Raw genomic sequence first — 288,358 nt, 5'->3', positions numbered from 1 at the left:
CTGCTTACAGGTGTCGGCTGCTCTACAGGGATTTCAATGTATGGGCACTTGCCCAAGGCTCTCTCCCACCTTCAGTCACCATCACTGAATAACAGAGGGAAGAATGAGCTGTGGGAGTAGTGGTCTAAGTACTTTCTCTTTCTGGACCAAAGGAAACAGAAACACCTACCACAATAATAGGAGTGTGGAAGTGGAGACAAATGTGGTAGCACTTTAAGCAGAGGGGCAGAGACCCTCCACCTCGCCCCCCAGGAAGAAACTTTGAGTTCAAGAAAACACAGGTCTACCTGAGTGGTCAGAGCTCTTGGGACAGAAAGTGCAAATTCCAAAGCACATAGACCATCCCACTGCAATGAGTGAACCTCAGAAGAACCAGAACTGGAGTCATTTCACTGAGTTTGATCTGGGATACGTCCAGATCACTTTACACTGTACTGGATGTCCTAAGAAGGAAAATAAGGAGGATACCCTTGTTCTTAGCAGGGGCTCCTGTCTTCAGAGGTAAGACATCAGGATATTCCAAGCTAAGCTGGAACAGTGGTGCACAACTTTAATCCCAGTACTTGGGAGGCAGATCTCTGTGAGTTGAAGGCCAGCCTGGTCTACATAGTGAGTTCTAGGATAATCACAGCTACATCCTGAGACCCTATCTTGGAATAAAACAAAAAAAGATGGCCTAGCTAACCACTGGTTATAGAACTACGGATGTGGATAGTTAGTGCATATAACAAAATGGACCCCTGTACCATCCAGGCAGTAGCACTCAGGGACACATTATGGCTGTTTTCACTTGTCTTTCTTTGAAAGGCTCTCCGTGGCACCCACAGAGGAGAAGCATGCTTTGAGGAAGACAAAGGAGTCTCTGCTGCCCTTATCTGTGGAAGGAAGACAACAAACAGGACTTGTGTAGTTGATCTGAGGACTCTCGATGCCAGAGGAAAACAACCTTTCGACAGCAGGGTCCATTTCACAGTACCGACATCTCATCAAGCTAAGGAAATCTGCAACAGAAGCAAACTCTAACCTGTCCACACAGCTGAGGTAGCACAGGCCAGCTGCACCACTCTCACATGGGGTGGCCCCAACTACTACCATCCAACAGCTTCCTCATGCACATACCCTGGGGAGTGGCTGACGATGGGCACTCATTCCACTCCATCTCTTCTGCATACCTATTTCTCTACCCGTGAAACAGAGGTCATCCTGGCTGGACCCAACCACTCCCAACTTTCTGTGTTTGAGAAGGGTTTCACCATGTAGCCTTGGTCGGCCTGGAACTTGCTAGGTAGATCAGGCTGGCCGTAAACTCATAATGATCCACCTGCTCTGCCTCCTGAGAGCTGGAATTAAAGGTGTGAGCTACCATGCCTGGCTTCCAACTGCTTCAATCCTGAGTATATCCAAGTCTGACCACTCCAAGAAGTTTTGGTGCCAAGACCACAGCTTAACCTTGCTCCTACTCTTGACACCACAAAGGACAAAAGCTCCACTGTCAGGTACATGGAACGTAAGTAATCTAAGAACAGTATGAACAATGCCACAGCTGCCCCATGTCTCTGCTCTCAAGGTGCTACTACTCTGGTTATATAGATAGCACACAGAAGCCAAAAGAAAAGGACAATTTACATTCCCAGAGCCCAGTGACTGCAAAGATGAACACAAACACAACAAAGGACCTCTATTCTTTGAGGAGCATGCTTAATGACATTACTTCTGTCCATGGACTGGGCTAGAACACTCTCACACTTGAGATACAAGCAGGGTACTGTATATCCTCCAGAGGGAGAAGGTTGAAGTCCATGTCAGCTCAAAACATGTTCACTTGACCCAGAGGAAGAGTGTTCTTGTGGCAACACACCAAGTGCTCCAATCCCCACTGCCTAAACTCCTTCACACAATCCACTCCAGTGCCTTGGCCTTGCACAAGAACTCTTCCTCCAGATGGCCACAGAGCCCACTACCAAACTTGCTGTGAGTGATGCTGGGGGTAGGGAGATCACTCATTAGGACTTTTCCAACTCTCTCCATTAAAAGCAGACTCCCTTCCCTATCCCTCTTTGGTTTACTCTGCATTGTGCCTCTCATTACCTGACACGTCACAATCATACTGGTCCCCCCTCTTGAGCTAAACCCCACTAGATCAAGTCTTTCACTGGCCATATATTGTGCCTGGTTTGTTGCTACAGAAGGGGGAGGGGGGGTCTTGTCTAGGGAAAAAAAAGCATCTAGTCACAACTCTGCCCAAAGGGCTCCAGACTGTTGTGTGACCACGCACACTAGAAGAATATCACCTGAGGGATTTCTTAAATATGAGCTTCCCTCCAGACATCACCAACTAAAACAGCTGCAGAGGAGTGAATAAAACAAGCAGAGAAGAAGGAAGCAGGCTAAAGAAAAGCTAAAGGTAATGGGCCAGACCTGCCCTGGGAGCTGTGACTGCCCCAGGCAGACCCGAGGTGATGCCAACAGACTCTTGTCTTCTCCACCAGACACCAGGGGGCTACAGAAAACTTAAGCCTCATCCCAAGGACAAGATGTCTAGCTACATTTTAGGAGGATAAAAAAAAGAATTCCTTCAACCCACTTGAGACTGCTCTCACAATGGCAAGCACGTGGCCTGCTATGGCTGAGTGAAAAGGGATATGCACCAAGATAAGCTTCACAGCAACCATGAAGCAGCTATGGGAAGCATGGAGGGAGGGGCTATGGAAGTCTACTTGGCCTTCAAGGACTTAAATGTGTAGCTTATTATCCCACCTCCTCCCTCATGTCTCAGTCAAGGCTTATCACAGCTCTCAGCAATCACTCAATATCCTCAGTGGCACCATAGAGGCCTTCAAGCCGCACTCATGCTATGCTCTGGCAGGTCACAGAAAGCACCAAGGAAGCCTTAAGGTGGCACTAAGTCAGCCCTCACTGGCATTTAAAACATCACTGAGGTTCAGGCTAGGGATGCAGCTCAGTTGTTGAAGTGTTTGGCTACCTGCAAGGTCCTAGGGTTTATCCCTGGCATTCAGGACTGGGCGATGGAGGGTCTAGTCACCTTACTTCCTTTGCTGTTTCTTTGGACCCATTCTAAATCAGCAGAAATGGACACCTGGCTAAAACTCACATGATCAAAAGTATTCCCCCAACTTATGCCTCAGTCACTCACATCCTTCCTCTCAGTCACTCAGCCAAACAATCTGAGCCAGACATTCAGAAGGAAACAGAAAAACTAAGCATGGGCATGAAGACTTCTACCACCACAGCAAGAGAAAACCATACATGAGAAATATAGGCTTTCCTCCCTTTGAAGATCCTCTTCCTCTAATCTTAAAGGTAACCTCTTCTGATCACAGTTCCTTCAAGATACAGTCTATTCCCAGTGACTTAAAAGCCTTCATGCTACGGATGTGATCTCACAACACTTCTACCCCCTTCTCTCACGCCCCCACAGGTCTCAAACAGGTTCTTCCTGGGAGGCTGGTGGCAAAGACTCTCGGGAACAAAGCCACCCGCCCTCAGGAGAACAGCCTATTCTGTGAGCGTGAGGCACAGCTGGCTTCTCACTAAGGCGTCTTTGTGGAGCTTATCAAAATGAAATAAAAAAGAAAGCTTTTGTTCTAATTCGTGCCAGGGTCCTGCTGTTGTTCTGGGAACATGTGGGTGGGTGCCACCCTCATGGAGAACACAGGCTTGAAGAGGCATTAGGAGCCCCGATGGTGTTCTGAGTCCCACAGCCATCTGTTCTTTTAGGAAGAGGCTCCAGACACTCTATAGAGTCAGTTCACCAAGAGACACAGCAAATCATTTCTGCCTACATGCTGGTACCTGGTTTTCAGCAGCAGTAAAACATAGGCTGGGCAAGAATGAGGGGCAGTCTTGAACACAGACAGGTGGAGCCGGGCACTATAGTGTGGCTGCTGCAGGCCAAAGGTAAAGAAGACCGTGGGAATTCAGGGAACTGCCCACTCACCCACATCCCCAACCCCTTAAATCAGTGGTTCTCAACCGGTGGATCATGACCCCTTGGGGGGGGGCTGAACAATCCTTCACATGGGTTGCCTAAGACCCATCAGAAAACATACATATTCACATTACGATTCATATGAGTAGTTATGAAGTAGCAACAAAATAACTTTGTAGTTGGGGGTCACCACAACATGAGGAACTGTATTAAAGGGTCACTGCATTAGGAAGGTTGAGAACCACTGCCTTAAACACGCTTAAGAGAGAGAGAGAGAGAGACAGAGAGAGAGAGACAGAGAGAGAGAGCGCGAGAGAGCGCGAGAGCGCAACAGTATTCTTTTTCAACTTGCCATCAAAGACAACTAAACTGATGATTCTTCCTCTACTAGCCCTCCCAGACTAAGGCTGTGGTCGGACCACGCTATCACAACAGCTACTTGAATGTCCCAACCACCCTGCACTTTTGTTCATGACACAAAGATGGATTTCAATATTCCTTCCACTGGCAGCTTTTTAAGGTTCTGGTCCGTAACCCCTCCCATCTCCTGCCCACCTCTCCACTCGAGAAGTCACAGAAATAAGCAAGCCGAGAAAGGAGGATGCGAGCTGCTTTTCTCCTCTTCTCACTAAGTCATTTCCCTCAAGAGAGGGAGCCTCCCCTCATCAGGGAGACAAGGCAACTTGAGCCTGAACAGCTTGGCCAGATCAGCCAGAAAAAAAGGTGGGGGTGGTGACAGTGGAGGGGAGGAGGGAGAAGCAGAAGAAACAGAGGAAGGATGGGGAGGGGGACAAAGGAAAGGGTGGGAAAGGGAAGGAGCGGGAGGGAGGCCGATTCCTATCAGCTGTGGCTACACCACTCAGCCTGGCTATGAAGTCACAGCCAGCTACCCTCCCCCTCCCCAACCCAGAAGGACCTTGTAAGGGCATGGAGTAAAAGATGGTCCCAGGGCCAGCAATCCTCATGGTCTTGAAGCTTGAATTTTGGCTGAGTGTGCACGGCTTTAAAATTTCCTTTGATTTTAGTTACTGTGTACTGCACTCACGACCCCCCAGTTTCCTTTATCACTAAAAGGGGGGTGAGAAAAGTCTCCATTCCTAGAAAGGGGAGCCTGGGAATGACATGGTGCATCCTTTGGTCTGGTAATCATTGCTACCCAGGCTGAGATTTGCAAGTGGGTCAAAGAGAGAGAGAGAGAGATCTTGCATTATCTATTTCCTGAAGGGCACATGAAGCCACAAGAATGACTTGGCAAGTGGGTCGTTTCCCACCCGCCCCAGAAAGATGAATTCAAGGGTTCTCCCAGGAAAGGGGGGGCTAGGCAGGCCAGGAATCACCTCCCCTTCTTAACTACGAACCCTCCAAAGCACGGAGAAGGTATCCACCAGGACTCGGAAACGGTTCAAATCTCCCTGAAGGGTCCCTGGCCGGAAGCGCTTGACCTCCGGCAGGCTATGAGCTCGCCCTGCCTCAGTTTCCTCGTCTGGGCAGTAGGCACCCTGCAGCATCTGGGGGCCGCGCACCGCTCAGGGGCGATGAGGACTGCGTCTGCCGGATGCCCGGCTCGGCCCGGCGGGCCCAGCCTGTCCCTCGGGGCGCGGCCACCGCCCAGGCCTCGGCCGCCGTCCACGCGGCCGCCACGCCCCGACCTCCAGCCACCGCCTCCCCCCCCCCGACCCCAGCGCCCGGCCCCACCCGGCCCGCCCGACTCACCCGTGTAGTGCACCACGCAGGTCTGGCCGCGCTTCGGGAAGGTGCGCCCTGAGGAGAGACAGACGGCAGGTGAGCGGCTGCGCGTGGCGGCAGGGGAGCGGGCGGCGGGCGTCTACTCACCGTCTCCAGGAGAGATGGTCTCCACCTGCACTCCCATGGCGGCGGCGGCGGCAACGGCGGCGTTGGCGGAGGAGGAGGAGGAGAAGGACGCGGGCGGCGGCGCGGCGGGCGGCGTGGAGCCGGAGCGGACCTGGCGGCGGTTCAGCGGCTCGGCTTCGTCCCTCGGCGTGTCGCCTGCGCACGCGCACGGCGGGGCACGGCAAGCCCCGCCCTGCTTGCGCCGGGCGCTCACGTCTCGGAAGCCCCGGCTGCTGGGCGGAGGGACCGGAAGTCGGCGGGCCACAGACACCCCCCCCCCATCCTCCACCCCCCCTCCGGATGCAGCTGCGACGGAAGGCTAGTCGTGCTGGCTGCTCCCGGTCTTTCTTCACGTTTCTCCCCTGCTTCTGAGAATCGCAGTGATAACGGGGTCCACCCGTCACTTCGAGATGCTTCACACTTCTGCACAACTAATTGTCCTGTAAAGGCTTTGTGTATGTGGAACCAAGTTAACGTTCGAAAAGGGGACCTAGGTTCCTTCCGTGCTCCTCCTTGGAAAAGTCAGTGTTAACACTGCCCTGCATGAAAGCCCCCTTTTGTACGAATATATGGAGATATAGCCGGGCATGGTGGCACATGCCTTTAATCCCAGCACTCGGGAGGCAGAGGCAAGCAGATCTCTGAGTTCGAGGCCAGCCTGGTCTATAGAGTGAGTTCCAGGCTAGCCAAGGCTACACAGTGAAACTCTTATCTCGAAAAACAAACAAACAAAATCACATATATATGTGGAGATACATATTATATGTAACTCCACTCGAATGCTTGAATCCCCTCCTCACACAAGCTTCCAATGGGGCTCTGAGGATTTTGTTTGAATACTTTCATGAACAGATCATATACTACTTTCAAGAATTACAAACTTAAGGGGTTGGAGAGATGGCTCAGGGATTAAAAGCACTGGTTGCTCTTCCAGAGGACTTGGGTTCAATTCCCAGAACCCACATGGCAGCTCACAACTGTCTGTAACTCCAGTTCCAGGGAATCCTAAAATCAGTGTACAGGCACACATGTAAGCAGAACACCCATTCATATAAAAATAAAAAGGTTAAAAAATACAAGAAGAAGAAAAGAAGAATAGAGACTCGAACCTTTGGAGGGAGAGCTGTGTGAGTAAAAGAACCCCTGGGAATGGGAGAAAGAATTGGCTTGGCTGTTCCTGTGGCAGGTGCGTGAGTGCTGGAGGACAACCCTGAAGTTCATTTTGTGGCAAGAAGATGGAGGTGAGAGGCTCTACCGTGTAGAGGCATGGCTGAGACATGACTGAGGACAGTTTGTACAACACACAGAGAAAGGTTCAGCTAGAGGGAAATGATTCAAAGTCAGGCACACGTTTGTGGTGGACATTTAGGGTAGATGCCTTTTCTATCTTAACACCGAATGTTGAATTCCATAGTTAGGAAACACTCCTCTACTTTCCAGTTCATAATTTATAAATGTAGCCAATATCACTCAGTGCCAGAAAGGGAATATGACCCATTCTGGCCATCTGGAGCCCCACAGTCCCTAGAAACTGGTTGATGTAAGGATATATGTTCCCGTCTGTTCAGGCTACTGTCAACAAAGTACCATATACTGGGTAGTTTTAAACAACAAAACATTTATCAAGGGGGAGGTGACTGGCTGGAGAGAGTGCTGAGGGGTTAAGAGTCAGCACCCAGGTTAGATGACTCCAGCCCTAGGGGATCCAACATCCTCTTCTGGCGTCCAAGGGCAGTGGAACATACGTGGCATACACTCACACAAACAAACAACAACAAAACCCTAAGCTGTGTGAGGTGGCTCAGTAGGTAAAAGCACTTGCTGTGTAAGTCAGACAACCTGAGTTTGATCCCCAGAACCCGTGGTGAAAAGAGAACCATTTCCTAAAAGCTGTCATCTCACCTTTGTACACACACCATGGGACACACACAAACACATACACGCACGCGCGCGAATAGTAAGAAATCTTTTTTTTTTTTTTTTTTTATTCTCATGGTTCTGGAGCCCAGGAAGTCTAAGCTAAGACAGATTGTGTGTAGTGAGAGCCTGCTTGCTGACTCAGCGCTTTCTTGTGGGAGCGGTGAGTGGCCTCTCTCTGGTTTCTAACCCTCTCTACACCAGCTCTGCCCTCACCACTTACTGACCTTCCTAAGGACCCACCTCCAGTCAGTTTGGGGGATGGGACACAGTAAGCAGCTATGATGCAGAAAGGATGCTTTAGGCAGTTTGGGCTGCAATAACCAAATCCCAGAAATGGAGAGGTTTTGTTGTCCCTGTGTGTTGCTGGGGATTGAACTAAGGGCTTGTTTTCACCGAGCCACAATTCCCCCAAATTGGATGGTGTAGATAACAGAAATTGATTTCTATCACATTTTTGAAGACTGAAAGTCTAAGATCAGAATGCTTGCGTAGCTGGGTTCTGGCGAGGGCTTGTTCCCTGGTTATAGACTGCTGGCCATCTTCCTGCTGTTTCTTCACATTGGATAGGGAAGGGGAGAGAGAACTCTCTAGTACCTTTTAGGAGGACTAATCTCATCAGAAGGATCTGTTTTATTTAATTCTTAGTTGCTTCCCAAAGGCCCCATCTCCACATACCATCACATTTGGGGACAGGGTTCCAACATATGAATTTGAGAGATGTAGTTCAGTCCATAGCACAGAGTTAAGGAATTTTTAACTGTTGTTGTTATGGGTGCAGCTAATGATGAAAACAGCCCTGAGGAATGTGACTAGAGAATCTGTATTTCTAAAAAATTCCAAAGCAATACTCGTATTAGTTGTTTTTTTTTTTTTTTTTTTTTTTTTTTTCGAGACAGGGTTTCTCTGTGTAGCTTTGTGCCTTTCTGGAACTCACTTGGTAGCCCAGGCTGCCTTGAACTCACAGAGATCGGCCTGTCTCTGCCTCCCAAGTGCTGGGATTAAAGGCGTGCGCCGCCACCACCGCCCGTATTAGTTGTTTTTTGAGTCTCTGTAAATATTGTAGTCACAGAGGGAGGAAAGATTTGTCTGGGTTGTTGCAGTACAGGATTTCAGTCACCATGGCAGAAAAGTAGCATGTAGCAGAGACTGTTCACATAACAGTGGACCAGGAAGCAGGGAACCAAGCAGGAACCAGGGGCTGGATGTAATCTTTAAAGGCCCACTTCTAGTGACCTTCTATAAGCTATGGAACCTAAAGATTCCATAGCTTCCCACAGTATTATCACCAGCTGGCAAGTAGCATCTAAAATATGAACATATAAGGAACATTTTATACTCAAATTCTTCAAACCATGGCAATCTTGTTGGCCTGGAAACCACGTTTGGAAAAACCACTTGTATAATGGAATAGCTGACTCCTGAGATTGAAACAAAGAACCTAAGTGAAAAAGAACCATGCTAGTAAGTTCTATGAGTCCACAGGAAATGTAGTTCCCACTTTCAGCTCCCAAATGGAAGGCATCATGGTTCCATAACTACCGTTCTCAGATAACCTCTAAAAATGCCTGTCATATTTCCCCTTTCTGTTGTCCCCAGGCAGAACTCAGGGGTCTTACTAAGACCTGTGTCGTCTATTTGGAAAATCAGAAAAGACTTCACTCCCTTTCCTAGTTTGCTTGCAATGGTGTGAGAAACACCATGTGATCAAAAGCAACTTGGGGAGGAAAGAGTTTATTTCCTCTTACAGTTCACGATGAAGGAAACATCAGGGACTCAAGGCAATAACCTGGAAGCAGAGAGCATCGAGGAACACAGCTTACTGGCTTTCTTTCTCGCCATGGCTTGCTCAGCCTTGCTTTCTTACACAACCAGCACCACCTGGCTGGGGATGGCACTGCCTATATTGGGCTGATCTCTCCCACATCAGTGGTTAATTTCCGACAGGCCAATCTGATGGGAGCGTTTTCTCAACTGCAGTTTCTTTCTTCTTACAAGTAACTAGCTATGTCGAATTGACAAAAACCAACCATCACACTCCCTCATGCTCTTGATTCTGACATGCTGTCTCCACAGCTATGGAAGTCATGTGTGCTGGAATTTCCTGAACCATTTAGGGCAGAGAACAAGCCTTAATAACCATGAACTCAAAGGTTAGATTGGAAATTGTGATCACGGTGGCCATAAACAGGGACTTATGGCTCCAAGGGAGTCACAAAGCACTGTGACCAAAAAAAAAGATGAGAAACTCAGCTACCCTTCAAGGTCAGGAAGGTCTTCAAGCTCCAGCAAGAAGAGAGGCAGCTGAGTCAACAGCAAGAAGTACAGTGAGGCTGTGGGAAACTCTGAGTGGTAGAGTGCTTGGCTAAATGTGTGACCCCCCCCCCAAAAAAAATAAAGATAAATGCAGTGTTTGTGGCTTTAGATGTTTTGCATATGCAAATCCCTAAGCCAGAGCCCAAACTCCGAATCTATTGGGAAAGGAACCAATTCCAGAGGGAGCTGTTACTCTCATTTTGTTCTTTGGTGGAGAATCTTATAGCCTAGGCTACCCACTATGTAGCAAGAATGACCTTGAAATTATAATCCTCCTGCCTCCATCTCCCAAATGCTGGGATTATAGGCATGTCTGGTTTTATATGGTGCTGGTGATCGAATACAGAGCTGTTAGTAGGCAAGCAATCTACCAACAGCTCCATCCCCAACCAAAGGCCACGTTATTCTTGACAGTTTCTCAGAAGGTACCACAGTGGAGACACGTTTCGCTTCCTCACGATCCCAACAGAAGGCATTTGTCCTTTAGCCATTTTCTTAGTGAACTCGGGAGGGAGTCTGTGGTGTGTGACAGCCCAGAGAACCTCCATGGAAATGGGATGTTTTCTCCTCGAGTCCAGTGTCTGTGGAGGGCTTGGATCCTTGAAGGTTCTATGTGCACAGGTCACAGATCATCTCCATGTCCTGGAGACTTGGTACAGTAGACTCACTCTGGTGCCAGCCTTGTAGGTGGTAGGAACTTACTTGTGAGTTCCTGATCCCTAGCATCCAATGGTCATGGGGTGATGTCAGCATCTGATGGTTTCATTCTAAGTTCCCAAGCCCAGGGTAGCCTCTCTCCATTGTCATTGGAACCTCCAAAGGTCCAGGGTCATCTTCACTCCAGCTTCTTGGAGAATGAAGCCAAAAGCTCAGACTTCCATGGTTAGGGTTCCTTCTCTGTTTTCCAGGACTATTCCCTCCCAGTGGTTGAGAATTAAGGATTGTCACACCTAGAAAGTTTGGCAGGGAGGTGGAAGAAAGGACATCATCAACATTTTAAGACTCCATAACCAAATGGCTAGAATAATGGCTCACTGAGCTGAGCATACTTAGGAAGTACACCCATTGTGTGAATCCTTGGACACAACAGGTTTATTTCTGTCTTAGAACACTGGGGCCAATGCTCCTTCATGGCCGGTGGATGCTACACTCTGTGTGACTCTTCAGGGAGCCAGGCTGCTTCTGAGTTTGTAGTCTTTAGCAGGTGGTTGCCACAGACATTCTGTTGTGACTTGGGTTCAAGAACAGAAGGAAAGGTAACTTGGAAGTTTTCCTGGCCAGGCCTGGAACAGCATTAGCCACCCAGCCATACTTAACTGCAAGGAAAGTCAGGAGGTGTTCCCAGCAAGGGCAGGAGACCAGAACTGGGTGGTCACATAGTGGCCTCTGTTGTAGGTGTGTTTAAGAGCCTCCTCAACTAGACTTTTGTAGGGAACTTCAAAATTGTGCGAACAATCTTCATCTTTAAGCCTTGTTTCCTAAGTCAGAGGCAGTGACACACAGTGACAGTTGGCTACTAATGTTGACTGCTTGGTTCTTACTCAGTATTTACAAAGAAACTTCACAGTTGGCATTCCAATCCAGAGTCTTGTGGGAGAGAATTTGAGGCAGTGAGCAGGGCTGTTTGATTTGCTAATTAGGGCTTCTGAGACTCTGCCCTCTGCTCCAGAGGGTCCCACTTCTTCCTCACTTCAAAAGCAAACTTTCTTCAAAGATTAGGGGTTTTGTTTTGTTTTGTTTTTTGTTGTTTTGGTTTTGGTTTTGTTTTTTTTTTGAGACAGGATTTCTCTGTGTAGTTTTGGTGCCTGTCCTGGATCTCGCTCTGTAGACTAGGCTGGCCTGGAACTCACAGAGATCCACCTGCCTCTGCCTCCCGAGTGCTGGGATTAAAGGCAGGTGCCACCACTGCCTGGCCAAAGATTAGTTTTTAAACTGTGCATATGTGTATTTGTATGTGCAGGTGTGTGTGCAGGAGAGTGCAAGTGCCTCTGGCCTCCAGACACCCTGGAGCTGGAGTTACAGGCAGGTGTGAGCTACTCCATGTGCAGCTGGAAATCAAATGCTGCACTCACTCTTATCTGCTGAGCCCTATCTCCAGCCCCAAGAACCAGGCTTTCTTCAAAGCGCTGCAGGGCTTGCAAACCCCCCATCCACTCCTCCTCCTCCTGTGTGGGCTCCTTTGCTGCTAGAGGTTGCCATGTGAACAGCTCCAGCTAAGGAAGGCAGATGTTTTCTGACTAGAGCTCTGAAGAAGGCCATTGTATCCCTGCTTAAGAGAAAAGAGAAAGCCAGGTGCGGGGTCTCACACGTGTGCTCTCAGAACTTGGTAATCAGAGGCAGGAAGATTGCTTCAAATTCAAGGCCAGTATGGCTACAGAGTGAGGCCTTGTCTCAAGCGAGTTGGTGCAAGAGGGGAAGAAGGAAAGGGGGAAAAACGAGCAGGAAGGGAGAGTGGGGATTTGGTGTTCTGCTCAGCCTGTCTCACTGTTGCCTTTTTCCTACAGAGGACATAGTCCCTGTGGCGTGCAGCAGCCACCATGGATCCATGAAGACTAGTATTGCATGCCAGGGACTTGGAAGGAACTGTAGAAGAATTAGGTCCTTAATAGAGTAACACTATCACTGCCCTACACCTGCTTGGCCTCCTTCCAGACCTGTGTGAGAAAATAAATCCCTTATCTGGTTAGTCCAACATCCTTACTCAAACCTCAAGCAGTTGAATGGCCTTTTTCTTGTTTTTGTTTTAGATAGGGTTTCTCTCTGTGGCCCTGGCTGTCCTGAGACTTGCTCTGTAGTCCAGGCTGGCCTCAAACTCACAGAGATCTACCTGCCTCTGCCTCCTGAGTGCTAAGATTAAAGGTGTGTGCCACCACTACCACCTGTTTGCTAAATGGACTTCTAACAGGTACAGGTTCTCCCTGAAAATTAAGCATCACTGCCTGGCTTACATGTTAGTCTCTGCTAAATTCAATTTTGATGGGTCTGTCTCCACAGATGGTTCCTGTTCCTATTGAACAAATGGATTTTTTAAAAGTTTTATCTTCCCTGTCTATATCAAGATTTGAGGGCAGCCTGGGGTACTCGAGACCTTGTTTCAAAGTTAGTTAACATTTTAATTCATTCATTATAATTATACATGTGTATGAGGTTCAATCATAATTATACATATGTATAGGGTGCAGAGTGATGTTTCAATAGGTGGACACAATGTATACTGAAAGATCAAGGCAGTTGTTGGCATATCCTGCTCAAAGCTTTATCATTTCTTTCATTTTTATTTGTGTGGTGAACAAATCCCCTCTACCCATTTTGAAATGTACAATTAATTATTGCCAACTGTATTTACTGAGCTGTGAAACAGAACATTAGACGTTGTCCCTTCTGCCCAGTTGTTCCCCTGTGTCCACCACCTGTCTTCAGCTCACTTCCCCTCTCCCAGTCCTTCCTTTACTCTGGTAGTTCTTATACTTTCTGCCTCTTAGAATCAACGGTTTTGGTTCTCCTATAGACATGAAAATATATGATATTTGTACTTCTGTGCTTGGGTTATTTCACTTACCATAATGCCCTCCAAGCTTGTGTGTGCTGCCACAGATGACAAGATTTCGTTCTCTTCTATAGACGAAGAATATCCCCATACACACACACACACAACACACACACACACACACACACACACGTTTTCTCTAGTCATCTATCCATCCACCAGTGGACATTTAGGCGGACTCTATTCTGTTGTGATTAGTGTTGCATTACACCTGGGGCGCACACAGCTCTTTGACTTGTTGATTCCTTTGACTAAACGCCTGGTGGTGAGATTGCAGACTCACCTGGCGTTCTAGTCTTGATTTTCTTAAATGAACTCCACGCTCTTTCCCACAGTGGCTGTATTAATTTACCTTCCCTCCAACAGAACTTGAGAGTCCCTCTCTCTCTCTCAACTTCACCAATACTTTTTTCATCTTTTTTTTTTTTTTTGTAATAGCTGTGCTAATCAGCTTTCTATTGCTGCAACTCAAGATAATCAGTGTAAAAGGATGATAGATGTATTTTGGTTCATTATTTCAGAAGTTGCTTTGGACCTGTGACAGAGCAGGCATGGTGGGAGCTCATGAGGAAGGATCTGTGTACTTCAGGATGGCTAGCAAGCAAAGAAAGAAGAGGTTGGGGTCTAAATAGCTGTGGGAGCCCACAGAGGTCTCCTAGTGAGATCTGAGCTTGCTTTACCCAGCAGGGCTGCATTAAGGAATGACTTGACCACGCGCTTACCAGGTGGTTGGGATGGTCTGCACTTGGCTGTGCTGGAGGGAGGTCTTTTGCTTCGCCCCTTGGCATTCCTTTAAAAGTCCTCTAGTAGCGACAGAAGGGGCCAGTGGGTTTTGATCCAGGCCCTCCTGAGGCTATCCCATGTTTCTAACTGTGTCTCTCCTCTATATTTCTACCCACATATTTCTCACTTTTCCCTCCTCAAGAGTACCCTGGGGGAAGACGTGGGAGCTGGTCTCCCTCAAATACCCATTCCAGGACAGGTTTCCAATGGGTTTTTTTTTTCCCCTTCTAGGCCCACCTTCTAGTCCTCAGAAGCTCCCAGCAGGCTATAGCCTGGCACCAGACTTCTAGCACATTTGCCTTAGTAGGACTTAGATCTAAGCCAGAGCTATACCCATTTTAACTGGGGTGATCACTGTACTTTTAATGTGTTTCCCTCTTGAATGTTACATTGAGCAATTCTTCCATAAACTTGTTAGCCATTGTATATCTTCTTTGGAGAAATGTCTACTCAGATAATTTGCCATTTTTAAGTTGTATGATTTGTTTTTTATGCTTTTTCTGCTGGATTGTTTGAGTTCCTTACATATTCTGAATGTTAATCCCCTGGCAGAGGATTAATTTACAAATATTTTCCTTATTTTGTAGGCTATCCCTTAACTAAAATTCCATTTGTTGTGCAGAAGATACATATGGCCACAGCACAATTGGGCCCATTGCTTACATGCTAGCAAAATTTTCAAGCATCCTTAGGGACCAAGCAAAGTAATTATCGACCAGAGTCAGGAACATTTTAAAAACAGAATATGCTTCTCAGAGCCCTGGGTAGAAATGAGGACTCTGACATACTGGAAAGATTCCCAGTTCAAGGTCTTTCCAAAGTACACAAAACTGCACTTCCTGAAAGGCCAATAACGACGGGGGATTGTGACATATCTCATCTCTGTGTGTACGTAAGTCAGTGAGCTGGAGGCGCTCCTCAAAGCAACAATAAAAACAAGCTGCATAGGCCTCCTTGGCTGCTTAGAGGCTGCTGGAAGCCTAACTCATTGTTTGAAAAACTAGGAAATTAGGGGATAAGGGATAAAATTGTCCTGTGTTTAATATCTGATCAGCCAATCGCCTTATCAGATTACTCCAGGTCACCAAGGATGAAGAAATGATAGGATTAAAGCCACCATGCGGCATTGATTCAGAGCTCTTGTAACCAAGAAATATCTCTAATTCTACATGGCTGCCAGTGTCACAATGTGAAACAGAAACAGATACATTGTGACTGTCCACTGAAGTGCACAGTGGCCTTGCCAAAAAACAGACAAACCCCCACCCCAAACTTGAACATGCTCATTCTTCTTGGGAAACCCTGGAAAATCGGGCAGTCCTTTACAGTGCACTGCCTGTCCAGGCTCTTCCTGCCTCCTGAGTGATCTGAATCAATGCATCATGGCTTTAATCCTATCATTTCTTCATCCTTGGTGATCTGGAGTAATCTGATAGGAGGATTGGCCGATCAGAATTAAACATTATGAGCATTATAAGTTCACCACATGACATGTACCTGTGGTCCAGGTACTCAGGAACTTGCGGCAAGAGAATCACTTGAGTTCAGTAGTTCAAGACCAGCCTCAGCAACATAGCAAGAACCCCCTTCTAAAAAAATTGTTCAAAAAAACAAGAAAATGGGCAGTGTAAAATAAGCCCCCTCATATCTGTCCCTCAGCTATCCAGGTGTTCCCTCCCCAAACCACAATTACTTTAATGTGTCTTTTCAGAATGCCACTTGCATAGATAGAAGCAGATATAAGTTCATAAGCATTTTGTTTTGTATGAACAGTAGTGGCCACACACATTTTTTTCTGCCCCCCAACCCTGTTGTGGAATATTAATTTAAGATGTGTTCCATTTATTTATGCTGTGAAACATATCTTTTAATGATACAAAGATGTGTTGCATTCTTTTATGTTGCATTTGTTTAGCTCTGTGAAGCTGTTACTTTGCCTGTCTAAAGCACCTGATTGGTCTAATAAAGAGCTGAATGGACAATAGCGAGGCAGGCAGAGAGAAATAGGTGGGGCTGGCAGGCAGAGAGAATAAAAAGAAATCTAGGAGGAGGAAGATCAAGGAGCCAGAGAAGGAGGAGGACATCAGGGCCAGCCACCCAGCTACACAACCAGACATGGAGTAAGAAGAAAAGACATACAGAAATAGAGAAAGTCCAAAGCTCAGAGGCAAAAGATAGATGGAATAACTTAAGAAAAGCTGACTAGAAACAAGCCAAGCTAAGGCCAGGCATTTATAAGTAATACTAAGTCTCTGTGTGTATTTATTTGGGAGCTGGGTGGTGGGCCCCCAAAGAGCCAAAGAGTAAAAGAGTAAGAAAAACCAACCAACAACCCCCCCTCCAGCCACAAGAGGGAAGAATACCCAGCATTTGAGAACAGGTCCTAAACTTTACATCCACAGCCCATGTCCCATTTCTTTAGTGGATTTTTTTTTTTGGTTTTTCGAGACAGGGTTTCTCTGTGTAGCTTTGTGCTGTTCCTAGATCTCGCTCTGTAGACCAGGCTGGCCTCAAACTCACAAATATCCACCTGCTTCTGCCTCCCAAGTGCTGGGATTAAAGGCATGCACCACCACCGCCTGGCCTCTTTAGTGGGTTTTAGTGTGAAGGAAACCAAGGAAAATCTGAACAAACTCCAAGGCCCCCTCCCCCATTCATTCTTGGGAGGCAGGTGGGAGCTCAGGTCTCACATGTTCTCACACTTCATGAATAAACCTTTTCTTTGGTAAAACTTGTTTTGGCATACTGCACAGCAGGCAAAATAACCCTGCTTTTGTTTCATGAGAACTCTGAGTTACTATCCCTAAGGCTCTTGAATAGTCCCTGACAGAGGTCGGCTGGACTCCTAGAAGCTCCTCACTACTGTGGGACAGCCTCCATTTTCACATACCAAGCTCCTGTTCTTTATGAAAGACGGTGCTGTATTCCACTGCAGATATATGTCCTATGTCGAATAAGCATCTTGGATGATAGGTGTTTCAGTTTGGCTGGGATCTTCTATTACACACTGATGCAGGACTCTTCTCCATTCATGCCCCACTCAGCTCCCAGGTATCCAACTCTCTCCACCCTTTTGGTCTTCCCAGAACATTCTTCCTCTGGTCTCCAGCTACCCGGCTCTCCTCCCAGGTCTTGTGGCAGGGTCTTCTCCTTGGAGAGGTCATGCCTGCATGAGAATCTTTTGCTCTTCCCAATATTGTCTCCCTGCATATCATACAGAGGTAGCTCATTGTGCATTCTTGAGTCTGGTCACCAACCCTTGTTGATTGACTGATGGACACTCTAGAGTCCATTTCTCTCATTTGTTTTAGTATTCAAAGTCTTACAAGAGAACCTGATGCATGTATCTGTCTCTCTGTTTGTTTCTCTGTCTGTCTCTCTCTGTCTCTCTGTCTCTGTCTGTCTGTCTGTCTGTCTGTCTCTCTCTCTCTCTCTCTGTGTGTGTGTGTGTGTGTAGAGGCTCATTCATGTGAGTACAGGTGGAGGCCAAAAGTCAATCCCAGTGTCTTCCTCTATTCCCATTTTTTGTTTACTTATTTTATTTTGAGACAGGTTCTCTCACTAAACATGGAATTCAATGTTTTGGCTAGACTGGCAGGCCAGTGAGCCCCCAGGCTCGGCCTGTCTCTGCTCATCCCCAGCCCAGAGTACTGAGGTACAGATGCATGTACTGTGCCCACCTTTTCCGTGAGGGCTGGGGATCAATACTCAGGTCCACATGCAGCAAGCAGTTTGCCTAGTGAGCCCAGAAGAGAACTGCATTTTAAAAACGGTCTTCCTTTTGTGCTCCCCTCTCCAGCTGCCTTGGGCAAGCTCTTTGTCTGAGCATCAGAGTCCACCCACCTCCTGTTCCCTTGGGGAATGCTCCAGTACAAGCTTCTTTCTGTTTGGTTAAATTTTCACCGAAAAGCTCTGAGGTAGATGCAGTCCTTACCTTGCATTAGAAACAAGGGCATGAAGGTTCAGAGAGGAGAGCTTCTTGTCTAAGGACAGCAGCCAGCAAGCTGGGAGTGGCAGGGGGGGGCACTCAAATTCAGGTGCGGCTGAGAAGCATGGGCTGTGTGCTAGTCACTTGTACCTGTATTCTAGGGGTCCTGGGCCTTTGGTGAGATTGTTGTGATAATGCTCTTGGGACTTTTCCCAAACTCCACTTCTACATTCAGCCATCTGGTGGGGAAACTGAAGGTACCCACATGACCAGTGTCTTTTGGTCACTGGTGACTTGGAGATCTGTCAGCCTGCATTTATGTTTGGGGTCAAGAGTTTGCTGATCAACCAGCTTATAAGAGCCATGCCTGCCTCAGCTACACAGGTTATACCCTCAGGTTCCTGATCCAAAATCATCTGGTGGAGAATGAAGCCTGGCCCAGGGGGTACAGGGTGCTGCTGTGGGCTCCCTGAGCTGACTCACATGTTAGTACGTCCCTGAAGTCCCCTCCCCACCTGTGGACCACTCAAGGCCTCCCTGGAGCTGCAATGTAAGAGCCAAAGCTACCAGGCCTGGCGGACCTTGGCATAAGGAGCTGACAGATACGGAAAACTGTTATTGGTGTTAAGGTAGGGTGCTGGGGGTAAAGCGTGTTGGTTCCTTTAACTCCACTCAGAGCCCATTTTACAAATGGACAAACTTCAGAGCATAGAATGAAAGGAAGAGGAGGAGTTTGAGCCCAGGTCTCTGAGGTCCATTCACAGCTTTGCAGTTTTCTCTTCTCCCAAAAGCCAAGAAGGGACATGACCCTCCTGAGGGTGAGGTGCTATCCCTGAAACTGGCTGTCTCTCAGATTGGCCAGATGTTGGCTGGACAAGAGGCCACTCGCCAGGGAATCTATTGGCCACATATGTACATGGGTCATACAGCATCCCAGGCCTGGCTCAGAAAGAGATGGATGAAGGAAAAGGATCTAGCTGGAACGGAGAGGCCATGACAGGGTCAACAGGAGGCCTGTAGTCATAAGACAGAGCTATACCCTGGATCTGCCTGCCTAGGTTCTGGGGACAGTCACCATGGCCAGCACTTGGGTGGTGTGTGCCACTGGGAAACTCATTTCAGCTCTGGGCATCATTTCCTCAGTGTCAAAAGGAAGAATGACTCAGCTGTTTGCATCTTCTGTTCCTTCCGTCTAGAATGCCTCTGCTTCCCTCCCTGTCCCTCTCATCTCTCTCTCTCTCTCTCTCTCTCTCTCTCTCTCTCTCTCTCCTCCCTCTCTCTCTCTCTCTCACACACACACACACACACACACACACACACACACACACACACTCGCCTTTGTGGAAACCAGAGAGGTCAATCTTGAGTGTGATTCCTCAAGAGGCATATACCTTGTTTTTTGAGACGGGCTTTCTCACTAGGACTTGAGGATTGACAATTAGGCTAGACTTGCTGGCCACAAAAACCTGGAATCCACCTGTCTCTGCCTGCAGTTATGAGCCACTGGGCCATGCCTGGCTTGTTCTTAAAAACAGGGATGCTGGGGGGGGAAGCTAATCAGCACTCGGAGCGAGCAGGCGGTCTCTGAGTCGACCAGCTGGGCTACAGTGAGCTCCAGGAAACCAAAGCTACGCAGAAACTGTTGAAAAACAAAAAAAAAAAAAAAAAAAAAAAAAAAAAAAAAAAAAAAAAAAAAAAAAAAAAAAAAAAACAGGGATGCTGGGAACTGACTCAGGTCCCCGTGCACACTCCGCAGATACTTTACCAGCTGAGTTGTCTCCCTCCCCACAGGATGCTTTGCCCCCAGGAATCCCCATAGCTCATTTTCTTACAGTTCCCTGCCTTACAAAAATCCTCAGATCAGGGTCCACAGGTCCCCACATGTCCTCAGAACCTTGTCAGGGGAGGTATAAGGACATGTTACATTTCATAATAACATCAGGACATCATTTGTCTTGCTTCATTTTTTTTCATGAATACAGTGTTTTCTAGAAGCCTATGACCTATGATGTTACAGCCAGTTGAAACAGGCTTGAGGAAAGCCACCTGCTCTTTGTTGAGCTAGGCCACCCAGCACTATGTAGCAGCATTATTCTTTATGCTAATTTTGGGGAAATATAGCTATTTTTCATTAAAGATGTTATCGTGTGATTATTTTATTAATTTTCAGTTTTTGTTTTTTTTTTGGGGGGGTTACTGGGGATTGAACCCAGGGCTTTGTGCTATATATGTGTCAATAAGTAAAGCAATGTAAAAGTTGGGGCTGCTCAACCCCTCTCCCAGCCTGCCTCTATCCTCTTGGGACTCAGCCTCCTGGTGCAGTCCCAGGATTCTCCTAGTTTTTCCTCACCACTTCCCTCAGCCACTCCTTCTACTGATGACCTCTGTGAGTCTAGTAGACCTGTAGACCTGCTTTCTACCAGGGACCTCATGACCACCAGGCTGGGACCCAGATCACTGCATCACCAATCCTCATCAGAGAAGCTTCCTCTTGCAGTAGCTAGGGATTAACACAGAGACCCACACCTGGACAGTGTGTAGACAGAGACCTTGGAGCTCTCAGCAGCCCTAAATGGGATGTCTTTATTAAGCCCCTCCTCTCAAGGCTCAGGGATCTGTGTAAAACAGGAGGGCAAAGGTGTGTAAGAGCCAGAGGTGGTGGATGAGTCCAAAGAAAGGGTGGTAGATGACTCTAGACTCGAGTGGTACTCATATGAACTCACAGAGAGTGTGACGGGCAACATGAACAAGACCTGGGCAGGTTCAAACTGGACAAAATTCCAGCACTGAGAAGGGGAAGTGGACACAGAGGCCCCTAACCAGGAAGCTATAACTGACACCTGCCGGGAGAGGGAAACTCAGTTTTCCCCAGTGGAGTGTCAATAGGTATATCTAGCACACTTCAGGGAAGGCTCCGTGCTCAGGAGGAACTGACCAACATAAAACAGACTGAGGGGGTTTGTGCATTTGTTGTTGTTACGGTTTGGTGGGTTTTGTCTTCTTGGTTTCTGGCTTTTTTCTTTCTTTTTTTTGGGGGGGGGTGTTTCTTTGAATCTGGGGAGTACATGAAGCTGGGTATATAGGGGTGGGGAAGGATCCTGGAGGACTTGGGGGAGAAGAAAGAATACCAAAAACTATTGTATAGTCAGGCAGTGGCAGTGCACGCCTTTAATTCCAGCATTTGGGAGGCAGAGGCAGGCGGATCTTTGTGAGTTCAAGGCCAGCCTGGTCTACAGAGCTAATTCTAGATCAGCCAAGACTACACAAAGAAACTCTGTCTTGAAAAACCAAACAAACAAACAAAATACTATTGTATGAAAAAGTTAATTTTTTAAATGTAATAATGTGAAAGGATGGGCTGGGGAGAGCTCAGTGCATCGAGTTTGGTGTGCAAGCGTGAGTGCCTGACTTTGGATCCACATAAAGCCAGGTGCAGGGGCATGGGCTGTAACCTTAGCATGGGGACAGACACAGGAGGGTCCCAAGGACCTGCGGGCCAAGGGGTCCAGCCAAAATGATGAGCTCCAGGCTCAGTGAGAACAGTAGAGGATAACACCTAATGTTGATCTCTGGCTGACACACACCCACACATACGTGTGTGTGTGTGTGTGTGTGTGTGTGTGTGTGTGTGTGTGTGTACACCCACATACCACACACAAAAAATTTAGTAAGTTTTTAGTTTTAATGTTGGCTATGCTGACTACTGACATCTACTGCTAATGTAAAAACAAAGCCCTGTCTGGAAGGATGGCTTGGTGATTAAGAGCACTGGCTGCTCTTCCAGAAGACCTGGGTTTGGTTCCCAGTACCCACAAGGTGGTCAACAACCATCTGTAACTCTAGTTGTAGCAGGTCCAATGCCTTCTGGTCTCCATGGACATCAGGCGCGCACACGTGCACACACATGATACACTGATATACATGTGGGCAAAACGCTCATACACAAAATAATAAGATGAAAATAAAGAAAAGCCTTTCAGGTTCACAGTCTTTAAGAGCATGAGGAAAGCCAGGTGTGGTGGGAATCTAGAAGCTCAGCACTCAGGAGGCTCAAACGGGAAGACTTGGAGGCCAGCATGTCTGGGCTACATCATGAATACTAGACCAGCCAAGGCTACATATGAAGACTCTCTCAAAACAGTTTTTTAAACCAGTGTTAATGGTTCCTACTGCAAAACATCTAAGAACTGGTGGCAACAAAATATAGCTGATCCAGGCCCAGTGATTCCCTATTCCAGCATTCAGAAGAACATCCTAGGCTATATAGTGGAACACTGTCCAAACGGAGGGAGGGAGGAAGGGAAGCAATACTATATAGGTAGCCCAGCCCTCAATTCCTTCCCGTTCACCCTCTTCATGGCATTCAGTAAAAAACACTGTAACTTAAAGCAGTTACCACGCATCTTCTCTGGAATGGGTTGGTGCTGTTGGCCCTCAATACCAGGAACAATTACACACAGATGTTCAGTGAGCATTCAGGGATGAATATCCACTATGGGCTGGGAGAACAGCAGGTGATCTCAGTCACCCCAAGTCCTAGAGGATGGTGACAACGACCTCATGAGTCTAGTGGCTCAAGGCAAGAAGGGCTCTCAGAGTTGCCCATCTGGGCTGAAGTTGCTGCAACTGGTCTCTCTGCATTGGCTGAGGTGGGCCAGCAGGAAGGGACCCCTCAGCTTGGCTAGACCCAGCAGGGTTTGGGGTACCAGAGGGCATGTGTGTTGGGGAAGGTAACAATGACCTGAGGAACCATAAGAAGCAGTCCCAGGATTGCTATTAAGTAAAGGCAAAGAGCAGATGGGGTGTGAGGGCTGGGGCCAGAGAAAGGAAGGCGTCCCTTCGGAAGCCCCAGCCTTGGCCAGGGGTGAACGAGCCCTACATTCTCAGTGTTCAGGGTAGATACAGGGGTAAGAGAAAAATCCTGACTTGGCTGTGTCCCTGGCCTTGACTTTGGGACTGAGCTCAAGGCTAGGCCAGTTGCAGAGAGTTCTGAAAACTAACCCAGGGAAGGCGTGAGGGATTGATTACTCATTAAAATTCTTAATGCAGCACTGGTACGCCATACATAACAAATGTCAGTTGTTTTCTTATGACTTGTATTCATTTTTGAGAAAAGGTCTCACTAGAATTTGTGGTGCTATGTCGTGTACCCTAATGAAATTTGCCTGAAGATCAGAGACCAGGGACAAGCCACTAGATTAAACATACAGGCCAGGCAGTGGTGGCATACACCTTCAATACTAGCACTCGAGAGGCAGAGATCTGTCTGGATCTCTGTGAATTCAGAGCCACCCTGGATTACATGAGATTGATTCAGTCTAGGAGAGAAACAGAGCCAGGCAGTGGGTGCACACACCTTTAATCCCAGCACTAAGGCGTGGGGAGACAGGAACTAGAGGCTTTTCGGCAGAATCGTTCCTTTCAGCTAGAGGCTTTTTCGGCTGAGGAAACTTATTTGTCTAGAGGCCTATCAGCTGAGGCCTTTTCAGACTGAGGAGTCTTTTTTTTTTTTTTTAAGATTTATTTATTTATTATGTACACAGAAGAGGGCGCCAGATCTCATTACAGATGGTTGTGAGCCACCATGTAGGTGCTGGGAATTGAACTCAGGACCTCTGGAAGAACAGTCGGTGCTCTTAACCTTTGAGCCATCTCTCCAGCCCCAGACTGAGGAGTCTTAGAGCTAAGAGGTGGCTTGTTCCTTTGTCTCTCAGATCTTTCAGCATTTACACCAATATCTGGCTCTGGGCTCTTTATTAATAAGACCTTTTAAAATTCATGTTACAAGAATTCACTATTTAGACCAGGGATCTGCCTACCTATATCTTCTGAGTGCTGGGATTAGAGACATATGCCCCTATACCCAGCCCTTGATTTTGATTCTTATTATTGAAAGAACAATGGTCTGGGGGTCTGAAGGCCTGTTCCTCTGCCCCAGTCTCTAGGACTATGAGATAAGGCAGACAGATTGGGGGGGGGGGCTTTCACCTGCCTCACATCAGGGCCAGCATGTAGAGCAGAGACTTCCCGAGCAGTGCTCCCCCTGGGCCTCCTGCACCTGCCTTTCATCAGAAGCCCCAGGACTGCTGCAGCCTGCTGAGCTTCACCTGGGAGCACCCTGGCTGTGCTCCAGGAGGCTCCTCTGATGTCAGCTACGATAAAGGGTCTGGATGTAGTAACCAGTCCCCTCTTTATCTCTGATCAGCTGTGAGATGAGACCTCAGACCTTACTTCCTGTCTCTGAGCCCCAGTTCCCTACTCTGTACCCTGGGAATAAAGAGTAACCCTTTATTTCTAAGAGGCACATCGCCCTGTCTGCTGGAGGGGATTGTTCTATGAGCACTTTTAGTGGGATTCCCGGAGGAGCAGAGTAGTTGGCCCCAAGCAAGTCACACATGGACACAGGTAGTACTACAGCCTGTTGAAGGGCTGGCCCCACTCTCACTTTGCCTAAGCAAAGGCAGAGGAACCATCCTGAGCAGAGGGTGTGAGGAACTGAGGCCTAGGGCTGTCCAACTCCTTCCCTGAGAAGAGACTCTCCCAGCTTCCTATAAGTCATGCAAGAGCTCCAGGAATGCAGTTTTCATGAGTCGTCCCTCACCCATGCTGGGTGGGCTATTCAGCAATGCAGCTACCTGTAAGTCACCCAGGCTCTTGTAAGCCCAGCAAGCTCTTTAGTCCACTAAACTCCACTTGGGTGAAGCTGTTTCCTTGGTATGTTGTCTGTTCCTTATCTGGGGTTACTAGACATTTGTTCTTATCTCCCCGGGAAAAGCCACACAACAACTCTATTTGGCAGATGAGAAGCTGAGGTTTAGAGGGGGAAGGTCACTTACCCAAGGTCACACAGTGTGTTAGTGTTGAGTTTGGACCTGCTTTGTAATCCAGGAGCCTGTATTGAGTAACTGCAAGCAGGGGAGGGGGTACAAGGTCGACAGGGGCCTCGTTTGGAACCTGCTGACCCGGCTCTGCAGCCTGCCCACCCCTCCCCATAGCTTACCCATTCCCAACTGTCTAGAGTGTGTGTGTTCACAGCCAAGGACTCGGTGAGGGCCCGAATCCACAAGCCATAAGGACTCCATCAGCAATGCTCAATCTTGCCAGCCCAGCCTCAGCCTCAATCTCTCCCAGGGACTGTATTCTTGTCACCCTAAATGACATTCCTGGGTGCTCCAAGACTCCTAACCATATGGGAATTTGCCTAGTTGGAGGTTCAAGCAGTGGAGTTGGTGAATTTGTTGCTGGTTTTTGTTTGTTTGTTTGTTTGTTTTTTAAAGATTTATTTATTATGTACAGTGTTCTGTCTGCATGTATGCCTGCAGGCCAGAAGAGGGCACCAGATCTCATTACAGATGGTTGTGAGCCACCATGTGGTTGCTGGGAATTGAACTCAGGACCCCTGAAAGAGCAGCTGGCTGCCCTTAACCGCTGAGCCATCTCTCCAGCCCCTTGTTGCTGTTCTTAATTTAGGGCTATCATATCTGTGCAAACATTGAATCCCTCGATTTGGGGTCAGTTCAAAGCTTTGTGAGCAGTTGACTTCAGGTTCCCTGGGACCATAGACCGTACAGCCTCCTCTCCATTACCCAAGTAGGAATCATGAGGCTGGGGACACGGCTCTACACATCAGCCATCCTACCGGGCTGGGCACCACCACCCATGGATTAGGCTCCGACTTAACTTCTCCTTTTCCCACTCAGACCTAGTTCACTAATTCACCAACATGACCGACTGCCTAGCTATAAGTGAACACTTGTGGGTGCCACCCTTCACTCACCCACACACCTCAGCCATGCGCATCCTTGAACTCCACACCTCCTGGATCTTAGGTGCACTATGGTACCAGAGCAGTGCCTGGCTGCCAACCAACAGTGACACGTTGGATGAAAGGATGAGACTTGGTGAGGGTAGTGGATGAGGTCACTCTAGGAGGCAACTCATTGGGCCTGACCAGCCTAGGAGACCAGAGGGAAGAGAGTCTGGCCTTGGGGATTCTGGTCCTGACAGGGTTCATGGGAGGAAATGGAGGAGCAGAACTCTATTTGCTGAAGCCCTTGTGCCTGACCTGGTTCCCCACCACTGCCCTACTTCTTCCAGGGCTGGCCTCCAGCTCATGTTTCTGCCCTGTGGTGTTGGTTCCTCCACTGGGCTCTGTTCCCAGGTGTTCCTGACTTACGACCTAGATTGCGGTCTCTGAGCCACAGCTCGGGGCCAGGTGCTGTGCTCAGCACTTAAAATAACTCCTCGGGACTTCATGGAGTCTGGAATGTTGGCTGCTGGTGCCCCACCCCCATTCTGCTTTGAACCCAGGAAACAGACTAGTCTACTCAGAACTCACAAAGCAGTGGTGCTGGGCTGCAGGCTGGCTGACTCCAGTCTGTGTTAACTGCTACCCCATAAGTGCCTCTTCGGAAAGGGCAGATGTCACCAGGGAGGGAAGGGGTGGACTGGTGTGATTGTGTAAAAGGCCACAGAATCCTTTAGATCCAAATTCCATCTCTGCCACAATCTGGCTGTTTGGCCTTGGGTGTGACCTGCTTCTTCTGAAAGGTAGGATTCACTCTGGAGCCACTGTCAGGCTGGCATCACATCAGAGCCCGGCAGCTCGCCTGTACCTACTGATGGCAGCTGACAAGGCTATTCATCCATTTGTCTATTTGCACAGATAAATGAATGGCTAATAGTTTTTTTTAGTTGTGATAACTAATCATTGAGTATCTACCACCAGTCAGTACCATGCTGGGCCCTTGTGACCACTTGGAGAGTTGAGCATCTATCCATCAAAGTTCCCCTGGACTGCCCCTGGCCTTTCTTCCTACAGCTCCTTACTTACTTACCTCCTACTGGAGGAGCTCAGAGTTGCTCCCAGCAGAATGAGGGCCTTGTTCTGTGACGCTCTCCTTTGTGTCTCTATTACCAGGAGTGTCACCCCATACTGATGCCTCCATGAGGCTAATTTGTTTTCACAGCTTCAGCTAAAAGCTGAAATTTAGTGAGGATGTAGATATCTCAACTTAAATGGAGACCCAAATTGGCTCTCTTAATCGCTTAAATGCCTTCTCTAGTGTATGAGTCCAATCTGTTAAGGCTACTGTTTGGCCAAGCTGTGGCCAGGACACTCTGTCCCCAGGGTGAGGCTCTGGTGTACATGGAGCTCCACTATGTCTGCAGTCCTGTTAGAAAATAGAGAAGAAACAGGGTATCCTTATGCTTATATCCTACTGGCTAGAACTTTGTCATGTGGCTATCTCTAGCTACGAGGGAAGCTGGGAAGTAAAGTGTTTGCTTTATTATAAAACCTGGAGTTCCCATCATGGTGAGAAAGGAGAGGAATCTCAGAGCCTGAAACACAGCCCAGCTCTGTGACAGACAAAGGGGACCATTAGAAAGTCAGCACAGAGCTGGGTGGTGGCGCATGCCTTTAATCCCAGCACTCGGAAGGCAGAGGCAGGTGGATCTCTGTGAGTTCAAAGCCAGCCTGGGCTACCAAGTGAGTTCCAGGAAAGGTGCAAAGCTACAGAGAAACCCTGTCTTGAAAAATCAAAAAAAAAAAAAAAAAAAAAAAAAAGTCAGCACAGAATGCCTGAGCAGTGTGCAGAACTCACCTGAGCAGTGTGCTGTACTCTTATGTTTATGTCTGTGGGCATATCTGTGTGCTTGTCTGTGCTATGTGTGCGAATCTGTTCATGTCAGTTCATGTGCGTATCTATGTGTAACTTGTCTGTGCACATGTCTGTGTGCAGGACTAACCAACTCTCTTCCTCCTAGAAGGATCCTTCATGAGGGTGGGGACCTGGGCTTTCAGGGTTGATGCTGCAGTAGGCCCTCGGCAGGCACAGATAGGTTTCCCTACTGTTGCCTCTCCCCAGTTAGTATGTTCTCCCCAGGGAAGCTAAGCCAGCTTCTTCTCAGTTTGTTTTGCAGTGTCAGGGACTGAACCTAGGGCTTCATGAGTGTAAGGCAAGCACTCTTACCACTGAGCTATATCCCTCGGCCAACTTTTAAACCAAAAGATCATGACATGGCTATTCTTACCAGTCCGGTACCTGCCCCCACAGTGGAAGTGCCTCCAGGAGACCACTGCAAACATTCCCAAAGGGGTGAGGGGAGAGAGGCCAATTTAAGGTTCAGAAAAGACTTTGGGACAGGCAGACCTACAGTGACAGAATGATGGGCAGTGAGCTTCCCACCACCCAAGAAAGGTGAGAGGGTCAGAGGGGGCCGAAGAGGGTTGTGCCTGAGGGTCAGAAAACAGGCCGTGAAGCTAGAGCAAGAGCCACAGAGGAGGGGCATCACTGTGCACTTCAGTGCTTATGACCTTTGCTCTGAGTATGCAGGTCCCCGGGATCTGCAGCAGTTTTTGCTTTGCTTTGACCTATGGTGTCCATGCACCTCGAGGGCTGGGCAGTCTTTCCAAGTCTGGAGATAGGATCTGTGTCTGGCGCCAATGATTCCTGTCATTCAAAGTCATCTTGTCCCTTTATCCCTGCAAGCAGTCTCAGTTCATCCAGGCACAAAAATAAACTTCTGTAAGGATGAAGGAAAAACAAAAAAAACCAAAACAGAAGCGAGTCATCAGACAAAGGAAAAAGAATTAGAAAAACATTTGTGACTCCTGTCTTCATATTTCAACATGCATCTCTTTGGTTCTGAATTACTCTTTATCCATAGAAAAGCAAAAAAGGACAAGGAATGGAGGGTCACAGGAAAAACCCGCAATGGCTTCCAACTGTTTGCAAAGATGCCTAGTGTCTTTGGAATCGGGAGGTTAAGGTAAGTGACACAGGGGAGGGGTCCAGTCCTGGGAAAGATGATGCAGTCTTCCACCGAGCAGCTGTAAAAGCCAGGTGGGTCACTGGGTGGATACGTACGTGGCTGAACCGGGGACAAGATTAGAATAAAAAGGGCCATCATTACTTCCTTATCTGTCCTTCTGACATATTTAGGCACAACAAAATGCAGCAAACCTCTTCTCCCTGGGACGCAAAGTACCACAACATAGGTGAGTTCTCCGGCACCTGTGTTTGTTAGTTGTGGGAACCTAGGCAGAAATGCCAGAGAAACCTAGATCTGGCTCAGGAGCTGGAAGGGTAATTCTCCTCTCCCTCCACTTTTTGAGACAGACTCTTGCTATATGACTCAAGCTGGCCTTGGACTCTTCATCTTCTCACCTCTGCCTCCTGAGTAGAGACCATAGGTGTGGGAATGGCAACCAAATCCCACCTCCTTTCTTCTTGTTCTCTGTGACCAGCCCCCAGGCAGCCCTGGTGAAGAGTGTGGCAGCAGAGACCACTGCACACTGAGAGACCGCAGTCAGACCCTGAAGGAGGGGTGATTCCCAGTGAGTCGGCTGGGCTGTGAGCAATAAAGACAGCGGCCAAGTCCTCTGCTGCTCCACCTCTCCTCCTGCCTCTGCCTTGGACATGTGTGCTGAGGTGCGCACTGGGGTTCTTCTGCTGGCAGGCTGAGAGGAGAGCCTTAGGGAACTGGAAAGGGCCAGGGAGGTTAAGAACAGGAGGAGCTGGGGAAACAGCCTCCTGAGGGGTTTGTGAACACCTTGGCTCACTGCTGAGCTACCAGTGGTGCATGTGTGGGACAGATCCAAACGACACAGAAAAAGCTGCTAACCCAACTGCCAGTGGAATCACTGACCATCGAAGGGAGGGGCTTTTGGCCTAAGCTAGCCAGGTTTTGTCTTCCTGCCAGAAAAGAAGTACCACCCTTCTTCATGGAATCTAATCAAGACTAAAGTTCTGTAATATAATATTCAAATGTTCAGGACACAGTCCAAAGTCACTCAGTTTTTCATCACTGTGACATGTACCACAAACCTCTCAGGGGATCTCTCCCATCCCAGCCATTACATCCAGCACAGAAAGAGATAAGATATTCTCAATATACAGAAGTTTAAAAAAAGGTAGAGAGTGGGAGGAAAAGGGTCCTAAGAGCAGGCAGAGTCAGAGACACACCCCCCTCTACTACTCTACTGTTAGGTGTCCCACAAAAAACCCAATCTAAGCAACTACAACATACATGTAGAGGACCTAGCACAGATCCATGCAGGTTCTTGCCTTGTCCAGCCTTGATATGGAGGTTTGTGCCTGGTCTTATTGCCGTGTTTGGTTAATATCCCTGGGGAGCCTGCTCTTCTATGATGGGAAATGGAGGGGCAATTGGGTCTGGGGGAGAAGAGAGGCATGTGTGTGGGGTAACTGGGAGGAGCGGTGGCTCCAGTCAGGATGTAATGCATGAGAGAATGAATAAAAAGAAAAAATATACAGGTGCTCACCTCCAGGTGACATGAGGACATTGGGGCTCTACGACAAAATGTGTGCCAAGCAGTAAGGATACAAAAATTCACACAGCACAGAATGAGCCACGTTAAAGTAGCCTTTAGCGTATGTGCAGAGCTGTATAACCAGCCCTTCTATCTGGCCCCAGTAACCCTGGGGCACCACTTCCTGCTCCTCCCTTTCTCTACCCAGACCCTGGCAACATCGTTCAGCTTCTGTCTCTGTGGATTTACCTATTCTGGTTATTTTATATTGATAGAATCATAGACTGTGTATGACTTTTGTATCGGTCTCTTTCACAAAATGTTTTTGAGGTTACCTGGAGTTAGTAAGTAGCTTCAAAATCATATGAAGGGGGCTGGGAATAATCAGTCAAGTTCTTGCCACCCGGGCCTAAAGACCTGAGGTTGATCCCCCAGAAAGTATAAAGATGAAAATGTAAAAACTGCTCCTGTTCTTAAGTTGTGGATTTTATCATGCAAATGTGCTAGATTTTGTTGCATGTTTTGTGTCTTTTGAGATGCTCATACCGTTTCCCCTCTGTAATACTAACATTAGGTATGTTACACTGATGGGATTTCTTGTGTTCAACTATCCTTTCTGTAAGAAAGCTCACTTGGTCATGGTACTAATCTTTTTGATAAGCTATTGGATTTAGTTTTCAGATATTTTATGGAGGATTTTTGGAGTCCATGTTTATTAAGGATATTGGTCTGTTTCCGGTATCACAATATTAGTCTTATATAAAGTGCTAGGAATTTTTCGTTTTCCTTCAGTTTTGGGGAAGAATTTGGTAAAGACTATTATTCTTTTGTCTATTTGAGAATTATTTTGGTTGAGTTGTAAGAGTTCTTTACTTTTTTTGGCTACTGTGCTTTTGTAATTTGCCAGTGTTTTCTCCCACTCTGGAACCTCTTTTTTCTTAAGCTTTAAAGGTAGTTTATTATATGTATGGGTGATTTGCCTGCATGTATGTCTGTGCACCAGGTGTACACCTGGGGGTTGTGGAGGTCAAAAGAGGGCATCAGATTTGCTGGATCTAGAGTCACAGTTGTGAGCTGCCATGTGGGTGCTGGGAATTGAACCCAGGTGGTCTGGAAGAGCAGCCAGTGTTAACCACTGAGCCACCTCTCTAGCCTTCCATTTTCTTAATATCCTTCCCACAAATGTTTACAAATTTCATTGTTTGACTTGTGTAGTCCTTCTGTTGCTTATGCCTTGGGTGCCACAGCCAGTCTGTTTCCCACCTCCAAACCCAAGTTCTTCTTTTCTGTATTCTCCAACTTCTAAGTTTAATATAGTTTTGGGCCACATGGCTGTACATCTAATACCTCACTCCCCCGCCCCCACTGTTAACCTGTGAAGTTGGTTTGATTGATGTGTCTACAGATGAGAAGGAAGTCCATAGGGTCATGGTGACGTGCCTAGAGTCTTGCTGCTAAGGGGCGACACTGAGATTACCGGCAGTCCATCTGGAGTCCATCTCCTTAGCTTTGTAAAAGCTAACTCCAGCAGGGCACAGAACCCAGTGTTTCTCAGATGGGAATGGTGACTTTTTTCTTTCAATCTCTTACAGATTTTATAGATTATATTTTATATATGCTGTGATGGGAAAGTCTATTTTAATGTAGATTTGTAGCAGCTGGATTTCTTAAAACTACATGATGGCAGCCAGGCAGTGGTGGCGCATGCCTGTAATCCCAGCATTCGGGAGGCAGAGCCAGGCCTCTGTGAGTTCGAGGCCAGCCTGGGTTACCGAGTTAGCTCCAGGAAAAGGCGCAAAGCTACACAGGGAAACTCTGTCTCGAAAAACAAAAAAAAAAAAAAAAAAAAAAAAAAAAAACAAAAACTACATGATGGCTGATCATGAGTCTCTTTAAAGATAAACACATTTTAGAATCATAAGAAGTGGGCCAGTGAGATGGCTCAGTGGGTGAAGATGTCTGCCACCAAGCCTGGAACCACAGGATGGAAGGAAAACAGACTCTACAGATTGTCCTTTGACCTCCACATGCATGGCATGACATGTACACACACACACACACACACACACACACACACACACACACACACACAAAGTAATATAATTCCAACAGTAAAATGTGAAGTTACATTCCTATATGGCCCATTTGTAGGTCAAGACAGCTACACAAACAGGAAGACTGCAGTTTGGATCTTCAGCATCCATGTGTATGGTGGTGGGCATGGCAGCTTGGCTGTAATCCTAGCTCCCGGGAGGCAGATATGAGACTCCCAGAGGAAGCTTCCTACCTAAAGACTGGCCAAATCAGTGAGTAACTGCTCTACCCTACAGTATGGCTGACTTTGTAGTTGGTCCATAATGATATGAATAATGTAAGAGATCCTTTTGAAAAAAGGATACCACATGCTATAAAAGCTGCAACTTCTGGAGTTGGAATAGGAAAAAGAATAGGAAAAAGAACCTGGCAGAGAAATTTCTTGGGAGTAACATGACCATCAGTGCTTACCACTGCTCTGAGTCACTCCTGTTAATCACAGAATGTAGAAATGCAACATTTGTGTCTTAAGGATGGTCTTGGCACCAACCCCAATTGCTGGGATTGTGACTCAACCTATTGGGGAAATACACTTTTTCTCCCCACTTCCTGAGATTTACTAGCATAGAATCCAGGACATTTGAGGAACAAATGGACCATTTCCGTAGTGAATCAGCATGTTAACTTCAGCTGTTTTCCCCAACAGTATGAGTACATCCAGTTCCAGCAGCAGAGAGCTTGCCATGAATGTAACTCATGTAAGACACTAATGACAAGTGTTGTTATACAGTATAGCATCCTTCTGAAGCGGTTAACAGTGAACTGTTCCCCATTACATAGGGACAGGAACTGCTCGAATAAGATGCACTTGGTGCTATGATCCTACAGCCTTTTGGGGAAATAGCAGACAAGTCTCATTTTCCTGTATGTAGCATCTCTCTGGAGATTTGGAGTTGGTTACTGTATCATGAGGCTGAAACATCCTTACTTCATTTATTTGTATTTGTTCCAGAAATAGTTGGATTCTTAAAAAAAAAAAAAAAAGTTCTGTGTCACAGGATTGGTCTGAGGATGGAGTGAGATCATGTAGGGGGAGGAATGAGCTTATCATGAAATGCAGGAAAGAGTGCAGCAAATGGTTTATTTATTATATTTATCTGCACAACGAAAACTCCCGGAGTGCTCTTTCATGTACTGAACTGTCCCACACCACAGCACCCCCTGCTGGTACATCCATGGCAAACATTTCCACCTGCTGCCACTGGCCTTTTCTCTGCTTTTGTCTGCACTGGCCAACACAAGCTGCTCCACTGCAGCACTGTTTGCAACAGCAAAAACACCAGGGACACCAACAAGTCCTTTACAAGGAATGTTCTCCCGAGTCTAACATTCAATGGGAAAAGATGCAAATGGGTGGGTGGGCTGTCACTTGTGAACTAGAACCATTGCAGAATCACTGACCTACCACTCCAGGGATAACAAAGACCTCATCAACCTCATCTACAAAAGACAGACCACTGTTCATTAACTGGCACAAAGATTAGAGTTTTATACTTGACAGCTTGCTTATTCTGGCATGAATTTGTCTATCAATTTTGGGGATAGACAAAAAAGGAAAAATATGGGTAGGATAAGAAGGGTAAGGCTTTTGGTGACAGCATGACTTCCTGATTGCATAAAGCATTCTAATTTCATAGGTTTGTTAAGATGTGCAAAGTTTTGTATCTTAGGGTGGACAGTGGGTATTGGTTTGTATATAGGAAGTCTGGAGGGATAAATAAGAGCCTTGTGGCGAAGAGGGAAAGATTATCTCAAATAGGAGATCAAGTAGAAAGGATATATGTATGTGTGTGTGTGTGTGTGTGTGTGTGTGTGTGTGTGTGTGTATTAAGCTTTATGAATATATTACCTGATTTAAAAACAAAGCAAAACAGCTGGGCAGTGGTGGAACACACCTTTAATTCCAGCACTCTGGAGGCAGAGGCAGGCAGATCTCTGAGTTCAAGGCCAGCTTGGTCTACAGAGTTCTAGGACAGCCAGGGCTACACAAAGAAATTCTGTCTCAAAAAAAACCAAACCAACCAACCAAACAACAAAGAACAGGGTCTGAGAGATGGCTCAGTTAGGCTCTTCAGTCCCAGCAGCCGCATGGTGGCTTACAACTGTATGTAACTCCATTTCCAGAGGATTCAATACTCTTCTAGCCTCTGTGGGCACAGCACACATGTGGCACACAGACAAATAAAATAGGCAGAACACCTATGCTCAGTAAATAAAAATAAAATCTAAAAAACAGAATGAACACATCCATCAATGAAAAGAGGAAAAAAAAATCCAGATCATAGTCCAGAGAGTACTTCATTTAGAGGTACCGGGGTCCTGATACTAGTCACAGGAGAGGCTCCCAGAAGCAGGCCAGGTGCTCTGAACCCCTCTCCAGAGACACAGGGCTCTTTGGGTATTGGTCCAGTGCTGGGAACACATGCCTATTATCCCTGGAGAAGGCCAAATAAGTCCCTGGCTGGTCCACTGCTTCTCCTCATTCCTCATTCTAAGGTCAGTCTTCCACACAGGCCTCTCAGTCCCTACAGAGTCATCCCCTGGAGTCCAGTCAAGCTGTCTATGGGCCACCCCCTAGCCCTTGGGAGGCTCCATAGATGCCTGGGTCCAGACCTTTCTAGGCACCCAGCACTCTGCTTGCAGCCTCACTCATAACAGCTCTGTATGAGGCAGAGGCCTAGCAATGACATCACCTCCATGTTCTCCAGCTGTCTCATAGAGATCCTACTTCCCGATAAGGGGATGAAAGCTTGTTCCCCGTCCTTTGAAGACTTAATGCCTTTCAGCAACTTTGTTTAAAGAAAATTCTTCAACAACTTGACTTTTTGTGGCCTTGTTGTGAGATGGGAAACTATGAAACTCTTTTGATCTCTCTGCAAGCCCTGTGTGTGGACAGCATCTTACCTTGGGCTATAGGGAGGCTGGGCCCCCTATTGTCTCAGGGACACAGTTTCATCACAGTTTACCGTCACAGGGGGCATCACACTAAACACCTCCTGCAGTCTGCTCAGCTGGAACTTTCCTTGAGGCATGAAGGTCTGCTCAGGGCAGAGGGCACAAGGATGAATGTGTAGGATCCTTGGTTTGAGTCTTAGCTCTGTTATTACAGATGTGTCCTTGAAAAGCTTTTTCCTCTCTGATTCACGTGCCCAAGTGTTCAGTGCCCGGCTCTGCTAAGGGCCTAATAGATGGTAGCTGTACTCATCAGAAAGTTCTTCCTAGAGTCAAATGCTTCTTAGGTATTTTTGGCCCCCACAGTGTGGGATGAGGGGACTATGATTTCTCTAATAGATGAGAAACAAAGACTCAGAAGCTTAGGTGACTGCTCTTAGGTCACACCTAGCAGAAAATGGAACCTAAGCTCAAAGTCAGATCCACCTGTCCACACTATCTGTCTGCTAGATCTGGCCCTTGAGAAAAAGTCCCGCCCCATCCATCCGTCCATTCCCACCTCCTCCCCTTCTTTCTGTGTTTTTGTTTTTTTGAGACAGGGTCTCTTTACATAACCCTTGCTGTCCCGGAACTCATTATGTAGACCATACTGGCCTTGAATTTAGAAGAGATCCACCTGCCACTGCCTCAGAGTTCTAGGACTAAGGGCAAGCACCACACACCTGGTGGTTTCGCCTCTTCCAAAGAACCAGTCCCAGCTATCCTTTACCCCCCAACTCTGTTCTCTTCCACTGACTCCTCCACCGTACATATCCTTGTCATCCCTGCCACCTCTGTCCTTGGGCCTTTTTCACAGCAGAAGAGCCTTGAGGTCAAGGGTCATCATGGCTTTGCAGTCCAGCAGTGAGTGGTTCAAACTGTAGTGCTGCCATTATTTCCATTGGTATCATCGTCCATAAAAGGGTCACCATGGTTGGTACTGAGTGTTGACAAACTAAATGAGGTAAAGTACAAAGTTAGTGTAATGGCAGTAGCTGGCATTATTGGTGATAGCGAAGTCCTGGTGCTGGCATCAACCCCAGGTTCTCAGTGGGCAGTGACTGGCAGGCCAGGTGCTGGAGTGTTCTCTTCACAGCATGCCCTACCTCCTGAGTACATCCAGTGTTAGTCTGCATTTTTTACCATCTGCACAGGAAGAAGTAAAAGAGACCAATGTCCTGGCAAAAAAACGACCTTTCTGGCTGTGAGCCTACTGAGAAGAATGGGGTAGGAACTGTAGTTACCAAGAATTTGCTACTCAGGGCACTTTTATCCTTTAGATAGGAATCCCAACTCAACTTCAATTTCATCTGCCCTACAACTGCTGAACAGTCAAGGTGTGGGTGAGGGCCACCAAACACTGGACCCTTGTAGAGCTTAGGATCCAGTGAGGGCCAAAGTAAACACACACACAAATGGAGAGAATATGCTGTATCAGGCAGAAGTGAAAAACAAGGCAAGGGATGACAAAGGGCGGTGGGCAGGGGCTGATCTTGCAAGATCCCTTAGGAGTTTCCAAGCAGAATCAAAGGCACCCGAGGGCATTAGAAAGTGAGGCTGTAGCATACAGTTAAAGTGGTGAAAGGAGCCTCTGCTGGGTGTGACAGAACTGCTGACCTGACTGACGGGGCAGTCAGGGGAGCCGTGGAATTACCGCAGACTGCATGTGAGGTCTGATGGAAGCTGGTCAGGGAGCTGAAGGGTAGGGGTGGCAAGGAGCACCTATGAGGTACCAAAGGATAAAGTTGCAGAGACTGATCATACGCAGGAGCTGGCTCAGACTTGGAGCAGGTTAGATGCTTTAACCATGTGCTTTCTAACCTGCTTCTCAGGCTTGACCTGAGAGTGTTGCCTGAAGGAGATGGGAAGTCAGAGTCAAATCCTAAGACAGAGCCACATCCATTGTCAGAAAGGAAGACCTTTTATTTGGGCCTGAGAAGGGGTCTCAAGACAGCAGCTGTATTGAATCTGGTAGTTAGGACTGAGAGGGCAGCAGGGAGTCTGTAAGTCTGCACCAGCTGCTTCTTAAGAATTCCAAGTAACCGTGTAGGGTCAGGCAGGGGAAGGGCATCTCTGTGGTGCTGGTAGTAGGAAATAGCTAATGACACTCGGGAAGGAACTGTGGCAGTATCATCTAAAGCCAAGAATGTGCCCAGTCCCCGCCCACATGCTTCCTTCCTTCCACAATCATCTTCTAAGGAAGCCAAATGTATACAACCCCACCTGTGAGCTTTTTTGTGTAGTCAGTAAGACCAAATATGTTCCAGTGGACAAGCTTGAACTGCAGTTGTTAGAAAAGGCATCATGGAGCCAGGCATTGAGGTGCATACCTGTTATCAAGGGTAGCCTAGTTTCCACAGTAACTTCTAGACCAGCCAGAGATAATATTGGGACCCTGTCTCAAAAAAGAAAACAACAAAAGCAGGCATCATAATTAACTTACCTTTACTCTGGTATCCTTCCAACAGACCAAGACATATCCAGGCACTGTAATACTTGCTTTGCATGGCCCATTTAATTTCAAGTGATTCTCCTACTTTCCATGTAATGCTGGGGATGATCAAAAATGCTCCAGTGGAGGATAACCGCCCTGAGTTCAACAACCCAGGATCAGTAGTTGGAATATGCTATAAAAGCCCATTGGTGTGGACAGATATTTCCATCCGAGCCTCCAGAATAAAAGCCTGAAGCTAGAAACAGCATTCCTGGGCATGGAGCCCATTTTATGCAATCCCTCTGGCCTTGGGCCAGGCCCAGGACTGGGGCAAGTTCAAGCAGTTGCCACCCATACTCAGAAGTAGGGGAAAAACCCAGGACCCCTTGCAAACCACTCGAAGATCAGGCTGCAACCAGGTGCTAGAAGGGGACTGAATTACGCAGCAAAGCCTGGGCAATACAGCATGGTTTCTGGAACCTTGCCCATGGCATTCCACTAAGACCTGGGCCCCGTGAAGCACTGAACAGAGGTGCTATCGTCCTTCCAAGAAAGTCAATATAAAGGACAAACTCTATTGTACTCATTCTGGTTTTAAATGGCCAGTTTTGTTTTCCAGACCTTTGTTTCTGGTTACCTTCACATGCTGGAGACCATACCATGGTAGATGCTGCAGCCACAGCAGGGAATTGCTTGCCATGGCCCTCTCAGGATGTTTCTTAGTAGCTCCCAGTGTCAAGTTGGCTCCTGGCTCAGGGAAGGGTAGGGCAGGGCAGGAAACAGCATAGTATAGTCAGGGAGGCAGAAGAGTTCCAGCCAAGGTCCCTACTATCCTCCTTACACCTTCAAGGGTGGGGAGGTATTTGCCAGGCTGGGATATGGCTCAAGAGGCTGTTAAGTCAGAGGTCAGCAAGGCAGAGAACAAGTGTGAAACAGAACTTGTGACCCAAAGCGACATGCTGACATTAATTACATATGCCCAAAGAAAACTAGCTTCTCATAAGACTCTTGCAATTACCACCACAGTTAAAGGTGCTCCCAGACACGAGACACTTATCGCCATACCTGGATCTGCCATTAACATTAGTGACACTTTTTCTTTTAGACAAAGACATCCTAACTAAACTCAGTTTTGTGCATCCAGCTCTGGCCTCAGATGTTGACTCCTACTTAGTCTGACTGGGGCAAGTGATGTCCTTATGGAAGGGAGTGGCTGCAGCCTCTTCCTGCATGTCCCCCTCCTTCCTTCTCTGTGAAGCGGGAGTCCTCCACACAACCATCTGTGGCAGGAGGAACACACCAGGAGATGAGTATGTATGCCACAGTGACTTTATGCAGAGGATAAATGCACAGTCCCCTTACCATGCTTCAAGATAAGATTTTCTAACAATCAAATATAGTTCCAGTGGGAGAGTTTCTGTACAACAGGATTGGTGGTATTCCTTCAACTTTTTTGGTTGTTTTTATTTTTTTTTCTTTAAAGTCCATTGATCACCACAAAAACCCAGGAAATACAACTAAAGAGAAAACATATGTCCAACTGAAGTCTAAGAGCCCAGAGCTACACATGAGACGTGGCACTGGAAGGGCTGGGTGTATACAGGGGCAGGAAGGTGATCCCCATGGGCATGGCTGCAGTCATGGGAGACACATAGGAAGGTGAGGCAGCAGCTGGGCGGTTATGTTAACCGCTGCACGATGACAGCGTTGAGAAGGTTGGCTTCCTTCAGGGTCTGGTTCTCATCAGCCAGCTCTTTGTTAGGAAAGGTAGTCATAAGGACAAAGCTGGTGGCAGCCATGGCTGGCCGGGCATCCACGATGAAGAGCCGGATGTCGCTGATCCTGGAGGAGTAGGGTAAGAGTGAGGTGATGAGCAGGGTTCTCTGCTGCTGCCCCTAACCCTAGCCCTTGGGAAGAGGAACACATCTGGAAGCCCCTCTCACCATGCAGGCCTGCTTCCCTTCTCTACAGAGCAGACACAACTGTCAACCAGAAGCACACCAGCTCGTTCCTTCCCCTGCCTAAGCTCTCTCTTCCCGAAGTCCTCCGGCTTACTGGTAGTGACCAGCCCTACTCTGCTCTCCTCCCTTCCTCCCTCCTACAGTCCGCCTTCTTTCATTATCCTCTTCCACTTCAGGACTCTTTGCAAGAGTCCTTGAAAGGACCTTGAAGAGGCATTTCTCCACTGTATGCCAGCAACTCCTTAGTTCTAGGAATCCCTTCTCCAGGCACTGTCCTGCACCTGGGAGTCACAAGGATGGAGTCAGTGCAAACAGCATTTTCCCCTAGATACTATCAACAGAAGCTTCTTTCTGCCACTATGTAATGGTGACCCATGAGAGTACACCATACAAGATGTAGCCTAGACCTCTCACCCATACTCTGCACAGGCTGTCACCTGGGTGGGGTTAACCAGTGAGGTAAAACTAAAGCAGTAACTGGTTAAGATGGATCCCAACTCTCTCAGAGGGAAGCACCAATATTAAGGACATTTTGGAAGAATCTAGGAAGATCTTTGGACTTGCTTTACACCTTTATCCCACAAGTACATCTGGTCAGCACTCAAGAATTGCCAGACTACTCACTGATCCACACCTGGCTTAGCTGACCCACCATGGATGAAACTTAGAGGCCCTGTTTTAGAGAAAGGAGCCACCAAGTGCCTTCACTGGTAACAGCTCACTGGCACCTCTCCTGCTAGTCTCTTCATTCCATGGTGCCTGTTTCACTATCTTTAAAACCAGAGTTACTTCCTTTGAATAAAGAGCCTGGTGGCTTAATCCTGATGAGGAATGAGACCTACAGATGAGATGTGAACGGACAGATCCCGCTGCTGCCTGCTTCCCACAGGTCTATGCCGGACTCTAGGACATGCTGACAAAAGGTAGTCCAGACAGTGCAAAATACCTGTGGCTGTGGTTGAATTTCTGCACCAGCCTCCCACCATCTGCAAGGCGGATTTGGATGTTTGTAGTAGGTTCTGCCTCATTGATTAAGATGGAGGAGCTGGCTTTGGCTTCATTTTCTGCTTGCTGGGCTGGAGAACTGGTGTTCAATACCTGGGGGGCCGTGCTGAAGAGAACAGAACACATCAGGGCAGTGCAGAAACAAGGCCCTCCCAGACAGAAATCTCTGGGTTCTCACTGAGCAACGGTTACACACCTGAACTTGCTTCTAGTGCTATTGTCAGTGACTGAGAAAGGTAGAATCCTGTCACCTAATGTATTTACCTCAGAATCCAAGCAACAACCACTCAGGTCATGTGCTCACCCTGGGTGTCCTACAAGACAAAGGCTAGAAAGAGGACAGCCTGTGGTAGCAGAGATGAGATTGTCGAGAGGCTAACGAACCCACAGATCAGATGTCTCAACCTCAGTGAAGTGGTGCTTAGAGGACACAGTCCACATCTGTGACCAAGGCAGCCTTACACAGCCTGACAAGTGACTGGCTGTGCTACCTTCTTCAGGAAGTCATCTAGAATATCCACCTGTACCTGACTCAATCTCGGAGGATGAACTCCCATGTCACTTGGCTACATAGAACTTTTTACGCTCAGTCTTCGTATGCAAGCTAAAAGTGAAGATTTACTTACAGAGACTTGCATTGCAACGTTGTTCTTAGTGTTAGCAAATTTCCTAAATGTTCCAGCAAGCACTGTTACAGTACAGGAGAGCAAACTATGCAAGCAGTAGAAATGAAGGAGTAAAAATACAACCACACTCCACTGATTAGACCAGAAGTAGGGGAAAATATTATGTATGGACATTAGTTTAATGTCTAGCCCTACTCTGGCCTAACCAGTGAAGTACAGTTATCATTCTCTATCAGGAGATGCATTGATGTATTTTATTTCTAACACAGTTTTTCTGTCAGGAGTGAGGACATGAGAGGGGGTGAAGGTGTAGAGGAAGAGAAGGACACAAATGACAGGAAAATGGAAGGTGGCTATGGGTGAGTGAGTGGGAAGGGTACAAGGAGAGTCAGGAGAAGAGGAGAGAGAAGAAAAAGTAGGGATAAAAGAGCACATGTACCAGTCAGCCTCTCATCACTGTGACTAAGTACTGAGGTAATGAACTGACAAAGACTTCAGTCCGCTCAGTTCTGAGCATCTGTTTCCAAAGGTAGGAATACCAAATGGCAAGAGCAAAGCCTAGACAGCAGAATAAACTGCTGTACACCTCATGCTCAGGAAGTAAAAGACAGGAAATGGGAAGGGTCTTAGAATCCTCGTCTCAGTGAACTAAGGAGCACCCATGAGTGTGTGCAAACACACTATACAAGTAAGAGTAGGAAGGTGAACTGTCAGACACTAACTGAACCTTCCTGGATGTCAGCGTCAGGCAGCACTGGAAACAGTAGTCCTAAGAGTCGCCGAGCTGCCAGAACAGTGAGCAGCAGCCTTTCCAGGGCGACAGTGTCCCTGTGCTCCCGTGCATCCTGAGCAACACTCCTGGGAGGCAGTGTTGATAAGCAAGTGAGAAGTTAACCCCGGTATGCTTATTCTAGGCTTAGCATCCAGGAGATCCCAGCTTCCCCAACACTCCGATTCTGAGTCAAAGCAGCACTTATGTTACACTTACTGCTCATGCCAGGCAGTCTACATACATCGGCTCCTCTATTCCCCCCAACAATAGTTCTGTGGGGTAAGGACTCTTATCAATCCCAATTTACAGCTGAGGAAACCGAGGCAACCCAAGGGCCACACAACTATAAAGTAAAACAGAGAGAGACTTAACTCAGGTCTGTAGACTCCACAACCCACACTCTCCTTTCTCTTCCTCCCCTGAAATAAACTCAAGCACTCTGTAAGCTCTTCACAGTAAGCACATGGGATTGGCTGGTACGACTGACAGTCCAACCGCTTCTCACCTGCCCAGTTTCTGGCCCTCGCCAGTGAAGGCTTTGAAAGCTCCCTTGGGCTTCACGAAGTCCTCATCCCGATGGTCCTCCATATCCAAGTTCACCTGCCCGCCGTGAGCTAACCTCCGCAGCTCTGCAGGCACCTCCCTGAGGGAAAAGGCAATGTTGGCTTTCATTGTAAGCAGGATGGACACACTAGTCATGGTGTGTCCTGGTTAAGTTTTTATTATCAACTTGATACCACCTAGAGTCATCTGGGAAGAGGGAACCTTAAGTGAAGAACTGCTTTGTCCAGACGGGCCTGTGGCCATGTCTCTGAGAAATTTTCTTCAGACAAGTGATGTGGGAAGGCCCAGCCCACTGAGGACCACACCATCTCTCAGCAGGTGAATCTGGCTACATAAGAAAGCCAGTCGAGCAGGAGTCAGTGAGGAGCTTGTTACCTGAGGGTGTAAGCTGAAACAATCCCCTTCTCCCTTACGTTGCCTTTGGTTGTGTGTTTACCCACAGCAACAGAACGCAAACTGGGAACAGTGCACGAGGTGAGAACAACCTCTCAGTCCCTCTGCTGTCTCAAGCCCTTCTCGCTCCTTTTCGTCTCTCCAGCTCTGTCTCCCTTCTATATCCCTCAGGACTTTCATGAGGAAGAGAAGAACTGGGAAAAAGGTGGGGGGACCCTACCCCCACAGCTGGCACATCTCACACCTAACGGCCTGAGAGAGGGAGACTGGTCATGGTAGAATCACCAGGCTTTGTAAGTGGCTACCTGCCTGACTCTACCTTCCCCACCTGCTCAATCACAGCATGGCCTACTTAGCTTTGCCTCAGAGCAAAAGGCAAAAAATGGACAAAGTTTTTTAGAGTGACCTGTGAATCTTTATGTCAACTGTGCTAAATCTGCTTCAATAATTTTATTTTTTCAAATAAATACTGTTTCTTCCTCTCACCTGATATCTCATTCATTGAATGGAGACTAACGTGGGCTTTTCCGCTTACCCTCTACGGATAGACTCCAGAAACTGGGCATTGGATGGGTCTTGGTAGCTTCTGAGTTCACCATTGTCAAGGCTGAATCCAGTTTTCCAGAGCTTTAGCACTACATGGACCTGTGACAACAGGAGGGAACCAGTCAGCGACAATGACAGGAACTTAGAGAATGTACTAGGAACCTGCAAATGAGTGGGTTTTCACTATTTCACCACAGTACTATAAACCAGCAAGTCAGACAGATGTGCACACGAACAAAAAGGAGTAACTACCAAGTGTGTGAGCACCACCCTAACTAGGAACATGGTATGACACAGGCTGGAAGGAATAGGCATTGTTTTAAGGAGACTTTGCTAGCAAGGTGACTACAGTAGATGACGCAAATCACACCTGGGATCCTGAACTGTAGGGCTGCCGATGTGTTTCATGTATAGCTTGCACTACATGCAACTCCAGCGTCTAGTCCTGACCTACTTTTGCAGTTATTAAAATGATACCTAAGGTGGAGATGGCTCAGTGTTTGAGAGCATGCAGTGCCCAAGTTTGGTTCCCAGCCCATGTCAGATGGCTCACAACTGCTTATAACTCCAGCCTCTGAAGCTCAAACACCCTCTTCTGGCCTCTGTACTCAATGGACATATCCCCTACTCCCTCTACACAATTCACAAATAAAAATAAATCTCAGGAAAAAAAGAAATCTATAATTTGCCAATAACTCCCTATCACACTTACAGAAAAGGGTCTGGAAGGCTGACAGCCAATGCCTTGGTGACCACAGCTACAAGTCTATAAAGTTTTATTCTCTTAAACCTGCTTGACTTTATTTGGAATAAAACTTAAATTATTTAAATTAATAGAAATGAATGGACACAAAGCAACAAAGTAGTTTGTAGCATACTGTTAAAAAAATTTAAAAAGCCTCAAAATTATATAGTATCATTGTGTGTGTGTGTGTGTGTGTGTGTGTGTGTGTGTGTGTGTACATACGTGCAAAATAGAGAAAACGCAAGCAAAATGAAACAAAACAAAGCCCATCCATATTTCAGGCCTTCTTTGGTATTCTCTTCAATCTATGCCAATTCACCAGAGGAATCTCCACACACTGCCCCTTTGTCTGAGATCTGCAGAATGCTCAAAAACCTTCCTACGTCCATCCTTTTCCCTACCCTTTGCCCTGGCACTCTGCCCACCAAGTGAAAACTGTCTCATTCTTATGGTAAGTCCCCGTCCAGGCCACAGCAAGGACACTGTTTCTGTAAGCTCCTCTTTCAGAGGCTGCCTGTTCATACACACGTGACCAATCCCTTCTGAAAATGGGCACAATGAACAGCCCACAAGTAATCCCCAAGGAAGACAGACACTTACATCTTGGCCCGAATGTCGCCTCCTTTCTCCTGCCACATAGGCAGACTCTTCCTCTGGTGCTGCTCCAAGGCGGTAACCCCCTCCTGCAAACGGCTACAAAGGACACATTCATAAACACTTGGTGGCGGAGTTACTCAGGTACAAAGATACATTTGGGATGAGGCAGAAAGCATGTTAACTACTGGGTATCAAACTCACTGGTCACAGGGCCAGGTTAAGAGGTGAAAGCTGGAATGCCCAGCTAAAGGGAACAGCTACCACCAACCTCTCAGTAATAATGGCTATGCAGAAATTTGGGTTATAGGATAACACCAATGACTTTTTGATTTTCCCAAGGACAGAAATTTTTACATAAAAACTGGTAGTGAATTTAATTACAGTGAAATAAAGGAAAACACTAAGTTGGCCCAAGTGGATAGGTGTGTTTCTAAGAACTGATCCAGAACACAGGCCACACTAGTCTTCTACATAGGAGAATAAGTAGTGATGTGAGAAAAACAAAGAACCAGTCACTGCTGGAGGGAAGCAGGCCTCAATCACCACTGTGAAATTCAATTCCTTTGGGCACAACAACCCTTATGCTCACTCTCGGTTTACTGGTCTCTCCAGGGCTCTTGGTCACTCGCTCCACAGCTACAGCCCCATGCTCTTTGGCACCCTTAAAGAGATCATCCACCAGCTCGTTGGGACTTTTCTTCCGGGGAGGGCCAACAATCTGCTGTCCACTTCTCTCTGAGCCCCCAGCATAAAACCTGTGTAGAAAATGTCAAACATTCCAGAAGATGAACAGAAGATGCCCCAGGTTCTGGGTACACTGAAGCAAAGGGTACAATGTTTCTTGTTTTTAAGGAACTTATTGGCTAGCTAGGAACACATGTAAGGATGCAGGCAGGTATGATGCAATGGGAGCAGCCATGAAGTTGGTAAGGAGGGTCTCTGGCACAATGTGGAGGGGGGCAGGGATGGGACGGGATGGGACACACAACATGAAAGTTAAGTTAGGGCTGCCTAGGTATTTCCTGAGCCCTTTGAGGATGATGTTATCAGGTGGAGAGATGAGGGAAGAACATTCCAGGCATGCACAACAACACATCAGTGCAGGAGAGTTTCAGCAAGGATCATCCATCTGGAGGCCCCTGTCCAGAAGGCAGCAGCTATGGTCCAAGTCAGAAGCAGCTAACTCTAAGAGCTCTGGATTAATGGTAGTGGTGCAGTTAGTACAAGCAGCTAGGATCCAGTCCTAGCTTGACAACTCCGTGACCTAAGTAATAAGCCAGAGCACTGCTTGCACATTTTCTTGCTTTGGAATGAGAGAAGGACTACATGCCCTACCTACCTGCTCCTTAAGTCAAGGTCGTGAGGTTCAAATCAGCAGATGTATGCAAAAGAACAAGCAGAACAATGCACACATGTGAGGCAGACTGACACCACACCAACAACTCCCCAAGACTTGCCGCACCTGCCAATCTGACGACGTACACTGGGAGCCTCAGAAGACATACTAGAAGCCAGGGAGGCTCCAATCTCAAAAATAAGCTCCAAGATACCTACACCAGGTGTTCTAGTTGTTCAAGACCAGCTTGAGATTAAGTTAGTACTTTTTCACTAATCTGGACTTAAGAATGTGCTGTCATGTAGCTGCTTCCTCATCTTATTTTTGGTTTTTCAGAACAGGGTTTCTCCATGTAGCCCTAGCTGTCCTGGAACTCTCTCTGTAGATCAGGCTGGCCTCGAACTCATAGAGATCTGCCTGCCTCTGCCTCGCAAGTGCTGGGATTAAAGGCATGTGCTACCACCACCTCTCTTCATCATTCTTAAGCTAATTCTGCAATATGTCTCTAAAAGGGGCCAGTGGGAATTTGTAAAAATTAATCTTGTCTTCTAATTCCTCATAATTACTCTAGAATGGGAGAAACAGCTTAAGCTCTGTTTAATGTTTCACGTCTAACGTGTGTAGGAACCAGAGAAGCTATAGGAATGTGATTAATGGAAGGTCAAAATGGCAGACATGACCAAGCTGGAAAAGGTAGAGGTGGTATTGGGAAACTAGGCAGTCAGACAGGTGATAGTGCCTTCTACTTGAGGAGTATAAAACCTTGAAATGAACAACACCCCAGAGTCTCCAGTATATTTAAAGCAAACTTCTGAGGTAGTGTGAAACACTACAAGGCTGAAACAGAACACACGCGACTTCGACCTTCACGGTGAGGTCACTACATTTCCACAATGGTCATCTTCTACTCTCCGAGGAATGTTTGGCAGACCAAAGCAGACCCATGGAGAATAAACACCTGGGAAATGAGGCTACAGCCAGTTTATTCTTGTTCAATCCAGGTAAATACAGTTCTGCTAGGACTGAAAAGCCTTAGTTAAGGGATCTTTAAGTCTTGGCTTAAGAACTGGGAAGCTGTGATCAACAGCCTTAAAAGTATTTATGTTCCTGACCTGGTATTTTTGTTAGAGGAATTACTGCAAAAAATAAATAAATAAATAAATAAATAAATAAATAAATAAATAAATAAATTCAAAAGTGGTCAAAGATGACTATACAAAGATGCTCACAGCATTGTTATTTACAGTAGTGCAGACACACTCTAACCACTGGACATAGGGGCTAGCAAAGTTATGGAAAACACTGGAATTTCAATGTCAGCAGCGAAGTGTTTATAAGACCTTGAGTAATGCAACACAAGAAAACAAAATCATCTTCACCATGTAAAACACACAAGTCTATACTCAGAACAAGGACTGCATGGGAACATACCAAAATATTAATGATAATTATCAAATAAATGCTATAATCTTCATTCTATAAGTCTCATATTTTCCAAAATGAAACAATAATTCCATTACAACATTCTAAAAGTGAAAGCAATATGATTGTGTTGTGAGAATACATATTTATAACCCCATTTTCCTACTTATTGTGTGATTTATTTATGTGAATAGAAATATATCACAAGTAGCTACTTGGCTATTTCTACATTGTGTCTTATGGGTAACTTTTCCATTCTTAGAGCTTCTGTTTCCCTTCCCATAATATTCTTCAGCAAACATTTTAACAATTAGAAATAAATAAATAAATAAATAAATAAATAGATGAGCAAAGCCCAGAACATTTTTTTTTGGTGTGCAGGGGTGGGGGTTGGGAGGCCACACATACGCAGCAATGAGATAGAGATTCCTTCTAAACTATATGGAGCAGACTGTTCTTAGGCTATCATACCCCTACACACACAGCAGTGAGGGCTGGCAATAGTGAACATGTCTCTCACACAAAATCCTAGGTGATTTAGGCACCACTGTATACGCCCTATAAACTGTGCTCCCTTTCAAAGCCTTACCTCTGCCCCTCCTCTTCCTCCTCCTCCTCATCTTGGTCATGAATAAGGTCTCTGAAGGACGTCACCCTATTATCACTGGAGACAGAAAGGAGCAAAATTATTTCAGGAATAGTTCCAGAAAAGCAATGCCTATGGTCAGTTGGGGAGCTGGACACTAGGGAAGATGCTGTGGTGTGAAGACAACACAGATGGAAGATTGACCTAAGTTTAGATAACAAAGAATGTGGCCTTTGTCTGTTAAGGTCACACAGGACTGAGACTAACTTAGCAAGTACTACTGTGAGGTAAAGTGGAATCCAATTTAAGCTGTTCTGGGAATGAGGCATTTACTAATTTTAAAACTTACTATGTGGGTTAGAGATGGCTCAGTGGTTAAGAGCACTTGATGCTCTTGCAGGGGACCCAGGTTCAGTTCTCAGCACACAGACGGTGGCTCTCAGTTCTAGGGAATCCAACACTCTTCTGACCTTGGCAGGCACCAGGCATGCACATGGTGCACACACATACACATAATTTTTTTTCTTACTATTGAATAGTTTTATAATTTAATTTTTAACATGCTAGGCACCAACTAAGTGTTGGATTTATAGAGATAATTAGACATAGTTCTTATAGGCTAGTGGCACAGACAAGTCACGAAACTATCTACTATAATGCTGTACAACAGTGGCTGTGACCGTACATATGACCTTAGGAACACAAAGCCTCTTGTCTAGTGTGGGGGAGACAGAACACCAAGAAAGGCTTCCTAGAAAAAAGACACATTTGGACCATCACTAAGGACTGGAGGAGAAGCAACTGAGTGGAAAAAGGATGGTGGAGACAGTGGGAAGGGGACTAAAATAGCATTATGGAAACACACATGTAAACGCAGAAACAAGAGAGTAACATACTAGAGAAAGGTCAAGGAGTCGTGGAGAATGAATGTGCGGCTGGCAGGCAGCCCTGGAGAAGAGAAGCTCCCTGCCTGCTTCTACTGCAGGATAAGTCAAAAGGGTTCTGCTGTTTAGATCCTCATGCCTCCGTCTCCCAGGTGCTCAGATTATAGGCACGAGGCACCTCACCTGGCAAGAACAGTATTATTATTAATATTCAGGGGGAGAAAACAGAGTCCTGAAGGCTGCAGAGGGGAGGCTTGAGGGGTTAGCTCTGCTAACATTGTTTTCAATTGCTAATTTCTTCCTTGTTTGGACCTCAGTGAACAAAAGTTTAAGGACCGTGAGACATGCATTTCATTTATAAAGATGAAAAAAAATTCCATTATTCCTTGGGAAAAGTAGCTTTCCTAGGATGCAGAATGAGAAAGGGGAAATTCAGGTTCACAGGGCCAGACAGAGGAATAGCTGTCTACTAACAAGGAAGTTACAGCTATGTCTTAAGGATCTGTTTCCATGAAGCGATCAGAGGACAAGAGAAACTCAGAGGCTTCATCTGTTACAAACGAGAAGATAAAACCCACAGCAAACACAGTTGCTGCCTGAGTTAGTTGAGAGTAACCTCCTAGGTATTCTGTGAGGGGAGTATGGCAGTACAAAGGATCCCAGGGATAACACTAACTAGTACCTGGAGAGGCAACTTCCACTCACTTTCCCAGGTCTCTTTGAATGAATGACAGGCTAGGACAGAATCTATGGAAAAAACTGCTACTGCTTTGTTGTTAAACACATTCATATACACAAATACACCCGCTTGAGCAAATAACACACTCTCCAAATGGATTTTCCCTTTCTCCTAAACCTATATACCCAATTCCAGAAGCAACTGACATATTTTGGTGTTGGTACAGATGGCTTCCATCCTAATTCTGCCCCCTACTTACATTTAATTCTCTATTTAAATTCTCTAAGCCTTCACTTTCTCATATGTAAATGGACATGCCAGCACCAACCTCTTGGGCTTTCTGAGTATTGCTGGGGTGCTGATACATGTAGAGACCTCTGCATGCTATGGTGCACTTAGGGACTACTTTTCTGAAGCAATTCTAAGTGCAATACTTAGATCTGAAGTGCTAAGAGCTCCCAAAGTGAATCTGTGAATCCTCAACCCCACACTAAATCTCTGGGCTCAGAACTCTGCAAGTGGTGCCCTGCATGGTCCCTGCTGAGGATGGAAAGGGCCTCAAGTTTGAGAACAAGTACTCTGGGGTAAAGCTTTGGAGAATCACCGTATGGCACAAATGTGCCGGGGGCATTATCAACGTCAGAACCTTCTATTCAGTGATCTTCATTTGGAGGCATTAACTACCTACCCCCACCAGGGTCTCTGGTACCCTGAAGCAGCACAAAGTCCAAGTCCCTTAGTACATGCTCTGCTTTAAAGCTGGCCATCTTAGTTCTATGACAGCTCCTTTCTGTGACTATGGAAATGCTCTATCTACATGTTCAACCAGAAAGACAGGATATCATTTTGGCCATTCAGCATCTGAAGTGTGGTAAGGCCCAAGCATGGTGGTACACACCTATAATCTCGATACTTAGGAGGCTGAGGCAGGAGAACAGCAAACTACTTTATACGTAGCCAGCCCTCACTACATGTAAAGAGCCTGTCTGGAAAAATAAAATACAATGAGTGCAAATAAATAACTAAACATTTGCTTTACTTAACTTTAATTAATTTAAATAGCTACAAGATGCTAATGGTAGCCTATTGAACAATATAGTCTTAGGGAAGGGGATAATTCAGGTCCTGAAACTTGAACAAGCATAGGTTCTGTTAGATCAAAGAGGGATTAAAAAATAACTGACTGTTGAGTTTTGTTGGATTCAGTGATGGGGTGGGAAGTGCTGGGCAGGAAGGCAGCATGTGGCAGCTTTGGATTTAGATAAACGTGGGCCTGAGAACACCAGGGCAGCAGCTGTGACTCAGCTTTTCTAAGACTCTACATGTTGACCTGAGACTGGTGGACGAGAACACAGGTGAGGCTACCTGGCACCACTAGACAGATGGTGAGTGAAATACTCACTCTCTTCTAATTTTATTAGAAACATTTCAGTTAAATTTCAGATGAAATTTTTTGAAATTAAATTTTCAGATAAAAACTTCAGTGAAATTGTGAGAACAAGGGTTCCAGACGACATGGACATTGTGACTGAGTACATGGCTACGGCTAGAGCGAACAGACTAGAGTCGCAGGCGGAGTTCTGAGACCAGGGCTGTGGCGTGCTGCTCAGCAGAGGACACAACCGGAGGCAAACATGGGGACGGGAGGTGCACTGAGACTGACAGGCAGAGAGCAAGGGAGCCAGCACGCCTAGAGAAGAGACACCAACGAAGACAGAACCGTGCAGGTGACAGGCATGAGTCATCAAAGAACTCAGTTTGGTTGGAACAAAGGATTTAAGAAAGGAAAGGGGGTTAAGATGAGGAAGGCAGAGTCAGGGAAAACTTTGGAGGACTTCTGAGCGTCCATGAGAAGTAGCCTGCTGGGCTGAGAGCTGGGATTCAGGAAGTAGGACAGCTCTGACCTTTCATCTCTGTTTGACTGGCTTGTGTGATCTGGGGAAGAAGCCCAGCTCCCATGTGTCCTCATCTATACAAGGGGGACAGTACAGTCTCACCTCACAAGGTGGTTAACAACTAAAAAACCATGTACAAAGGCTTAACTCAGGGGCTGGCACTTACTAAGTGCTCAGTAATGACAGTGATTCACAGTGAACTTCCATTTCCTCCCAAAGTAACAGTTATTATGCAAAACACTTTATGCCTTGAAGAATCTAACAGACTCTCTTGCCAGAAGAGAGCTGTCAAAGTATAGTTAAACCTGTACCTACAGTCATTTCAATCTGAAGACATTCTTCGGCCCCTTTCTAGACCCCTCCTTCCTAGAGGCTCAGGGGCTCCACACTAAATGCTCCATTCTAGAGTCAAAGGAGGAGCATAGTGACTGAGTGTTCTTGCTTGGCATCAGATACAATATGAAAGGTAGATCACAGGTGAACAGGGATCAGTCAGCAGCAGGCTAAGTGTCCTGTAACAGCTAGGTCAAAGGTTGGAGAGCAGCTCTCCCCACCCCCACTCCACACCACATCAAATTCCTTTGAGGTGCTAGGACAGTTCAGTTTCTCCCAAACAAAGACAATGACATAACAAACCACGTCCCTTTCCTTCCTTTCCTTGCTTCACTGAAGCCCACTGAAGGTGAGGCCAATAGGCCCGAATGTGCGTCCAGTCTTACATTCTTTTCAAGCTTAATGCTAATGTTCAGCTGTAGCTCCTTGGTTGTTTTACTTTTAAAGCACGCACACGCACGCACGCACGCACATACACACTTTCCCACATGCATGTATCTGCCTATTAGGAATGAGGCAGGCTACACTGTCAGTACTAGCAGGCAACATATTATACTCTAAGTGCTACATAAAGTTGTTGGATTTGTTTTTGGTTTTGTTTTGGTTTTTTTTGGCTTTTGGGGACAGGGTTTCAGAGATCCACCTGTTTCTGCCTTGAGTGCTGGGATTAAGGAAGTATGCCACCATGTCTGGCTTTTTGCTGTTGTTTTTGAGTCAAGGTCTCTTTACATAGTTGTGGCGGTCCTGGAGCTCACTATGTAGGCCAGGCTGGTTTTGAACTCAGAGATCCACCTCCCAAATGCCAGGATTAAAGATGTGTGCCACAATGCCTGGCTTGCTATATAAGTAGTAATTCACTGACTCTGTCAAGTGGCAGACACCATTAGCATTTCCATTTGACAGTTTTAAAAACTGAGGGGCTGAGATAAACATCCAGTCTAAAGTCATAAGTCTCTGTGCTGGGGTTCTGAACCTGGCAATCAGCCTCCTTGGCCCTATTTTAATAAACCCTGCTGTGCTAAGACTTTTGGACTGCAGGGGAAGAGAAGGGAGCAAAAGACTGACCTATGAGGCTACATTTCAACTTCTCCTCCATGGTACTTTTGACACACCAATAACCCAACAGTGGGGTTGGATCAAAGAGCTGGATCCCAAGAAATTAGCCACCTTTGCCAGTAGCCCATACCTTTAAAATGTCTGTCCGTCCCCCGTCGCTCCCCTCCCCACAATAACATTATAATATTTTATCAATACCTCATAGCCTAGCACCTGCAAATAACCAGAAGATCACTTTCCTATAACCTCCCTTCTGTGGAAACCAAAGGCAGGGAAAGGTGTGAAGAACCAATGAGATCTGGTGTTATGTTTCTCAAAGGGAAGAAATATACTTTAAAGCTCCGAGGCCCTCCAAGGAGAATTCACCACTTCATGGCAGAGACAGTCTTTCTGCATTGTGGAGTTAAATTCAAGCCCAGCAAAGTTTTCTGGCTAAAACATACTCTAGAGCATTAGTACAATTAGACTAAAAGCATATGAGTTCTGGGAGCTCAGACACTTCTGTGGGAAGAATCCCTGACTGCAACTGAGAAGACTAATGTCCTCCTGCAGTGAGCCAAAGGTCTAAGAAAGGTGATGTACCATAACATGTTAAGTTTACTTTCCCTAGTCAACTTCAGGAAAGGTGGATCACATAGGGTTTTTTTCACAATCATCTTAATAGGGTGTTAGGCATTCCTAAAGTCATCTAAGCTCATTGATATCGCAGCACCCACAAAGGAATGAAAACTTCAGAGACGAGACAGTCATGAACACAAAGACCTTAAGCAGGAGCTAAAGACAAGGCCTAGTGGTTAGGAGCACTGAATGCTCTCCCAGATGACCCCCAGTTCAAGTTCCAGCATCCACATGGTGGCCCACAACCATCCATTAATTCCAGTTCCAGGGAACCCAATGCCTTCTGGCTTCCATAGTGCACAGGCATACATGTAGGCAGAACACCCACATACACTAAAAACAAAAAACAGGTAAACCCTTACACCTCCGTCCTCTTAAGTAGATCTTCAAACCTCTTCATACACCTAGGCCTGAACCCTCTGTTAAGTCAGAAACTCATGTAGTATCTGAAGTTGGTCCTTACCTGGGAGCTGTGCCTCTGGACACTGAACTTGGGGTTGCCTGTGAAATGGTCACAATGTCTTCATCCCCTCCATCCTCATAAAAGCTTGCTAGTGCAATCTGAAAGAGAGAGAGAGTACCCTCTAGTCTTTCACCTGACACATATCTGACAATGGAACAAAAACATGAAAACATAATTTACACTTTAAAAAGATGTCCTATACCTGGAACCAAAGAAAATTAGACAGAAAGGCAACAGATAACCTATATTGCCTGAAAAAAAAATCCACCCACTAAGGGGGAACAAAGATAAGTAAGATTAGTAAGGAAAACAAAAACAAAATCACCATCTATTTATTATTTATTTGTGTGTCAGTTTGTCTGTATATTATATATGTGTTAATTCATTTAATCCATTCAGGACTCCATTATTAGTATTATTATTATCATCTCATTTTAGAGCTGGTACAGAAGAACTGAGTAATGAAGACAATTTCTGAAGGTAAGAAGTGGGATCAAGTTCAACCCCGGGTAATATGCTCAGGCTCTCTCTCTTATGTTCTTAGAGCAGAAGTGATGCAGTATAGGGACAAGATGCTGTATTTCCTCTCTTTGTGAAGCCCAATTTCCTATTTTGTGGAATGGGGATACCATCCCACCAACCCTCTAACACCCAATGAGATAATCATTAAAATTAATGCACTGTCATTTTAGCTTTACACATACGGAAGTCCTTTACACATGAATCCTTTGGCCATTTGTGGCTGTCACTAACTCAGTGAGTAGGCATTTATTTATCACATATTCTCTACACAAAGAGACAGGACACTACAATGAGGTCGCACACAGATGAGGGAGGCAGATCTGGCCCACAAGGTGACAAACCAAATAGGAGGAAATGAGCTGTCATGGGACAATCAGTGTGAAGGTATCTTCATGTAATATAACCAGCCTGCTGGGAGGTAGTGTGCCATCTTACGACTCACACTGAACTGCCATTTGGAGAACACGCATTCAAATTCTGGCACTGGTAGCCAAGTTACCCACAGGTAAGAGCCTCAGTTCAGATGATCTACTGGGACAGAAGCTTTTCCATTTTGTGTTTCTGTTCAGCACAGAGGTTTCACAGTGCCTGTAAGAGCATGTAATCTCTTTATTTGTTTTATTTTTGAAACAGGGGCTTTCTATTTAGTCCTGGCTATTCTGAAACTCACTATGTAGACCAGGCTGGCCTTCAATTCAGAGATCTTCTGCCTCCGAAGGATTGCTCCACCACACCCATCAAAGAGAGGCTTTATCTCTAATGTTTGGGAAAACATTTATTTTTAAAAAATTTTCCCCCCCTGGAGCTGAGGACGGAACCCAGGTCCTTGTGCTTGCTAGGCAAGCGCTCTACCACTGATCTAAATCCCCAACCCCTGGGAAGACATTTAAATGCTGCAGTTAGCAGACACCGTTAGGTTACACAGCTCACACACTGAGCACATTCTTTGTCCCTTTGCAGGTCCAATTCCTCATCCATAAAATAGGGTTAGTCTTTACCTGTTTAATTAGTAGTTAGTGAGGTCTTCAACAAGTTACTTATCCTCCAAAGTCTCAGCTGCAAAATGTGAGACATGTAAATGAGACATTTTGTAATGCTGAACAGTGTCTGGCTTGTAGTAGGTATTCAAGAAATATTAGTCATCATCATCTACCTAAGACGTAGGCTGGCCAAGGACATTTATGCAATCAGTTCTTTCTAACATTAAATACTGAGTGTTTCTGAGCACTGAGAGATGGGTATTGCTCTAGGGATCAGAAGTGTACAACACTCCCTGCCTGGTGAATCTTATCTTCTAAATTAATCAAGTACTTAGTGACCATTTATCACATGCCAGTGAACAAGACGGAAACCCCAAGAGACCCCCATTTTACAGGTAAATTAACTAGGAAACGTGGAGAGGCCCCAACTTTGCGCCACAATCCCACAGGTAGTTTCTCGCAGCAATTAGGCGAGAGGGGGGCGTGGGCCGACTACCAGGCAAGGTTCCTCCCTCCAGCACCACACCGTTGCAGATGCGGCACTGGACGACCACCGCGTCCTAAGTGGGGCTCCATCTGGCAGCCGGTCTCTCGAACCCACCCGGCCACCCGCAGGCACTCCCCGCGGCAGCCACGCCCCCAGGCGACTCCTCCACGCGGACTGCCGCAGCGCCCAAAGTCTCGCCGACACTGCGAGCCCTCGGGGAGGCCGAGGCCTTGCAGAGCAGGCCGGGGCCCGCCCGCGTCCCCCAACTCCCAAGCCGAGCCGGCGACGCGTGGCAAGCGAGCCCAGAGACCATGAGGCCTGGACTAGGGCCCTGGCCCGCAGGGATGACTGTGCGCTTCGGACGCGTAGAGATCAGAGCGCGGACTTCGCGCTCCGCATTCCCCAGCCCGCCGGTTGCGGCCCGCCTCGCGGCGCTACCTGCAGGTCCCAGCCGGCTGACTCCAAGAAGAAACGGGCCCGGTCCTCCTCAGCGCCCGTCACCGCCACGAACTCTCTCAGCGCGTCCTGCCGCTCCGCCGCCATCTTCGCCCCGTGCACTTCCCAAACCGCTCCGGCCGACACTGCAACAGCCCCAACCCCACAGCTGCGTTCCGCCCTCCGTTCTACCCGGCCCAGCCGCTGGGCGCCTGCCCGTAGGCTCCGCCCCTCGCGGTGCCTCACGCAAAGCCCTCCGTGCGGGAAACCCAGCCGCTTCCCGCCCTCTGGTGGCTGCTATGCGAACCCCACCCTAGTGGCGAAAGCCGAAGGTTGATGGATGAGAGCAGGGAGGAGCTGGTTTTCCCAAAGGCCTGTGGGATGAAGGACTCCAGAAGAAGTCAGATCCCGCAATTACTCATGGTCTCATCCCTTTATTTCGTTAATTTATTTACTTGTTCAGTCATTTCCTTCTTGAAGCATTACCTGAGAGCTGTCTATGGCTTGATGTTCTTCCAAAGACTGGATATAACAGAGCAGAACAAAGTATGCTGTCTTCTTGTTGCTTTTGTTCTTTGAACCTAACAGTCCAGTGCTCACAACCTCTCCATGGTTTCCTATCTTACCTTAGGAAAAGTCTCATGGCTTGCCACTTGTGTATGAAATAGGACATAAGCCGGGCGGTGGTGGCACACACCTTTAATCCCAGCACTCGGGAGGCAGAGCCAGGTGGATATCTGTGAGTTCGAGGCCAGCCTGGTCTACAGAGTGAGATCCAGGACAGGTTCCAAAGCTACACAGAGAAACCCTGTCACAAAAAAACCAAAAAAAAAAAAAAAAAAAAAAAAAGAGAGAGAGAGAGAGAGAAAGAAAAAAGAAAAGAAATAGGCCAGCCCTTCCAACTTGTTTCTATAGCTTCCTCTGCTTCAGTCCCTTATCCTTGATGGTTCTGAAATGTATAGGTATGTATTGGTGCTTCCTCACTTCCTCCTGGCCTATGCTCCAAGGGTATTGTCTCAGACATAATTCTGTCTTTTAGGTCCTTGATTTCTATGCTCTACCCTGCCTAGGATGTTTTTCCTTTCCTCTTTACTTTGTAAACTCTTGCTCATTTTCAGGTTTTGCTTGCTAAGGGGGCTCGAGGAGCTCCTCAGCTCAAACCCTGCTCACTTTTGATACAGAGTCTTTCTTGCCAAATTTGTAGATCGGGCTGGCCTTGAATTTCTCATCTTCCTCCTGACCTTGTGTGTGTGTGTGTGTGTGTGTGTGTGTGTTGAGAGACAGGGTCTCTCTTTGTAGTCCTGGCTGTCCCTAGAATTCACTGTGTAGACCTGGCTGGCCTTGAACTGAGAGATCTGTCTGCCTCTGGCCTCCCAAGTGCTGAGATTAAAGGTGTACACCAAGCCAGGCAGTGGTGGCGCACTCTAATCTCAGTTACACGGGGAAACCCTGTCTCAGAGGACCAAAACACACAAACAAATAAAAGGTGTGCACCGCCACACTTAGTCTCTGAGCTCACATCCTGAATTCTAGAATTAAAAGTGTATGCCACCATGCCTGGCTTCCAAACCCTCTTACTAAAGTTGTTAACTAAACAAAGTCCAGTTTTCTATTAACACTGTAGATATTTTTCTTGGAAGTTGAGAGGTATGCCTCACCCCGCCACTAACACACCCCTACTTCATCCAATGTTTCTCCCCTATTCCCTGTCCATTCTACATTCCTTCCCTCTCCAGCTTCACCTCCAGCCTTTTCCCCACCCAGTCCCACCCAGCCTTCCTCTGGCACTCTCCCTGCTCTTTCTGGCCTGGTGGCTTCACTGTGGTGTAAACTGGAGTGTCCTGAAAAAGCCACATCTGTGTTGAGGTGTCTACGGACTGATGATAGAGTTGGAAGGTTGGAGATCAACAGCCAAAATCATCTTGGGCCATCTCTAGTGTCCCAAGTAGCCGCTCACCACCTACTTCTGTCGATGACCTAAGACCCTTGTTGATGGGTTTTTGTGGTGGTTTTGTTTTTGTTTGTTGGTTGGTTGGTTTTGGTTGGTTGGTTTGCTTTTTTGAGAGCCGTTGAGCCTTTCTTGGTTCTTGGCAGTATTGACTGGGGGAGGTAAGGTACTTGGTGAACAATGGTTACCAAAGCCACCCCATGCTTTTCAGTTCGTTGTCTCACACTCAAGACGAATAAGGAAACGCAGATAACTAGGAGAGAGAACTTCCAAGAAGGGGCGGGGCCCCAAGGGAGGAATACTGTAGGGCTGCCTGCCCAGTGATCTTTTGTGGATCTAATGATGGGAACTGGTTGGAGACTGAGGTCATCTTTATTGGGATTGGTCAGCTTTGGATGCCTCGCAGGGTGAGCTGATGCTGGATGACAGGTTTATGTGTGTTCCTTCAGCTCCACTGGAGAAATGACTGTGTTTTACTAGCTCATGACCCATTACAGTCTCTGGCCTCTGCAGAACTTCCCTGCTTTGCTGTAACCCACTGATATATTTGGTAAATGCATTTATTTATGACTTTCTTCTGTGCCGTGACCACAGAATTTCATGATTCCCTTCCATAGTGGAACATGTCATTTTGGACAATCTGAATCCTTGTTCCTGGGACATGGTCATTTATATTTAGCTCAGACTATATTATCTCCTGTACCATTTGGGAGTCTTTTTTTTTTTAATTTTTTTAATTTTTATTTTCCGGAGCTGAGTACTGAACCCAGGGCCATGTGCTTGCTAGGCAAGCGCTGTACCACTGAGCTAAATCCCCAACCCCTCCTGTACCATTTTGAACAAGAGCTGTGCTTTTAAATTAAAAAAAAAAATTGTTGTTACAGTATGTACATGATGGGTGTGCATGGGCTCATGTGTCACTATATTTGGGTGGAGATGTGTCTTTGGTCAGTGACTGGATATCATGTGAGAATTTTGAGTGCTTGTGAGAAAACTTCAAGAAAACAAGACAAGATTCTTGTGATCTCAGTTTCTGCAAAACACAGACTTGTTCTTGGAATGTGCTTTCATGCTCCTCCTAGGTGTAGCTGATAGGCGTGAGTTCACTTTAGATTATTCATTGCAGCTGGCTGTTATTTGTTTACATGCCTCTATGGGAAAACATGCTTTTCCCACATGTAGCTTGTCCTTGTGATTGTACCCTTTACTTGGGTGACTCTTCTTAACCCTCAGAGTATAAATTGTTTGATGCTCTGAGTAAAGTTGGCTATTACACAAGACATTAATTACTCCTCATTTATCAGCGCCATTCTCCCAGATCCCACCAATGCTAGGACAGTAAATGGTTGGGGGTCTACATTGGATGGATAGGCTTTTTTGTTGTTATTCATGGTTCCCCAGAAAAAAATCACTAAACACCCAAGCTGGTCTTGAACTCACTCAATCCTAGGCAAGCCTTAGATATTCCATCCTTCTCTGGCAGCAGGTACTGAAAGGCTTGTGCTACCAGAGCCAACTTAAAGGTGTGACAATCATTCTGCCTCCAAGTCCCAATCTCTGCTTGATTGAAACTGTTTATACATCGAAGTAAAGCTTTGTTCCAGGCTTAGTGCTTCTCGGTTCTCTCTGTTGTTTTGAGACTGAAGTGCATGTATGCGAATGAGTACTTCATAGAGACTGGCCAGATTCGCTGGGAACTGTCTCCAGTGTAAGCACAGCCCTAGCAACTCAAGAGCTACTAACATCAAGTCTTCCCAGGATGCAATTCTGCATTCTTTAAGGCAATGCTCCCTGGCCGGCAGATCTGCCGATAGTGGTGTGTGTGTGTGTGTGTGTGTGTGTGTGTGTGTGTGTGTGAGAGAGAGAGAGAGAGAGAGACAGAGACAGAGACAGAGACAGAGACAGAGAGGGGATGGGGGAGAGAGAAACAGAGACAGAGAGACAGACAGAGACAGAGAGTGACAGTGAGAATGTTTTCTCAGTTCTCTAATATACAGACACATAAAAGGCCAATAGTAAAAGCAAAAAATCCCCACACTTTAACAGTTAGACACTGACTACTTGGTACCTGACCCAGGGACCTGTGATGTCTTATACAAATGTTTAAAGCTAGCTTCCCGTGGTACCTTGCTTCAAATGTCCAGCTTCAGGAAACAACTAGTGTAAAATGTACTAGTTAACTAGATAATACAAATTCCCTCATCCCCTCTGATACAGACTCCCCCTGCAAATGTCCCACAAAATAAAACTAACCCACCCCTCATCTGTTATAAGACTTCCAGCCCCTCTCAGCATCACAATGCATTCCTTTCTCTGGGTGCTCACCAGCTGTGGCCTTACCAAGATGTATTTACTACACTTTTCTTCTGCTGGTTTTTTTTTTCTTCATTTTGGGGTAGTGGTGGTGTAAATTCACTTATAACACACTCATAACCAACCTGTCACTTTCCACAGCATCTAAAAAGTCACCTTGCATCTCCTCTGGCAGGCTGGACCTGGAAAAGGAGGCTCAGAGCAGAGGTAAGGTGGACATGTGTCCCTACAGAGCAAGCTCAGGGCTCTCTCTCCAACAGTGCTGGCCCAGCAAGCTAGATTGGAGACAAGTTAAGCTGGGGGTGGTGGCGCAGACCTTTAATCCCACACTGGGGAGGCCGAGGCAAGGGGGAAATCTCTGAATTCAAGATCAGTCTGGTCTACAGAGTGAGTTCCAGGATAGCCAGGGCTACACAGAAAAACCCTGTCTCAGAAAAAAATAAGTAAAGACAAGTTAAGCTGAGAGCCTCCAAAGTCCATTTATATATCCCTCATTTTCAAGGTTTAATTGTTATCATCCTAGACTCTGGTTAGTTGTTGACCAGAAATTCCTTCAGCTCAGAACTTAATGAATATTCACTGAGTCTCATATCAGCTGATTGCATGCTTTGTCTCTCTCTTCTTCCTATACCTGATTCAGAGCATTGCTGTGAGTGAAACCCTTATGAATGAATGAATGAATGAATGAATGAGTGAAGAATGAAATGACACACCGATCAGACAATGAGGATCTCACAGAGTGGTGTCTGTCTTAGGGTCCTCTTCAGCTTTTTTGTTCTACAGAGTCATGCTTTGAGAATGAAAAGCAGGAAGAAAGCTCTACCAAGGACGTCTCCAGCCTCCGAGCCAGCATCAGGGCATGGCTGCTCATCCTGACACCACCGGGCTGCTGGGGACACCATCCTTGAGTTGCTAAGGCTGTGCTTACACATCACAGGAAAGCAGGTGCCCTCTGCTGGGTGACAAAGAAGGAACAGGGTGAGACAGAGAAGCGGGAAGCTGAGTTTCTAGTCAGGAGGGGGAGGGAGACCCTGCTATCTCAAATGAGTAGGGAGTATGGGGACCCCCACCAGCTCTTGCTGCTGGGCCGGTTCTGAGTCGGTCTTTCTGCCCAGCCTGATCGCCATCAAGACTGTAGGAATAACTGTGAATGCAGTCCCTGGGGCTCCCTCAGCCTGCTGAAGGTACCATTACCATCACATTACCATCTGTTTCACCTTAAAATAACCTCTGCTAGACAGAGATTATTACTCTCATTTTATAGGTAAAGACAGAGACCAGAGACTCAGTAAGACCATGTCCAAGGGGAAACACAGCACTCTGGAGAGGCCCAGTAGCCTAGGCCTAGCACCCCAGCTGCTCAGGAAGCTGAGACAGGAGGCTCAGGCTGCAGAGCATGTTCAAGGTCAGTCTTGGCAACATAACTGTGAGAAAATGAAACTGTGCTAAAAGGTCGAGGATGAAGCACAATGGCAGAGTGCTTGATTGTCATGTGTGATGCTATAGGTTCAATTCTAGTAAAAAAAAAAAAAAAAATCCTAACTTGGCAGTTAGGGGAAAGACTGGACCAATCCAACCCTCTCTCCTTGCTCTCTTGGCTCACAGCTTAACCTGTGGTCAGGTTATGGTTTCAAATCAAATCTGACACTTTGCCACTCAGGTATGAGGTATAATATCCCAATACCTACAGCTTCCAGCCAGTCCATTCCACGTGTGTCCCAAATATCCAAGATGTTCCATACACCAGTACCCATGGATCCAGGCTAACACACACGCACACACACACACGCACACACACACCCTTATCCGTGGCTTCCAGGCTAACACACACGTATCACCATCATCATCACCATCACCCATGGCTTCGGGCCAGTCCACTCCTCAAACAGCACAACATGTCTGGGTTTCACGCAGTGCACATTCTGCTTCTCTGTCTTAAAGACACACGCTGTCTACATTTCATTGGTCTAATTCCAGGTCAGTCTGCACTTACTGTCTGTTTGCTACCCTGCTGGTGGGAGGCTCAGGAGTCACACAGGGACTGCTAGGGGTTTTTTGTTTTTGTTTTTGTTTTTCCAAACAAGATTCTGTATGCATCCCTTCTGGGAAAGGATGGGCAAGGCCGACATTCAGTCCCAGCTGTCAGCTGAGGGCAGGTGACTGCAGATGTTTCTACTGAAATAGTGTCAGGTCACCTGTTACGGATAGAAGAATGGGCAGCTCTGCAGCCACAGCATATTCTCTCTGTCTCTGTCTCCCTCTGTGTCTCTCTGTGTCTGTATCTGTGTTTCTCTCTCTTTCTCTCTCTCTCTCTCTCTCTCTCTCTCTCTCTCTCTCTCTCTCTCTCTCTCTCTCTCTCTCTCTCATAAACGACCTATTGATGGCAGGAAAACCCAACCCTTCATGCTAACCCGGAAGACACCATAACAAGCACTGATGTCACTGGAGTGCCACAGTCAGTGTCATTTCATGTAACCCCCTCATCTGCCTCAGGAAGTGGAAGGCACCAGCAGGGGGCGATGTGGCTTCCCAAATGGCAAGGAGCTCTGCATCAACAATGGGGTGGGAGGAGAGAAGGTGGAGGGGAGAAGGGGGGGGTGGAGGGAGGAGAGTGAGCTGTACTGTCAGTTGTGACAACTGCCTGGGAGAAACAATGTAAGGGAGGCAGGCTTGATTTTCTCAGTTTTGGGGTCCATTCTGGGGTGTTGTATTCAGTGGGGGTATGCCCACCCTGAATGCTGTATTCAGAGAGGTAAATGGTCACCAGGGTACACCTACCCATCCTAAGGTGTTGCCAGCTGTGGGGTACCCTCATCCTGAAGTGCTGCCTACAGTGGGGTATGCCTGTTCTAAGGTACCTTCCACAGGAGAGTATCCTGAGATGCTGTGGTTAGCAACATATCCTCTAGCTTCTTGTCACAGTGTGCCCCTGTGCCTGGCATAGAGAATGGGGGGGGGGGAGACTTTGCATTTGACGCAGGTCTCCTGGCCAGCAATGTCATCCTGGGGGGCTGCAGGAGGCCTGGGAACCTATAAATGAACAAGTCTATAGGTGAGGGCCATCAAATGGCCCTGGAGCCACATTTTGGAATGCATTTCAACAAATTCACTGGCTTTCACCTAGTTCTCAAACCTGAGCCCACCACCACCCCCCCGCAGCCAGGAGATTCACCTTTCTTTTAGCACTAAGGCTGATCAATCACCTGCACCTTCCATCTGGAAGCCTTGAGTGCAGAGCTCTAGACATGATGTCCAGAGACATTGGTGACCAGACTGGAGCTCAGTGGGGAGGAGGCAAGCAGTCAGACGCTACGGAGACCCAGCTTCTAAAAAGTCTGCACTTATCCTGGAATAAAAGAAGAGGAACAAATGAAAGCTAAAGGACTTGGGAGGGAGTGTGAGGGAGAGAGACTGACAGGGGATTGTGGTGCTCTGGGCTCTGGGAATGTTGCTGCGGCCTCCGACCTCAGCTGAGAGTCCAGCATAGGGAGCAGGGGCTACCTGACTTGCCCTGGGACCTGGAGCTGGCTCTCCTCTCTAACAGAGTGGCCAGGGCCTCCTAGTCTGTGAATCGTTGGATTTTAAGAGAGACTTAGCCTGCATTTGTGAACAGGAACTGTCAGAGCCTCTCCTCCTGCCAACCCCTGTGCTAGGAGCTCGGTTAGGGAGCAGACACTGGCGTGTAGGCCCAGCTCCTGGCAGGATGATTTTCAAGGATCCAGAGGTTTTACCCACAAGGGAGACACTTTGAAACACACTCACCACTGGGGACTCACCCAGCTTTACCCTGGTCCACCCTGGAAAAGTTCCCATCAGGGCCAAAGTTCCAACAAAAGTGTCCCCCGACTGTCCTACCCCTATATTTCTCCCATCAGTGAAGAGGCATCCTGGGAGGAAACTGATAGAAGAAACAAAACTAGCCAGAGAAAACAAGCAGAGAGGGTGTCCCTACCCCCAAAGAGAGGAGGGTCCTGGGAATAGACATGGCCTCCTGGGTACATTCATTCATGGTGGGGAATCCACACAAGTGCCTAATGAATGTGAATGAAAAATTCCAGGGCACAAACCTTGGCACTGCCCTCACAGGAGCAGCAAAGGACTCTTGGCCCTGGTCTGCATGTGAAGTGGGGTGAGGGTAGGAGGTACAGAGGGATATACACCATTTCCTTTCTCAGTGCCAACTACCAGAATCCCACTGGCCAGAGACTAAGTCACATGGCCACAGCCACATGCATGGACGGCTGTGAGAGTCTGTAGATGTTGGCTCCCTCTGGACAAAAGCTCGGTGACTTTCACTGTTAAAAGAGGGGGCATTAATAATGGGGACATGTGAGTGTCTCATTCTGACAGTGGTACTGGATAGCAAAGTGTCTGCTGTGGAGAGGGGTGAGTCAGGGTGTCTGACCATAGTTGATAGTTGTCATACATCAAAATGTAGAACTGTTTCTTGTGCTAACTTTACACAGCAATGCCTGTACCACCTGTGCACGGGGCAAATACAAACAAGGATGCTGCAGGTTAGTCCTCTGAGAAGGCCCCACTTCAGTGGGGGAACATCTTCTCTTAGGAGCTTTGCTAATATGAGCAAGTGCTTCCAGTTCTGATAACACCAAGGACCCTAAAGACTGTGGGACAACCGCTGAACCATGACAGAAAGAGGCCTTCTTGGGATCATAGTGGCCTGCCAACCTTTTAGTTCCTGTGCCCTTCTCTGCATCATGAATGACCGCCAAGGGGAGCTGAGGCACCATTCTTTTTGCTCTGCTAGGAAAAAGTGAATCCATACCGACAGACTCTCAGGTCCACAATCCTGTTTCCTGGAAACTGTCCTATGGAAAGTTGTCAACTTCAGGTTCCCTTTGAATGTCCTCAAGCCATGAGAGGAGACCACCCTGGCTTTGAATTTAAAGGGCAGCACAGGCTGTAGTTCCGGTTGTGGGAGGCCATGATCAGGATAGGCAGGATAGCAGCTCTGTGCAGGAGGAGGCTGCTGTAGCTGTCATACTGACTCTGTTGTACCTTTGCAACCAGTGGGCCACCAGCCACTTCCCGAGGATGAGCTTACCCCTGTGGTGGACTCTGGTGAAGCTGAACTCTAGCCACAGAGAGTGTTGCTCAACCCCGGGTTCTGTGTGGGACTCCAGCAGCATTGCAGACACCCCATGCTCCCCGCAGATCTGAGGCAAAGGCCTGTAAGCCCAACATGGGCAAGAAATCCAACTCTGAATGTGAGCCGGAGCTAAACAGCAGGAGCTCAGGCCTTTGCTACCACCACTCCCAGGAGCTACTCAGGAGAAAGCTTCCAGAAGTTAGAGTGGAAACAGCATGATTTGGGTATGATGCCGAGTCTCTGAACATTTTCTTTTTTTTTCATGCACTTGCGTGTTATTTATTGATTTATTTATCTGTCATTTATTCTTCTCTCAGACATTGCATCCCAAGTGCAGTTTCCCCTCCCTCCACTTCTCCCAGTCCCTCCTCCCACCTCCCCCTCTCCCAGATCAACTGCTCCTCTGTTCCCCTTTAAAAAGAGAGAGAAAAGCAGGCCTCCCAGGGATAGCCACCAAATATGCCCTAACAAGATACAATAAAACTAGGCATAAACACTCGTATCACATATCAGGACTGGACATAGCAACCCAGTAGGAGGAAAAGGGTCCCAAGCATAGGCAAAGGAGTCAGAGATATTCCCCCACTCCCATTGTTGAGAGTCCCACAAGAACACCAAGCCACACGACCATATGTACATGCAGAGGACCTAGCTCAGACCCATGCAGGGTCCTTGTTTCTTACTTTTGAACATTTTCTTAATTGTGTAAAATAAAAAGAGAAAAAAATTCCTTTTGTGAGAACCTGAATTTGGATGCATAACTGTGCTTTCCTTAGGGACCTTCCCTTGCTGCAGGCTAGGGCTCTACTCAGAGATAGTGTGGCAGGTATGTTAGTGAACAACTGTTTAAGGAGGAGCCTCGAGGGAGCTGGAGGCAGCTAACAGCTTAGAGACCCTCATTGTCAGGACAGCTAGGCCACCAAGGTGTCATTGTGGGTAGGAGAGCTGTGAGCAGAGGGACAGTAGCACCCAAGCTTTCTTGGTAGAGCAGATGGGTGGAATGTGCTAGAACAAGAGGATTGATGTTGGTGTGAGAAGATGCGTTAGATCTAAAACCATCGGGCTAACCCTACAGTTCAGCACCAGGGGGCACTGGCAGTGGCCCTCTGGTCCCAGCCTTCATGTGTGGAAGGCAGGTGCAGAGAATTGGGCCTGGGTTGTCTGCACTGGGTGCAGTGAGTCAGTGGGATCATCCAGGTGGGAAAGGGAGAGAGAGAAGAGACCAGGCAGGCTGGAACCCAGCCACTCTGCAGCTTGTCATCTTGCCCCTGGGTTGGCCGTGAGGAACCCTCTGTGTGTGCCATCTTGTGAACTTGGGGTTAGAAAGGCTTCACAGAGCTGCCCTAAGGTTGCTGTTTACAAAAGTCACCGGGTGGGAGTTGGGGAAGGGACAGCCTTGGCTGACTGGTAGAGATGAGGATTTCTCAGCTCTCCATCCCCTCCACCCCACAGGCCCTAACAAGAGCCCACTTGGGCACACACTGTATCAGCAGTGCTGTCTGTGCTCCGCACCTCTTTTATTCTGGAGTCCGGAACTTGGCAGGTGCCAGGCAGAGGTGCCCATGGAGCCCGTCCCCAACAAAACCCTCTACTCTGAGTCTGCCACATATTCCTGGTAGACAGCGTGTCACAGGAGCCCTCATAGCCCTCTGCCGAGGATCAGGTATATCCTCTGTGGCTGCATGGGATGAGAACTCTGGGAGCTTCTGTACTCCGATTACTAAAAGGGGGAGGGAGGGGGGTCTTGGTCACACAATTTGGTAAACATGGGCTTGAACTATGCTGAAAAGGGTCCTTTGAAGCTGGAGGTCTCAGTATCCTTAATTTGGGAGTCTTAGTTTACAAGGAGGAGGTTAAAGGGTATTCCCCAAATGTACTAAAACTATGGGATCCTTCTTTTGTGAACAGTGCTTGTCAGAACCTTGCTAAAGCACAGACATCTATAAATTGACCCATTTGTCAAATGATCAGAGAAGGCTTGCTCTGTACCATGATGCATGTGGCTGTTTGCTAAATAAGATTTCATTGCCAGATACATAGATTCCTTTCTTACTGCAAACATGTGGGAATCTGTTGGTTCTGTCTGGAGTGTCCTTCTTTTGAGGGCTTTCCACAGCATGCACACATCTTGACTCTTCTATCCTCAACACACCACGGGTGGGTACTTGGAGCCTAGACATCTGTGACCATGTCCCTGTGGAAGAGGATCACTTCTGAGCAGGGCCAGCTGGCCCCTTCTGTGTCAGGCACATGGGGCAGCTGAGGAAAGACAGGATTTGGTTTGCTGCCTGGAAAAACGTGGGAAGCAGAGAAAGTCACAAGGACATGAGAGGCAGTCACACAACACCTTTGTGTCACCAAATGTCACTGCCTTTAGATCTTGCTAATCAGTTGGCATATGTTGCAGCCCTTACATGACTGGGTGAACCCGTCTTCATCATGAAGTATAGTCCTTTTAAGTGCTGTTGAATTTTGTGTGAATTATTAAGTACTCTTACTAAGGACTGTTGCATCTGTGTTCACCAAGGACGTTGATTATACCTTTCTCTTGTTACTTACTGTATCCACCTGGTTTTCATACCTGAGTAATATAGACTCCTAGGATGAGTCTGGAAGCATCCTTCCCCTTTTCATTTCATGCATTCATCTGAGAAGCATTGATTGGTGTCCGTGCTGATATTTTGTGTGTGCTCTAACAAAGCTTGCCTGAAGATTAGCTGGTGTTGATACTGAGCATTTATATCAACAAAGATGAAGAGGTAGGAAGCGGCTAGAGGTACAACCCTACAATACAACCCCTATGATGAAGACCCTTTAATGGAGCATTACAAAATCCTAATGACCCTTCAGAGAAGTAAAATTGGCTAGCCATCTACTCACCCAGACAAGGGTAGCAGTAAAAGTTCTTCCAAAAAGCACAAAGAACATATTCATCAAATCAGAAATTGAAATAATGAAATCTCTAGACCATCCCAATATTATTAGACTTTTGCACATAATCGACACCACAAATAACACTTACATGATTATAGAACATGTCACAGGAGGAGAGCTAATGGTCTGGATTGTGGAGTTTGGCTACCTACAGGAAGAGGAGTCCCATAAGCTATTTAAACAGATGGTATGTGCCCTCCAGTATTGTCACAGGAAAGGGATTGCTCATAGGGATTTAAAGCCCAAAAATATTTTAGTGGAAGGCAAAGGAAATATAAAACTCAGTGATCTGGGGTTGGGCATCAAGCTTAACATGGGGCAGAAGCTAGCATATTTCTGTGGGACCCTTCCTTATTGAACCGCAGAACTCTTTGAAGGTAGAGGCTACAATGGCTGTGCAATCGACATCTGGAGCTTGGGGGTTGTACTCTACTTTATGTCCACAGGGTGCCTCCCTTTCCAGGGAAAAACCTTTGGAGTACTAAAGGAGAAGATCTTGGCAGGAATGTACTCTATTAAATTCAAGCTGTCGCCAGAGCTTTGGGACGTGATTGCTAAATTGTTAACTGTAAACCCTGGACAAAGATCAAGAATAGGTGATGGTTGTGGGTTTCAATGGCTAAAGCATGGCAATGAAGGTTCTCCCAATCCCTTTAGAGAGAACGATGAGGACAGCTACCCAGACCCCACTGTGATGGTCATCATGGGGGTCATGGGATATAAGCAACGACAGATCAAGGAAGCTTTACGGGAGAAGAAATTTGATCAGGTGATAGCCACCTACTTGACTCTTAGGCAGCAGTCACCCTGGGGGGACAACTTTATAAAAAATCTTCAGCCCAAGCAGTCGGCTCGAACTTTGAACCTTACAGGGTCCCACGATACCAAAAGTGACTATAAAGAGAGGATCTAGTGTCCCCACCCTTCCCACCTCCATTTTGCCCACTCTACCTGAGAACGACAAAAAGGGAGCACGTGGTACAGTGTGCCTCCCACCCTGACTGCCCTAACAAGAAAACAGCCCCCATTAACAGAATCTGCCATCAGCGTGCAGCGTGTACATGACACTCACTTCATAAACATCATCTGGGAGGATACAGAGAGCATTATTAACACCTCCAATGAAATATGTACCAGCCTGTCTTCAGCACCAGAAACTTATTCCAACCAGTTGTTCCTGAGTGTGTCCAAAGCCGGCCCTAGCAAATCAAAGAACAAGGCATCCTCACAGGATGTTTTATCTCATCACACCTCTGTGGAGGAAGTTCAGTGCAAAGACGTCAACATACCAGGTGAAAATATCAGCTCATCTCTCCCACAAACCTTGCCTCAGAAGGACCTCAGAGCACAGCCCCACAGTATGGCTACAGTTGGTCTGAGAGAGAAAGATATCAGCTCATCTCTCCCACAAACTGCACCTCAGGAGGACTTCAGGGGACAGCCTATAGTCTGGCTACAGCTGCTTCAAAGAACAACATGACCTCACAGGATAGATCACCTCCATTCTCCAGCAAGGAAGCCCAGAATGAGGGTCCCATTGTATAAGAAAAAGAGCTCAGCTCATCCTCTCCAGAAACACCTCAGGGACACCTCAGTGGCCGGTGCCAGACTGCACCCAGAGCCCCTTTTAGAAAGCAGGTTTGGAAAAGCCTACAGAGCAGGATTCTAAAAGGCCTGAGAAGTTTATGTTGCTGTCTACCAGCAGAAAAGAGGGAGCGCCTAGCCAGCAACAAAATCCTGGCTGTGAGCTTAAAGGGCCGGGGAGACAGTCAAGGTAACAGACAGGTAGGTGGAGAGGCTACAATGCAATTCTGTATCTAGGACTTTAAAAAAAAAATGATTGTTTCTTTAAAGAAAAAATATTTATTTACTATATGAGTGTGGAAGTTAACTTGCAGGAGTCAGTTGTGTCTTTATACTGTGTAGGTCCTAGGGAATGGAATAAGGTCCCAGGCTTGGGGTCAAGTGCCTTTACTCACTAAGCTGTCTCCTGGACTAAGTGATATGCTTTTAAATAGACAGATTATAAACATACCCATTTTAGGGGTAGGTGACAATATATTATCACACTAGAAAGCAAATCCCACAGTATCCTTCCTTGACCTAGATGTGGACAGACAGCAGAGGATAGTGGCCCGAGGCTGGGCAAGGATGAGGAGAAGGGTCGGTGAAGAGAGCAGTAGGGGGACACTCAGGAAGAATCAGATTGAGGGCCCAGCCCTGCACAGGGCCAGCACAGCCAAGCAGAAGGCCTGCATGTTCTCCTATGAGGCCCCTTTCCTGTGTCTGTTTGAAGTGCTGGTGGAGGCACTGTACCCCCCGGAAGATGAAACCAGAGAGTGGAGAACAGTGTGCTGAGGATGCAGACAGGCGCAGGAGAGAGCCAGGTAGGAAGAAGTTCAGATGGCTGTATGCCAGCGGGAAGCTGTGCCCATATCACAGGCTAAAACTAGGGGCAAAGTGTTCCTCTGTCTGTAGATGAAGACTGGGGAGGAGGGGGCATGCCACACCCTTCTCAGACCACCTGGACCCTGAGAAGGGATTCTGGGAGGCAGGTCTGACAGACTCATGATCCTCCTGACTCTCCCTTGTAGGTGGGTTCATGATGGCTGGTGATGCCACGATTATGCCGGTAAAGTGAAGTACTCTGTGGGACTCAGAAATCCTTTAAACAGGATCCACAGAGTGCTGTTATCATTAGGAAAACCGGCCTCAGAGGATCTTCCATGCACAGTGAGATCGTCAGTCCAGCTACCTGTCTCCAGGTATACCTGTGAGTCATTAGAAGAGACAGCGGCACTGGGCCAGAGGAGGACCCCAGAGGCCTGACCAGTTTGTATGTGGTCAAGGTGAATACTGCTGACCAGGTTGGAGCCAGAAACAGAGGGACAAGTTTGCAGGGAGTGTCCATCTTGTGCTCACTTGGGAAGGTAGAGTGTGTGGGAACAGGGGAGTCCATTAGTTATGGTGCGGCTCTCAGCACCATCCTGAACTCCTAGACAGCTTGCTTCCTGTCCCCTTTCCGTGCGTGGAAGATCCAGACACCTTCACAACTCACCCCAGCACCATTATTGGTAAACTGCTTGTTGCTTTGCAACCTGAGTCATATGGGTGCACTCTTCTGTACTCTGTACCTGGACAGACAGGGACACACACACACACACACACACACACACACACACACGCACGCACGCACGCACGCACGCACGCACGCACGCACGCACGCACGCACGCACACATACACACTTCTCTCAATGTACCTCGTGCACAGTTGACACTAGTGAAATTTGCTTGAACTGGAGAGGACTCCCATTCCAAGCAAGGTAATTTCATATTCCCTGTGATTTCCCTCCTGGAAATGCCTCACATTCCTCTAGCTCAGCTTGTTCCTGTCTCCACCCCCACTGCAAACACTCACCACCCTGCTCTACTGCTTCGCAGGAGCCATGTGAAGCCAGCACATGCCACGGTGTACACTTTGCCACAGGGCATCCGGTTGTGTGCAAGGTGAGGCCCACCAGCTGTGCTTTGAGTGGAAGCAAGGTGAAGTCTGGAGTGTCTGACAGCTGGATTCAGAGATGGAGCTGGTTCCAAGCACGAGCATGGATAAGAACCTGTTGATGGAAAGAACATGGCAATCCCCGGTCTGACAGTAAGGGCGTTCCTCTGGGTGGCTTATGGTCTCCTGCCATATTCCCACCTCCTAAGATAACTCAGAGACACTTAAAGGGATTTAAGGGGTCAGATTCACACCCCTCCTTAGGCCCACACCCTAGTACACCCCAAGACCACACTCTAGTACACCCCAAGATACAATTTTCAACAGTGTCTCATACAAAGATCCAGCTGTTTTCTTTCTGACACCCTGTAGGGACATTGCTGCGGTTAAGTTTTGTGTCCCCGGCAGCAGGCTGGGAAAGACTGGTACTCTGCTGCTGTGTGACACTATGCTGGGGCTACCTGAGAGACTCCTGGGACTACACCCAGCAAGGGACATTTTCAACTGGATGGTGCTTAGAGCAGGAGATGCCACCAAAGCCCTAACACACCAGATGGAAGAAGGACACACAGGTGATGCTTCCTCTGCTCAGGCCATGGGGAAGGTGTGATTGGCTACAGGGTGATGGGCAACTGAGCATTTAGTAATCTTACCAAAATGCCTTGTTTTCAGGTCTCGTTGATGGAAGAGTCCTCTTCTGATTGACAGAGAGGTTGAGCCAGAGACTTACAAACAAATGGACTAAGAGGAACAAGAGGAAATGTCTACTGATCCAGGTAGCACCCAGGCCCTTGTACTAACCCCAGTGTCTGAGGCAGCTCGGAGACTTACCTCACTGAGAGCAGTGCCTCTCTGTCCCGGCAGGAGCTGTGTGAAGATGAGATGCTGCTCAATCCCCTCCATCTACTGTATGGAGTCAGCTGTTATTACTGTTCCCTTGGTCACCTAGGCAGGGACACCACTTCTCCATCAGAAATACTGCCAGCTGCAAGGGACAGACCTAGAGAACACTGACAGTAATTTGAGGGCTTTTTATAGTGGGGCCCTTATTAGAGAGTGACATCAACCAATACCTAGAGAACTGAACCATGAAGACAGTCCCTAAGAAAAGGTCCTAGACAGTGAGAGCTGAGTGACTGATGACTTTATGCCTTGTGTATCCAGATGAAGATCAGCCATCAAGGATATGCTCAGAGAGCTGGGCATAGGATTGCTCTGCAGATCTGTTACCGAGAAAGACAGGCACTGAACAAAAAGATATATGGCACAAATATCTCTGAATAAAGAGACCGTTTTCTTGCTATAATAAATTCCTTTGTATATTTGAACCACATGCTGTGGTGTCCTGATTTATATCTATATAAACATTCTGGTAGTGGCATTGGTCAGCATGTCTGTCTTTTGAATGCACCATTTCTCCCTGTGGTGAGAGCAGCACTCATTCTCCATGATGTGCTTTGGTCTTCGTTCTGTGCATCAGATCTCTGCCCTCTTCCTCCTACATACTGCCTAGCCTACACCCTGGAAACATCTCTCCATCCTGCTATTATCACTAATGGAGAATTTTGTTTTTAGGCTCTACATACGCAGTATTTCTCTCTTTTAAGGGTAATTTTTCTTAGCATAATGTCCTTCAGATGGACTCAAGTTGACCACAAGTCTCAATATTCTTCTCCCCTTTCTTTTTCTGAGACAGGGTCTTGCTGTGTAGCCTAGGTTGACCTACAACTCCTGATACTCCTGCTCAGAATTCTGGGTACTGTGGTGACAGGTTTGCGCCCCTGAATTATGAGGCCTAATCACATTCTTCAACAGACTTGTGGATGTAGGGTAGACACGTTGTTAAAGGATTAGGTTTTGATTCATTTTGAAATACTCTCAACTTTCTCTGCAGTTGTCCTGTCTCAGCATCATCAAAATGATGCTCATAATTGGGTGTGGAAATGCTCACAAGGGCCCTGACTCCTAATCACAAGGCACTGCCTTTATATAGCCTGTAATCTGGTTCTTTCCTCAACTTGTATTTCTGCCCTGCCATTCATATCCTGTTGAGGGGGCAGAGCTTCCTTCAAAAGACGAGGGATGCTCTGTGCTGTCATGTGAACTAGAGACTGAGAGGCTCCAAAATGACAGGAGCCCTGGCCCCCTGCAACCAAATCACTGTCGGAAGAAACGCAACAAGCAGCTCACTTCTCTTTCTGTGGAGACACAGCCAGCATGGGCCATCTGGCAGGTCTGGTTTTGGTTTTGTGAGGGGTCCCATACTGTGCTGTATCTTAGCAAGCTGGTTGACTCCATAGCCTGGCTGTCATGAATAGTTCTTGGATACATGGGGCAGTTCAAAGATCAATTGGGAGATTTATTAAGGCAACTCCACGTAGTTAAAAGGGAGGTTTATTTTGGAGTAACTTACAAGTAAAGGGATAGGTTACAGGACCCAGGAGAGGTGAAATGCAGTCCAGCGGTGTTCTCTGAAGAACTCTGCTTGGTCTACCATCCAGCATCCAGGATCACCAGGAACCAAGAGAGCCAGCACATCCAGATCTCATGTCTTTTTTTTTTTTTTTTTTTAATTTATTTATTACATATATAGTGTTCTTCCTGTATGCCAGAAGAGGGCACCAGATCTCATTACAGACAGTTGTGAGGCACCATGTGGTTGCTGGGAATTGAACTCAGGACCTCTGAAAGAACAGCCAGTGCTCTTAACCTCTGAGCCATCTCTCCAGCCCCAGATCTCATGTCTTAAGGGCTCCTGTCTCGGGCAGGTCATAGGTCATAGGTCATAGGTGTGACAGTTACTGGAAGCCTTACTGGAGTTAGTACTTCCAGGTCAAACCTGGAACAGCTGCCCACTACAGAGGTCTCTTTAGCATCCTGACCTCCTTTCCTTTGTTATGTTCAGAATGTTGGGTTAGCTGGATCACAGGGCAGACATGGTTTCACACTTTTAGAAATCTCCACACTGTGTCTCATGATGGCTGTTATCAATGTTTGCTCTGCCAACAATGTGCAAAGGTCTTCAGTTCACACACGGGCAAATGTTGTTTTTTTTTTTTTTCCGTCTTTTGATAATATCCAGACTAGTTCATATGATGACATTTATGACAACTCATTTATCAATGGTTGGCTATATTACCTGGACAAATGGAGTTTAATTCACAAAGTTCTAACCTATGTCTCTACCTTGGTGAGTTTTCCCTACTTTTCCGATAGAAATTTCAGAGTATCATGTCTTACATCAAGGTAGTTGGTCCATTTGGAGTTGATTTTTATGCAGGCAGAGAGACAAAGATCTAGTTCACTCTTCCCCATTAAATGCCCAGGTTTTTCTAGCACCATTTGGGGTCTATATAGAAAGATGCAGGCTAATATGGGCTAAGTAGGGAGACTATAGCTATAGATAAATAAATAGATAGATGATAGATAGATAGATAGATAGATAGATAGATAGATAGATAGATAGATAGACAGACAGACGATAGAAAATGCACAATGTAGATATCGAAAATTTCCCAGGGGCCTTCCCTGAGAAAATCCCTCCCAGGGTCACGGGGAAGTCACTACATCTGGCGTGGGGTTATCGGAGGGAAAAGAATCTATGTACACCATGTTCTTTTGTCTGTTTACTTTATTTTTCTAAGACAAAATTCTATCTACACAGCTCCAGTTTCCTCCTGACACTCAGTTCCTCTCTGTCCCTTCTTTCTCTGTCCTCTCATAGTTTTAGTACGCTCCCATGCTTTCGATCTCATCTTCATCTTCAGTTTCTCCATCCATGCTCATTTCTTCTCTTCCTACTCTCGTGACCAACCCAATCCTTATTCTCTACAAAAGATCTGCCTTGTTCCTTTCTCTCCGGCCATGCGACTCTGCCCTACCATCCACAGAAACTCTGCCTTATTCTCTTCTCCTCTGGCCAGGAGACTCTCTGACCAGGAATTCTGCCTCCCCTTCACTAGCACCTGGATCTGCAAAAATCCTTTGTTCTGGAATGCCATTTGGCCAGTCTGGGGAAGGAAAGTCTGAGCTTCATTTGCACAAGAAACAAAGCTGTGCATCTACAGTCTGCCTGTCTCCTAGGCTCTGTAAGGGTGTTACCTAGTAAGGGGTGTTACCTAGAGATCAGCAGTAGGTCTGAGAAGCTTGACTGTTGCTGGAGGGCTTCTCTCCAGGTTCCCCAAGCCCCACCAGCCTTCTGCTTCCCAGAATTCTCCTCTCTCCTTGTCCCATCTACTTCCTGCCTGGCAACCTACTTCCTGCCTGGTCACTGGCCATCAGTGTTTTATTTATATAGAGCAATATCCACAGCACTTGACTGTTGGCCATATGGCCTTATAGTACACGAGCACACAAGAATTTTCATAGCAGAAGACAGATGATATATGTTAAAAGCTGAATAACTCCAAAATATTCCCTAATAAATGGCTTCTCTCTAGAAAAATTTCTTGATCTTTCTAGGTATAGCTTTATTATATACAGCTGAATCTCTATAATATATTCTTGTGGCTCGCAGTGGGTAGATACCTTGGATTCACTTCAAATTTGTCTGTTCTCTTCCCAATTATCTAATTGTTATCTACTGTTAACTAATCAACAGTAAAGGTTCATGAAGATGCTGAAACCAGAGACTGGTCAGTTTCTTGGTTCCTAAAATGTACAGTGGGTAGATATGAGCTCTGTTTAAGGAGTAATTAGTGCTTTGTATGGCATTTATCTACTAAAGACCTGGGGGAAATGCAAGAAAGTCTACACACAGAAATCGCTGTCTATCACCTTCTGACACCAGAAAACTTAAAAATGTCATTTAATTGATACTGTTGGATCTTTGTGTGCTTGTTAGAATTTGGTCTATCTTAGCCTCAGATTTAGGTGAAGGCTAAGAAGATTATAAGACAGAAATTAGCATCCTATCCCCAGTTATAAAAATTCAGAGAGTGTGGGGTTGGAAAGATTGGTTAAGAGTACTTCTTGCTGTTGCAGAGGATGGATGTTTGATTCCCAGCACCCACACAAGGTGACTCATAACTGGTGTCATTTCAGCTCCATGTATTCAACACATCTGGTCTCCACAGGTGCCTTCATTCACATGTACACACTGTTGGTTATTTAGCGGCGCTCTTACCCTGAGAGGAAATGTCACGAAACATGACAGAATCCACTAACAAGAGTTTTATTAAGATAAACATGGCATCGGCTTATAAAGGCAGATCACATGGTTGCACTTTATGCAACCACACAAAGCCATGGGGTCCTGGTCATGATGTTTTGACCCAGAAATGGCTAGGTGGAAGTGTCTAGGTCCACCGGGCATGTGCAACCATGCCCAACAATGGGGGCATATTGTGAACCTCTATCACACACCCACTCAGACACACATATAAGTGCAAGGGAGGGTGCAGTAAAACCCTGAACCAGGCCACTCCACAGGTGGAAAGAAGGTTTATTTGAGGGAGTTCAAAGCTGCCATGGTTACTCTTGGGGGCAAAGAGAAGCAAAACACATTTGGAGGAGTGCAAAGCTGCCATGACTACCCCCTGGAGGCAGAGAGGATAGCGGAATGGTGGGGAAAGTCTTGCCTCTTTTAAAGAAGCGGGGGAGGTGTGCAGGCCAGAAGAGCCTGGAAGTTAAAAGTAGAGGTGAGGAGGTTTGTGGGCCAGAAGAGACCAGGAGCCAGCATGGAGCTTTGACATGTTACCGGTATGTGCTAATAGGGACCTAGAGGCCTCATTTGCTGAGGTAGAGGGAGATAAGGGAGTGATAGCTCTTCCTAGCAGACAGAAGCCCATTTCACAGGTCTCTGGGGAGTGCTGAGTGTACACATCAGTGATCCTCTGTTGAACCTGTCAGGAGTCTAGGCTGAACTGAGCCCAGACGGTCATTTAGGACATTGTCAGTGGCACTGCAATTGAGGGGGTTTGGAACATAACATTCCAACCTTTTGCTGATGATAGGGGCTGATTGTAGTTATCATCTGACTTCTTCGAGCTGAATTGGGATGTCGTAGGGGTTCCAGGAAGGCTGGGAAGTAGTTCTGTCAAAGGTTGAGGGTGAGGAGGCAGGCAGGTGAGTGATAGTAGGAGACCCAGGGAAATTTTGTCACAAGTGTCCGGTTTACGGACCACTGTGTAATTTTGCCAGTTTTCTCCGGAAAGAACCTGCAGAGATAGAGGGCAGTCATGATTGTGTGGCACAAAGAGACCCCACCTGGGACCAGCTTCAAGTGTGGCCACACCGACACCTGGGCAGAGAACTGCCCACACCTCACCTGCTGCCAGGCCCTTCTCAAACTGTGAACAAACACCACTGGAGGGTCGACTCCCCGACTCTGCCTCGCCAAGGTAGGGCAGGTCCTAAGGCTTTAGTGGAATCTCTGAGTCCAAGGAAGACAGAGACTCAAGGAGACAGGCAAAGGGAGGGTAGGAGGAGCCAGGGGCCTAAGAGAGACCCAAAGGAGAGCGCTGCAAAGGAGTCGGCCCCTGGAGGACGTAGTTTGTGAGTCAGCTCATGGAAGTCTTTAATCCTGTCTTTCGCTTGGTCAGACTGGCTCACAAACATTCTTCATCAGCATGCTGATTGTTTACTGGTTTTGGCAAAGTTTGCTGGGTAGTTGATTCCTGGACACTGTCTGTCTTAAGGTTTCTATTGCTGTGATGAAACACCATGATCAAAAGCAAGGTGAGGAGGAAAGGGTTTATTTGGCTTACACTTCCACATTGTAGTCTATTACAGAAGGAAGTCAGGACAGGAACTCTAATAGGGCAGGAACTTGGAGGCAGGAGCTGATGCAGAGGCCATGGTTGGGTGCCGTTTACTGGCTTGCTGCTTATGGCTTGTTCAGTCTGCTTTCTTATAGAACCAGGACCACAGCCCAGGGATGACACCATCCACAATGGGCTGGGCCCTCCCCCATCAAGTACTAATTAAGAAATGCGTACAGCTCACTCTTATGGAGGCATTTTGTTAATGCCTCAGAGGTACCCTTCTCTGGAGATGACTTCAGCTTATGTCAAGTTGACATAGAACAATCCAGCACAGTGTCTGTCAGCTAAGTGGAAATCTGAGACGGATACAGACTAGGGAGAGAGGGGACAGAAGGTAAAGTCAGGGAGCTCAGGGGGATCTTTATCTTGGGTATACACTTGAACACCCAACAGGAGGGGCAAGAAAAGCCCATCCCCAGGGAGAGGGTGTAAGTGGGAGAGCTTAAGCGCTCACTGGAAGAAGTGGTAACTAAACAAGGGATCTGAAGTCCTTTTGACCTGTGTCAGATGGATTCAAGTCCTGGCTCCCTAAAGTTTACATGGATTTTTTTTTTTTAAAGTTGACAGAAAAGGTAAAAGTTTCAGATGTATCAGCAGGACCACTGTCTATAATCTGCCCTGGAATCTTTCCTGGAGAGAAGGTAGTCAAGTATCTGCAATCAGCTTGAGTAGACTCACGTTTGAGCCACAGCAAAAAATAAAGTCTGAAAAGTTATCAACATGATGGAGGCATGGACATTCATCTCTAATAAGACAAACTTTCTGGCAGAAAAGAGACCAAAGGGGAAGAAGACCAAGGACCTGAAAGACAGTTCTGGAGGAGAGAAGCACAGACACTCCTTCCTCTTGGACAGAGCTGTTTCTAGCACAAGAAGCACTTTGAAGTCGTTATTTAGAAAAGGAAATTAAATTGTTGGAGCTGGTAACTATGATAATTCTAACTATTTTTTAAAAAGCTTAAGTATCCAGTGCTTATAACTGTTACTGAGACTAGATTAATAACTTACCAGAATTCTGTTGGATGATATGTTAAACTTGGAACTTTTAATGTCCTCTGTGTTGTCTTTAAGTCTCATTTTTCACATTTCTTAAGTCACTTCCTCAGAACTTTACCACTTGCCTAAACCTTCTATTTCTTTTTATTCTGAAAACATCCAGTCATTTACTGTGAGACATAGGTGCTTGGTTATTGAGAGTTGTCGTTGAAAAAGGGCTCTTTCAGTAAGAAACAACAGCGTGGTAGTTTGGAGTTGCCTCTCCCTTGAAACCTGTTTTGTGAGTTTACGTATGTTTCTTTCTTTCTTTCTTTCTTTCTTTCTTTCTTTCTTTCTTTCTTTCTTTCTTTCTTTCTTTCTCTCTCTCTCTCTTTCCTTCCTTCCTTCCTTCCTTCTTCTTCCTTCCTTCCTTTCTTTCTTTCTTTCTTTCTTTCTTTCTTTCTTTCTTTCTTTCTTTCTTTCTTTTCTTAAAGCAGGAAGCCTGTTAGCTCTAGGAAAAGCAAGGCCTGATTTTACATTTAACACCAGCTTTTGGCTGGCAGGTTTTAGCCTCAGTTTCAAAACTTTTTTTTTTTAAAAGAGGCTCATGTAACTTAAACTTTCCTCAGAACTCTCAAGTTTATATCACCCACAAGCAACATGTCCATCTTTTGCACCCGAAGTCATTGTAAAGCCAGACTGGTTTTAAGGTGGAAGCACTTTCTGTCTCTGAATGGATCGACCAGGCTGCTGCAGCCTCTGGAGAGGAGCTGGCTGAGGTCTGTTTGCTGCTGTCAACAGATAGCATGACTGCTAGGTTGTCAGATGGGGCCTAGGACAGGCTGGGCCCTACATCCCATCACAGATCTGAGAAGGACACTTTACTGGACCGAGCCAGAAGGATAGACCAAACGGCCTCCATACCAATTAAAAATGGCAGAGACTTACCTGCTATCCAGACAGTCAGCCTAGGCTCCTCTGTAGTAATCTCAATGGTTTTGTTGGGGGCAGAGATCCCAGGGAAGCTACAAGGCCCAGAAGATCTGAGAAATTTTCCTGTGGAGGAGAAACGTGGAGGGGCGCGGGGACTTGACCTACCTTGCCAAGGCGGAGTGGGGTATTCGACCCTCAGGTGCTCCGTTTGTTCACAGTTTGACAAGGTCTTGCAGCAGGTGAAGTGTGGGGCAGTTCTCTGCCCAGGTGTCGGTGTTGCCACACTTGAAGCTGGTCCCAGGTGGAGTCTATTTGTGCCACATTGTCTTTGGAGGTGGCCTCAGAGCTGCTGCCAGAAGCTGGTATTTTTGTCTGTTGGAGAGCTCTTTCCTGCTCCTCCCCCATTAAACACCTTAAACACCATATTCAGCTGACCTCTCTGAGGGGTTTGAGGGCCATCATCTAGTCTCTGATTTTGAATCTTACTTTACATTAAACAAACTTTACTTGTTTTCAGTTACTTCCTTTAGGCTTAACTTTAACAACATATACAGAAGGTCAACGCTTATAAATGAATCACATTTGTGTTTATCATAACTACAAACATAATTCTGAGCACATTAAAATATATGATCATTTTAAGGTGACTGACCAGTAGCTTGCATGTCTTAATTATCTTCAATGGTTTACAAGTTGGTACCTTAAATAAGATTAGGATGTTTTCATTGAAGATCCTTGAGTATCAAAATGAACACTAAATCATTAATACAGTCCATGGAGAGACTGGAAACTTCATTTTCCTGATTCTTTTATAGTATAATTTTATAAATTATCACAGTTTTATATGACTCAGTTTATCCAAATAACTAAAGCTTAACACAATTAGCAAGACATAAGTGGTTAGACATGTATCTTTAAGTCAGCTTCTGCTAACTTAAGTGGATCTTAGGAATTTATCAAACATATGTTGTTCCTTATCCAAAATATCTTAGAGGCCTCTTGTCTCCTTAGTTCAGAAAGATCTATTTTTTTTTAAACAAGAGTTGTGTGCTGTAGAAAATTAAGATTACCTATACATTTATCAACCAACCCCCCTCCCCTTTTTGTTTTTTTGAGACAGGGTTTCTCTATGTAGCCTCGACTGATCTGTAACTCACTCTGTAGACCAGGCTGGCCTAAACTCACAGAGATCCACATGCCTCTGCCTCCTGGGTGCTGGTATTAAAGGCATGCGCCACCACTGTCCGATTGTACTATCAGTTCTTTTGTTACAGATTTTAAGCTAACTTTTGCTTAGGATCTCACAGAGTTTTTAAAAACCAAATGAACTTTAAAATACTGGGATAAAGTTTATTTTTCAGCAAAAGTGTCAAAGATAGTAAACAAAACCAAGAAAAAGAGGAGAGGCGTATTCAGAGAGCTAAACATCTGTGATTATACTGTGCCATTTGTAATCTCCATTGAAAAAAATCCGTTGTCATCTTAGCTGTCTTCAGCATGTAGTGTCTTTGTCCTTGGTTGTTCTGGTTTGCTCTTTTCTCTGTCACAGAGTCAGGTGACCAGTCTGACCTAGGGCAGAGGCTTTGGAGGAAACCTTTACACAAACACGCTTAAGTCTAGAGTGAGCAGGCCAAATTCCATCTTCAGAGTCAGATTTTCAGTAGAGTAGAACTGCATGTGTCAATATTCCACTGTTATCTGCACCCAAAGGATATTTGAATCTCTATAAAACTGAACTCGGGGATCAGAGGGAGGGACATGAGCAGAAAGAAGGCAAAGTTTGGAGATGAGGGAGGTTTGGGATCATTTGCTGGTGTGGTGGCAGAAGGTGGTACAATCTGGGAATCTGGAAATCAAGCATGCCATTTTCTGGCCGTTGACACCAATTATCTAGTTTGTACTGAGGCCAAGACATTTATAGCAAGACATCAAGGCTTTAATGGAATGTCTGAGTCCAAGGAGGAAAGAGACTTAAGAAGACAGGCAAAGGGAGTTGAAGAGTGGGTGGGAAGAGTTCCTGGTGAGTTCAAGCTAGAGAGAGAGAGAGAGAGAGAGAGAGAGAGAGAGAGAGAGAGAGAGAGAGAGAGAGAGATATGTACAGGAGCAGAGCAAGGAAGAGGTGGGAAAGATTTAGGAAAGGCTGTAAGAGTCCCGCCAGGAGGATTCCAATAGCATAGAAACAGAGACACAGGAAGAGAGAAGGATAAGCGTCATGGTGGATTTTTCTGTCCTGCCTGCCAGCTCCCAGATAACCACACAGAGACTTAATATTATTAATTATAAAACTTGGCCAATAGCTTAGGCTTGTTTTTAACTAGCTTTTATAACTTAAATTAACTCATTTCTATTAATTTACTCATTTTTATTTCTTCCTCATGACTATTACCTTTACTCTGATATGGCCCATATTGTTTTCCTGCTTTATCAATGTCAGGCTGGCAACTCCCCTTTCTTCTTCCCAGTGTTCTCTCTGCCCTGAAAATCCTGCCTAGCTATTGGCCATTTAGCTTTTTATTAAACCAATCACAGTGGCATATCTTCATACAGGGTAAAGGAATATTCTCACACACACACACACACACACACACACACACACACACACATTACTTCTTCCTTCCTTTCTTTTTTTTCTTTTTTCTTCCTTTGAGACATGGCCCATTATGTAGCTCTGGCTAGCCTGGAACTTAATATATAAACTAGGTTGGCTCTGAACTCACATAAGATCTACTTATTTCTGCCTCCCCAGTGATGGGGTTAAAGGCACTTGCTGCCATACCCTGATCAATTTTGCATTTTAAAACCCTGGTCTTTATTTATCCCAGCTAAATCAGCATTTAGTTATCATATATATAAGATAGGCTTCTATTCTACACAATCTTTTAGTAATGAATGGAACTCTTCTCGACATTTGTAAGAAGCCTAAATTTTAATATATCTTAGGTGGATAAAAATATATTTTAGATACTAAATCTTCTAATTTGTGCCCCAAAATCAAACTATGGAATTCCTTTCTTTGTGAAACATGTTGAATTGATTTAAGTGGAACTGGGGGCTGTGAACCTACATATGCTGATGGGGATTCCTGTTCATGGCTGGCTCCCTTGGGTGCACCAGACAGCAACAGTCACCTGCTGCTACAAAAGAGTGTTTTCCTCTATTAATCTCTAAGAGCTGCAGTGACTCTGGCTGGGAAGGCATATGAATTCTTTAACTCTCTTGTCTCAAATCAATACACTCTCTCTGATAACTCATCCTCTAAGCATCTTCTGCTGACCAGATCAGAGTAAGCAACATAAGACTGAGAAGCAGCAGTGAGGGTCCATCTGGAGTCCAGAAGTGAAGACAGAGTGGCAGGGACGGCTCAGTCCCACAGCTCTGGTGCAGGCTTTAACGGCCTGCTGCTGCACCTGGCTACTGCACAGCCATGCTGAGGGAGATCCTGAAGCCTTCACAAATCACCGCATCTCTAGTGTCTGATCGTGCATGTCGTTCTGAAATTTGAGTCATATGGTCTGCACTCTTTATAACTGGTCAGAAATTCTCTCTCTCTCTCTCTCTCTCTCTCTCTCTCTCTCTCTCTCTCTTTCACACACACATACACACACACACACACACACACACACACTCCTAATGTGCCTTGTGCATAGTTGATGCTAGTGAAGTTTATTTGAAATAAAGAGGGTAATTTCAAATTTCATGACTTGCCCCTTCAGGAAATGTCTTGTTGGCCTCCTAATCAGCTTGCGCTTGTCTCCACCCCCACGTGGAACATCAATCATCCTGCTCTACTGTTTCATAGGAGCCATGTGACATCGGTATGCGCCAATTTGCCCCAGGGCACCCAGCCACGTGCAAAGAGAAGTTGACCTACTGGCTGTCCTTTGAGAAGATCCAAGGTGAGGGCTGAAGTGTTTGCCGCTTGAGTCCAGAGAAGGAGCCGGGAACAAGTATTGCAGGGGCAGGGAAATGTTGATTGGAAAACCCATGAGCTCCCTTGATCTGACAGTGTGGGCTCTCCTCTGGGGGGCCCATAGTGACTTGCCACATTCCCACAAAGCAGAAAGACCCAGAGACCCTCCAATGTGGTTAGAGTGGAACTGCATTCCTCCACTCTGGACCTTACTTTCTCGTGCAAACTATTTGGTTATTCTCATCCGTTTCACCACAAAGGGGCACCTGGCACCCACAGGTCCTTGCCACCTCTGCCTCCACTGCTGCTGCCGCTGCTGCATTGTTATCTCCATTGCAGGCTGGGAAAGGCCAGGTGCTTCTGTCGACAATGTGTGAACATGCAAAGCCCCATGCTGTGGAAACTGCAGAGAAACATCAGGAACGCCACTCAACATGGAACCAGCCTCATCTGCAGGGACCCAGGAAAGGGCCTCCTTTCTGAGCGCGGACACCCTGAGTGGAAGAGAGGCACACAGGCGACGCTTCCTGGCTCAGGCCATCGGGAAAGGGGTGGTCAGTCACAGGTGATGCACAAATGGACTCTTGTGATTCTTACCAAACCCTCCTTACTCTGGTCTCCTTGATGGGAGAGGCTCCTGCTGATTGACAGAGAAGTAGGGCCAGGGTCAGAGACTCACAAGTGGATGGACTGAGGAGAACAAGAAAACTATGTTCTGATCCCAGGAGCACCCAGCACCTTACCCTGACCCCTTGTCCTGGGAGAACACTGTCTGAGGCAGCTTGGAGAACTTCCTCATGAGGGCAATTCCTCTCTGTCCTGACAGGAGCCAAGGGAGGGTAAGAGGCTTCCCAAGTCCCTCTGTCCACTACCTCTCCATGCATGGGGCATGGAGAGTCAGCTGGTCTAACTGTCCCCTTTGGTCACCTAGGCACAGACACCACTTCCCCAGTAGGGAGACTCAGAAAGACTGCCAGCTTCAAGGGACAGACATACAGAACTTACAATCATGTTGAGGGGCTCTCTATGTTTGCACCACCCACAGCAGTGACATCAACCAATGCCTGCAGAACTGAACCATGCATACATCCCTAAGAAAAACACCCAGCTAGTGAAAGCCAAGTGACTGCTGATTTTGTGCATTGTGTGTCTGGGTGAAGTTCAGCCAGGATGTGAACAGACATTGGGCACCACGCTGTGCCTGCAGAAGTGTTCCTAAGAGCGACACGTACAGGGACCTGGACAGAACACCTTACTGCAATACTAAGATTATTATTTTCTTTTCAAAATAAGTCTTGCTGTATATTTAAGCCACCAAGTGCCACCATTTCGTGATATGTCATCTCATCATACAATTTCCCCTGTTGACGAGAACCACTGTGATTCACAATAATCCACCACAGTCACTGTGTACAGTAGATCTCTGGCTTCTTTCCACTACAGACTGGCTCATTTCCATCCTTAGACCAACATCTCCCTGTCCTTTTAGCATCTCTCTTTAGGTCCCTCTAAGCAATATTTTCCCCCCTCTTGTGGCTTCCTTCGCTCAGCATTTTACCCTCCCATTTTACCCATGTTGACATTAATGGCAGGATCTTTTCCCCTTTCTTTCTCTGAAGCAGGTTGCTGTTGTGACGAGCAGGCTAGCCAGTAACTCACCATCCCTCTCAGGATCCTGGGTGCTATGGTGATAGGCTTTCTCCCCTTGCATTTTTTAGGCCTAATCCCATTCCTCTCCCTAGATATGCGGGTGTCTTGGGCAGGCACATCATGGATTCCAACCCATATCACACATGTGTTGACTCCTGGACAAACATTCACGGGGACTGGAATGTTTACATACCTGTTGCCTTCAATACCTTAAAGATTTGATGGCTTGAAGATGTTCATAAGAGCCCAGATTTTGATGCCAAGGCACTTTCTTCCAGTGTCTGGTTCACACCCTGTTTGGTGTCTCCCTCTGGAACAGGAGATGGGGCCCTGTCTTGCACTCCTCTAGAGTCATCTAAGCAAGGGACAGCAATTTTTTTTTAATTCAGGGGCCACTCTATGCCTTCTGGTGAAGTGGGTACAGTCTGGGGGTGATGAGATGGTATGCTCATTCCTGAGAGGACAGTTGTTATGGGGGTCTTGGATATTCATCTAGGTGTACTATGGAGTTCATTCCATGGGATTGACAAATAATTATACACCCTAAACATGAGGTCCAGGCAGAAAACCTGAAAGCGGCAGCCAGATAGAGATGAGCCACTGCTTTGGGGAAAATATGATACAATAACAATCTCAAACTTCATTTGAACAGAAAAGCACTCCCCATTGGAATCACGGGAAGGGCCCTGGACAGAAGTGGCCTCCACCCCATGTGTATTGGGCCCACACAGGAGGGTAGTATGTGAACTTGACCTGCCCTGAGATCCAATATGCGTTCAACCTTTAGGATACTAAGCAGCTGTGGGTGGGACATTTACTCAGCCTCTGAGTATTGGGTCTGCCTTGTGGTCTGCCTTTAGTGGTCTCCTAGATACTAGGCTTGTCCTAGTAGTAGTGTGAAGGAACTCTCCTGGGTACTGTGACTGCCCAAGGCCTGCATGTTGTTGTGGCTCTCAGATCTGGGCCTTACCAAAAGTCAGCATGTGATCAGTCCCTGGTCACTGGGCTTGCTCTTGGGCCTGTGTGCTGGAGACCTGATATGGAGGTGCACTATAAATCTCCACTTGATGTTTGGCGTAGGGTAAATTATCACTGGATCCATGGTTACTATTCATGAACTGGGTTGAAACATTTGTTCTATGCCTATTCTGAGGTCAACAATGGGTCAATCTCCTGGGCAGCAGTCCTGCCTTGTGAGCAGTGTTCAAGATGTCTTCCTGGGTACTGTCCCGACCTTGTGAAGCAGTGTGGGCATTCCTCTGGGTACTGAGTTTAAACTGGGTAGAAGCAAGAGAGTACCCCATGGGTATATGTCTGCCATCACAGAAACCTGTGGGCAATCCCCCTAGTACTAAACATGCCTCAGGGTCAATGCCCTGGGTCCAGCCTTCCAGGAGGTCAGCATCTAAGCAACCTTCTGAGGCTTGGTCATGCCCTGGTTGCACCAAAGTAGTGGCTGCCTGGGCTATGGGCCTGCTCAAAAGTCAGAGAGTGGTGGTCTCCTTAGTAACTGGGAGTGCACATTTGTTTTTGTCAACCTGACAAACTGGAGTTACCTAGTAATACAGAGGGAACATCTATTAAAGAATTGCCTTACTTATCCAGAGGCCTGATCCAGTTGGGGGCTCCTCAGTTATTGGTTTATAGTTCATGTGTTTCCATTAGTTTGGCTATTTGTCCCTGTGCTTTTTCCAGTCATGGTCTCAACAATTCTTACTCATACAATCCCTCCTCTTTCTCACCAATTGGACTCCCAGAGCTCCACCTGGGGCCTGGCTGTGGATCTTTGCATCTGCTTCCATCAGTCATTGGATGAGAGTTCTAGCAGGGAGGAGATGGGAATGGGGAGTGGGCTGGAGGGAGGGCGGGGTGGGGGAAGAGGGGGGAGGACAGAGGAATCTGTGGCTGATATGTAAAATTAAATTATAAAATAAAATAAAAGAATTGCCTCCTTCAGATTGTCCTGTGGGTACATCTGTGGGGCATATTCTCGATTAATGTTTGTGGTGGGAAGGATCAGCCTACTCTGGGCAGTTTATCTCCTGGGTAGATAGATGGTCTTGAGTTGTAAAACAAAATATCTGAAGGGTAGCTGGGACTACATAGTCAGACCATGTGTCAAAAATGAAGTAATTACTTTGGAATGACAAAAAGACCAACAAATTTCGGGCTACAAGGCATTTTCTAAATTAGTGATTGATGGGGGAGGGCCCAGGCCATTGTGGATGGTGCCTTCTCTGGGCTGGCAGTCCTAGGTTCTATAAGAAAGTAGGCTGGGCAAGCCATGGAGAGCAAGTCAGTAAACAGCTCCCTCCATGGTCTCTCCATCAGCTCTTGACTCCAGATTCTTGTCCTGGTTGAGTTTCTTTTCTGACTTCCTTTGATGATGAACAGTGATAGTGATATATACTTCACTTGCTTTTTGGTCATGGTGTTTCATCGTAGCAACAGAAACCATAACTAAAACACGGCCCCATTACCCATATCCATGGGAATATACTTTTGCTCTCTGTGCGATTCTGGACTCAGTTCTTTCCTTGTCATTTAAAATATGTTAACCCACTTGGGATCCTGGAGTTCTGGTGAGAAGTATAATGGGGAAAGCTAGAGAGGTAGCTCAGCAGTTAAGAGCACTTGTCTGCTCTTCCAGAGTTTGATTTCACAACACTTACGTTTAGTGGTCCCAATGGCTTGTACCTCTAGCTCCAAGGGATTCAGTGTTCTCATTTTTCCTTCATGGGTACATTCTCTCTCTCTCTCTCACACACACACACATTAAAAAAATAAAATTAATGTTACAGGGTTTTTTTATTTTGGGGAATATATGGTGAAATTTTCTCTCAGTCCCATTAATGTTAATAAAACATTCTGCTACCATCCTTTTTCTTTGCTATCAATCAATATTTAGAAAAAGTAACTGCATACTTCAGTGGTATGATAATTATAAAAGCCAAAAAGTTACTAGAGACAGTTTGAAAAGACCATTGCAGCATCATACATGTTCACTGCCCAACTAGTATATAAAACACAATGAAGTATAATCATTATCCTCATTATTATCATTATTATCTTAAGTGAAGGAGAAGGTCCTTGCTATGGGTTGGATGTGAAATGTCAAGGACAAGCTCATGCATTTGACTACTAGGTTCCTGACAGGAGTTGCTCTTTTCAGAAGTTATGGAACCCTCAAGAAGTGTGGCCCAGATAGATAAACAGGGTCAATGGTGTGTGTGTGTGTGGGATAAGTGGTGTTATGTGACTTTTCCTAGGGAAACACAAGCAAATATCTACTCACTTCAGATAGGGAACCAATGACAGACCAAAGTAACAATTCTACCAAAGTCCATCATTGTTGGGAGAAGTGCAGCCTAGTCTTGAATCAGCAAATGACTACCTGTCCAGTAGGTTTCCTTGGGGCAAGGCACCCATGAAAATGGACTCTCACGTGGAAAGAATCAGCAGTCCATGCATGGGACAGCACAGGAATTGGCAAACATGCAGCTTGCAGGCTCTTTTTTTTTTTCGCTATAGTGCTGATTCTTTAGGCGGTTTTTAGTTTTACTTTGTCAGTCACACATGCAACAGCTGTAATTTCCCCTGGAAATTCTGTTCTTTTTCGAATATTTTCCCCTAAGATTTAGTAGGGAGCTAATGCTTCTCAAATCTCTTATCTGGAATTACTAACTACAATTCCCAACCCTGGAAACTTTTCTGACTCTATAAGACAGTTAGGTAGGTATTTTTGAGAAAATAACACTTGGAACATTAACCAAATCTCACAGTTCTGGAAAGGAGAGTAAGGCTTGCACACACAGAATAGGAGAGAGCCTCAGGAATACACATAGTGCCAAGAGAGTATGTTCCCTGGACACCAAGCATATAGAATCAATGATGGGACCTAGTGTGAGCCAATGAAAAATGCAATGTAAACTATGGGATGGATAGATCCATCTTTACCATACACAGGGGCTTATATTGGTGAAGAAGTATGGTATAGTGGGAAGGGGAAAAAGTGTTTTGTCAAAGTCTGCCTTTTATAGAGAGATTGAGACATGGAACCCTCTTGTAGAAAAGGGAACTGTATAAATGCATATCTTACAGACATGAAAAAAATTGTGTAGGTTTGAATATTGCTGTCCTAAAGCATTTTACCCATGTCTATTACTTTTAACTTTGTAACCAACCACTTTTTAACTTTGTAACCTCAAGTAACCGCCAGTTGACATAAGTGCTACAAGAGCCGGATGTGTCTGGCTCGATATTTAGTTAAGCCTACAAAAATGCTGAACTCTCTATCTATAATTAGGTTATGTAGGAGGTGGCAAACTGTATTTGGGGAAGCATAAGAGGGAACAATGGGGGTTTTTATAATGATTATATTTCTTAAAATATGATGTATTTCTTAAGAGTCAAAAATAGGAGCTATAATAAAGCTGTTCGTGTAAGCCTGGTAGAAAAAAACTCTGTTAAAGTATAAATAAAGAGGCTCAAACTATTCGGGGTCACTTGAGTGCAATTCACCTGGTGGTCAGAATTCTTCCTTGCAATGACGCCTCTTCCCCATCTCAGGACCTGAACCTGAGCCAAGGCTGGACCCTGACACATCATGATAAACCAATGTGTTTATTAGATTTATTTACAAAAATATGGGGTTACTTGCAAGAGTATGAGTGACTCATAAGCAACTGCAGCACTGAAAATGACCATGCTTCATAGGTGATAACTCTCTACAGGGTTTGCAAACAGCAGACCTCCATATTTAGGAGAATCTCTCCCCCAGCAGTTGTTTCTTATATCTATAACCTTGGGGAGGGGGTCTTGTGAATCTTTTTAGCTTCAGGAACTTCCTCAGATTTGTGAGTTGTTTATTTCTTGAGTTGGGTGAGCCTCTCACCTCCCTTCTAGAGGGAACATTTCAATTCTGTCAAAAACAACAAACAAACAAACAAATGGTACACAATATTCCACCCCTTCCTCTGGCTCTTACAATCTTTCCGTCCCCTCTTCCGCAATGTTCCCTGAGCCTTGGAGAGGGTGATATTGATGTGTGCTTCTGATTAAGTATTCAGTCACTATGCCACAGTAATAGTCACTCATTCTCAGGATCTTCATCAGTGGTTGAGTCTCTGTCACACACCATCATTTCTGAAAAGGAAGTTTCCTTCCATGATCAATTGCAACTGACAGAAACAGTGATCTATGGGTGTAAGTAAGCACAAATGTTTAGAAGACAGACTGACAGACTTACCACATCCACTTAACAAAACAATAACAGTTGCTTCTTAACTTTCCAGCCACAGGTTTCTGCTCTGGTTTACAGTACCAGACATGAATTCCTTCTGGTGGAAGAGGTCTTAAATCCAATCAGAAAACTGTGGTTATATCCATAATAGTCATGCCAGGCAAATTCTGGGATTGTAGTATACAGGGTCCATAACTGAACAGAAATGTTGGGTGACACTTCTCCCCCAAGCACCTTTCAACACTATGAAGGCCAGCCAGTAAGGAGGGAACTTCCAGGTCAGTCCCAGCTTTGTTTCTCCATGTAACCTGTAACCAAAGCATATGGTGTCTTCAAGAACAGGGCCTTATCAATTAGTTCTGGCATGTAACCAATAACAGTGCCAGAATCCTTTATAATTTGTGTGCCACAGGAATCTCCCTGGTCAACACCTCATACAGAGGTAGCCTACCCCTAGCACTAGAATTCATTAAAATATTCTATGACATCTGGGAGTGCTATTTTTGACCCATGAAAGATACCGCCTATACTTAAACCATTTAGCTGCCGTTTTAATAACCCATTTTTTTCCTCCAGTTAACCCAACCCCAGTAGGATCATAAAACTGGTGGGGGTATCATTATACCTGGTTGTCTGAACCCCAGTTCCATACATCAGTTTTTAAGAAATGGCTATCTCTGTTACTGTCAGTTCTCTGTGGGTGTGCAAGCCTACCACTGAGTTGGCCGAAACACAATGGTGGCTTCACCTGCTGCTTGTTTGCATAAACAACTGTGGTGATATCCATACAGGTGAGGGTATACCTGTGTCCCTCGCTGGCAAGCACAGGCCCTATAGAGGCTATTTTTACCACTTACTTACCGAGCATGTGCCCCATTATAGCATACATGTGCTGAGCCCGCAACTGGGAACAGGATTCACATGACTGAATGGTGCACAGTATTATTATGATATTTTATAGAAATGCCAGTAGCTTTCACTATTTTTGATTCCATGTTGGCTCCCCTTTGTGTCTAGACTTTACACAAACCCAATGAGCAGCCTCCAGTGGCACCTGAGAGTAGATGGACTGTATTTTGGTAAAGACATCTGCCTCCTGATTTTTCAGGAGGTCTCAGTAGGCTGTGAGCTGATCCATGGAAAACTACCAGAAGTTCTGATTGCTCTTGAACTCTATTATATCTTCCTCCCACATCTGTTGTCCTCACTGTGGCCAAACCAGTGCTTGCCAGTTTTCATTTTCCTATTGGGCCACCCATAAAGTGAGGCCTCTAAATACAGCTCAACTGCCAGGACACAGACTGTCCCATGAGTTACTACTAAACATACTGTTCTTAACTAGACCCGTGGGCTACATTTTCCTTCTTTCTACAGCCATATGATGCTTATGCATTATGCATTTGTATGTTACTGCTACCTGCTCCTATTGGTGCTTCTACTCATACCATACACATACCAGGTATTCACAAGTATGGGTGATGCCTTTTCTAATGCGTTATCTGCCATAGCTGTTCATTCAGTTATTTGGAGATGGCTCAGTGGCTTGAACAGATACTGCTGCCAGGGCAACCTATAGTGGGTCAGGACTTCCAGACACCATACCACATTATTGTAAATATGCAAACTACCATTGTAGGGTTTGATTCTGTGCCACCATGGAAAAAGGCTTTGCCAAAAGTCCTTCACTACAATTCTTTTTTAAAAAAATATTATTTTATGTATATGAGTGACCTGTCTTCATGCACATCAGAAAGGGGAATCAGATCCCATTACAGATGATTGTGAGCCACTATTTGGTTGCTGGGAATTGAACTCAGGACCTCTGGAAGAGGAGCCAGTGCTCTTAATCACTGAGTGATTTCTCCAGCCCCCTTTACTACAAATCTTAATTGGATAAGCTTGTCCTTATGGTTGCTGAGATGGAGCCATTGATGGATTCCATCTGTTGTAATGCCTTATATGTTGCTAGAAACTACCATCTAGCACTAAACTGAGCTTCTTCTCCTCCCCATGTGTAGTAAGATAAGGCCTACAAGGTTGAGAGACTAGACAAGCTGGCTACGACCAGTTCAAACCAGTTGCTAAGGCATATTCATAATGTACTTCCTTATGAGCCAACCTGGAGTCTGCTTGAGGACCTAGCCACAGATGCTGCCAGAGCTCCTGATGGTGCCCAGCCAATGAGGGGCAACCACACAATGTCACCAGATTGGGACCCAGCCTGGGTGCTGGAAGGAGGGTATATAAGGCTCTCCCCATTGGTGAATAAACGAGTCTGCTGTTTGCCTTTTACCTGATTCCCAGTGTCTGTGCTGTTGAATTCGGACTTTCTCACCCCCTCCTCTGAGGGAGCCATCTGGACCCAGCAATACCCATGACTGAGAACAAAACCCCATTAGAGTCATTTTTTTCTGCTTAATTTTTCCATAGCCCCCAGTCATAGCCTCCTGAAGTTCTAGTGACTTCTATCAGGAAGAAATACTGTGGCAATAGTGTAGGGAAGAGGAGCTGACTAAAGAAATCCACCCTGACCCTGGAGCCCAGAACTAGGGAAAGATGGCTCAGATAAGGTCAGTGAAAGACACACAGTTTGGCTCAGTCAGACAGAGCCATCTCTGCCCCTGGCCAACTGACTCATGAAACCAACCAATCACAGAGCTGGACAGTAGAACCCAGGCCCCAAGTCAACCCCTGGTTGACTCCACCTCCAAGGCATCCGGTGTAAACAACCCTGCCTGGTCAGTTCAAGAGAGCTGTTCTCTCCACCCTGGTAGAGGCAGCTACTCTCTTGGACTCCTCCTTCCCAAATAAATCTTTTTTTCCCCAAGTTTTGGGTGAAGACCTTTATTCACTGTTGCACAGAAGAACCTTGGTGGGACGTCCATAGTGGATTGAAAGAGGGGAGCTAAACAGAAGAACCTTGCTAAGACATCCCATGGTGGACTGAGCAAGGGGGAGCTGAACAGAAGATCCTTGCTAAGACAGCCCATAGTGGACTGAGCAAGGGGGGATGCTGAAAAGTAACACTTTTCTAGTGGATTGAGCAAGGGGGAGCTGAACAGAAGAACCTTGCTAAGACATCCCATAGTGGATTGAGCAAGAGGGGAGCTGAATAGAAGAACCTTGCTGGGACATCCCATAGTGGATTGAGCAAGAGGAAGTTGGACAGAAGAACCTTGCTGGGACGTCCCATAGTGGATTGAGCAAGGGGGAGCTGAATAGAAGATCCTTGCTAAGACATCCCATAGTGTACTGAGCAAGGGGCGGGGCTGAAAAGTAACACTTTTCTAGTGGATTGAGCAAGGGGGAGCTGAACAGAAGAACCTTGCTGAGACATCCAGTAGTGGATTGAGCAAGGGGGAGCTGAACAGAAGATCTTTGCTGAGCCTTCCCTCAGTAGACAGAGCAAGAGAGAGCTGAAAAGTAACACTTTTCTCCTGAGCCAGAAGAGATTGCTACATTTTTGCAATTTCTTAGGCCGGAGAAGCAGAGCTCTGCTAGGAAGCCCCCTTAAGTGGGGCCTGAGCAAAGCTTAGCTGTAAGGGCTCTCCAGGAGAGGAGCAGGATTGCTATATCCTGCAAGGAAACCATCCCCCACCACACCAGGTATAGCCTGACTTTCCTGAACAGTCAGGATACCCTTCCCTGCTGAAGCAGTTCCAGGCCTAACTTTCCCAAGAAGTCAGAAAAACTTCCCTCCAGGGCTGAACTGTCTCCTTGCAGTTCCAGCCATCAGACCTGTGCTAAACAGCTCCAGGTGTCCAGGACACCTTCAGGGCAGAGCTGTTGTTCTGAGTAGCTCAAGGTGTCCAGGATACTTCACTTCCAGGGCTGAACTGTCTCCTTGCAGTTCAGCCATCAGAGCTGTCCTAAGCAGCTCAATGTGTTGTCTGATCCTAGGTAGTCAGGACACCTTTCCCAAAGTTGCAAAACTCATGTTTTAGTGCCAAAATCCAGGACCAAACCCAGAGTGGTTGCAATCAATTTACTTACAAATAGATCACATAGCTGGTTGGCCTATCTTACAAAGATCTTAGTCTGTTAAAAAGCCTTTTAAGTATCTTTATCCCAAACCCACATTGGTGCAGGATATTTGAGCACACAGTGAACCCTGAAATTGCATTATTTACTGGCAAACCTGTTTCTAGTTGTGGTGTGGCTCAGCCCTAGCACACACCTTTAATCCAAGAGCTTTCTGCTTATTGTAAACAGGATTAAATAAGGTTAACCATAGGTTAAGTGGCAAGTAAGCATCTGATTGACAGGAAAAACAGAGTAAGAGGAAGTCAGAAGGATGGATAGAGAGACTCACAGGAAATAGAAGGGAGGGACATTGAGTTTGAGGAGATTTGTTTGAGATGGCACAGGAGAAAAGCCTTTTCTCTGGGATGATGGCAGAGGAGGAGGGTCAGCCGGGTGCTTGCTCCACCTCTCTGAGCTAGCAGGCTTTCACCCCAGCATCTGGCTCTTGAGTCTTTATTGGTAAAAGTGAATTCTGAGATTTAGTTAAAAACACCACCACATGGCATCCTATTTATCAAATTATTCAGAGAATGGGCAACTTGGGTAAGGCAGCATGTGAAAATCCACCAGTATCCCTCCAGCTCTCTTGCATTTACAGGCACAGGCTTGCATTCAATGTTTCTAAATAACTTTGTCAGGTAATGTGTATACTAATGGAGCATAATGCTTCCAAGAATTTTATAGCTTTATCTAGCCCTGACATCTTGTGTGGACTGAGCTCTCTTTGTTGTTTATTTAGGCACACCTACAGCCTTTTAGGTGCTGTTTTAAACCTGTAACACATTCCCAGGTTGGACTTACACGGTCATCTGAGTGTGTGATGGGTATGAGGTGTGCATGTGTCATGTTGTGCATGTAAAAATCACGTTATGGACTGGTTCTCTCCTTCCACTTCTATGTGGATTCTGGGGATTGAACTAAAGACTGCCAGGTTTCAGGATCAATACTTTTGCCCACTCAGCCCAATCACAAGTCCCAGATAGCTAGCAGTCTTGTCCAGTATGTGGTACTTTCAGGAGCTACAACATTTGCTCTAAAACTTCAACTGTTCTCAGGCCATCTTTGTACTCATATAGTGTACTCTACTTATCAAGCAGGCATGCACTCCACACCACACAGCAGACTTCCATACTTTGATTCCCCTTAGGGGACAGTCCATCTTTGGGACACTCTCAGTCACATGTCTCACACCCCTTAACAAGGCTTATACAACTTCTGACAGAAAGGCACTATCACATACTACACGGAGAAAGGAAGTAATTCCAGAATTTCTTCTGAGGGTGCTCCATCCTCAGACTATTCAGCCTTAGCTTCATGCCTTACTAACCAGGACCATTAAATAACTTCTCTCAATTTCATCTATACTCTGTCAGGTCCCTGCTTGGGTGTCATGTATGTTGCATGAGTTTTCCTGGGAAGCCTGGTAAGGTATGAAGAAATGTCTACCCACCACAGACAAGGGACTGACAACAGATCAAACTAATGATTCTATCAAAATGGTGAATCAGTGAGATTATTGGGGTCTCCTGGAGCATGGGTGATAAGAACAGGAGACAAAAATTTTTCCTCAGGTACTGGTCTTACAGACACAAGCATCTCCACCTGGTTTTGAATACCGGGGATTTGAACTCAGGTCTTTGTGCTTGCTGAGTAGGCACCTCATTGACTGGGGCATCTCCCCAGCCCCAAAATAAACACTCTTATTAAGAATTTTCCCACATATGTTCATCAAGGAGACCAGCTTGGTTTTTTTGTTTTTGTTTTTGTTTTTGTTTTTTTTACCATTATTGTGTCTTTATTCAGTTTTACTATTGGGGCCATCCTGGCCTCACAAGATGAATCTGGAAGCCCCCTGCTCTTTTTATACTATGTATACTTTGACAGCCATTGGCGTTAACTCTTTAAAAAAAATTTATTTATTCATTATGTATACAGTGTTCTGTCTGCATGTATGTCTGCAGGCCAGAAGAAGGCACCAGATCTCATTACAGATGGTTGTGAGCCACCATGTGGTTGCTGGGAATTGAACTCAGGACCTCTGGAAGAGCAGTCGGTGCTCTTAACCACTGAGCCATCTCTCCAGCCTGGTGTTAACTCTTTCAAGCATAGATGAAGCCCATCAGTGACTCTGTCTGAGCTTGGGTTTTCCTTTTAGTGAGATTTTTAAAAAAATTATTATTTCAATCTTGTTTGCTGTCACTTATCTACTTATGTATTCCATATCTTTATATTTAATTTTAGTATGTCATATATGTCTAGAAAGTTATCCATCTCTTGAAAAGCTTCCAGATAGTGGAGTATAAATTTTCAAAACATTCCCTTCTGATCTGGGCTTCGGTGACACCTCGGTCCTATCACATTCTTCTCTAAGTTTATTAAACTTACGTCTTACCTTGCTTTTTATTTTTGCCACAAGTGTGCCAATATTTCCTATCCTTTAATTAACAAACTCCTTGTTCCACTGATCATTGTGCTCTTGTGGGTGTCAGTCTGATCCTTATTACTTCTATCTACTGTCTCTGGGTTTGATTTGTTTTTATATGAGCATCAAGTACATCATTATGCTGTTTATTTGAGGTATCTCTGATTTTAATGTAAGGCTTTATAGAAGTAAACTCTCCTAGATCTGAGTTAATTTTCTTTACCTGCCTTCTTTAGCTGGTGCTGCTACTAAATATTTCTCCAAGGGGAGGGGTGGCAGTAGAGGAGGACCTCACAGGTCAGCTGCTCTAACGAGCACACCCTGGATGACATCACTGTCATCACAACACTTGCTTGGCCAAAGTGCCTCGGGAGGGGTGAAATTGGCCTGGTCCCTCCTCACAGAGAGACAGGTGGCAGTGTGTTGGAACATGGCTGAAGGAACCCATGGTGAACAATGCCTTTGGGACTGTGAGAGAGACTGTAGGGAAAAAAGGCAGAGGGCCTTTTACCTCAGGTGCATTGTGTTCCCTGGATTGTTCTTGGGTGTGATTTTGCACCTCCTATGTTAAACGTTTACATCCAATTTATAAGACATGTTTATTCCTGTTTGATGTCAGAACAGAGCCATAGAACCCAGTCTGGTGAAAGGCTATGCTGAGTGCTGTCCTCAGTGGACCCTGAATCTGAGTATGGCCTTCTATCTTGCTTTTGTGCTTCCCCAGATATAATCTAGTATGTGCCGGGCATTGTATTTAAATTGGTCTGTCCTGAGGAAGACCTGGGATAGGGCTGCTCTATTAATATTTAATGTGTGGTTACTGGTGTTTATTTACATGTTTTTCTGAACTCAACCTTCCTTAGGTCATTGCTTTCTTTCTCACATTCATGTATAAAAGTACACTGGCTGGGCGTTGGTGACACATGCCTTTAGTCCCAGTGCTTGGGAGGCAGAGCAAGGGGGATCTCTGTGAGTTCAAGGCCAGCCTGGTCTACAGAGCGTGTTCCAGAACAGGCTCCAAAGCTACACAGACAGACCCTGTCTCAAAAAACCAAAAATAAATAAATAAATAGAATAAAGTACACTGAAACTGAAGTAAGATTGTCTACAGCATTAGACTGTAATCTGCCCCATTGTGTCAGGTCCTCAGACCCCAGGTTCAGCAGACAAGATCTGCACAGGTCAACAAAAGTTGACTAGCAATGAAAACCCTGAAATAGGAAAGAAGAAAACCTGCCTTACCATATCTGAGGTTGAGATAATGAAATCTTTGGATCACCCAAATAACGTCATACTCTGCCACACCACTGACCTCACACAACACCTATATCTTCATGGAACATGCCACGGTAGGTGAGCCATGTTACAGAGTGCCACAGCAAATGAACCATGTCACACAGTTTGGGTATCTGCAGAAGGACGAAGCCTATAGACTCATAAACTATCAAAGCAGGTAGTGTGGGCCCTCCATTACTGCTATGGTAAAGGAAATACACATAGATACATCAAACCAGAAAATATCTTAGTAGACATGAAAGGGGACATAAAATAAGTGATTTTTGCCTGGGTATCAAACTGACCCCTGGGGAAAAGTTGAAGGCCTTCTGTGGTACCATTGCATGTTGTACACCTGAGCTCTTTAGGTATGGTGTATGATGGACTTGATGTGGACATCTGGGGCCTGGTAATACTGCTGTATTTTATAGTTACTATGTCTTGTCTCCCTTCAAAAAAAGGAAAATGCATGTGTAAGTAGCAAATATATAAAAAATGTATCATTCCTTCTCAACTTTCTCTAGAACTTCATGACATGATCAACCAGTGGCTGGTCATTGACCCTGGACAGTGGTCCAAATAGGCCACATAATATGACACTTGTGTATGAACCATGGTGATCAATCTTCCCTAGGTTCTTCAACAAACAAATTCCCAACCAACTGGAACCCTACATAAATTTACAAATATGTCTGTGCTACAGCCTTCAAGAAACACAAGACTCTTCATGACAGAAAAACAGGAGGAGACAGTATTTAACTGTTCAGCAGTAGTCACCCTGGAGAGGACAAAATGACAAACATGTTAAGACTTGGAAGCAGGGTGGCACCATCACCTCTGCACATCCACCTTCCTTCTCAGCCTGGGGAGACCCCGTTTTCCTGCCCATCCCACTCTCACCTTGCCCACTGAAGGCACGTTTCCCTCATGACGAGAAGGGTGACACAATGCACAGCATATCTGCAACTCAGTGCTGCCAGAGAAGAGGCAGCCTGCGTCACACTCTAACAAACAGACCCTCGTGCAGTCAGAAGGCCTCACTGCGTGAGCAGCAGCTGGATGGAGATGGACGGCCCCGTCATGCCTAAGGATGTGTTATGGACCTGCCCATCTTTAGAGAGTTCATTATCAGAAACCTCTTCCATCAAACCACCCCAGAATGTGACCAGAGCTGGTGCTTACCACCCAAAGAGTAACACATACTCCGAGGGTACAACTCCTCTTCCTCCAGGAAGGAAGTTCAGGGTAAGAACGTGAGCACACAAGACACAGGCAGCAGTTCATCTCACAACCCCAGCAGACAGCACCCCAGGAACAACTCAACGGCCAGCCCCAAGGTGTGGCGGCCTCTCTAAAAAAGCAAAAGCTTAAAGAATCAAGTTGCAAATTGCTTGCACAGGTTATGCCGCTGCCTTCTGGCCCCAAAGAGGCAGTGTTGCTCAAGAACAGACCCTTGTCAGTGAATCAGGCAAACAGTGGAGACAGTGCTGGAAAGAGATAGGTAAGTGTGGCCGCATGCAGGTCTGCATTTTCTCTGGACACTTTTAATATCCTTTTCAAATATACATATTTCGGGGGTGGTGACTTAACATACCTATCACCTGAGAAGACAATCCCACAGCATCTTCTTTCTGAGGAATGTGACAGATAACAGAAAATGGAGACTGGAGGTGAAGCAAGGATGGTTGAGAAGGGCTGGTGAAAGAAAAGGTCACTCAGGGAAAGTCAGTTTAGGGAACCATCCTACAGCAGGGTGAAAATGAATTCCATGTATTTCAATGCCATCCAAAGTCCCTTTCCCATGTTTCTCTACTTTTAAGTGTTGATGGAGCGGCTGGGCTCCCTGGAAGCTGACATCTGATGTGGATGCAGACAGCCACAGCAGAGAGCCCAGCCTATGTCCAGGCAGCTGTGTGCATGAACTCTGGTCAAGAGGATTCTATCTAGCACAAAAGGTATACAAACTACCATATGCTTGTCCACATAGAATCCCACCCACAAAATTATTTGGCTCAGTGCTGGACTTCAAATGTGTCCTACAGAGAGCAGAGGTTGAGCTAAAAGGATGCTCACAGACATCTGGGGACTGAAAGCTCCTGTGAACCCCTGAACAGAGAATTAACACACCGGTGCTAAGACATGTCCACCTGATTGCTCCTCTGTCCATCTTCATGATTCTGGGTAAAGGGAGATGATCTTCTGCATGAATTATTCTTCCCAGTCAGAGTAGCCCACCAAAGACAAAAGAGGCTACAGATGGATGATGCAGGCTGGCTCAGGCCATGGAGCTTGTAGTTGTTGGTCCCAGAGTGAAAGACAATTGAACACATTTCATTTCTTTGTGCAAATCTCCATTTTCAGATTCCCATGATTTCTGAAGTATCACCTGACTAAAGGAGAAAGAGGATCAGAACTAGGGAGAGATAAGGTGGACAGACAGGGAGATGGAAGAAAAATGACCATCTATCCTGAGATCCCTGATCTCCTTGCATTGGACCTTTATGTACAGCAACAACTGTCTAAAGACTTGGTACCATCTTGGAATCACATATAGGAACCTGAAGAAAACATTACAAGCTATACATGCCTCTGAGATACAAAGATTATTTTCTTCTTTAATTTTCTTGTATATAGTTGACTACACACTCACCCTGACATGTGTGGTAAGATGCACGGTAAAATGTGTTGATGATGGAATATGCCCATCATCTCAATATACCATTTGCCCTAGGAGACAAAAGCATTGGTAACTCACTATAATTCACTAATCATCATTATGAATATTTGATCTCAGACTTCTTTCTTCTACCTGCTTATCTACATCTCCCCACTCTGTGTTCATTTTTACATATGTATCTAATATTAAGCAGGTTTGCAATATTTCTCTTATGTGCCTATTTTCCTTAGCAAAATGTATTCCAGGTTCACCCACTTTGTGATCAATGACAAAACCATCCCCTGGGTTTTCTAACACAGATTCTTGCAGTGTGGCCTAGAATGGATGATTCCTTCTGCCTCAGCTTCCAGCGTGCTGAGATTACAGGGGTATGTCCCTTCCATTTATGTTCCAATAATGACCCTCTTTGCTTGACATGTGGATGCTGTAGACAGGTGTTCTAAAGATTCAAATTCTTCTATTTTTCTAGCTTCAACTAATTTTATGGACTCACCACAAGAACCAGTGTACAACAGATGTAAGAGGAAGAACAAAAAAGTCATGGTAATGATGAAAAAATCACGACATAAGGTGATTATTAAGATTTAAAATTTTCTTAAAGATTGTTTTGATTGATAAATGATACCCATAGGTCACATGAAGTTTTCTTTTTTATCCCCCTTACAGAATCATTAGATCATGGTTTAGTATTTAGTTTTGGCCTCCTTTTACATAGCTGTGAAACCTATAATAGCCATACATATTTAAAAGACTGGTTAAATTTAATACTTATGAAAGCAATTGAAAGTATGACCAGAAGAGCAGTTTCTTTCCTGAGTTAGATTCCAGCTAAAGAGTCTTCATTCCTAATGGCACATGATTTATGTTTTCCTGTTATCTGTCAATATTACAAAGCCTCAAGTTTCAATTCTTAATTAGGCTCTCTACTTGTCTTCAGTATCTCTGTCATGGTAGAGAATAGGATGTATAAACAACCCCATCTCCTATAGAGAGAACAACATTCAGAATATGAAATTTGTTATCCAAAAATCAAATTCCTGACATGTTTTTATTTAAACAAATAAAATCAGCAAATATTATAAACATATAACTCCTGACTTTATTGGCATAAGACTATATCAGAACTATGCATAACATAGAATGTATATGTAAATGTACGTTCCTATATGAGCTTCTAATTTGTAGAAACCTTTTAAAGACCGAGGCTACTGGAATTGAAACTGAAATCTGAAGCCTGCCTGAAGACATTTTAATATTATTATATAATATTATTGGATATAATAATATTCATTATTAAGTAGATGCTGTTCTGGAAAACAATGAACATGGCAGATGAAGACATATACTAGAGTTTAAGAAAAAAACAAGTAACATGTTTCATAAGAAGAGAGTTTATATTTGTAGTGGAGTAGTAGACAGGTGGGAAATTTGTACTGAAATAAATTCTTGTGAATATGGACAAGAATGTGAACATGAAGCTGCCAACTAAAGGAGAGAGAGAGAGATACGCATGGAATTCTATCAGGATGACAAACAGGAAAAAATGTACAGTGATAACATGTTTCCCATTGGAGGCTTAGCAACATGGATTTGCAAGAAAGTTGGAAGAAACAGAGATGTCAATACAGTCATTGTTTCCCACTTCGTATGCAAAATAAAATCTGCAAGCAAAATTCTGTTGTAGTACACACATTTAATTAGAGATGTCTGCAAAATTCCATCCTTATTAATCCCTGCTATGGGTATTTAAAGTTCTCTCTGAATTGATAATAACCTGCCTGTCTGTGTTGTTTAATGTTAGAATATCTTTATTAAACATATCCCTAAAAAAATCCACAAAAATCTATCAGTTTGTGCTACCAGATTTCTTTAGAATTCATCTGATCTGTAGCAGCTGCTACAAAGTTTGCATTGAAAAATTGCATGTATCTTGAAACCTCTTTTCATTTTTCTACTTTGGACAATAAGTATATCTGTCATTGCATATTTTCTAAATAATTATTATTTTATAAATATTTTCTAAAATTAATATTTGTAAAAAAATCTGTTTTCTGTGAAATGAAAATAACATTTATGAATTTTGAAATCAGTTCTTCATTTAATATGTGCATGGGCTAGTCTTTCATCTACAAATATATCTCATCTGGACTTCACGATCTTATTTACACAGAGACTCAATGAGGATAAAAGTTAGATATTAATGATGAAAGATGTTTGATTTTTTTTCAAATCTCTTGGTTTTGATTTCATGGTTATTTTCTTTTTATTTATTTTTTATTTATTACATCCCAACTGCAATTTCCCCTCCCTCCACTTCTCCCAGTCCCTCCCCCACTACCTTCCCTCTCCCCTAGATCTTCTACTCCTCTGTTTCCTTTCAGAAAAGAGCCAGTATTCCAGGGATATCAACCTAACACAGCATAACAAGTTACAATAAGACTAGGCCCCTCCTCTCTTATCAAGGCAGGAAGAGGCAACCTAGTGGGAGGAAAAGGGTCCTAAAAGCAGGCAAGAGAGTCAGAGATACCCGACTCCCACTGCTAGGGGTCCCACAAGAACACCAACCTACACATTCATAACATATATGCAGAGAACCTACCTCAGACCCACACAGGCTCGGTGGATTGTCGATAGAACCAAACAAGACTGGCCAAAAAAAAAAAAAAAAAAAAAAAAAAAAAAAAAAAAAAAAAAAAAAAGAAGAAAGAAAGAAAGAAAAAAAAAAAAGCAGTCAATGAAATGATTCCTATTGGTGTTCTGCTACACTCATAGACTGGACCCTAGCCCAGTGGTCATCAGAGAGGGTTCATCCAACAACTATTGGGAGCAGATGTAGAAACCCACAGCCAAACATTGGGCAGAGCTTGGAGAATCCTGCAGAAGATGGGGAGGAAGGATTATAAGAGCCAGAAGGGTCAAGGACACCAAGAAAACATGGCCACAAGGCTCGTAGGGACCCACAGAGACTGATGTTTCTTTTATTTTCTATGTAATTAATATTAAAAAAGGATTGTGAGGTTTTCTGGGAAACTGATTAGAACATTTTTATCTAGCTAGTCTTTGGTACTATTCTTTTTTATTATTTTTATTTTATTTTATTTTACAATACTATTTAGTTCTACATAACAGCCACAGATTCCCTTGTTCTCCCCCTTCCTGCCCCCATCCCCTTTCCCCAGCCCACCTCCCATTCCCACCTCCTCCAGAGCAAGGCCTCCCCCGAGGACTGAGATCAACCTGATAGACTCAGTCTCCTCCCAGATTGTGCCAAGAGTCCCTGCATAAGTCCCAGGTTTCAAACAGCTAACTCATGCAATGAGCCCAGGACCTGGTACCACTGCCTCCCAAACAGATCAAGCCAATCAGCTGTCTCACCTATTCAGAGGGCCTGATCCAGTTGGGGGCCCCTCAGCCTTTGGTTCATAGTTCATGTGTTTCCATTCGTTTGGCTATTTGTCCCTGTGCTTTATCCAACCTTGGTTTCAACAATTCTCGCTCATATAAACCCTCCTCTTTCTCGCTAATTAGACTCCCGGCGCTCCACCCGGGGCCTAGCCTTGGATCTCTGCATCCAGATGCCTCAGTCCTTGGATGGGGTTTCTGGCACAACTATTAGGGTGCTTGGCCATCCCATCACCAAAGTAGGTCAGTCACGGCTGTCTCTCGGCCATTGCCAGCAGTCTTTTGTGGGGGTATCTTTGTGGATTTCTGTGGGCCTCTTTAGCACTTTGTTTCTTCCTTTTCTCATGTGGTCTTCATTTACCATGGTCTCCTATTCCTTGTTCTCCCTCTCTGTTCTTGATCCCTTTGGTACTATTCTTTTACAGCATATGTTTAAGCGGCCTCGGCCTAAGGGCTCTGCATGTGTTTACTTTGGTAAATATGGAACAGGAGAAAAGCACAGTACATATGGAGAAGAAAGGTAAGAGCATTGCATCATAAAATAAAAGCCTTGGCTGAGTGCTTCTCTGACAATGAAGGAACCAAGTGTCCCTCTACTCAAAAGAAAATCAGTTATGAAACATTTATGAATTTATAAGGCATTAAGTGACAGTTATTTGTATATCTCAAATCAAACCCAGGTTCAGTAGGTGGCAAGAAATAATAAAAATTCAAGCAGAAATGAATGAAATATAAACAAAGGAAGAGTGGGTATATCGAGGTTTTATTCATTTTATGAGTGCTAAGACATAAGGAAGAGTGGAGTCATGGAAATGATTCAGAAAGGTAGAGAGTATGGGAATTACATGAAGGAAAATGGGTAGGTGTATATTGGGGATATTTTAATACCAATTTATTAGAAAAAAGAAGTCTCAGAGTATTAAATATGTGGGGTAACTATAAATTGACCTGCTGATACAGCTATTTCTTTCAGAGGTACAACTAAATATCACTATGCTTTTGTGCTGATATGTTCCTCAATTCTTGGGAAGACATGAAGGATAGAAGAACTAGGTCATACAGAGCTACTTTTTACATTACTTGAACAGAATTATGTATGATCTTCTCTACATAGCCTTGATTCAGTGTCATACATTGTAACAACTTCTCAAAATATTATTACCCATGCAGAAGTTAACTGTCGGTGTACACATGGGTATGCAGGGATCGCTGAGCAGTTCATTCAACTTCTCTGAATAAGCTTAAACCGTTTTATAAAGAAGTGTGGGAAGAGGTCAGTGAAGAACTGGATAAGGGGAGCTTCTTTCCAACTGGAAACTGAAGGGTCCTGGGATATCAAATGACATCTGAGAGCCCATCCATCCATCCATCCAGTCTGTGGCTAAGCAAGCACTCAAAATGGCAAACTTTGAAACCAGAGAAGGTGGCTCAGGTGTGATCCAGCAAGGGAAGAGTAAAATCCATGCCTAAGAATCACACAGAAGCTGCTTCTCAAGAACCAGTGAGGCCCTCAAGCTATAGTCTAGAAACTTCATAGAAAGACCAGTGAAGCCGTCAAGAGGCAGTCTAGAAACTTCAAAGACTGCAGAAGCTGATGATGGAAAGAAAGGAGCTAGACACAGTCATCTGTGGTTAGAGACAGCATGAAGTATGGTGGTATTTTATTTGTACTAAAATGTGATTTTATTTGTATGTTAATAAATAAAGTTGCCTGGGGGTCAGAGCTATTAGCAAGCCATAGGAAAGCAGGGCGGTGGTGGTGTACGCTTATAAACCCAGCACTTGGTAGGCAGAGCTTAGTAAGTCTCTGTGTGTTCAGGGATACAGCCAGCATTGGAGACACACGCCTTTAATCTCAATACCATAGAAGACCTGGAGGTCTGTACATACAGGCAGTGACAAGGCAGTCATGTGTTTGGGTTTACAACCAATGAGAAGGCAGAACAGAAAGACTATATAAAGACAACCACACAGGAAGTAGGCCTCTTTCAGAGAGGTCTCTTGGCTGAAGAGGCTAGCTGAAGGGTAAGGCTCTTAGCTCTGATCTCTTGGCTTTCTTCTTTGCATTGGTTCTGTTTTTCTTATTTAATAAGACGGTTGGTTACATCGACACACTGCCCTCCCCATCCCCCTCCTCTGCTTGGGCTGAATCCCTTCTCTCCAGCAAGCCCCTTGTACTTCCATACCTTTGTGATTGGTCTTCCACATCCAGTGTTTGCATGGGGTCCAGCACTCATGCTGGAGGGTTTTTTTGTTTGTTTGTTGTTTGTTTTTTGTTTTTGACACTGGCCATTCTGCTTACAGGGGTGGATATGATGCATACAGCTACTAGCCCTGAAGGGAACTGCAGAACAGTCTTCTCTAAAACATTCATTTGTTCCACTTTGGAGTGAGCCTTCCAACTTGACCATGACCCACAGATCCAGGGCAACATGCTGGCACCTAGTGGCTCCACTGCCAGACCCAGCTATACAGAGTAGCCCTGGCACTCTAACAGGGGGCATCCTGACACCTGCACACCACACCTCTGCTTATATTGTTTTCTCTGCCTTTGCCCATCTCCTGGCAAATGCTTACCCCACAAACATATCCTCTCAGGTACCGCACCCCACTCACGGCCAGTGAATTCCAGGAGAGCAAAGATGACATTCTGAGAACAGGGACCTGAAGGAAAGGGGTTACAGAAACTCTGGGGCTGCCATGGGCCTCTATAGATGTTCTGCCATGAGCAAGTATTCAATGGCTCAAGCAAGCCTTTTATCTTGAGTCAGCTAGCTCTCTTAAGGCTAGAAGATTCCTTCAAACACCAAGCTTCTGGTAAAGAGCAGAATCAATGCCAGTGATGTCAAGTGCTAACCAATTAGCCCAGGCAAGAGCAGTTTCCCTGGCGACCTGATGAGTGTCACTACTGGTGGAGACTTGGGCATCCTGTCTGGGCTTTGGTTCCCACTCAGGGAAGGTACAGAGAGGCTTTCAATAGAGATCCTGCCTCCTTTTTCCACCTTTAGACTGGTGAGAGGCTGCTGTGTCCTTCCAAATCTCTCAAATAACAAGGTTGGAATGATACATCAGAAAGCCAAGATAGCTGGCCCTGGATGACTCCAGTAAGACAGAGCAGAACCTCCACGGCTACATGTCAAGCCCAGAATCATGTACTCAGGCAGGACAACATGACACCAGGGACCCTAAATGTGTTTGAGAGCCACAAATTGTAAAAGGTGAGATGAACCAGGAACTACCCTAGATAATAGGTATGGCACCTGTTCCGGTGACCAGGTCAGAGCAGCACTGGCCTGTGTGGTCAGGTTGATTTACCAAGGCTTTGATCAGGGAGTTCTTTGACGTAACTGCCCTACTTTCAGCTTCTCCAGACCACCCAAGGTCATCTGCCAGACTTAGAAGACAGCCATTTAGCTCTCCTGCTAAACACATTGCAGAGGGAGAGAGATTTCTAGTGTATCTGTGCAACAGTAAGGCCACACACTGGCAACCTTAAATAGCAAGGATTTTGGAAGCCCCATCATGCTTCAGATAACTCTGAGGAAGCCCCACAGTACTAAGGATAGGCGGACAGGTTCCATTCAGAAAACAATTCCACTGTGGTCTGAATGAAATAAACCATGTATGCGCCATTGTCATCAGCCTGCTTAGGTCCTGGCACCTGGAAAGCTTCCTTCTCTGGGAAGCCATGTCCAGCTTCTGTGTTTCCTAATTTTTTGGCTACTGCACAGGATAACAGAAAAGATGAGTTTGTTTTGGGTGGTTGAGTCTGGTTGCCTTGTGGTGTCATCAGACTCATGGTAAACTGGTACGGCTTGAAAATAGATATCTGATACCATGAGTTGAGTTGCTATGAAGATGATATGGGAGAGGAGAAGTCACACTAGTACTGAGCTGTGCTTTTCTTAGGAATCTGGATTCTTCAGAGAGGTGCTATTGGCCTGGCCTACCAGCACATAGAGGGAATCAGGTGATGAGTGTGACCAGAGACTCTGACCATGGGTTAGTCTCTGGGTCCACAGAACTTACCTGGCCTCTGGGCTACTTTGTGAGGAAGTCTCTTAGAGCTGCCTGGACAGCAGGCCTGGTGATGGACAGAACCCTTTGAGGCAGTATTCATCTGCATGGTAGTCCTCAGCCAGGTTCCAGACACTTGTCTCCTGATCAGTTTGGAAATTAGCAACCTAATCTGATAGACAGGCATTCCAGGACCTTCCTTCCCAAGACTCTTGACTTCCTTGGGATCTTGAGACTGCCTGCAGAATTTGGAAGTAGAGGAGGGGTTTTGACTTGAGAATGGATGAGCAAGTAACTGGAACATGGGGAACATCCATCTGAGAAGTCCTGGTACTACCAACCGCTCACCAGATACCCATCTCCCTTCCTGAACCTTCCTCATGGGAATCCAGGAAAATTGCTCAGGGTGCTTTGAAAATCTATGCGAATAATAACTCTGAAGTGAGGTCCTTCTTCCTGATAACAGGAAGGAGGAATTCCACATGCCCACTACCTGTAGCCTGGCTGGGTGGAGCTCATCCCTGGTAATGAGAAACAATGGTTTCATGGCCTCAGTGAATATCATTAAAGAAGTTTTCCTTGGCATAAAGGCATGTCTGACTGAAGAGCGTAGGAGTGGGAGATCATTCACATTTGTGCATATGTGAGAAAAGGAAATTGAAACTAGCAAGACGAAGAATTACAGAAGTAAATGGAAGAAGGGTTGCTACGCCACTGATGACTTTATTTGTACTTGAAGCAAGTTTCTGTTTTTTGAGGCCAAGGAGTAATTGGTAACCATGGACAAGTTAGGTGTGCCATACCTTCTGTACTTGGTTACATGTGTTAGCCATTCCTGTGGTCTCCAGTGAAAAAATAAGCACTTGTAGCCTCATGCGATCTGTGACAGAATGCTTTGCTTAGTCTCTTGGTCTAGACACACCTTTGGTGCATTTAAGGTTCCCAGTTGCAAGAAAGACACATATAGCTTGCTGTCCTAGTATAGGGGGTGAGTCTTATGGAAGTGGTATGTCATGTTACCACATTGACTAGCAATCAGTACATAGATAAAAGAATGAGTATGTTAATACCTATTAGAAGAAGAGTGTCCTATGATTAGGGTATCCACAATCAAATTGCAAATCACTCGCCAGTAATGGCAGGTGTGAGCACTTGACCTGTAAGACTAGCTGAGAAAGGGAAAATAGATTACAGTCCTCAGGCTAGAGCTATGGGTCAGCTTTTTGTGCCACTGTGGGTCTGGCTAGCTAGGGAAGGGGAAGTGTTATGGGGTAGCCAACTCCAGTAAGGCTCAATGTAACCAGTGTGGTCTAGGTTCCAGCCTCGGCCATAGGTGAAGCACAGGGCCTCAGGACCAGAGAGAGGAGTGGCCTGTAAGCTCTGGCCTGGCTTATATAGGTTCCAGATAAGGATTCCAGGCAGCAGTGTTGGGGTGAGGGGACATAGCTTGAGTCTGGTAGTAAGCTAGCGAGATTCTAACAAGGCCTAAGGTTGGATTCTAGGGATTCTAAAAGTCAGGTCTGGTTTTTGTGAATGTGGGTATGCAAAAACCATGGGGAACGCCTTGGACTTTAATGGCTTTAACACCCAGCAGGATATGAGGACAGAAATTCTTTGAGCTCCTACTACTTTGGAGGCTCCCTAGATTATAAAAGAAGCTGTGGCCAAGGAGACTCAGAGACATAAGAGCCACCACTGAGATACTGGCTCTGTTATTTATAATAGGTAAGCTACTGGGTAAGAGATCAATGCAAGAACTTGGGTGAAGACCCCAAAGCAACAAGTCCCCAAGGTATAACAACTCATATTCCTAGTGCAGACCCTTATAAAACTTCTGTCAGCTGGGTCCTTGTATGCAGAAAAGCAAAATAAAAGTTCAAAACCCAATCCTAATGACCTTAACAGGTAGCTGTCTGAAGTCTCAGGCACCTTGAGCTAAAAGATGGGAAGTACATCCCATTCCCTTAGGTTCTCACCCCCCATCCCCTACCTTCCATTGCCCCTCCCCTCACATCCCCAGTTTACTCATGGAGATCTCATCTATTTCTCCTTCCCAGGGCGATCCATGTGTCCCACTTTGGGTCATCCTTGTTAGCTAGCTTCTCTGAGTTGTGGGTTGTAGTCTGGTTATCCTTTGCTTTACATCTAGTATCCACTTATGAGTGAGTACATACCATGTTTGTCCTGAGTCTGGGTTACCTCACTCAGGATGATATTTTCTAGTTCCATCCATTTGCCTGCAAATTTCATGCTGTCATTGTTTTTCTCTGCTGAGAAGTACTCCACATTGTGTATATGTACCACATTTTCTTAATCCATTCTTCAGTTGATGGGCATCTAGAGTGTTTCCAGGTTCTGGCTATTACAAATAATGCTGCTATGAACATAGTTGAGCATGTGTCCTTGTGGTATGATTGATCATTCCTTGGGTATATGCCCAAGAGTGGTATAGCTGGGTCTTGAGGAAGATTGATTCTTAATTTTCTGAGAAACTGCCATACTGATTTCCAAATTGGTTGTACAAGTTTGCACTCCCATCAACAGTGGAGGAGTGTTCCCCTTGCTCCATATCCTCTCCAACATAAGCTGTCTTCAGTGTTTTTGATCTGAGCCATTCTGCTAGGTGTAAGATGGTACCTCAGAGTCATTTTGATTTGCATTTCCCCGATGACTAAGGATGTTGAGCAATTTCTTAAATGCCTTTCAGCCATTTAAGATTCTTCTGTTGAGAATTCTCTGTTTAGCTCTGTAGCCCATTTTTAAAACTGGGTTGTTCATTATTTTGATGTCTAGTTTCTTGAGTTCTTTATATATTTTGGAAATCAGCCCTCTGTGAGATGTGGGGTTGGTGAAGATATTTTCTCATTCTGTAGGCTGTCGTTTGCTTTATTTACTGTGTCCTTTGCCTTACAGAAGCTTCTCAGTTTCAGGAGGTCCCATTTATTAATTATTGCTCTCAGTGTCTGTGCTACTGGTGTTATATTTAGGAAGTACCAATGCATTCAAAATTACTTCCTACTTTCTCTTCTGTCAGGTTCAGTGTAACTGATTTTATATTGAGGTCTTTGATCAACTTGGAATTGAGTTTTGTGCATGGCAATAGATCTATTTGCAGTGTTCTACATGTTGACATCCAGTTATGCCAGCACCATTTGTTGAAGATGCTTTCTTTTTTTCCATGGTACAGTTTTGGCTTCTTTGTCAAAAATTAGGTGTTCATAGGTATGTGGGTTAATGCCAGGGTCTTCAATTCAATTCCACTGGTCCGCATGTCGGTTTTTATGCCAATACCAAGCTGTTTTTATTACTACAGCTCTATAGTAGAGCTTGAGGTCAGGGATGGTGATGCATCCAGAGGTGGCTTTATTGTACAGGATTGTTTTAGCTATCCTAGGTTTTTTGTTTTTCCAAATGAAGTTGAGTGTGGGATGGGATGGTTGAGCTGGAACAGGGATGGAGTGGGAAAGCAATGAAGGAGATACCATGATAGAGGGAGACATCATGGGGATAGAGAGAAACAGGGTGCTAGGGAAGTTCCCAGGAATCCCCAAGGAAGGCTACTAGAAATAGTGGAGAGGGTGCCTGAACTGAACTGGCTTACCCCAGTGATCATATTTGTGAATACCCTGTCATCACAGAGCTTTTCTCTAGAGACTGATGGAAGCAAATGCAGAGATCCACAGCAAACACCAGGCAGAGCTACAGGAGTCCAGTCAGAGAGAGAAGAGGGATTCTATGAGCAAGGGCATCAAGATCATGATGGGGAAACCTGAAGAGATGATCAGACTGAACTGGTGGGAACTCGTGAAGTTTGGATCAACAGCTATGGAGCGTGCATGGGACTGGGCTAGGCCCTTGAATAGCCAGATGGTTGTGTGGCTTGTTCTGCTTGGAGGGCCCCCTGGCAGTGGGATTGGAATCCATCCCTTGTGCATGAGCAGGCTTTTTGGAGCCCACTGCCTATGATGGGACACCTCACACAGCCTTGGAGCAGGGAGGGGGAGGCTTGAACTTGCCTGTAGTGGATATGCCTCCTCATGGGAGGCCTTGCCTTCTTGTGGGGAGGAATGGGGGGGGGGGGGGGGGGGGGGGGAGGGTGACTTGGTATGTAAAAAAAAAAAAAAAAAAAAAAAAAAAAAAAAAAGGGAGGTGGAGCTGAGTTGGGAGGGGGAGGCTGGAGAGGGGAGGAGGGTGATCTTTGATTGGTATGTAAAATGAATAAAAAAAGTTTCTTAATGAAAAAAAAAACTAAAAAAAAAAAAAAAAAAAAAAAAAAAAAAAAAAAAAAAAAAAAAAAAAAAAAAAAAAAAAAAAAACTAAAAAAAAAAAAATGGGAAGTACAGCTAGGCATAGTAATGTAGCCAGCTAGTTAAGAGGCTGTGGCAGAGGGATCACTGTTGTCCAGGAGTTTGAGCTAATTTGGGCAATAGGGTAAGACCCTGTCACAGAACAAAACAACATAGCAATACTAAACAACACTGGCAATTAGGGAAGAATTACATACACATGTCTGTGAGGTGTGAGACGCTGTAGTTGGAATCTCAAGTGAGGGTCCCATGACCCTCATCAGCCCCTCTATTAGGGAATTTCTAGAGTCCACAAGCCTGACATTGAAGATCTCTTGCAAGCAGTCACTACTGTTCTGATGATGGTGGTGACAGTAATGCTCAGAAGACAGCATTCTACAAACAGTGACCAGAAGTCTCTAAAACCCTTGAAGAGTGCCAATCCTTGTTGAGAGTCGGGCATCACCTCTCTCCCTGCCACCTGGTCACTATGCTCATGAACTCATTTGTGGAATGACAGGGTGGGTGGCAGGGAGAGAAAGTTGACTAGTCGCCACAAATCAAATCATTCTACGCACTCAATTATTAAATTCCTCTTCTCCCTACTAAAGCCACCTTTTGGAGACCATTCCTAGGGAACACAAGTACTTTTATATCACTTGCCTTTCAGAGAGGTCTATACAGCCTCTCTTCCTCAACGTTCCTTATCATGCTTACAGAAATCAAGCTGAAACTGACCTAAAAACTTCCTCACAGCAGACCAGTTTTCATGGTGTCAGAAGGTGCAGTGCAGGCCACTGAGGGAAGAAAAAAAAATCAATGGCATCCCTGCAAGGCGACAATCCCAATCTGCCAGGCAAGATGGGCCCACTGGTTCAATAGTGGCACAAAGTTTTACAGGTTAACCAGTGAGTTTTAGATTGGATTTCAGGTCTGCTCCACAGGAGGGAATTCAGGCTTGCTGTTGTAGCTTGGACAAAAGCCTTGTGGGTGTATAGGATAATGGCTGTTGTTCTACTACACAATATATTGTCAAACTGCTGTCTAAACGGTTATGCCTACACCCAAAAATTAGTGCTGCCCTGCCCTCCCTCAGCCAGAGAAACTCCTGTGCAGTGGTCAGCAGTTAGTACAGAAACTCATAACTGGTCAAAATGCTGAGAATTAGTGTCAGTGTTCAGCCCTAACTCTTCCCCCACCTGCAAAGCTTGGGGAATATCATAGAAGAAGAGAAGAAAGTTGTAAGAGCCATAGGATGGGCAATAGTGCTGTGAAATGCTGTCTATCTTTAGGGCACTCTACCATTCTACTGATGAACTCACTTACACAAGCCAAGTCAACAAGATCTGTCAACACACCAATAGGCAGCACTAATCAGACTCTCTGATTAGTTAAGCAAAAAAGGAGGGGACATGAAAAGGTGAAGGAGTAGGCTGGGAGTGCTGAGGGAGTAAGCGAATGTAGTTGAGGTTCATATGATGAAGATGCATGACATATATGTATTAATTTTTTGAAGAATAAAAAATATCTTATTAAAAATTTCCTTGTAATCTATATTATGTTCATGCATCTGAGTCTCTGAGCCTCCAGAGCTCATGAATTTGGTTATTTCTCCTTACAAGCCATTGCAAACCAGGTTGTATCTACTGTGAGGGAAGAATATCCCAGGAAGGAGATGTTCTAGAAAAAGAGAATTCCAGAAATTGGCTGTAAATCTGCAAGTGACTACTTTTGGTGGTGCCTGACTATTTGATCACACAGAACTATTTGTAGACAAGACACAGGACTCTCTTCCTCTGTGACATGAGGACATGAGACAGAAAGGAATGGCATTGTACGTGTCAGGTTAGCAAACTAAGTGGCTGCCTCCCTACTGTAAGGTCTGTCATACAGAGAGTAGTGACAGAACTCCCCACGGATGCTGTGACGTCTTTTAGAAGTCATTCCTACAACAGTGCTGAAATATATCTTTCAGACCATTTATGTGGGTGAGTCTTAATGACAGTCCCCCTCATACAACTCTCTCTCTGAGTCTTTGAACCCTTAAACCACAGCAGGGCAAGCATTTCCATCTCACTGACTAAGAACCATTCTTGTGGTCTATAGTTCAACCAACCTAACAAATTGTTAAAACATTTGCCTATTAAATGCCGGTCTCTGTCTAGTGAGCACATACCAGCAAATCATCCTGATCTATGTTCTTGCTGTCATCATCACCATTATCCCTACCCACACACATTCTCCAGCACTCTGTCTGTATCAATTAGAAATTTCAAGTGAAATTTTGGTATGAAGTACACATCACTTTAGTCACTTGGCATAACATCTCATATTCAGTGACCTGCTTAGACTTCTGTTATACACCTAGAAGCAAAGCAAGATAGCAAGGGTGCTTCTTGAGCACAGTCAGCACCTCCTTGCTTGGAGCTGCCTTAGAGAAGCCATGAAAGCTTCCCTGGGACAGATGGGAGATCCCCTCTGCCAATGCTAGGGAAAACACATCACACTAAGGGAGGAGGCTGCTTATGCCACTAAGGGAAAGAACAGCTCTCCCAATGAGAGGGAAGATACCTCTCTCACTGGCAAAGATTCATTAGAATTTGTCTCACTATCTGTGATGGCTATTCTTGATTATCAACTGGACTATATCTGAATTAACTAAAACCCAAGTGGCTGGATATACTTGTGAGTAATTTTTCCTAATTAAATCATTTAAAGTGGGAAGATCCACTTTTAATACTGATCTCATGAGATGAAAATATACACCTTTAAATCCACATCTTTTTAGGTGCCATACTTCTGGCAGCCTATATAAAAGACATGAAAGAAGGAAGTTTTTGCTCTTTGCCTGCTTGCTCTCACTCTCACTGGCAAGTCCATTTCTTCACTGGCATTAGAGCCTACTTATTTGGGATTCTGGGATAGACAGAAGACCCGGCCTCATGGACTGGACAACTACTGGATTCTTAGAATGTCCATTGGTAGACAGTCATTGTTGGACCACATTATCATGGACGCTTTATATCATGGACGCTCTCAATGCTTCACCACAACTTCCCAGGAGGTAACTGAGGGACATGAATTGTTCCTAAGGTCACCAGGTGTTAAGAAGCAAAGCCCAGTATTACTACCTTGCTGTGGGATATCATTCTGTATGGTGTGAATGTGTGTTGCTCTGATTAGTTGATAAATAGAATGCTGAAGTATCCTGCCTATACTTCCTGCCTTGGCCAGTAGCCAGGCAGGAAGTATAGGCAGGATAAGCAGACAAGAATAATTCTGGGAAGAGGAAGGCTGAGTCAGGAGTCACCAGTCAGACACAGAAGAAGCAAGATTACAAGGCAGAACTGAAAAAAGGTATCAAGCCACATGGCTAACATAAATAAGAATTATGGGTTAAATTAAGTGTAAGAGCTAGTCAGTAATAAGCCTGAGCTAATGGCCAAGCAGTTATAAATAATATAAAGCCTCTGTGTGATTATTTTATAAAAGGCTACGGTACTGTGGGTGAGAGACTTGTCCTGACCACAGGCTAGGCAAGACACAGAAAATCTTCCAAATACATTTGAAACACCAACGTGATGGCAGCCTTTCCATAAGGCCTAAAAGAGTTTAAAAAGGGCTAATAAACACACAAAAACAGAGCTAAAAATGGAGCTTCTTAGTTGTGTCTCAGGCAAGCTTTGAGTTACAGTATGGTAGGTTTGTGGCAAGGAGGTTTGAACTACAGCATGGTGGATTCCCACCACGGTACACAGAGGCTGTGCAATATGCTTTTTTTAAAAAAGGATTTAGCTTTTGCTAATACAGACAAAAAAAGAGGTCTCTGGGCTATATGCTGCTTTGATAAAGGCATAGACCCACTGCTTCCAAGAGCTGGTGGTGCTCATGGCTCCCAGAGCTGGTGGTAAATGTACCACCACCATATTAGGAAGATAAAGTGGGCAAAGTCAGCAGCCAAGGCTGTTGCTTCAGTACTAGCCACTGGAGTTTAAAAGCAATAGATTCACAATAAGGCAGATTCAGATGGAATGAGACTCTAAACTGTTTACAGTGTGTGTAAAAATGTATGTAGGCTTGGAAGAAAGAGGAAAATGAATATAGACAGTTATATAAAGAAATAGTTTTAAAAAATAAAGTCTTCCCAGCACTCAGGAAGCAGAGGCAGGTGGATCTCTGTGAGTTTGAGGCCCACCTTGGCTACAGAGTGAGTTCTAGGAAAGGCATAAAGCTACACAGAGAAATCCTGTCTTGAAAAAACAAAAAAATAAAAATAAAAAATAAGTAAAGTCTTTTAAAGAGATGGTAAAATAAAAAAAAACTACGTAAAGATGGAAATCAAACAGAGTCTGGATTATATTGTCTTTGGGATTTTTAACTGCAGAGAGACATGATTGTAAAGGCTAATCAATTAAACCATGTATATTTTAAAGGTATCTTGATTTCAAAATTTATATATAAGGATATGTTGCTTTGGAAAGGAGGCTCTGCTTGTTTCTATAGGAAGCAAGAGGCTATGGATTTGTCCCAGGCTAAGATGGATCAGATCTGATCAAACAAGATCTCCTGAACCTTAAGAGAGAGTACCTATCAACAAAGGTTATAGCCAGTCTTCCCAGGACTTGAGCATTATCTCGAATTTTCTCAGTATCCCCGTAAGATTGCTAGTGCCCCCATCAGGAGGAAGTAGCCTAGAAAACAATGCCCACACTCCCAAAAACTGGATTATGGATATTTATCTTTGTTTACAGATTGGTTACAAATTGTTATTGGTCATAGTCAATATCCTTCTAAAGAAAAAAGGAGGATAGGATATAGAAATGATAGGATGAAAGGGTAGACTATTGAATCTACTTTTAAAGAGCATCAACTGTGTAAAATGTTTTAAATTGCTATAGATTTTAGTTTATTACAAATTTAAAGTTAATTTTGTTATACTGTATGTATATTTCTATTCTTATTTAAGGTATTATGTTTGTATAGCTCATTTAAAATTGTAATGTATAATTAAGAAATACAGATTAATAATTAGTCTCCATGATAATCAAACTTAGAGTCATGTTAGTTAAGTTTTCTAGGTATAAATAGATATATTTCAATTAGGTAGGTAATCTTCAAACACTTCAAAGACCTACAGAATATGGCATTTAAAATGTTTTTAAAACTTAGACTTTTCTGGACAATAAGACACATCTGATCCTAGCAGCACCAATTACTTCAAGGAAAATGATAGGCATTGAATAAACTCAGAGTTTGCTTTCTTTGTGGCAAAAGTTAGCCACTGGGCAAAAAAGTGCCCTTGTGTGGACTGATTGACAATATGTTGTATAAACTGAACATGCAGGACCCATAGAAAGGTGACCACTGAACTTTGCAATGCGAGATAGTTCTTCAGGTTCCTGCTTCACAGAAGAAACTGCCAGACATTCTACAGGACACAGAGAGAAGCGGCTGAGAGACTCTGGGCCTATAAGCTGAAGATGGATGTCCCAACATTACAGAGGAACTTTGGGTGAAGGTCCAAGCATCCATCTGTCTCTATAATTCTAGATTTTTGGAAGTTGCTTACAATGCTCTTCCTGTTTACTTAGGTAATATTATATCCTTGTGAAGTTTTTGATGTAGTGGAAGATTAGATAGTTATAATTTTCCTTGGTTATGATAAAAGATAAATTAGATATGAAACTTTAGATTCACAAATATAGGATAGATAATTTTCTTTAATTTTGCCAAATACAAATAGACTAGATATTGTAACTGTAATTCTTGCTTGATAACTGTTTTGTTATATGTATTTTTACTATATTAAAGTTAAAACCTTCCTTTTTGATTAGAAAGAAAAGGGGAGGTGCTGTGGGATATCGTTCTGTATGCTGTGAATGTGTGTTGCTATGATTGGTTGATAAATAAAATGCTAATTGGTCAGTAGCCAGGCAGGAAGTATAGGCAAGATAAGCAGATAAGGAGAATTCTGGGAAGAGGAAGGCTGAGTCAGGAGTCGCCAGCCAGAGAGGAAGCAAGATGACAGGGCAGAACTGAGAAAAAGTATCAAGTCACATGGCTAAACACAAAAAGAATTATGGGTTAGCCGGACAGTGGTGACACACGCCTTTAATCCCAGCACTCGGGAGGCAGAGGCAGGCAGATCTCTGTGAGTTCAAGACCAGCCTGGACTACAGAGTGAGTTCCAGAAAAGGCGCAAAGCTACACAGAGAAACCCTGTCTTGAAAAAAAAAATTATGGGTTAAGTTAAGTGTAAAAGCTAGTCAGTAATAAGCCTGAGCTAATGGCCAAGCAGTTATAAATAATATTAAGCCTTGAACTGAAGTGTAACATTTAAGAGAAGCTGCTATCATTAATGACATATCCATTATTTTAAAAAATCATTTCACATGTATCTTATGAAAGTCCCTATTCTGGAAACTGCAGCTATACACATCTTTTTCCTGTTTGAATTGGTACTATGTTTAAGGAAGACAAATGATTCTCACTTTAGTGTGAGTATTCATGAATTTTAGTTGCCAGAGTTTGAGTAACATTGGTTTACTAACACAAGACTCAAATTTCCCTTCATGCAGCAGATGTAGTGTTGTAGACTTCTAGAACTCAGTAGTTCCCTAGACATTAGCACAACTGATGCCATGATGGAAGTACCATTCAGGCCTTGGAACCCAGCATGTAGGCAGCTCCACCTGCCAAAATGAGATCAAAGACCGAATCTATCAATGTCCACAGTTCTGGGAAAGTCCCTAAATGTACTAATTTTGCTTTTTGGCTTCTATAGTTTGGCTTCTGGCTAAATTTTTTGTTGACTGTGGTGTGTCAACCCAGGATGTGGTTCTCATACTTAAAGGCTCACCAAGAAAAAGGCTTAGGACTGCACTCAGATCCCAAACACCCAGTGTAGCTACCAGCTGGCTAATAAAGGATTCCTATTGGCTTGAACCATGCCTGAGTAGTCTTCTCCGGCAGATACCTCACAAATGTAGCGTAAGGAATTGCACAATGTTTAATCTTGAGTGTTGGCTCTTTACTTCACAGATCAACATACCAATTTAAAATGCTTATCACAGGCTGGGAAGATGGCTCAGGGGTTAAGAGCACTGGCTGTTCTTCCAGAGGTCCTGAGTTCAATTCCCAGTGACCAAATAGTGGCTCATAACCATCTATGGTGAGATCTGGTGCCCTCTTCTGGCTTGCAGACATACATGCAAGTAGGACACTGTATATATAAGAAATAAATAAATCTTTTAAAAAAAATTCTTATCACTATCAGTGACCAATAATATCATTTCCTTAGTGCTGCTGGTAATAAACTAGTCCGAGTAGGCATCTTTCTCAATATTTACATACCCAGGAAGCTGGTAATTGCCCCCCCACCCCGTTACTCAGTAATGAGCCCTCACAGTATTTACAAAAGTAAATAATTTGTAAAATGGTATTGGCAAAAAAGATGAAAGTTCAGAGAAGAAGCAGGAAGAGCTGCTACTGTGGTAAGATGCCATCTCGACCAGAGAGGAGTTAGGGGGGGTGAGCAGGTGGCAGTGGCGTGCTGGCACTGACCCCATTTCAGAGACTCCACTTGGGCAGCCAGAGAATTTCATGTGGAACGTGGTGGTCGCGAAAGAAGGAAGATGTTACCATTTAAAACTTCACGTTAAAGGGACTATTGGAGAGATATCCCAGCACCTAAAGTACACACAAGGGATTAAGGGTTGACTGCTAATCCAAAACATATAGAGGATGATGATTAATGAGAGAGAAAAGATGCCTGCCTTACAGAGAAATTACATAAGAAATTTAAGGTATTCTTCATATGCTTTTCTCAATATACAAAAGACAAAACTCACAATGTCTACGATTTCAAATTGCAGTGTACTAAGAATTTTTTTGTATTCCTCTTTATTTACTTACACATTTATTACTGACAGTGTGAAGGTTTTTAAGATTGATTTTATTTTTAAAAATTTTAATTATGTCTATATATGTGTAAATGTGTGTGTGTGCATGTGTGTGTGTGTGTGTGTGTGTGTGTGTGTGTGTGTGTATTGTATAGGTGCACAGGGAGTCCAGAAGAGGGAATAGATCCCTCTGGAAGTGGGTGCTGGGAACTGAACTCAGGTCCTTTGCAAGAACAGTACGCATTTTTAACTGCTGAGCCATGTCCCCGGGCTGGAAGGTTTTTAATGTTTGTAGAACGTCATAAGGTTCATAAGGGGCTGAGATGGCTCTGTGGGTAAAGAGCCTGATGGGTAAGTGTGAGGACCTGAGTTGGTGTCACCAGAACTCACAGGCCATGATAGTGTGAGTCTCTAAGACCAGTGCTCCTCCAGCAAAATTGGAGGCAGAGACCAGAGAATCCCTGGAAGACAGCAGGCCAGCTAGCCTACTATACATAGTCAGGAACAGGAAACCCTGTCTTGAGCAATGTCCAAGAAGAGGACCAACACCCAAAGTATCCTGCACACATGCACCATGGTATATGAACAACACATGCCTGAACTTACGCATGTAAACACACACATACAAACACATTTATTTTTTAAAAACTTACAAGACAATCACATTTGCTTCAAAGAATACACAGATGGATTCCACCAGTTTCAGTTTCTAACAACCCTGCTCTTCTATGCAGAGCCTCTATCTAGGGCAACACTGAAACTGGAGTGGGTAGAGGCTATACAATAGTCCACTGGGTGTGATATGGCTGAGCCCAGGGGAGACAAGCCAACCGTGGACACAATACAATGTTGTGTTGGAGCGGATTGCACTGAGAAATGACAAGATAGTATTCAAACTGTTAGTAGCCCCAAATTAACCACAGTGAGAGAATCTATATGAGAATAACATAAACATTACAAATAATTTTTCCCTCATTTTAGTCTCAGGTTCAAAACAGTTACCATTTCATCAATGGATATAAGTACTTTCAGAGTCTTGATTACAGTGGGGGAGAAAAGAGAGAAAGCAAGACTGACTCAGCATCTCTGAACTGTCCCAGTACCTTGGGCAGTAGGGATGAGAAGAATGCAGGTGACCGAAGAGATGACGTTCATTGCAGAGAGGGTAGGGCAGTGGAATGGGTCTGGGGAATGGACCCACTTGTACAAGGAAGAAGAATAACTTTCATTCCTAGGTTAGGTTGGGGTTTATTTGAGAACATCAACAAGGTTTAAGAGTTTTGTTAGATAGGAATCCAGAAAATATTGTAGCTGTGGAGAGCATGGACTAGTACATGTAGTGACAGCCAACCCCATGGTGAGGGCAGAGAGACACCCTGATGTGCTAAGATTGGGTTTATTCCTCACATTTTAGGGAAGGTCCAGATCAGGGCCCAGAGCCCATTCCCAGGGCACCTGCTCCATACCATGGACCTAAACCCAGCTCTGGGGCATCAAGGCCTATGCAAAGGAACAACCAGATATTATGGGATAGTCACTGTCCTTGAAGGGAAGGCATTAGGAGGTAGCAGAAATTAAGGGGCCAACATGACAAAGGAAATAGAGAGAAATGAGGAAATATGTCCCATTTAATCATTTTTCTATCATTTGTGAATTATCCCCAGAATTCTATGACATCCTTAGTGCTGCTCTACCTCTGTATGTCTCTTCTGTCTCCTTCCCAAGTCATGACCATCTTTCCTTGTCATTTCTTCTTGGTCACAAGCAATAGAAACATCCCTGAGAGCAGACCATCTGTAATTTCTAAAAATGTAGATTCCCCTTGGCCCACAGACCCTTAGCCATCTATTAATCTAGAGATGACCTCCAAGGAGACCATGACAGTCAGTGCTCCTTCAATCACCCCCAGTCCACTTCCTTCAGATCATCTAGGATGCTGTGAGTACTGTTGGCAAGTCCTTGACCTATCCCCTTCTGTATATCACACATACCTCCTGGGAGCTGGGAACTACTCAGGGTTTCATGAGACTCCTGACTATACAGAGCAATGTGTGATACCTCCTCCAGACTCCATAAATCTGATGCTGTGTGATGTTACCTGACCCTCCGGCTGGCCTGGACAATCCTTGGACCACCCTCCCGCAAACCTACAGTCAGATCTTCGGCTTCCTGTGGACATGGACAGCAGAGACAGCAACCATCTGCAGTACCATGGAGCTGAGGAGTAGAGCTATGAGAACTGTAGCAGTAGAGGATGCCTCCGGTTCTGGAAAAAAGGGGGTACAGAATGAGTCATTGGAGAAGCAACCTGGGGCCTATTTCAGAGATGAGGACATCTTCCTTGTAAGCATGGATGTGTTACAATCTATATGGGTTTGGTGTCAATGTTAGGATTGAAAGTAGGCAACCATGCAGTTCCTGCCTACAGTCTTCCCCTCTGCCATGCTGGGATATGCCACGGTCAACGCTCTGACCCAGCACCACAGAAGGGACACTATGGGCCTCTTTCTTTGCTGACTGTGGGCTTTTACCACTACCTGGTCTGTGGGCAGGGGCTTCAGGTACCTGTTGCTCTCAGGAATGCAAGTGATAAAGGCCCCCACAGCTGAGCTCAAATCTACAGTTATTAAGGAAATGTCATGACTAAATTGGTAGCACCAGGCCCTCAATTGTTAGTGTGTCCATACATGGGCATCCTGTCTCTTTTAAATAATGCAGCTTGTTAATAGAAACCAAACACTTGCCCAGTCTGTACACTGCATGTCAGTGAACTTCTATACAGAGAGAACTCTCTTTCATGGCCATTCTGAAGTAGTGGGACTGTTAACAAGAAGTTCACTCAGGACTCACACCAGTACCATCAGTTACATTTCTATACCAAAGTCATTGATCATTACAGACAGTTTCCCATTTCTCCAGTTTGAACTTCGGAATTAGATGAATCAATCCCTTTGCAGTCTGCACTGCCTCAACACCTCATCCAAACTCTCATAGAGCTTGACATCATTGTTCTGAGTGCATGCCAGAAACTGTGATCTCAAGAAAGCAAGACCTATCAGACTCCTGCTCCAGCAGCTGGGCTCCCGAGGCTCCTGGTAAGTGATGTCCAATTTTGTGGATTCAGCATTACCACCTCAACTGAACACTCCAGTGAGGGCATGATCCAGTGTGTGCCCACCACCTCACCACAGAGACCACAGCCACACTCACTGCAGTGGTTGCCATCTGAACCATCAGGGCTGGCTGTCATGGCACAGCATCAGGTGAGCCAACTACAGATGATGAAGCTGCTGCTGGAGGCCAAGTGGCTTTGGCTTCCAGAGGGCACCCTAAGTATATACTTAGCTTCTAGAGATGACAAACTGTGAATTTCTTAACATATAAATGATCATATTTGAGCCATGAATACCTTGAAACCCTAAACAGACCAATAAGGAGTGGCAAGATTGAAAAAGTACTGAACAGTTTAACAGAAAGAAAAAATATTTGTCTACTGTGGTGATATTTTATATTTAAGTACCCCAATAAAGCTTATCTGGAGATCAGAGGGAAAAGCCAGCCACTATCGTAAACATAGAAGTCAGGCAATGGTAGCATGTAGCTAGAGTTTTCCTGGTCCTGCCTGGCCCACTGTCAGGACAAATCTCTCTCACCCGCCAGTCCCGCAGCTGCTCAGACCCAACTAAGTAAACACACAGAGACTTATATTTCTTATAAACTGTATGGCCGTGGCAGGCTTCTTGTTATCTAGTTCTTCTATCTTAAATTAACCCATTTCTATTAGTCTAAGTTGCCACATAGCTCGTGACTTACCGGTACCTTACATCTCGCTTGTCATGGCGGCAGCTGGCAGTGTCTCTCTGCCTCAGCCTTCCACCTCCCAGCATTCTCCTTTCTACTTGTCCCGCCTATACTTCCTGCCTGGCTACTAGCCAATCAGTGTTTTAGTTATTAACCAATCAGAGCAACACATATTCACAGCATACAGAACATCCCACAGCAGTAGCACATACTTTTAATCCTAGCATTTGGGAGGCAGAGATCCATCTGGATCTCTGTGAGTTCAAGGCCACACTGGGAACAGAGCCAGGCATGGTGGCACATGCCTTTAATTCTAACACTAGTTAACCACAAAGGTCTGGAGGTCTGTACAGACAGACAGAAAGTGACAGAGCTGGGCAGAAAGAGGAAGTGAGATGACAGGGACAGAAAGGCATATAGGCATGGGTATACAGGAAGTAGATCTCTCTGGAGGCTGAGGAGTTGGTAAGGTGAGGTTGGCTGTAGCTTGTCCTATTCCTCTGATCTCTCAGTTTTAACCCCAATATCTGGCTCTGGGTTTTGTTTTTATTAATAAGACCATTTAGCCATTCGTCTTACAACTTCTCTCTTGCTGTGATAAAATACCATGCCCAAGAGTGGTGATTTGAATGAAAATAGATTCATAGTGAGAGGCATTATTGGAGGTGTGCCTTGTTGGAGTAAGTGTGTCACTGGGGGTGGGCTTTGAGATTTCAGAAGTTCAAGCCAGGCTCAGTGTCACTCTCTCTTCATGCTGCCTGCCAATCCAGATTAGAACTCTCAGTTAGCTCTCTAGCACCATGTCTGCCTGCATACTGCCATGCTTTCTGCCATGACAGTAAACTAAACCTCTGAACTGTAAGCCAGATCCAATTAAATGTTTTCCTTTATAAGGATTGCTATGGTTGTGGTGTCTCTTCACAGTAATAGAAACCCTAACTAAGACACCAAGGAAACTTATAGAAAAAAAAAGAGTTTGTTTGGGCTTACAAGGAGGGAGAGTTCATAACTGGAGGTAGGCGTAGCAGCTGGTGGAAGCTAAAAGATCGTATCTTCAACTGCAAGCAGGAAGGGGGAAATCAAAGCTGGAAGAGCGTAAAGCTATGAACTCTCAAAGCTCAGTGGCATACTTTCTCCAGCAAGGCTGCATATCCTAAACCTCCCCCAAAAGTACTAACAACTGAGAACCAAGTACTCAAATGTCCACGCTTCTGGGGGACATTTCTCATTTAAACCACAACATACAAGATTAAAATATTTGTTCTGTATTTGTTATATACAGGGATTGGTGGTCTATAAACCGGAGAATTTAAAAACCATTTGTTACAGAAAAACCACATTTGTGAGACTGCACAGGACATAGTGTTCACATAAAACAGTAACATGTCAGAATCTATGTTTTACCCATCAAAGTACTATATTATTTTAATTCCATGAATGAGATTGTAGTTTTCTCAGTTTGTTTAGGTTCTCTAAAATTTTGGAATTTGGCTAAAATTGTTCACATTATGAAAATTCCATCATTCTCCAGGTATGGCAGTGCATACCTTCAATCTCAGGTCTCAGGAAGCTAAGGCAGTGAACTTCAACCTAGAAAACATACAGCCAGGGATACACAGTGAGACAATGCATCAAAAAATTATATGAGTAAAAATACAGTGACAGGGTGACTTTGAACAATGCAAAATATTAAACAAATTAAAAAGAAATGATTATGTAATTCTTTTGGATGGCAAAATCTTTTGCCTTCTGTTCATTTCTCATTTGCATTTTCTAATTGTTCTGCTGTGGTTTCATTTTAAAGAAGGAACTAAAAAGGAAGAAAATAAAACTCATTAGGTTATCAACACTGAGTGATCATTCCTAACAATATTTCGGAAATTTTAAAGTGTTATAAACATGGCTGGAAAGATAGCTCAGAAGTTGAGCACTTGTAAAGGACCCAAATTCAGGTCTAGTACCCACATGCAAAACACCCATACACATTAAAGTATTTGTTTTTAAGTATAGCTTTCATGGTACCAGAAGGTGCCATGGGAGCTTTCAAAAGAGGAAAGCAACCTATTGTCCTAACCAGTTATGATGCCTCTGAACCACAACAATGAGCACGTCACCCTCGGGGTGCAGTAGGGTCATGCAGACCTCGATGGTAACCAACAGCTCTCTAATTGGATTTAAGGCCTGGTCAACAAGAGAGAGATCATGCCTGGTCCTGGAAATTACCAATTACCCAGGGCTAGTAAGGTCATAGATCCCAGAGGATACCCTAATACTGACATTTCTCTAAACCAGTATCATTACTAACTGCACTCTAAGTATCCTTATATCCACAGATAAATAAAGCCTTCACTTCTCATCAAAGAAACTTCTCTTTACAACAGACAGACGATTACAAAAAACCACAATGGGTCAAATGGAGAGAACAAGTAATCACGTGGTACCCAACTCCAACTGATATATCTTCAACCTTACTCCTACATGTTAAGGCCCAGAACATGAAGGGATGGGGGCCAGAGGATTTTAAGAGAGGGAGGAACAGGAAATCTGTTGTAGGATTGTGTTTCCTAGAAATGTCAGGAAAGCCACCCTATAAAGTCTCAACAGCATGGCGGCCTAGACAAGACCTGAATAAGGACAATAGTAATAGACATGCTAACATGGAGGAGGGAAACCTCACAGGGCCTCACCCATAGACAAAGAACTACAGGTAACAAGGAATGCTGGGTGCAGGAAAGATAGTCTTCCTTAGAAGAAGAGTCCCCCAATTGGTTATCTAATATCAAGTGGTCAGCCCTGAAAACATATACATACAAGTAACATCATACAAAAGGAGTAGGCTGTACTTATATATTTAGGAATAGATGTGTACAACAATTAAAGACAATTGGCCATGAATTTAAGAGAGAACAAGGTGGGTACATGAGAGGGATTGGAAGTAGGTAAAGGAAGGATGAAATGATGTAATTATATTTTAATTTCAAAAAGCAAAAAAAAAAATAAAGCAAATTGAGCAAGCCACAGGGAGCAAAGCTGTATCAGTGATCCTCCATGATTGCTGCATCAGTTCCTGCCTCCAGGTCCTGCTGTGAGTTCTGGCCTGACTTCCCTTCATGATGGGCTGTAAGCTGTAAACTGAAATAAACCCTTCCTGTCTGCCTTATCCCTTAAAAGTTTAGGTTCGGCTTTTGCCCTGGAACTAGGCAGCCACAGGGGTTAGCAGCAAGATTAAGGCTCTGGACCTTCAGGGCCAGGAGAACCAGCTGAAAGAGCTGGAGGATCTAATGGCAGAGCCCTAGCTGCTCACTGATAAAGTGACAGAGGCCCCTACAAATCTCTCCAAGATCCGAGATGTCAGCGAATCTGTCTCCCGTGTGAACCCAACTGTCTTAGTTAGGGTTTGCTGTGAAGAGACACCGTGACCACAGCAACCCTTGTGAAGGAAAATATTTGAGGTGGTGGCTTACAATTTAGAGGTTTAGTCCATTATCATCATGGACGGGAGCATGGCGGTGTGCAGGCTGGTGCTGGCTACATCTTGATCAGAAGGCAACAGGAAGTGGACTGAGTGGACTGGGCATGGCTTGGGTATATATGAGACCTCAAAGTCCACCCCCACAGTGACACACTTCCTCCAACAAGGACATAACTACTCCAATAAAGCCACACCTCCTAATAGTGCCACTCCCTATGAGCTTATGGGGGGTAATTACATTCAAACTACCACAGTGACCCAGAGGAAAAAACCACAGGAAGTCCTACAATAGCAAGAAGTGCAAGGCCAGAGGGGCGGGGCAGGAGCTGTAGCCCTGGAGGACAGGAGCCATGTGCTGTCCCCTCCCCTTCACCAACCACAGAGCTAAAGCAGCAGCAGCTGTGGCAGGAGCTCTGAGCCTGCTGCACAAGGACTCTCCAGGCCCAAGGTGATAAAACACAAAACTGGCTGGAAAACAGGGATAGGTTTGGATGCCTGTAAATGACTCAAAACTTCCCACTTCAGGGTCCTCTGGGAAGCAACTATTGATTGTGGGGCTCCTCTTAGCATGTGCCAAGCAAAGCAGAGTCTTCTTTACCATACACTTTCTGGCAGACTCTCCCTGTAAACCACCAAGGATCACTTTTATAACAGAAATTTACCACTGAGTTGTTTAATGTTTCATTGCACCATGACCTTTCACCCATTTCAAATGTGCGGCCGGGGGCTGGAGAGACGGCTCAGCAGCTGAGCACTGCGCACTCTTTCAGAGGACCGGCTGAGTTCAGTTCCCAGAATCTACATCCGCAGGCTCACAACTGCCTATTATGTTAACTCCAGCTCCAGGGGATCCTCGCCCTCTCCTGGCCTTCATGGGCAATTGCACATACCCACAAGTAAACACATACATACACATAATTAAAAATAAAACAAATCTTTAAAAAATAAATGTGCTGCTGAGGTAAGACAAAACAAAATACCCTTTAGACTGTGGTGAGAATGCTTATAATTTTGTATGCTTTGAAAAGACATTTTATTATGTTTCAGAGAAACTTGGACACAGGTTACTTCAGCTTACGAGATCTGCAACACAGCTGAAAACCAAACACATTTTTTACCTACTAAACCCAGATATTTTTACATGAGAAATACTACATATGGTGTGTAAGATATGATCACTTTTATAAACCTATATTTGGACTTAACTGCTCACTTTATAATGTGTACTTCTTTACTGTATAAACTAAATATATTTTCTTTATAGGTATGTCAACTCATTGTTTTTTTCCCCTGTAAACAGTATGGAAGCCCTCAACAGCTGATAACTGGGTCCCCTTGTCTTAGGATATTCTGTGTAGAATGTGTATTTTTTAAACCTGAGATGATCTTCCCACTGTAATTCTCAGCTTACTGATTATAATGGAGAAACACTTGTTTTGGTTTTGTTACGCTGGACTTAACCTCAACTGCAATGTGAATTAATTACCCTGCTAAGTAAGAAGGTGTGTACCTTTTATTTGTTGCTCTTCACATTTGAATTTTTCCTTAGAGACAATATTATATTGACACCTTCTACAGATCTTACTGCAGCTTTTTCCATCCATGTAAATAAAATTTTTTTCTACTATACACATGTACACTCTGATAGACATGCCTTAATTCAATGCTGAGATAAGGACTAGCAGAGGATGGACAAATGAGCAGGTTAGTTTCCTACGGGAATCATTTCCATGGTTAGAAGTCCATTCTGACTATATACACGGCTCAAAAAGGAAAGCATAAACCTCCCCACTTCCATTTCTTCTGCATTAGGCTTAAAATACTCACAGATGAAGAAACAAAGCTTCATGATTTGTCTCCATTTTCACTGCTAAATCTATAGTTTCTTCCACCATAGAAATCTATGAAAGAGTGCAAAGCAAATGAAATAAATTCAGTTTGAAAGTATATTTAACAAAATCTAAATGTAAATTGACCTGCCATGACTAATCTGCCATGAATCTGTTCATGGTGCAGTCAGACGTATTTCTGCCAGCACCATGAACAAACTTCCATCCCTTGCCTATCATTTATCAGAAGATGCCAACGACAATAGTCTTCACCCTATTTCCTAGCAGTGAAGGATACTCAGGACTCTATCAATCCTGTCCATTAATGCTCAAAGCACTAAGTATGCTTTCCCCCAAAGTCTGGCTGTTACAAAGTTGGCCTTAACCTGGCACCTGAGAAACTGGTTTTCATGAAGGTTCCAACCATTCACTCATAAGAATGGTGCACACCCTAAGCTGTGTGCACAATCAGTGTGGTTTATGTTAAATGCCTGCTTCTGTGTGAGTATGGATCATTGGTACATACTATGAACAGGACATCTATGAGACAGATTTCCAATAAACTCTGAGCACTGCATTTCCTTATAATGTTCTTCACAGGTTCACATATCACATAAGTTTTGAAAAATCACTGTCAGAGAAATTAAGCATGTTCTGTGAGACCTTGTAGGCTTGGCTCTCCTTTCCTCAAATAAACCACCTTCCATTCCTCTGTAATAAATCTTATCCAGGTCTAACTGTGAGCTGAATCCTGTATATCCTGCTGGACAATCACCAGACCTGGAACTCCCACAGCATGGGAACCATGTGGTGTCTCCCCATCTTCTGGAGCTGGTCATCTTCCAGGCATTTCACTTTTATTGTTTGTTCCGTTGTCTACCTAGAGATCATGGGCAAAGTGCATCATGCAGTGAGTTCTCCAGTGGGTCCAGATGTTAGGACAACTGCTCCAATCTTCTCCTCGAGTGATTTTGTTCAGTGTTTTCCTTTGGTTTAGATGACAGCCATGAATCATTTAGTCCTTTTTCATTAGGTATTTCTGTAACATCTTCTAGTTTATTGCTAGCGAGTGATACGTGTTTTACTGGCTTCATTTTGTGATGAGCTTTGCTTCTAAATTATAGATGAAGAGTTTAATCCTTCCCTGTAAATAAAACATTAAAGGGTTCAAAAGAAAACTCTATACCACTTAATTCATCCACAAAAATGATATTCTGATTAAATTTACATAGTGTAACTTCGTATTGTTTTGACAATTCAGCAATTTGTTCAGAGTACATCAAGTTATTTATGGAGGCTATGATTATGCTTTTGGTTATTTTGATTTGCATTTACTTAAAACAATGAAAATTATACCAGTTATTTAAATGTAAGAATGATAACCAGAATAGTGAAAGATCCATCTATTTTAATCTAAATATGTCCTTTTATACATTCACATCTTATGTGAGATTAAACCACACCTACAGAAGTCAGTCAGTCAGCTGGCAAGGGTTAAGGTTAAAGTTGAAATTTTATTTTATTTATTTATTTGTTATCTATCTATCTATCTATCTATCTATCTTTTTATTTATGGTTTTTCAAGACAGGGTTTCTCTGTGTAGTTTTGGTGCCTGTCCTGGATCTCACTCTGTAGACCAGGCTGGCCTCAAACTCACAGAGATCCGCCTGGCTCTGTCTCCCAAGTGCTGGGATTAACGGCATGTGCCACCCAGCTAAAGTTGGAATTTTAAAACACCTAAAAATCTTATTTTTTACTACATTGTTTGGCTTCCAAGTGTTGGTATATTTACTATAGGACATACAAATTTTGTATATGTAATAGGAGTAATAATGGAAAAGATCTCAGATTTAAATTACAGATTAATTATTGCTATGAAGATGGTGAATCCCAAAATTAACTCTGGAGGAATTTCAACATGAAGGAAACATTACTGTGACAGCTGAAAGCATTTTTAAGAGATAAACCAGAGGACCGAGTTGAGTGTTGTGCAAAACTGTCTTCCAGGCATAACATGACTGTGGCACTGTTAAACTGACAGCAACTGTAATGACATGCATATGGTTGAGCACATCAACATCCTACCATGGAGAGGAGACAATTCCACACTTCTTGCTGAAGATTCAGAGGCAATTAATAGTTGTTAAAGGGAAGGGCTCAGGAGGCCACAACAGGCCCTGAGGATCTATAGTTCTGGGAGACAGAAATACATTTTCTTCAGTGATATGACCACTGGTTAAAGTCCCCAAGTTATAACAGCCTCTTACTTATTTTCCTTTAAGAAACTCTAATGAAACTCATTTGAATACAGACACACACCCTCAAACATAGGCATGGGGGGCACATGAATCTCTACCCTGAGGAGCAATTTACAGTTGACAGCTGCTGGGAGAGGGAGAGTCAGTTTTCTTTAGTGTGGTCCGTGGTAGGGTGAGCATGCTCCAGGGGTTGGCCCCACACCCACGTGTATAAGAGCAGCACCAATTACACTCAATGATTATATAAAAAACATAGTAATAGGGGCTGGAGAAATGACTCAGCATCAATTAAGAGCACTTGCTGCTCTTGCAGAGGACGAGGGTTCAGTTCTCAGCACCCACACAGTGACTCACAACCATCTGTGAACTCCAGTTCCAGCAGATCTGACCTCTGTAGGCACTAGGCTCACTTGTGCACATATGTATGTACATGCAGGCAAAACACCCACACACAAAATAATTTTAAAAGAAAATCAGGTTAGGATGGGGATAGAGGGAGAGAGTTCTGAAAGTGACTACTGGAAAGAGGGGTCAGGTAAAAACCTGATGCAAGGGAATCTCCCAGGAATCTACAGAGATGACCCCAGCTAAGACTCATAGCAATAGTGGGTACGTAGCCTGAACTGGCCACCTCCTGTGACCAGGCAAGACTTCTAGTGGAAGGAGTGGGAAAACAGCCCAGCCACATAACCTTCAACCTGTCCTGCTTTGTGGGATGTGCTGGGGTAAAGATAACTATTGCTGTGGAATGTTCTGTATGCTGTGAATGTGTTGCTCTGATTGGTTGATAAATAAAATGCTGATTGACCAGTAGCCAGGCAGGAAGTATAAGTGGAATAAGCAGACAAGGAGAATTCTGGGAAGAGGAAGGCTGAGTTAGGAGACACCAGCCCACTGTCCAGGGACCAGCATGTAATGGCACACAAGTAAAGCCACAGAATACATGGTGACATATAGATGAACAGAAATGGGCTGAGTTTAAGTGTAAGAGCTAGTCAGTAGTTAGCCTGAGCTAATGGCCAAGTAGTTTTAATTAATATAAGCCTCTGTATGCTTATTTGGCTCTGAGTGGCTGCTGGCCAGCCAGGACACAGAAAAACCTTCAGCTACAGCCTAGAGATTGAGGGAGCGGCCAGCTAATGACTGGTCTAGCCTAAAACCCATGCCAGGGGAGAAAAAACACCCATGACACTGCCTGGAGCACCAGGACCCAGAGGTTGGATGGTCCAGAGACCTAGGAGAGAAATAAACATGACTGGAGGGAAAAAAAAAATGTCAATGTAATTATGCCTAAGGTTATTCTTCTATACACATAGATTGGTGCCTAGCCCAATTGTCTTCAGAGAGGCTTCATCCAGTAACTGATGGAAACAGATGCAACCACAGCCAAACGTTAGGAGGAGCTTGGGGAATCCTGCAGAAGAGGGGGAGAAAGGATTGTAGGAGCCAGAACCACAAGAAAACCCACAGAATCAACTAACCTGGGCACATAGGGGTTCACAGAGACTGAATCAGCAACCAGGGAGGTTGCATGGGACTGACCTAGGCACTATACATCTATGTTACAGTTGTGTAGCTTGGTCCTCTTGTGGGACACTCCTAACAGTGGGATCAGGGGCTGTCTCTGACTCTTTTACTGGCTTTTGGGACCTATTCATACTGGGTTGCCCTAACCAACCTTAAAACATGGAGAGGTGCTTAGTCGTATTGCAACTTGATATGCCATATTTTGTTGATACTCATAGGAGACTCTTGTATAATATTAGAGGAACCAGCCTCAATATTATACATCCCAGGGGCTCAGGAGAGAGAACTACAAACGGCAAGGACTATTTTCAGGAAATAGAATCTCAGCACACTGAGCTCTATTGTCCACTTGCTTTAATTCCTCTGGCATAACATCCTTTATACACAGCTTCAGTTCTGTTCTCATGTCTAGCTCCTTTCTTGCCTGATTTCTCTCTATATTTATCTACTGCTTCCTCTAAGTTCTATCTTAATTCTCTTGTCTTAACTCTGCCTCAACTAGGTCCTTTTCATCTTGTTCTTACCCAGCTAGTACTTCCCCATCTGACTCTTCCTCATCTTCCATCTCGTTCCTCTAGTACTTTCTTCTAGCCCCTCAATCTAGTTCTTCCCCATCTCAGTTTGTTCCTCTCAAGTTCTTACCCATCTAGTTCTTCCATTCTCTTTTCTCTTCTCTCTCTTTTGTGCCCTGGAAGTCCCGGTATATAAAGGGAGGGTCTGAGCTAAATTGTGTAAAGCTATTACTTAATGTCTACCTGACCTAGGTGGTGTCTCCTTGTGGAATTTACCACAAGTCAGGAGACTTGTATGTGGGCTGTTATCACTGTTAGTCCTCAGAAATTGGGCGACCACCTGGGTGGTGTCTCCTTTAGTCCTTGAAAGTGGCTAGGGGAGATATCTGATTCCAGAGAAAGCCTTTCCTGAGGCTGTTCTCCAAATGCCTGGAATGTGTATATCTCGAGAGTGATCAGTCCACACTGTTAGCCCTTCTTAGGGAAAAGTCAATTGGGAAAACTATGAAGGCACACATGATTTTCATTAACAGAAGACAGCTGATATATAACAAGCCAAGTAACACCAAAAACTCCTTGGGATTTGGCTTCCTCTGGAGGAATTCCCTGATCCCTCCAGGTAGTGACTTTGCCATAACCAGCTGAGTTCTTATGATATATTCCTGCGGCCCGAAGCAGATCTGCCCTTTCCTAAACAGAAACGAAGGAGGAGTAGATTGGGGAGGCGGGGGGGGGGGGGGCCCGCAGAACAGGTGGGAAGGGCTAGGAGGAGAGGAGGGAGGGGAAACTGAAGCCAGGATGTAAAATAAATTTATTTAATTAAAAAAAAGAAAGTAAATATATCATAAAATTTAAAGTCAGATGTGTGCTGAGCATAAAAGGAAGGTATTGGGAGGCAGGAAGTTTGCAGGCATGTGCTTGGGCAAACACCAAAGGTCAACCTTGGGCGTTGTTTTTCAGGAGCCATTAGCCTTGTTATTGTCCACCCTGTCTTCTGTGGCAGTCTCTCACTGGCACCTGGGAATCACCAACTCGGCTAGAATGGCTAGCTAGATAGCTCCAGGGAAAACTGTCTCCCTCTCTCCAGGGCCAGGATAACCAGCACAAACTACTACACCCAGTCTTTTACATAGGTGCTGGGGATCAGACTCAGGTCTTCACCCTCAAAAGCAAGGGCATCTTACAAACTTACTATGGTGATATTTTATTTGTACTGAAATGTGATTTTATTTGTATGTTAATAAATAAAGTTGCCTGGGGGTCAGAGCTAATAGTAAGCCATAGCGGAGCTGGGTGTTCGTGGTGCACGTCTTTAATCCTAGCACTTGGTAGGCAGAGCTAGGTAGATCTCTGTGTGTTCAAGGATACAGCCAGCATGGAGACACACGCCTTTAATCTCAATACCAACCATAGAAGACCTGGAGGTCTGTACAGACAGGCAGTGACAAGGCAGTCATGTGGTTGGGTTTACAACCAATGAGAAGGCAGAACAGAAAGTCTATATAAAGACAAACACAGGAAGTAGGTCTCTCTTGGCTGAAGAGGATCGCTGAAGCAGGAAGGGTAAGGCTCTTAGCTCTGACCTCTTGGGCTTTTATCTTTACATCGGCTCTATGTTTCTTATTTAATAAGATGGTTACTTCTACAACTTACACAGCTCCTCAGGTCCAAAGCACTTTTATAGGAAAAGCTATTACAATTGTATGGTCTTTGTGGGTTGAATTGCATGCTCCTAAAAATGTGTCAAGCCCTAACTAACTCCAGAACCTGCTAGTGCAACCTTATTTGGAATTAGGGTTGTATTAGTTATTTTGCACAGTTGGGATAAATTCCTGATAAAAGTAACATAGGAGATGACTTCATTATTTTGACTTCCTTCATCAGTGTTCACACTTACTTGGCCATGTGAGCTTGAGCACAAGGTCATGGTGGCTGCGGAGTGCAGTAGACAACAGCTGTTCACACACATTGCAGTGGTCCAAGAAGCAGAGGCAGCCTATAAGATACTTCCATGGGTCATGACCAATAAGAGCCACCCTCCCTTGTCCTGAACTTTCCAGAATCTCCCAAAATAGCAAGGCTGGAGAAAAGACCAAACAAGAATTCATGAGTCAGTGGGGACACTTCAGATTCAAACCATAATAAGGATCTCTGCAGATGTAATCAAGTTGAGTTCATGAGATAGAGTGGTCTTTAATCCAGGGACTTTCATATACAACGTAAAAAGCAGAGACACACAGGAGGATTCGATGGGAAGACAGGCAGATGTTGTAGTGGTGGTAAGTCTATGAACTGGGATTGCCAACATCAGAAGTTAAGAGGGAAGTACATACTAAGAGCTTCCAGAGTATCCAACTCTAAGAAAACCTTGATTTTCAACTCTTAAAACGCCAGTCGGTGAGACAATAAATGTGTTTTAGCCCACCAAGTATGTTACTGGAGTCCTAGGACTCTCACTGTCTCCCTTCCTCCACTCCCACTTCCACCCCACTCCCGCCATGGATATGACTCGTGGGAAAATTGCTGGGATAGTCTTTAGTAATAAAGATTTTTAAAAACATGAGGTGACCTGCTTCGGATAGGTACAAAAATATATAACAGGCAGGCGAAGCTGTTAGCTGTTTCACAAAGCAAGTAAGTAAAGGAGACAGAACTACACTGTCAATACCTGGTTTAAGAAACTAAGGAGTGCGGGGTGGCGACGCTTTATCGCACGGAAGAGCAGGGATCTCTGAGTTCACACTCTACAATAGAAAAGCGCAAAGCTACACAAAAACCGTCTCGAAAAAAAAAAAAAAAAAAAAAAAAAAAAAAAAAAAAAAAAAAGTGCATCCCGGAAGTTCACATTACAAAAAAAAAGCAAGGGTCCCCCTGAAGCGAATACTTGTATTAGGTAGAAAGCAATTAAAGATTTTAGACAGTTACTGAATTTAGCCCCTTTTCACCTGAAATAGCGTTCTAGAGCCCACAGTCCTCCACGCCCAAGCAGTAGCACCGCCCACCAACTGCGATTGTCAACTGCTCCACCCACAGACCGTTGCTGCCTTGTGCAATGCCCGCCCACTTCTTTACCCAGAAGCCTTTGGGCCCCAGGCAGCGCAGGGACAGAAGGCACACACTGCCCATTTCTCCGAGATGCCATCGCGGGAAAGAATAATGTTATCACTTCAGGCAGAAACACTCCAACTTGAGGTGGCAGCGAGCACACAGCGGAGCCTCAGTTTTCCCAGAGGAGGAAGTGGAATTGCCATATGGCTTCCTGAAAACCTTAAGTGACTTGGAATAAAGTTCATGCCCCCATCAAGAAGAGCTGTGTATTCCAAAGTTCTCCAGAATTCCAGATGTGTCCAGTGCTCAGCTATTTAGGCTCTAGGAAAGAGGGAGTTCGCTTGTGATAGAAAATGAAATATTGGCAATCTAGTACAGAAAACGAAGTCTAAAGTTCCTACGTTGTCTCTGGATACGCCGGGGCACAGATAAACAGCTGAACACAATGAATTAAGCCCAATCAGCATTTTCTTCAGACGAAAACTTAGTTTATTGAAAGTAGATTTCCCAAACTGTCCAGGTATAGTCTTTATTCTCAGAAAGGTTTGGAAGATCCAGACATTATTATTATCAATTATCATAAACACACTGGTTTGGAATCCTCTACTATTATTGACATACAAACACTTGGAGATAAAGACTGCTGTCACAGCATACTGTGGGGCCAGAATCCTGGGGTGACATTCTGGGTTGTCCACTGAGCAGCAATATGGACACAGAAAATGGAACTGGCCTGTATTGCCTGGCTCTTCTATATAACATCTAAATGTAACCTACCTCCAATGAGGTAGTTATAGTGCTTATAGAGTAATGCCTCACACCTGTATGGTAGGTCCTGGGAAAGCTAACTCATTTTTAAAAAATGAATTCCCCTCTTTAGTTAAAATATATATACACATAAACATATAAGTACAAGCTGCTGAGTCCATTTAGTGTTACTCATATGTACATGTTTTTAGGGCTGGTATTGGATAATCCATTAGAGGGTCATCCCTGGAGAACACTGATTTTCCCTCTCTGGCAGTCATTAACTGCCTCTAACTCTTCATCTAGAGACTTTGTGAGCGTACCCCCATCCATGCTGGCACATGGACTGACTAGGCAACCATATTGTTGAGAGTTCACGGGCAGAGATTCCTAGAAGATACACTCTTGCAGCATGTAGCAATAATAAAGAAAAAGAGTCCATGAATTCAAGAGGGGAGACACAAAAATATGGAAACTACATGAGTATGGTATACATTCATGAATTAAAAAAATAATAAAAGCGAAAGAGTTTCCCTCATATGAGGATTTAATGGAATGTTTTCCAAATGGATTTTAATGCCAATAAAATGAATTTTTATGGAAAAGGAAATAAAAAGACCTGCAGTTTTCATTTTATCAAATAGTGCACATAACATTGTTTCTCTTTTGTTCTGACAGAAAGTTTCATCTAAATTTATGTTATGATATTATTAGTAGTGTTATTCTCTGCCCCTTCATGTTACTCTTTCCATTCAGAATTGAATGCCCTTGTAGAGAAAACAGTTTTTAAATAGCCTATAAACTTTATTAGTAGTAGAACTAATGACAAATCCAGACTTTTTATATAAAAGACAATAGCTTAGATATTAATATTTTACACATTTAATGCTTGCCTAAAGGATTTTATGGGACATCTAATAAAAAATTGTTAAAAATACTACTTCATTATAAAATGTATGTTGGTGCTTTTAAGTGAAAAGGATCTTCTAGTATGTAGAAAGGGGAATAAGAAAGAAATGTCTGTGGTCAAAGTCCACACTCACACCCGGAAATACTATAATGAATTCTTTTACTTTGTATAATTAACGCTACACAAAACTCTGGCCCCAGCTCTTTCTAGATGTGTGCCTTCAAATATGTTGCTTCTCCTCTCCCAGCGTTGGGTCTTCTTGTCCATAAAATGAGGCCACAAGGATGGATTGGGCAATTTTACCTGCCTACTGAAGCACATAGATGCTTAGCAAACTCACATCTATTCCCATAGTTACCATCTCCTCCCTTTTGTGAAATCACAGCTGGACTAAAAATGGTTCTTCTTTGTTGCTGGAGGGCTTCTCTCCAGGTTCCCCAAGCCCCGCAGTCCCACAATCCACTTATAAAATAATCACTCAGACGCTTATATCACTTATAAACTGTATGGCCGTGGCAGGCTTCTTGCTAACTGTTCTTTTATCTTAAATTAACCCATTTTTATAAATCTATAGCTTGCCACGTGGCTGGTGGCTTACCGGCGTCTCTACATGCTCTTCTCCTGGCGGTGGCTGCAGTGTCTCCCCTCCTTCTTCCTGTTTCCCCAATTCTCCTCTCTCTTTGTCCCGCCTATACTTCCTGCCTGGTCACTGGCCATCAGTGTTTATTTATATAGAGTGATATCCACAGCACTTCCCCTTTCTTCTTTTTTTAAAAAGGAAGGTTTTAACTTTAACATGGTAAAATTACATATAACAAAACAATTACCGAGCAAGAATTATAGTTACAATATTAAAGAAGATGTCCTATCTATCTTATATTTGTGAGTTTAAGGTTTTATAGCTAACTTATCTTTTATCATAACTGAGGAAATTACGACTATCTAGTCTTCAACCACATCAAAGACCTGAGAAGGAACATAATGGTACCTGAGAAATGGTAGATGGATGCAAGCAACTTTCGGGAATCTTGCAAAAGTAGACCAAGACAGCTGGCAGCCTGGACAGTCACCTAATGTTTCTCAGCATTGTTGGTGCATTCAAATTGGCTACAGGCCTAGAGTATCTGACAGACCATTTTTAGAAGCAGGAATTTTAAGAGACCATCTTACCCTGTCTTGGCAGAGTACAGTGGTCGCTTTTCTTGTGTCCCGCTTGTCCAGAAAGGACAGCATTGCATTTGTACTGTCAGCCATCAAGGCAAGGGCAGTTCTTTGCCCAGTAGGCCATTTTGTGCCAAAAAGACAAACTTCCAAATGGAAATGTCTTAGAAGCCCAACATTCTCTCGGGATCAAATTGGTGCAGCCAGGAGCAATTGTGTCTCACGTCAACAGAATTCTAAGTTATTTAAATGCCATATTCTCCAGGTCTATGAAGTGTTTGAAGATTACCTATCTATCTGAAATATATCTATGTATACCTAGAAGACTTAACTAACATGGCTACAGATATGATTATCATAGATGACTAATTATTAATCTATTTTTTAATTATCCATTACAATTTTAAATGAGTTATATAAACACAACACCTCAAACAAGAATAGAAATATATACATATATAGAGAGAGTATAACAAAATTAACTTCAAGTTTGTATCAATGAACCAAAATTTATACCAATGTAAAACATTTTAAACAAGTTATTCTTTAAAAGTAGGTTCATTAATCTACCCTTTTATCTTATCATCTCCATATCCTCCTATATATCATATCCCCTTTTCTTTTTTAGAAAGAGATCACATTTATAATCAACCTGTTTTAAATAAAAATATTGGTTTTTCTCTGTCCCACACCAGAGGGCTCTTCTGATTTGGGACACAAGAATCCCTTAACCATTTTTTTTTTTAAAGCAATATGTCTGGGTTTAGAGGGGGAGTGAGCCAATTCCACCTCTAAAGCCAGCTTGGTATATTTGGGAATTTGGGCGTAGCATCTCTTACTACTTCCTGCTGGAGGGGGCGCTGTATCTTATGGGGACGCAAAGAAAATTTTAGACCTATGGGGTAGTCCGTGAGGCTGTATTGTGTGAACCAGTTGCCTTGAAACCGATCTGGATGTTGGATCATCTGGGCCATGGTGTCATCGGAGTCCTTTCAGGGGGTCTTGGCTGGTGAAACCTGATGTATCTTAATCTGGAACAAGTCCACAGCCTCTGGCTTTCTGTGGAAACAAAAGCAGAACCTCTTTTCCAAAGTAACATATCCTTATATCCAAATTTTGAAGTCAAGGTACCTTTAAAATATACATTTTGGCATAACTCAACAGCTTTTGTAATCAAATGTTTTTCTTTAGTTATGAATATCAAAGAGAACATAATCCAGATTCTCTGTGTGGTAGCCATCTTTATGTGGCTTATGTTTTATATTACCTTGAGCCTTGAGCCTATTGCTTTAAACTGTACCATTGTAAGCCTGAAAGGGCGCTGTGGCTGCTGGCTCCGCCCACTTCAGCTTCCCAACATGGCAGTGGTACGTTTTCTGCCAGCTCTGGGAGTCATCAAGTCTCAGAAATAGTGGGTCTAAGCTTTTATCAAAGCAGCGTGTAGCCCAGAAACCTCTTTTTTTTTTTTTTTTTTAAAATACTAGTAAAGACTAAATCTACCACACAGCTTAATTTGCCGCTGGCAGATGTCTCATTTCCGCCATACTGCCGGTCAAACGCACCCGCCAGGAACCCGCCAGTGTCCAAACTTGCGTTTTGCCGCATCTAGCTGCCCGTATGAGACAAGAAGCAGGAACCTGGTTTTGGCTCTGTTTAGAATTGGTTATTAAATATTCTCAGGTTTAAGGTGGAAACTCGAGCCGTTGGGCGCCATTTGTTGCTGGAGGGCTTCTCTCCAGGTTCCCCAAGCCCCGCAGTCCCACAATCCACTTATAAAATAATCACTCAGACGCTTATATCACTTATAAACTGTATGGCCGTGGCAGGCTTCTTGCTAACTGTTCTTTTATCTTAAATTAACCCATTTTTATAAATCTATAGCTTGCCACGTGGCTGGTGGCTTACCGGCGTCTCTACATGCTCTTCTCCTGGCGGTGGCTGCAGTGTCTTCCCTCCTTCTTCCTGTTTCCCCAATTCTCCTCTCTCTTTGTCCCGCCTATACTTCCTGCCTGGTCACTGGCCATCAGTGTTTATTTATATAGAGTGATATCCACAGCACTTCTTGGTTTCCTTTTTGCTTGTTTCTGGAGCTGAAGGAGAATTTTTGAAGCCCATGTGGTTCTTTGGAAATCCCTCTTCCAGCCAGCTTGCTCTGACTCCCTTTGTCTTTCTGTGCATTACTCATACATGGCTATAGTGTCTCTGTTCTGTCATAAAAGGAACAAGTTTTTCCATTTTATTTCCTTAGTGTGAGGCCTCCTGCAAAGATCACAGTCCGATTTCAACTTATGGTCCAATGTAAAGGCATAGGAAGCATCTCCTCCTGTCTGAAAATGGAAAACTGTAGTTGTCTCTCACTCTTTTGGCTCTTTGCTCTTTGCGGGGCCCATTACCCACTCCCAAATAAATACACACAGAGTCTTATTCCTACTTATAAATGCCCAGTCTTAGCTTGGCTTGTTTCTAGCCAGCCTTTCTTAAGTTAGCCTACCTTTTGCCTCTGGGCTTTTACTTTTTTCTATTTCTGTATATCTTTTCTTTACTCCTTGCTCCGTATCTGGCTATGTGGCTAGGTGGCTGGCCCCCAGTGTCCTCCTCCTCCTTCTCTTGTTCCTCTCTCTCCTATGTATTCTCTCTGAAATCTCCAGATTTCTTCTCCTCCTATGTATTCTCTCTGTCTGCCAGCCCCACTTATCCTTTCTCCTGCCTTGCTATTGGCCATTCAGCTCTTTATTAGACCAATCAGGTGTTTTAGACAGACAAAGCAACACAGCTTCACAGAGTTAAACAAATGCAACATAAAAGAATGCAACACATCTTTGCATCCTTATACAAATATTTCACAGCATGAACAAATGAAACACATCTTAAAATAATATTCCAAAATAGAAAACTATCAAATGATATAAAACCAATAATGATAAAAACCAATAAGAATCATGACCCAGGTGCCAGTTAGTGACATCTGTATGAAGTGCATAATTCTCAAAGCTACTGGTAAATCCAGGCTTCTGTCTTGTGTGTCAGATAAGGAAAGTGGATCAGAGTCCCTGGCCAGTGAGAATGGTAGCTGGAATTTTCTCTCATCTGCCTTGCTTCAGGTTGTATTCTTCACAGTCTGGGATTAAGTCACCTTTGGCAAAAATGTCACCATCATAAAATGATCCTGTGATCCCTAATGTCAAGATTCCCTATGTCCTGACTCACATCTCCTATGAGCACAAAGATCTCTTCTCCAACTCATCTGAGAGACAGACCTGTCCAAGATAGACAGGAGTCAGAGGTTCAAGGGCAGAGGGGCCAGCCTGGTCGAGGGGCCAGCCTGGTTGGGTAGCCCGAGTGCCACAGCAAAGCAAGGCCTACTCTCAGGATGAGGTGGGCCTCAGGAACAAGGCGATGCTCCCACCCTGGTCCCACATTCTCCTGCACTCACATGAACACATTCTGGCCTATTGTCAGGCCCCGATACTCCAGGACACACACATCATGTCCATATCTGCTGGGACTGTCTCTGTATGTGCCTTGGGAACATAGACACAGACTGGTGAGGAGCCTTAGAAGCCATGATCTTGCATCCAGGGATACAAACCTAGGTCCTCCTAGAACTACTCTTCACTCCCTGGAAGGGCCAATGCTATGGCCTCTGGTGGGATCCCAACCTCTAAGTTCTTCCATTTCCTCTCCCGCATGGGGTGGGGTGCAGGTACCATATGAGGCTTGCAGTGCTCATATTTGCAGGCCTGTCTTAGTTAGGGTTATTATCGTTGTGATGAAACACTATCACCAAAGCAACTTGGGGAGGAAAGGGTTAAGCTTATGCTTCTACATCCCCATTCATTGCCAAAGGAAGTCATGACAGGAATTCAAGTAGGGCAGGAATCTGAAGCTAGGAGCTGATACAGAGGCCATGAAGGAGTACTGCTTACTAGTCTGCTCCTCGTGGCTTGCTCAGCCTACTTTCTTATAGAACCTAGGACCACCAGCCTAGGGATGACACCACCCACAACGGGCTGGGCCCTCCCCCATCAACCACTAATTAAGAAAATGCCTACAGGCTTGCCTGCAGTTCAGTCTTATGGAGGCATTTTCTTAATTGAGGTTCCCTCCTACAGAGTGACTTTAGCTTGTGTCAAGTTGACATTAACCTATCCAGCATAAAGCCCCTAATGGTACTGGCTCAGCTGACCTTACATCAATGGGGATCACCTTGGGAAAGCCATCTGGGGCATCTTGTGTACTACTACTGAGATGCTGGTGTAGCTAGAGTTTTCCTGCCTTGCCCACAGTCAGGACAAATCTTTGTCACCTGCCAGTCCCACAGCTGCTCAGACCCAACCAAGTAAACACAGAGACTTATATTGCTTACAAACTGTATGGCCATGGCAGGCTTCTTGCTAACTGTTCTTATAGCTTAAATTAATCCATTTCCATAAATCTATACCTTGCCACGTGGCTGGTGGCTTACCAGCGTCTTCACATGCTGCTTGTCCTGGCAACAGCTGGCAGTGTCTCTCTCAGTCGGTAGAGCATGAGACTCTTAATCTCAGGGTCGTGGGTTCATGCCCCATGTTGGGCGCCATTTGTAGCTAGAGTTTTCCTGCCTTGCCCACAGTCAGGACAAATCTTTTTCACCCGCCAGTCCCACAGCCGCTCAGACCCAACCAAGTAAACACAGAGACTTATATTGCTTACAAACTGTATGGCCGTGGCAGGCTTCTTGCTAACTGTTCTTATAGCTTAAATTAATCCATTTCCATATGCTGGAGCGGGAATTCAGGGAATTAGTACATATAGGGCCTCCACAGGGGTGGAACATGGAAGCCCTGTTCACCAGTTAGTAGGATCAATGGGATTTATCTGTTAGCAGCTTCTGAATGAAGTGGTTTATGGAAAGCAGAGAAGGTAGTCCTGTGTGTGCATGCAGTGCCAAGCAGTCTAGAGAATCTGAGTAGGGCCTAGGGGAAGGGGTCATTTCCTCAGCATTCCCAACTCTGGTCTGTTCTTGCCACATGTTCTAGGCAGTTCTGGTCAAAGTTGTTAGCTCAAGTCCTCCCTCATTTGGTGACTGGAGCTAGACAGGACAGGATTCCTGGAATCTAGGGTCTCCAGCAGTTATTCTAGAACTGTAACATCCCTGCCCATGTCTAGAGAAGAGGAGCAACAGACCTAAGTATGGGGTGGTCTTTCTGTATGCTGTGAATATATGTTGCTCCTATTGGTTAATAAATAAAGTTGCTTTGGTCTCTGGTAAGGCAGGATAAGAACCAGGTGGAAAATTCAAGCAGAGAGACAGGGAGAAGGGTAGTCAGGGAGATATCATCCAGCTGCCCAAGGAACAAGATGCCAGCAGACTAATAATGCCATGGCCACATGGCAAGATATAGATTAACAGAAATGGCTTAATTTAAGATGTCAGAGCTAGCTAGCAATAAGCCTGAGCCATAGACCAGACAGTTTGTAATAATAAGCCTCTACATGTTTTCTTGGGACTGAGCGGCTGTGGGACACAGGAAAACTTCCGGGTACATAAGTGGGTTCCTGAAAGTCCTTGGAGAACAAGAAGGGTCCGAACATCTGTCTGGAGCCCTCACTGCTTCTGGCCCTCACATAGGTCTGAGGGGCAGGCATTGCAAGGCCCAAGGAAGGGCAACTATGCAGTTCCTGGAAAATGCTATTGTCAGGTGAGACAGTGAGAATGGTTAGGACACACATTCCTTGGCCCACATGGTGAAGGTAGTAGTTGCTTCCTGTGTAAGTTCCCTGGGCCCTCTCCCGCCCTGAGCCTCTCCTGCTGGCCCAAATTGACTCTGATGGTCACAAAATCCTTTGTGACCTTGGAGATAGATCCAGAATCAACCCAGAAGAGGGAGGTTTGGGGAAGGACAAGGCCAATGGAACAGACATTTTGGGTGATCTTCCCTCCTGACAGTGACTTATACTCACTCAGCACTATGGAGAGTATGAGGGCGCTGTTACAATGTTTCTGGAGTTTAATCTCTGGCGCTTACCCTGCTCAGCCCTTCCAAGTTAGGTGAGTGTGTCAGCGGACGCCATCTTCTACCTTTAACCATTTAGTCTTTGTGGTAGTTGGCCTTCCCTGAAGCTATCTACATACTTTCCCTCACCACATTGCTATAAGTGTAGATGTGATCCAAGTGGGATTAGTACAGCTAAGAAAACATTGCATCACTCAGGGGACACCGAGGGATGAAGGGGACTCGGTAACTGGGACAAGGAACAAACACATGATACAAGAAGTCACCCAGTATTATAAATTACCAGACCTTTCCATAAATTAATAACACGGAGTGGGAATAAGACTCTTACAGTATGGAGTCAGTCTCAAGCAATGATGGATCCAGTGTGACTGGAACCAGTGTTTCAAATGGACAGGAGACCTTGTGGCAAAGACTCTGCCCATGACACTTCTGTCATCAGCACTTCCTTTCCCAGGGGGCCTCTTCAGCCATATCTTCTGCCAGACACCTAAATGCCAGCCTTGGCACCAGTTGCTAGATGGTGGATGCCTCTGGTCCCACGTAGGTGTGTTAAATGAATGATGCTTTCTATTTGGGCTACTCCAGTGTAGTGCTATAGCCTTTGGATTTGAGTCCTCATTGTTAGCCCCATGCTTTCACCATCCACCTAACTAAGACACCAACCAATACCTGGTAACACAAAGTCAAACAAACCTATCTGTTAGGACTGATTACATAGACTGCTATGCCTTGTCTAGGTTTAGATCTGTCACTAAAGCAAAGAACACTCCATATGCACATTAGAAGACCTGCTTCAACTCTGTAAGATTCAAGTGCCCATCAGTGGCTTCTTCTACATTTATTATGACATTTGACACAACTACAAAAAGTAACTCCACATAATGCATTCATAATTTTGGCTGACTTCTAGCCTAAAAGAACTCAACTGATTCGCTGCCACTGTATCCATGGGAGGTAGTGCTAGCCTGAGTGAACACAATTGATTCCCTACCACTGTATATTAGAGGTAGTCTATTAGAAGAGGCACACTTTGGAGAAATTGCATGAACTTATTCTCCCCAGTAGCAAGGGGATTTCAACTGTGACCCTGCTCCACAAAATACAGAAACTGTAGGTAGTGATGTTACTCAACTCTGTCACTGTAAGGCAAAAGCAGAAATATACTACACATAAACAATTATTAAATTAAACAAATTAATAATGTTGCATGTCAATTATCAAAATCCCAAGATGAGTTAAATTTATTTCAACAAATGGGAAGTTCTATGGACAGGCAAAACATCAGATGAAAGCTGGTTCAACTGGTTCCTTATGTACACAAAACAGCTCAAAGTTAAAAGACTTTTATAGCCAATGAAAAGACAATGGTATACAGGAATAATCTGATTGGCTGAAGTCAGCATTTACCTTATATAATTATGTTTAGTCAGTTTCAGCCTGACTGGCTGGAGGTTCAGCTGTTTCGTAGCATTTATTTTTGTATGTATTACCCAGGTAGGGTACAGTTCACTATGAACAGAAGCCACTTTTAGCTGGTATCATTCAAGAATAAACACAGGTCCTAGTCAAAGTTAATTCAAGCCAGATGTGGTGGTGTATACCTTTAGAACTAGCAGTTGGGGGCTGGAGAGATGGCTCAGAGGTTAAGAGCACTGGCTGCTCTTCCAAAGGTCCCGAGTTCAATTCTCAGCAACCACATGGCAGCTCACAACCATCTGTAATGAGATCTGGCGCCCTCTTCTGGCATGCAGGCAGAACATTGCATACATAATAAATCTTAAAAAAAAAAAAAAAAAAAGAGCCGGGCGGTGGTGGTGCACTCGGGAGGCAGAGCCAGGCGGATCTTTGTGAGTTCGAGGCCAGCCTGGGCTACCAAGTGAGTTCCAGGAAAGGTGCAAAGCTACACAGAGAAACCCTGTCTCGAAAAACCAAAAAAAAAAAAAAAAAAAGAACTAGCAGTTGGGGACAGAGGCAAACTGATCACTGTAAATTTGAGGCCAGCTTAGTCTACATAGATAGTTCCAGACCAGCCGGTTACACAATGAGACACTGTCTCAAAAACCTAAGAAAAGAAAGAAAGTTAATTCAACACACTAAAATTATGGACAATCAAACTTGAATTTCATCAATTTTCATGTCATAAAATACTTCTTGCTTTCTTTGAACAACTTAGAATGTAAGAACCTCTCCTAGTTGCAAGCTCAACAACATCAGGTCTGTAGCATTGACAGACCCAATAAATCATTCTGCTTACAGATGGTGGCCCCAAATTTCATTAATCAAAAAGGATTAGAGGTTGATTTCAACTACCACAAGGCAAACCTTGTTATTGCCCTTGTGGGGGTGGGTGGTGGCGATTAACAGTCTGTTAGTTTCCTTGCCCTCTTGTTTTAGCCAGAAAACCATGCAATTAATAGGACTGCAAGGTTTCAGGGAAATGAATAAAAGCGGGGAGAAATGAGCTGCAGAAATGGTTCAATGACTAAGAACTCACACTGCTCTTGAAGAGGACCCAAGTTCAGTTCCCAGCACCCACAGTGAACAGCTCGCTATCCGGTCTTCTGCAAGCACTTGCGCTCATGTGCACACGAACACAAATACACATAGGAAAAAAAAAAAAACTTAAAAATGGGAAAACCATTCAGTTGATACTGTAAAGCTTCCCATGTCTCTTTAGACACAGCTGTCAAGGGTTCAAGCATTTTTCAGAGGATGTTCTGGTGCAGACCCCAGCCTCAACAAGGCTATGGACAGGAAGTAAAGCGCTGAGGACATCAGGCAGCAGGGTTCCAAGGCTGGAAAGCGCAGCATAGATTACAGGCTACCCAGCACACCCTCGTATCCCCTGGTGATCCAGCTCGTGATGGTGACTGTGCAGTCACCAAAGACAGACCAGCCAAGTGCCTGGAGAGTTCCTCCAGTGCGGTTCGGACGTCCTTTTCAGCCCATACCGCAGAGGAAGGAAAGCAAGCCCACCAAGCCATTAAAAGTGAGACCGGCGCTTCTAACCATCCACCCACCCATCAGCAAGAAACCATAACGCGCTCGCACCCATCTCGCGCACGCGCACCGTCTACAAAACCGAGCCTCTCCGAGTCTTGCGTAATCCCCCGGCTCTCACATGCTCAGGTATGGAGAGCATCTCGCGGTAGTTCCACAGAGGCCCCGGCGTTTCAGGGGAGTCAGGTGACCCCTGCGACTCCGCCCAGCTGCTCTTGGCCGGCCTCGCGCGTGCGCGGTGCGGCGGCGGCGGCGGCTCGCGGGCGGCTTGAGCGGCCGAGGCGATGGGGCTGAGCCGTGTGCGCGCGGTCTTCTTTGACCTGGACAACACGCTCATCGACACGGCAGGGGCGAGCCGGAGAGGCATGTTGGAGGTAACGTCCCCGCGCCGTCGCCCTCCCCTGCCGGGCCAGCGCCCTGCCGTTCGGTCCGCTCCGCGTGCCCTGCCGGAGCTGCCTTCCCGCGCGCGCGGGGCTGGGTGCTGGACTCTGAACTGCCACGACTGCAGCAGAGTCGCCGCCACCTGCGGTCACCCGGGCTCGGGCGGCGCGGGACGGGACCGCGCGCCCTCCCCCTGCCGCAGTCCCGCGCGGGATGGGCTGCGGTGGGTTTCGGGGGAAAAGAGGCTCAGACAAGGTTTTAGCCCAGGAAGTTACATAACTCTGAGAGACGGGCCTGGACTTAACCTGCATCAGAGTGGGGTTTTTTTGTTTGTTTGTTTTTTTTGTTTTTTTTCCTGCAGGCCTCTCTCTGGCCTTCCGGGCTTTCTGGTGTTGAGACCCTCGGGACATAAAATGCCGAGAGGGCATTCTTTTAGTGAGGCATTGCTGATCTGCATCCTCCTTCTTCTAGCTGCAGATGCTGTCGGACATCGTCCTCGTCTTCTCCAGCCCTTAACCCACCCCTACTTTCCTTCCTCTGCCTTTGCTTCAAGGAGAAACCGAAGGACTATTAGATGTGGAAACACACACTAACAAAAGCCAGCCCTTTCAATACCAAGGGTGCTATGCCTCATCAGGTAGTTTTTGTTTATCCGGATCTTAAACCTTTTCCATTTCTTGCCGCAGTTCACACACGCAGTTCATGTCTGTCTCATACTTTTACCTTTTTTACACAACACCTCCCTTGGACTGTGCTTTTCTGCACAGCTATGTTTTTAGGAAAATCTACACCCATTATCTCCGTCAGGTCTCTCTATGTATTTCTAAATCCATTGGCAGGTAGCTTCTGTCTCTACCATTAGAATACGATAGGCTTGCTAAGTGGTTAGGTTGCTCCCAAAGTGCCAACGTCACTAGGTATTTTGAATTGGTTTGGGGTCGTGTGTGTGTGTGTGTGTGTGTGTGTGTTTTCTTGGTTCTGAGGTTTGAACCTATGGCCTTGCCATCCTAAACAAGAGTTTTCCACTGAGCTATTTCTCCCCACACTCGGAATCAGTCTTAACTGAAGTTTTCCACGCTGTTGTTTGCCTCTTGCATTTTGACACCCTCTCAATTATCTCTGCCTGCAGACCGTGCATACTTAACCTGTGTTCTTATTCAGCTCGGCCGAGTGTTTGGAAACTCGGGTTTTGTTTTGGGCTGTTTCTTGTCATAGGCCTCTAACATCGTACATTTCGTCTAAATCACAGTTCTCCCAGTAACAAGTGCCTCAGCAGGTTCCCTGTCCATGCTTAGCCTCAGATCCTTGTAAAATGTGAGTATTAGGCTGTGTAACGCTGTCAGGTAGTTTTAATACAGTACATAGGAAGAATGTAGCGCCCAGTTCTCACTTAATGAACTGTGTCCTCATGCACTCTTGCCTTAATGACAGAAAGGCTCAACCTATGTAGATTTTTGCGGTGGTCTTGTCTCCAGGCTGACCACATCCAATTCATCTCCACTTTCCTACCATGGTGAGCTTTTTTGTTTTTTGTATTTTTAAAACAAAAACTTACTTGGGAGACTAAGGCGAGAACATCACTTCAGCCCCAGATCAATCTAGGCGACATAGTGAGACTCCTATCTCACAGCAACACCACCAACCCACTATATTTCTTCATGGCGTTAACACCATATTTTTTTTTCTTGTGGTATCTCGTATTGCACCTGCCAGAGAATGTTATCAGTTTTTGCAGCTCATGCCTATGACCGAATCCTGAGTTTACTGAAAGGAATTATGCTGTCGTAATTATCTTTGTTTGACATGTAGTAAATGCTGAATGAATCCTGGATGGTGGACAAAAATTCAAATCTCCAGTCTTGGTTCTTTTACCACCTCGAAATACCACCTGAAATTAGCAAAATTAAATGTTGTGTAGATTTTATCTTAAAAGGTTGTAACATTCCTTATAAATTTTTACCTATTCTAAAGTAATATGGCAGCTGTCATAAGCTATTCCGAATGATTTATGAGGCTAAGAAACCATCTGGCCTTTGCTTTGGGAAGGAGTATTTTAACTTTACTTTTTATTTTTTAAATTTTTTTTTTCTTTCTTTTTTTTTTTTTTTTTTCGAGATAGGGTTTCTCTGTGTAGCTTTGTGCCTTTCCTGGATCTCGCTCTGTAGACCAGGCTGGCCTGGAACTCACAAAGATCTGCCTGCCTCTGCCTCCCAAGTGCTGGGATTAAAGGCGTGCGCCACCACCGCCCTGCTGTGGGATGTTCTGTATGTCCTGTGGGAGCCCGTTCTTGGGTTCCTCCTGGCTTTACCCAGCAGGTCCGAATAGAGGATGATTAGGACCTCGGGCCTGAGTGCAGGTGTCTGAGATGGTCTGCACTTGGCTGTGCTGGGGGATAGTCTGTCTATCAAATTGCTCTGAATTGGTCAATAAATAAAACCTGATTGGCCGTGGCTAGGCAGGAAGTATAGGCGGGACTAACAGAGAGGAGAAATAAAAGAACAGGAAGGCAGAAGGAGTCACTGCCAGCCGCCTGCCAGGACAAGCAGCATGTGAAAATGCCGGTAAGTTACGAGCCACATGACAAGGTATAGATTTGTGGAAATGGATTAATTTAAGCTATAAGAACAGTTAGCAAGAAGCCTGCCACGGCCATACAGTTTGTAAGAAATATAAGTCTCTGGGTCTGAGCAGCTGTGGGACTGGTGGGTGACAAAGATTTGTCCTGTGGGCAAGGCAGGAAAACTCTAGCTACACCACCCGGCAACTTTACTTTTTAAAGAGTCATTTGGGAAAGTTCTTTCCATTCTCTTTAAGCATATGTCTTAGTTACTGTACTGTGGCTGTTAAAAAACCATGACCAAATCAGCTTACAAGGGGAAGCATTTAAGTCAGATCTTACTTAACGTTTTAGAAGGCTAGTCTATCATGGTGGGAAGCATGGTAGCAGACATGCATGATGCTGGAGCAGTAGCTGAGAGCTCTCATCTGACCTGCAAGTTGGAGGCAGAGAGCAAGACTGGGCCTGGCTTTGAAAACTCAAAAGCCCACCCCCAATGTCACACCTCCAACAATACCACCCCTCCTAATCCTTCTTAAATGGTTATCAAACAGTCAAAATGTGAGCCCTCTTGGGACCATTCTTATTCAACACTACAGCATGCTTTTATAGTCAAGAAGAAACATTTATTGAACAGTGTAGCTGGAATCCTAATTGGTCTTAATAATAAAAACCTGGAGCCAGATATCAGGGTAAATGCTGAAAGATTAGAGAGACAAAGGAACAAGCCAAGCCACCTCTTACCAACTCCTCAGCCTCAAAGGGCTGAGCTCCTTCCTGGCTCTGCCCACCTTATATTTCTCTCTCTGCCCAATCATATCACTTCCTGTTTCCTCCTCCCTAGTGCTAGGATTAAAGGCGTGTGCCTCCCAAGTACTGGGATCAAAGGCATGAGATTCCAAGTGCTGGGATTAAAGGTGTGTGCTCCACTGCCTGGCTTCTAAGGTTAGCTAGTGGCTAGCTCTGCACTCTGATGTCCAGTCATGCTTTATTTGCTAGAGCACAAGCAAAATATCACCACAGAACAGATCAAAAGAAAATCATTTGTAAATTAAATGTCTGATTGAAATAACTGAACATGATACTTACAGGTATGTTAGAAAAAGTAGAGGGAGCAGTGTATTGCATTTTTAAGGTAGATTCATCACATTTGGCCTTAGTGAGTAGATGATGTTTGACTTAACTAGAAATAACAAGGACCATCTGGGCTGAGGATGTAGTTCATTTGGTAGAATGCTTGCCTAATTTCCACAAATCCCTGGCCTCAGTCCCCAGAATCAGATAAAATTAGGCATGGTGGTACATGCCTGTAATCCCAACATTCATGATGTAGAGGCAGAAGAATCAAAAATTCAAGGTCATCCCTCTGATACAAAGAGAGTTTGAGACCAGCCTGGACTACATAAGATTCTGTCTCTAAAACTTTTTTTTTAAAAAATGGGGCAGGACAGGTGGAGGGGCTGGAGAGATGGCTCAGGGGTTAACACTGGCTGCTCCTCCAAAGGACCTGAGTTTATATCCCAGCCTTGTTGGATGACTCACCCCACCTGTAACTCCAGCTTCCGGGGATCTGATACTTTTTGGCTCCATGGGCAGCCCAACCACACATGTGGCAGACATGTATACATACAGCTACATAAAAGTAAATCTTAAAAAAAAAATAGTAACAAAAGTCATTTAAACTTCTGGGCTGTTTAGCAGTCAGAGTGTGTGTGTGTGTGTGTATGTGTTTTAATTTAGCTTCTTCACATTCAAATGACAGGCATTCAGAAAATTCCTTTTTTATTTTTTTTTATTTTTCGAGACAAGGTTTCTCTGTGTAGCTTTGTGCCTTTCCTGGAACTCACTTGGTAGCCCAGGCTGGCCTCGAACTCACAGAGATCTGCCTGGCTCTGCCTCCCAAGTGCTGGAATTAAAGGCGTGTGCCACCACCGCCCGGCCAGAAAATACTTTCTTAAAGTGTTATTGTTATATTGTTCCCAAACTAATCCTCAGAGAGTCTTGTCAAATAAGTTAGCTTGACTCTTATTGTGACAGTGACTTTAGTTCCAGGTCCCGGGAGTGGAAAGTAGGAAAGGTCTTTCTTTTCATAGATGTTCAGAGTGCAAGAGTTTTAAGTGAATTTATCTTAATCTAGACTGATGCCTGCTCTCTCGATGTTATAGGGCTCCTGTCTTCAGGCCTTCAGTTACCTGGGGCATTCATTACCTCAATTCTTTCTAAGCTGTCACCCCAAGTACAAAATGTCCTTACAACTTCAAGTTAGAGGCCTTTGTCCTCCACTTCCAATTGAGCCCACACTTACTTTCAGTGAGGGGCTAGGAGAGTTTGTAATAACAGGTGCTGATTCAACTTAAGCGGTATTTCTGTTTGAACTAGTAATATATGGGTGACTGATAAACATTTTTTCTAAAGATGTTAATATTTTTATGTGCATGGGTGTATTCATGAGTGTGCATACACATGTGTGTTTGATGTAGGGGCTGGAAGAGAACCTCTCGTGTCATCCTCAAGAACACTATCTGCCTCCTTTGTGACAGGGTCTCTTGGACTGAAGCTCACCAGTTAGATTAGCCTGGCTGGCTAGTGAGCCTCTGAATCTTCCTGATTGGACTTCTAGTGCTGGGGTTGCAAGCACTTGTGATTACTCAGCATTCTTCCATGAGTTCTAGAGATTGAACTCAAGTCTCTGCACTTAGAAGGTGCTTTGCCCACTTTGCCATCCCTCAGCTCAAGATATATGGCAGTTAGAATAAGAATGGCCCCCATAATTGAATGCTTAGTCATCAGGGCGCAACACGATTTTAGAAGGATTAGGAGGTGTGACCTTGCTGGTGTAGGTATGTCCTTGTTGGAGGAAGTGTGTCATGGGGTGGGCTTTGAGGCTTCAAAAGCCCTTGCTAGGCCAGCATCTCAGCCTGCAGGTCAGAATGTGGCTCTCAGCTCCAACATCAGTCCTGTCTGATTCCCGCCATGAGGATAATGGATTAAATGCTTTCCTTTGTAAGAGTTGCCTTGGTCATGGTTTCTCTTCACAGCAGTAGAATAGTGACTAAGACGTTAATATGATTAAAATGATATTGTCATAATAAACAAATCTGATAAGTTGCTGTGTAGCAGTAATGGTGTGACTAATGGGAAAATTAATTACAGATGTGATTAGGAAAGGTATGGAACTTAGGGGAAGAGAGTGGTGTGCTTTTGGAGGTCCTTGACCCTGCATTTACAGAATCTCAGAAGTCAGGTTACTGTGCTGCCAGCTGCAATAACGGGATGTGGATCGTTGTTGCTTTCTACTCTCTCAACCAGGCCTGTGTCGCTTGACATGCCGCAGTGGGCTGCTGCAACTTTAGAGTGCTCTTTGCATACAGCTGAAGAATAATTGAGGTCCACATTGTTTTTGTTTTAAGATGGTGGCACAACCATGGAGTTGAAAAGGCTAATTTTCTGTGTTTTGCCATTGCCTTAAATTTTTAGGACTGATGTATTTTTCTTGATGAATAAAACTTTTCTTCTTGCAAACTGGGGCAGGAGGATCACTGTAAGTTCAAGAGCAGCCTGAGCTACAGAGTGAGAAAGCTTGTTTACACAGATAGCCTGAAATACTTTTTCCTCTGTTAGAAGGAATTCTTATACTCTTTAAGAGAAGAAACTGTGTTTTGTTAATACCTTTCTCCTTTTCAGTATGTAGTTTTGGAGTGAGCAGCATGCCACTTGCCCCTTGTCCATTTGTCTTATTGGACTGCTTTGCTTCAACAGACATGGTTTTTTGATGGTCACGCAGGAAAGGGCTTTATGCATGTTAGGCCCATGTTCGGCTGCTGAGTGGCACTCCCAGCCATCATAGCACAATGCCTTGCACTTGTTTCTGAAGATCAATATTTACCTTGGTATGACAGACTTTAGAAGCACATCCTTCAGTATAGTAGTTCATTGTAAGGGTGTGGGAAATAAGAGTAGGGTGGCTATTACGAAGTTTATCATGATCAGGTGACTGCTGGTATCAGACACCAGTCTGGAACGACACTGTAAAGCATGCTTCATTTGTCACAAGAAGCAACAAAGGTGTGATGTTTATCCACAGTTTCTACCTCTTGTTGGCTGAATGCTACTCCCAGGGCAACACTTGAGCCCCAGTCTGCATGCTGGATGCATCTGTGGATAAGCCTGTGCGCAGAGAAGTCACAAACTTGAGTATGAAACTGTGGGCATATGTAGGAAAAGTGGGTGCAGAAGGGATTTGGGCAGCATCTGTTCAAGGGCCCTCCAGCACATCCATGTCTCCTTGTCCTTTCCATTTTGGCTGAACTTGGCTTGCCCCTTTGGGATCAGAATTCCATGCCCTTGTGGCTTCTGTGTAGAATGAATTAAACTTCCCATGTCCATGTTATCTGCTTGTCAACTCTTGTTTTAGGTATGACTTCTCTGTCGAGTCTTATCCAACTATTCTTAAGAATGAATTCATGGCCAGGTGGTGGTGGCACACTCCTTTAGTCCCAGCACTCGGGAGGCAGGTGGATCTCTGTGAGTTCCAGGACAGTCAAGGCTACACAAAGAAACCCTGTTTTGAAAAACCAAAATAAAAAAGAATGAATTCAGTTTTATTTCCATCATCCTTGTCCATTTAATTGTCAGTGGCAGTCAACTCACAAAGTCAAAAAAAAAAAAAAAAAAAAAAAAAATCAGATCAAGTCAAATGGTCACCTGTCTGCTTCCTTTTCCTGTGGTGATGCCCCAAGGATAAGGGACCCTGTCTCTATCAGGCAAACAAGTCTGCTGTGGAAGCAGACAAGTATGGATTCAAATTCCAACTCAGGACATTTTTTTAACAGTTCTGAACTTCCATTGCCTTATCTTGAAAAGGGAATTGTAGAATTATAGCAAATGTTAAGGTATATACTAATTCAGCCATAAAGCTAGCCACGTTTCAGCCCTTAATAAAAGTTAAGATAGACCAACAATGTGGTCTAATAGGGCTGGGACTGTAGCTTGGTGGTAGAATATACCTAATGTAAACAAAACCCTTGGTTCCATCCTCGGTACTCTGTGTGTGTGTGTGTGTGTGTGTGTGTGTGTGTGTGTGTGTGTGTGTGTGTGTGCTTTTCAGAAATTATTAAAATGTTTCACTAGATTTAAGCAAAATTCTTACTTTCATGTCTTCATGACCAGTATGGAACATGGTAGGCTACCAACCTAATGAAAGGTTGTTTTTTACTTTATGTGAAGTATCATCATAAAATAGATGCTGATTTTTAAACATACGGGTATCAGAGATGGACACAGGGAGCAGGGGTGGGGGGCAGACAGATGATTGATTGATTGTCTCTAGGGGTGGAGAGTCCTCAATTTGGTATCTCCAAAACTAAGGCCAGTTCCCTCTAGAGATGGTATGGTAATGGGAAGAAGTCTCTGTTTCTCAAGACATGACTGTTAAAGACGAGGTATGCTGACCAAGTTCTTTTCCTCTGCCTAGGTAATAAAGCTCTTACAATCAAAATACCACTACAAAGAAGAGGCAGAAATCATCTGTGATAAAGTTCAGGTTAAACTCAGCAAGGAATGCTTTCATCCTTACAGTACATGCATTACAGATGTGAGGACTTCACACTGGGAAGAAGCAATCCAGGAAACCAAAGGTGGTGCTGACAATAGGAAACTGGCAGAAGAATGTTATTTCCTGTGGAAGTCTACACGTTTACAGCATATGATCCTAGCAGAAGATGTCAAAGCCATGCTCACTGAACTTCGCAAAGAGGTCCGCCTACTCTTGTTAACAAACGGTGACAGACAGACACAGAGGGAGAAGATAGAGGCTTGTGCCTGCCAGTCTTACTTTGACGCTATTGTTGTCGGAGGAGAGCAGAAAGAGGAGAAACCAGCACCTTCCATATTTTATCACTGCTGTGATCTCCTTGGAGTGCAGCCAGGAGACTGCGTGATGGTTGGTGACACACTAGAAACCGATATACAAGGAGGCCTCAATGCAGGACTGAAAGCCACAGTCTGGATAAACAAGAGTGGAAGGGTGCCGCTGACGTCATCCCCCATGCCTCACTATATGGTTTCCTCTGTGCTGGAATTACCTGCTCTCTTACAAAGCATAGATTGCAAAGTCAGCATGTCTGTGTAGCGCACAGAGGAACACAGCAAGCAAGTGCAGAGCCAGTTGACGGGGCAGAACTAATGAACACCGAGGCATTCTGTGTTTGTTTTCAGTTCCAAGAATAATGTGAGTGAGGGATTCACGGCCATGCTGTGAAGATCCTCCCATCCCTGCCGCTGTTGATAACCATAGGCTTGTACTCACATCTGAAATCCAGGTTTTAGTTGTGTAGTGCAGAAAACTTGAAGGAAGGCAGGATAGCTTACATGTGGATATGAAGGTACTGGTTTACAGCATAGAAATAGATATTTTTTTAAAAAATAGATATTCTAAAATAGAGATTCAAGCAACTAAATCAGGTCGGCATAAGTACTAAATCATACAAATCAAAACATTTCATAGTGAAATTTTGCATATTTTAGACAATTTTTTTGTTAAAACATTTTACCTACTTTCAATGTGTATGTTCTTATCTATTTGATTTTTCTGCATGAATTTTGAAGGGCTTAATTTTCTGTGGTGTGAACATGACAGATTGTTATCATTTGGAAAAAAAAAATAATAAAAATCAACCCATGGTGCTCCTTTCCACACCATTTGATACTTCTGCAGTGAGCTTGTGGCTTCCATAGTCTTTATTCCTAAAGAGTAAAAGCTACCTTTTTTGAGGCACACAGTGGAGAGGACTGGACACTTTGCTTAGGTTAAGTGCTGGCCACAGGGCACCAAAGCCATTTGCTCTTGTGGATCCACAGAAGAGAATTGCCTCCATGTGTTCTGACCAGGCAGCCTCCCTACTGGTCTGTTTTCTGGTGACTGTTTCCCGCAGATGACTAAACTAGTAGAGAAAGTTAGGCGTGGAAAGCCAGGGGTGGTGGTACTACCTGTAATCCCAGCACTCAGTCAGCAGAAGCAGGTAGATCTCTGTGAGTTCGAGGATGCATCGTGAGAACCTCTCTCCAAAAAAAAGAAGAAAGAATGAAAATTGACTTGAGTGGCTTTCACAGTTACCTCCAAGTTTGAGGTAGCACTGTGTCTCAGACCCTCTAGTGCTCACTTGGAGCTTGATTAATGTTCCATGGCAACATTGGCAACCAGGGAATTTCCCCCAGGTTGTTAGACTGCCAGTCTCATGATTTTCTAACCAAACTTGGAATGTGTGGCTAATAAAGGAAAAATAATGAAATAAATATTACATGAGTTGGTTTGAGTAGGTTTTAAAAAAATTAGAAGAAAGCACTAATGGGAAATACTAGATAGACTACATTGAGAAATATGTAGGTTTGACTTCAAGAGTGAGACAATCACATTCTAGGTTCTGCCTCCTTGTGAACCTAATAACCATTGTTCTGTGTCTACTAATAACAACCAGATTCTCTGTACAAATGTCCTCTTGTGTTTGCTTCTCTTAGTTCTTTAAAACATTGTGTCCTTCCTCGACTGTCCTGCAGTATGGCTGCTGTGAAGTAGGATGTTCAGGCACAGTGCCCATATGACCTTGATTAAAATGTACCTATCTAAAAATTGTTGAGTTTGAGTGAAAATAATTATGTACATAATTCTTACAATAGCAACCGATGTCACACTGAGGTCTCATCCTTCTAGCCATCCCACAAATAGTAGACACAGATATGCCAGGTCATCTTTACTATGCTAACTAAAGGTTTTTCATTCCTAAGATGTTAGCAGTTCTTCAGCAAAAGTAATCTGGGAAAAATACAAGTAAAATTACTTGTCTTCATAGCATGTCCCAGACAGTTCAGCATGCAGTGTCTCAGTTTGTCCATACCTTCCTCAGGAAAGAGTTCTGATGCTCTACCTTCTGATGGAGTGTTACATAAATAGTAAAGGTATTTGAATAGGCCTGTGATGCTACTAATGCTTTTTAGGATGTTAGAATTCTTTAAAATTTAACAATGGTAAAAGAATGGTTTGTCATCTATATTATAGTTTCCATAGGGATGGCATGCCCATACAAAGCCAAGATGTTGGTTTGTGCTCTAGCAGCTGTGTGTGTGTGTGTGTGTGTGTGTGTGTGTGTGTGTGTGTGTGTGTGTGTGTGTTGAGGTTCTTTTTTCTTTCCTGTAGCTCTGGGAACTCTAGCAGTCCATTGATGAGAATTCTTTTTCCGTTTGGCCCTCTGAACCTTTACAAAATTTACACTCTGCTCCTGGGAAATGCTTATGGATGCATATGAATGTTTGCTTGCATGCATGTGTGTGCACCACATATCTGCAGAGGTCAGATAAGGGTCTCAAATTCCCTGGAACTGAAGTTAAAGGTGGTTTGAGCTGCTGTCTGGGTGCTAGGAGCTGAACCCAGATTTTGTAAGAGCAGCCAGTGTTCTTAACCACTGAGCCATCTCTCCAGCCCCTATTGCTTATTTTAAATACCTCCCTACTACCTTGGGTATTGTGGGGATTTTTTTTAATGGAACTACTACTGTTCAGATGTTAGACCCCCTCTCTACAACCTGCCACACTTCATTTTGCTCTTGTTTTTCCATGTCTGTTATTAACTTTTTGAGATGTTTCTTCAACTTTGTCTTGTCTTTATAACCCCCCTACACACACACACACACACACACACACACACACACACAACACTACTTTCGTACCTAAAGTTTTCAAGAGCTTTTTCAGATTTCCTGAATGTGCTTTTTTCCCAGTGGACAAAAGAAGATGTCATTGACTTGCACACACACCCCGGAAAGTCAGCCTCACCTTACAGATGAGATCATCAACTTAATGAATTTAGTCACAGATGCTAGCACAAAGTCCTCACCTGGATGAAGGGCAGTTTTCAACTTTAGTTTCAGGCCATGTCCATCATGTGAGGGAAGGTATGACAGTAGGAGGCAGCTAGTCATCATACTGTCCACACACAGGAAGCAGAGAACAATGAGTGTTTCACAGCTGGGCATCTGGAAGTGACCAGAGGCAAAGAAAATCCAGCCATCTCTGTTCTGTACCTACTATTCCTTTAGTATCTACTTGGGGGGAGCCTTCTTCCAAGAAAAAAAAAAAAAAGGTAAAAACTAGTTTTCTGCTTGTTCCTGGAAAACTCTGTGATCACTTTCGTCAAAGAAACAATTCAGAAATCTGAAGGGCCCGGCACAAAAGATTGGCCCACTCTCCTGCAGCAGTGGGCCTTCTCAGTCTAGTCGGGCCTTCGAGGCCATCACCTTGGAGGGATGAAGAGTGGATGGTTTCGTCTTTTTCTGCACACTCATCCCCTCCTGGTTGGTAGGAGCAGGTCGGAGAGGATTAAGCCTGCCCCTGTCCTAAGTTAGCGCCACAGCCTCCGATAGCCTACTGATGGTGTGGGCTGCCCTCTCTAGACAGCTGTGGGCATCAGTTGTTACCTTCCTGTTGCACACGGGGGCTGCCTTCCCATCACTGGGCCTCAAAAGTGGGTCTGGGAAGGGCACGGCATGGCCACAAGTGTCTCATGTCCTTGTCTCATTATCAGAATTAAGGTGCATCCCACCCACCTTGTCTACTGTCTTTCATGCCCCTGCCACAGCCCCCTTACGCTTTACAGGGGAGGCATACCTGTTCCCCAACCCCGAGTTCCACCATGAGACTACACACTCGGCTCAAGAAGGGGGCTCACAGATTAGACACTTCAAGGAACTAGGGCTGGAGCAGAGTGGGTTACAGATCATGGTGGAGGGAGTACTTAGCATGTGTGTGGTCCTGGGCACCCCCAGCACTGAAAAGTTCACATCAGTTCCCTTGCCCTTACATCATTTCCTTTCTCAACTCATTCTTACAAGGTGTGGAGGAGTTCTGGGGAAAAACATGCTCTTAGCAGCTGCTTTGAGAACTCCAAGGACTGGTTTGCTTTGACATCTGTATCTACCAACCTAGTTCAAAGTGTTGACTGGATATCCTGGTACATAGAGAGCAGGTACTGTACAGATGAATGGCAAAGGTCAAACAAGCTACTCTATTCGGGTCCTAACTTCTAAGCTGATATAAAAAAGAATCAAAACATTTTTTGGGGGCAGAGAAGGAAGAGAGAATGAATTTAGCCCAGCACCAGTGCATGGAGTCTTCAGCAGCCAGGAGGAGGTCACCATCTCCAAAGAGGTAATGTCAGCCTTCGTGAGGAGTGGGATCTGCATGAGAGATGGTGGACTCAAATTTGCATAGGTTGGATGGACCTTCAGAAACAGGCTGTGATAGGAGGCCCAAAGAGGGTAAAGAAAGCTATCATCAACAACATTTCAGGAAAAGTACTGTGTGTGTGTGTGTGTGTGTAAAACAAGGCCATGTGGACAATGGAGAAAAGTGCTGTGTGTGTGTAACAAGGCCACATGGACAGTGGAGAAAAGGGCTGTGTGAGTGTGTGTGTGTGTGTGATAATAGTATGCATAGTGAAGTTTTGGGTAGCCAATGGGAGGAGCAGTTCTAATGTGGCTAAGGGTGCAGGGCTGTGTGTTCAGTGAAACTGTTTTATGGATCTATGGGAGGGTTTGTGTATGTAGTGGGAGTTCGTTAAGAGGCATGTGCATGTCCTTCTGCAGCCTCGTCCCCCAGGAGGGTGTTTAATGCTGAATGGGCTCTAAAAGCACAAAAACTGGTCCTTCTGTATGGATTTCAGAGCTGTATTTGCTTCCCATTCCCAGTGCTCTGGGGAGACACCCTCTGTTCATCATATGAGCCGCCCTAGGATGCGCAAGTGGAGTCAGAGGAGGCTGGGAGAACCTACCTGGCCTGCGCACTGCAAAGCTGAGTGGCCAGCAGAGGCTCCTGATACAGAGAAGTGACCCCTGAAGGGATGGCAGCTTGAGTTGCCGTCTGATAGATTCCCTCCCCACTGCCCCCCCCCCAAGAAACAAATTTAGAAGACCAAGAGAGAAATTTCTCCAACACTTCATCTTGGGATTTAAAACCTCCCATGCTTTTTTGTCCATCCCTCTCGGGAACACTGGTCTCCACTCCCCATCTTTTTACTTTTCTTTATGTAACTGTTCATGTCCCTTCCTTGACGCCGTCCTCTGTCCCCTCTTTGGCTTCTTTCATTTACAACAGCAACCTTTATCTTAAGTAATGGTTGACTTTACAGCACACTCTACTTTCGCTTGCTTTGCCCTGTTTCTTTTATTTCTGTTTTGTGACTTATGCATCTGTTGCTTTAGTTAGCTCCTGTTTTATCTTCAAAGGGAACAGTCCTTTTTTGTTTGTTTGTTTGTTTCTCTTTTTACTTTTATGTGTATGGATGTTGTGCCTGCATGTATGCCTGTGTACCATGTGCATGCCTGGTCCCAGCAGAAGCCAGAAGAAAACATCAGATCCTCTGGAATGGGAGTGAACACTTGTGAGCCACCGTGTGGGTGCTGGGAATCAAACTCAGGTCCCCTGGAAGAGCAGCCATCGCTCCAGCCCCAACAGCTTATTCTTTTCTTTCTTTTCTTCTTTCCAAGACAGGGTTTCTCTGTGTAGCCCTGGCTTTCCTGGAATTCTCTCTGTAGACCAGAGATCCACCTGCCTCTGTCTCCCGAGTGCTGGGGTTAAAGGTGTGCACCACCACCGCCCAGCTACAGCAGTTTTTATTCTTAATGGCTCAATCCACAGCACCATTCAGATAGGAGAAACAAACTGCTATAAAGAGCAAAAATACAAACCAGACAAGAACAGAAATACAGACAGACTCAATGAATGCCAACTCACTGACCGCCACAGAAGAACACAGCAGGAAACAAAAAACAAACAAAAAACCTAGAGGCCAATTTCTATGATGAAAGTAGACAAAAATACTCAAATTAGTTGCAAAGAGAATTAAAAAGATCTTACACTGTAACCAACTTGGCTTCATTTCAGGGATAGCTCAACATATCAATAAATGTAGTTCAGCACAAACTAGATTTAAGGACAAGTAATTCGATTATTTACTTCATGTAGAAAATTCCTTTGAAGGGTTAGAGAGGTGACTCAGCAGTTAAGGTATTTGCTGTGTCAGGGTAATTATGAATATGGCCCAACACAAATCTGTAAACTTACTTAAAACGTGTGTTGTGTGTGTGTGTGTGTGTGTGTGTGTGTGTGTGTCTATTTCTTAGTTCATTGGTAGGGTCTTGAACATGAACTTCATAGATGGCAATGTCACGTTGCAATGTTAAAAGGCTGAACATGCCTGCTAGAGAGTGAGAAGACCCCTGTGCCATGGATCAGCAAAATTAACGTTGTGAAAATGGCTACAATACTAAATGATCTACAGATTCACTTCAATCCCTATCAAAAGTCCAATGACATTCTTCACAGAACTAGGAAAAAACCCTCTAAGTCACAAGGTAGTGAACAAGACTCCAAATAGCTAAAGCAATATTAAACAGAAATGCCAAAGCTGCCACAATACCTGATTTCAAATTATATTAGAGTCAGATTAACAGAAACTGCATGGAGGCAGCCAGAAACAGATACATAGACCAGCAGAATAGGATATGGGACCAAGAAATAGATCCACATAGCCACAGACACCTGATTTTTGACAGATGTGCCCAAAACATGTTTTGGAAAAAGGACAGTCCTTCAACAAATGATGCCGAGAAACCTGGATAGCTGCAAAGAACAAAGCTAGATCTGTAACTCCCACCATCAACAAAACCAGGTTAAAATGCATCTAAAACCTTTCATGTAAGGCTTGGAATGTTGGAACTACTAGAAGAATACAAAAGTCACTTCAAGGTAAAGACAGAGACTTCTTCAAAAGACTTGCTGCTCTAAAACATACATGGCAAGAGCTGACAAATGTAGAGCTAGCTAGAGAGATGGCTTAGTGGGTAAGAGATCTTACTGTACAAAAGCAAGGATCAGCGTTCCAATCCCCAGAGCCTACATAAAAGCTGGGCATGGCTGCATGTTCCTATTATAGATTATGGTCCTCCAAGCAGAACAACTCCCGTCTTCATTAGATTAGCGGCCTATGTTTGCAAGAGTACATCATGATCAGACTTGTCGACTGTTGACATTTCCTCATAGGAGGGGATGGGGAGGATCACTGAACCCTCATCCAAGATTCCAGTTACTGATCCCAGATATTTGTATGTGATCTACCCTTGATGCAAGTGTCCTTAGCCTCTTGGGAGATGCTAGGGTATATAAGCTTGAGAAAGTTAACTGAAATGGGAATCCATCTATGTGGCTGTGGGGAAGCCATCATCCACACTGAATGAAGTGTGGCCGCTTTGGGGGCCACTCAGACTCCTCCCAGTTACCCCTCTTCCATGCTCTGTAAGTAAACTCACTAAACTCTGTGGTGCCCCAGGGTGAACTTTGGCAGAATCTTCTTGTTGAGACCTTATGAGAAGGATGTAGATGCTGTTTCTGTCTCACCAGGGGAGGAATTTTCACAACAGTGCCTGTAACTCCAGCCTTGGAACAGAGACAGGTGATCATTGGCTAGCCAGCCTCGATGAAAGAGTGAGCTCACATGCAGTGAGTGACCCTGTCTCAAGAGAATAACGTGGAGGGTGATAGAGCCGGACACTTGAGGACTTCCTCGGGTTTCCTCAAGTGTGTGGTGTGTGTGTGTGTGTGTGTGTGTGTGTGTGTGTGTGTGTGTGTGCATGCTAGCATGTGCACACATACAATTGACAAATGGAAATGCATGAAACTGAAGAAGGCAGACATCCAGGTGAAGAAACAGCTCTCAAGATGGAAGCATTTTTTTTCCTTGCTATGCACCTGACAGTGGAATCATTTCTATATGGGGAACTAAAAAAATAAAATAATGTTGCTGGAGAGCTTCTCTCCAGCTTCCACCAAGCCCCGCAGTCCCACAATCCACGTATAAAAAAATCACTCAGACACTTATATTACTTATAAACTGTATGGCCGTGGCAGGCTTCTTGCTAACTGTTCTTTTATCTTAAATTAACCCATTTCTATAAATCTATACCTTGCCACGTGGCTGGTGACTTACTGGCGTCTTTACATGCTGCTTGTCCTGGCGGTGGCTGCAGTATCTCTCCCCTTCTTCCTGTTTCCCCAATTCTCCTCTCTCCTTGTCCCGCCTATACTTCCTGTCTGGTCACTGGCCATCGGTGTTTTATTTATATAGAATGATATCCACAGCAAAATAATCCAAGCAATAAATGAGGAAATGAATTGAATAGCTTTCAAAAGAAGAATAATGGCCAGTAAATATACGGGGGGCGGGGGGAGTCCAACATCCTTAGCTGTCAGGAGAATGTCAGTAAGGACTACATTTCATTGTAGTTAGAATTGCATTTAAAAAAAAAAAAAAAAAAAAGCAAAGCCAGGCATGGTGGAAGTGGAAGTTTGGAGGTTCAAGAGTTCAGTGCCATCCTTGGTTTTATAGTAAATTTAAGGCCAGCTTGTGCTACATGAGACCCTGTCTCAAAAATTAAAATAAATAAAGGTAAACAAATTGATATTTTAAAAGAAAGGGAAGAAGAAAAGAAAACATAAGTGCATGTAGACCTCTACACTGTTGGCAGGAATTTAAATGGGCAAAGCCTCTATGGCAATCAGCCTGGAGGTTCCTCAAGAATCTAAACACAAAGCTAGATATGGTGCTGTACACCTGTAATCCCAACACTTGGGTGGCAGAGGCCACCCTGGTCTACACAGCAAGTCCCAGGTGATACCCTGTCTCAAAGAAAAAAAAAAACCTAAGAACTATTGTTCTCTACCATCCCTGGGTATATATCCAAAGGGATCAAAGTCAGTGAAAACCAGAAATACTTGTGCATCCCTGTTTATTGAAGTTCTTTTCCTGGGAATCAAAGATGGAGCCAGCCTAAATGCTGAGAAGTGGATGCAGCTATAAATCATCATGTTAGGCAAAATAAGCCAGACTCAGACAAATAGGTTTTGTCACATATGTGGAACTTAGATTTAATTTTAATAATATATGTAGGACGTGGAAATAGAAGGGCTGCTGTGGTGGGGGAGAGGATGGAACCTGAAGGAATAGGGAGAGCATAAAAGAAAGGACAATGAGCTGGAGAGATAGCTCAGTGGTTAAAAAAGGGTGATAGGGGAAAAATAGCATATGTTTACTCTCATGCAGAATCTGCATTTAAATATATTTACATATGATGTGAGGGAAGGTGGATTACTTGCAGGAAAGATGAACAGTAGGAAGAAGAGGAAGAGACACGCTCAAGTAAAGAGATATTGAATAGGAATGGTAAAATGATATGTGTGTAAAAACACAATGAGAGCCACTGATTTACACACTAAAATAAATTTTGCAAGTAATTACTAATTAAAGCCCATGGTATCACATTTAAATTGGAGGCCTTGGTATGAGTACGTTTATTTAACATATAATGTATATAGTTAGTGTGTAGTTAAGTTGGTAGGCAGATAATTGCAATCTCAATAAACACACTCAGATCTTTGTTTCTAAACCTGATTCTCCAATGAAGAAAATCAAGGCCTTTTAAAGACATGGCCTGATGCTAGGCTAGTACTAAGACAAGGAAAATATGAGGCGCTTAGAACACTGGACAGTGCCAAACATTGAGGAAACGCCCTCCTAAAGTGAAAAAATGAGGGAATGAGTCCCTGTGGCTAAAGCTGAAATAATTTGCACTGTGAAATAACAGCCTTTGATTCTAATCAAGAGTCTAAAGTAAGTATATGCTGACATAAAGAAATGATTAAAAAATAAATGAATGGGGAATAAGAGAGAGGTCTTCCTTATAAAGAATACTAAATAATACATGTAAATAATTCCCCCTCCAGGAGATGGAATTTAATCCTCTCCTAGAGTGTGGGCTGGATTTGTAACTTGCTAGCAAAGAATAGAATATGGAAAGGGAACTTGAGACTCTATCATGGAGGAGAAACCTGGCAGTCAACACCTGAAGCAAGAGAACCGATCAGTCAAGATTAGCACCACCAATAACACCATGTAGTCAGATGCAGCAGTGCACAGAAGCAGCCCTGTTCAAACTCACCTGTGTAAGACCAGTCTAGGCAACAAAGTGAAACGTTGTCTCCAAGCAATCTAGTGGATTTTTGGATACTAGCTGATACGATGTGATGAGACAGGCCCATTTTTAATACTAGTCTAAGCATCAGATAACGTCAGACAAACTCAAATTGAGGAACATTCCAGGTCTGTTATGTAGCCCTGGCTGTCATGGAACTCACTATGTAGATCAATCCCACCTTACACTCACAGAGATCCACCTGCCTCTGCCTCCTGGGTGCTGAGACTGAAGCTGTGAGCCACCATACCTGGCCAATCTTTCTTTTAAATAATAAAGTTCTATGTTTTAAAGAACACAGTTCTGATTGTCCTATTTAATTTAACTATAGAAGATGAGTGTGAACTAACAGCACTGCAAAAACCGCCGGGTGGCAGTGGCGAACACCTTTAGTCCCAGCGCTCGGGAGGCAGAGCCAGGAGGATCTCTGTGAGTTCAAGGCCAGCCTGATTTACAGAGTGAGAGAGATCCAGAACAGGCACCAAAACTACATGGGGAAAACCTTGTCTCGAAAAACCAAAAACAAACAAAACCAAACCAAATAAAAGCAGGATCTGTGGCTGTTTCTCAAAGCAAAACTCTCTGAGGGTTGCTGGCATGTCTTGACTCCACATATCACATGGTGATGGAAATTTCATGAGAAGAAGAACATCTGTTTTGTGGAAACTGTTTTTCCAAGCTATAGTCATTGAAATCATTGCCAGAGCACATATAAATTATCACAGACTTAATTAAACATAGAGCCTGACTGTTTATCAGGCTTCCTGCGAGGTGCTGTGGGAGATGTGGCAAAAAAAAAAAAAAACAAAAAAACACGTTACTTCTCATGGTGGAGGCTTTCAATCTAGTTGGAAAAAGTGGAGCCTAACAGCAGGACCTTAGCCATATAGGACTTAACGGAACAAGACAAAGCAGAGTAGGATAGTTTACTCAATGGACAGGATGCTGTGGGTGCTCAGGGTGTCTTTTTAAAAATGGGCAGAGCTGGGGCTAGTGAGATGGCTCATCTCGTGAAGGTGCTTGTCAACCAAGCCTGAAGTCCTGAGTTCAACCCTTGGGACCCACAGAGTGGAAGGGGAGAATTGGCATTCCCCTTAATTTTCCTCTGACCTCTACACATATGTTGTGGTACATGTGCTCTCTCTCTCTCTCTCTCTCTCTCTCTCTCTCTCTCTCTCTCTCTCTCTCTCTCTCTCTCTCTCACACACACACACACACACACACACACACGAATGAATAAATGAATGAATGTAATAATTTTTTATGTGGGCAGATCTGAATACAACCTGATAGATGGACAGACTCAAGTCAATGGAAGGGAAGCTTGACTTCAGCATGAAGTACACTGTAGCAGAAATCTTAAAAGTTCTTATTAATAAAGTCAAACCCGAGGCCAGTTATCGGGGTCAAGGCTGGTAGATCAGAGAGACAGAACAAGCCACAGCTATCTCACCTTGCCAATTCCTCAGCTGGTCTTGTCTCCTCAGACTGGAGGCCTCTGAGTCCTCATCCAGAATGGGTCTCAGCTGAATTACTGCTCAAAAGCCTGAATGCTTAACCAGCCAAAATCTTCTAGTTTCTGGTCCTCACGCCTTATATATCTTTTGCTTTCTACCACCACTCCCTGGGATTAAAGGCTGGCTTTCTGGGATTAAAGGTGTGTGTCACCATGCTTGGCTATTTCCAATGTGGCCTTGAACTCACAGAGATCCAGAGGGATTTCTATCTCTGGAATGCTAGGATTAAATGTGTGTGTGCCACCATTTTCTAGCCTTTGTATCTAGTGGCTGTCTGTTCTCTGACCCCAGATAAATTTATTAGAGTACACAATATTTTGGGGAACACAATACCACCACAGTACACTCTCCTGAATCATCAATGCCAAATTTTCCTGGAGGAGGAGACCCACAGGGCTGTGATGTCCTTGAGGTTAGTGCAGTTGGCTTCCATTGTCTTAAATGCAGACTCATTAAAAACCATGGGGAAAGAGATGCAGCCAGGCATCAGATTCCTTAGAACTGGAGTTATAGGTGGTCGTGAGCTGCCCCATATGAGTGCCAAGAACCAAACTTGGATCCTCTGAAAGAAGAATATGCATTTTTAACCACTGAGACAACTCTCTAGCCTCCCATGTGTGTTCTTATAAGCCAGGTATAACTACCTTTCTGGCTAGTTTCCCAGCTAAAATATAATATCTGGTTACTTCCTGACCAGTTTTCCTGAGAAATTTATCACTGGCATTATGAACCCAACATTCCCTTCCCTATCTTCATTATTTGGCTCATGTGGCTCTACCAGCCAGGTTCAGACTCTCCGACTGGCCTTTGGAAGTGTGCAGAACAATTCTCATATCTGAAGAGAACTCAGTTGTGCAGATGGTTTGAGTTGTGTGATTGATTCAGGACAACTGCTGCGTGAGAGAGACACCGGAGCAGATGGATTTAGAAACCTAAGGGAAATCCATTTAATGAATATGAAGCTTAAGGTAAGAGACCTGAATATTCTCATACAGTTGTGTTGGAGATGATTCATTGCCCTCAGTCTTCATTTTCTTCTTTTTACGGTCATTCTGAATAAAGGCTCTGTATTAACCAAGTGTGGTGGCACACAGCCTGGGAAGCAGAGCGGAATCAGGAGTTAATGGCCAGAGTAGATTACATAAGGAGACATGGTTTCAAAGCAGACAAACAAACCAGAAAAAATACTAACAAAAATGTGTTAGTGCATTATTTATTGATTCTTTCATTTATTTCTAAATGGTGTTTAATTAATTCTTTGAGAATTTCATACACAATACTTTTATCATATTCGCTCCCTCTCCCCTCAGCTCTTCCCAGATCCACCCCATACTTCCCTGCCCACCCAACTTCTGGTCTTTTTTTTTTTTTTAACCCATCAATTCCAATTTGTGCTACCCAAATACTCTTGGGTGTGGGGTCATCTCCTAGAGCATGGTCAACTCACTAGGGGCCACACCCTTTAAGAAAACAGACTCTCTCTCCCAGTAGCTATCGATTGCCAATAACTCCTCAACAGGAGCAGGGCTTGGACCACCTCCCTACTTCATGCTCAGGTTTTGTCTGGCTTGAGCTCATATGTGCAGTTACCTGTTGTGTCCAGAAAGCACCGTTTCCTTATAGCCACCTGCGGCCTTTGGCTCTCTGTTCCTCTGCTGCAAAGATCCCTGAGCCTTGGGAGGAGCAGATATGATAGATGTCCCATGTAGGACTGCTCACTCCAATGCCTCTTATTCTCTGCGCCTTGACCAGTTGTGGGTCTCTGTTTGTTGCCACCTGCTTTCAAGAAACTCTTCTGATATGGTGGAGAGATTCACTAGTCTATGGGTATAGAAATAAACCATGACTTGGTTAATAGTAGTGGGTTTGCTGGGCACTCGGGAGGCAGAGACAGACTGATCTCTGCAAGTTCAAGGCCAGCCTGGTCTACAGAGAGAGTTCCAGGACAGCCAGAGCTATACAAAGAAACCCTGTCTCAAAAAAGAGTAGTGGGTTGTCACCTAGGTCCTATGATCTGTCTTGCCACAGGTTCTTTTTTTTTTTTAAAAAAAAAAAGATTTATTTATTATGTATACAGAAGAGGGTGCCAGATCTCATCGCAGATGGCTGTGAGCCACCATGTGGGTGCTGGGAACTGAACTCAGGACCTCTGGAAGAACAGTCAGTGCGCCTAACCTCTGAGCCATCTCTGCAGCCTGCCACAGGTTCTTAACCCTGATAGTTGTGCCAGATATCTTGTGGTTCAGGCCTTAAATCCAACCAGAAAGTGTTGGTAGCTCCTATAACGTTTGTGTGTCTATTTCACCAGTGGGCATGTCTTTACATGTTATTATTATATGTCATTATATGTCACGACTATAACTTGCAGGACTCACAGCTGGGTAAGACTGATGATTTCTTTTCTCCTCCAGTAGTATGCATAGCATCTTCTAGCACTGGGAAAGCAAGCCAGTGAAGCTTGATATATTTTTTTTTCATGTTCTATGACTCAGGGATGCAATGTCTTCAGCAACAAGGTATTAATTACCATCAAGTTCTGCAGGGTTACCAACAGCAGTGATAACAGCCTGTAATGTTGGAGGTCTATGGGACTCTACTGGCTAACAACTCCAAAAGAGGTAGCTGATTCTTGGCACTGGGTTTTTGTTTGCTGGCCTGTGGTGTCTATTCTCCCTGTTACAGGGTAACTCTATTTAATCTCTTTTTATATATTTATGTGTATGTATCGTAGGGTGTTTCTACTGTACTAAGTTTCCATATGACTTTCTCAAAAGGTCTTTAGTGTTAATTATCTGTCTCTGTACTCTCTCTGCTATCCTACCTGGTGTCCCAGGTTGGCCTTAAACTTTTTGTGTAGCCAGGGTGACTTTTAACTTCTGGTCCTCCTGTCTCCACCTCCCAAGTGCTGAGATTATAGGCACGAGTCCCCACGCCTGGCTTATGCATTGTTGGGAGTTAAACCCAGAGTTTTGTGCATGCTACACAAGCACTCTACCAACTGAGCTACATCCCTACTTTACTTTCCAATCTGTGGATGCTTAATCCCACTCCTATACTTTGGCAAATAGACAAATAACGTGCACTCTAATATACTCTGAACTGGACAAAATAAGCCTGCGATTGTTTGGAGGCAGTTTGTCTCTAAAGTTTGAGTATGGCCTCTTGGGGCTGGCCCAGCCCTCCCTGGTAGAGAGAAACTGAGATTGTCACTTATCAAACCTAAGTTAATCCTATCATTTTCTTGTGAGAAGTGCCCTTCTACCACAGTTAGGACATGGGTTGTTCCAAGGCTTTATAGGCCAAAGGTTTGGTTACCATTCAGCGGTATTTAGAGGTGGTAGGCTGCATATAGAGTTCCATGCTTGAATTCCCAGCATTTAAATAGCTGAGGCTAGAGGATTCCAAGTCTCAGTCCAGCATATAGCAAAGTTCATGTTAAAAAACAAACAACAAAACCAAAAATAATTTTTAAAAAGGAAGGACCTAGCGCCCGGAGATCCCGAGTCTGTGTCTTGCTTCAACAGTGTTTGGATGGAGCAGACCCGGGGCCTCCCTTTGTTAGCGTCCAGCCGCCTCCCAGTGTCTCCAGTCGTAGCCTCCGGGACCATCTCCTCGCCGCTGTCGGCCCCCAGGACCAACCAGCACCGTCTCTCCGCGGTTAGCTCCATACTGCGCATCAGCCATGAGCTCCCAGGTCCGTCAGAACTATTCCACCGAAGTGGAGGCTGCCGAGAACCGCCTGGTCAACTTGCACCTGCGGGCCTCCTACACCTACCTACCTCTCTTTGGGCTACTATTTTGACCAGGATGACGTAGCTCTGGAGGGTGAAGGTCACTTCTTCCGCGAATTGGCCGAGGAGAAGCGCGAGGGCGCCGAGCGCCTGCTCAAGATGCAGAACGAACGCGGAGGCCGCGCACTATTCCAGGACGTGCAGAAGCCATCTCAAGATGAGTGGGGTAAATCCCAGGAGGCCATGGAAGCTACCTTGGTCCTGGAGAAGAGCCTGAACCAGGCCCTCTTGGATCTTCATGCCCTGGCTTCTGCTCGCACAGATCCTCACCTCTGTGACTTCCTGGAAAACCACTTCCTGGATGAGGACGTGAAGCTCATCAAGAAGATGAGCAACCACCTGACCAACCTCCGCAGGGTGGCTGGGCCGCAGCCAGCACAGACTGGTGTGCCCCCCGCCATCTCTGGGCGAGTACCTCTTCGAGAGGCTCACTCTCAAGCATGACTAGGAGGCCTCACTTTTCATGGGGCTCCCTCCTCTGCTCTGCACCAGCCAGCCTCAGGACCTTCACCCAAACCTCTAGGCAGCTTTGTTAACCGCTCTGGAGCCCCTCCAAGTCTCGGGACCAAGTGAAAACAAAGCATTTTGGAATAGCAAAAAAAAAAAAAAAAAAAAAAAAAAAAAGAAAAAAAAAAAAAAAAAAAAAAAAGGAAGGACCTAAGGTGGTTAGATCACTGGGGCCACTGCCCTCAAAAGATGGTGATAGAGTTCTTGTGGGTTCCTGCTTAGGTCTTGCAAGAGGAGGTTGAGGTCAGAAACCCTTTTCACTAAGATGGCGCTGAAAGTGAGGAAGGAAGTTCTTGCCCCTCCCGAGCCAGAAGCCAAAGTGAAGGAACTCAAAGTCAAGTAGGCATGCGGAAAGGCATCCACAACCACGAGAAGAGGATCCACGGGTCGCTCACCTCCGGAGGCTCAAGACCCTGTGGCTCCAGACGCCGCCCAAATACCCTCTCAAGGGTATTTGACAGGCTTGACCACTGGGCCAAAATCAAGCTCCCCCTGAGCACAGTGCCAGAAGATAGATGACAAAACATCTGTGTTCACTGTGCATGTGAAGGCAACAAGCTCCAGATCAAACAGGCTGTGAAGAAACTCCGCTACATCCATGTTTCCAAAGTCAATATCCTGAGAGGGCATGATGAAGAGAAGAAGGCGTATGCTCTGCTAGCTTCTGATTATGATGCTTTGGATGTTGCCAACAAAATTGGGATCATTAAACTGAGTACAGCTGGCTAATTTCACCTACACATTCTTTTTTTAACCATAAAAATAGGAGTAGTTTGACACCAAGTATGTGATAAAGCATGGCCAACCCTGGTCGGGGCTACCTAGCCTTAGATCATCAGCCTTCAGAACTGTGAGCTCAATTAAACTCCTCTCTTTATAATTACTCAACTGCAAGTATTTTTACAGTAAAAAAAACAAAACAAAACTGGACTAAGGCAGCATCTTAGCCAATCTGCCACATCCTCCAGCTACTAGACCACCCAAAAGGAAAAGAAAGAAAGAAGTAGAGTGTGGTGGCATGCATCTATAATTCTGATATTTGGAAGGTTAAGACAGGAGGATTGCCAAGTTCCAGCCCAGCCTGATACTCAGAGAAAGACCATGTCTCATAAAAGGAGGAGAAGAGGAATGAGGTAGGAGGAAAGAAATCACACAGTACAAGCCAACTGATATTAGAAATCCTGGGCAAGCGGGCTGGGTGCGGATGTAGCTCAGTGATAAAGGGAGAGAGGGAGGAAGAGAAGGATAGAGGAAGGAGGAGGAAAAAATGTAGGCGGGAAGTCATAAGGTCATTATAGACTGTGAGTGAAGCTCATTGGTAGAGCATAGACCTAACATGCACATAGCCTTGGATTCAATCCCCGACACCCAAACCAAAGGGCACTCATATCAAGTGGTGAAAAAAAAAAGAGAGATTTCTAAAAAGGACAGATTGCTCAAGAACACCATGAGCCTTTGCAGTGGTCCTACCATTTCCTCCTCTGGTTCAGGCAGGAACAAGAAGACAAAATACAAAGAATCAAAGAAGAAGATGTAGTCCAAGGATCAAAAAGAAATTCTTCTCATTTTATCATACTTTGAGAATATAATGTTAAAACTGGAAATGCAGATCAGTTAGAAATGCTTAGCAAGCTCCTGCTCAGCGCCAAAATAAATAAGTTAATGAATTAATTAAAATTAAATAAAAAGACAGAAGAAAAGAAAATGGTGATATCAGTTCAAGGGTTTACTGAATTACTCCCGAAACAACAGTGTGAAATGAAAGAGCTGTGACCATTACACAGACAACTGATAATTTTTAAATGAATGGGAGTCAGCCAGAATGGGACGGTGAGCCTCCCTGTTGCTCAGCATTTGCTGAGCTGCTGAAAATAGATAAGGTGCCAGCGTGGGCTGCTGAACCCATAGACTCTAGGGCAGAAGCCTTGTTTCCTAGCTCCTTGGCTCAAAAATGATACATTATGTCCACAATGAAAGGAGATCATATTTTGTCCCATGACAATGCAACTTTTCTTGTTGGGAAGGTTGAGTGTAATCGGCCTGTCAAAAAGATTTGCAGGGCAAAGGTAGAATGTGTCTCTCTATCTGGAAAAGCAACTTTCTTTATGTGGGAAATCAGGCAGTCCCAGAACCTGGTCCAAATGCCATTCCTTTAGTGACGACTTGGGGGCGTGTGTTCCACCGTTTGTGTTCAAAAGGAGATGGGAAGTAAAGATACTACCTTCTGGGGCCTGGGGGACAGTTTAGCTGGTAAAAGCACTTGCTGCACAAGGATGCTGCCCTCCCTCCACGAAGCACATGTGCCCACCCCCACCATGCACACTGACTAAATTGATCAAATAACTTTTAAAAATCAAACTAATAAAATGCTCACAAAAAGAAGGCCCACCGGGATGAGATGCTGCTGGGATGTGTGGATTGGACCAAAGAGTATAAGAAAGCGAGACAAGACTGACTCGGGTTCTTTCCTGAGGAAATCTTAAGAGTCTCCAGGAGAAGGTTCAGGCACTGGTATTGTCAGTTTTAAATTGTCAAGTGGAGGGATTCCTTTCAAATGAGAGTTTGGAGGGGGTATGTTTCCCACATACTGCCAGCTTGGTTCTAGTCTGTGTGCTGCTAAAGCAACAGACCCTTTAGGAAGTGAGGTCTAGGACTAAATCCTCTGGTCATTGAGGAGGTGCCCCTGAAGGGACTCTGCCTCCCTACCCCGCCATTCCCCTCCCTCTCCAGCCCCCTTACATCCCAGCTTTGATGTGGTGTGACTTGCCACAAGCAGGAAAGATGGATGATCATGGACTCAAAGCTCTAAAATTGAAAGACCAAACAAACCCAGTTTTCTTTACAAGTTTCTTATCTCAAGTGTTTGCTGTAGTTGGCGAAAATTGAGCAACATAGCCTGTTTCTGTCTGGCTAGGAGCCACTGCTGTGATGGCTAACTTTGGTTGCTGACTTGAATGGATTTAGTTCATTTCCCTGCAAAGGGTCTTTTTCACATCTCCACTTCACAAATGAAGAAAGTGAAGATGCTAGAAATATATAACTGGGTAGAATAAACTCCAACGTTCATTAAATGGCATGGTGATTCTTACTAATACCAAGTTTATTGCTAATACCAAGTACATGAAAAACCCAGAGTGTAAGGAGATAGGGAATGTATAGTCTTTTAAAATATTTTAAAATGCTATTATTGTGTGAATGTGTGTGTGCATGATGCTGATATGTGTGTGTGTCCAGAGGGGCATGTACCTTAATGTGTGTGTGTGTGTGTGTGTGTGTGTGTGTGTGTGTGTGTATGAGTGTGTGTGTGTGTGTGTGTGTAGTCAGAGGAAAGCTCTGTGGAGTCGATTCTCTCCTACTACCTCTATTTTTTTTAAATTTATGTGTATGAGTGTTTTGCCTGCATGCATGTCTATGCACCACATGCACACCTGGTGCCTGAGGAGCCCAGAAGAGGGCGTTGGATCCCCTGGAACTGGAGTTACGGATGGTTGTGAGCTGCCATGTGGGTGCTGGGAGTTGATCAGTCTGTGTTCCTCACTGCTGAGCCATCTCTCCAGCACCTCCTATCACCTTTGCATGGGCTCTGGGATTGAACTCAGGTCATCAGGCTTGCAAGGCAAGGGCCTTTATGCACCGAACCATCTCCTCAGTCCCAATAAAACACATTCTTTACAGTAGCAACTATGGCACAGCACAATTAGGAACCTCATATCACCATCTAGAGGGAATCAGGGCCCTGGCTCTATGTCCCACAGCCACACCACTGCCACAGGGTGTGCATAGCTGTCATGTTCATCTGTACAGGGTGTACATAGCTGTCATGTCCTTCACTAGGTGGGACAAGTGATGACATATCAAAAGAGCCAAAGTATGGCTGATCAGAGTATGGTATAGGCTTTTTACATGTCCCTGGCTGCCTTTCACTCAGTGGAATTCTCCACTCGAAAGGACTTGGGTAACTTGGATTTTATGACACCCCATCTCCCAGAGCCTAGCTTTATTAACACTGTATCCTCTTCTTCCTGACCAGCTAGGCCCCTGGTCCAGCTCCGCCTGCTTCCTCGCCCCGCCCCTCCATGCCCCGCCCCCTGATACAGCCCCTCCCCTTCCCTGGGGAGGCCCCGCGAGAGCGAGGGGGCGGCGCCCGGAGGCCTTGGGAGCCCAGGGGAGCGCGGCGGGCCGCCAGACACAAAGAGCGGCCGAGGGGCGCGCGGCTGGGGAGCCCACCCGGATCGCTTTGCGCTAGGCTCCCAGCGCCCGCGTCGCGGACTCAGCGTGCGGAGAGCGGAGCCTCCCACTCTCCAGGTGAGTAGGGCGTGGGAGAGGAGCTGAGGGGAGGGGAGCCGAGCGGGGCCGAGGGGTGCCGAACAGTGCCGAGCGGGGCCGAGGAGGACCGAGCGGGGCCGCGGGGGTCGGCATCCTCCTGCTGCCTCCAGGGCATAGCGGAGCGGATGTCTGGAATGCGGGCGCGCGCTCGGGAAGCCACACCAAGCCACACCGGAGTCGCGCTTCTCTTGGGGCGCTCTTGGACTGGGAGGGGTGGTCGGTCCCGATCTTAGCGTGGGGTGCAGCCGCCGCTCTAAACTTTGACGAACTCGGAACGCGGGTTGCAAGGGCCCGCCGCGCTTCCCGCCTTCGTCCCCTTTTGATGAGGGGAACCGGAGCAGGAGGCGAGCCCCGCCTGTGTCTGCGCCCACCAGTCCCCCTGGAAAAGCCGGGGTCCGTGCTTGATTGGGGCACCTGCTGGCGTTGTTACTGCGCGTTGATCTCTCCTGTGCCTCGCGAAGACGTCCTGTGATCTCTGGTTGTATTATCAGTTTGCACTTAGTTGTTGAAAACTGGGACACCTCTCTGGGGCGGAGAAGCCCGATGCATCTGTGTCAAGGTCGTCCCTCTCTGCGCACCCGTTCTGCTACTTTGCTGTGCACTTCCAAGTCCCGTCCATCAGTAGTAGAGTGGCAGAGATCCTTGTGTTTGGGTTTAGTCTAGTTGTCTTTTAAATTCGCATATCCCACGATGAGAATCCGATTCATGGTTTCTCACGCACACACATTGTCAGGTGATCTCTGTAGCTGTTTGTATGTGGTGCAAGAGTGATGCACTCTCTTCGCTACGATTTAGTCAAGCTTTGGAACCGGGGAGGAGGTCCAGAGACAGCCCATGCAAAAGGTCAACTGATGTACAATGCAGGTAGCCGAGAGGGACTGTTAAGATGGTGTTTCTTCTTAGAGGCTTTTGACTGAGAGTTCCAGGTTCTTGACTGTGGATTTACACTACTTTTAAAGCAGGGCGAAAAAAGAAGAGGAAAAGAAAAAAGAAAGAAAGGAAATGAGTCTTTTAGAACACTAAACCAAGCAGTTTATGAACTGTGTACAAGAACAGGTGTGTATGAGAAGGAACATGCCAGTGGAGGCAGTTACAGCAGCGGCCAGCTTGCCTGGTCTGTTCATTTTACATCATCTGTTAGTGGCTTAAGCTACTAGAGATCAGGCTAGTCTGTAGTCATTTGCCAGACACTAATGATGGAGGACAAACCACATATGTGAAGGTGGTCCTAATAGGAACTGAAAAATTCCTATTAGGGATGTCATCCCTTGTAACCTTGTAATGATTGTTACATCCTAGTTCAAAGGGTTGCTGATGTTAACAGTCTAATCTGCCAGCTTTGTAAGAGTTACTGTATGCAGTTAGGTGTAGCCTTAATGTTTACTTTTGGGGGTGCTGGGGATGGAGCCCATGGTCTCAGGTATGCTAAGCTCTACTACTGAACTACATCCCCAGCCCAGTAACAGTAACAAAGATAAGCAGCTCTTACTGCATTTACTGTATTTACTGTAACTATACTTCTGTTGTGACTTTAGTTTTACTATTTAGAAAGCTCACTGTAAGACAGTGTGCTCTGCTGTGTCAGCTGCAGCCTCAAGCATCTCATGTGTATGGAGCTTGTTAACTGTGTTGAGAGGCCACTCAGGTGATTAACCTTCAAAATCTAAGTTAGTGTATGTGCACGCCATGATATTAGCACAGTAATGAAATTGTCAAATGACTCACTTCTCAGTGTGTATCCCCATCATTAGCAACACATCTTCAGATGGTAAAGAAAAGTAGGATCGTTCTGTTACATAAAATGGAGATTGAAAAAATTGGAGGAGGATACGGCTTTTTTTTTTCCCCAGAATGAGAAAATAGCCTTCTCCAAAAACTTGAACTTCAGATAAGGTGTAACAACACTGACTTAGAAAAAGAACACGCGTTATAAAGGAAAAGTTAGGATTTAATGCTGGTGGTGCATGCCTTTAATCCCAGTACTTGAGAGGCAGAGCCAGGTGGATCTCTGTGAGTTCGAGGCCAGCCTGGCCTACAGAGTGAGTTCCAGGAAAGGTGTAAAGCTACACAGAGAAACCCTGTCTCGAAAAAAAAAATCTTTAAAAAAATGTAGCTGGATCTGCTTGCACAGTCAGACAAATCTGTCAGCCAGTAAAAAACAAGAAAAAGAGACTTATATTGCTTACAAACTGTATGCCGTGCAGCTTTTGCTAACTGTTCTTATTGCTTAATTAGTCCATTTCTATAAATCTATTCCTTGCCACGTGGCTGGTGGCTTACCGGCGTCTTCACATGCTGCTGGTCATGGCGGCGGCTGCAGTGTCTCCCTGCCTCAGCCTTCTGCTTCCCAGAATTCTCCTCTCTCCTCGTCCCACCTACTTCCTGCCTGGCCACTGGCCAATCAGTGTTTTATTTATTGACCAATCAGAGCAATTTGACATACAGACCATCCCACAGCAATCTATATAAACTTACAGAAAATGGGCTTTCTCTAATTCATTTTATGTTGCAGTTTGAAGACATGTTAGGTCCTTGCTAGGACATGGGTGGGCTGGGGTCATTTGCTGACAGCCAAGTATAAATCCCTTAGAGTTTGCATCTTTAGGAATGTTCAGCAGAATTCTAACTGTAAAGTATGGGTGTGGATGTTATTTGGTGGGTGATCCTCTCTAAATTTTCAGGATAATACATGTGACATTTGAGACTTGAAACACATGAGGATCCCATCTGAGCGCCTTCTTCCTACCCTTTGAGGAATGCCATGACTAGACAACTGTTAGGTACCTCTCTCTCCTGGCTCAATAAAGATCTAGAAGCAGGATATAGAATCTGGGGCAGTGTCCTGGCCTCACACCGGAACTCACAGTTTCCTGACTGGAAGAGTTTTCTCTTTGTGTGCTTTGTTACTTTTCTGCTCATCAGTGTTTGAGTGGCAGTGACTCTAGGTTTGGGTTTAACTCAGTCCTTGGCTTCAAATATGAATTACAAATTCAGGCTCAGTGCCAGAAATTTGGTTATTCACAGCAGGAGGCCAAAACTTTGGATCAGACTCTACCTGGAGCTGTTGGAAGGTGACCGCAGTGGCTGGCTTAGCGCTCCCCGCCCCCATCCTCTGGGTGTCCTTGAGCCTGCGACACACGACAGCTCTGTTTGAACCAACAGAAGTCTTTAAGGAACCGATGAAGCGTGTGGAGTGTATCTCCCATTTGTGGGATGCAGATCTAGCACTGCTCTTTCCCTTGTCTCTGTTATGGACTCACCTGCTCGGACTTCAGTGATGGAGAGCCTGTGAGGCTTCTTGTTTCCCCAAGGCTGGGGTGTGATCTCCCTTGCATTCAAGTCTTGTTTTGTTTCTGTGAGAAACCAGAATCCTCCGCATAACTTTGATTGCTCAAGTTTGAAAAGAGTGCTAGGGTGTATTGCAGTTTTTGTGTGTGTGCAGTACATTGCTTTGTATCTCATTAGAAAAAAGTGATGTTTTCTTTTTTGTGTGATGTGCTACAGTCTTTAATATCCCAGTTACCGTATCTGGGGATCTGCTTCATGTAGTAAGCAGTGATTTTGATGTGTTGGAGTTTCACTGAGGGGTGTCACTGTCTATTAGGGAAATCAAAAGCTCTGAGTTTTTAAGTCTCTAAGAGTTTTGCATATAGAGATGTATGTCAGTTAAGATGTTTCAGCTGCCAGCGATGGGAAACCTAGTGTAGTGCAGTGTAAACAGACAGGGAAGTGACAGGACGTAAGGCGTCAGCTGTAGCTGACGTTACTTTTTATCACTCACTTGCTCCTCTGTGCATAGCATTATGCAGGGTAGGTTGTAAAGGCGCATCATTTCTGTGACTCTCTTTAAGGTCAAGGGGTTTGGTTGAACAGATGGCTCATTGGTTAAGAGTACTTACTGCTCTTGCAGAGGACCAGAGGTAGTTTCTAGTACCCAGGTCAGGTGATTCACAACCACCTGGCCCTCCAGCTCTAGGGGATCTGATACCCTCCTCTGGTCTTCTGCACATGCACACACACATATAATAAAATAAATTTTGAAACAGAGAACAAGGAGTGGGATCTAGTCTGTTGGAACTGTGCCAGCAGCAGCAGCAGCAGCAGCTGCAGCAGGAGATAGAACTCCGTGTTGTGTCAGTAAACCCAAGGACCCTCAGAGCCTGTGTGTTTGTGTGTTTGTGTGCTGAGTCCTGCATGGCTTGACCTTGGAAACCTGACTGGAATGAGGTAGGAATGAAGAAACGACAGACAGACAGACAGAAAAGCTGGGATTGGGTGGGATGTGCTCACTCTGATGGAAGCACCTACTGCAATCAGAATCAGGAGAGGGATTAGCTAGTCTCAGTAGGAGGTCACTGTAAGGGAGCAGTCATCCTGGGTTAAGGGAGGAAGCTGTGGTTGCTAGTTTTTGCACACACTGGCCAGTCTCTCCTAAACCTTTGGGTTAGTGGAACTCTTTGTTATACCTCTGAGTGCCACCCGGGTAAGACTTTGACATGGCTATGCCCATGTCAATAATATACACACCCAGGACTACTCCATCTTCTTTCTCTCTCTCTCTCTCTCTCTCTCTCTCTCTCTCTCTCTCTCTCTCTCTCTCTCTCTCTGTGTGTGTGTGTGTGTGTTTCTCAACAAAAAGAAGTTTCAGGATGATCAGAGTAAAGCAGTTAGTGTTGATGAAGCAGAAAGACAAGACACATTTGAAGAGAGTCAAATGTGGAGAGAAACAGCTGAAATGCCCCAGTAGCAGCTGTATATGTGATTGAGGGACTTGAAGCTACTTATCCTGCAGCAAAATTTAGATATTAGAGAGCAGTGTACTGGTATAGTCCTTTATCTTATTCCATAGGAATCTGTCTTTGAAGGGAAGACTTTTCTAGGTACATCATGCTAACTTGTGCCCTGAGAAGAGAGAGCCAGTAGAGATGAGACGTGGGTCAGAGGGAAGCTTACTTAAGTTCCAAGGCATGTGGATTTCAGGCATGGTGCACTAACCATTTTAGCAGTGTTGTTTGGGCTGTTACTGATAAAGTGGAGCACAGCTCTTTGCAGGAGGCTTAGTCAGTTATGTGAAAATCCTTTGTGTCACTCAGCAAAAGATAGAAATTAGAGCCAGGAGAGAAAGGGGGATCCCTTCCCTTGTGTCTCAGGTGTTTTCTAACTATTCTGCATGAGTATCCCTGGATGGGAGGTAGGTCCTGTGCTTGGAGGCAGAATGCTGTGGAAGCATGGGAGAAATAGTCCTTGGATGCCTGGTTCTTGGTGGGCTTGTGTAGGCCTCACTGCAGAGGCAGCGCGTTAGCTGTATCAGGCCCTATGTGTGGCCTGATTGTGAATTTGTCAGAAATAGCGCCCAGGTCGCTGGGAATTTGGGGCTAAATTTTAGTGTGTGTGTGTGTGTGTGTGTGTGTGTGTGTGTGTGATGCATCAACATGCGTATGAAGGCCAGAGGTTCATGTCAGGTGCTTTTCTCAATCATTCTTTACCTTAGTGATTGAGACAGGGTCTCTCATTGAACCTAGAACTCATCCATTCATCTAGACTGATTGACAGCCAGACTCAGGGATCCTCCCTCCTGTTGGTGTGTTCGCACATGGGCATCCCATCCCTTTTGCTGTGTGCATCAGCCCTAAGTCATTCCTTTCTCTTCTGTCCACAACTTCTAAAACCTGCTTCTAGGAGACTACACCATACTTCTTGGCCAGAGCCAAAATCAAAATTGCATACCAAACAGACACCCCAAGACCCATCTTCATGAGAAAGACATTTACCATGAAAACGCTTTGTCGGTGTGGTTTAGATAACTGATCCATCAGATGCACAAATCTCAACACAGGAGCACAGGAGACACGAGAAAAACAAGGTGGTTTGAGGCTTCCCAAATATACAGTTCTCTAGTAACAGATGAAAAAGGAAATGGTATTGATGAAATGTCTGATAGCAGATTTGAAAGAGTCAGGAGTTTGCTCAAAGTGGTAAAGTACTTGATCCTCAAGCATGAGGACCTGAATTTAGATCTCCCCATTCCACATAAAAGCCAGACATGGTCTACTTACTGTGATCCCAGCACTCCTATGGCAAGATGAGAGAGACTTCCAGAATCACAGGACAACAGCCTGGTGTGCACAATGTAAACAGAGACTTGAATCAGACAAGGGGGAAGGTATGGATGACCCCTGAGGTTGTCTTTTAAACTCCACATGCATACCTAATGCACACATGCACACCTGATGCATACATGCACCTGGGTGTGCTCCTGTACTGATACACGAACACAGACACGCAGAGAAAAAAATAAAGTGTTAATATTTTAAGAGAAGCTTCTTGTTGCAGTGAGTAGGGGTTAATACACAGGGCTCATACAATTCAGAGTGCTGAGAATAAGAGACTGCGAGTGACCAGTCAAGGATGGGACGTCTATAGCATCCTTCTCTCCCACAGAGTCAGGTAGGAGGAGGCAGAGTGTAAGAGCTGGATAATGGGGAGTGCTGACATGGCTGTTAACCCATGAACTCAACAGCAGCCGTGGTTAGCTGCGTAAGATAATCCAGCCCCAATTCTGGTATAGATGGGGAGTCCTCTCCCGGTCTCAGCCCTTACTGAGGGGTTATTGAAAGCTGGTAGTTACTAGAAGAGGGAGGATCATTCTATTTTGAGCATGTAGCCACTGGCAGATTTCTCATGATTCAGTGGGTGGCTCCACACCCGTACACAAGTGGGCAGTGCTTGTAGGGAACTCGGCCCTGACTAAAGTCCTGAACAAACTTGTATTGTTGATATAGGCATAGCCATATCAAGGACCCCATAGGGGTTTCTCAGGCTCAGGGGATGGTAAAGCCTTCCTGGGGTGCAGAAAATACCTACTCTAGCTCTCTTCCCCCCCACCCATGTTTGCATCAGAGACTACCCCTCCTTCAAGGGTTAGTGAAACTTGTCTCCTTGGTTAGCTCTATACTCGGCCTCCTTGTTTATCTGTATGTAATAACCCCACCTCCTGTGTGGCCATATGCTATAGCCTACCTCTCTGTTCAACTCTGTCTAATAAACATGCCAAACTCCTGGGGTGCTCCAGCAGCAAGCCCAGATCCCTCAACCCCAGCTTTCTGTCTGTGTTTGTTTTTTATCTTGTTCCCTTGCTGCCCCAGCCAAGTCCCTGGAGCTGTGCATGAATGCAGCAATAATTAGACTTAGTAGGTTAACAAACAAATGAAAAGACATTGAGTGGGAAGGGGCCAAGTTAGGGAGGATTTGGGGGAAGTTGGAAGGAAGAAATGAAGGTGGGTCTGATCGTGTTTCATTTTATACATGTACAAAATCCTCAAGATTAAAGACAAATTATTAAAATTTTGAAAACATTGCCCACTATCCACAGTCTATGACTCAAAAAAGCCCGTTGTATTCTTCCTTATTCCAAGATACACCTTCTTTATGGTAACATTTCTGAATTTGGGGTGCACCTTAAAATTGATGTTATCTTCGCATCCATCAGACTGACATTATTTTTCTGTCATTTGCCTTAGACGCAGTGGCCTCTTAGGTTTATGTGAAGGGTAGTGTCTCTCTGGTTCCAGGGTCTAAAGAGGAAGAGAAGATGACATTCCTCTGAGTAGCTTCAGGGGTAAACATTTTCTGTCTCATACCGACATCTGTGCCCCAGTCTGGTCTCCTGCTTTGACTGTTCCCACCCGCCACTTCGTACATACACAGACACTGTAGACTGGATGTCTGCCTTCACCGCCACACTCTAGTCCAGTCTTCCTTTGTTGGCTGCCTCAGGGAGCAGAACAATGGTTGGTTTTCAGTCAAAGCTGACTTCAGAAAGTTCAAGGGCAGAAGCCCAGGGTCTAATCCCCAATGGAGACAGGAGACTGACCTTAAAATGGTTGTGGGAGAGGTGGGTACGAGGTCTTCAACCAGACATGCCCCTGTATAGATTTGCAGAAGGATGGGGTCATGTTCAACAAAATGCTTTAGCATGTGACTTCATAATTGTGCGAACATCACAGAGAGTAGGTACACAGAGTAAACCTGCTATGGTGTCGCTGGGATCCACGGTGAATATGCAGGTTTTTTTTTTTTTTAGATATGCAGGATCCTCCTGCCTCAGCCTCCTGTGCTGAGTTTGATTCAGCTCATTTCTTGAAATAACTAGAATCCACCTGCCTGTGCTTCCCTTGCCCTATTTGTCAAGAGAAAACAGTTTCCAAGACAGTGAAGGAGGCAGCCTAAGATGTTCTAAAGCTCTAGACTCCTAGGACTTCAACAGGAGTGCTTTTAAAAAGAGTCTTTGAAGTCGGAGTCATAGAATGACAATGTACATTCGGCCCACAGCCCTGGGAGCCTCTCCCCGACCAGGGATGAGCCTGAGCTGAGCTGCTGTCCTGCTTCCTGGCTCTCAGCATTCCCTTCAAGTTCTACTTGTTACAAGTTCCTGGTGAATTTTTTTCACTGGGTAATTTACTCCAGGCCTCAAGGAACAGGTACTTTGTGCAGTACTTACAGTGTCCCCCAGGTGCTCCACTGTCTCTCCTGGGCCTCCTGTCACTGTAGAGCTAGAAACTTCTGAAGTCTCTTTAGACATTGAGGCCCTCTGCGTATCACTAGAAATGTTTCCAGCCCAAGTCTAATGTTTAGTGGTTCTGGATTCCTGCTTGACTAAGGGAAACTTTGCATCAGCCCAAGATTATAACTTGTTAGGTTATTTTGTTTGGCGTGTCTTTGAAACAGCAATAGCAGAGAAATCCAGTGATCTCCTCATTGCCTGGTTTCTGGAACGGTTGTTTATCTGCAGTTAGGATGACTAGTTTGGGGCAATTGTGAATCCCTTTGGAGCCTTCCAGTTGTGGGTGTTGACCTTCACAGCAGACCTATTCTTTAGAAGTAGAAGTCCAAAATATTAATTCTCTCCAGATTCTCTGGACTGTTTATGTACAGAGGTTAAACAAAACAAAACAGTCAACAGTGTGTGGTGCCTCAGGCTCCCAATTGCACAGCTGGAATTTCAGATAGAAGAGAGAATAATTAGACACACACTCTTGGGGTTTCTGATTAGATTTTATAGGCTGTACCATTTTATTCTCTTATTTCCTTTATAGCTAACATGAAAAAAAGTTACACCCAGGTTCTGGTGAGGAGAAAGCATCTTACTGGGGGTTAGGGTGTAAAATGCTTGGCTGAAACTTTTCCTTCTTAATTTGGGGGACTGTTGACATTAATGCTCTTTCCCTGTAGTTAGGAGTACTAATACAGATTCTTGCATGATATTAAGACTGTCCATATGGTAGGGAAATGAAAGAGATAATGTTCCAATGTATTTTGGATAAGAAATCCCCGTATTTCGTAGAAACAGTTTTAATTTAAAATGTTTTATTTTATGTGCATGAGTGTTTTGCCTGCATGCATGACTGTGCACCACTCTTGTGCTTGCTGCTGTGGAGGCCAAAAGAGGGCACTGAATCCTCTGGAACTTGAGTTACAGAGGGTTGTAAGCCACTATGTGGTTGCTGGGAATAGAATCTGGGTCCTCTGAAGAGCACTCAAGTGGCCCTTAAGTGCTGAGCCATCTTTCCAGCCCTGAAACATTTCTTTAGGAACTAAAAATTCTTGATGTGTTTGTGTACTGTTGGTAGGAATGAGGAACTATATTTTTAAAAAGATGGTTTTGTAACTGGAGTTAGGATTCATTTAATCAGCTCTGTGGCCTCATAGCCAAGACCTATATTTGTTGCCACTGGAAAAATCCAACCACTAGAGGGGCCAGTTGTTTGGGCAAGGAAAAAGATTTATTTGGAAAGTTAGTGTGCTGCCTAGTTTTATGTCAACTTGACATAAGCTACAGTTATCTGAAAAGAGGAAACCTCAGTTGATAAAATACCTCCATAATATCTGACTGTAGGGCATTTTATTAATTAGTGATTGATGGGGGAGGGCTCAACCCATTATGGATGGTGCCATTCCTGAACTGGTGGTCCTGGGTTCTATAAGAAAGCAGGCTGAGAAAACCATGGGGAGCAAGTCAGTAAGCAGCATCCCTCCATGGCCTCTGCGTCAGCTCCTGCCTCCTGTTCCTACCCTGTTTGAGTTTCTGCCTTGACTTCCTTCAATGTGGAAGTGTAAGTCAAATAAACCCTTCCCTCCTCAACTTGCTTTTGGTCATGATTTCATCACAGTCATAGAAACCCTAACTAGGCCACAGGCTCCATGCTGGCTGTCCAACAAAGGCCACCTTGCTGGGGTGTTATGGGTACAAGGCTTGCAAAGGGAGTCAGGAAGGTAGGCTGGCACAGGCTAAAAACTTTGGGAGGTCTGCTTTTCTGACACCAGGCCAGGCCGTTCTAAGTCATGGGGGTTCTGTGAATCTAAAGAAAAGTTTCTGATTAGAAAGTTCTAGAACTCACATCTTTTTAGCTCCTTTTCTCTGGATTGGTTCCAGTGCAGTTACAAAAGGTATTATTTTCCCCATCAGGAGAAGATAACTGAAGGCAACTTCTCCCTGGAGGTCAGGGGAGGTAGAGACAAGCAACTTCCTGTGGAGGATAGGGGAGGCCTGTGGAAGGCAACTTCTTGAACAAGGTAGTAACTTTTCATTAGTCAGAGGCATCATCTACGGCAAAGCCAGTGGGAAAGCAGTATGTGTAAGAGCATGTGTGTGTGTGTGTGTGTGTGTGTGTGTGTGTGAGTGAGAGAGAGAGAGAGAGAGAGAGAGAGAGAGAGAGAGAGAGAGAGAGAGATGGTGATGATGTGTGCTGAAATGTGATTTTTTTTTTTTTTTTTTCCGAGACAGGGTTTCTCTGTGTAGCTTTGCGCCTTTCCTGGAACTCACTTTGGAGACCAGGCTGGCCTCGAACTCACAGAAATCCGCCTGGCTCTGCCTCCGAGTGCTGGGATAAAGGCGTGCGCGCCGCCTTTGCCCAATCATTGACAGGCACATCTCTGTGTGTTCGAGGATACAGCCAGCATGGAGACACACGCCTTTAATCTCACCATATCTCCATGCCTCAGTTTCCTTACCTGTCTGTTGGGAACAGTCTTGGGTCCTTTGCCATATGGGTCAGTGCATCAGTGCTTAGGAATGTGCCCAGGAATTTGAGCTTCAGAAATGTTAGTTTTGTTTATCGAAGGTTATTTAGCAAGTGTTCCACAAGTGGTACATGTGCACGTGTGAGTGTAGAGGCCAGAGGAGGACATTGGGTGTCCAGCTGTTCCTATCATTTTATTCCCTTAGCACGGGTTGCTCATTGAATCTGGAGCTCACCGGTGGCTTGTTGGTTTCTTTTTAGCTAGACTGGCTGGCAGTGAACCCCAGAATCCTGTCTGTGCTTTTTGGACCATACATAGCTTTGTGTGGGTGCTGGGCATCTGAATTCAGGTTCTTGTTTGCAGAGCTAAGACTCTTCTAATAACACATCTTCCCAGCCTGCTAGCAGCCTTGAAGTCAACTGAGGGTCTGCTCTGCGAAAGCCTTAGACAGATTGCGTGCCTCTCTATGTAGTTGTAATGGTCTTATTAAATAAGAAACACAGAGCCAAATGCAGAGTTAAAAGCCCAAGAGGTCAGAGCAGCAGCTAAGAGCTGAGACTAAAAACCACTTTCTTACCCTTCACTGCTGTTGCCGTCCTTCTCCTGAGAAAGAGACCTACTTCCTGTGTGTCTGTCTTTTTATTGACTTTCTGTTCTGCCTTCTCATTGGTTGTAAACCCAACCACATGACCTCCTCGTCACTGCGTCTATAAGCCTCAGTTCTATGTGTTTGAGATTAGCATGTCTCATGTGCTGTATCCTTGAAGAGAGATCTGCTGTCATGTATCAGGAAATGTGCACCAGCGTTTTGTTTTTAGTCTATCAGCAATTTATTATTAAAAAAAAAAAAATTTCAAAAATAAAATAAGTATTCATGTCAGTTTTTATGTCTGTTACAGTCTTGGTCCTTGCACATGAGTCAGTGCATCAGTGCTTAGGAATGTGCCCAGGAATTTGAGCTTCAGAAATGTTAGTTTTGTTTATCAAAGGTTATTTAGCTAGTGTTCCACAAGTTTCAGCCATGGACTGAGAGGAGATCCCAGGACCTGCACCACCAGGAGGCAAGTGTTGAGAAAATCTCCCAGGCCTGGGTTTGTTTTTCTCCCTCAGCCTTTAAGGTCACCTGACTAAAACAAAACACAACTATCAGAATGGCAAAATGTGTAGCAACTTAGGCTCTTTAGGGAAAGGGCTCTATTACATTTTCTCATCTTGTGTTCTGGGCCTTTGAAATTAATGCCTTAGTCTTAGAGTTAATTTCCTTTTTTAGATTAAAAAAAAAATTTTTTTTTGTATGTGTAGGTGTTTTGCCTGCCTGTGTCTGTGACCCACATGCCTGCAATGCCTGTGGAAGCCAGAAGAGGGCATCATATCTCCAGTATTGGAGTTACAGACAGTTGTGTGTACCATGTGGGTACTGGGAATTGAACCTGGGTCCTCTGGAAGAGCAGCCAGTGCCCTTGACTGTTGAGCCATCTCTCCAGCCCTGGGGCTCTTTTTTTTTTTTATAATGTGGTTTTTTTTAAGATTATAATTATATCATTTCTCTCTCCCTTTGCTCCCTCAAAGCCCTCCCATACATCCCCCTTGTTCTCTTTCAAATCATGACCTCTTTCACTTTAATTATTGTTAGATGCGTGCGTGTGTGCGCGCGCGTGCGTGTGTGCGTGCGCGCATACACCTTAGATCACTGTCTCTGTTCTGAAGACGGGGTGGCTTCTCACTGTCTCCTCCCCTCAGTCATCTCTGTGCTGCTGAGGAGCCCTCAGGCGAGGTTTTAGTTTCAGACACTTGGCATTTAGTTTGGAACTTCTTCCATTTGGTCCTTTTTACATGGTGTGTTTCTCTGCCAAGATTCCTGGTGTGCATGCTCACATGCAGAACCTTTCCTCCGCACCCTTGAGTGGCCGCAGTGGCCAACAGGAGCTGAAAGCCACTTGGTCAAACCTCTGGATCTTCTGGGTGGTTCCCTGGATGCGTTTTTCTTGAGAGTGGTTTTTTTGACTTGGCATTTCTGTGACAGACTTTGAAATACTTCTTGGTTTGTGACGTGAACAGCACTGATGTTGTGGTTCTCTTCGAATTTCTTGAAGAACACTGATTTTTACCTTCACTGGGAAGGTGGCCTCAGTGGTGAGGGTGTATCCCTTGTGAACTAATGTCCTTGCACTAGACCCTGCCTTTTAGTAGTTCTGCCACCTCCCAACACTGCCCTCCTTCATACAAAACTTCCAGCATGTGACCTGCCAAGGGGCACATTCAGACATACCCAAGTGACTCAAGTCCCAGACTTCGGACTTTTTTAGTTACCAAAACTGCTTAATGCATCCCCTCCCTCCCTTCCTCACCCCTGTTTTTAAATACTTATTTAATTTAATTTTATGTATATGGGTGTTTTCCCTGCATGTATGGCTATAGTACCCCAAGGATTTAGGATGCTGTGAGGTATATAGTGGGTGCTCAGTAAATGCCCACCGGTGAATGAATGCTGTATACCTTGCTTCTCCTAGCCCTTTTAAAAGCTTGTGACGGATTCTGGCTGTTTTGCTCAGGTTGGCTTCAAACTCCTGGGTTCCAGTGATCTGCCCGAGTCAGCTCACCGGGTAGCTGAGACTGAAGGTGTGAGCAGACTGTATTGGCCTTTCTGTCTGGAACTGGCGGTCCGTGGGCCGTGTGCACACAGTGTTGTACCTCTTTCCTGGTAACTTACCCCAGCAAGTTACAGTGTACTGCTGATCTTCTATGCTCCTGCCCAGCAGAGCATTTCTGTCATCTGGAGGTGACTTTGACAGCTGATAAGTGTTCTGTGGCCCTGGGTCATCAGGCTGGGGAGCCCTGTAAACTTGGTTTCTCTTATATGAAAGAAGCACCCTGGGTTTGACTATCCCTGTGGCTCAGTGCAAGTTATCACAGATAGTCATCTGTGTAGGATGAGGTTGTTGAGGTCCCTTGAGATAGGCACTGCTTACAGCTAATTGCCGAAAACTAAAAATAATGCAAAACATAAAAACCCTGGAGAATAATACAAGGCCTAAGAAACAAAATGCCCTTGTAGAGCAAAGCAGAAAGTGTGGGTCTGTGACTCGCTTCTGGTGCTTGATGTGGGGGAAGAGCATAGTGGCCAGAGTATGAAATGGGGTCAGAGCTGTCTCTACATTTTACTGCTTTATTGCAACTCTCAAAACTATGTGCACCAGGATACTCAGTACCTCCGTCCACCCACTTAGAGCTGCCCCTCAACACGTGTTTAAAGATCTCTGAGAAGCACAGAGCTGGAGACATATCCTCCACTGTGCCCTCAGCCCTCAGCAGCCAGCCACATCTGCCTTCTAGGCAAGGGGTGGACAGTCACAGCTTCCCGAGTCCTGCTTGGGTCCTGCCGATAGCTGAGGTGAGTGTTAATACTGTTATTGTTGTTATCCACGTGGAAGGAAAGGCTGTGGATCTCTGCCTGCCTGATGAGGGGAGGGCCATAAACTCAGCTGGCAAGCTGCAAGCTTTTGCATGCCTGGTGCTCACAGAGGACAGAAGAGGGCATTGGATCCCTTGAAACTGGCTAGAGATGGCTGGGATCCGCTATATGAGTGCTGGGAGCTGAACCCAGGCGAGGCCTCTGTAAGAGTAGCCCATGCTCTGAACTGCTGAGCCCGTTCCCTGCTCTGCCCTCCCCTGCTTTTTGAAACAGGATTTTTCTTTCCTTGACTCCAGCTCCCAAATGCAGGGATTACGGGTGTCACACACTCAAGACTGGTTTCCCATCACGGTTGCAGCTGCTGTGTGAGTGTGGGGACCTCTCAGTGCCCCTGTGACTGGAGCTTACTTCCAGAATCCTCCTGCTCATTCTTTGCTTTCCTTCAGGTGCTTCCTTGAGGTGGCTTTTCTTTGCAGTTTGCCTTTTGTGGTTTTTTCCAGCATGAATATAATGATGGCTAATACTTTTGATACAGAGTTTCTTAATGGCTTTACCAGCTAGTCCATTCCCTGAAGACTGCTCTCTTAGTCTTTACTCACCCTCATCTCCATCACATCCTAGAAATGAGCTTTCCTAGCTATTCAGGACATTATAGTATTTGATCAATAGTAGATATCCCCAAACCAGACACAGGTTGATGGTTGGCCGATGGGGGAAACTGAATCAGAATTCCTGGAAAGGAGCCGTGTCTGCAGAGGCTGACTGACAGATTAGAATGCTGGTGACGACTCGGAAAGGCTTGCAGTGTTGCTGGTCCAGAGCCTAATTATAATCTATCTCTGGCTTGCCACTAAATAGCCGTTCCTTGCCTCCCTCTCTCAGACTTAACATCCTGTGACTAACAGATAAAAACATTCTGGAATGCATTAGTTTAACAAAACCTTACTCTTCCATCGGTGAAAGGGCTGAGAGTGTTGTCAGAATCCAAGGCCATTTTTATGACCTGCCCACCTGATGTGCCTGCCAATATATTTAAAAAGTGTCTTGATCCATGGCTTTCTTTATCCTCTTACTTTAGGGAGGACCCAAGTCAGCATTCCTAGGACGTGATCACTGACATTTAGCTTTAGAGTAAGCTGTGCCTTTTATTCCTGTGAGGTGAAAGCTGCTGCTTTCATTGACACCAGTCTTCGTCTGTGAAAGGGCCACTTTGATTGGATTACAGACCCCTCTGATTTTAAAATTATTCAGTTTTATATGTGTGTTTCTATAAAACTTTATAGAACATTGGAATTTTCTTTGATCAGGCACTGATTTTTATATACAAGATTTATGATATAATTCAAATATAAACTTAGACATGTATCTTCATTCATTTATGAAATCTTAAAGTGTGTGTGTGGTTTATATGAAACTGAAGTGTCAGAGTCAAGTTTTCTTTTCAAGGCTGTGGGTCTTAGTATGTTGCCAAGGCTGGTCTTGAACTTCTGGATATAAGTAGTTTTCCTGTATCTGCCTTCCAGGTAGCTATGATTATGGGGGGGCGGCGGGTGTGTGTGTGTGTGTGTGTGTGTGTGTGTGTGTGTGTTGTCGTACATGGATGATTAACCTTTGAATTCCAGTTAAGGAAAGAAAAAAAAAGGTCAACTATGAGGTATTTCATTACACTGTGCTTTGTGGTTTCCAGGAGAAATGTCACTTTCCAAGGGAACTCCTATCAATATTGGGGTCAGAAAAGATGTTTTTAAGACATTTGAAAGAAATTTTAGTCTTCAAAGTACTCCTCAAACACCTCTGTAGTGGATGGCGCAGTGGGATCTCCCGGACATGCTGTCAGTGTGTCTTTTCTTACTCTGGATGGTCGTTATGAGTGTGTTTGCTTTATAAATATCCTTTGAGTAAACATACCCACCTAATGCTGGACTTCTGCCCCGCCCCTCAGCCCCCCACCCCCAACCCCCAGCTATGCCTGGAAGATTCACACCAGCTTCTCCAAAGCACTTGCTGTGGTCTGCCTTAGCTGCTCTGGGGAGTGTTATTCGTGAATTCTTTGTATCTTTCAGGGGCTGGGCATTTGGCCCTCAATCTTTCTGCTCTGGCACCCAACGTGTATTGGAAGAGAAAGAAAACACTTTTTGTTGATGAAGAGACAAACTAATGCTATGATATTAGTGAAATTATTAAGGCCACTCCACGTAGTTAAAAGGGAGGTTTATTTTGTGGGGTAACTTACAAGTGAAGGGATAGGCTACAGGGTCTGGGAAAGGTGCAGTCCGGCGGTGTGCTTTGGAGAACTCTGCTCAGTCTACCTTCAGTGTCCAGGGTCCGGGAACCAAGAGAGCCGGCGCATCCGGATCTCGGGTCTTCAGGGTCCTCTCTTGGCCCCTCCTTGTAGGCCTGACAGTTACTGAACGAAGCCTCAATGAGGGTTGGAACTTCCAGATCAAGGCTGGAATGACTATCCACTATGACACTCCATGGATCTCCTTTCCCAGGGTTTCTGGGTCTCTGTGGGATTCTGGGCACACCCTGGCGCTGCCCTCAGAGGTTCTCCTGAGGGTCTGTTTCCCTGGAGAATGGGGCTGCTGTCTTGTAAGGATTTTCTGCCTGTGCTCTCTTCCTGGACTGGCTCCCTGGGAATGGGGCTCCTGGATGTGGACTCCCGGGAGGATGTGGACTCCTGGGAGGATGTGCTACTCCTGATGTCTCTCATCTTAGCTCTCAGTGCTCACACTTGAGACTTGTGAGGATGTGAACACTGAGGACATTGTTGGTGAAGATGTGGACAAAATTATGGTGATATATTGTGTACCCTAACAAACTTGCCTGAGGATCAGAGGACAGAGCCAGCCACTAGATTAGACATAGAGGTCAGGCAGTGGTGGTGCACACCTTTAATCCCAGCACTTGGGATCTTATTCCTTTGCTTGGGAAGCACACACGCCTTTAATCTCAGGAAGTAAAATGGCAGGGCACAGAAAAGTATATAAGGTGTGAGGAAACAATAACTCGCTCTCTTAAGGCCGAGGATTTCGTAGAGGTGAGAACTAGTGGCTGCTGCTCTGCTTCTCTGGTCTTTCAGCTTTCGCCCTGATATCTGGGTTTTTTATTAAAAGACCATCTAAGATTCGAACAACACTCAATGGTACTCTCAGTCTCTCTAAATGTCTAGTTTTTAAAGTAAGGCATTAGCCAGTCCTGGGGGGAGGTTTTTTCCAGGAGGGCTCTTTTCAAGGAAAAAAGGGTGGGAGGCACACTATGTGCCCTACCTACATCCTTTCCTCTTATCTCCAGGCAGTTCAGAGAGAGTGGGCAAAGTGAAGTTGGGAAGGGTAGGGGCACTGTTCCCCCTCCTTAGAGGCAGAGGAAGGCTGGGAGGTTCTGCAGGGGCCATTGTACCGCCCTGCCCTCCATCGTGGTCAATTCTGTACCGCCTCTGCTGCTTTTGAAGAATTAAATAGGTTGCCATGGTGAAAGTATATTCTTTTTGGTTCAAGACATCTTTGATCTCTTGAATTTTGTGCCCCATTGAAAACATCTGGAAAGCAGGTTGGGGTCTGGTTCTCTTGGAATTTCTGCAGAGGAAATCAATGTGTCTTCCTCATGGTGCAGCCACGGGTGTGCCATAACTTCCACAATGCGGGGGTTGGGGTGGCTCTTTGTGGGGTCCACAGTCATTAATCGGTTCAGTAGGTCTTGAAACTCTGGGGAGTGGTGATGCGGGATCCAACAGCTTCGGGATAAAATCTGCGACTTGGAGTGCTCCGTCTCTCTGGTGGGAGGTGTCCAGTCACTAAAAGGTAGAGGATCACTCCAAGGCTCCAGATGTCGGTGCGGAGCACTTCATATTGTGAGTGACCACACACCTTGGGAACACAATATTCATTTGTACCCCTAGAAGCCCTTGACTTTTTTCCCAGAAGCAAGTCTTTTCCCCAGACCAAAATCATTGAGTTTGATGTTCCCCTCCCAGTCTAGAGGATGTTGTCAGACTTGATGTCTCTGTGGGCAATATTGTGACGGTGTATGTATTTGATGGCCAAAATCACTTGCCCAAATAAAGTACGTGCATGTTCCTCCTGCTTCAGATGCCCACACTTGGTGACCTGTTTCAGCAGGGGTCCCCAGGCAGCACATTCCATCACCAGGTAGGCTTTCTGCTTGGTCTCAGTGACCTGCAGCGGCTGTCCTATGTGAGGATGCTGTAAAGTTTTCAGGAGCTCAGTCTCAGAGCTGATCAGGGGTGTCTCAACTTATGCCCCTTTTCAATATTTTCATGGTCACCAGGGTCTGGATCACAGGGTGGAGAGCCACTTTGACTTGTCCAAAGGGCCCTTCACCTAGGGTGCCCATGACATAGTCATCCTTGGCCAGGATTGTGCCCTTCGAAGGAACTGGCCTTGGGCTCCCTTGTCGTCATCACATTTCACTTCTCTTGGGAGAAATGACCAGTAACAACAGCAAGTAAAGATGACGGAGAAAAGAAGTTAGAATCCCTTGTAGGAGCACTAATAGATTAGATATCGGGCACCCCCCCCAAGAAACAGGGAAGGAAGAACAATTCAAAGACAAACACAGTGGATGGACAGAAGGAAGAAGGGTCAGTGCAGAAAGGAAAGAAGGGGAATGGAAAGACAAAAAGTCAGGAAAACAAGGACCCCCGTTACAAGAGACAAAACATTGACAGTCTTTGTGGTAGTTTGAAGGAAAATGGCCCCCAAAGGGAGTAGCACTATTAGGAGGTGTGGCCTTGTTGGAGGAAGTGTGTCACTGTGGGGGCAGGCTTTGAGTTCTCTTTTTCTCAAACTTCCCTCAGTGTGACAGTCAGTTGACTTCCTGTTGCCTCTGAGTCAAACTGTAGCACTCTCAGCTCCAGCACCACGTCTGCCTGCACATTGCCATGCTCCCCGCCGTGATGAGAATGGACTGAACCTCTGAAACTATAAGCCACCCCAATTAAATGTTTTGTTTACAAAAGTTGCCATGGTCATGGTGTCTCTTCACCGCAATAAGAACCTAACTGAGACAGAAGTTCATACCAGGGACTAGGGTGTTGCTGTGATAGGCTTGACCGTGCTTTTGTTTGGAGTAATGTAGACTTTGGTACTTTGGGCTAGGAAAGCAGTGGAATGCTTTAGGTGCTGCTTATTGGGCCACACTAGTAGGAGCGTGGAAGACAATGGTGCTGAGAAAGATTTGAAATGTCAAGAGCTGGCTCAAGAGGTTTCAGAGAAGATTTTTAGTATGTTGCCTAGAAATCATTTCTGTGATATTTTGGTGAAGGAAGTGGCTGCCTTTTGCCCTTGTCCAAAGAGTCTGCCTGAGGCTACAATGAAGAGTTTTGGATTAATTCCATTGACAGAAGAAATCTCAAAACGGTCTAGTATAGACTCTGTTGTGTGGACATTGGTGGTAACTCTAGTGAAGATTTATAATGAAAGGAGCAAGCTGAGCAGGGTAAATTACAAAAAGTAAATTTTGAGGAGAAAAAGAGCACCAGGAAGTGGAATAAGGCTAAATTCTGAGACCAGCCTGGTCTACAGAGCGAGTTCCCGGATAGCCAGGGCTACACAAAGAAACCCTGTCTCCCCGCCCCACTCCACCCCACCCCCTAAAGAAGAAAGGAAAAACGGGTGTTAAGGCATGAAGAAAAATGAAATAAACAAGAAGACAAGGCTGAAATAAATGCCCCGAATGAATAAAGTCACATAAACAGAAACTAAAACCTCTGAGCTTGTGCGAACAAAACATCAGGAAAGAACTCACTATGTTGAAGTGAAGCAGATGGTCGATGTCGAAGTCCAAACAATCACCAACGTCCAAATCCAATCCTGCCACCAACTGCCAAGCTTCAAGTCCTACAGATCACCACAAACAGCTCTCTGCACAGGACACAAACCAGCCCCACGCAGTGCATTATATGGGCAGCTGTCTTTGGACTCAGAGGAAGAATCTTTCCCCTGATGGGCCACAACAAAGTCCAGATACCTACACATTTATACAGAGCCAAGCTAAATTTTATCCTTTTCATGTTTCCAGGAAAATAAGAGGAGGTGGCATCCACAGTTGACAATGGCAGGAGGCATTGAACCTTAATGGCTCCTAGGGCTGTTCATCTCTGTGACAAGGGAACTGATAAGCCAAGGTGGTGTAAGCACATGGTGACCATAGCAGAAGTCCAGGAGGTGGCTGGTTACTCAGCTTTGGCAGTCACTTTCTGCCTCAGGTGATCCTGTTTTTACGGCTATACCACATCTCCCAAACTCCCTGGAGCTTCCCAAACAGCACCTATTGCAGAGTGTTCAAACACATGAGTTGGACAAGTCCACATCACCCAAACCATAGCAGATACTCTCTCCACTCTACAATAACAGTTATAACAACAACAACAACAACAACAACAACAACAACAAAACCCCAGTTATAGCAAGGATACTGATTATACTTCACTCTGTGTGACATGATATTTGTTAGTTACTGAATGTGCAGGATACTGTAGTGGCCTTTTCAAACTGTCCCTAGTATGTTGTCACTCTTCAGTTTTCAAACCCCATTATATCTAAATTCAGGCAATTATGTTCTTTAAAAACTAAAAGCAAACTCATTAGTTAGTGTGAATGGATGCTGGCATCATGTTACTGTAATAATTTCCTAAGACACCTGAGTCATGCTGTTAATATAAGGACTGAGAGCAAGAGATCCTCAGAGTAACTTCCCCGTCACAAACTGGGGATCCCAGTAAACTATGGTGTGACAAAATAAGAATGAAGGAGAAACAAAACTGCCAGCTAAGGTTTCCTACAAGCAGCAGGGGGTCCTTGCCATAGACATGGGTGATGTACCATTTCCAGGTATCCCAGTATTTCCTGTTCTAGAACATATTGCCTTAGAACATGAACTCTATGAACAACAGAGTTTGACGTCTTGTAGTTCTGGAGGTGTCAAAGCATCAAGATCAGGGTGTCTGGAAATCCACAGCATAATGCGGTCTGCTTTCTCACACATAGTTTTTCTGTGAGTCTTCACGCGGAAATGATTGAACACACGTGAAAGCCTCTTCTAGGGTAATGCACTGTATCCTGATGATGATATCTAATACCTAATAAGCTGTGAGGAGGCCCCACCACTTAATGATGTCTCAACAGGCATTTCAGGAACACATATATCCCACCAACTGTACTGGTTACCATTGGATGTGTCCACCAGGTTAGCTGAAGGGCACTGAGCAGTAGCTCAAGGATGAGGTAGAAAGGTCTTTGGTAAGTTGAGTACAGGACAGTTATAAAAGTTGTCCTGCTGAGATCAAGGAGCCCAACACACAAGGGTAAGATATGTACTAAATGAGAATAGATATAGAAGTCTTAATAAATAATAGGCTCTGTGGGAAGATACATAGAGGATGTGAGTATATTGACTTGAGACAAGAGAGTTAAAGAATTCATATGCCTTCCCAGTGAGAGTCACTGCAGATCTTAGAGATTAAGACATATGCGACGTGGACGTTATAGCATCGGGGGGCAGCGGATGGTGGCGAGGGGGCTAAAGTGACTCAGAAAAAAAAACCAAAAAGAAAAAAAAAAAAAAAAAACACATACTGTTCTAGCTAGTGCCCCAAAGGGGGCCAGCCATGAACAGGAATCCTCATCAGCTTATGCAGTTCCCTGGCCCCAGGTGAGATTTTTGCAATTAAACAGGTTTCACAGAGACAGAAATCCTGTGGTCTGTTTGGGGGGAAATGGAGATATTACAATGTCAAATATTGTTGTAGTTACTCCTAGACCTGGCTGCTTTTCCCAAGTGGCTGTCATTCAAGGCCATCCTGTTGGCCTGGCAGAATGATGTTCGTGCTGATTAGACAACCCGAGAGCTCCTTTACATGGATTCTGCTTTGTGTGAGTTTATTTCCTAAGCAACTTTAGTGGATCCTTGCCAACGCCAACTTACTAGTCTCAGTTGTTCCTGTGTTAAGAGCAGTTGTCTGTCCTTGTCAAAGAGAGGGTCATTTGTGTGGGGTAGTATTTTGACTAGTAAATTTCATGTTCCCACCACCTCTCAGGTTGTCTGGGCACAGCAGGGTCCACTAGGAGTTAGGCTGCAGCAGTTTGTGCAGAGCATTGCTAGTGTGAAGGAGGGTCCCTGCAAGATGCTGTGATGCAAAGATTGACAGTGATGTGGGAGGTTGAACTGTTCCAACTCCTCCAAAGCCACGTTATCTTGGGCCATGGTCCTTAGTAGCTGTTGATTACCCACCTCTGTATGTGGCCTAACATCTTCCTGACTGTCATGTACAAACAGACCTCTAGGCTCCACCAACCAAAGGCTAAAGGTGCCGTCAGACAGCATCTGAGGCCTCTAGCTGGGATTCACCTGCCTTCGTGTAACTCACCTACCTGATGTTCCCACTGATGTATTTAGAAAGTGTCTTGATTCACGATGTTCTTTGCTCTGTTACTGTGAAACTTTATGAAACATTTACTACATTGGATGATGAACTTTGGGGTAACCTGAATCTGTGTCCGTCATATTTGACTCCAGTGTAAACTATCTCTTGTCCACCTTAAGGTGAGAATTCTGTCTCCTATGTTAGCCACTGGTTCTGACTCCAAGCAGTTAGTGTTTGTTCCCAGAGAGTGAGGCATTTTCTTTGGTAGTTTTATCTTCGTATTGGCCTTTTTGCCTTTACACAGGTGAGTATTACTTTTGTTTTCTACATGATGTAAGACTCTGCTGTGGGATTGCTTTCTGTATGCTGTGAATATGTGTTGCTCTGATTGGTTGATAAATAAAGCTGCATTGGCCTATGGTAGGGCAGGATGGAGCCAGGTGGGAAAATCCAAGAGAGAGAGTGAAAGGAGAAAGGAGAGCAAGGGAGAGACTCCAGCCGCCACCCAAGGAGCAGCAAGATACCAGCAGACCAGTAACATCGCTACAGCTGTTGGCAACTTATAGATTAATAGAAATGGGTTAAGTTATAAGAGCTAGCTAGCAAGAAGCTTGAGCCATAGGCCATCCAGTTCGTAATTGGGTCTGAGCGGCTGCAGGACCAGGCAGCACACAAGAAAACTTCCAACTACATGACTCTACTGTATCGAAAATTATTAGTCCTTGCTGCTGGACATGGTGCATACACATAAGCAGCTGAGGGGATGTGTGTGAAGCAAGGATTTCCATGTCTTAAGGTACTTGATGGACATTAAGGAGTTATTGCTAGTGAGCCCCTTTACAGCCAAGTTTAAGCAGCTCAGATGTATAGAGTGTCTCTTGTGTCAAGCAAACCTGGATTCTACTTTGTTTGTCCTTTATGTGAAGTCCTAGCATCTCCAAAGAACTTGTTTGGGTACCATTGTGCTTCTGCAGAACATTTACCAACATCACAAAGCTCAAGAAAGGAACTATTAAGAAGAAATACTTCTCAGAATGTCAGCAGATAGTACTTTCAAAGCTTTATAAACACCAATAATTGTCATACCAATTTGAAAATTAAGTACTTATTTACCGATTTGTCAGTTATGTGGAGGCATTGTTTAGGATGTCAAATGTGAGAGCCTATTTAATTATTTCTGCTAAAGAAAATAATCATAAAACAGGATTACACCAGCATAAAAACTAAAATGGTTAGCATTGTTAACAATTGTGATTTAGAGACTGCCTGTGGGGAAGTTTTTTTCTAAGCGTTGAATCCTAGAAGGTGTAGAATATTGTTTTAAGGTGTGTTACTTTGTTTATGTTGCATTTGTTTAACTCTGTGAAGCTGTGTTACTGTGCCTGTCTAAAACATCTGATGGTCTAATAAAGAACTGAACGACCAATGGTGAGGCAGGAGAAAGGATAGGTGGGGCTGGCAAGCAGAGAGACTATATAGGAGGAGAAATTGGGGAGAAAAAAAGGAAGGAACCAGAAGAGGAGGACATCAGGGGCCAGCCACCCAGCTACCCAACCAGCAATGGAGTAAGAAAAAAAAAAAAGATACACAAAATAGAGAAAGATAACAGCCCAGAGGCAAAAGATAAATGGGTTAATTTAAGAAAAGCTGGTGCCAGCAGTGGTGGCACACGCCTTTAATCCCAGCACTTGGGAGGCAGAGGCAGGTGGATCTTTGTGAGTTCGAGGCCAGCCTGGTCTACAGAGAGAGATCCAGGAAAAGCGCAAAGCTACACAGAGAAATCCTGTCTCGAAAAACCAAAAAAAAAAAAAAAAGAAAGAAAGAAAAGCTGGCAAGAAACAAGCCAAGCGAAGGCTGAGCATTTGTAAATAAGAATAAGCCTCTGTGTGATTTTTTTTTTGGGAGCTGGGTGATGAGCCCCTCAAAAAGAGCAAAAACAACAACAACAAGAAGGCTCAGCATACACGTATGAAAGAGCCAGCCCCAGGCAGCATCATTCCACAGAAGAGGTCTGTCCTCCAGGTATCTTTTCAGCTTGTGCCACTGAAGTAAAATTCAGGATCATTAGGAATACAACTAATGATTACCATTAGCACTGGTAAATGGAAAAGTTAAGACCCTTACAATTGTGGAGAAGAGCAGCAGTCCTTACAAAGAGATGGTGTGGAGTGTATCTTACATATATAATAACTAAATGCTGATTCAGCAGACGCAAATAGATTAAAGACCGGGGGTGTTAAAAAGCAAAATCGATCAGTAGGTGTGAGCATGTGCCTTAACCCCAGCACTAGGGAGGCAGAAGCAGGTAGATCTATGTGAGTTCGGGCCAGCCTCATCTGTATCAAGTTCCAGGGATACCAAGAGGACCCTATCTCAAAGAAGTGTGGTTGTGTGTGTGTGTGTGTGTGTGTGTGTGTGTGTGTGTGTCTGTCTGTCTGTCTGTCTGTCTAAAGAGCAGGTTTTACATCAGAACACGCTGCAAACTGCATTTGTGGGTCACTTTGCATGTATTAACTTATATTCATTTAAGTGCATCAACTTTGGCTTAATGTGTATTGTGTAGACACATACTTCTGAAAGCAACATATAAAAGGGCTATTACATCTACTAAAAAGCACTTTAAAATAGTGTTTACAGAGCTGTCTTTTAAAAAGATTTTATATAGATACTTGAAATATCTGTTTAAAGACAGTTTCTTAGATAGCCAAATGTCTTTAACATAAATAGCAGAAATCCGTTAAAACAACAACACATAAAATCTTATCTTCTCAATCAGGTATAAAATGGTCCTAAAAGCAGCACATCCATAAGAGTGTTATTTGCTGTAGATACAAAAATAATGCTCTAGTTGCATTGATGATTTTTTATTAGAGCATTAACTTTTTTTTTTTTTTTTTTTTGGTTTTTCGAGACAGGGTTTCTCTGCGTAGCTTTGCGCCTTTCCTGGAGCTCACTTGGTAGCCCAGGCTGGCCTCGAACTCACAGAGATCCACCTGGCTCTGCCTCCCGAGTGCTGGGATTAAAGGCGTGCTCCACCACCACCCGGCGATGTTTAATGTTTTAAAACATTTTTTAAAAATAGCTGAATATAGCCAGGCAGTGGTGGTGCATGTCTTTAATCCCAGCACTTGGGAGGCAGAGGCAGGTGGGTCTCAGTGAGTTCAAGCCCAGCCTGGTCTACAAAGCAAGTTCCAGGACAGGCTCCAAAGCTACACAGAGAACCCCTGTATCGGAAAAAGAAAAAAAAAAAAAAAAAAAAAAAAAGCTGAATATTATTCTGTTCCTCAAATAGAGATTTTAAAAAGTTTTGAATTCATTTTCATTATGTCTTGTCTCTGTGTGAGTGAATAAGTGCATGTGAGTGAAGGTACCTATGTAGGCTACATGTGCTTGATACCCTGGAGCCAACAACTTGGAGGTTTTGAGCCACCCTGTATGGGTGCCGGGAAATGAATGTCCATCCTCCTTAACAGCAGTAAGTGCTCTTAAGCAATGAACCATCTTTCCAACCCCACACACTATAGATTTTTATCACTAGGGATAGATGCTAATTTCTGTCTTGTAGTCTTCTCAGCCTTTGCCTAAATCTATGGTAGGATAGACCAAATTCTAACAAGTATAGAAAGATCCAACAGTATCAATTAAATGACATTCTTAAGTTTTCTGATGTCAGAAGGTGATAGACAGCGATTTCTGTATGTAGACTTTCTTGCATTTCCTCCAGGTCTTTAGTAGATAAATGCCATGCAAAGCACTAATTACTCCTTAAACAGAGCTCATATCTACCCACTGTACATTTTAGGAACCAAGAAACTGACCAGTCTCATAATTCAGCTTCTTCGTGATTCTTTACTGTTGATTAAATAGTTAGTAGATGTTTGGAAAGAGAACAAGCAATTTGAAGTGAATCCTAGGAATCTATATCTTTTACATTTTGAATTTATTTATGCATTTGTTTATAGACATAATATCATTACATAGCCTGGACTGGTCTGCAACTTGCTCTGTAGACCATGAATGGTGCTAGGAAAATTGGATATTTAATGTAGAAGAGTGAAACAAGATCTTTATCTTTCTGTCTACATAAAAGTCAGCTCCAAAGGGACCAAAGGCCTTAATGTAAGACCTGATACTCTGAAATTGCTGTTAGAAAAGTAGGGAAAACTCATCTAGGTAGAAACACGGGTAAGAATTTTGTGACTTGGACTTCATTTGCTCAGGAGATTTGGCCAACCATTGACAAATGTGCTGTTATAAAATTAAAAAGCTTCTGTACAGCAAAGAAAACAATTAACTGAGTGAAGAGATGCCTGCAGAATGGGAGAATATCTTTGCCAGCTGTATATCTGATGGAAGTTTAATGTTTAGAATATACAAAGAACTTAAAACTGATGATGAAGAAACCAGTCAAAAAGGACTAAGGAGTCTGGAGTGATGGCTCAATCAGTGAAATATTTGCAAGGCAAATCAATAGTATAGAAATTGATTCTGATGGCTAAGGAGTGCTGAGGGCAAACACTGCTACTGAAGGCAAGACCACTAAGTGTGGTGTGTGACTCTCAGCTGGATCCTGCGTTCTGGCTCCTGGCAAGCCAGGACCCCATCTGGAATGATTACCTTTGATCTTTTTTGTTCGTAGTAAGCAGATTTATAGAGGCCATTTGGTGGGCTTGTTTCCTATTATAGTGGTCCCCACGTCCCACAGAGGAGTGTCACTTATGTATTACGCTGCTCCTGGTCTTTGATATTCAGTGGGGGCGTAGGGACAGGGATTAGATTCCCTTGGGACTGCACAGATGGATTACAAACCAGCATTGGCTGCCTCTGCCTCCAGAGGGCTTCTCTGTCCTGTAGAGTGACTGCCGAGGTGACTGGCTGGGGCAGATCCCATGTGTTACTCCTGTGTGATGAACAGGCTTTGGCTTCCCCTGGCAGCAATGTTTACCGTCGAGTTTCAAAATCAGCACTTTTGAGCCTCCTCATTTCTGTTAGAAAAACATATATCTTGAAGCAGCCAAGTGAATCATTAACCCATTTTACATTTAGCTGCCAAAAGCTAGGCTTTTGGGTGGTTTGATGTGTAAATTATCTTACACATCTGTGGAATCCTGAGGAGTATCAAATAATGAATTTTGAGTGACGAAGAAACAGAAAAGACTTTTGACACGCCCAGGGAAATGGTGTTCATTGTTGACAACAAACTGTTTTGCTGCAGGTCTGGCCCGGGGCGTTTGAATGGGTACAGCAGCTTCCTTAGGAGGCAGTCTAGATGTCACAAGATTCTTCACCCAATGAAAACTGGCAACTGAGAATAATGGGAAGCAGTTTGGGTGCGATTTGTTGGGAAAATAGAAAACCTGCCACATAATATTTTCACAAGTGTTAGGTTACAGACCCTCGAGTTGTGTCCACTTCCCAGAGTCAGGCTCCCCACCTCCAACCCCCTGCAGCCTCCTTCTCTAAGGAGTTGGTAAGAGACACAGTGCTGGGACTTTGCAGCCTCCAGCTGAGTCATCTCCTTCTCCTTGAAGCCACAGTCAAGGCCGAACCTGCTCAGTGCTGCTCAGACCCAGGATGTCCTTCTGTTGAAGCTAGCCCTTCACCAGTGCCTTCCTGACCTAAGCAGGCTGGGTCACATGGTGTGGAATTTACCTCTCACCCCCAAAACCTGTAAGGGCAAGAAACCTCCCTTTGTTCCTTGGGATCCAAGGCTCTTTCTGCTTTTAAGACCCCATCACTCTGCTGTGGCGTTATAACTCTCCTGGTATTGTGGAAACTGAGGGAACTAAGGGAGTTTTTCCTCATGACCCTGTAATGCTATCCTTTATGGTTAATTCTAAAGAAGTTTTTCCTTGGTCCTGAAGTCTTGATATTCCACTTCGGGCCAAGTTGCTGTCTGTAACTGCCTGAGAAATTTGCCCATGAAGGATAGTTTATTCTCGGCGTCCTTTCTGCAGACTTGTTACATCTTTTATTGTCCTTGATAAGAGGCAGAACTGACCATGCCTTTTGTGATGGCAAGTGGAGATCGGAAGTGGTGCTGTGGAAGCACCACACTATTTCCTTTTCTAGTAGGAAGGAAACCGGACAGAAGCACACAGCTGTCTCCCTGAGCTCAGCAGCCACAGGCTCCATCCCACCTTGGGGCTCTGGCCAGATGCACAGGCCACATCTGCCCCCTCAGTGCACTTTGATGCCAGTCTGGATGGTGACGTGCATTTCTCTCTCAGTTGCTGGTGCAGGGCTTGGCCCAGTGCGACCTTACCTCAGTCCACACTAGGAACCAGTGCCTCTTGTCAATGTAACGTGAGCCCATAAGGCAGCTACTAGCTGTGGACATTGCCACTTGGGGTGAAGGCTGTTTGGGGATGACAGGGAGAAGGAAGAAGAGAGAGGGAGTGAGGGGGCACTTGAGACAGACAGCGGCAGGCAAAAAATGTAGGCACATGTAACATTGGGCCTTGGCTGGATGGAAGCCTGTGGGATGTTGCTGTGGGCCATGAAGATGGCAGAGCATTCTGGTATCCGGATGTGTCCTACTTCTCTTTCTGTTACTGTTAAAACATTTGACCAACAGGCAGTGGTGATGCACGCCTTTAATCCCAGCGCTTGGGAGGCAGAGGCAGGTGGATCACTGAGTTCAAGGTCAGACTGTTCTATGTAGAAAGTTCCAGGCCAGCCAAGACTACAGTGAGACCCTGTCTCAAAAAGGGGATGGGAGGTGTCAATATTTTAATTACACAGTATTCTGGGTTGTTGTTTTGTTTTTGGGTTTTTGTTTTGTGGTTTTTTTTTTGTTTTTTTTTTTTGTGTGTGTGTGTGTGTGTGTGTGTGTGAACTTGACACAAACTAGAATTATCTGGGAAGAGGAACCTCAATTGAGAAAACGCCTCCATCAGATTGTCCTTTGGCAAATCTGTAGGGCATTTTCTTAATTAATGATGGATGTGGGAAGGCCTAGCTCACTGGGTGCAGTGACACCCCTGGATAGTAGAAGAAAGCAAGCTGAGGGGCTGGAGATGGCACTGGCTGCGCTTCCAGAGGTCCTGAGTTCAATTCCCAGCAACCACATGGTGGCTCACACCATCTATAATGAGATCTGGTGCCCTCTTCTGGTGTGCAGGCATACATGCAGGCAGAACACTGTGCATAATAAATAAAATAAATCTTGAGAGAGAGAGAGAGAGAGAGAGAGAGAGAGAGAAAGCTAGCTGAGCAAACCAGTAAGCAGCACTCCTGGATGGCCACTGCTTTGGTTTCTGCCTTGAGTTCCTGCTCTGACTTCCTTTAATAATGGACTGTGATGTAGAAGTGTAAGCCAAACCCTTTCCTCTCCAAGTTTCTTTTGGTCATGGTGTTTATCACAGCAATAGACCCTAACTAAGACACATGGCCACCCTAACATCTTTATCATTGATGGACACTTTGAGTGCTTCTCCTCTTGGCCATTTTGGCGTTAATGCTATAATGAATGTAGAAGTCCAAGTATCTCTCTTTAAGACCCTACTTACTCTTCTTTGGGGGTATCTACCCAGAAAAGGCATTGCTGGTTATAGGATAACTTTACTTTTAGTTTTCCTTGTGGCATCTCTGTGGGGGTTTCCATAGCAGCCACACCATTTTTTTTATTACCTCCATCCATCCATCCATCTATCCATCCATCCATCCATCCCTCTTCTGTGGCTGTACACTTTTCCTAGACAGTAGAAGTTCAAGTTCGTCATCCCCTCCAATGGTTCTGACAGCCTGTGGCCGGGAGGAAGATTTTCAGTTTCATCTTGACATGGCCAACCACCGGGGAGGTATCATGAGAAAGAGGCTTTATCGTTTTATGCCTCCTGCCTCAGCCTCCCTGTATCTAGGACTACTGCATACTTTTATTGGTGTTTCTCTTTCATATGCCCTTTTATTTAGTGAAGTTTAGTGTAGAATGTACTAATTTTTAAGTAGATATTTTTATGTAAAAGGAGAGATCTTGTGTTTATAAGGTAAAACAGAAGAGTATGTGTGTATTGTTTCTGTGTGTGTGTGCTGAAAAATGGTGTTTGCTCTTTAAGATATTACTAACTTTTTTTTTTTAGGTGTTGGAATTGTGAATGCTTTGAGCTTTTTTTGTGCTTATCTCTTTTCTCCTCTCTCTCCTCCACCTTCTTTCCTCTCTTCTTTGCTCCTTTCTCCCCTCCTCATTTCCTTCTTTGAAAGGAATATTGTTATGTTGCCCAGGCTGACCTCAGACTCTGGGGCTCAAGCAGTTCTCTGCCTCTCTGCTTCAGTCCCATAGGTTGCTGGGTCTGTAGGCAAGTGCCACAGCACCAGGCTTTATCTGTTTTTTAGTTAGTTATTCTAGAGTTTGTTTTGTTTTCACAAGAACAAAATCCCTTTTCTTGTAACTGCTGACTGACGAACAGCTTGGGCCCCTGCCCTAGACACTAGCCTCTCCTGCAAAGAAAAGCTGACTCCTCCAGCTGCACTTGACCCCGAAAGGGCTCCTGGTGCCTCTTTGGACACAGTACCTCTGGGACCAGCTTTTGTCCAACATGTAGTCCTGAGAGGAGTGGGGCCGGGAAACCTATCCTGACATGTACTTTTCTTCTTCGTTACCAGCCTGCTATGGGATGGACAACGAAGAAGAGGACCACTATGTCTCCCAGCTCAGGGATGTCTATAGCAGCTGCGACACCACGGGGACCGGGTTTCTGGACCAGGAAGAGCTGACCCAGCTCTGCACTAAGCTTGGCCTGGAAGAGCAGCTGCCAGCCCTTCTTCAGATGCTTCTTGGAAATGACCGCTTGGCCAGGGTGAGTGTGGGCTCCCCTGAGGGAGCGTGCAGAGCTGTGCCGCTGACACAGATGTTTGGTACACAGCGCCCAAAGAAAGACAGCTGGGAAGGGAAGGTCGCCAGCAGTGACCCAGGCTTGTTCTGGGGTTGTGGAAAGAGCTTGTGGCATGTAAGCAGTCACACGCACCATGTGTGGGTGACCCGCCACACCAGCCGCTGTTCTCCAATTGTGTTGTTTAGTTTGGTTTTATAAAATGATTTATTTGGTGGTGGGATGGTGGTTCACGTTTACCTTCTGTATTAGATCTTTTAGTGAAAATAATTTTAAGTACATATTTGGAAAAGTGAAAGGAATGTTCTCACTCCAAAAGGCAGTGATCAGACATCTTTTGAGAAAAAAGACTCTTAGTGGTTTGGTTGGTTTGGTTTTGTCCATCAAATTAAATGTGAATCTGTGGAAAGTTAAATGTGAATCTGTGGAAAGTTAAATGTGAATCTGTGGAAAGTTAAATGTGAATCTGTGGAAAGTAACAGTGTCTTCTCCTTACTCAACTTCCTGCAGGTCAACTTTGAGGAGTTTAAGGAAGGTTTTGTGGCGGTGCTGTCCTCTGGCTCTGGTGTAGGACCCTCTGATGATGAAGGTAGTTCCTCGGAGTCAGGTAAGGACTTTCCTCTAAGCACTTAAGTTTCCTTCCTATCTTTGTCTGTGGCCTCTTAACTTTTCTAAATTCCAGCCTTTCTTTCTGTCACCATCAAGCTGTGTAGACTTGAGCAAAATACCTGGAGTTTCCACTTCTGTAAATGTCATGAGATTGTAACATCTGTTACCTGTAGGGGGCGCTGACAAGTGAGCTGAGGGGTGTGGAGCAGGGAGAGGTGGTGCCCAGGGCTCTGAGGTACCGAGCAAGCAGACTGGCCTTCTGTCCTGGACAGTAGCATCTCCTGTCATAGCCAGTGGTGTTAGTGTGCTAACAGGGTGAACAGGAATCCCGTCGTGGAAATGCTTGTGGGGCAGAAACACAAGAATAAGTACAGCTGTGTCATGGCAGAAGCCACCAGGCGCAAGGACCTGGTCCTCAGGTACAAGAACAGTGGGCCTGGCTGGGGGTGGAGCTGGAGGCAGTTCTGTTGAGGGACATGAGGACTGTATGAGGTGGGTGATTTCAGGGTTCACTGGAAACAACTACCCCCTCTGGCACGCTGTATGACCATGTAGGGTGACTAAGTTGAAGGACCCTACCGAGTCAGGAGCAGAGACATAGAGATGAGTAACAGTGAAAGTCACAGGGACAGGCACTCACACCAGCTGTCTTCAGGGTGCTAGGCCTTGAGCTTCATGTGTATTTTATGTAGATTTTACCCTCTTAGAAATCCCGGGGTCCTGTCACACCCACAGTTGAGCTGAGAAGACATTTGTCCCTGATCCGTCATTAGTCCGTGACAGCCTGGGTTTGAGTCCCCGTTGTCCACCGTTCCTGTGCACACAGTGTCAGAACACGTGCTGCTTGCTTTGGATGACGTCATCAGCCCCTTCACCACCTCCTGTCTGATGGCAGAGACCCTGGGCGCAGGACAGAGGGCCCTGGGGTCCATGTCAGCCCACACTGCTTGCACAAGTGTTTGTCTCATCCTTTTCTCTCCAAACATGAAGAGAGAGGGCTGGTGGTCTCTCCTGACACAAGAGTTTGGGCAGTAACTGGGATATCAAAATGTCTTTGGAAAAGTGAGACCCAGCCCCTCTGTTGGACCAAAGGTAAAAGTTACCCTACTTCCTGTCATGGGACACTGCACAGCTTAGAACCCACCGTCTCTGGAACATGTTCTGTTTCCCGAAGAAGTGAGCCTCATTTTTTTTTTTTTTTTTTTTTTTTTTTTTTTTTTTTTTAAGTTTATTTATTTATTATGTACACAGAAGAGGGCGCCAGATCTCATTACAGATGGTTGTGAGCCACCATGTGGTTGCTGGGAATTGAACTCAGGACCTCTGGAAGAGCAGTCGGTACTCTTAACCTCTGAGCCATCTCTCCAGCCCGGAAGTGAGCCTCTTTAACGTCTGTACTTCTTCCTCGCCAATACCAGTTCTTTTTCTTTTCTTTTGATAGAATTTGAGAAGTTTTTCTCAGCTAAGTAGCCCCATGCCTTTCCTGAAACACGGCCCCATGTGCCATTGAATGGAGACCACCTCCTGCTCATCTCTGTCGTGGGACCTCCAGGGAAGAGATGTGAACAAAAGTCTGTTTGCTCTAGATAGAGCACTGACGACAAGCCAAAGAAAAGATTTCTACCCGTGCCTCAGTGGGGAAACCAGTGAGATTAGTTACTCACAGGAGCATGGATGGGTCCCCACTCTCCACCAGCCTCTTTCCCCAGCTGATGCTCAGTGCTGATACAGCCTCGGACGGGGGTCTTGTGAGCCTTGTATCAGCTTCCTCAGTCTGACAGCTTCAAGAGCTTTGCTAGTCCTGTGAACCTCCCTCCTGACTGGAGGGACTAGTTTCAGTTTGGAGAAACTAGCTATACACAGTCTGGAAACAGCTACCTCCGACCAGAACTGACCTTGTGTTATGGACCTCTGGCCACAGAGTTGGGTCAGCCCTGCCTTCCCCCTGCAGGGCCGAGTCTGGTTCAGTCCATTCCTGTGCCTCACCCCTGCCTGCTCCTCAACCATCTGGCTATCCTGCCTGCCTTTTTGGTTCCGGTTACATCATCTTCATCCTGATTTCCAGTTTCTCTCCTAGTGCCCCCCACCTTACCATTAGCATGTGTTTATGTGGCCAAATGCCTGGATTAGGAAGAGCCACCCTGCATTTCTGTTCCCCCTTTCTTTTGCTAAAGGCCATTGGTGAACATGTAACTAAATGCGCTTGGCTTCCCAGCTCTGTTGTACTTTCTCATAGTCTGTACACTTCACAGTGGCACAGAGGTCTCCAGAGTTCTGGCCAGACAGTGGGGCTCCTGCAAGCTGTTATGCAGTGCATATCGAGTTGATGTTGTGATGGATGGGTGGGAAACGCTGGGTCCAGGTGACTTACTGTGCTCCCACCTCATGGGAGAGCTATGATGCTCTGTCCAGCCATTGTTCCCACTGCTCTGCCATCGGTGCTTCTGTGGGGAAGAGCCCTGTGTGTACCTTTTCTGAGTAGTGCTTCTCCACAGTGGAGGGGGCTGTCTCCTTGGGCTGCTCTGGTGAGATCCTTAGGACTGTTGCAAGAAGAGCATGTATTTTCCTCCATGGCTCACTACTCTAAGGGAAGAGGTGCCTGTCTGTGGTTGAAAATAGAGTCACCGCAGTATGGAGTCTGTGTGGCGCCTGATCATGGACAATAGAGATATGAACAGGACCATTGAACAGGAGGAAGCCCACAAGAAAGAGAAGCATGGGCAAGTTGTACCATTTTCAGTGTGACCAACTAACTCCAGGGTGGGGCTGTAGCCATGGCCCGGTGGCCAGGGTCTCCTCCGTGGCAGGCCTCCTGGTGGGGAGGACGAGAGTGGGCATCTTTTTATGTTGCCCAGGTGTCTTATGCTTTCCACTGCACAGGACGGGGGTTTCCGTATTCTAGCCCTACCAGAAAGTGCTTCCCCAGGAGACAGGAAGGGAGCGCCATGCCCAGCTCCCTTGCCTACAGATGGAAGCCAGTCAGTGACAAGAGCCTTTGTTTTGTGACTGCTCCTTCTTGAGAGCCAAACACACAGGTTTATTAAGGAAAAGTGAGAGTAACCCTCTAGGGTGGTGGAAGGGGGTCCAAGGAAGGAACACTGCAGAGACATGTGTAGGGGCTTTTAATAGGATTTATGGCAGAAACCGGACCGAGACTGAGGTCGTTTCAGTTGAGATGTTGAATGCTTTCAACATATCACCCAGGGAGATGACCATGCACTGTTCTCCCAGTTAGGAGCGTGGTCATCTGAACTGCCCTCTGTCCCTCTTTGGCTTGCTTTGTTAGCTGCTAACCTTGGCTTCTGCTGGCTGCAAGCCCTGACCGAAACTGTAACTATTGACCTTGCAAGTGTTGCAGCTCTCTGATCTTGGCTGGTGTTTTGTTGGCCTCCAACTGAACTATACGCTCTTTGTTTTTCTGTTTACAGGACTAAAGATCTTGAGTTGGGGTTTAAAGACACTGAGGCAGATTGGTCAAGTTATGAAGGTCATTAAAAGAGTTATTGCCACCACAGATAGACAGACAGCAGCATAGCAGAGCCTCTGAAGGGAATTTAGGCTACAGGGCCAGAGACAGAGAGTGTGCATGGTCTCCGAAAAGAGTATCCATAGCCCTCAAAGAAGCGTAAAGGACCTGCTTGAAGTTTTTTTTACCATGTGCCGCACCCCTGCACCCCCTTTTATTCTCTCTGCCTATGGGGAATTGACTCTAGCCTCAGGTCATATTCTCATGTGTTCTCTTGATTGCTCTCAGTGGGATGGATGCTTTTCCTTCTTCTCAACATGCCCCATGGCCTCTCTCCCTTCAAGGACACTACGTCTAGCCTGCCAGTGCCTATTGTATTAGAGTAGTTATTAGTGATACTCATGATGACTGTTAAAGTGTCCCTGAAAAAACAACCCCATGTGTTTTCAGACACCTTGAATGCTACACTGTCACTTCACATTCAGCATATCCAGAATGGAACTCAGCATTGACCTCACTAAACCTTGTTCCTCATCCCCAATTCCTGTGTGTCTTCAGATCACCCGGATTTCTCCTCGGATGGTCCAGGGGTCAACAGGTAGTGACTATCAGCACAGAGGAAAGAATCCAGGTGGTTTTTGGTCTTACGAAGCTGCCTTCTGTTTGATAAAAACCTAAGTAGCATGTGCTATGAAAGGCCTGGCCTCAGTGGGCTCGTCCAGGTCTTTTTAGCTGTCCTCCTTCAGAATCCTGATCCTGAATTCTTCTACAGAATCCACATCCCAACATGACTGCTTCTCTTGTTGCCCATCCTGTGCTCTTCTTCCCATGTGCCCGGTTAGGACTGTGGAGATGTGCAGATTGGATGAGGAAAGAAGGACCACAAGGAAGGTTTAGAGTATTCCCTTCAGTCTGGAGACTACAGTCCATGCTGCTTCTGCTTCAGACTGCACAGGATTGCAGGGTTTGTCTTTGTCTGTTGCCTATGCCTGCATGTGGAGCCCCTCCAGCCCCAAGGGCTTGGGATCCTGAAGTAATCAGCAACCTAGCAAGAGTGAGAATTTTCTAAAGAGACACATGTGTTCCTCACTCTGGCTATCTGGACCAGTGGAACAAGGCACTCAGAGAATTGGAATTTCTCCCAGAAATCTCACACTGAGAGAAGGAAATTGCTGAACCCTGGTATGAGCTAGAGGAGGATCTTGTCTCTAGGAAAGCAAAGCAGAAGGATTTCACATGGTGCTGGCAGATTTCCAGCCTTGCAGGAGAAACTGAAGTCAAGACATTGATGGGTCACTGATAGACAGAACCATACCTTGATTGAGAGGTCCAAATTATGCATATCTCTTGCCTTTTAGTTAAACCTTAACCTGGGGGGGGGGTCCACTGGATCTCTTTATTCCTCTTCTTAATGTGGCCACATTGAGTACACCTGCTTTTTACTCTTTCTAATTTGGCTCTTCTAATTGCCATATTGTGATGGTGGCTGAGCTTGGCTTGTTGGGATACAGGCTGTGACCCTGAGTCTAGTACTAAGAAAAGAGTTCTGGGAAATAGCCTGAGTTCTCTAGTTACATGTTCTTGGACTGTTGGTGTTTCCCTGAAATATGCTTAGCAAAGGGAAAGAGTACCCAGTGTTTAGTAGGCACCCCCTTGCCTAACCTGGCTTTCCCAGTTTTGCTTTAAGTAACAGGACAGCCACTGTTAACTGCTCAGTGTCCTTGTGTCCTCCAGGGTAGCGTGCTCAGCAGTGTGTCTGTGAGCCATGCTAGGCTCTAACCTGCAGCTTCTAGGAAAGGGCCTTGTTGGCAGCAGGGCCACCAGCCTGCTTTATAGCCCTCCCCCCTCCACCTGTCCCCTTTTGTCTCTCCAGCCACTTCCTGTGCTGTCCCTCCAAAGTACATGAGAGGCTCTAAGTGGTATGGCCGTCGAAGCCGACCTGAGCTTTGTGACTCGGCCACTGCAACCAAATATGGATCAGAACAGCAGCCCAAGGGTAGTGTGAAGCCACCTCTGAGGCGTTCTGCATCTCTGGAGAGTGTGGAGGTGAGTCAGCCAACCCTTCCCACCCAGATTGCCCAGCACTAGGGAAGTAATTGTGGGTTCGTCACTGTCCATACACATGGTCCTGGAGGATGGAGGCAAGTTCCTGGGCCTTGAGTTGTCAGAAGCCTGGGTGTGCATGGCAGCTGTGCTTCATCTGAAACTCTCTTCTCTGTTGGTGGCAGTCCTGGGTCCAGGCCACCCTCCTTCAGATTTGGAGCAATGGGGACTTTGTGATGACCTTTACTTCTCTTCGGTGGCTCTCTAGCCACGACTTCCTTTCATTGTGGAAAGTTCAAGTTAGGGTTTCACAACAGAGGAACATTATATGCCAGGAAATGGAAAAAGGAGCCTTTAGGTTAGGAATGTGGGAGTATGGAGTCCACAGTACTGTCTGCCTCAGGGTATACCAAGGTCCACACATCTGTAGTCCAGCATGGTGCAGCCAGTGCCTCCTGGAGTGTGGGAGCTGAGCCTTTCCCTGCCTCTGAGCCTTTCACTGCTAGCAATGGAGCCTCACCTGCTTCGTGTAAAGAACTCTATACATCGGGCAGGCGGGGTGACTCGGTGGAGATGCACCTCTGCCGTCCTGGCAGGTTGAGGGAACACACTTCTGAGTCCGTGACTTTCTGTTTTCATTGTGACACTTCATCCCTGACTCAGAGTGCAGACTCAGAGAACGCTGTGTTGTCAGCTGAGGTGAGTGCTGTAGAGGAACGGAACCGACTTTATCACCAACTTGAGTTCTGACCTCTGAGAGTTAGGGCAGCTTTAAAAGGGCAGAGTCTTGGTCACCCTGGTGTTCATTTGGAAATCAGCAGGTCCCACAGCACTTGCTCAGAAGCTGGCTTTAGCTCTGGTCTGCTGGTGTGGTGAGGCTTTTACTTAAATCACACATTCCTTGATTGCCCTGTCTTCCAGGCTGAGGTATCAGTGCTTATTATGGACTGCATCGTCCCCAGAGCCCCTAAAGGGACAAGGGCCAGCCTTCTGTGTGCTGAACTAATAGGGGTGAGAAAGGATTGTACACAGGGCCATGATACCACAGTATTTGTTACAGGTGTCCCATGAGTGAAATGTTGGACAATTCCTGCCAAATGATGGCGTGTAAAGCTGGCCACAGTCTGCTGCGGGAGACAGGCGCTTTCTGTGTTTTCAGTGTGACCTGCTGGTATTTTATGCTAAGGGCCTGAGTATGCAGAACAAGGCATGTGCCCAAACTCAGGTCTGACCCCTTTGCTCTGGAGAGGGCATTAGTCCTCATAACATACAAAGCTCCATTTGGTGGGACCACAGCCAGTTGAACTTCAGTCTGAGGGTGTCAGCCCAGAGTACATCTTCAGTGACCCCTCCCACCCCAACACCCTTTGTGCTCACTCCTGATGCTGCACCCACTGGGGTACTCACATCCGTTTCTTCACGTGTTTCACAGAGCCTCAAGTCAGATGAAGATGCTGAGAGTACGAAAGAACCCCAGAATGAACTATTTGAAGCACAAGGTAACCTATGGCTTCAATTTCATGCTGTGTCTAATTGGAGCTCTAAATGGAGAGCCATTGCCGGACAGGGCAGTGTCTTGGGAACTACATGTTTTATGTATGTGACGCTCATAGGTTCCTTCTCCAGAAGTGGTTAGTATGTTGGTGTCACAGTCCTGAGACAGTCACTTGGTCTTCAGTTTTCCCCGAGACCAGTTCCTGAGATAGAGGCTTCTGGCTGAGGTTGCAGGGTCCTGCCTGCTGCTGTGATTCACAGCCTGTGGGTTCCAGGTATTACCCAGGAGTCTCAGACCCAAGGGCTTGGCTTGGCTTGTTTGCAGGCTCTTGTGCTGTGAAGGGGCTTGAGTTGTCCCCAGCAGAGAGTAGCATGTGGTCCTGCTCCTGAAGAGCCTCACACAGCAACCAAATACCCACAGTTGGAGCAAATCAGCATCAGGAGAGTGTGGCTGGTCCAGGGGCTCTCGGTCATCAGAGCTGCTGTGGTCTGTGTGTGATACTGAGCTCCAAACAGCCACTGGGTGCATGGGCATGAGCTGGAAGTGAAGTACATCTGTGCCTTTCTGGGATGGCGACTGCATTACATGTTCCTAGGGATGTAGAAATTCACAAAAAAAGTTTTTCATAGTAGTACCCCAAGAGACAGTACAGAGGCTTTGTAGGGAAGTGACTTTATTCAAACTCATATTTGCCTATGTTGCTTCTGTGATAAAAGGCAAAGAAATAGTGTTTAAGTGTTGGGGTTGGCTCAGTGAATAGAGTGCTTACCATATAGCCAGAGGACCTGAATTCAGAGTCCCAGCACGAACATAACAGGTTGGGTTTGTCAGCGCACCTCTGTAATTCTAGCACTGGTAAAGCAGAGACAGTGGGATCCCTAGTGTGCTGACTAGCTAACCCAGTCAGTAAGCTCCAGTTCATTGAGAGACTGTATGTGTGCCAGCGAACACGTGTACACTGACAGATAGACATGAACATGTATGCAGGTGTGTGCATAAACATGAGTTGAATCCTGGCATTTAAGTAGGGAGATGAGACCAGGGCCAGTGGCAAACAATTCCAAAGCAAGAAGAAAGTATAGGGGGCTGCAGAGATGGCTCAGCAGTTAAGAGCACTGGCTGCTCTTCCAGAAGACCCAGGTTCAATTCCCAGCACCCATATGGCAGCTCACAACTGTCTAATTCCAGTTGCAGAGTATCCAATGTCCTCATACAGACACACATGCAGGCAAAACACCAATCATATGAAATAAATAAATCATTTTTTAAAAAAAAAGACAGGGTATAATTACTTCAGTGATACCACAGAAGTGATAAAAGGAGCTGGCCAAGGGACCGCCTGGGCTTTTCTGAGCCTTTCAGCAGGCTGAAAGCAGCCTAAGCACCTCACTGTGCAAACCACGGCATTTGCAGAGGGTTTTTATGAACTTGGCCGCAGCGGCCAAAAGCTGCATACTGCTGCTGCAGAGCTTCTCTGGGAAGGGGATTGGAGTACTCATGGAGAGTTGATGAAGGTGGGTAGCATGACTCAGTGTCATGAGACGCAGGGCCTCTGCTGAGGCTCAGGAAGGCTGAGTCCTGAATCATGGGAAGATGTGACAGTGACTCACATAGCTGGGCTGAGGCTCAGACAGATGTGGACTGCTTTTGAAGGTCCTCTCAGCATGGCCCGGCTTCCTCATAGCATAATGGCTCAGGTCTCCCCACACAAGGTCTGGCCAGCCGGGCTGCCTATCTTTTGTGTTATAGGAGCCTACACTACAATCACACAGCATGACTTCTTTTGAGTTCTGTTGGTGAAAGCTGTCTCCAGACTTCTGAGGTTGGAGGAGAGAGGCCACAGACCCCTGGGTACTGACGGAAGAAAGAGTCAGAATTTGGAGTCATGATTGATTTTAAACTGTTTCATGGGGAAAGCCAAAAAGATGAGGGCAGGCGTTTCAGAAGAGGAGAGGAGTGAGACCACGAATGTGGCACATGCGTCTGTAAGCAGTTGGGGAGCACACTGTGAGTCTCTTTAAAGCCAGACCCGTGAGACCCCAGGGCAGCAGGAAGCTGTTGGAAATCTGTGGAGAGGGCGGTGATGAAAGAACTTGTGTGTTAGGCTGCAGTGACCAGGGAGGAGGAGTCTGGAGCTGGTTGAAGAAGTTGGGACTCTTTTGACTGCAGAGTGCTAAGTCCCAAGCCACTTGTAAGGCACTGGGAGGTGCCTAGTGGATGCATTTGTGGAGCTGGTCTGTCTTGTTGGAAAAGACATGAGACCACCTGTGAAGATATGAAGCTTCTAGCTCTGTCTACCCCTGGGCCATGGGTGAAATCTAGGCCTCGTTAACCTGCACACAGCAAGTCCCCAACATTGGGCAGAACGCCCTGCAATCTATGTCTTGGGTCAGGCTGCACTGGCCACAGGCCCTTTGATGTGCTTTTTACTACTCAGCCTAAGGTGTCATTTGGGAGTACTCAGCCTGGCTTTCTTTGGGGGACAGTAGCTTTTATGTTACTTGTTGAGTTATGAAAGTAACTAAGGCCCATAAGGCTAAGTTTTCCATTTGATTTTTTTATTATGGGTGTATTTATCAGTGTTTAACTGTGACCCTCCCTTGCTTCAGGCCAGCTGCGATCCTGGGGTTGTGAAGTCTTCGGGACACCCCGAAAATCCTGTAGCCCCTCCTTCAACACTCCTGAGAACCAGGTTCAGAGCATCTGGCATGAGCTGGGGGTTGGCTGCAGTGGTCACTTGAATGAGCAGGAACTGGCTGTGGTCTGCCAAAGCATTGGGCTCCACAGGCTGGAGAAACAGGTAAAGGTCTGGGGCCGCCCCAGTGACTTGGTATTTGTAGTGATCACATTTAGTGCTGGGTCTGGAAAAGCAGTTCACCTTCAGACAGCTGTTTTCTTCTGCACTTTATAATCTCAAATCTTTTGATGGCTCCCAGTGCTGTTGGCCAAAACCTCTTGGGGTCCATCTTCACCCACACAGCCCATCCTCACAAACTTATGGCTGCCCTCAAGGGTCTCAGCTGCTTCTGAGACCTTCACTTCCAGCTCTCCTTCTGCCCGGAACAAATACCCTTCTTCTTCTGCCCAGCCCAGCACCTTTGAGCCTGGCTACACCCAGGTGTGTGCACCATTCTTCTGGGAACACTTAGGCAGGAAAGTGGCTGTGGTGATAGCATAGGTCCCTCCTCTTACTGTTCCTACCCTGTATCCATGATGGACCATGAACTGTAAGGCTGAGGCTGGGTTTCCAGCAAGGTATCCCCAGTGGACACTGGAGTATCTGTAGAGTTAGGACGTTCAGATGCTGCCCACTTCTGATAAGGCCATGTAGGATTCAAATCAGTTGAGCAGCCTTCGTAAAGCAGCTAGACAGTTTAATTTTTGGATAAGCCAAGTGCTCTGTTGGGTGCCTGGAGCGAGAGGGACCGAGAAAGGTGACTCTCCAGGCCTGAAGAGTAGTGGCTTTTGTCTAGGAACTTGAAGAACTATTCAGCAAACTGGATCAAGATGGAGACGGCAGAGTGAGCCTTGCAGAGTTTCAGCTTGGCCTGTTTGGTCACGAGTCTCCTTCGCTTCCAGAATCTTCCAGTCTGGTCAAACCAAACGGGCCTTGGTCTCATTATCAGGTAAAATGGGGGAATTAAATGTCCAACACCAGCAGGACTTGGTATTGCTCCTTGACTGATGAGGGTCCTGGCTGATGGTTCTGCCAGTGTCACGGCACTGAGCCCAGAAGCTGGATAAACATGCTCACACACCCGAGCATATGCAGCACTCCGTGGACCTCAAGCTTAGCTGGTGATGCGCCTTCCTGATGGTATGTTACTCGCCTTCTCTGAGCTCTGTGTTCATCTGTAAAATGGAAACAGTCTGAGCACCCGCCTCGGGAATTTCCAGAGAATAATGCAGTGTGGGGCACATGGCAGTTCCTCAGCATGTCCTCTTAGGTGTGCGGTTGGGTGATGTTTTCCCGTGAGACAACGGGTTCCCTCTCCCGTCACACCCTAAGGATGAGCTGTGGAGTAGTGTGACTTGTCTGGGATTCCTCCCCCATATGGACTGAGGTTTTTCTGACCCGAAGTCCTGAATTTTATTTTGTACAAGCCACTGTACTCAGAGGCTACTGGCCCAGCACGTGTTTCTTTAGCACCAAGACATAGTGCAGGCTAGCTCTGGAGACGGGCACTGGTGTGGGCAGGCGCACTTGAGAATCTTAAGTTTTTGACTGAAATCACTGGGGACAGGCAGAGAAACTCAGGGGAAGCACTTCAAGATGATACCAGCCCTTGAAGTCAGACATACCAGGGGCTGGGTGTGGGTCAGTGGTGGAATTCTTGCCCAGCATGTGCCATCCCTGCGCCATTCTCACACCATATATAAACACAAGAACATCAAGTCAGAAAGCCTCAAGATGCGCCCTCCCCCACCACGTCAGTGTTGGTTCAGCTGGATCCCCCTCTGAGTGGGGCCACATGTCTCCTGTGCTTTGGTACCACTGGCAGCTGTTATCAAGTGGGATCTCAGAGCCTTTTAGAAGGCCCAGCAACTACCTGGGCACCCCAGGCTAGCATATGAGGAGGACTGTGTGTCCCATGTGCTTCCCAGAAGGTGCCTCTTCATCAGGCAGCCTCACCTATGGCATAGGTCATGGTCTAGAATGTGCTAGAAGTTGTAGCTCCTCTCTGTATACCTTATTTCCTTTCCTCTCCTGCACATGGTGAACTGCTCCCATGTTCCTGGCACTGTGGCTATTGGACCAGCTTCCCACCTTGTTTTCTCTTCTCACAAACTACCTACAGACAAGTATGCAACACAGGCATACAGCTGCATGACATGACAAGCATACAGCTGCATGCATATCTACTTGCTCTGTGCATGCACATCACGATACAGCTACTGTGCATTCATGCTCATACTACTTTTGCTCACTGTGTGTACATGCACAATTCACTGAGTACACACGCATCCACCACGAATGCATTCCTATTATGGACATGGCACGTCCATTTTATGTGTGTATCTGCTGTGTACTCACATTGTAAATGCTCACTAGTTGTACACATGTATGTTCATTATACACTCATATCAGCTATGTACACACATTTTCTGTATGTGTACACCTGCTCTAGACATGTGCACATCCGGTGTACGTTTCAACTTCCTGAAGACTGTATGTGTGTGCGTGCTGTAGATCTTGTGTATCCGCTGTATCTGCACATTCACTGTATGTAGATGTGTTTAGGCTCTGCACATGTCTCACCCAGTTTAGAGACATTCAGTCCACCATACCTACACATCCACTGTGTGTGTGAACCTGCTGTAGAAACATTCACATCTGTGGTACATGCATGCCCACTGTAGATGAGTAGTCAGTCTCTGTCTGCACCACCTACTATTGACCTGTGCACGTTCAGTATATATCTGTATCTACTGTTAACTCCACATCTTCTGTATGTCCACATCTGCTGGAGACATGCACAGGTTCTGTATATGCACACCCATTGTTGACACATGCACAGGTTCTATATGTGTATCCAGTGTGGACATGCACATCCACTGTTCTTGCACACTGTACAAACACATCTTACTGTATACACTCCTACTATATGTAAGCACACGTGCAGGCTCTGTACATACACACCCACTGTAAATGGTTGCTCATTCACTGTGTATGTGCACCCACTGAGTATACACAGATCTTCTGTAAGTGCTCATCAAATGTAGGTGTGTACCTGCTGTAGACACATCCATTATCACAGTAATTTATCTACTCAATGTATAAGCCCACTGTGTGTTTACATATATGGCACACATTCATGCATACTCATAATTTATATACAAATATATGTACACATTAGCTTTAGCCTATGCTCATTATACATACTCCATAAGCACACACACACTGTGTTCTAACATTACTTCACATGCTGCCAAGATGGAGAGAGGGCAGATTCTGACTTTAGTCTGTAGAGCACCAAATTCCTGCCCTCCTGATGTCTCTTGTTTCAGAATGTCTGCCTCCTACTTTGGGCATCATTCAGGACTCCAGAGACTTCAGCAGAGTGACCTGCTTAACTGCAGGGTTGAGCCTCCCATGTCCTGTGTGGGCTCTGCTGGCTTTATGTGGCTGCGCCAGCTCCAGGAAGGCAAGCTCCAGAGAGAGTCACGCCAGTCCTGCCCTTCTGCTGGAGCCAAAGGGGGACTAGCAGTTCCTCAGTGCGTTTGGGCATCAGGGCTTATGCACAGGTGGCCATCACTAGACATGGTAGAGATGTTCTCTCCCTCTGTAAATGGGGCAAGACGGCTGCTATGTGGGGTGGTTAGACACACAGCTCAGGAAAAACTCTCCTGCACATGCTGGAGGGTAGGGCCAGGAGAAAGAGCAGGTGTACGGGGCTATGGGGAGACGGGAGCCGCAGCTGGCAAGAGAGCTGCCAGCAAGCCCTGCCCGGGTGCTGCACCTCGGTGAAGCGTTTCAGGCTGGTCTGCGGAGCTGTCAAAATGCAGTCCAAGAGAGGGACAAACCAGGCTGGGAGAGGACAGGCTGAAGTGTTGGAGAAAGTATTTCAGCACAGGAGTGTTGAAAAGAGAAGGAGACCTAGGAACTGGAGGTGGTGAGGAGAGTTTGCAGCAGCCCATCTATATCACGCAGCATATGGGTTGTGGTCCTGGGTGCAGCGAGTGCCCGGGGTTCCAGAGCACAGGCACGGGAAACACTACCTACCTCAGTCCCAAGGCTCCTTACAGCTGAGACTTTTAGGGAAGGACCCCAGGCGGGACGGAGAGGGTGGGAAATCATTCTCACCCTTGGGTGCAGGTAGTAGAGAAGCCTCACAGGCAGCTTTCCCTCTGGAAGACTTCTTTACAGTCCCATAAACTTCCCTAGTACTGCTGAGGCCTGGGCTGTGGGGCTCCGAGTTCTGGGAAATGTGGGGTTCTGCTTGGGCTCTTCTGCCCCTCCTTTCTGAGCCTGTCTGTCGTTTGCTTTCTCATCCTGGCTTTTCCCGGCATGCACTTTCTTAACATAGGAAGAAATGGCCAGATCCCTTTGTGGGCCTTCGTTTACATGATGACGTGTTGGCAGAGCTGACTCAGGCCTAACAGGCATGAGGTACCAATGACGGATAAGAGCAGGTGCCCATGGACCCTTGCAAGTTCAGGGGCGGGGGCTTAAGGACTGGGTGCAGTCCCACTTCTGTCCCTTTCAGAACCGTGTGATCCCAGGTAAACCCCGGGCCATGCCACACTTCTTCTCGAGGGAAGGGGGCTCAGGTCATTGCGGGTATATGGTCTCTTGTTTTAAGCCTGGATGAGAAGGCAAAATACTGAACACAGGCTGGCAAGGTAAGGTATGTGTTAGAGGTCACGGACAGCACAGCCTCGAGACACCTGAGTGCTCAGGGCCTCTTCCTTCCTGACGTGCAGGAGGAGAACGGCTGCCACACCGCCACAACCTCATCCCTGGTGTCCGTGTGCTCGGGCCTGCGCCTCTTCTCCAGTGTGGACGACGGCAGTGGCTTTGCCTTTCCCGAGCAAGTCATCTCCGCCTGGGCCCAGGAGGGGATTCAGAATGGCAGGGAGATCCTGCAGGTTTGGAACGCACTGCTTGTGGCTGCCCTGTTGGGGGGTGCCCAAGATACTGTGGGGCTGAGCAGGGGACATGAGAGGCCATGTGTCTACAGAGGATACATGCAGCAGAGCATGCGCTGTGTGCTGACGAGCCCCACCCCTGCAGAGCAACCCCAAAGGGAACATTTCTCCATCGAGTTTTGCAGTTAAAATGTAGGAAAATGTAATTTGGAAACTTAAGAGTATGGAGGGACAGTCTGGAAATGCCCATTCCAAGGTAAGTTTCAGTGTCATACACACCGTCCCCGATTGTCACCCAAAAGAAGGAAGTCACACAGCTGCTTTGTGCTAAGAGGAGCTTTAGTTACCGCTGTCAGTCAGTCATGACGAGGCCACAGTGGACCAGAACTCCCCTCTGAGCAGAGGCGGGTGGACTTTACACAGGTGGGCTGATTCTTGCTCTGTAAGTTTTGGTTGAGTTTACATTTGTGGTTTAGTTAGAGTTCTGCCCTGGGGCAGCCACACCAGGCTCACTGAGGCCAGCAGGGGTGAGAGACTACTATCTCCTGGAAGTGTTACAACCTAGATTTAGTTTTCTTTTGCTTTCCACTGTTTGAAAAAAAAAAAAATCACAATTTGGAGCGAGACGATAGCTCAGTTATTAACAGTGCCCATGGCTTTTGCAGAGGACCCAAATTCAGTCCCTAGCACCCATGGCAAGTGGTTAATAACTGCCTCTAATTGCGACTCTAAGAGATTTCAGGTCTCTGGTCTCTACTGGCACCTGCACTCAGACATGCACACACAGACACACAGATATACACAAAATTAAAATTTTAATATAATATTTTTAAATCATAGCTAGGCCTGGAGAAATGGCTCACTTGGTAAATTACTTGCTACAAATACATGAGGAGCTGAGTGTTTGTAATCCCAGCCCTGATGAGGCAGACAAGAGGACCCTTGGGGTTTGGCTCAGTGCCTTCGCAGCTTAACCTGCTTGGCAAAAAAAGACCCTGTTTCAAAGTAACAGCAGCAAACAAACAAGAAGAAAAAGAAAAAAGAAAGAAATCTAGATGAATGGCGTCTGAGGAAAAACTCCACTGGCTTCCTTCTGAATATGTGCACACACACCCCTGCATGCCGTGAGTCTGTTGTGGAGTTTTTCCAAGCACAGAAAAGTAAATGTGTTTATACATTCTAGTTTAATTTTTTCAGTATTGGTATCAGAGTGTGCTACCACTAAATTATGTAGCCCTTCCTTGCTATTGGACAGGTGGGCAGGTTTTTCCATTTCTTCTCTCCTCAGCATATGTACGGTATCAGCTTCCCTGTGCTCATGCCGACGATGCTCTGTGTAGTTGATTCCGATAGATTTTACCTTTTAACAAACTCTTGTTTCTACTCTATGAGTTCTAGGAATAGAAGCATTAGATACCACCTCACTTCATTCATTTTGTTTTTGGGGTGCATGTATGTGTGTGAGCATGCATGTGTGTGAGCACGCACACAGGTGGAGGTCAGGACGACCTCAGGCGTCAGTCCATGTCTTCTGTTTTGTTTGAGACATGCTCTCTTGTTCCTCAGTGCGTATACCGGGCTAAGTGGCTTGTGAGGTCCCAGGGATCCTCCTGCCTGTGTCTCATCTCACCGAGAGAGTGCTGGCATTACAGATGTGAGCCACGGCACCAAGCTTTCCATGAGTTCTAGGTGTTCAAACTCAGGTTCCCACACTTAAGCAGCAAGCACTTTAACCATTGACCCGTCTCCATAGCCCTCCAGGCTAGTTTTGGTGGCTCCCTTTTACTTAGACAAGAAGCTGCTGTTGCTGTGACATATTTCTGTAACTTTTTGGCTCTGACTCCATCTGAGGACCCTTATAAGGAAGGGCGCACTTGTGTGGCCCAGCATTCTTGTCATGAAACCTTTCCATACACACAAAAAGTAACCTGTTAGGGGCCCGAGTGGCTCCCAGGAGTTGGACATCAAGTGTCATCAAGTGTTCGATCTTCTGTTTTGTGATGGTTTGGGCTGTAGGGGCAGCCACAGGCCTACAAAGTACATAAAACTTGGTTTCCAGAGGGCAAAGGGCCGCCTTCCCCAGTTCCCCTTTTCGGTTCATGTGATGTGCTGAGGGGAGACATGCCCCTTACTTCATCTTATACATTGTTTACATAGGAGGATTCGGTCCATCTTTTGTTGTACCCACCAATGAAATGGTGTCTTAGGGACCACAGCATGATGGGGAAGCCCAGGGTTGACAGCCCAGTTGAGTTACTGGGGTTGAGAAGGAGCACCCCAAGAAACACTTGTAGACAGGAAAGGGGCAGGTGCTAGCTATGGCAGCCGCTGTGGGTGTGGGCCCCTGAGCTGCCACAGAGCAAGAGAATACATTTGAAGAAGTTCCTCACTCCCCCTTGCCTTCTGGGGCTTGCTGATTCCAGAGCCTGGACTTCAGCGTGGATGAGAAGGTGAACCTCTTGGAGCTGACCTGGGCCCTTGACAATGAACTCCTAACAGTTGATGGTGTCATCCAGCAGGCAGCCCTGGCCTGCTATCGCCAGGAACTGAGCTACCACCAGTAAGAGCCCATGAGGGAATGGGAATAGGGTCCCACTGGCCTGGTCCACCTCTTGGGAACTTCAGGTCATGCCTCCCCTGCCTCATCTGAGTTTCCCTTGGTGTCTCCCAGGCTGCCAGTTACCTGCCCTTGTAACCAGGGCTCAGATGCACAGAGCAGAGGAGGTCTGAGGGCCCACAGCTGTTCCCTGCTGCCACTGCTTGGATTATGTATCCCCAGAATGAAAGATTACCAGAACATCCTCAAATATGGGATATGGTTAGAAATCCATGTCTGGGACCTCATTCGGCCACTTTTATGATGTTTGAAGATTTAAACTTGACCCTCACTCTGCTGATTCTGGAGCTTACTGTTTCAGAGGCAGAAACCCTGTGGTTTGAGAGGGTTCCTTGGCTAAGGCTAGCAACAGGAAAGGGAAGTCCATTTGAATACTAACCTTTCTGGTGGCTGGGATCTGGTTTAGCTCACCACTGAGGAAGTCATTTGGCCTTACTTGACCTATGCACTGGTAAAATGGCCACAATTGTAGAGTGTCCCAGGAAGTGGTTGTGGGGCAGTGAGGTCACACTGGGCTGTGAGACCAGGTAAGTCTGTCAGGCTGACAGCAGTGTCCATCTGTCCTTCCCATGGCAGAGGGCAAGTGGAGCAGCTGGTACATGAACGGGACAAGGCAAGGCAGGACCTGGAGAAAGCTGAGAAGAGGAACCTGGACTTTGTGAGAGAGATGGATGACTGCCACTCCGCCCTGGAACAGCTCACGGAAAAGAAAATCAAGTAGGTTCTGGGCCCTCAGCTGTGGTTGCTAGGCTGCCACAGCAGTGACCACTCCATTCTTGGGCACCAGCCAAGGGCCAGGGACGCTGCCTGCTGAGGTGATCTTGCCATTTTACTGGAGCCAGTGGAAGTTGGGACAACTTTGGGGAACACCTTTTTTAAAAGGAAGCGTTGCATCTGACAAGCAGTGTCCTGCTTTCTCTGATGTGGGAACAGTGACCCCTGGTGTCCCCTGTGTGTCTCTGGCCATAGGGAAAACCCTAGCTCTGTCCATGGATTTATCAGGCTCTGTCTTAACTCGAGTTGCCTGTATTTCAAGATGGTGAGTGATTTGGAAGGAACAGCACCTGGACTGATCCATAGGGTCAGTGAGAGAAGGTGGCTGGGTGAGCCAAAGAGAAAAGCACAAAGTTGCCTCTTGGGTTTATTAACCAGACATTGGAGGAAACCCTGGCGTGAAGATTTCTAGGGCTACAGCATGGAAGGAGCATCCCCAGCTCCACCGTGGGAGTCTTAGGCTTCCTGGCCAGCCTCAGCTACACGGTCATCTGCCTGATGCTTTTAATCACCCAGCTCTGGGTTATGATGTGAGCCAGAGAGTGTCTGCTGCTTGTTTTTCCCTCTTGTCCATCGTGGATTGGGCACCCAGCCAGGAGGAGAGGCCTGCCCCAGGCCATAGTCCCAGTCCTGCTGTGCCGAAGCCCATCCTTCGGCCCCTCCCCTGTGGGCTGGGTTGGGCCAGTCCGGCATCCCCGTGCTTAGCATTGAGTGCACCACTTGTCTCAGTGTGGCCTGCGCTGCCTGAGGGGAGAAAAAGGGAAGGTACTTCGTGTGGAGTGGGTGTCCACCTGCTGAGGGGTCTGTGTACCCTGTCATGTGTACTGGGGCATTTGAAGGTCCTGACAGCTGTGGAATGTGGAGTTGTATGTCTCCCTGAGTGTTACTCAAGATCTTGAAGAAGCCTCCCACACAGGCTTGATGGGAGTTCAGGGAATTTCACAGGGATTTTCCTCCTCCTTTATTTGCCTTGGATGCAGCTCTGGTTGCTAAGAGTCTACCTGGCCAGGGGCCTGTTAGGCCATCACGGCCCAGAGACAAGGGATGAACAGCATAGGGTCAGATTGGAGCCCCAGTGGCCTGGACAACACCTTACACAGCTGAGGGTAGCTGGTTCCAGGTTTTTCAGGCCTTGCAGGGTGATCCCCATGCTACTGGACCTCAGCAGCCAGCGCCTCCCTCCTGACAGTTTGATTGTGCTCTGAGAAATGCTGCGTTTAAACCAAAAGCGCATTACTTCCTTCACCAGAGGTGCCCTGGCACTTTTGCAGGGCAGCCCAAAGCTGCTGGAAGGAGATGACGAGCACTCAGGCTGTTGTGGTCCTGTCTGTGCTGATGCTGCCTCACCTAACCCCCAACACCCATCTTACGCCCATTCCAGGCAGAGAAATGGAGAGTCACATAAGCTCTCGTAACTTGCCCGCAATTACTCACGGTGTATGCAGTTGAAGTCTTACCCCGTTCCTTTCTCCCTTCTTCCTGGGTCCTGTGCATACTAAGCCAGTGCTGTACTATATCCCAGCCCTTTGTATTTCGTTTCAAGACAGTCTTACTAAGCTCCCCTGGCCAACTGCCCACTTGCAATCTTCCTGTCTCAGTCTCCCGAGTAGCTGTGGTTATAAATAGTAGCCTGGGCCAGTGTGGCTAGCTAATTCTGCTGTATCTCCAAGATAGCTTATTTCTTTAGGGAGTGTAAGAACCTCAGGTCTGAGAAGCGCCAAGGGATGCGGAGCCTGCACACTTGGTCAGGCAGGGTGTGTTACTAGGGCCTCTCAGAGTCAGCTGGGGCCTTTGGTTCAGCCTGGAGACCCAGTATCTCCCCTTTCTCCATGACCTGCCTCCCTTCCTGCAGCCAGTGCTGCCCCACACTGGCCAGCTCTGGTAGGACAGGGCTTGTGTCTGTGGCCACGTCCTCTCTGTGCGCTCCTCTTCTCTGAGGTCCGGGGAGGGCCAAATACCACAGGCTCACGTGTTTGATGAGGGTTGTGTGCAAGTTGACGTTATGGAGATGAGGAGGTGAGCCTTGACCGCAGCTGTGCTTGAGATGAGTTTGTGAGTGCCAGGTGTGTGGAGAGATGTCTGAGTGTGGATAAACAGGTGTGAGACTGTTAGCTGTGTGTAGATCTGAGAAGAGGCATGGGGATGGATGGGCATGCTCCCTTCCACCACCGATGTCTTGATAGGGCGATGGTAATTTTCAAAGAAGCTAGAAGTGAGGTGTCTGCTTTTAAATGTTTCCCGTCAAACCTGAGCTGTGATTTCATCATAGGAGGGTGTGTGTAAGACTGAAACCAAGTATGGGAGACCCACTAAGTGGTGGAGCCAGGGCACTTGGCCTTGCTGGTCCAGTCCCTTCTCACCTTTGGCATAGGCCACTCCCCCCCCCCCCGTAAGAAATCACTTGTTATGTTTCTGCGGTTGTGAGTTCTGCCTCTGAAGTCTTCCACAGTCCCCTGCCCCAGGCTAACTCATCTTCACGGTGTTGGTATTTGCTACTCTAAGAACCTCCCATTCTTCTTGTTTTCTCAGAACTGCTCATGAAGTCTCTGTTTTCAGAGTGAAGCTGTTGTTAGAAATAGAGTAGAGGGCTGGAGAGATGGCTCAGTGGTTGAGAGCACTGACTGCTCTTCCAGAGGACCTGAGTTCAATTCCCAGTAACCACATGATGACTCACAACCATAATGAGATCTGGCGCCCTCTTCTGGCCTGCAGGCATACATGCAGACAGAACACTGTATACATAATACATAAATCTTTTAAAAAATATTTTTTAAAAAAGAGTAGAAAGGGCTTTGGGTTTGGTTCAAAGTTAGAGTAACTTACTTAGAAAAAAAATTGGCTAAGACCGGCCAGTAGTGCAGTCACTTGAATGTCATTTTCTCTCCCTTGATGTGCCCAAAGGGTTGATACACCGTGACACTTTTACTTTACTCCCAAGTGTTGGGTCCAGAGTGGGTACAGGGCTTGCTTTTAACTGCTCCTTGTTTGTGACACTGGGACATTAATGCTTCCTCTCCAGATCTCTTCATGCTAGGAGTGTGGGGACCATCCATCCTCTCAGGGTCATGCATCAGCTACTTGCCAGCCCTGAGTCAGTGATGTTCACAGAAGATTCTCCTCTTTAAACATTGTGTTCCAAACTGATTTTGAAAGAAAATTGATTTTGAAACCTAATTTGAGATATAGAACTGATCTACCTGGTCAGCATATATAGGGCTTGCTTCTCTCCTAGCCATCTGGGGAGATTTCATGGTGTGTCTTTTGTGGGGAGTGGTCAGAGGAGCTCAAACTCTCTCTCTCTCTCTCTCTCTCTCTCTCTCTCTCTCTCTCTCTCTCTCTCTCTCTGTGTGTGTGTGTGTGTGTGTGTGTGTGTGTGTGTGTGTGTGTGTAGTAAATGAAGGTGGGGGTAGGGTGCATGTGCCTGCAGATGTGCCTACATGTGGAGACCAGAGGGCAGCTATAAACCACTCATCTTGTTTGATGAGACAGGGTCTCTCACTAGCCTGGAACTGGCTGGTCAGGCGAGGATGGATCCCAGCCAGCCCCAGGGATTCTCCTGTCTTTGATTTTCTGGAGTTGGGATTTTAAGTATCACTACTGTGCCTGACTTTTTCATGGGAAGTGAGGTCCTCAGGCTTGCAGAGCAAGCGCTTAGCTGACAGAGCTGTCTGCCCAGGCCCAGAGGATCATAAGCTTTGGAACAGTATTCCTGTTTGTGAATCTGCTTGAGGGATGTATGGAGATGCTGAGTGAACCTCATCACATAGCAGTAGGGAATTACCAGTAGGTTCCTATATATAGCTTTCATGGTTTGGTTAGAGCTTTACTACAAATATAGTGAGGAATACATATTTGTTATAGGAAATTTAGAAAACCCAGGTAAAATCAGAAATCGCACTTTCTAGAGAGTATCTTTGCTTCTCATTATTTACACGATGAGATTACAGGGGCTTGAGTAGACGGCTTGGTCAGTACAGCTTGCTAAGCAATCATGAAGACCTGAGTTCGGATCCCCAGCACCCGTGTGAGAAGCTGGTTACAGTAATACTCGTCTGCAGCCCCAGCACTGGAAGCAAATGGGGTGTGGACACAGGTGGATTCCTGGAGCTTGCTGGCCAGTCTGTCGGAACCACAAGCTCCAGGCTCAGTGAGAGACCTTGTCTTAAAAAATAACATGGAAAAACAGCTGAGGAAAACAGTTGATATTGACTTCTGGCCTCCACATGCATGTACATGAAACAAGAGCATACACAAATACCCCCATACACATACTAAGCAAGAGCACACATGAACACACACACACACACACACACACCTGCTTTCCTGATGACTGCCGAGGTCCCCTTGTGAGTGTGTAATCCTTTATCAACTTCTTTTTCAATGTCCATATCTAAGGTTTTTAAATAGGGTGGTAGGGCCAAATATGATAAAATATGTTGTGGAAATATCTCTTTTTTTCTTTTCTAGAGCTGAGTACTGAACCCAAGGCTTATGTTTGCTAGTCAAGAGCTCTACCACTGAGCTAAATTCTCAACCTTTAACATATCTTTAAAAAACAAAAATTTTCCCAAGTTGTTTTTGAGCATAAATCACATTTGTTGTGTCTTCCCCACAAGCTATGACTTGTGGGGAAAGGAAGCTGCCCTTTCTCCATTTCCTCCCTTTTGGGTATTGTTTCTGGAAAGCTCTGAGCTGAGATAAAAGTCCTGGCTGTGTCAGCTGGAGCAAGAACCCACACCTTCTTCTCTTGGGTTTTATCACTGACCCTGCCTAGGGCGTCCTGCTGAGGAGCCTTGCTCACCGGCAGCTTAGATAGACTTGAAAAGCCCACGTCGCTGCTTCGAGAGTGAAGACTAAGGCTTGACCCTGCTTTCCCCCGTTAGCAGCACTTGCGGAAGATTTGAGAGCGGAGTCTGAGGGAGGAGCACCCACACCTGTTCCTCCAGTCCCTGGGAATCCAGTGTCCACAGGTTTTGTGCAGCCTGGTTCCTAGAGAAGGAGGCTGACTTTGATGTGCATCTGGCACCAAAGGTGTGTCGCCGGGCTGCTGAGGGGCAGGGCTGCCCAGTGTGGTATGGTATAATGTGGATGCAGGAGGTAGCGGTAGAGGACATCCAGGGTTCCTGCCCAGAGTGCTCCGCCTGCTTGCTCACCTCAGGGCTCCAAGGGCAACTTTGAGTATCTGCTGTGTGTCCACCAACACCCCAGCCCCCTTGTCTGGGTGTCACCTCCACCAGCCCATGAGAGAAGAATATCCACCGTTCATCTGTTGATTGACAGGATCCAACAGAGGGGGTGTTCCAAGGACAGGTGTCCGGAGAAGCAAAGTGACACTTCCAAGTGGGACTGTGTGTTTTCTGCTATGTTGTAGGCACCTAGAGCAAGAGTACAGGGGCAGGCTGAGCCTCTTGCGGTCGGAGGTAGAGATGGAGCGGGAGCTATTTTGGGAGCAAGCCCGCAGGCAGAGAGCTGTGCTGGAGCAGGATGTGGACCGCCTCCAGGCTGAGGAGACCAGTCTCCGAGAGAAACTGACCTTGGCCCTGAAGGTAGGTGGGATGCATCCCTGTTGTAAACTGTGAAGTCACATGTTGGCAGAGTTTTAGTTAGGGTTTCTGTCACTATGAAGATACACCATGATTATGGCAACTTTTTTTTGTTTGTTTGTTTTTTGATTTTTGATTTTTTGAGACAGGGTTTCTCTGTGTAGCTTTGCGCCTTTCGTGGAACTCGCTTTGGAGACCAGGCTGGCCTCGAACTCACAGAGATCCGCCTGCCTCTGCCCTCCCGAGTGCTGGGATTAAAGGCATGCGCCACCACCACCCCGGCCTACGGCAACTCTTATAGAGGAAAATATTTTATTGGGGCTGACTTATAGTGCAGAGGTTTAGTCTGGTATTGTCATGGCAGGAAACATGGCAGCGTGCAGGCAAACATGGTGCTGGAGAAGGAGCTGAGAGTTCTACGTCTTGAATGCAGGCAGCAAGAAGTGAACCATCTGGGCATGGCTTGAGCATATATTAAACTTCAAAGCCTATCTCCACAGTGACACATTTCCTCCAACAAGGTCACACCTACTCCAACAAGACCACACCTCTTAGTAGTGCTACTCCTTATGGGCCATGAATTCACACAAATGAGTCTGTGGGGGCCATACCCACAGTGGAATGTGTTCAAACCACTACATTCCACTTCTAGCCCTGTAGGCTTATAGCTATAACATAATGCGAAATGCATTTAATCCAACTTCAAAACTCCCCATAATTTGTCACAGTCTCAACAATGTTTAAAAGTCCAAAGTTCAAAAGTCTCTTCTGAGATTTGTGCAATCTGTAATCCCCTATAAAATCAAAATGAAAAACAGATCACATACTTATAACATAACGGCACAGGACATACATTACCATTCCAAATGGAAGAAAGGGAGACTAGTGAGGAAATACTGGACCAAAACAAGACCAAATACCAGCTGGGCAAACTCCAAACTCTACATCTCCATGTGTGATATCAAAATACTCTTCAGATGTCCAATTCCTTTCATCTTTGTTGACTGCAACACACTTCTTTCTCTTGGGCTGGTTCTACTCGATGTTAGCAGCTCTGCCATCTCCAACATCTTGGGGACTCCAAGGCAATCCAGGTTTCAACTTCACAACTTCATACAATGGCCTCTCTAGGCCTCCATTCAAAGATACCCCTGACACATGCCTGACCTTAGCAGCTTTCTATAGTTTCGGAGGAAGAATCCATAACCCCTTTCTTCTATCCCTGACTCTTAAAGCCAGAACCACATGCTGAAGCTGCATAGTTCTGTTGCTTCCTGGGGCTAGAAATTGGCCCTTTGTTCAAGTACATCTTTATCAGCTTTGTATTTTTGGTGATTTCCTTCATTGCTTAAGCTTGGCTCTTCTGGAACTTGCTGTGTAGAGCAGGCTAGCCTCAAACCCAGAGATATGCCAGCCCCTACCTTCCTAGTACTTGGATTAAAGGCCTGCACCATCACACCCAGCTCTAAGCTTTTCTTTAGTTCCTTTTCACAATTGGAAACTTGGCTGGGTGGGATCTTGCCCTGAGGTCACCACTCCCTTTATTCCATTTCTTAATCTATTTATCTCCTTGAACACAGGACTTGGCTCCAGTCCACTTCCTGGTGTTCCTTTTCTCTTCAAATTGTACATTTTGTAATTTACCCTGCTCAGCTTGCTCCTTTTCATTATAAATCTTTATTAGAGTTAACACTAATAACCACACAACAGAGTCTATGCTAGACTCTTTTGAGATTTCCTCTGCCAATGGAATTAATCCAAATGTCTTCACTTTAACCTCAGGCAGATTCTTCAAGGGCAAAAGCAGCTACTTTCTTCAACAAAATGTCACAAGGATGATCTCTAGACAACATACTAAAATTCTTCTCCTCTGAAATCTCTTGAGCCAGGCACCCACAGTTCACATCATCCTCAGCAACAATGTCTTCCATGCTCCTACTGGTGTGGCACATTAAGCAGGGTTTAAAGCATTCTATTACTTTCCTAACCCAAACCCCCAGAGTCTAAATTCCTTCAAACTAAAGCATGATCAAACCTATCACAATACCCCAGTTCCTGGTACCAACTTCTGTCTTAGTTAGGGTTTTTAGTGCTGTGAAGAGACACCATGACTACAGCAACTCTATAAAGGAAAACATTTAATTGAGAATAGCTTACAGTTCAGAGGTTTAATCCATTATTGTCATGGTGGGAAACATGGCAACATGCAGGCAGACACGATGCTGAGGAAGGAGCTGAGAGTTCTACATCTTTATCTGCAGGCAGCAGGAAGTGAACTGTCTCACTGGGTGTGGCTTGAGCATATATGAGACCTCAAAGCCCGCCTCCACAGTGACACACTTCCTCCAACAAGGCCACACCTCCTAGTAGTGCTACTCCCTATGGGCCACACAATCACACACGAGTCTGTGGGGGCCATACCCATTCAAACCACCACAGCAGAGCAGGGTGATGCCATGCTCTCACCCACAGTAAGAGGTCTTGGCTTTGCTCTATCCTTCTCTGTTCTGAGTCATATGAACTCAAAATCAGTGAGTCAGCACGACTGCATCCCTAGGGTCTAAGACTGCCTCTAGACACTGCTGCCATGGCCCGGGCTCACAGTCTGGAGCAGACACAGCTTTTAGGGTTTTGGTGAATGTCCATGCCTGCACCTACCCTGCCTTTGGCTCCCAAAAGCTGTCTGAGCTGTTTAGACAGCCAAGTTCCAGAAGCACTTACTGCAAGCCTCCATGCTGTCCTGCTCCCAGCTTCTCCTTTCCTATGCCTGAGGACCTGTGTGGTCTCTTTCCCTGCCACCTGCTTCCTGCAGCCCCCGCCCATTGTGGTCGGAGTATCTGGACGTAACTGACATCACCCTAGTGTGATGGCACTGTCTTGACCCTTCTCAGCACGGCCCTTGTCTACAAGCACTCACTCCTGTTGTGCTAGACCTCGGAGCCTTATCGACACAACTTCAAACCCATCATTTTAAAAGCAGCTCAAAAATGATGCATTCCCAGGCCGTGTTTGTGTCACTTCATGAACTTTCCGAACATGGGAGTAGGGGCAAGAAAAGGGGAGACCGTGGGGAAGCAATCACCTTGGAGGTGTTGGGTGTGTCATAGGAAGTTGTGGGTTCCAGCAGCACACCCTGCCTGCTTGGTGCAGAGGCAGCAGGCACCCACATACCCTGCCTTTCTCAGGGCTATTTCTGAGAAATACTGCTGGGAAACAAGCCTCCAGCATACAGAGAAGTGACATGGGCACTTGTCATTGTCTCTACCTGTGTCCTGAACCCATACCCATATCCACGTCTCCTAGGAAAACAGCCGACTACAGAAGGAGATCATAGAAGTGGTGGAAAAGCTTTCAGATTCAGAGAAGCTCGTCCTGCGCCTGCAGAGTGACCTCCAGTTTGTGCTGAAGGACAAGGCAAGCCTTTTGCTGTTTTGAGTTTTCAGAGTAGTGCCTGTGGTTGGTGGATCATAGTCAGGGCAGGGCATCACTGCTTGTCTTCCCCGAACCCTAATATGCTGATTTGTACATTTCTCACTTCCAGCTGGAGCCTCAGAGTATGGAGCTCCTGGCCCAAGAAGAGCAGTTTACAGCCATCCTGAAAGAATACGAGCTCAAGTGTAGGGTGCGTGCCTTTCGAGTCTGCTTGGCCATCTTGAGCATCCCTGAGTCCTGTTCCTACAGCCTGTCCTGCAGCAGTGGCGGGAAGGGAGGACCACTACACAGGGCCAGCACTGTGGCTTCTCAGAAACTCCCTGGCTCTGACGCTGGAGGCCATGTGCGGCCTCATCTCTCTCCCCTCCTTGGTCTACAGGTGCAGGGTGGCCCACAAGTGACTGCAGGAGCATCTTTCCCAGCAAGAACTTCTTATTCAGGCTGTGCTCAGCCATGCATGGGCATTGCTTAGTTGTGCAGCAGATATCCCAGTGACTAGTCAATCCCAGGACAGAAGGTGTCCCTGACTGCTCCCAGGATGAATCTTCTTAAAGAAATTTTAGTGTAAGAACAGAAAGGAAAATCAGAGTTGACATGGTCTACTAATGATACTGGAATGACCTTTGGTTTACAAAATGATCTATCACAAATCCTTCATCAGCTTTTGGTTAGGCTTAATTTATCAAAAGTTAATTTATACAAAACTTACCAGAAACATTATTTACAAAGAGAGGCATATGCATGCTTAAAAACTCCTGCCCTTGAAACTGAATATACAGTAATGTGCTATCTCACCGAATGCAGGAGCTGATGCAGGAGAATTGCTTGCACCAGGAGCTACGGGTCAGTCTTAAGCCAAACACATGCTTATAATCCCAGTGCTTGGAAGGTAGAGGCAGGAGTATTGGAGTTCAGGGTCATTCATCTTTGACTACATAGTCAGATAGAAGTGTACTTGGGCCAACTGAGCCTTGTCTCCAAAAAGCAACTCCCCCCCAAAAAATAAACCCTACAACAAAACAAATACATTGGGAGCCTGGGCAGTGTTGCAAAATCTGTCTCAAAAACAAACAACAAAATCATAAGAGCCCACAGGCTCATTTGCTCCTTTATATCATTGGCATCAAGAAGAGTAAAACAGTAGCTGCTGTTCAATATCAGGAAATGAGAAGCATGTCATGACTATTAATTTAATAGAATTTTCCATAGTCTTGGAAATAACACTAGTGATTCTAGAATCACCTTCACAGGCACACCCTTCATAGGCAACATTGCCAAGTGACCAAGGATAAGTAATATGGGTGCTCAGGTAGTGGACACTTAAAACTTTACATGAGGTTGTAGTTCATTAGAGGACCCCCATACATAGTATGCATAAGTTCTGGGTCTGGTCTTCAGAGCCAAAATAAAACAAACCCACTCAATAATAAACCCCACTGACAGAGATAGGAAATCTAAGGAGATCAGTAGAGTTTACTGTTCAGTCATTTATTTTTCTCATGTTTTTACTACAATAAAAATATGACAAACGATAATTTATAGCTATCTGAAGACATTACTAAAGGATGTGGATGAAGCAGACAGCTGGCTTTAGTTACATCTGATTCTTTACAGCTCCATTGACTGTAAGGCTTTGCTCTGAGTCAATTCATGCTGAAAATCAGTAGCTATTTTTGGGGATACCATTTAGGCATTGTTAGGACACCAAGAGTTTTACATAAGATGAAAGTTGATTCCCACATTGCAGAAGGCTGTAAAGAATTAGACAGAAAACACTCAGAAATGGAACTGCTGCTGTTTTATGTGTGTCCTTGGTTCCTCTTCCTGTGCTATGTCTTGAGCTTCCTCCAGTTGGAGTGCCCTCCAAGTTGAGTAGATGCATGTCCTGGGAAGACATGGGGCCTTGCTTTTAGGGCCCTCTGGTTGGAACAGTTACAGAACTGGAGATATGAGCCTCTGTCAGGACTGATTGCTGTCATCCTTCCCAGGATTCCGCAGGACCCCAGACCTCCCAGGAAAGTGTACTAGAAGCTTTTTTCCTACAGTAATAAGCAAGTGTCTGAGCCTGCTCATCCAGACACATGTCATTAAAGTACACACAAGGTGGTACTTGTCACAATGCAGACTCTCCATCCTCACAAAAGGGTGTCTCTCCCAGTTCATTTCCTGTTGCCCATCAGCCTGTGCCCCAACCAGGCTTCTGCTTTCCAGATAGTATCCTTTCTCTCTGCTAAGTGCATCACTGCTCTATGGCATTTAATCTAAAACAAATGGCCTAACAGCTATAGCGATGAGAACCTCATGCCAACTCCACTGCAGCTGAGAGGAGAGAGCAAACCCATAGCCTCAGACATATCCCAGGACGTTGATCCCCACGCACGTGCCACTCTGGTGATAAGTAGCACCTATTGAGAACTTGCCTGTCTTCACAGCCTCAACCTTTCCCCCTCTTGAGTCCCCTCCATATATCCAGTGATGTCATGTGGTATCCAGTGATATCCATGAGAAAGTCAAGAAGTGGTTTCCCCAGTTCTGCTATGACCTTTAGGTAGTAGAGTCTTAACTCTAGGTTTAGTGTTACATGCTGGAAGTCCAGAATCTACACCTGCCTATATGTCTAGCCTGTAGTGGACACTCACTGCGGGCGGGGCTGGTCTTGGGTTTGGCCTTCCAAGGCCGAGTGGCTGCAGCAGCTGGAGGAGGTATCTGGCTCTGCCTACACAGGACCTGCAGGATCGCAATGATGAATTGCAAACTGAGCTAGAAGGCCTGCGGGTACGGCTTCCCAGGAGTCGACAGAGCCCCTCAGGGACCCCAGGCACTCACAGAAGGCGGCTCCCTGGACGCGGCCCAGCAGGTAGGAGCTCAGTCCTGAGGGTAAGTTGAAAGTGGAGCCCTCGGACATGGCCACAAGGCTGCACATTAATTTGGCACCCCAGAGGTCAGAGATGAGAAGAGGGTGGGAGATTTTGTTAGGTTTGTAGAAGTTTGTTGAAGTGTTCTTGGTCTTTTCTAGAGACTGACAGAGGGGAGGGGCGTGTTGTGGAGGTGTCACAGTCCTCATGGAGAACAGGGGGTACTTGGCTACTCTCTGCCCTCCCACTGGTTGTCCCAGGCTATCATCAATGCAGTCACTCCAGCTCTGCTTCTTCCAGCAGTATCATATGACACATAGGACACTCACGGCCCCATCTCTTTGCTGCCCATGGAATCCAACAGCCCTGACTACCCCTACCAAGTTACACTGTGGCAGTCCAAGCCTCTCAGCATTGTTCTCCAGTCTTTGAGAGCTCATGAGTCTCCATGTACCCTACAGCTATTTATGTTGGAAAGCAGAAAAAAATAATATACCCCAAAGAAACTTAGTAGAGACTTTACCTATGTGGGACATGAATGGCTGCTGGAATCCCTGGGGAGTTTCAGGAAGAAAGAGAGAGTGGCCTTGGCACACCCCTATGGGGCCTGGGGTAGAGGAAGAAGGTGTGGGATGCAGTCACCTGTGCTGTTCTGACAGGAGCCTCGTCAGGGTAAAACATGATGGTTGCTCCTCTGTGTCTAAGGAGCCTGATTTGTACAGAAGATTGGGCCCTGGTCAGGAGTGTGGGAATAGACCCCTGTGGAGCTATTCACATTTCCCTCTGCACTCGCCAGAGCCTTCACACACCAGGATTTCCAATGCTGGACTTAGGTGACTGGACCATGTCAGTGTATGATTTAAAAACAGATCGCACAGAATCACCGAGAACACACAAGACAAAGACTGAAAATGTGAGCCCATGCACACATTTGAACATGTTCAAGAGTGTGGAGACTTGGGCATGAAGCGCTACACAGTAGGGAGGTTGTGCAGCTGTTGTCCTTCTGCCTTGTCTTCTCCTTTCCTCTGCTCCTGGCATCATCTGGAGCCAGATTTTAAACGCAGTGAATACACCATCTGACAAGGATCTTTCAGAGAGGTAAAGGCCCTGATGAATCTAGTGGGAGCGTCCTTGTTCTCCGTTAGTAACCAGTGATATGGTGGAGTCTTGAACCACTCTGGAGAGATAGTTTAGAGGTTAAGAGCGTGTATTGCTTTTGCAAAGGACCAGGGTTCAGTTCCTAGCAACCACATGGTAGCCCACAGCCATTTGTAACTCCAGTTCCAGAGCATCTGACATCGATCTCTGGCCTCCATGGGCACTGCACACACATGGAACACAGATACATATGCAAAACACATACTCAGAAAATATAGATAGATCTTTTTTGAAAAAGACTTGAATGTCTGAGTTCTTTGTAGTGTCAGCTTGCAAAACAGTTGTGACCCTTCCATCCATCCCCAGAGTCCTCAACCACTATGCGCCTGGAGGGCGGAGTGACCCTTACCACCAGCCCCACGTTCTTTATCCAGTGCAGGTGGAGGGCAGAAAGACCTGCACCCACATGTCACAGGTGGCAAGCTGCCATCTAGAAGTCAGATGAAGTCACTGCAGGCATCCTTGGCATAGTGTCATAGAGTGACCTCTTCTTTGCAGGCAACCTGTTCATGGGTGACTCCACTCCAATGAGTTTGGAAACAGAGATAATGGTGGAGCAGATGAAGGAACATTATCAAGAGCTCAGGATGCAGCTGGAGACCAAGGTCAGGATTTGGGACTTCAGACTGCAAGCCATGTGTCTAGCTTCTCAGACTGCTTAGCAGGACAGGCCATTCTGTTCTACTATTATATCTTTGTGTTTTCTGGTAGGTAGGCTGGAAGCTTCTGGCATGACTGTGCCTGTATATCTTGATTATTTCCCTTCCCCTAGGGCTTCCAGGCTGTGGAGTGCTACCCCACTGGTCTTGTGAAGCCTCCTTAGTTGTCACACCCTCTAGACTTGGTACTTGCCAGGTGCTTGGCCAGTCTTGGTCCCCAAGCCTCCTGAGCTCACCCATCCATCCTACCCCAGGGTTACTGTGCAGGGGTGCATAGGCACATACACACCTTGGTAATGTCACTATCCTGCCTTTCCCTTTTCTAGGCCATGGGACCTGGTCGGGTCTGGGCCATCAGCTTTTTTGAGCATCCTGCCTGATACCCTCCTGTTCATGTGTTATGCTGCTTGTCAGATTGTTGCTAGGACTTCCTAATTCACTGCTCATCTTTCTTTAGGTAAATTACTACGAGAAGGAAATTGAGGTCCTGAAGAGAAACTCTGAGAAAGATAAGAAGGAGATGGAGCAGGCATTCCAGCTTGAGGTCAGCGTGCTGGAGGGCCAGAAGGCAGATCTAGAGGCCCTGTATGCCAAGTCTCAGGAGGTCATCCTGGGCCTGAAGGAACAGCTGCAGGATGCGGCACGCAGCCCTGAGCCTGCAGCAGCCGGGCTGGCCCACTGCTGTGCACAGGCACTGTGCACTCTGGCCCAGCGGCTGGAGGTGGAGATGCACCTGCGACACCAGGAGCAGCTGCAGCAGATAAGGTTTGGGATGGGTTTTCGTTCAGGGTGCTCACCAAGAACCAAAACGTGACCCTAGGCTTATGTAAACTGGTCAGGATGAAGAGCCTGGTAACAGGCAAAATTCCTTCCACCAAAGGCCCAGAGAACACATTTCTGTAGAAGGATTTCACTTTCATTCCACCTTGGGCCATGGGGCAATTTGCTGTGTGGTGTTTGGACTCTGTTCTTTTACTCTTCCTCATTTGTCTGCTAGCAAGATAATGTATTCCCCGTCATAAATACTGAGGACATTAGAGAGTAGGTGTATTAGTCAGAGTTCTCCAAAGGAGAGCTGATAGAAGGGAAAACACACACACACACACACACACACACACACACAGAGAGAGAGAGAGAGAGAGAGAGAGAGAGAGAGAGAGAGAGAGAGAGAGAGAGAGATAGTAGAAGGGGATTTATTAGAGTGACTTACAGGCTCTGGTCTGGCTAGTCCAACAGTGGCTTTCTCTCAACAGAAAGTCCAAGAGTCTGGTAGTTCAGTTCATGAGGCTGGCTGTCTCAGCTGGTGGAATCCTGAAGAAGTAGGTTCTAATACCAGTGAAGGAATGCTTCAGCAACAGGTAGAAGACTTTGCCAACGAGTGTCAGGGCTAGCAGGCAAAAATCAAAAGCTTCCTTCTTCCATGTCCTTTTATGTGGGCTGCCACCAGAAGGTGTGGCCCAGATTTTGGGTAGGCCTTTTCACTTTAGATGAGGCCAACCAAGACAATCCCTCACACATGTACGCTTGGATTTTAGTCGATTCCAAATGTAGCAAAGTTGACAACCAATATTAGTTATCACAGCAGTAGAGGAAGGAAAATCCAGAAGCCCCTCTAAATAGACAGTTAATTTGGGTTGGGAAAAGTCTTGAAAAGCTAAAATATTTGTACCAGGGAAGGAAAGGATCACTTGGAAACTGTGCTACTTGGTAGAGTCAGTACTTAGTTACTGGGGTCACATAGCCAGTGGAGGTTGTCACCCCACAAAAAAATGGTCCTTCCTACCTCCTGGCCCAGCCACCCTCATGTTGGGGGCCAGGACCTCCCACTGGCTAGACTGAGCAGGTGGTTCACTCGGATGTTACCTGAGGCTGGTTGGGCCCAGATGTTGACCGTGAAGGGATGATTTCCTGTCATGAGAGCCGCAGCTCAAGTGGCTGTCATGGCGTCAGTTCCTGTTGAAGTGGGCACTCTTCTTGGTGGGAGGGAATTGAGAGTAGCCAGAAAACATAGGATGTGAAGGGGAGAGAATCAGAGCCTCCTCTCCCGCCCTTGGGGATGATAGCAGAGACACTGGGGATACTGGGGACCTGAGGGAACTGACTTGCAGTCTTGAGGGGCGGAAGCAGCCATCTTCAGGTCACATGCTCTCCCCAAACCTTAAGCCATCTCCTCTTCAACATGAGGATTATGTTAAGGGACTGGAACAAAGCTCCTCTGGGGCCAGGTGTGGCACCTGAAGGCAGGGGCCTGGGAGCCCTCTTCCTTGCAGCATCCAGGATGTGCCAGGCTCCTCCTCCCCGAGGAGCTGCTCAGCTGGGCACCTGGTAGCTTCTCCGTGGAGGTGGAGCCACAGCTGGTCCAACCGTACTTACGTCCCCTGCCAGGGAGCGCCGCATGCCTCACCGAGCTGGGCGTTTCTGTCTAGCCCTGCCCTCACTCCCTCACTCCTACATTCTCTCCACTTTCTCTGGGCTCATGAGACCCCAGGCCAAACCACTTACAGAGTTTTCAAGGGGAATTTTGAGTGTGGGTCAATTTTACCTCTCTCACTAACACCTGGGACCAGCGCTGCCCAGCAGCACTCAGTGCAAGGCCCCCGGTCAGACTTCATTAAGTACTTGCAGTGCGCCCAAGGACAGGGATTTGAATAGTAACCTCTATTATCTTGAAGCTGTCAGACATGGTGAATGATTCTGTGCTGTGGAGTCCAGAAAAGACTCCAGGGAAGGAACAGGGCATCCTGACACAAAGTAGGGCTACAGAAAGGAGGGAGAAGGTTAGCTAGGCACTTAGAACAGGAGTTCAAATGGCTTTTTCTTCCATGAGTGGAAGGGTCTGGGATTCAGCTGGCAGAACCCCCAGTGTATGGCCGTGTTTCTGCAGGAGAGAGGCAGAAGAAGAGCTGAACCAGAAGCTGTCGTGGCTGGAAGCCCAGCATGCCGCCTGCTGTGAGAGTCTGTCCCTGCAGCACCAGTGTGAGAAGGACCAGCTGCTGCAGACACACCTGCAGCGCGTAAAGGACCTGGCCGCTCAGCTTGACCTGGAGAAGGGGTGGAGGGAGGAGAGGGAACAGGAGGTCCTGGCACACTGTCGGAGGCAGCAGTGGAAGCTGCAGGCTGTGATGAGTGAAGAGCAAGCTCGGATCTGCAGGTCATTCACGCTGGAGAAGGAGAAGCTGGAGCAAACCTACAGGGAGCAGGTGGAAGGACTTGCCCGGGAGGCAGATGCACTGCGTGCTCTCCTGAAGGATGGAGCCGCAGTGGTGAGTGACCAGCAGGAGAGGACACCCGGCTCCACGTCCCTGGGTCCAGACGGCAGGCCGCAGCCACCAGTCCAGCAAGCTGTCAGTCCTGATGGAAGGACAGGGGTACCAGCAGAAGAGTGGCCTGGCCAAGAGAGGGCTAAGGGGAGTGAACTTCCTGGCCAACCTTGTAATATAGTTGCCATGCCAAGGCCAGCCCCTACCCTGGTGTCCAGAAGGTCCTCGGAGAGCCTGGGTGTCAGAGACAACCATCAAGGTCCACTCAGTGCTGAGGAGGGAACTGTCCCAAAGGAGCCAGAGCTTCCTGCTAGGACCTTACCAGGCCAGGGCCAGAAGCTGCCTTTGCCCACTCAGCCCCAGATGTTGGAGCCATGGTTGGGCCCAACTGCTCTGGACAGGAAGCCAGCTCCTGTTGGGGTTCAGGGACAGGCTTCAGAGGAGCCAACTGGGGTTACTGAGGGTGTCCAAGAGACTTGGCTCCAGTTCAGGGGAGAAGCTTCCAGAATGAGGCTCTCACTGCCCTGCTCTGAGCTCCCAGATCCACAAGAGGCCAAGTTCAAGCACCTTGCCATTCTCGGGGAGACAGAGGCCAAAGTGCCATCAGTGATGTCAGAGAGTGAGATGAATGATGTGAAGACCAAACTTCTGCAGCTGGAAGATGTTGTCCGGGCTCTTGAAAAAGAAGCGGACTCCAGAGAGAATTACAGGTTTGTCACTGCTAGTGATAAAATGCATATGAACCCCTCAGACTTGGCCCTAGTGACCACTGAACAGTCCCCCAGTTTCTAGCTCTTGACCGCCAGTGTGGCTGTGTAGTTAATATTGCTTGTGCAGAAATCACAAGCCCACTCCTGTCTCCTGTCTCCCCTGACCCCTGGGTGTCAGCAAGTGGGTCAAGAAAAGAAGAGTAGGCCTTTCTGAGGGTGCTCAGCTGGCTCTGGTGTCCCCACATCTCACCTCAGGAGGACTGTGCTTTGGAGGCGTCACATAAGTTGTGAGTTGTCTGAACCCTCTTACCTCTGAGTTTCAGAGAAGCAGGGGTTTGGGGTGCAGCATGCCTCTGTGCCAGGCTCTTCGATGAAAGTGAATCAACAGGGTACTATGCTGGTTAGCGGGCAGCAGCCAGTGAGGCTTTCTGTGGAATGGGCCCCTGGGCTGCAGTGTTTTGGGTTGGCCTGAGCACTGTCTGGTTTGGGGAACTCATTACTACAGGGCTGTAAATATTTCTGTAGCTGATGTCATTGGAATATCCTCCGTGGGAAGGAGGCTGAGGTTTTGGTCTGTCGGCCAGATGGCCAGGAGTTGAGATATGGATGGGTACCAATTCTGTCACATGTGCAAGGATTCTGGGAAGGCTTGCCTAAGCTACAGGCCATGGCTTCCAGAGCCTTCTGGCTCCTTTGGCAGTAGAGAATTTGCAGGCACATGATTGTGAACCATATATGTTTCTCTTGACTCCCACCAGCCCTCAACCAGCACACCAAGGAGGTATCTGCTCCTGTAGAGACAGACTACAGGTCATTACAGGAAGCCCAGGCTGGTGACACACATTTGTAGGCACACATTTTGTCCTAGGATTGTGCGTGGTCACATATGAATGATACAACCATTTCCACTAAAAGGTGAACTTCTGCTCACTGGGGAATAGTGTGCAGTTGCTTCCATTCTGGGGAACAGTGTGGGGTTTAGGCATGGCACAGTGATATAGCATGTACTTGGCATGTGTGAGGCCCTGTGTTCTATACCCAGCACCAAAATGAATGAATAAAGTGGGATTGTAGACATGTAAATGTCACTACATAAACAGCTTAAGAAAGCAGACATGGCTTCCTCTCAGCAGGAAACACTATCTTCCAAGAATTCAACAAAATAGGGCTGGAGAGATGGCTCAGAGGTTAAGAGCACTGGCTGCTCTTCCAGAGGTCCTGAGTTCAATTCCCAGCAACCACATGGTGGTTCACAACCTTCTGTAATGAGATCTGGTGCCCTCTTCAGGCCTGCAGGCAGAATGCCGTATGCATAATAAATAAATAAATCTTTAAAATAGAGCCCAGCCCCTGTGAATTCATGGTCATGGAGGGGGAGACATGAGTGGCCCACCAGCCCTCAGCCCTCAGTTCAGCACACTGCTCCTGTAGACAGGCTGTAGGTTGTCGCGGGGAGTCTGGGTTAGTGGCACCCAGCAGGCCACTGAGCCATCTCTCTGGCCCCATTGTCACTTTCATTAGCTGACATTCTTCTGTGCAGAACTATAGGAGAAGAGATGGGAGAGAAGGAGGAGAGGGGTGCCAGCCTAGACAGTGAAAAAGGTTTTCTTAATAAAATTGAAGCTTGCCAGGTGTGTGGTGGCACACGCCTTTAATCCCAGCACTCGGGAGGCAGAGACAGGCAGATCTCTGTGAGTTCAAGTCCAGCCTCCTCTACAGAGTGAGTTCCAGGACATCCAGAGCTGCACAGAGAAACCTTGTCATAAATAAATGTCTCAACAACAACAACAAAAATAAATAAATTAATTAAATTGTAGGATAGCCAGGACCACACAAAGAAACCCTGTCTCAAAAAACAAACAAACAAACAACTATAAATAAAATAGATTGAAATGTGTTCCTCTGTAAATATTTAAAGCAAAAAACAAGACAAATCCCAGGCATTTTGATGGACTAGAAGCCCAGCACCCTCCAGGCCTAACTGCATTGTACCCAAAGGGCTCTTACTTCCTGCAGATGTCTATAGGTGTTTCTCCACACCTTTGCCTCTTAAGCAGGTGTCTGTGCGGTGTAGAGTATTGTCCTCAGTACCCTGACTTCTGGTAACTCTAGTGTCTGAAGTTCCTGATTATGGGTCCGTTTGTTGTTTCTGCTGTCATTCCTGGTGGCCTTTTCACGTGTCTGCTAATCTCTGCGTGTTCACATTTCCCTGAGGTTAAGCGCAGGGAATCTTGAGAGCTTCAGCAGAGGGTGCTTTTCTGTATTGCCTTTGCAGAGCAGTGGGGCATCACTCACCGGAGACGGCCCGGGCTTCTTTCTGTGCCCAGCTGCGTGGGTGCCTATGGTATAGCTTCTCTGCCCTACTGATGGTGGTGCTGACACAGATACTGTGCTATGGGCCCGCCCAGCTCTGTGAGGCTTGCTGCTTGCCCACAGCTTCAGTTCAGCTTCCAGTTTTTTGTTTGGTTTGGGGCCCTTGGAGTATGGCCCTGTGAAGATGGCATACACTCCAAGTGACTCGGCTCTTCACAGGCTCTAGGTGTCTGCCTAGTCCAGGAGCTGAGTGCATGTAGGAGTTGTGGGTGTGGTTCAAAGGGCCTGACGTTCAGGGAGTACACATCAGAGCTTGCTCCCCTGGAGACAGGGAATACCCTTGTGCTTGTCTCCTTCCAAGAGGGGATGCAGCCTGCAGTTTTCACTGAGCTGGCTGTGAGGCTGTGTCCAGCTTACCCCTTCCAGCTCTCAACTGGCTTCTTCAACTTTAACCACAGGGCTGAGTTTCAGAGGCTTTCTGAAGAAAACTTTGTGTTGAAAAGTGACCTGGGGAGGATTCAACTGGAACTAGAAACTTCAGAGAGCAGAAATGAAACACAGAGGTAAGGTGGGCCTCATGGTTCCCTAGACCTGTGTCCTGCAGCCTGTTGATACTCTTGAATGAGCTTAGGAGGGACAGGACAGTGGGGGACTTTGAGCAGTGTGCAGGCTTCGGGGCTCTGCAGAAATGTCCCACATGGCACTTGAGGGCTGGGGCTGCCAGTGTTGGAGGGGAGCAGAGCCTAGCACAGCCTGGTGGTGGTCCACTGTGCTTTTCTCCAGCCTTTACTATGGGCATCTGCAAGTCAGTGAGTCAGAGCTGGGACAGGGCTGAGGCCAAGCTTTGAAGTGATGTTCTTAATCTGCTTCTTTAACAGGCAGGAAATTGAGGTTTTGAAGACAGACAAGGAACAGGCCTGCTTTGACCTGGAAGAGCTTGGCACACAGGTTGGATACTGACTGGCATGAGGGTGCCACCTCCCTTTCTTAGTGTCTTAAAGTGGTTTCTCTCTAGTGAAAGAAGAGTAGAGAATTTTTTCCCTACAAGTTCCAGTTGCAGTCGACCCAGCTCTCTTCCTCATGTCCCTGGCGAGGATCCGAAGGCCCCTCCCTAGGTTGGCAGCTCTCCCAACTGTTAGCAGTCATGAGCGCCATCCAGTCTCCTTCAGTCTCCACATGGTAGTCCCTCCGTGAGTATCTGTGTCCTCACCTCCTCTCACGAGGACTCCAGTATCACCTCAGTTATTCTTTAAAGCACTTCTCTCCAAATCTAGTCAACTCTCTGGGGATTTGAATTTTCGGGAGGACATGCCTCAGCCCTTAACAATGTCAGCCAAAGTACGATATTGATAGACTCTTAGAGCATATTTAGATCCCCCAGTTTTCATACCTGTCCTCATTGGCTGCTTATGGATTGGATCCTGCCTGATTGTATCAACTGAGCAGACGCCTATGTTCTTGGAAGACATGTGACTGGTGTTCCTACTGGGGAGTCCCTGTTACCACTTAGCTGCCATGCCAGCTTTCCTACCTGGCCACCCCAGTCTTCCCTCTCTTCCAGAAATGTCATTTCAAATGTAATGTAAGTGGAACTATACCAAGTGTGGCCTTTGGGGTTGTCTGTTGTCACACACCACCCTTCCCTGGTGAGTTTTGGGGACTTTCTGTGTAGCCAGTTTCTCATTGTTGCTATATCTGTGTTTCCTGTGTGTGTGTTCTTCTGAGTCGTATCATGACACTGTGCTCTTAAACACTTCAGCAGGGGTGTCCCCAACAGGTGCATCTTTTACTAAACGCAATCTTGCTCTAATGCCGAAGAGACTTAACTGTGCTAGCTCAGGTCATACTCACATTGCTTCAGTGATCCAGATGTTACACAGTAAGCAGCTGGCACATTGCATGTAACTATCAGATCTTTTTTTTTTTTTTTTTTTTTTGCATAAGCCAGCCACTTTGTCTTGTTTGCATAGTGAAGGGGTTAGAGAATCAGCCTGGCACATCTCTGGTGATGTGCCTTGATCAGCACCGTCATCACCATCATGTAGCTGAGAAGACTGGATAGCTAAGGTGATCAGTAGCATTCCTAATGTGCAGGTCTGTGGGCATGGCACATCTCTGTGGGGTCAGGTTCTGAGGAGTGTCCTAGGCAGAGCAACCAAAGGTCAGCATCCAAGAGGGTCAAGTGGATACTTCTTCCCATGGGTCCCATGGAGACTCATGGAAGCTCAGGGTGGCTTCCTCACTGGACACATGTCCAGTCACATGGCTAACAAGGACCCAGGGGACACTGCTGGTTACAGATATGTAAGCATGGTCTTCTGCAATGACTGATTAGCTCTAATTGAGCCAGAATACCTGCTTTTCTCTGTGACACTGGCTTTTGGAAGAGACTGTTCTCTCACAGGCTGTCCCTATTCTGTATCTGTTAGCTGCTTCCTCAGGGTGCCATGCTGTTTAGTCCTATGTTACCTGTTTGACTTGCAGACCAGAAGAATGATAAAGAAGGCATCAGAAGGGTAGTTTGGTGGCTGTGGTATATAATGACCTCTGGTGGCCTGGTTTGTCTCTTGTCTTACAGAACAGAGCAGGGTTTCTAGTTCTCGGCTCTGCTGGCTGCTAAGGTTGGATCATTTCCTGCCTTCTGTGTACAAGTACAGCCTCTGCCCACTTGCCCAGCTTCTTTGATTACTTAAAATGTCTCCAGGGGGTGCCAGATGCCCACAGGGAGAAAAAGTCAGCCCTGGTTGGGAAACTCTGGAATGATCTGAATTGAGCTGCTGTTTAAAAGCATTAAAAAAAAAAAATGTTTTAACTTTTTGCTGTAGACTCAGAAGTACAAAGATGAATTGTCACAGCTCAACTGCAGGATCCTTCAGCTGGAAGGGGACGCTTCTGCCCTCCACACCCAGAAGGAGGAGAATCGTGTTGCCATCCAGCTGTTAATGCAGAAGCTGGAGGAGGCAGGGTGCCGGGAGGAGCAGCAGGTCAGAGGCCAGGCTGTGCCTGGGAGTGGTTGGAAGGAGGGCCTACTGGGTGGTAGAGGCCGAGGAGGTAGGTGGGTACCCCCAAAAGTAAAGTAAAGGGCGAGCCCTGAAGAAATGGGTCAGCCCCAGCAGCTCTGGCAAAGCCACCAGGATGTAGAAAGGGAACAAACTGTGTTACTGCAGGCGACAGGAGAGCAACTGGTGAGGTTCTCCAGCTTTCTTAAGTAAATAGCAAGAGCCTGAGAGTGTCCCTGTGTGCTGGCATTGTAATTTTGCTTGTGAAGATTGTACCTAAAAGCATTATGGATTTGGCTGGAAGTGTTTTTATTGATGTCCTGTTTATAATAGAAAAACAGGGCCAGATCAATTTGAACATCAGCAGTAGGTGAATGAGTAAATGATGGCGCAGCCATTAGATACCACGTTCTCAAATAGCAGTGTTTGGGAATGATCCAGGTTCCGTAACTGCAGGACACTATGTGCTTTCTGATTCGAGCTCACAGTAGATGTGCACTTGGATAGAAGAGGGTAAAGAAATTAGGTGTGGGCCTCAGGCTCTCAGGGTCATGGGAGATAAAAATTCTGCAGTCTGTGTCTGTGTCAGGCTCAGGTTATGATTATGAAAATATTTTTGGTTTTTTTTGTTGTTGTTGTTTCTTATAAACAGGGTGTCCAAATCCAAAACCTTGAAGTTGAACTTGAACGTGTAAATGAAGAATGCCAGGGATTACGACTGTCACAGGCAGAGCTCACAGAAAGCCTCAAAGAAAGTCAAGACCAGGTGGGTAGATGAGGTGGTTGGAAGTACTTGGTCTAGTCCTAGGCTATGAGAAGTATCAACAGTGGGCCGACAGATCTAGCCCAAAGATGTTATTGGGCCAGCCAGATGCTCCACAGCTGACCAGGAACTCATCGGGCTCAGAGGCATCCCCAATATATTAGTAACATGGACAGATCAGCTTTGCCTCAAACAGGATCTCTGATAGAGCAAGGCTTCTCACTCCCGTCTCTGGGATCTTGGTGGTAAACGGACTGTGGCAGCCAGTGCTTTTGAGCTGTCAAGGGTGTTCTGTGTTTCAGATGAAGCATCCAGCATCACTTACTGAACTTGTGTTTCAGTCTTACCTTTAATTGCTTGACTGAAGGAGTTGGCTAAGTTATGCATAGTTTAATAGCAGAGACTGCTCATAGCCATGCTGAGCTCTGTGGCTCTGGTCCCCTGGGTTTAGGACCTTATGCTGCAGTCAATTCCATCCTTGTCCCCAATGTCCTCAATGCCTTGTATATTAATCACACTCTAGGACCTGAGCCATAGCCAAGTCTCAGGACCATGAAATCCCTCCCCTGTGTAAGGAAACCAGGCAGGGCTCACATGGCCTATACCTCACTCTGGTCACATGAAGTAGGTCGTGATGGATAGTGAATGGAACAGAACCTGATCTAGCAGCTGTTGTTTTGAGGGTTTCAGACACAATCTTTCCCTACCGCATTGCATGGAGACACTGTGGTTAGTGGGAACTTAGTTCTGAGTCCCCAAAGACTGCTGTACACACACAGGCAGGTCCCACAGCACAGGGAGTGGGCCTTGATGTCCTCTCTGGGGTGACCTTAACAGAGGCTTTAACACTAACACTTTCACTATGTCTGGTAATGACTCTGCATTTATCAGTCATGCCAAAACTTGTCCTTATAGCTGCACAGTGCCCAGCTGTCACTGGAGGCTGCACAGTCCCAGCATGGCCGGATTGTCAAGCACCTGCAGGAGCAAATGGGTCAGTTGGTTCCTAGAGCTCATGTAGCTGAGCTACAGCACCTGCTCAACCTTGAGGAGGAGGCCGGGAGACGCCTAAGTGCACAGCAGGTGAGTGGGGATGTGCCACTTCCTGCTAGCTGCTTGGGAAAAGGCATTAAGGACAAGGAATATGGAACAGAAAGGGACATCTAATAGAAGCTGAGGGTAGATCAGGGTCATATGAAGACTAGGAAGCCAGCCAACCCTAATGGCCCCTCCAGCCAGGCTCCACAGGTCCTCCCAAACTCAGTTTGTCTTCAGATCACACCATCATCGTCATCATTGGTGAAGAGTGATATCATTGTGGAAACTCATTTGGTAGTGGTCACTTATGATTAAGATTCTGAGGACAGAGTGGTCTACAGTGTCTCCCTGAACTAGAGAAGGAGGTGGTTACCATAGCCTGGGAGATACTGCTGATATCTGCGCAGCTAGCTGATCATCTATATCATGCTTGTACAAGCACTGGTGTGTGTAACTTCTGTGCAGGAAGAATACAGGCAGCAGCTGAAGGCCAAGGAGGACCAGGTGGAGGATGCTGAGGCTCGGTTCCGCAATGTGGAGTGGCTGCTCCAGGAGAAGGTGGAGGAGCTTCGAGAACAGGTGAGCACAGCCTCTTGCCCTTCCTCCACAGACGCCCCTCCCCATGGCCCAGGAAGGCTCTGCTTCCAGAACCTGGAGATCCATGAAGGAAGGGTTCATTCAGAACCACAGGCAGAAAGTGCACAATTTTTCTTTAGTAATTACTAATCCAGGGAGATGGACTTCTCAATTCATGTCATACTGTGTTTGTGTATCATTCCAAAATTGTGGCTGCCATTCTCAGGGCGGACACTATTCATTCATCCTTTGGCTTATCAGTCATCACATGCCCCTCCCTAACCTGGGATGGGTTCTTTGTGAAGGCTGTCTGAGGGATCTCACTCTAGAGGCAGAGACAGACGACAGATAGCACAGGTGACCTCAGCTTTAGTCTTACTCATACTCTGCAGATTGGAGATTGGAGGGGGGTCAAGGAGGGTCAAGGAGGGTGGGCAGAACCACTCACTCGGAGGCTGTGCTAACCCCCGCAGGAGCCAGGTGGACTTAGCAAGGCTCTCTCCTGGACCAGACTGCCCTGTGCACTGCGATCACAGAGCAGCATGGGAAACACATCCTCCTGTGCTGGGTGCCCTGTGGATGAGTTGTATGGTGTACCCAAAGGACCCTCAAATGAGTCCAGCAGGACGAGACATCTGTGCCTCTCCTTCACAGGCCTCATGGCTGTGTGGAAGGATCTAGTCCAGAGTCACCCTGTGTAATCTATCCTCTTCTGCATCTTCCTCCTCAACCTCACTGTCTCCTGGACTCCGGTTACAATGTGGCCTCACTTCCACTTAACCCCTTGTATTCACCTGTTTATCTCTTGTCTAGGAAATGTTAATTCTGGTCAAATTCTGTAGCTGCTACACACCTCCCACGCCTGCCCTGCTGAAGGGACCTCCCTGCCTGAGCTCCCCTAACTCATAGCACTGTCCCTGCTGCAGATTTCACAGGACACGCTGTTGATGCTTCTGACCCCTCGCTACCCAGTGCCCGACACCTGCCCTACCTCCTATGAGCATGTTCCTTGGCACTGTCTAATCTTGTTACTGCCTGCATACCAGTCCTCCCAGCTGCTGGCTCAACCAGAGACCTTCACCTTGGACACCAAAGCCAGCCACCTGTCATCCCACCTACTCCTAACTGGTTTCCTTCATCCTCCCTTGTCTGCACTCAGCCCAGGGGCAGAAGCCAGCTTTTAAATCACAACAGTCTTAACAAGTAAGATGTGCTGAAAACAACAGCACAAATTCTAAAGGGCCGGGGAAACAGCTCAGCTGGTAAAGTGTGGGAGGCAGGCAGACACAGGATTCCTAGAGTTCTCTGGTCAATCAGCCCTAGCCAAAGGAGGGATGGAAATATACCTTATCAATCAAGAGTGCATACTGCTTGCTCTTACAGAAGTACTGGAGTTTGGTTTCTAACATCCAAGTTGGGTGGCAGACAACTGCCTTTAACACCAGCTCCAGGGGATCCAGTTGACCCCCAAGGGCACCAGTACTTATGTCTGTACACACACACACACAGAGACACACAATATACATATTTTTATTAAAAATAAAAAAGAAGCAATTGAGGAAGACTCCAGACTTAAACCTCTAGCTTTCAGATGATTGTATACACACATCAACAGACACACCTAAACACACACACACACACACACACACACACACACACAAAAATTCTGCTGATAGAGTTCCCTTCCTTTGCCTTGCTCCCCATTACATAATTCTGAGCCCTTCTGCCTCCTTGTCATGAATGTCACATGTCAGAAGCATTTGGACACATTTCTGTCTTTCTACAGTGTCAGAACTGATTAGTCATAAATTCACAAGCTGCTATATCCATGTCCTTGGCTACAGTTTGACAAGTACTTCTGGTTTCCCATGGTAACTGCCCACTGACAATCATAGGTTCTTTTATTGCAGTCTTAACTAATATTAACTGTTGTACCACATACTGCATTTCACACAATAACCTACAAACATGTAGGCCACAGGATGAAAGAACAGGTCAGACTGCAGCATTCAGGGGGTATCCTGAAGTTGAAGATGGAGCTGATACAGGTGTACAGAAGAGCAGGACAGTGAGGCAGACCAGGAGTGCGGACGCAGGGCTGGACACTGCAGGGGTGTCAGGTCAGGTAGAGGCCAAGGGTCAGCTTGAGGTAGCTCAGTGCAAGAAAAACTACATTTGAACTGCAGCCCGGGAAAGAGGCAAGACTCCTCCCCTGTGGCAGTTTCCCTGGATGAGGCTTGGGCTGAGGGACCTCATGACTAGAAGTGTGTCCGCCGCATGCTTGCCCTGCACTGCTGCTCCCTTTAGACTCAGGCAAGGGGTCACTGATGGCGTGGCTGATGCTCATGGGCCTGGTGTTTCTGACATATTAGTTGGTGCCTCCTGGTGTGCTGCAGATGGCTTCTTTACTTGAATATACAGGACACAGCCATCCTTTTCTTGCCACTTATATTCTAAACACAGTAATTCCAGTCGAGGCTGTTACTTAATAACACGGAGCCATCCAAGGCTAGGCACAGGCTGAAAGCTGCTACTCACACAAGAATAAGCTAGGGCGGGCCCAGCCTGTTCTCACTTCTACTCCAAGTCTGCCCAACCATAGCTCTCCCTAAGCAGTGCCAGCCACAGGGCCTCTGTATGCGTCCTTCCTCTGCAGTGCTCACGCCGCTTTGACTAGCCTTTTGACTCTATTCCTATCTCTGTCCTTGGAGAGGCCCTACCCTGTTCTCCTACCACAGTGGCACACGCTGCTCCAGTTCCTTTGCACGTTTGTTTCCGGCTGCCTCCATTGTTGGCGTGCTCTGCCACAGCACTGGTGTTGCCAGAGTAGGCACAGTGATTATGTCCATGTACTCCATGCGGCCCCATGGAGCCCAGTGTTCAGATCTCTGTGCCTGTGTGTTTTAAACAAGGACACAGCAGGGCCACTGCCTGGAGATGTCGGTTTCCATCACTGGAACCTGCCCAGCCTCCCTGAACCTAGTAACTGGCTCAGACACCTGGCTACAGGGTGGCTGTAACGGCTCAGTGTGCCCCACATGGCATCACCATGGCAGAGCACATAGACATAAACCAAGTGTTCTGGAAACTTGAAGGTTTCATTGTTTCTTCACTGAACAGCAGCAGGCTTTTCATTTTGTGGCAAAGACGGTCATAAATTTGTCTTAAGTTTTCTCCTCATAGTTCTGCAGATTCTCTTTCCTCCCTTATATCAGGGAACAGAAATTGTCATTGTATCCAGTATGTATGTGTGTCAGAACTCAGGAACGCCAAGGGTAGAGTTGGAGCAGAGGATGAGGGGCAGGCTGGCCTAGCAGCCTGCAGCAGTTCACAGGAGAAGTGTGGCTCTCTCCTTTGTCTAGTTGGAGAAGAACACCAGATCTGATCTGCTGCTCAAGGAACTGTATGTGGAAAATGCCCACCTCATGAAAGCTGTTCAGCTCACAGAAGAGAAGCAGCGAGGTGCTGAGAGGAAAAACTGTGTCTTGGAAGAAAAAGTTCGAGCTCTCAACAAACTGATCAGTAAGATGGCACCAGCGTCACTTTCTGTGTAGAAGCTGCTGAGTCCTAGAGTTCATGTGAAGGAATGTCTTTTCAAATAATGCTACTCGGATGCCATAATTTTCTATGGCTCACTAGCCACACTTCCTAGACACGTAAGGACTGAGTCCTGTCTACCCTACAAGCATTCGAAGAATGTCTACTATGTGCCAGGTGCTGGGAAGTCAGTCTCAGGTAATGTCCTGGGTTAAGTCCCCAAGTTTGATCCTGTTGAAAGACAGGCTCTCAGCAAAGAGCAACAGAAAGAAAGTGGCTGAGTATTTTGAGTGTTGTGCTTCGGGCTGGAAGACTGAAATGCAGAATCAGGTTCTGGGTGGGTTCTGTCCTCAGAGCTCTCCGTGTGGGTCAGTACACCCCAGGAAGAGGGCATCCCCCAGCAGTCCTCTGCTGCTCCTAGAGGTGGGAGGGAGGGAGGCAGGGAGGCATCTGAGGTGGTGGGCTCAGGGATAGCAGTGTTTGTTGTTGCAAGTGCAATCTCATTACAGAAATGTCACACTGGAAACTGTACATATTTTTTTTAAAAAGGTATAGTTTTATAACTGAGATATACCTAAATTATGACCATTTGGTTTACCAGAGTATTCTACTGTGATATGAAAAGTTACTGTATTTTCAATAACTTCTTTCCTATTAAAATTGATTTAACTCTAAGTTTTTTAAAATTGTAAATTTATTCACACAAATAAAAAGTTGTATTTATCACTATTGGGCTAGGAAGAAGGTTCAGTGGACAAATGTAGAAGGAATCTTAAAAGTTCTTATTAATAAAATCAAACCTGTGAGCCAGGTATTGGGGTGAATCTGGAAGATCAGAGATACAGAACAAGCTACAGCTCGCCAGATCCTCAGCTGGTCTTGTCTTCTCAGACTGGAAGCTTCTGTGTCCTCATCCCGATGGCTCTCAGCTGAACTGCTGCTTAAAAGCCTGAATGCTTAACCAGCCAAATGCTTAACCAGCCAAATGCTTCTAGTTTCTGGTCCTCACGCCTTATATACCTTTCTGCTTTCTACCATCACTCCTTAGGATTAAAGGCTCGCTTCCTGGGATTAAAGGCATGAGTCACCATGCCTGGCTGTTTCCAATGTGGCCTTGAACTCACAGAGATCCCAGATGGATTTCTGCCTCTGGAATGCTAGGATTAAAGGCGTGTGCTATCACTGCCTAACCTAGTGGCTTTTCTGTTCTCTGACCCCAGATAAGTTTATTAAGGTACACAATATTTTGGGGAACACAATACCACCCTCGTGCTTGATGGGCAAGCACGAGGACAGAGTTTGGACTCTTCCAATAAAAATACAAACAGGGATGGATAGGTATAGTGGTGCATGCCTTAATCCAGTGGTTCTCAACTCGTAAGTCACAACCCCTTTGGGGATCACATCAGATATCCTGCATATCAGATATTTATAACTCATAACAGTAGCAAAATTGCAGTTTGAAGTAGCTATGAAATAATTTTATGTGGGAGACACCATAACATGAGAAACTGTATTAAAAGGTTACAGCATTAAGAAGGTTGACAACAACTGCTTTAATCCCAGGCAAATGTCTGACTTTGAGGCCAGCCTGGTCTACAGAGAGAGTTCCAGGACAGCCAGAGCTACAATAGTAAGAAAAACAAACAAAAAAAAAAAAAACAGGATTCTCCACTCCAGTCAGCTCTTCACCCCAGAAGGGAATGCTCTTAAAATATAGAGTCTAGTTTTACTAACCAGTAAAATACTTAGTTTCAGTATAGTTTGCCTTATACCTGTTAGTAAACTGGTTGCAAAACATGAGTTTTGAAACTCTGTGGATTTGGTGTCCCGGGTTTCCGCACCAAAAACGTAGGTAAATTGGTTGCAACAGCTCTGGGGAAAGGTATCCTGAATACCTGGAGAGTCAGGAAACAACTTGAGCTGCTTAGGACAGCTCTGATGGCTGAGCTGCAAGGAGACAATTCAACCCTGGAGGGTGAGGTATCCCAGACACCTCAAGCTGCTCAGAACAACAGCTCTGTCCTGAAGGTGTCCTAGAAACCTGGAGCTGCTTAGCACAGCTCTGATGGCTGGAACTGCAAAGAAGCAGCCCAGTCCTTGAAGGAAAATTTTTCTGACTTCTTCGGAGAGTCAGGCCTGGAACTGCTTCAGCAGGGAAGGGTATCCTGACTCTTCAGAAAAGTCAAGGTATACCTAGTGTGATGGAGGATGGTCTCCCCGCAGGATATAGCAATCCTACTCCTTTCATGGAGAGCCTTTACAGCTGAGCTTTGTTCATCCCCCACTTCAGGGGGCTTCCTAGCAGAGCTCTGCTTCTCTGACCTAAGATGTTGCTTCTTTTGCTTTACTCTGTGAAAGGGGAAAACCCTGCAGAAATGTCGCAATCTCCTCCACAGAAAAGTGTTACTTTTCAGCTTGCTGTGTCCACTGAAAAGATCTCAGCAAAGATCTGTTCAGCTCCTCCTTACCCTAATCTTTCAGCTCTCCCTTATTTTGTCCACTGGGGGAAGTCTCAGCAAGGATCTTCTCTACGTCAGTGAATGAAGATCTTCACACCCAAAAACTCTTGAGAAATGGATTTATTTGAAAGTAGGAGTCCAGGAGAGGAGGGTGGAGAGAACAGCCTTTTTTTTCTAACTGACTAGGCAGGGTGGTTTACACAGGAAGTCTAGGGGGTGGAGTCAACCCTGGGCCCAGGATTCTACTATCCTGCTCTGTGATCGGTTGGTTTCACAAGTCAGTTGGCCAGGGGCAGAGTTGACTCTGATCTGACTGAACCAAACTGTGTTTCTTTCTGCCCTGATCTGAGCTATCTTTCCCTAGTTCTGGGCTCCAGGGTCAGGGTAGGTTTTTTTTAGCCAGCCCCTTTTTCCTACAATACCAGTATAGGCATTGTCAAAACTCACAGTGTGTGTGTGTGTGTGTGTGTGTGTGTGTGTGTGTGTGTGGGGGGGGGGCGGTGGCGGCACACACTTTTAATCCCAGCACTTGGGAGGCAGAGGCAGGTGGATCTCTGTGAGTTCAAGGTCAGCCTGGTCTACAGACCAAGTTCCAGAACAGCCAGGGCTACACAGAGAAACACTGTCTCAAAGAAAGAAGAAAAAAGAAAAGAAAAAGAAAAGAAAGAAAAAGAGAAAAAGAAAACCAAAACCATCTCTCAGTGGGTGCACTTCTTTACTTTGGGTTCTGCCTGGAACTGAAGTATAAGATGAGAGGGCAGGAGATATGGGTCAGCTGGTAAAGCTCCTGCTGCACAAATATGAAGACCTGAGTTCAGATCTCCAGAACCCTTATAAAAATCTGGCTGTAATCCCATCCCAGGAGAAGTAGAGATAAGAGGTTCCCTGGTGCTCACTCTCCAGCCAATCTAACTGAATCAGTAGGCTCTAGGTTCAGTGAGAGACTCTAGCTCAAAAAATAAGGTGAAAGCCATGCAATGGGGGATGCACACCTTTAATCCCAGCACTCAGCATGCCAAGGCTACACAGAGAAATCTCAAAAAAAACAACAAAAACAAAAAACAAACAAACAAAAAAACCCAATTGAGGAAAACATCCAACACTCAATATCTGGCCTCTACATATATGTGCATTAGCAACCACGTGTACACACACAAAGTAGATTGGTTAAGGACCTGAAAACATGATCAGCTAACTGACATTTACAGAAAACTGACTCCACTCCCAAATAAGCATTAGTAAATAAACCGGTAACAATTACCATGATGGACCTTGTTTGGGACCTTAATACAAGTCTCAAAAAATTACAAAGACTGAAGTAATATCAAGTGTGTTCTATCATCGTGATATCTAATACTGTATATACTAATCAAAAATTATTTAGGAGGTGAATGGGATCAAAACATTGTATAAAATTCTCAATTTATAAAAATTGTTTTTTAAAATTAATTTTAAAAATATATTCTCTATATAAATGAAATCAAATTAGAAACCAAATCCTAGCACTAGTTCGAGGCTAGCCTGGTCTACATAGTGAGTTCCAGGATAGCCAGAGCTACATAGAGCCTGTCTCAAACAAACCAGCAACATCAAAAAGAATCCAAAACCAGTCTGAGAGCTGAAGCTAGGCGTGGCAGCTCAAGACTGTAATTCTAGCACTTAGGAGGCTGAGGCAGAGCATCAGCAGTGCCAAGGTCTCCTCTGGGCCCTTACAAGGATGCTGCTCATCTACACAGCATAAGTTATCTGCTCAGTACTGTCCAGCCTCCTCCAGCCTCCCACAGCTCCTGAAGAAGGCTCAGCCTCACCTGTGGCCTACTGAAACCTTTACTTGGCCAAGTAACTTTTCCTGGGGGCTTATTCTACTGCTAAGGAAACAGATTTATTCCCCTACCCCTGGATGTTTACATCTTCTACTAGATAAATATTTGCTACTTTTGAAAAATGTATCATGAAAACAGACTCAAACTGAAGACTGTTGATTTTTATTTATAAAAGTACAGCATTTACTATGGGAATGCAATGATTAGAGATACAGCTTGTAACAAAGCTTAACAGGTGGCAGATTATACTTGTAGCCACGTGCTCCTGGTCTATAGTCTCTCATTGATTTTTGTTGTCCTGTCTTTTGAGGTGCTAGGGATGGAACCCAGGGCTTCTCAAATGCTAAGCAAGTGCTCTACCACTGAGCTCCCCCCAGGTGCCCTTCGTGGTTATTTTAGAGCATGCCTGTAAATTTAAAATCAAAGGAAGAGGGGAGGTCCAGTGAGGATGTTTCCATGAGCTAGACTTAGCGTCACACCTGGCGGAGCCTGAAGTCCCCGCTGCCGTCAGGACAGTCAGGACAGCACGTGCTCCAGGACCCCTTGTCTGATCAACTGCTCACACTTCCACCGAGGCAAAAAGTGCTGCCAGCAAAAGGGAGTGAGAGAAATGATTAGGAAAAATTTAATTATATTTCACATCAGTAAAAAGCAACAGTTATCATATACCTTATCAACTTCTACAGCTAAGTAAATAAAAGCTAAACTCAACTAATTTCCTTTTTTTTTTTTTTTTGGTTTTCCGAGACAGGGTTTCTCTGCATAGCTTTACACCTTTCCTGGAACTCACTCTGTAGCCCAGGCTGGCCTCGAACTCACAGAAATCCACTTGCCTCTGCCTCCCGAGTGCTGGGATTAAAGGCGTGCGCCACCACCCCCGACCTACTTTGCTATTATAACCAACTAAAACTGATAGTACTAAGAGATGAACACTACTAGTAAAGTTATTATTTTTATAAAAGTCATTGCATAATTCTTAAGATTTATTCATTTTTATTTTATGTGTATGAGTGTTTTGCCTACATGTATCTATGTGTACCACATGTATGCCTGTTGCCCGTGGAGGCCAGAAGAGGGCACTAGATCTCCTTGGACTAGGGTCCTCCGCAAGAGCAGAAAGTGTACTTAACCACCAAGTCATCTTTCCAGCTCCTATTCACCAAGTTTTTAAAAATTATTAAGTGTTAAACACACACACACTGAGTGACAGTTGCTTTAACACCGTATTCATAAGTATTAAAGAATACATGTTAAGCATTTCTCCATTAGTGTCTGAACTATGTGGATGACCTACACAAATACACAGTCAGTTTTAGGTGTAGACAGATATATTTTTAAGTAACTAATTTAGTATGCATGCATGTGTGTGTGTGTGTGTGTGTGTGTGCATGTGCAGATACAGACATGCGTAGGCCATAGCATGTATGTGAAAGTCAGAAGACAACATCTCAGGATGTCTCTTGCCATTTTATGGGATCCAGGGATTGAACTCAGGTCATTGGGCCTGTGTGCTAGTACTTTTATTTACTATGCCATCTTGCTGGCCCATGATCAGGTATTTTAGAAATTCCTTAACATTAAACAGTAGAAAATAGGTTTCAAACACAGATAATGTAAGTTGTTGAGGCTGTTCACATGTCCACACAAGAGTAAATGAACAGGCTCAGGCCTCATTGGCTCAGCACACAGTGGGCAGATCAGCAACAGAGCTCCGGAAAACCTCAACAAATTGAAAGCACTTCCACTCATCTTGCTCTGAGGACAGCTTTGCTCCTGGCAACTGCAGGTTCCCATGGCACCTTCAGAACACAGATTTTTTTAAAGCACCTTAATTCATCATCTGGTTTTGGTGCAGTATGTTTAAGGAGACACATGGGAGAGAACAGTTGGTTTAACAAAGATTTTAGGCTATCTTTGAAATCAGTTCTACAAACCTACTTTTGGGAAATGATAGCTGCACACTAATAAAGCAGATCAATCACCCTCTTGGGCCAGAGCACAAGATGACTAGAAGTATTCTGTTCCAGGATGTAAACAGTCCACATCATGATTTAAGGACAAGACACTAACTGGTTAACACCCACATGGCAGGACAGGCAAAGAAGAAAGAATGGCCCTTATATTCCTTTACTGTGACTTCAGAAAACAGGGAGAGGATAAAAATGAACTGGGTTAATATGAAGTCACAGCTCTTCAATGACAATCTTATCCTAATAAGCTGTTCTGCTTACATATTAAGTACTTAAAAGTTCTTGATCTACACCATGATTTCTTGCCGTAAAGAACAAGGTTAAAATGAGGTATAAGCTGAAAATGGTTCCTTAAGAATTTTCATAAATTCACTGGGTGGTGGTGGCACACGCCTTTAATCCTGCTGCAGGCCGCAGGAATATATCATAAGAACTCAGCTGGTTATGGCAAAGTCACTACCTGGAGGGATCAGGGAATTACTCCAGAGGAAGCCAAATCTCAAGGAGTTTTTGGTGTTATTTGGCTTGTTATAAATCAGCTGTATTCTGTTATGAAAATCATGTGTGCCTTCATAGTTTTCCCAATTGACTTTTCCCTTAGAAGGGCTAACAGTGTGGACTGATCACTCTCTGGACATACACATTCCAGGAATTTGGAGAGCAGCTTCAGGAAAGGCTTTCTCTGGAATCACATATCTCCCTTAGCTACTTTCCAGGACTAACAGGAGACACTGCCTAGGGGGCGCCCAACTTTCAATGACTAACAGTGATAGCAGCCCACATGCAAGTCTCCTGACTTAAGGCAAATTCCACAAGGAGACACCGCCTAGGTGAGGTGCACGTTAAGTAAAAAATAGCTTTACACAATTTAGCTCGGACCCTCCCTTTTTATAGTGGACTTCCAGAGCATGTAGAGGACGGAGAAGAGAAAAGAGAATGTAAGAACTAGATGGGTAAGAACTTGAGAGGAACAAACAGAGATGGGAAAGAACTAGATTGAAGGGCTAGAAGAGAGTACTAGAGGAACGAGATTGAAGATGAGGAAGAGTCAGATGGGAAAGTCCTAGCTGGGTAAGAACAAGGTGAAAAGGACCTAGATGAGGCAGAATTAAGACGAGAGAATTAAGATAGAACTTAAGAGGGAACAGTAGATAAACAGAGAAATCAGGCAAGAAAGGAGCTAGGCACGAGAACAGAACTGAAGCTGTGTATATGTGGATGTTATGCCAGAGGAATTAAAGCAAGTGGACTATAGAGCTCGGTGTGCTGAGATTCTATTTCCTGAAAATAGTCCTTGCTGTTAGTAGTTCTCTCTCCTGAGCCCCTGGAATGTATTTAAGGCAGGTCCCTCTAATATTATACAAGATAATCCCAGTACTTGCGAGGCAGAGGCAGGTGGATCTCTGTGAATTTAAGGCCAGCCTGGTCTACAGAGCGAGTTCCAGGATAGGCTCCAAAAGCTACACCACAGAGAGAAACCTTGTCTCAAAAAAAAAAAAAAAAAAAAAAAAAATCCATAAAGTCAGGGACAAGCTCAAACCAACATTCTTTTGCTTCTTACTCTAGTACTATAGATATGAACCTATCTATAGCTTCATGCATGCTGGACAGCTGGACAAGTGCCACCAAAAAAAAGAGGGTTGGAGTTCGACAAGGCACAACTCCAACCCTCTTTTTATTTTTTAAGATAATATCTCACTAAACTGCCAGGTATGGCTTGGAATTTCCTTTGTAGCCTAGGTTGGTTTAAACTTGCTATTGTGACCAACCTGGTCTGGAACTCTGGAATTAAAGACAAACACCACTGTATGTGGTTGGTCTTCAACTTTTGGTCCTCCTGCTCAGGTGGGATTACCTCCTGAGTAAATGGGATTACCAACTCTTAAATTCAGTATTTTAATAGTCCCCAAATAATCTGTCAACTAATTAGAATAAGGCCCATCATAATAATTACTCAGGAAAATGTTTAGTATTAAATATAATCAGCAGCCTAGTAAATAAATAAATTTTTTCTTGCCATATGAAACATTTGCTTCAAGTCTTAGTATTTAGAAAAAGTCCAGAAAGGTCTGAGATACAGAAGAACATCACAAGGAGATATTCTTTTTGCTGATGAATCCAGCATTTCCTTACACACATTCTTAACAAAGTTTAAAGCATATGACAACAGAAAATACCTGACTATTTTTTTTAAGCAGGACTGAAGTGCCATCATCAACTTCAAATTCTCCATAGTCTTTCAAACACCGTACCTGAAAGAACAAATTGAGACTTTGTTTTTTCTTTGAGACAGGGTCTTTAGCTGTGTTGACTAGTTGAGTCTTAGGCTCAAGTGAGCCTACTGTGTCGGCCTCCTGACTAGCTGAGAACGTAGCTATGCCCCAGCATACCTGGTTTATGTTATTATGTGTAGTAATCAAAAGGAAAACAGGTGCTGCATGAATATCTATGTAATATCTAGATCCACTCCAGCCTCACTTTGTAGTAGTAGTATGAGAACGGACACAGGTAAGTTTGCCAGTTCCTGCTTTTGGAAGAGATTCTTCCAATCTTCAATATGCAGACTCATTCCAGGGAATTCTTAGCAGCAGAAAATGAAAGCTGCGTGACAACAGAAGCAAAAACGTTGTACTGAATTATCTTTTAATTTGTAAAAATTTGTAATCATCTCAGCTTGTCCTCATCTTAACCTTATTCTTTAGGCAACCAGGTTATGAAAACTGAGGTCCTGGTTGGAAGGTAGAGGAGTGAGGCAGTCTTTGACAGCAACTCCTGCAAAGGAAAGAACTATCTGGGCCGTCAAGACAGCTGAGAGGGTAAAAACACTTGCTGTGTCAGCCTGGTGACCCCTGACCTCACAGGATAAGGAGAGAACCAACTCCCCAAAGTTGTCCTCATGTATACCAAAGGACACACAACTGCAGTCAGGTACACGTTCCATGTAAATAGTTCTTTTGAAGGGACAACACTAAGTGCTCTCCAGGAAGACAGAGGCATTCCACCTCATGAGAACTGGGGAGGAGTTTACTCTCCTGAGGGTTAGGACCCATACTGCACTGCCACTGCCTTCCAGTAACGCCAACTCCAGCAACAAGTACCAGATATTTGTACATGTCCTAGAATTAGTCTGAAATTTGACAACTCTCAGAGCTTTTTAACTTAGTGTGAGAAATACTATTAGAGGAAAACCTCTACTGCTGTATTGACTTCTTTGAAAAGACTGATTTTGGGGAAAAGGTGCTGTGGCCAAGTGTGTCCCCTCAATCACTTTAGGATTACTTTTTCCCCATTTTGTGACAGGGTCTTCTGTAGCCCAGGCTGGTTCTAAACTCTAAACTTCTGCCTCAGCCTCCCAACTACTAGGACTGCAGGTATGAACTACCACACTTGGCTTAAATTACCTACTTCTACACATTAATATTCTTTTTTTTTAAGATTTATTTATTTATTATGTATACAGCGTTCTGTTTGCATGTATCCCTGCAGGCCAGAAGAGGGTGCCAGATCTCATTACAGATGGTTGTGAGCCACCATGTGGTTGCTGGGAATTGAACTCAGGACCTCTGGAAGAACAGCCAGTGTTTTTAACCTCTGAGCCATCTCTCCAGCCCCGGCATTCATATTCTTAAATTAAAAAAAAAAAGTCAAGCATGGTGGCTCAAGCCTGCAATCCCAGCACTTGGGAGGTGGAAGCAAGAGGATCATGAGCTAAGTAAGAGTTACCCTTGACTACACGGTATGTTCCAGGTAAACCTCAGCTGCATGAGACCCTATCTCAGTATATATATATACTTGTGTGTGTGTATACACACACACACACACACACACACACACACACACAAACACACACACACACACTGTCTCATATCATTACTCATTTAATATCCAAAAGTTCCCACTTGTCTCACACATATTTTGTTTTTTTCCCATTTTATTTCATGTGGATGGGCGTTTTACCTGCATTTGTGTCTGTACACCACATGTATAGTATCCAAGTGGGGTGGAGGGCATCGGGTCCCCTAGGACTGGAATTAGATGGTTATGAGCTGCCATAGAGGTGCTGGGGTTGAACCTGAAGCCTCTGGAAGAGCAGCCAGTGCTCTTTTACCACTGAGCCATCTCTCCAGTCCCTCATGGATATTTTCCTAAGTTTTCATGTTGAAACTAGAATCTGAGAGATTGTACTTTATGTCTTACCTTTCAATCTATAGGTTTCTCTCCCTCTTTAGAAACTTTTTCTTTTTGGCAATCTATTTGTGGTACTAAAGCCAAAACTATTAAAATGGGTGTACTGATGAAATTTTAGGTGTCCATGCTAAAGACAGTGGAAACTATCTTCTCCTCACTCTTGTCTTAAGTTTCCTTTCTTTCTTTGTAAGAGAAGTTAGTAAATCCTCCTCTTTGATAAAGGGTAGCACAATGTGCACATTAAGGTAAGTTTACCTACTTCAATATAGAGGCTTTTGGGGGGTTTCACATCCTGGGTGATGTCCAATCCTTCCTCTCCTCCCAGTGACCTCATGTAAGTAGCAAGAGACTTTTTATAATGGTTGAACCACTCCATCTGTGAACATAACAATGGTCATTTACAAAGGTTTAAGAAAATTTGTACAGAGCAGTGGTGGTGCAAGCCTTTAATCCCAGCGCTCAGAAGGCAGAGCCAGGCGGATCTCTGTGAGTTTGAGGCTAGCCTGGCCTACAGAGCGAGATCCAGGACAGAACCAAAGCTATACAGAGAAACCCTTATGTGGGATGGTCTATATGTCAAATTACTCTGATTGGTCAATAAATAAAACACTGATTGGCCAGTGGCCAGGCAGGAAGTATAGGCGGGACTAACAGAGAGGAGAAAAGAAACAACAGGAAGGCAGAAGGAGACACTGTCAGCCACTGCCAGGACAAGCAGCATGTGAAAATACCAGTAAGCCAAAAGCCATGTGGCAAGGTATAGATTTATAGAAATGGATTAATTTAAGATACAAGAACAGTTAGCAAGAAGCCTGCCATGGTCATACAGTTTATAAGCAATATAAGTCTCTGTGTTTACTTGGTTGGCTGTGGGACTGGTGGGTGACAGAGATTTGTCCTGACTGTGGGCCAGGCAGGAAAACTCTAGCTACAAAACCCTGTCTCAAAAAAACCAAAAAAAACAAAAAAAACAAAAAAAAAAAAAAAAAAAAAAAAAAAAAAAAAGAAAAGAAAAAAGAAAGAAAGGGAGAAAATTTGTACAAACCACGTACTACCATTTCAAAATTGACACATCCTAGGGCTGGATCTTCCCACAGCAATTAATTATTAAAATCCCCCACAGACATTCCCACTAGCCCAATGATCTCTTCCCAGGAATTTCAGGTTGTGTCAAGTTGACAAAGCTATCACAACTACCAAAGTGAAGGCAGCTCTGGCAGACATCAGACACTCGGCCGGCATGGTCTGAGCAACAGCATATAAAAACCATAGGGAAAACAAAGGTCCACAAGCTCCACTGACCCCGCCCACTGTGCATGGACCTATCAGACTCCAACTTCAGAGGACCCTCAAGAACGACCAGAAAGGTGCCCTAGTACCTCACCCCTGTTTTATTTCAAACCCTGTGGAACCCCTCACCCTTTTATTCTTCTTGGTACACTTTTAGTGTTACTTTCACCACCACCCCTTTTTTTGTTTGTTTGGGATTTTTTTTTTAATTTAATTCAATTTTACATATCAGCCACGTTGTTTGGGATTTTATTTTTTGGTTTTTCAAGACAGGGTTTCTCTGTGTAGCCCTGGCTGTCTTGGAATTCACTCTGTGGGCAAAGCTGGCCTGGAACTCACAGAGATCCGCCTGTCTCTGCCTCTGAGTTCTGGGACTAAAGGCGTGCGCTACTATCACTGCCTGGCTTGCTTGTTTTTTGAGGTGACTATGGTTGAGATATCATGTTTTTTTCTTTTCTTTTCCAATTTCTTGCTTTTTTCCCTGAATAACATTTATCTCACTCAGCTTCTGTCCCCATTCTTGTATTTAATCTTGCTTCTCTATTTTCCTGCCTCCTCCTCATGTCATTCATTTACTGTTCTCACACTCACTCTGAAAATGACCTTTGTCCCACACTCTGCAGTGGCTTTGCCAGTTTTCCTTTTGTGGTCACTGATGATCCATTAGTGGGCTGCACTTGACTTTAAGTGTATCTATATCTTGTCTGGCTTCTTGGTTTGTTGCTATCACAGAAATTTGCTTTCTCTCTACGGAGGGTACTAGAGATTAAGCCTTCAAGAAGATCCCCAAATAAAACAGGGAGAGTTCCTGACCAGCAGATATGCACATCACAAGACAGAGACCCCAAAACATGAGAAAGTGTGGCACACTGGCTCCTCAAAAGGCTCTCTGTAATTCACTACCAAACTCAGTGACAGTGAAACAGCTATAATGCTAGTTGACAATCTCAAAAGTTTACTAGTGAAAACTGATCAATGTTTTCTAAGACAATACAAACAAATGGATTCAATAAATCCAGAACCTAAAGAGAAGAAAGTCAGCAATACAGAGGGCAAGGGAGGGTAAGGAAGTAAAATGAATAAATTAGGGACAAAAAGGCTGCAACCTGCTGGGTGGTGGTGGTAGTGGTGGTGGTGGTGGTGGTGGTGGTGGTGGTGGTGGTGGTGGTGGTGATGGTGGTGGCATACACCTTTAATCCCAGTGCTTGGAAGGCAGAGTTTGAGGCCAGCCTTATCTACAAAGCAAGTTCCAGGACAGCCAGAGATGTTACATAGAGAAACCCTGTCTTGTGGGGGAAAAAAAAGCAACCTAGTGGAAAATGTCAGAAATTGTGGGGAAACAAAACAAAACAAAACCCATGGAGCAGAAGAGGAAATAACTATATTCAAGATCAACAAGGAAATAAGCATCACTACACAAGGACCGAGAATTCTGGCACACAATCAAGAGACCAAACCTAAGAATCCACAGGATAGAAGTGAAGGTAAATTTTAAAGGGTTAAGAGATTCCACTCAATGAAATTATAACAAAAATTTCCTAAATCTAGAGAAAGAAAGATATCAGACATAAGAGGTATTAGAACCCTAAAGACAAGACCAGAGAAGAACCTCTCTAACATATTGTAGTCAAAATGTCAAAAATGCAAAGCAAAATAGAATTATAAGATGATATAACAATTGGAAACATGTTGAGGCTATAAAAGGTCAGATAGGTCCTGATCCAATGGCAGTAGGTGATTCAACACACCATTTTCTTTTTTTCATTTTTTATTTAATTATTTTTTTTTTTGGTTTTTCCAGACAGGGTTTCTCTGTGTAGCTTTGGAGCCTGTCCTGGAACTCACAGAGATCAGCCTGCCTCTGCCTCCCGAGTGCTGGGATTAAAGGTGTGCGCCACCACCGCCCAGCTCAACACACCATTTTCATTCAAACTGAAACCTGAGTTAAATTATACTGCAGAGGCTGGAGAAATGGTTCAGTGGTGAAGAACACTTGTTGCTCTTGCAGAGGACCTGGGTTCTATTTCCAGCATCAACATAATGGCTCACAACCAATTGTAATTCCAGTTCCATGGAATCTGACCCCTTCTTCTGACCTCTAAGGGCACCAGGCATGCACATGGTGTCCATACATACACATAGGCAAACCATTCATAAAAAATAATCTAAAAAAAAAATCAAACTACACTGTAGATCAAATGAGCTTACTAGATACACACAGAATATCTATCTAACAGGTAATGAATATACATTCTTCTTAGCAGCCCATAAGCTTCTAGAAGAGAGATCACATTCTGGGTCACAAATCAAGTCCTAGATAATACAAGAGAATCTAAATAACTTCTTGTATCTTATCAAATTGATGCCATAAAACTAGAAATCAACAAGAAAACTACTAAAACCACACAAATATTTGGAGAGTCAATAATAAATTTTTGAATGACCACTGAGCCACTGAAGAAACTGGGGAGGAAACTGAAAATTACCTAGAATCAAACAATGTGAGAATACAATGTACCAAAGTCTTTGGTACACAGCTAAAGCAGTTGTCAGAGGAAAGGTGGGAGCTATAATAAGCACTTACCCAGGGAAATTAGATCCTCCCACAAAACAAAACAAAACAAAATAAAAACCTGGCAACGCACCTTAAGGTTCTAGGAAAACAAGAATGGTCCAAACCCAAATGCAGGAGGACGAGAGAAATAATAAAGATCATGGCAGAAATGAATGAAGTAGAAACTAAAAAAATAATATATAGACACAATCAAAAAATGGATAAATTCCTAGGCACATAAGATCTGCCTAAAGTAAATCAAGAAGAAGCAAATCCATTATAATCAGTGAGACTATAGCAACCGTAAAAGGCCTCCCAACAAAGGAAAGCCTCAGGACTAGATGGGTTGACTGTCAAATTCTACCAAACCTTTCAAGAAGAGCTAGCACAAATACTTTTATTAAACTATTCCATAACAGAAGGAAGGAAACAATGCCAAATGCATTGTACAAAGCCAGCATTATCATGACACCAAAACCCCATGACACAACAAAAAAAGAAAACTACCAAGTTCCCTGATAGACATAAAAACTTGCAATAAATTCTTAGAGTCAGAATTAAAGAACACATTAAGAAGATCAGACATGACCACGTTGACTTCACTCCAAGGACGAAAGGTTGGTTCAACACACACAAATCAAAAGATGTAATACAATATATAAATAGTTAAGGACAGAAATCATGTATCACTGATGCAGAGAAGTATCAACAGTTGTCAGTGAGGACTCTCGATAGTGGAGGCTAGAAACCATACAGTCAGTGGACTGGGCTTTAGACCTCACTAACAGTGTGGCCTCCTGGGAGGGGAGGAGAGAAGACAGCTCAGTGACAGGGTTGGTAATTCAATGGTCATATCTCTGGAGCATAAAACCCCAATCACTTAGACACCAGTGCTGTGTAATAGTACCTGGATGGAGCTGGGTGGTGGTGGCACACGCCTCTAATCCCAGCACTCGGGAGGCGGGGCCAGGCAGATCTCTTGTGAGTTCAAGGCTAGCCTGGTCTAAAAAGTGAGTTCTAGGAGAAATATAAAGAGAAACCCTGTATCAAAAAAAAAAAAAAAAAAAAAGAGCACCTGGACGGCAATGCTTTGTGTACCATTATGGGATGTGTCGGGAGGGTGTCATGCTCTGCTGTACAAGCATAAGATACAGAAGCTTAGAGTCTCCAACCCTCTCAGCCCTGCCTCACGAGTCTCATCCAGCTGGTTCCCATTTGTATCCACTTTGCATTGTATCCATTTGGCTTCTAGACACTGATGTTTGAAGCTGAATGGTTTTCTGAGTTTTATGATTCATTCTGGTGAAGTACTGAACCTATAGGAATCATTGAACATTAGAACTTGTAACTGTTGTCTAAAGTAAGGGGAACTTTCATTGAAGACTTAGGTGAAGTATGGTCTAACTTCAGGCAGTTACTCTCTGAAGTCCTTGTAAACTGTATCATTTTTAAAGGAGATAATTTAGACACAGGGAGAGGTGTAGCAGGAATCTTAACAGGTCTTATTAATAAAAACAAACCTGAAGCAGGTATTAGGGTGAATGCTGGAAGATCAGAGAAGTAGAACAAGCCACAGCTACCTCATCTTGCCAATACCTCAGCTGATCCTGTTTCCTCAGACTGGGAAGCCTCTGTGTCCTCATCCAAATGGATCTCAGCTGAACTGCTACTCAAAAGCCTGAAAGCTTAACCAGCCTAGTTCCTGGTTTTCACGCCTTATATACCTTTCTGCTTTCTACCCTCAATTCCTGGGATTAAAGGCGTGAGTCACCATACCTGGCTGTTTCCAATGTGGCCTTGAACTCACAGAGATCCAAATGGATTTCTGCCTCTGGAATGCTAGGATTAAAGGCGTGAGTGCCACCATTTTCTAGCCTCTGTATCTAGTGGCTGTTCTGTTCTCTGACCCCAGATAAGTTTATTAGGGTGCACAATATTTTGGGGAACACAATATCACCACAGAGAGGTCAAGTTACTTGCTTGAGATAGACAGCTTTTGGATAGTAAGGATTTAAGTTTATTTGGCTTCAATACAATATCTGAAGTAATCCTATGCCTTGGACCAATCAAGACTTATTACCAATATGAATGTGTAATATTGATTAGAATGTATATATATATACCTATATGTATACATTGTATAGAAAACAGCCAAGTAATAATTCCAGTTTTTAATCCCAAAGATGGATTAGTAGTAAATAGCATATTGGGCAGGATGGTGCACATTTTAATCCCAGCACTCGGGAGACAGAGGCAGGTGGATCTCTGTGAGTTCAAAGCCAGCCTGGTCTACAAAGCCAGTTCCAGGACACCCAGGGCTGTTATACACAGAAACACTATTTTGAAAAACAAAAAAAGAACTATTGGGACTCTATTTTGTTAAGTACTTAGTTTTCCACACAGTACAAGCACTTAGAAATACGCCCCACCACATACTTCCTATCATAGTATATAAGAAATTAGTTCAAGGCCAGGTGTGGTAGCACATGCCTTTAATCCCAGTACTCAGGAGTCAGAAGCAAGCAGATCTCTGTGAGTTCAAGGCTAGCTTGGTCCACAAAGCTAGTTCCAGGAGAGCAAGGGCTACACAGAGAAACCTTGTCGCTAAAAAACAAAAACAAACAACAACAACAAAAAAAAATAGTTCAGGTTAGAAATTGCTGATTTCGAAGACCCTGACATTAATCCATGCACATATGAACACTTGGTTTTTGACAAAGGAGCCAAAACTATACAATGGAAAAAAGAAAGTATCTTCAACAAATGGTGCTGGCATAACTGGATCTCAATATGTAAAAGATTACAAATAGATCCATATTTGTCATCATGCACAAAACTCAAATCCAAGTGGATCAAAGACCTGAACATAAATCCAGTTACACTAAACTTAATAGAAAAGAAAGTAGGAAGCACTCTTGAACGCTTTGGCATCCACAGTATATAAAGAACTCAAGAAACTAGACATCAAAATACTGAACAGTCCAATTGAAAAATGGGCTAAAGAGCTAAACAGAGAATTCACAAAACAAGAATCACAAATGGCTGAAAGACATTTAAAGAAATGCTCAACATCCTTAATCATCAGAGAAATGCAAATCAAAACGACTCTGAGATACCACCTTACACCTGTCAGAATGGCTACGATCAAAAACACCAATGACAGTCAATGTTGGAGAGGATGTGGAGCAAAGGGAACACTCCTCCACTGTTGGTGGGAATGTAAACTTGTACAATCACTGTGGAAATCAGTATGGCGATTTCTCAAAAAATTAGGAATCAAACTACCTCAAGACCCAGCCATCCCACTCTTGGGCATATACCCAAGGAATGCTGATTCATACCATAAAGATACATGCTCAGCTATGTTCATAGACAGCACTATTTGTAATAGCCAGAACCTGGAAACAACCTAGATGCCTGTCAATGGAAGAATGGATGAAAAAAATGTGGTACATATACACAATGGAGTACTACTCATCAAAGAAAACAATGAAAGGGCCGGGCGGTGATGGCGCATGCCTTTAATCCCAGCACTCGGAAGGCAGAGGCAGGCGGATCTCTGTGAGTTCGAGGCCAGCCTGGGCTACCAAGTGAGTTCCAGGAAAGGCGCAAAGCTACACAGAGAAACCCAGTCTTGAAAAACAAAACAAAAAAAAAAAAAACAAACAAAAAACAAAAACAAAAAAAAAAAACAATGAAAGCATGAAATTTACAGGCAAATGGATGGAACTAGAAAAAAATCATCCTGAGTGAGATAACCCAAACCCAGAAAGACAGTCATGGTATGTATTCACTCATAAGTGGATTCTAGATATAAAATAAAGAACAATCAGACCACAACCCATAGAACCATGGAGGCTATATATATATATATAGCATGGAGGTCCCTAGGATGACTGTGGCTTATAATAAATTTCGGTTTTACTCAATTATTGAAAAAAAAAAAAAATAGCCAAACGAATGGAAACACATGAGCTATGAATCAAAGGCTGAGGGGTCCCCAGCTGGATCAGGCCCTCTGAATAGGTGAGACAGTTGATTGGCTTGATCTGTTTGGGAGGCAACTAGGCAGTGGGACCGAGTCCTGTGCTCATTGCATGAGTTGGCTGTTTGAAACCTGGAGCTTATGCAGGGACACTTGGCTCAGTCTGGGAGGAGGGGACTGGACCTGCCTGGACTGAGTCTACCAGGTTGATCGCAGTCCTCGGGGGAGGCTTTGCCCTGGAGGAGGTGGGAATAGGGGGTAGGCTGGGGGTAAGGGGAGGGAGTGGGAGGGGGGAGAACAGGGGAACCTGTGGCTGATATGTAGAACTGAATGGTATTGTAAAATAAAATAAAAGGAAAAAACAAAAAAACAAACAAACAAAAAAACCCAAAAAACTAGATAGCAAGAAGCCTGAGCCATTAGGCCAAACAGTTTAAATAATAAAAAAAGAAAAAAAAAAAAAAGAAAGAAAGAAATTGCTGAATACTAAAGAAAAAAGAGAAACACAGATAACTATTGTTAGAGAACATAGATAGCATTTTTATACATTTGAATAGTGCTAACTTACTTCTTCAGCAGACATGTGGAATCGTAAAGCATTTGGCAAGACACTGCCATATTCCCACCTGAGTGCTCTAATCCGAAGCAACCGGTCATACCTAAGATGTGAAGGGATTAGATGGTATAAGAATAAAAGGGGTCAAAAGTCATTCTGATGAGAAGACTCAAGACTCACCAAAACCTAAATGGAACATGGGGACTTTGTTTGGCTACTGATTAGAAAGACACCAACAAGAAGACATCTTTGGAACAATGGAAAAAAACATGCATAAAAACTGTTTAGATTGTTGGTGCGGTGGCAAATGTCTTTAATCCCAGAACTTTGGAGGTAGAGGCAGGAGGGTCACTGTGAGTTCAAGGCCAGCCAGGACTACATAATGACACCCTGTTTCAATTTTAGAAAATTGTTTAACTCTCCAAATGTGACAATATACAGTGTTACAAAAGCCAAGAGATCCTTACTGCTTAGAGACAAAAAGCGTTAAGAATTCAGTGGTGAGCTGCCATGATAATCCAAACTAGTGCAGCATAAAAACAATATGCAATGAAGTAAATGTGGCAAAACACTAAGGTCTAAGCCCTAGGTTCTACAGAGCAAGTTATATTGTTTCCACTTTTTATGAATACACTAAATAATTTTAAAAAATTAAAAAAAAACATAAAAAGGAACAACAGAAGATTTCTTTCTTCCTTGCTACCAACTGAGAAGCCAAAATACATCAAAAACGTTCCTAGGTTCCCTGATACTCCAAGCAAAACCCAAGACACTTACAGGTATGCTATAGTGCAGCGTCGATTTCTTAACAAAGAACAATGCCGAAATTTGATGGTTGGTATCAAATCACCTCGTCCAGCTGACTTTGCTTCATTCCTGGTAAGGACATAGAAAGAGCAAGAAACATATTCCAGTGTAGGTAAAAGTTTCAAAGCCAGAATGACTGACATACATGCTTGCTTTGTCCATTTAAAGTTAGTAGCAGTAAACCCGAGCAGAGTAGCTACCACCATGCCAGTGCTTTCATTAATATATTAAAAGAAAAAAACAGAACTGGGAACAGTGGTACACACCTTTGATCCCAAGCATTTAGGAGGCAAAGTCAGAGAAATCTCTTGAGTTAAAGTCATCCTAGTGAGACCCTGTATTTATCAGAGAATCTAGGTTGTGTTCTTGTAGTGCTGAAGATCAAATCCAGGGCCCCACACATGCTAGACGAGAGCTCTAACACTAAGCTTCTTCCTGACCACAGAGAGCCATTCTACAAACTTCTGCCACTCTGTGGAGGTCAGGCTAAGTCTCCACATTCCTTACAACTGCTTACAATGTAAAGATATCATAACCAGATTATAAGAAACCAATATAATACATTTGGACTAGCAGGGCATGGTGGCACCATATCTATAACCCTAGCACTTGACGGAACTACAAAATGAGATCTTTTCTCAAAAGATTAAATTTAATAGCAGAATAATGTAGAAAGTACACATAAAACTCTTCACATTTACACATGATTAGTTGAAGGGTTCCCCTTTATTCACAAGTTATTTTTTAAATTTTTATTGCATTTATTTATGTGTGATGCAGTTTGTGTAGAGAACAGATCAGAGGGCAACTTTAAGGAGTTTATCCTCTCCTTTTACCATGTGAGTCCTGGGGGTCTAACTCAAACCATCAAACTTAACAGCAAGTACCTCCACCCACAGAGTCATCTCACCAGCCCTATTTTTTTTTTTTTTTTTTCAAAATCTTTTTATTTGGGTTGGGTGGTGATGGCACATGCCTTTAATTCCAGCACTCAAGAGGCAGGTGACTCTCTGTGTTAAAGACCAGCCTGGTCTACAGAGAGAGTTCCAGGATAGCCAGGGCTACACAGAGAAAAAACTTAGAGAAAAAAAAAAATCTTGAAAAAAACTTAGAGGAAAAAAAAATCTTTTTATTTGTATAGGTGTTTGTACCACATGCATGGAGTTCCCACAAAGGCCAGAAGAGGGTATCAGATCCCCAGGAACTGGAGTTTTAGATCATTGTGAGTTGCCATGTGGGTTCTGGGAATCAAACCCAGTGCTCTCAAGAGCAGCTGGTATTCTTAACCACTGCTATCTTTCCAGCCCCCTCACAGGTAATTTTAGTCAGAAACTAGTAACAATGATCACCTCCCCAGCGAGAATTTAACAGAGTAAGGGACAAATTTCTGGATCATTAATTTGCAGAGTACAAATACATGGAGTACGGAAAATTCAGTCCCTTACTGGACCAAGACCTAATAGGCCAACTCTAAAATATATCTTTATTCTGTTTATTGTAGTCAATGACCTGAATGACCACTGTGTCCCCTCCTCTCTGCTTGTTAAATACATATAGCAGCCAGGATGACCTTAAGACAGACTGCCTACCCCCCACCCATTCTCTCATCTGATGACACCCTCTTCTCCTTGCTAAGTTCCAGCCACACTGGTCTTTAAGTGTGGTTTCCTGAGGACTAGCCTCTTTAAGATCCTTAACATATGCTGTAGCTACTGCCTGAATGCTCTTTGCTCACCTTGATTGTTTGAGTGACTAAAACCCTCTTCTTGAAGCCTCAGCTGAAATATCTTTTCCTCAGAGAAAACTCCCAGTTCCTCAGTTTCAGTTATACTTCATATTGGCTCCTAGCATTATTCTCTCTTGCAGCCTTTCTTTAGAGCAAAGTATCATAGTGTCTGTCTCCTAAACAGTAAGGGTCACGAACAGAAATCAAGGCTATGTTAGTTATCATGGAAATACCAGAAATATTTATCAATGCAAATTTATTCAGTGTATGTCTGTTGAATGGATTAATGAACAACTTTGCAGAATTGCGTTCAAGACTTGACATCGAACTCACATTTACTACAGTCCTCATTATATTGGTAAAAATTTTTCTGTTATCTACATATAATGTGTTCCTATCGTTTGTATACCTCACAGATCTTATCATCATATTATTAATTTCTACATCCAAGTAACTCAGACCTCTCTAGGTAAGATTCTGACTACCACTGGGCATTAATCCCAGCACTTGAGAGGCAGAGGCAAATGGATCTCTGAGTTCGAGACCACCCTGGTCTACCCCAGCTTTATCCAGTTTTCAGCACTCTCTCTCTCTCTTTTTTAAATCTTACCATGTGATGGCAAGATTCACCACTGTATGAAATGCCAGGCCTTGCTTAAATATCCAGTAACTCTATAGCCCTCTCTTGACCTGATAAGTGGTAGCCTTTTGTGATACCAGTTCTCAATAAACTCTGCTCATGGTGTCAGAAATCACTGCTGTTCCTGCTCAGAGGACCCTTCTCCTTCAAACACACTAAGGCATCTGTTAATGAAACGAAAAGCGAGAACTAAGTATTTACTTGCATTGTGGGCTTTATCTGCTCCTGTCTCATCTTTTAAAATCTACCTTAATTCTTTCAACTTAGAAATCATACATCATAATACATCATGAAGATGTATTAAGCATCTAGCATATGTGAAGCACTGTCCAACCACAGAGCAGCAGAAACTCCTTTAGGTTCGAGTCCTGTGCTTACTTGTACAACCAGGGTAAGATCAGGTTCAGAAAATTAAAAAAAAAAAATTACATCCCCCAAAGAGATAAAAGGTTCTGATTTTAACATCTCATTTTTTATTTTATTTTATTTATTTGTTTGTTTGTTTATTGGTTTTTCAAGACAGGATTTCTTTGTGTAGCTTTGGAGCCTGTCCTGGAACTCACTCTGTAGACCAGGCTGGCCTCGAACTCACAGAGATCTGACTGCCTCTGCCTCCCTAATGCTGGGATTAAAGGCATGCACCTCCATCACCCGGCTCATTTTTTATTTTTAAAACATTGATATTATCACAACTTACACATCAGACTGGTTTTGTTCATACAAAGCTTTCATCTCCTCCAGAACTTGTCTGAGTCCATCCTCCTGAAATGTATAAATATATTGATTTCCCGATTAATTTCAATCTGTACTATATTTATTTTTCATTTAGATACCTTAACAAAAAATAGTCTTCACAATATATTTCCATGGCTACAGATATTGGTAAGAAACATAAAATGGTATAGCCTGTAGAAATCAGTTCCACAGCTGTTCACACTTAAAAGGAATGGACAGAGTTCCTGAACCCAGGATGCCAGGCAAGCAGGAGGATCAAGACTTCAAGGTCTTCATACATGACATAGATACCCAATCTTTTTTTTTTTTTTTTTTTTTTTTTTTTTGGTTTTTCGAGACAGGGTTTCTCTATGTAGCTTTGTGCCTTTCCTGGAACTCACTTGGAAGCCCAGGCTGGCCTCGAACTCAAAGAAATCCACCTGTCTCTGCCTCCTGAGTGCTGGAGATACCCAATCTTAAAACAACAAAGACTGTAGGTGCAGCTCAAGGGTGGAGCACTTTCCTAGCTAGCAGAAGACCTCCATCCCCAGCACCAGAAAAAAGTTAAACTGAACTACCATGTGACCCGGCAATTCCACTTCTAGTTCTAGACCCAATCCCATTCTTAGACATGTTTTCTTTGTTATTTTCTTCCTTTCACTCCTTCATTTTTTTCTACTACTGAGCTAAATCTCCAACCCATACACAAAAACTTACACACAATTTTATTGTGTTTGATTTTTTTTATTTTCAGGTTTTCATAATTTTTGTTTTGTTTTGTTTTTTTGTTTTTGAGACAGAGTCTTGCTAGTACTATGTGACCCAGGCTGACCTCACATTAAATCTTCTGCCTCAGCATCCCATGTCCTGGAATTACAGGCATACACTGGGCTTTCTGCAAATGTTCTTGGCAGCATTATTCAAAATAGTCAAAAGAAAAAATAACTCAAAGGACCGACAACAGATGGAAATATAAACCAAATGTGGTATATCACCCAATGGAGTATCATTTAGCAATAAGAAGGAATGAGTACTGATACGTTCTACAACATAGATGGATCCTGACAATTCCATGTTAAAGCAGAGACAGCAGACACAAAAGGACTGTAATACCTAGGAAGGCAAATTCATAGACAGAAAAGCGCTTTAGCCAAGCACAGCAGCACATGCCTAGAATCAATCCTAGCAACTGGAAAAAGTATCTCAAGTTGAGGCCAACCTGAATTTTTTCAGACAGTGAAACCTTGTCTCAAAAAAACAAAATAAGCCAGGCGGTGGTGGCACACACCTTTAATCCCAGCACTCGGGAGGCAGAGCCAGGCGGATCTCTGAGTTTGAGGCCAGCCTGGGCTACAGAGTGAGTTCCAAGAAAGGCTCAAAGCTACACAGAGAAACCCTGTCTCAAAAAATCCAAAAAAAAAAAAAAATCTTGTACAATAAAGCAACCTCTGGAGGCATCATGATCCCTGACCTCAAGCTCTGCTATAGAGCTATAGTAATAAAAAACAGCTGGTACTAGCATAAAAAACCGACATATGGACCAATGAAATTGAATTGAAGACCCTGACATTAATCCACACACATATGTACACCTGATTTTTGACAAAGAAGCCAAAACTATACAATGGAAAAAAGAAAGTATCTTCAACAAATGGTGCTGGCATAACTGGATGTCAACATGTAAAAGATTGCAAATAGATCCATATCTGTTATCATGCACAAAACTCAAGTCCAAGTGGATCAAAGACCTCAACATAAATCCAGTTACACTGAAATTGATAGAAGAGAAAGTAGGAAGTACTCTTGAACGCATTGGCACAGGAGATCACTCCCTAAATATAGCACCAGTAGCACAGACACTGAGAGAAACAATTAATAAATGGAACCTCTTAAAACTGAGAACTTTTGTAGGGCAAAAGACACGGTCAGTAAGACAAAAAGACAGCCTACAGAATAGAAAAAAGATCTTCACCAACCCCACTTTTGACAGAGGGCTGATCTCCAAAGTATATAAAGAACTCAAGAAACTAAACATCAAAATACTGAACAATCCAATTAAAAAAATGGGTTACAGAGCTAAACAGAGAATTCTCAAAAGAATCTCAAATGGCTGAAAGACATTTAAGGAAAGCTCAACATCCTTAGTCATCAGAGAAATGCAAATCAAAACGACTCTGAGATACCATCTTACACCTTTCAGAATGGCTATGATCAAAAACACTAATGAAAGTCTATGTTGGAGAAGATGCGGAGCAAGGGGAACACTCCTCCACTGTTGGTGGGAGTGCAAATTTGTACAGCCACTGTGGAAATCAGTATGGTGGCTTCTGAGAAAATTGAGAATCGATCTACCTCAAGACCCAGCCATACCATTCTTGGGCATATACCCAAGAATGCTCAATCATACCACAAAGATACATGCTCAACTATGTTCATAGCAGCATTATTTGTAATAGCCAGAACCTGGAAACAACCTAGATGCCCTTCAACTGAAGAATGGATTAAGAAAATGTAGTACATATACACAATGGAGTACTACTCAGCAGAGAAAAACAATGACATCATGAAATTTACAGGCAAATGGATGGAATTAGAAAAAAAATCATCCTGAGTGAGGTAACTCAGGACTCACAAAGACAACAAACATGGTATGTACTCACTCATAAGTGGATACTAGATATAAAGCAAAGGACAATCAGACTGCAACCCACAGAACCAGGGAGGCTACATAGCAGGGAGGACCCTAAGTTGACTGTGGCTTATAATAAGTTTTGGTTTTGCCCGATCACTGGGCAAGCTTTAGTGAAACATTTCACTATTAGGATAAGAATTTGTACTGTATCAAGCTGATGAAAGAATATGTGGCTGTACTTTCAGGAGGGGAGGCTAAAATCTTTTTAGATTATGGATTAGCCTATAGAAAAATGTCTGCCGTAAATCAAACAGTGAAGGGGAAGATGATAGGAATCTCACTTACACAACTTAAGTAAAACATAGCTCTCTGAACAGATGAAGATAGGTTTCTTCTGTATCCCAGAATCTAATCAATATTTATATGTATAATTCAGCTATTATTTGGCTTAAAAGGGCTTATTGGGAAATGTTAGTATTTTTACTATTTTCTACAGAGAAAATATTTTCCAGTTTCAAATAACCATGGAATTTTGAATTATAACCTCTTTTTATGTTCAAGCTATCTGTATATTATTTCTCCTGTAGTTGTACATAAAATGCTTTTACATTAAAAAAGGACAAATACTATAGAATTGTATTACATGAAATATATAGAATATACAAATTCATAGAGACAGAAAGATTAGATGTTATCTCAAGATGGAGAAGAAAGGAATATAGAGCAATGATTTCTTAAGTACAGAATCTCTGTTTTGTGTGATGGAAAAGCCCCACAAATGGACGTAGTAAAAGGACATAATATCATGACTGTAATAAATCAATACAATTAATGTAATTAATGAATATCACATAGTTATTGAATAAAAAATAAAACGGGCAACTTTATATTAGAATGCATATTTTACCAACTAAAAGGTAAAACAAATAGCCATTTAAAAAGTGCAATAAGGCCGGGTGGTGGTGGTGGTGGTGGTGGTGGTGGTGGTGGTGGTGCACGCCTTTAATCCCAGCACTTGGGAGGCAGAAGCAGGCAGATCTCTGTGAGTTCGAGGCCAGCCTGGGCTACCAAGTGAGTTCCAGGAAAAGGCACAAAGCTACACAGAGAAACCCTGTCTCGAAAAACAAAAATAAATAAATAAAAAAAAAATAAAAAGTGCAATAAGGACTGGGGAGATGGCTCAGTTGTAACACAAATCTTAAAAGGTCTTATAATAAAAACCCAGAGCCAGATATTGGGGAGAAACTGAGAGATCAGAGAGAGAGAACAAGTCACAACTAACTTCACCTCGACAACACCTCAGCGACCCTGTTTCCACAAATTCTCAGACTGAAAGCCTCACACCTGAGGGTCTCAATTGAGCTGCTTAAAAGCCTCTAGTTCCTAGTCCTCAAGCCTTATATACCTTTTCTGTGTCCTGCCATATTATTTCCTGGGATTAAAGGCATGTGTGCTTCCCAAACCAAGACATGAGATCTCAAGTGCTGGGATTAAGGGTGTGTGTCACCATGCCTGGTTTTGTTCCTAGTGTGGCCTTTGTTCCTAGTGTGTAGTCACACAGATCCATAGATCTGCCTCCTGAATACTAGGATTAAAGGCATGTGCTACCACTGCCTAACCTCTATGTTTAATATAGTGGCTGTTCTCTTCTCTGACCCCCAGATAAGTTTATTGGGGTGCACAATATATCAATCACACTTCCACAGGACTCAGGTTCAATTCCAGCACTCACATGGTGATTCATAAACATCTGTAACTCCAGTTCCTGCTCTCTTCCGACCTCCGTGGGCACCAGGCATGCATGTAGCCGTAAAACATACATGCATGCAAAACATTCATACACAGAAAATTTAAAAATAAATCTTTAAGCCAGGCGATGGTGGCATGCACCTTTAATCCCAGCACTTGGGACACAGAGGCAGGTGGATCTCTGTGAGTTCGAGGCCAGCCTGTTATACAGAGCATGTTTCAGGACATCCAAGGCTACACCGAGAAACCCTGTCTCAAAAAAAAAACAAAAAAACAAACAAACAACAACAACAAAAAAAAACCAGTAAATAAATCTTTAAAATAAAAAAGCACAATAAAATTACTGAACTACTGAAAACATACACCACAATAAGAATAGTCTTTTTGAAGTCAGCCTGGTCTACAGAGTGAGTTCCAGGACAGCCAGAGCTGTTATACAGAGAAACCCTGTCTCAAAAAAACAAAACAAACAAAAGTCTCAGATTATACTGGGCAAAAGAGGCCAGATACAGATACAAAGGGTGCACACATGATTCCATATGGCCCTTCACAGGGCATCAGGCTCTTTCTAGAAGTGTCAGCTCTTAGCAGACTGAACCCAGATACATGAAAGAAAAAAAGTCAATCATCTACAAGCAAGGAAAGGAAATGGATGGTTTTCAAAGGCTTCAGGTGGGACCTGGCTTCACAGCGACCCCCAGAACTACTAGGGTTACATCAAGATGCTATTGGTTCATCAAGAGGCTGGGTGTAAAGATATATGTGGAGTTGGAGAGATTACTCAGCGGCTAAAAGCACTTGCTGCTCTTGTAGAGGACTTGGGTTCCCAGCACCCACATCCTGAAGCTCACAAACGCCCAGTTCCAGAGGATCCCATACCCTCTTTAGGCTTCCATGGGGCACCTGCATGCAGGTGACGTACATACACGTATTTTGTTGTTGTTGTTTAAAATAGTGTTTCAGGCCCGGCGGTGGTGGCGCACACCTTTAGTCCCAGCACTTGGAAGGCAGAGCCAGGCGGATCTCTGTGAGTTCGAGGCCAGTCTGGACTACCAAGTGAGTTCCAGGAATGGCGCAAAACTACACAGAGAAACCCTGTCTCGAAAACAAAAAAAAACAAAACAACAACAAAAAACCCAAATAAAATAGAGTTTCAGGCCAGCCTGGATAACATGAGGCCTTGTCTCAAAAAAACAAAATCAAGAAACAGATGAGGAAATTCACCACGTCAATGAATAACATGGATATGAGTCCTTCCTTTTTCTTCCTACAATTGGCTTGGCCCAGTTTCAAACTTTTTGTTCCCGAGCTCGGCACCTAGCAAAGAGGTAAAGTGAACCCAGCAACTGACATGTGAGAAGAATCTTCCGCAAGACAAAGCTGACTAGCCCAGGGAGTGTCCACATAGGCCCCGCCCCCTCGTTTGAGGCCCCGCCCCCAGGCCCTCGGCACGCCCCTCCCCGTCCGCCACTCCTCACGTTGAAGGCCGGCAGCTGCCCTTCCGGCGCGCGGTGTAACTCGCGGACGAGCTCCATAGCTTTTTCGCAGAACATGACGGACGCTCCTGGGTCCCGCGGTCCTGTCAACTGCCAAGCCACGCCAAACGGTCGCTGGGCTCTCGGCCGCGGCACTTCTATTGTTCGGAGCCCCAAAGCGCTCAGCCGCTCCTCCTCGCTTTGGCGCCAAACAGGCTCAGCCAATGGAAGGGCGCTGTTGGATGGGGGTGGGGCCCTAAGGCAGCCGAGCGGGGACATTTGACCTCATTGAGTAGCCGCACTGAGAGTCAGGAAAGGAGGGTTAAGAGGATGGTTTTTCCCTGGCAAAGCCGGGCAAGTCAGATGCGACCGAGACCCTAAGCTGAATCAAAGAGCTGTTTTCGATTGTGCAGCAAAGTAAAGTGCACATTCTTCCCTTCTTTTTATTTTTTCTATTTGAATTAATTGTCTTTAGATTCCAAGGGAAACCTTCAAGTTAAGAGGAAAAGTCGAGAAACTAGTTGTGAGGCAGTGTTCCGTTTTAGCTCTGCAGTGCCGGTTGTTTGACATTGAAGAGAAACCATCTTTTATTGGGTACTTTCTGTATGGTAGGGACTATAATTTATTTCAGTTAATTCTCAATTCTCCCTACGGGGTATGTAGAACTGATAAGGAAACCAGAACAGTTAATTTACTGAAGGCCACACAGCTTCTAAAATAATTAAAACCTATTTTCTGTGCTTTGCACTTTCAGCTCTGGCACTCTTTGATTTTTTTTTTTTTTTTTTTTTTCAACATTTTCTTGTTGCTTTGCGCCTTTCTGAACTCATTGTAGCCAGCTGCTCGATCACAGAGATCCGAGTGGCTCTGCCTCCCGAGTGCTGGGATTAAAGGCGTGTGCCACCACCGCCCCGCTACTCTTTGATTTTTAAAGCAGTTATTTAAAAATATTTGCCAACTGGAAATGTCACAGATAACAGCAGTTCAAAGTTGGGCATAATACTGTGGTCGAATGCCTGCAGTCCCCAAACTTCTGTGGCTGAAGAAGGCAGATTACTTCAGTTCAGGAATTC

At 45.3% G+C, this 288,358-nt stretch overlaps 6 protein-coding genes and 1 pseudogene across 9 annotated transcripts in view; 4 read left to right on the top strand and 3 right to left on the bottom strand.

Annotated features, from left to right (window-relative positions):
* Fkbp1a (FKBP prolyl isomerase 1A) overlaps window positions 1-6,046 on the bottom strand; it is a 19,757-nt gene extending 13,711 nt beyond the window's left edge. Inside the window, exons 1-2 of the mRNA XM_028893417.1 lie at window positions 5,783-6,046; window positions 5,663-5,710 (exon numbers count right to left, since the gene is read on the bottom strand). Coding sequence (XP_028749250.1) covers window positions 5,663-5,710; window positions 5,783-5,819 — 85 coding nt within the window. The 5' untranslated portion in view covers window positions 5,820-6,046. The remainder of the gene's footprint in view (window positions 1-5,662; window positions 5,711-5,782) is intronic.
* Window positions 6,047-39,344: 33,298 nt separating this feature from the next.
* On the bottom strand, window positions 39,345-57,158 carry Nsfl1c (NSFL1 cofactor). 2 transcript variants are annotated; one of them, XM_028893419.2, is made up of 10 exons: window positions 56,936-57,158; window positions 54,509-54,606; window positions 48,584-48,658; window positions 46,576-46,581; window positions 45,826-45,991; window positions 45,240-45,332; window positions 43,884-43,993; window positions 42,897-43,034; window positions 40,935-41,099; window positions 39,345-39,869 (listed from the first exon to the last, which is right to left on the bottom strand). In XM_028893419.2, the coding sequence occupies exons 1-10, from the start codon at window positions 57,038-57,040 to the stop codon at window positions 39,707-39,709; spliced, it is 1,119 nt and encodes a 372-aa protein (XP_028749252.1). In that variant the 5' UTR covers window positions 57,041-57,158; the 3' UTR covers window positions 39,345-39,706. The 2 variants fall into 2 exon arrangements, with proteins under 2 accessions (XP_028749252.1, XP_028749253.1); XM_028893420.2 differs by lacking the exon at window positions 46,576-46,581.
* An 11,896-nt stretch (window positions 57,159-69,054) lies between these two features.
* Window positions 69,055-70,273, top strand: LOC114709537 (annotated as a pseudogene).
* Window positions 70,274-150,686: 80,413 nt separating this feature from the next.
* Window positions 150,687-161,042, top strand: LOC114709546 (N-acetylneuraminic acid phosphatase). Its single transcript, XM_028893430.2, has 2 exons — window positions 150,687-150,851; window positions 158,889-161,042. Exons 1-2 carry the CDS (start codon window positions 150,762-150,764, stop codon window positions 159,543-159,545), a joined length of 747 nt encoding a protein of 248 aa, XP_028749263.1. The 5' UTR covers window positions 150,687-150,761; the 3' UTR covers window positions 159,546-161,042.
* Window positions 161,043-174,643: 13,601 nt separating this feature from the next.
* Window positions 174,644-175,345, top strand: LOC114709548 (ferritin light chain 1-like). Its single transcript, XM_028893434.2, is given in 3 exon segments — window positions 174,644-174,777; window positions 174,779-175,195; window positions 175,197-175,345. Coding segments are annotated over 3 exon segments (555 nt in total). The 5' UTR covers window positions 174,644-174,687; the 3' UTR covers window positions 175,245-175,345.
* Window positions 175,346-179,482: 4,137 nt separating this feature from the next.
* Window positions 179,483-259,389, top strand: Ninl (ninein like). Its single transcript, XM_028893421.2, has 24 exons — window positions 179,483-179,608; window positions 211,048-211,241; window positions 211,785-211,881; window positions 217,223-217,395; window positions 218,825-218,891; window positions 221,497-221,687; window positions 222,361-222,513; window positions 226,313-226,477; window positions 228,901-229,037; window positions 229,671-229,811; window positions 235,240-235,414; window positions 238,715-238,825; window positions 238,953-239,033; window positions 241,568-241,700; window positions 243,358-243,464; window positions 243,976-244,283; window positions 246,403-247,488; window positions 250,260-250,364; window positions 250,680-250,749; window positions 252,627-252,785; window positions 253,453-253,566; window positions 254,479-254,646; window positions 255,067-255,180; window positions 258,540-259,389. The coding sequence occupies exons 2-24, from the start codon at window positions 211,059-211,061 to the stop codon at window positions 258,729-258,731; spliced, it is 4,230 nt and encodes a 1,409-aa protein (XP_028749254.1). The 5' UTR covers window positions 179,483-179,608; window positions 211,048-211,058; the 3' UTR covers window positions 258,732-259,389.
* A 3,750-nt stretch (window positions 259,390-263,139) lies between these two features.
* Window positions 263,140-287,511, bottom strand: Gins1 (GINS complex subunit 1). 3 transcript variants are annotated; one of them, XM_028893445.2, is made up of 7 exons: window positions 287,289-287,511; window positions 281,413-281,477; window positions 278,320-278,418; window positions 277,555-277,645; window positions 269,417-269,533; window positions 267,147-267,221; window positions 263,140-263,584 (listed from the first exon to the last, which is right to left on the bottom strand). In XM_028893445.2, the coding sequence occupies exons 1-7, from the start codon at window positions 287,361-287,363 to the stop codon at window positions 263,516-263,518; spliced, it is 591 nt and encodes a 196-aa protein (XP_028749278.1). In that variant the 5' UTR covers window positions 287,364-287,511; the 3' UTR covers window positions 263,140-263,515. The 3 variants fall into 3 exon arrangements, with proteins under 3 accessions (XP_028749278.1, XP_037061179.1, XP_028749280.1); XM_037205284.1 differs by lacking the exon at window positions 287,289-287,511 and adding an exon at window positions 287,162-287,237; XM_028893447.2 differs by lacking the exon at window positions 269,417-269,533.
* Between the last annotated feature and the right edge of the window lie 847 nt (window positions 287,512-288,358).

This window comes from Peromyscus leucopus, chromosome 4 (assembly GCF_004664715.2).
Source record: "Peromyscus leucopus breed LL Stock chromosome 4, UCI_PerLeu_2.1, whole genome shotgun sequence".
Classification (NCBI taxonomy): domain Eukaryota; kingdom Metazoa; phylum Chordata; class Mammalia; order Rodentia; family Cricetidae; genus Peromyscus; species Peromyscus leucopus.
This window is presented reverse-complemented; position numbering and strand designations above follow the sequence as displayed.

Excerpts from the sequence above, each read along its gene's own strand:
- Nsfl1c (XM_028893419.2), bottom strand. The coding sequence starts at position 57,040 with ATGGCGGCGGAGCGGCAGGACGCGCTGAGAGAGTTCGTGGCGGTGACG. Across the intron at positions 43,035-43,883 it reads CTGGAGTCTATCCGTAGAGG|GGAGGTGCCTGCAGAGCTGC; the intron begins GTAAGCGGAAAA and ends CTTTTCCCTCAG. Across the intron at positions 39,870-40,934 it reads AAATTCAACCACAGCCACAG|GATCAGCGACATCCGGCTCT; the intron begins GTATTTTGCACT and ends CTACTCCTCCAG.
- LOC114709546 (XM_028893430.2), top strand. The coding sequence starts at position 150,762 with ATGGGGCTGAGCCGTGTGCGCGCGGTCTTCTTTGACCTGGACAACACG. Across the intron at positions 150,852-158,888 it reads GCCGGAGAGGCATGTTGGAG|GTAATAAAGCTCTTACAATC; the intron begins GTAACGTCCCCG and ends TCCTCTGCCTAG.
- Ninl (XM_028893421.2), top strand. The coding sequence starts at position 211,059 with ATGGACAACGAAGAAGAGGACCACTATGTCTCCCAGCTCAGGGATGTC. Across the intron at positions 239,034-241,567 it reads AATACGAGCTCAAGTGTAGG|GACCTGCAGGATCGCAATGA; the intron begins GTGCGTGCCTTT and ends CTGCCTACACAG. Across the intron at positions 244,284-246,402 it reads GAGCAGCTGCAGCAGATAAG|GAGAGAGGCAGAAGAAGAGC; the intron begins GTTTGGGATGGG and ends GTGTTTCTGCAG.
- Gins1 (XM_028893445.2), bottom strand. The coding sequence starts at position 287,363 with ATGTTCTGCGAAAAAGCTATGGAGCTCGTCCGCGAGTTACACCGCGCG. Across the intron at positions 278,419-281,412 it reads GAACAAAACCAGTCTGATGT|GAATGAAGCAAAGTCAGCTG; the intron begins GTAAGTTGTGAT and ends TGTCCTTACCAG. Across the intron at positions 263,585-267,146 it reads TGCTTAAAAAAAATAGTCAG|CACTTTTTGCCTCGGTGGAA; the intron begins GTATTTTCTGTT and ends TTTTGCTGGCAG.